This window comes from Vidua macroura, chromosome 1 (assembly GCF_024509145.1).
Source record: "Vidua macroura isolate BioBank_ID:100142 chromosome 1, ASM2450914v1, whole genome shotgun sequence".
Lineage (NCBI taxonomy): Eukaryota > Metazoa > Chordata > Aves > Passeriformes > Viduidae > Vidua > Vidua macroura.
In genome coordinates, this window is record NC_071571.1 from 15,896,672 (window position 1) to 16,165,762 (window position 269,091).

Consider the following 269,091-nt stretch of genomic DNA (forward strand, 5'->3'; position numbering starts at 1 on the left):
GGATAAAGGATTAGTGAGCACTGGGAATTTTTTCAAGAATGTTCTCCTAGAAGCACAAAATGTTCATCCCCTTTGGAGGCAAGGAAACCAGGTGGAGCAAGAGACCCCCTCGGCTTAACTGAGAGCTTCTGTGTTGGCTCAAAACTAAAAGAGACATATACCAGAGATGTAAGTGAATGAATACTCTTTGAGAACTACAAAGAGAATGAATACTCTTTGAGAGATGCAGTCAGAAAAGCAAAAGCTTGAGTTGAAATGGGCCAGAGATATCAAAAACCACAAGGAAGGTGATTCTTCAGGTATGTAATCAACAAGCAGAAACAGAAGTGAAATACTGGCCCATTGTTAAACAGGAGAGGTGAATTAGTCACCAACAACACTTAAAAGGCTCAAGGCTTTTTCTTCACCTCTCTTTACCAGCACTACTGAGCCCCAGACCTTGGTAACAAAAGTCCATATTGATGTGAACACAAACCCACCATCAGTGAATGAAGACTTGGTGGCTGAACTCTACAGGAACTTGACCCCTACAAATCAATGGAGCTTGACAATATCCACCCAAGGGTGTTAGGAGCTGGTTCATGTTGTTATGAGGCCATTCTCCTCAAGCTTTGAGAAGTCGTGGAGACTGGGGGACAATCCAGAAGACTAATGTCACACCCATCTATACAAATGGCTTAAAGGAGGTTCCAGGAAATTATAGGCCCATCAGTCTTACTTCAGTCTCTGGGAAAATTATGGAATGAATCCTTCTGGGGCTATCAGATGAAGGATGTGGTTAGGAAAAGCCAGCATGAGTTCACCAAGGGTAAATCATGTTTGACAACCTGATCACCTTCTACAACAATGTAACCTGTTCAGTTGATGTGGGATGAGCGGTGGATTATCTAGGTGCCTTTCTCCAAGGCTCTCCATACAGTTTCCATCAGGCTGCTCCAAGAGAATTGAGGTGCTATGGTCCTAGACAAGGGTCCACACGGTGGTGAGCTGGCTGAGAGGCTGCACCCAGAGCAGGGTGACAAACAGCTCCTTTTCAAACGGGCAACCTGCCACAAGTGGGGCCTCCCAGGGATCAATACTGGGCCCAGCACTGTTTAATAGCTTGAAAAGCAATCTGGATGATGGGGTCAAGCACATCCTGATGAAGTTTGCTTCCCCTAAACTGAGTGGGAGACTGGACACTTTGGGATGAAGAGCCACCCTGCAGGAAGACCTGGATAGGCTGGAAGAGTGAGCTACCAAGAACATTATGAAGTTAACAAGGACAAGAGTAAGGTCTTGCACCTGGGAAAGTATAATCCATGAGTGCAGCACAGGTTGGGGTCTACTGGCTGCAGGGAGAAGCTCTGTCGGAAGGATCCTGGCCCAGGTAGACAAGCAGTTGAATATGAGTGCACAGTCTGCTGCTGGGGCAAAGAATCCAGCAGAATCCTGGGCTGAATCAACAAGGACATCAACAGCAGAGATAAAGATGTCATTATCCTGCTCTACTCAGCACTTGCCAGACTACACCTGGAATAATGAATTCAGTTTTTGTCCCTGCTTCACAAAAAATAGGTGGGCAGCTGGAGAGGCTCCAGAGAAGGGCCACAAAGATGATCCAAGGGCTCAAAGCCTGCCACGTGAGGAAAGGCTTGAGAGAACGGGGGTTGCTCAGCCTCAAGATAAGAAGGCTTGGGGAGACCTGATGGAGGTAATGGTTCTAGTATTTAAGGGGTGGCTACAAAGGAGATGGGGAGTCAATTTTTAAAATGAGACACATGGAAAAGTCAAAGGGTAATGAGTACATGTTACATCCGCAGAAATTCCAGTTGGACACAAGAGAAATATTTTTCACAAGAACAACCAACCACTAGAATAATCGCCCCAAAAAAGTGGTGGATTTCCCAACTTTGGAGACTTTTAAGATTAGTCTGGGCAGGATGCTGGACCATCTGGTCTGGATGATGCTTTTGCCAAGAAAGATTAGACCAGAAAATTCTTCAGGTCCCTTCCAACCTAGTATTCCGTGACTAACATTATATACAGAAAAGTTTTACAAGGTGAAGGGAAAAAAATGATGTATTTTGAGACTTTTATAAATATAATGAAAGAAGAAAGTTAAAATTACCTTATGAGCAGCTAGAAAAAATTCTCAACTTAAACCAACAAAAATAATGTTCAACATATTTCAATATTTATTTATACTACTGTATTCAAGCTCCACTTGCCCTACACAAGCATGACAGATTTCTAGTGCATCAGTCAGAAATCTGGAATCTCTAGACCAGTTTTTTGCTTTAACAAACTAGGATGTTACTACAAGTTGCATCTGTAATAGGAAGACCAGGTAAATAATGTGTACACATAAATGTGCATGTTCTTTCAATAAAATAATTTGCACAATTCATTTACTATACCTAGATAGCAATACTTCAGAGTATTGCAAGTATTGCTGAACAAAAAAAAAAAAAAAAAAAATTCAGAAGGTTTTGCAATTATAATAGGAAAAAGTGAGAAAACAAATGAAATATGCTTTTAATAAATGAAACCATTTTAACATATTTTCCAGTATCCTTGATTTGCAATGACTGAAACATTATATTTTCCAGTATCCTCAGTTTGCAATGACTGAAACAGATATTTTGCTGGTTCCAGTTCCATTCAGCCAGTCTTTTGTGCTATCCACAAGCCTGTCTGCTGGGAAACTATGAAGGTGAAACAGTAACACAAAAAAATAAGCAAGTATTTAAAATGCAACAGAAAAAAAATATCTATGACTATTTAGTTCACTTGCACCAACAATGTTGGAATTTGAGATGAAAAATAGAATAATATTGTCTATACTCATATCAGAGAAAAATCAAGGAAATAAACTTGGCTGGAGACAGCTGTCATAAGTGTTTTTGGAGCAAATCAAATAGATGTGATTGAAAAAAAACCCCAGCCAACCTGTTTTCTAGAAAATTTTCCAAATAAGCTAGTCAGGTAAACTCTTCAGTAAATGTAATGTACCACAAACTGTGTGCCACAACCCGGAGAACACAGCTTGAATGCTGGGAACAGAGTGGGAGACACCTGAGATGGCTCTGTTAAATTATGCAAGAATCTCAGCTATGCACAGCAAAAGTGTCAGAGTCAGGAGGTGAATAACACCAAAGCAGTTTCTAAACACGGCACAACTAAACATATTTGAAGCGGGAGTTCTCAAATTGTCCCACAGGGTTGGCCACACTTTGAAGAGAAACTGGCTCAGTTTTACTTCCCATTAATGATCATATAATATCTTTGTGCCAAATACAGCAATTGCCTGCATGGAAAAATAATTTTAGAAAAGTATTTAATATGTTTTTAACTGCCTTGTAAAAACAACTTAGCAACTGAAAAGAGAGATGCCAACACCTTGTGATGGGCTAAATCTTTAGAGGAAACCAGGAAGATTCTGTGGGTGGAACGTGTACAGTGATATGCAGACATGGTACCACTTGAGATATCTTTCTACTGTTGCATCCCCCTGAGAGAGATGTAGGATGCTGCCTTTGCAGATTTCCAATCATGTCAGCAAGACAGAAGAAAATACCCCAGACATATCAGTCATATCTAAAGTGCTTTGGGGACCAGTGTGTCTCAACAGCTTCTGAGGTGTCTTATTTCTTCCTGCCATTTTCCACCAGAAAAACCTCTGGGAAGAAATGAAAAGGAGTAAGTCATCTAACCTGCCTAAATTTACCTCCTTAACCATCTTTTTCTAGTCTGACTTGTAGACTTTCAGACTTGGACTGATTTAATGATTTTGAGATGCTTAGTTCTTAACCAAAGTCAAGTTGAAAAATGTTCTTTGAAGATGGCTTGGAAAAGCCCCTGGATTTGGAAGAAGCACTGCCCTATGGAAAGTTCTTCCTTGTCTCCTTAGTTTCATCACGTTTGCTATTACTGAATGTTCATCTTACAGGAGTTGTTTTGCTTTGGATTTGTGCAGAAAATGCCCTTTTTCAAAACCAATAGAGGGTTCAACTCACTCTTGCTAAACCCTACAATAGGAAAGGAAGGATAATATATAGATGGGCACAATGGCAATTCATCATTCTGGCTGGAAGTTGTGTTTTGGAGTTTTGTTGCTTAGTGTCTGTCAGCACTTTCATCCTGGGGAATTTAAATTTCTCCAACAACAACCTAACCACAACTAAAAGTTTGCATATAAAGTATCAGAACTCAGAACTATTTATCTTTTAAATTAATTTTCCAAATGGAGTAAGTCTTAAGATATGAAAAAGTACCTGGGTGCTACTGAGCATAACAAGAAGGAAATTATTAGCTTGGCATTTGTTTAATCTTGTGAAACATTTCTTTAAAAGGACAGTGAGATGAATATCTAAAATGTGATCTCAAAACCCACAAAAAATATGTATTCATTCAGGAACTGAGCTACATTTGATGTGTCTAGCTTTTCTAGGCACTGTAATTACTCTACTGGCTTGGAGAATAACTTATTCAAAAACCAGCCATGTATGTTCAACAAGTTTCCTTTCAGGAATGCTTCAGCTGCTGATGGATCACAAAAGGAAGGACCATATCCTGTCTTTGGAGATATGGATAAAAGGGAAGTAATTGTTAATGATTTGCTCATCTAAACAAAAAATGACTGACAACATAATGAAATCCTGTAATCGTGTAGTGTGTCAAATACTGCAATTTTAAACTGAATAGGAACAAATGTCAAAGGAAGCTGAATGAGAGTAGTTGCATTATACACTACAGAACCATATGTCTAGTAATAAAAGATGAGAGGAAACTGTAAGGAACTAGTCTTCTGGAACTGCTTATGTATTGCAATGAATTTTTGGCACAATTAAGCACTTCATTCAAAACGCTGATTGAAGACAATGCTGAAAGGCCTCTTCCAGTGCAGGAGAATTACAGATGTCCCAAACCACCTGTAATGATGTATTTTGAAGAGATCAGCCAGGAAGTAGTATCAGTACAGCATGCTGTAGACTAGGGAGCACTTCTACAGGCTGGCAGTCCAGTGCACTAAAAGCTGAGTTGTGTGGATGTTGGACAACACTGCTGTAGCAAACATACATATTTATAATACCAGTGTATTCCTTTGCTTGGAAAAGACTGAAAGAATCCTTGGCATATTTTGTATGAAAAGCAAACCCATTAAGAGCAGACTCACTGAACGAGTTACGTCTCGTTCTTTCACGCACAGGTAGGACTGTAGCCTCTTCTCCTGGGGAAGCCACCCAGCTTGATAGTTTGTTCATCTCTCAATCACATACCAATAGCCTTTAATTGTCCTGCTCTTCGCCCTGGCTCCCTGCTGGAGCAGCGCAGCACCGGGACCACAGCAGAGGTACCCAGACCCAGCCTGAGGAACCGTGTCTGGTTTAACATCGAGGCTTCAGAATGAAACAAAGCAGAAGTAAAACCCAGCAGGAGAAGTAAACCGAAGAATTATTTTCCCACCGTACCTTTTAAGGATATTTCCAACAAGCATTACAGGAACATCATCGCATTATCACAAAATGGTTGGATTGCAGTGAAATTATGTGGTTCACTGCTGGCATGTGCATTAAACAGAAGGCATGGAGCTGGCAAATGAATTAATTTGCTTTATCACTACTCCTTTCCGGGCTTGGACAAACAGCTGCTGAAGATCATTTTTGTTCCCCTGTGCACAGCCCTGACCAATGGTTTCCAACCTTCGCCTGCAAGGTCTGAGGGCTCTATGGCTAAAAAGGTCCAAACAAGATGCAAGTTCATATATCCAGCAAATAATTTTAACAAATTTTTAGAGAAGAAAATATGTGCTTGCAAAGGTGCTCTAACTCAAAGACTTGAAATACATTGGCATAATAAATAAAGAAAAATAAGAAGAAGCTTAACAGCACAAATGGTAACTCTGTGAAGAGCTTTGCATACGCTTTCGGACAGAACCGTAATGAATTTTTGGCAGCCCCGGCGGCGGACCCTAAGGGGTTCCCGCGGCCCGCGCTCGGCGCGCCCGTGACGGGGCTCGTCCCGGACGGGGCTCGTCCCTCCCGGACGGGGCTCCCGGCGCGGGACCCGCGGCCCAGCCCCGCCACAGGGCGTCCCGCGCCCCCCGCGGGCGGGCTCCCGCCTCCGCCGCGGGCCAATGGCGGCCCGGCCCCGCGCGGCCCCTCTCGCCGCCAGCCAATGGCGCGCGGGCCCTGAGAGCGGGCGGGCCGCGGGCGCGCGGCCGTTGGGCTCCTCGGGCCCCGCCCCGGTGGGCGGCGCTCGGCGCGCCCGGCTCGGCCCAGCGCGGCGGCGGCGGCGGCGATGCGGAGCCGGGGTGAGCGGAGCCGCGGGTAGACGGAGCTGAGCCGATCTCGCGCATCCGGCCCCGCAGGTACGAGCCGCAGCCCCACGGGGGGCCGCGAGCTGGCGAGGGTCGCGGCGGGGGGCTCCGAGGCGCTCGCGGCGCGCCGGAGGGATTTTCCGCGGGAGGGGTCGGCGGGCGAGAGAGGGGATGCGGCAGGTGCCGAGCTGCGGTCGCTCGGTCCCGGGGGCGCGGGGAGGCGCCGGTTCCGAGATGGCCGCCGCCGCCTCCCCGGGGAGCCCCCCCGGGAACCGCTCCCCTGCCCGCGGGGCTCCCTGGGGCGGGCGGCTCCGTGCGGCAGCGCTGGGTCCCCAAGACCCCCCCGTGGGCAGCGCCGGCCGTGCCGGAGCGGGCGGGGGAGCTCACGGTGGATCTAATCACGGCGAGTGCTCCGGCTTTTAAAACCTGCCGGGCTGCCGGGATTCGTTGCGCAGAGCTCCTTCTGGCAAGTAATGGATGCGACTGAGCCATTAAGGGACACCGGGCTGCGCAGCCGGGCTCTGGAGACCTATCAACTTCAATTTATGGGGTATCGGGAACAGGAGGCGTTTTTATGAATTGGCTGGTAATAACTTAATTCACCTGTGAGGCCAGCGCCTGTTAATGCCTACATTTAATCTGCGTGAAGCAATAAATAGCTATTAATTTGGCGTGTTGCGTGTGGAGAAGGTAGATGGTATTTGGAAAAAGAGCTGTGAAGAGCAGTAGGTGCCTTTGCATGCTACTTGTGTGCTTTCACTATTGAATTCCAAGCTTCTTTTTATTTTACCTGTGTTCGTAACAACGTGTCTTTCTGTGCTTCCAGACCTTCTTAATTGATTTGATTTCTTAAACAATCTGCCATATCTTTGCTTTTTCTTCCCTCTAAATAAACTGTAGAATAACTTCAGGGGCAATAGCTTTCAGTGATCATAGAATCGGCAAGGTTGGGAGAGACCTTTGAGATCAAGTCCAACCGTGAAACCCATCAACACTATCACTGTAACCCCTAAAGCACTGAACCATATCACCCAGCACCGGAATTCTTCCCTTTGAAGGAGACTAAACAGTCTGGACAGTGGTGATCAACATCATTAGACCTCATGGCTATCTTTGGTAGCTGAATTCAGAATTTGTTTTTATGGCTAGGTTTTTTGGATGAGATCTAGAGTTCTTATTTTAAGTTTACTTAGATCAAGACCCCCATTTGAATGAGACATGTTGTTTTGTGGTTGTTCATTTTAAAATACAGTAATTAGAATTTTGGTATGAAGTATTATCATCCATCAGGTCTCTTTTATGCATGGATGTTATATCTTGGTCATTTTTATAGAAATATCCTACTTAATTTACTGGTAGATTATTCACTTACTGAGAGTATTCTTTGTCCTTAATTGATGTGGATGATCAAATCTATAATCTCACTTAGAATTAATTAGGATTTTGCTAGGTCTCCCTATTTGGATTAAGATTTTTTGCATTCAGGGTGTGTGACTGCATGTAGCTTCTAAAAGCTGTCTAAAAGCCACAGTTAATTTAGGGTTTGTGATTTAATCATGCAGAGCTAGGAAATGAGTGAATGAGAGTCGTCAGTTTCAACTGTGCCTGTTTATTCATGTGTATGAGAAGGAGTAAAGCAGTAACCTAAATGCTGAGGACTTGACTTAAATTATTTCAGACATCGACTAGGTTTGGACTTTATTGTGAATGTGTTTATATTTACATGTGTACATTTAAAAGGAGATGGGAAATCCCAGAGCTGCAGATTGCTGTCAGTGGCAAAGAACATCAAGGAATGGTTGCTGTATGTTTACTCTGTTCTTGTTCTCTATGCACCCACTAGCAGTACTTATTAGAAACAGGATACTGTGTCAGATGGACCTTGAACCTGAGTTAGTATTGCGTTTTTGTGTTTGTAATAAAATGTTTTCTGTGTAGGAGCATGTGGTTAGGAAGCTAAATTTTAAATTAGGCACGTATCAGAGCTGTAAGTTTTTAAGAGTACAATGTAAAAGTCAGTACCAGGTACAGAAAAAGCAGGCTAAGGAATGTGCTATTACTTTGGAAGTTTATTTGCATTTTTGTTAACATCCCAACACCTGATAGGAAATGGTCACAAGTATGTTTTCTAAGTGGCAACTTCCAGTCCTTTCCTGAGTGCCTTGCAGAAGTACTGTGCTTCTCACGAAGATGATGTTAAATCTGCTGCAACTCCCATCTTATGATGTTGCAATGTTGCCTTTCACTGAAACTCCAGCCTTAGTTCTGCTTTCATGCACTGAAACTTGCATGCACTTTCATGCATGCCACACTTTCTGTGTGGCAGGCACCTGGGCCACCCATGAGACTTTAATTTAATTCTAGCATGTGGAAGGGAGCAGAATGGATCTATAAAAACTCATTCATTGATATCTTCCCTCCAAACTAGTTCTTCTTTTTAAGTTTTACTGTGGAACTTGCTATGATAATGAGTAGAAGCAGGAAAAAAATCCAGTCTTGCTGCTAGCAAAGTGTCTGTTAGTTGCCTTGTAGAGTATGTTTTGGAAAGTTGTTGCAGTGAGTTAAGCAAATTTGACCATCTAGAACTACATGAATTATGTGTAGGAGTGATGAAAGCTTCCCGCATAGCTGTGCTAATGCAGTTTAATCCCAGACTCTGGTGTATGTATTCTTCCTGACCTCATCTCCTGCTTGCTGCTGGTTTTTGTTTGTTAAAGAAAAGATGGAGTCTATTAAATTGTGTCCTCCTAATTTTATTCTTAGAAGTACAATAATAAAGCTGAATTTATTTATACCTGCTTTCAGTGGATTGTGGACATTTCTATCACAAGTGATATCATATACTTATCTAATACAGTACCTTGCCCTGTATTACAGAAATAGAGTGCAAACATTACTTAATACACTTCAAATAACTTATACTGCAGTATCCTTAAAAGCCCTTGACAGCCCAGACCACTAGCTCTGTCCCATGTCATGTTGGCCATGTGGCTGTTCTGAGAACAGCTATATGGTTTTGTATTTTACTGAATCGTTTTTGAGCATTACCATAAGGTGTTCAGTAAGCTTCTTTGACAAATGAGTTTTCAAAGACAGCAATAGATGATAGATATATTGACCTGCTCTTTATTTTAGCTGGCACTCCTGCATTTAGAGGAGACCCATCAGAAATAAAAAATAAGGCATGTTTGAATATGCACAAAACTTTGATGCTTTTGAATATCTGCTTTCATTATGCTTAACTACCAAAGAACACAACTTGAATTTTCCCCCCACCTTGGTAGGCTAACAGATTCCATTTGATAAGCAGTATCATTAAGCAGACTAGTCTTTGGGGACTCCAGATTTTGTCCTGAAAATGTTTCATCAAGCTACATTATGAATCATGGCTAGAATCAATCTTATCTCACAGTTGTAAGCGCTGAAGAAAATATGAGCTGCTAAAATAAAAGGGTTTTCAGTCTATTTAATCTCTTGGAATCACATCTTGCTACAGTGGCCAACATTTTTTTTTTTTTTTTTTTTTTTTTGGTCAGTGATGTAATAAGCCTACAGCAAAAAGCTCACGAAATGAACTCATTGTTTATATCCTCAATGACATCAGTATTTAAAGATAATAGTTGAATCAGTCCATAAACTGTATCTGCAAACTATATTAAAGAGGAGTTATATTATCTGTAATATAAATTGGAGATATGAACTGTATTGCAGTTTGCAGTGTGCAGAGGAGATGGTGACGTATGAACATGGAACGAATAGGCCTGCCTTGATCCTGTTTTGACTCTCAGGTGCTTGCCATACGTGCCCCAGGGCTGCCCCTATGTGTGTTCCGTGGTCTGCTGCTCTGATTCTGCAGTTTCTTGCCAAGGGGAGGTGAGGGGTGTTCTCAGTCTGTAGGAGCAGTAGGCAGTGCATAATGGACATTTGCTTGATGTTGGTGTGCGCAGCCAGTTAGCTTATTGCTAACTTTCAAAGCAGAGTAATTGGCTATCATGAAGCAAAGAAATGAGCATCTTTACTACAGGCAAGAAGTCACAAGTACTTAAGGGCTTTTTAATATGGACACATTCAGTGAAGTGGTAGAAGGCTTATACCAAAAATTTTGTATCAGAATTTGCATGTTGTTCATGTATAAAATGGGATTATATGTCTGAAGTCTTACAGATCTTTATATGTTAGATAAAGCTTACATGTACCCATTTAAAAATAATTATTTTGCTTAATTATAATGTTAAGACCAATTTATCTTGGACAAGTGTGGAGGCGGAATAAATATGCAATTTGAAATCCTCTCTCCCCCCAGCTAAAATAAGTCTTTGGACTTGTCTTGTTTCTGTAGGGTTTCACAGAGAATCAGATATTTGAAAGTTAACTACTTTAAATTTATTCTCCTAACAATTAGAAGGAAAAAAAAATGCAAATATGTAGTATTTCCAATACTGACTAGAATGTCATATTGCTATTACGCTTTCCCTTTTCTTTCAGATTCCATAGCCTCTCAGCTTGGCAATCTGAAAAATGATCTTATGCTGCTGTTGAAGTGAAAACAGTTATCCAGGTAGGACTCCCTTGTCATGACTCTTGGTTATTGTTTTCTGATACTGAATTAGGTAGGTGCTTGTTTTCTGCAGTCCTGAGTAATAAATAGATGCGTGTAGATCAGTATTAAAGACAAAGAATAATTTCATATCATGTTTAGTATTAATAAATAGAGTTGTGAAAGTGGTGTACCATTATGTGATATAAGTATTTTGTGTTGTCTAATTGTATACTGCTTTATTGTCTTGTAAAGACAGACTCTTTTTTGAGTCAAGAATGACTAAATTTTCTAATGTTACTTCATCATGTATGATAGGAGAAGTTTTGAAAAAATAGGGAAGTATTTCAAATACAGCCAACAGTTAGCGAAGACTGACTTCAAAACATGTTGCATTATAAATTGTGTAGCAAGTTTAGGCATAGAGCTACTAATTGTGTCTCAGAATTTGAGAACACACACATCCATGTATAAAAAGAGCATAGAAAACCTTTATTGCTTTCATAATGTATTGTTTGGTGGATTGAGCTTGGTTTAGCTAGTGAAGCTGTTCTGAGAGGAACAATGTAGTTTCAGATATGAAATGCAGAGCTGCTGTTTCATAGACAATATGCCATGAATGCTATCTAAAGAAACAGACTTGACATTGCTAATTATACATGAGAGTGAAGTATATTTATTTCACACATCGATGTGACCGAATCAAAAGCTTCAACTGACATATGGAGAGGGCTTTTTGTGGTTTTAGAAAACACCTTACAAGTTCAGCTGGTAAAAAGTTCTTATTTTTCACGGTCCAGGAAAGTTGGAAAACAAGAACTAAATCTGGTTTAATTCTGAATCTAAAGAAACAGTCCTGAATTTCTTCTGAGATTTGACGGATACAGTAATGAAGATTTTCAATGGCTTAACAGATACTGTGATAGACGATTTTAGTGAATAGCCGTTCATGAGCAGTTAATTATCTCATTGTAATCTGGGTCATTTGGGAAGCTGTGAACACAGTTAACTTCTGTGTTAGGATTGCATTGTAATTGAAATGTGCATGTGGAAGGGGGAACGCCAGAGCTGCATCATCTTGAAACTAGCAGGGCTGGAGAATGACCAAAACCAACCTCTCATTGAGCAGCTTGCTGCTTAGTTAAGGTGAATGAAGGCTAAAACTTAACGAAGGTGTGAAATCGCTACTCTAAATCATATCTGAAAATCCTTGCTCCTCCCTTAATGCTTTTCCTCCTAGCAGCCCAAGGCGGTTAGTGTTGCTCCCACTAGGACAAGCAGCAGCCCTTTGTTAGCTGTCTTGCTTGGGGCACGCCCTGTCCTCATACTGCTGCTGCTCTCTTGCCATCTGGGAATCCCAGAGACCCTGAAAGGATCCTTTTGCTGCCTAGTCTCCAGGGTTAACTGATTCAGTAAATCTGTGTTACCTCCAGTATACATCGAGCTAACCAGTAACCTCTAATTTCCTGTGAGGATGGGAACATCCAGTACCACAGCTTGTAGGCTTCTTATTCAAAGATTGGTTACTTCTCCAAGGATCCAAATCTGTGACTTTAAAACATCAAAATTATATGTACTAGAAACTTCGTCTTGTATTGAAATGACACTACAAGTACTACAGCCCAACAAGTCTGAAAGGGCTTGAGCTGCAGTGCGTGACTCTCTGCTTCGAAAGCTTGTTGAGTGTTTGAAATGTGATACAGACAGTGACTTGGACCACCTTCTAGCTGCCTCCACCAGTCTGAGCAAGGGTATCAAAATGGCAAGCAAACCTCAGAGGATAAAACTGTGAATGGCATGCTTTGAGCCAAGTGCTGAAGGGTGCCTTCGGTCCCTCATCTGACTGCTGTGAGAGTCATGTGTCTGCGTCGTGGGACCTGGCGAGACACCGTGGGTGCTTCCCAGGGAAGACTGGCTGCCTTCAAGAAATCTTGATGGTTAAAATGGAGAGCAAAAATCATATGCAGCAGCTGAGTACTGAGGCAAGACAGAGATCAATTGTCCAGCAAGCACATTTTTGTATTGAGTGTAGAAAAGACAGATGTTTTCCTTTGTTTAGATCCATGGCTGCAACTTGCAAATGTAGATGGTTGAATGCTGTTGTAGTCTCCATCTGTTTAGATATGCTGGAAGATGCTGATTCTAGTGGATGGTGGGCATGCTGTCAGCCAGGCTGAGGGAGAAACTGTCACTGGAAATAGCAGCTTTCTGGACTGCAGCAGGAGGGGAAAATACCTTCCTGAGCAGTTAGATGTGCAGAGTTCTGCTGTGAGTGCCACAAAGGGAAGGATTCACAAGGCAGTTACTGGAGGAGGGAAGTTAAAAGGGACAAGTTACAAGTGATTTACTGGGAGTCAAATGACCAGATTGACAGCTGTAAAAAAGCTGAAAATTCAATTGTGCCAGCTGTGAAGACTTTTGCTTCCCAGAAGCTATGGAAACTTTTCTAACACTATGTGCTGTATTAAACGTTATCGTAACTCCCAATTTCATGACATAGGCATTTATTACTTAATGAAGATTCCTTCTTATTAGGGCTTTTTATTAAACTTGGTCACATTGATACATTAAGACTATTAAATACCTTCCTTTACAAAGGAAAAAAAGCTTGGGATGGGAACAGAAGGGTGTTAGAAACCAATACAGAAATTTGTGTTAAAAGAAGACTCTTCAGCTGACATGGCTGTGGAAGAAGATGTTAAATATTTTAGGTACAGAAAGATACTCTAGCAGAGCTGTAAAACATACTTTTTTTTGTAGATTCCTGATTTAAAGAGTCATGTGCAGGCATTAATATGACAAATATTTGGATTTTGAGGAAAAAACAAGCCCACACATTTCACACAGCACAGGAGTCTTAGGTAATACCTGTTAGGAAAGGTTTGCAAACTGAGTAACCTTTTCTCACAATAGAAGCTGCTGATCTGCTAATTATATTTAATAAGTCATAGAATACCAAGGGAACATAAGAAATTTTGCCAAATGCTCTTTTTCTTTTAATATTTAGAGAAGAGTTGTCTGGGGTGTGTGTGTGACCCAAATCAGTTCTGGTTGGTTATTATCACCTTAACTGAGTGTAAAAAAGTACAGAGAAACATAACCAACATGCCATATGAAGATGGGTCACCTCAACCCAGTAACTATCTCCAGTGGTTCACTTCTGCATCAGCAAACCAATGGTGGTGTTAGCTTTTTGTTATGGTCTGAAACTAAAGCATCCTGTAGGAAGATAGATTTAGGTAAACACTCTGTTTAACTCCTCTGTGAATAGAATCAGACAGCAATTATAACACAATGTTTAATTCTGTAGCTTTGTTGTGTAGGTGGATGTTTAATCAGTGATGGCTGTTGAGTAAATGTCATTTTGTTAGTGTTGAATTTGTATTTTACTCCTCAGACTTTCAGCTTTACCCCACTACTTAATGAATTACAGATAGCTGTTTTGACTTCCTATGGGTGATAGCAATTACACTTGGAAGAAGACAAAGAGGTATTCTGGTTTCTTTTTCCAAGGATTGAGCTTACCATTTTAAGTGCTACTAACTTACATCAGGGAATTGAATGTCCTACCTTATTAAATCAGTTACTCTGTCTTCTCTAAAGCTTTCATTTAGCTTTGATACAGCATTAATATTTAAAATGCATGTGTCAGTTCAATAGATACATGCATTACTTATCAAAACACTGCAGCTTATTAAAACAAACCTGCTGTCATCACAGGTGAAGGTTTACAGTGACATGTAGTGCCAAGAGGTGTGTTGTACATTTTCACAAGCTGTTCAATTGGGATGGTGGGTACTTCAGGAAGGAAAAACAAAAGTTGTGGATGCCTCATCCCTGGCAGTGTTCAAGGCTGGGTCAGATGAGGTCTTAAATACCTCATCTACTGGGGGGTATCCCTGCTCACAGCAGTGGAATAGGAACTAGGTGATCTCTTAGGTCCCTTCCAACCCAAACCATTCTATGATTCTATGAAAAAATCACATTGGTAATATGAATGGAGCATCTCCAGATTGCTCACAAGAAAACATGCATGCACATTAATATGGTCTAACATTAACAGACCATAGTAACAGGGAAGTATTAAGTAATTGGACCTTCTGTGTCTGTTCAGTGTGTTTCTGTGAACTGTTTCTATTGTGTCAGATCAGCTGTATTTTAATTGAGATTTCTTACTTTTGCCCACATTGTAAAGATATAAGTAATAAGTTGCCCTCAGTTGTCTAAAATCAAATCTCATCTTATGTGTGATACTTATGGCTAGACATTTGTTTAGCTGCTAATTTGCAGCTCATAAGGTCACTCAGCAGTGGGATAAAAATAAGTGTGTCTTTCTTCCAGTGCCTGCACAGGCATGGTTGGAGTTGCTGCTGTCTGCCTGCAGGATTCCAGCATGCTTCTGTTGCTCCTGGCTCCCAGGTTACAAGGACAGTGTCCTCACTACAGAGGCCAGACATCTTCATCCCTGTCCTAGCACTGGGGTGCTTCTCATTCACTGGCAGGTCAAATTCAAATGATTTCCCTTACTTTTAGGTGTGCATGTGAGAGGACAGTGAGCAAAGGGCTAAACCTTCCCTCTGTGCCCTCCAGTTACTGTGGGCCTTACAAGCCATGTGCTGGCCATCACACACAAATGAAAAGCATATTGTCATCTTCTTCCTCTATCAACAGGGCTAGGTTTTGATTCTGCTTTAACAACTGTTACTGTCTCTCTACTGTTGTTCCTTATATCATCTCCTGAATAGTAGAAATTAAGAGAATATTTATCTTCTTCTGTATATATTTTGCTGCCTTTAGAAAGAAATATATCTCTCTGTAGCTCTTGGAACATTTTTTAGAGACATTAAATAATATATTGTTCTGAATTAGTAAGTAATAATATGACCTTTTCTTCTTGAAAACTCATTCTTGAGTAGTATGCCAAGATGTTATCTCCCCACTTGAATGCTTGACTAGAGATAGGAGATTTGATATGGGTGTGTGTGACAGCCTGCCTTCCCAGTGGAGACGAACATGCCACAGCCTGACCGAAAGCCTAATGTCTAATTGCCTTGTGCTAAATCTTGTGATGTTTTTTACTATGCTATTATAGGAAAGATAATTCAAAATACAGGGTTTACATGTTGCAGATCGACTCACAAATCTAGAAACTAGAAGTTACAAACAAATAGGAAACTACATATTTTCTCTTCTTTGTAGTTAGGTAATCTTTTTTTCAGGGGGGGTTGGATGTTTCTGTGCATAAACTCTTCCTCATATGCATGTCTACTGTACAAAAAAATCTTTCATGATGTATGTGTTAAAGTACAAGACAGTCCTCACTCCAAGAATACTGAATGTGGTGTGCATCTGCAGCTGTTACCAAGGGAGACATCTGACCTTGAGTTTCAGATGATTGTTGCATCAAACCTCTCTCACTAATGAGTCTTCCCCACCTTCCTCGTCAGTGAAACCTTTCTCAGGCCACACAAGAAAGCAGAAAGAGTGATGAGGTGCAGATAGGAAAATGTCAGATACTTGCCATCCTTTTAATAGAATCAGCGCATTTCAGGATAATTTTTTTCTGAACTTAGTCTAGAAGGGAACAGAGAAATAGTCCTGGAAATAGTAAAGCTAAAGGAAAAGCTCAGCTAATCCACTAGATCATACAGCAATCTTGTAACAAAAGATGGATGGTAAAAACTTTAAATAGAAGCCTATTTCTAAAGGGTCAAGGGATGAGCTATTCAGATCACCAGGTATGGAACTGGCTTCAGCCCTGACATGAATTAATGTAATGGTACCACAGCCTAGGTCAGTAGTTCCCAATCAGTAAGTTGCATTGTCATGGGACACAGTGTTTGTTCCCTGTTTCCTTTTCTTTGTTAGACAATGCTGAAGAGAGAACAAACAGTATTGTCAGGCTGGCTTGGACTTCTCCTTGTAGTAGTTCTTTAAGTGATGCTGAGATGTTTCCTCCATGTAGCTAAACTGGGCTGTGCTCTGGTAGTCAACGGGAGGCAGATTTCTTTCTTTGTTGCTGATGCCTTATCAGAGAGTTCCTGATCTGACCTATTTTCATGAGAGTCTTTGGCTTATGACTTGGCATGGGATTTAACCAGCTCCCAGAATTACCTATGTAGTTTTACAAACTCAAAATTAAATAGAAATGAAGAAAGAAGAACCTTGCCAATAAAAACTGCAAGTTTTTGTGGCTATCTGAAGCCTAGCATAAACAACTATTCCTGAGATCCCTTAGTCATATTTCCACGACAGTATTTCAGAAAGTGTTGTTTCAAAATAATATACTAAAAAATGGTTGTGCTACTTGGGACACAGCATCGCTTTACTGTCATTGCAGTGGCATAGCAAAATAATTCAGGCTGCCTGTAAACTGACCAAGGGTGAGTATAGGAGAGTAATCAGAATATCTGAGAGGGAATTCTGTAAATTGTTTGTGGGTGCACTTTGGAAGAAGCAGAAGACACAAAGCAAGTGTATTTTGAGATGAGTGCAGTTCTTAGCATCTGCATATTTTCTGAGTGTTCTAAGTTAGTTTTGTATAGACAGCTTTTCCTTTTGTGTGCTTACAGTTTCCTTTTTTAATGCTTATCATAAGGGAAAGACCTTTTGTGATGCAAAATATACTTGGTAACTTTATTCCACTTCAAGGGAAGCTGCGGCAAAAATGAATTATACTTCAAGCAATTTGTGTACTTGCAATTTTGTAATATTTAGAGGAATGAAAACCAGCTCAAGTCGATTTCATTCTCCAGTTTATATACTTATGTATCAGACTGCTGAATGTCAAAATTTGTCAGAGGCCATCTATATGATATTGTTACAGTTTTGTATTTTGCTATCTAACACTATGGCAAAATAATCAAAACTATCTACAAACAGTTAACTGAAATTTATTGTAGCATCCCTTTCTATATGTGATGGAGAGAAATGCAGCTAAAGTTGAGATGAGTATTCCCACTTTGTGGTACAAGGGAGATCAGGTGGTGGATTATGAGGAGGCTGTATAGAGGCCCAAGAAGCAGAAATCTCTTTGGTACTTCCAGATGAAAAATTATCAAAGACTTGATGTGGAGTTGCAGTGAAGATGTGAAAGTGGTCATTTGAGCTTGGCATCTGCTGCTAAAGACCAGCTTGCTGAGGTAGGTAGGGTAGGTCACGTAAAATGTGTCTGTCTGTTTATTCTCAACAGGGCTAACAGGAGGTCTGTCTTTTGTGGTATCTTGCAGCACACCTTTTTTCAGACCTGTCTGAATTATGCAGTCATATGTCTAGAATAAACTATGAATCAGATCCGTAGGCTCTCATGGTGTAAAAGAGTGTATGCTGTTTGGATTACAGGGTTAAAAAGCACTGGTATTCTGTTACAAGCAGATGAACTAAAATGGTAGGAAAATGTTGTGATGTGATACAAACAAACTGAAAATGGACTGTAACGCTGTCTTGCAGCTACCATGCTCTGTGCTTCACTAAGAGAATAAAGTTAAGTAAAATACAGATTGAGATTAATTTACAGAAACTGTATGGCTCAGACACAAGTTTTATTATTTTTCTGAAAAACTTTCCATGGGTTTAACCACAACAGTTTTGCAAGGAATAGGGATATATCTCTGGATGTAAAGCAAGCTGAAAGGCTGGTATGCTTGAAACACTATCTGCTCTTTTAATTTATAAAGGTTAGTCTAATAGAATGTGTTATTTCTGCGGCTGTTCATGTCTAACCAATTGTCTTACACTTCCATGATTGCTGTAGTTTTTTGTTTAATGACATGAGAGCAAAAGTGGTGATTTGAACCTTGCAACTGCAAAGCCGTTTCTGGCTCCTCCTGCCTGAGATGAAGATAGTAAGGGGTTGTAGCAAATAAAGGGACCACTGAGCATACTAGATGTCATATTGTTTGGGGTAAGATGATCTGCTGTGTGTGTGCAGAATGCTCGGGTGCAGATCATAGGAGTGCCTGGTTGCATAGAGACAAACAACCTTAGCTCTTTCAGATTTGTGAGTACTGCATGAGAGGTGTGCTTTCTGCAGAGGCAGCAGGAAATTATGAGAAGTGAGGTTATGGGTCTAAGACATTTATTAAAAGATACTCTGTGAAGTTTATTCTTGGCAAAGTTTGTCCTGCTGTGGTGTTAATATCTGGTTTTGCTTTCTGTGGTGTAATTATTCTGGGGTATTGCCTGACACATGGTTATATCTTAGGCTTGTATCAGAATGATGTTATTTGCTTGACAGGTATTGTTCTCTTAGGAACGTGGGACAGGAAGGGACCTGCCTATTCATCAAGTTTATTTTCATGCTCTTGTAGGCTTTATAGACATAGCCATATGGAGGGCTGTCTTAAAAGCAGCTGAGCTTTTTCCCCTCACTATTTTAATTAGAAGCCTCTTCCAGCGCTAAATTCCTCAACATGATGAAAGCTGCTTAGAGTGTTCAACTTAAATTTATTCATCATCAGTTGGTAACAATCTTGTGCCAAGATTGTCCTTTTTATTTTAAACAGATTTTTCTTACTGTTTTATAATGATATAATTATGGTTTTATACACAACCATGGCTTTTCTGCTCAGCTTTATTTTTGTTAGGCTAAGGCCAAGTCCTTGCAGCCTCCCTCAGTTCTGTTGAAACTAGAGCAAAATGAAGAAATGGGTAGTTGGAGACTTTTCAGCTTTCACGTAGCAGGTTTTTCCAGTTCTCTCTCTGAGAAGGGTGTGTCTTATTCTTTGTACTATTGTTGATAAAATAAGTGAATAGTAGCTTCCTTGTTATTGCAGTGCACCAACAGAAACACAGATAGAAAATTTTGTATTTTAAACTCTCTGAAAATTGTCTTCGAGTAGCAAGATTGTTCAAACAGTAGGGACTTGTGGTATATCCTCCGATTTAGGAATACAGACAATCTTATCAAAGTGGTGTTGAAAGGCAGGCAGATGTTTGATTGCTTCAAGTGCGTGAGTTCCATTTTCTGTTTTTTGTGTTTTTCCTTAGGCTGTTAAATGTTCAGATCACTATTCTGTGTGCAAATTCTTTGTGCATTTTTAATGACTTACTGCTAAAATATGTGATCAAAGATAAAGCAGACCTACGACAAAGGAATCAAAAACTGGAATTATGTTTAAATATTTTTCTGACCTATATTTATAGACATTTGCTACTTGTAAGGCTCTCAGTCAATCAGTGTTCTCTCCAGACAATTATATTCGAAAGATATTAATGGAAGGTGTAAAAGGCAGATACACTTTTCAAAATTTAGTGACAAAATTTTAAGAAAAAAAATTTTAAAAAGCTTCAGTAGGAAGACCTGACCTAATTTCTTCCCATTTAAAATCCTAAAGGGTGTTGTGTTGGAAAAAATAAAGCAAATACTGTTTAAAATGCAGTGGAAGATTTTATGTCCCAGGTTTTGACAAAGAACATAAGCTTTGTAATGTTCAATACTGCAGCTCATAACATTCAGGCTCCTGGCTAAGAAAGTATGGAGGCAGGTATCTAAGGACCATATGATGATGAGATTCTGATTTCCTGATTAGAGTTTGAAATCTGTAATGTGGAGCACTGGTACAATGTAACTAGTTGGTAGGAAACCAGGGTATACCTTAGACATTCATATGACCCTTATGTTTATCAGAAAATCAATCCCATATTCCTGTCTGCAGTTTTCTCTTAGGAAGATGCTTTTGGTACCTATCTTATATGTAGTAGACTAGCAGTTAATTAGCTGATGAGTCCAAGAAATAGGAGGCCTTGTTCATGGATCCTTCTCAACCTGGGGGATTTCAAGTCCACTTTTTTCTCTTCCCAGAGTGCTGTAAGCCAGTGGTTCATGCCTAGGTAGGGGATCTCATCACCAGGCTGCAGATTCACACTTCTTGCCCACTGTCTGGAATCCATCAACGTGTAAATCTGACTGCATTGTAGAATCATGGGATGGTTAAACTTGGAAAAGACCTCTGTGATCATCGAGTGCAGCCATTAACCAGCACCACCGTGCTCACCCTAGGACAGTGTCCCCACGTGCCATGGTCACCTTCCTTTCAGGGAGGACATGGCAGTCCTGTGCAAAGTATCCTGCAGGCTGATGTGTCAAGTGTTCTCTTGAAACATGGATTCAATTCTTCTTGCTTTTCCAGGAAAGAAAATTCTGCAACTGGAGAGCAGGAGAATTAACATCTAATCAATCTGGTTTTATTCTAATTTAATATTTTTAGCAGTTGTTTGAGTACTGTTTTCTACTTAATGCTTGACCGGAAAACTTTTTAGCAACTTGAGATACCATAATAAGGAAAAATTGAATAGTAATGGCCATCATTGATCATATCCCTTCTGGGCATGAAAGTTGAGTTGTTTCAATTCAGGTTTGTTTTTTTTTTTTTTTTTTTTGTTTTTTTTTTTTGTTTTTTTTTTTTTGTTTTGTTTTGTTTTTTTGTTTGTTTGTTTTGGGTTTTTTGTTTTGTTTTGTTTTCTTCTGTTACCCTTAAAAAAAAAAACAGCCCCCTCATATATGTTATCTTTTTTTTCAAAGACAGATATTTTGGTTTTGAACCCTGATACAGGAAAACAAACAGGAATTTATAGCTGTTATGGTTTAAAATAAATAAAATATACTTTCTATATTTGCAGGCTATACTGGAAAACCCAGCTGTGAATTTACTTGCAAAGTTAAATAATTTCTTTTTTTGTTTCTAAGTGGTGACATAACACATCTGCAAAAAAAATTTCCTACTCTGCTCAGGTAAAGAAGGCAAGATTACAATGAATGGGAGACCTTAGAAGAGGGTAACCTAGCTGTGAAACTTCAAAATAATTCAAAATTTTTTCTCTGCATTTTTCTATGTTGTTTTGGTTCCCTATATGATAACCCTCAAAGGTTAGGCTTCTACCTGGGCAAAGCTGCAATAGAATGAAATTTAGACAACTTTGGCTCTTAAGGATTTGCTTAGCTTGGAAGTGAAAAAAGAATGGGAAGAACTTTCTTCAATGAAAAAAATGAAAATAATCGTGCTAACTGCTGGTTTTTAGCTCCAACCTGCTAAATCTTTTGTGTTTCTCAGTGTGAGACAATGGTTTCCTTCATGCATGAGCAACTTACTTAAAAATACAATTCCTGGGTGCTATGAAGCAGAATTCATTAAAAAACATGCTGAACACTGGTATGATTGCACACTTCTGGGGTTGGCTGTAAGGCAGAAGGAAACGATGTGTGCCCAGACAGCCATTGTGGGATTGGTTTTTGTCCTGTATTCTGCGGAATATGAAGAAAGAGCAGTCCGTGCATCTGATCTGCAAGACATCTTGCCTTAAAGTGGTTTAGTTTTCATAGCTGGCACAGTCCACAGCAAGGAGCACATGTGCAGTGTCTGAGATACTTCAACACGGCAGCTTCTGCCAAATTTCACTCATGTTTCCAAATGTAATATTATGCTTCTGTCCTATCCTTCTCTGGCACTGAATTAAAACAGCACCTGTTAATATTAAGAATAAATGAAGTTACTGTAATGTTGAGGATAAAGAGGTTTTGGTGAAAGAAAATTGGATATGCGATTTAGATTTCCTGTCCTATTAAATTTTTCAAGTGGTGGTATTCTACTTCAGTTTTATTTAGAAGTCAGAAAGCAGTATTACAATGTTAGCACACACCTTTGTATTTAAATCTTCTTTCATGAGCTGGTATTTGCTGATATTCAGTGCAAATGCTTTTAAGGAATAATGTGAAACACTCTGGAACATCATTTTTGTTTTTGAGATAAGTGGCTTTTTTTCAGAAGCTTGTTATTCCTCTGCATGTTGTCTGATTCTCATTTGCATTTAAATCAGCTTTAGCAGAGTTGTGTAGCTTATTGGCGTTCCTCTTCAGTCTGACAGCTGAAGAATAGCAGATGTAAGTATGAACATTAGGCTAAGGCTTGCATTGTGCAGCCAACAATCATTTGTTCTGGCACTCTGGAGTAGAAACTTAAAACACATTTCTTTCTGCTTCAACCAGTGAACATTGCTGAGTTTTCTGGGTTCAGTTCTGCTCTTTGGTAGCACTGAAATTGCTAAAAGCAGTGAGCACCTGCACTGTGGATGTTACTGCTATGGATAAAGAAGGATAAGGCTATTGATGCACAGTTGTTTTTCTAATGCCACAGCTGTCTTTCAGGATACTGTCTCAAAATAATGTGTTTTCTTTTAAGACTGGAGAATATATTGCAAAAAAAGATCTGTTCTGGACTCTATAACTGAATTTCTCTTAAGAGTGGTAGATAAAGGATCATGATAATCTAAGCACTGTTCTGTTTCTAGTGGGAAGAAAGAAGTGGGGGCAAGAAGATGATACTACCTTTATTAAGATATCAGCAAGGAGATGACTGGGAAGAGAATCCTCTCTATTGCTGCTCAGAATGAATGTTGTGTGGCTCCTTGGATGGGAAAGCAGGAGTAGCTGACTGTCAAGGACCAAGAGTTCCAACGGGATCTTAAAGAAGTTGCGCAATGTCTACCTTGCACTGAGAAATGTGATTAACATGATAGATTCTCCAAAAGACTAATTGTGGAGGAAGTTGTCTGGGGAGAGCTGGTGGTGTTCCTTGATATGACAGTTCAATACTTTCATCTCCTAATATCCATAATGAAAAGCACTGAAAAAAGAAACTATCAGAAAAGAAGCAGGAGAACTAGTGATTTTAGTTGAAGAAAATTGTTTTAGAAGTTCTCGTGAATGTGCATTGCTTTCAATGGAATTAATGGAGTAGGAAAAAACCTGCCTTCCAGATTTTATGTGATGATAGAAGTACCTTTTTTGTCTTCTTGGGAAACCAGGCTTACTTCAGTTCGATATACTTGTGCCTGGGTGTGTCTTGTTCAAATGTCAGTCCTAACTTAGAAGCTACAGAGGCATCCGCCTCAATAAATCATTACTTGAAGGCAACATGCGCTTTTTTTTTTAAATTGAAGTAGATATTTTTGAGCAGTTCTATTTTAATATTATCTTAATGGAAAGGCTTCCTCTTCCTATTTTTTCAGTTGCTCACTCACTGGTGACAATAGGAGATGAAAGCATTGCATTAATTGATCTGTTGGGGTACAGAAAAAATAAGGTAATGAATTGTAGTTTGTTTAGAGGGAAGTAAGACCCCTTGTTTTTTATTTACTATGTTGTTAAGCTCAATAAAAAGCTAAAAAGCAGTAATAATAATTATTACATTTTTATGCACAAACCTAGGTTTAGTTTAGAAAGGCTAAATTATTTGTCTGTTGTTTTTCTGGATCATCACTAGCAGTTTCACCTTTTTGTGCATTTGGGATGCAGATTGCACAATCATTTGTTCAAGACTGGATTTGATACATTGCCACTTTAATTATTCTGACAGTGTCACTAGTTAAAATGGCAATTGCATCAATTACAAAAATGTAAAGTAAATTTTTCATTGTTTTCAATATCTGAATATATACTGTGAAATTTTTTTAAATAGTGTTAAAATTGCACTGGAAAGTATTTTTAGTATTTCTGGTTTTCAAGTAAATTATTGGAAACACTTAACTTGTAATTTTAAAAAGCTTGCTTTCTTGAATAATCCTATTCATAACATAATGCCATTACCATTTCTAAAATTCCTTTTATGTCTTTTCATGATTTTCTGTGAATGATACCATTGTTCTGTCACTCACTTGAGCTCATAAACAGGAAAATATTTTACAAATTCAGCATTATGTCAAGGCTATATTTAAGTCTTAGTCATTTCAAATCCTGTAGTACTATCTTTAGGATATATTCTTTCTTATGGAGTAATACGGCATAATCTCTTTTGTCAATTGCTGCAATGTATTCTCTGTTCTTGTAATACACGGGATCTGGTCGTGCTTCTCTCTGAAACAGAATTCTGCTGCAAAGAATTTCCAAGAGTGTTGATTGTATCATGTAGTTCTTTTTTTATTCTGCAGAATCCCTCTTTCTAGGTGAGTTCTGTACAGGGTACCAGACCTCCCTTCAAGTCCTTCCCTTGTCTGCTCCTGTCCTGCCTGTCATTAAGTCACCAGTAATCTTTTGATATGTAGGGGTCTACCTCCAGTCAGCCCTTAGTGACTGCCTCCAAATCTTCCTGAGAACTTCTTGAAGCTTTTTCTCACAGAGTAGCCTAAACCAGAAGGCAGCTTGACTCCAGCTTAGTGGTGAATTGTCTTCTGCAGTGGGGTGCTGAGGGGAGATCTCTGCATCTGGTGTGTGCAGCAGTCCCTCAGTCGGGGCACGGAGCTGGCTGGTTGTGTTCTGACTGCGCAGAGCATGCAGGTGCTTTGGATTCCAAGTAACCCTGCACTGTAACTTGCAGACATACCTCAGTTTCATAGCTGCCCTTAAAACTTTTAGCTTTTTACAGGGTGGTGTGTAATTTGTTAGCTTTGAATTAGATCTTAATCACAAGTAAAATTCTGAAGGAGCCATCTTGAAACTGTTGACTAAATAAACAATGCTTCCAACCTAAATCTGTTGTATTGGGATCTAAAGTCACAAGCTGCAGTTTTAGTTACAGATGCTAAGGACTTAAGTGCCTGAATGTTTTCTTACATAGAACATACTTTAGCAATACAAACAACTGCTAAATTGAAATTAACTTGCTTTTTTCAAGTAGGCAGGTTGATCAGGTGTAGAGAAAATAAGTGAAGACATGATTGTACTAGACACTATGATTATATAAGGCCCAAGAAACAAAACAAAAACCAAACACAGGAATATTCCAATTTGCTTTTGAACAGTCATATAAAAATACCAGATTCTTAATTTTTTAGTGGGTATAGACTTCTACCAATTTATACAGGATTTGGTCACAAATGTAAACATAGGTAAGTGTGTAGGACAGATGAAAGAAGATGCATCTAGAGAAAGGCAGAAATAGTCACGTTTCTGTCTCTGTTAATAAATTGACAAAGACAAGACATTCCAGTCCAAAACAGAATGAAAATGGATCCAAGTGCATATGCAGACTTATTTTGTATCACGATGTCTGTTTATTAATAGAATTCAGAGAAAAGCAGGCAAACTCAGTTTGCAAATTTCAGTGAATAGACTTATTCAGCTTCCTATTGAGTAATTACAGAAGGCATTTTTAATTTTAATGAGTATTCTGAATTCTTTATCTCTTGGTTTTCTCTGTTTCCCATGAGAAATTTGCTGTCTTAAATGTGTTTCTTAGCCCTTCTGTCACTATTGCATTTATTTCTAGATCAGTTAAGAAGTGATTGTAATGTGCAACTTATAATGACTAGCTTAAGGAGGTACTGAATTTAAGGACTTTGTTATGTGATGGAGAGTTGTGGTTTAATATGTGAACTTAGTAAAATCTGCTTTCCTAATTGGGAAAAACATTATAGAAACATTATGGAAAGTGTCAAATGGTAGCTCTAGGGTTTTAAGTTAGATAGATCTTATGTGTGTCAGAACTTGGTTTGTTTCAAAAGAACAACTTCCTTGTTATGACATAAATAAAAAGTACTCTGGAGAGACAGCTTTCTGTAATAAATGATTTTGGCTGTTGCATTCTAGAGTGTTTGCAAGCTGCAGGTAAAGATCATTCATTTCTTTGCCACATTCAACAGATGTGTCAGGGGAAACAGACTTAGACATCTATGCTTAAACATAATACTAAAGTACTGGGGGTTTATACATTTATTTCATAGCTAATGACTGGTTGTTACCACCTGTATGTTGTTATTCACATCATAGGTTTTCTGCTTGTGGTCACTTTCATATGTAGTTTGGAGTTCCTGCACTTGGCACCATGATGCCATCTCTCATCCTGCTGTAAATGGTTTTGTTTCACTTTTGTCTGGGATAAGCCCAGAAAAATGTGTATATGCACATCTTAGGCTCTAAAAACTGTTTTATTTTAACATGGGTTACTATGAAAGCTTGTTTTGGAATTGCACTATGTAGAAAATGTCCACTTCGAGGTTTTGGTGACAGGAAAATGCTTAGCTTAAAAAATTGAGAGACCAGGATAACTCTGCAGCAGGGTGGTGAGGCTGTGGATTCATTGTTTTTCCCTAATCAAGAAAGACAAAAGAGATGCGGCATTTTGTAATCAGAAGTAGAATATGTGTCCCTGTTCCATCACTCTCTGCAAGTCTCATGACAAGATGGGTGTTGAATTCTGTGACCCAATTATTGTGTATGGGCAGGTTGGGCCCTGCCTCCTGCATACTTGCTGAAATGTTGTGATGTTTCTGAGTTTCTGTACAGACAGAATAGAAATAAAAAAATCTACAGCCTGTTTCCAAAACCCTGGGCAAAATTACTTCCCACCAAGATTTTGTAAATGCGTAAACATTTGTTTCGTTTCTAGGACTGATATAATTCTAAACCTTCTGGGATATTTAGCCATTATAATAAAAAGAAAGGTAATGGGGAACGTAATGAAATGGCTTCTCTATTTTAAAAAAAGGTAAAGAAACTAATTTTGGTGTGAAATAGAGGTGCTTGAAGGAAGGCATGAAAGATACTGGGAGGAAATTAATAGGAAATTATTCATGATTTTGAGAATCTGGGGTACTGAACACAATGCAAAAAAATGCTTTACACTTGACGTAAGTTACAGAACTTAGTGTCACAACGTATTGTGAAAAGTCAAAAAAATGGGTTCAACAAGGAGCTTTACAAATCTGTCAGTATTAGTAGTGATAGTTCAGACCCAGATGGATGCTGTGCTGCTGATTGGTGGGGGAGGAAATAATTTTTAGTTGTGTCATCTTCAGTGTGTAGTAGATACTCTGTGCTTGCTCTCCTGAAGACAGGATTCTGTACTTTGTGGACTGTCACTGTGGCTAAGTATTGAGTGGTTTGGGGTGTTTCCTTAGTTACTTTTTTTATCTCCTTTTCAAAGTTGGCTCTTGAGCAGGAAGGTGGTGTGTGTCTTGCCTTTGCCAGCAGTGGGGGAATGTGAGTTGTGTGGGCTCACATGTGATAATCTGGGTCATCAGATTATCAAATACTTGCTTTCATATTGAGGACACAAAGCTGACTTTCCATCTGTGTGTACGTTATTAACAAGTGGATCAAAAAGCAATGAAACGGAGCCAGAGTAGTGGTGGCAGTGATTGCAGGTACATTCTGGATTAGTAGAAACTTAAGTGACTGAAAATAAGTGCTAGGTATTGATAATTTTATACTAAAATACAAGTCAGTCACTTTCCCAAGTGTTTTATTTTTCTAAACTTTCTTTTCCATAAAGTATCACATCAAAGTGGTCACAGAACAGTTGAGATCAAGCATTTCCATGTGGGATGGAATGGAATGGAATGGAATGAAATGGAAAAGTCTGTTATCCCTTGGTTCCAATTTGTTCTGGTAGGACTGAAAAGACAGCTGTAGAGAGTGCAAGAGGGTGATAAGGTTTTGTTCAGCCTTTCTTCTGTAAGCACCATGTGATGGGAATCTGGACAGGTGATTCCCAGGCAAGACCAGTAATTGTTGTTTTATTAGCTGTGGTTCAGACTTGATGATGGGTAACGAGTGACTAAAGAGACAGTGTGGGAGTCTTACACTCACTAAAATACTATTTTAAGTATTGTTTTAAGAAATTTTCATTCCTACAGGCCAATTACAGCACCACTGATTTGTGACAAATGAACTTGACCTCTGAATGACAACTGAGTCTCTCTACACAACTAAAACCTACATAGATGAAAACATTTAGACAGTAGAGAGAAGTCTGGTGGGGTCCTTAGGTGAGGTGTACCTTTTTAAGATCTCAGCAGAACATTCTGTGGTGCTTCTATCAACTGCTAAAGCAAAGTTTGTTACATCATTACCTGAATTACCTGAAATACAGAAGACTGGGACAGGTGCTTCTAAGGTGCTAAGAAAAGTTACAGCCCTCAAAATACTGAAATATGCCTATTTTAAAGACAAATTGAGCAAAGGAGTGTTTTAATGGCTGGCATAGCCTTGAGAAGGGAAAAGAGAGACTTCTTTTCAATAATTAACGTCTGTATCTGTTTTATAAGGGTGACTGTTCAATATGTAAAATGTTTATTTGTTATTGAGTGTACTTGAGATTGTCCTGTGATATAAACATTGTGTTGAGAGAAAAATCTAGTTCTTTTTGAGTAGCCTGTCCTCAATGCAATGTAGGAATCTTGTATTGCAGCTGAATTCTGAACTACTTGATTCAGCAGAAGGGTTGTTGGCTTAGTGGGGAGATACTTGATTCATAATAAAACAACCATCAGTTCTGTTTTCATTCTACTCTATCTTCAAAATGAAATAAAAAAGCAGTGGAACGTATGAATGCAGTTGAATGTAGGAGCAAAAGACACGCAGTGATTCGTTCATACCAGATATTCCTGGTAACTGGGAATTGTTATCATTTTGGGGGGGGTACAAAGTGGCAAGGTATTTGTTCCTTTTTGCAATGTTTTTAGAGAATTATTTAAAACAGAAAAATGTAATACAGAATTACTTTAAACAGGAACATGATACAATTATTTTAGGAATCATTTGTCAGTAGATATATAGATGTTTCTGTGCCATGTTTATATAAGTAGTCTGATCCCATCTTTAGGATGTAAACTGATCTGCCTACTTGTGAAACAAGAAGTGATGCCTTTTATTTCTCCCGCAGTTAACTTCGAAAGCATTTTAAGAATGTGGGTAATTTTACTCTACTCAGAGAGGCTGATAATATTTTTTTACTTAATATCAGCAATTGACTGGAAAACAAAGTGCTTTCATGTCATTCTTTGAACCCAGGAGTGAACAAGTATGTTTCCTTCCTGTTTAGACAATTCAGGCTTCCACTGTTGGTACTAAAATACGGAAACTATAGCCTGAATGGAAACTCACAACAGGTCACGGTTTTGTCTCTCTATTACGCTCTGATAATTTAAAAAAATAAGTATTTCTTCTTGAGATCATGTAAACTTGCTGAACACAGTAAGACATTTTGGTCCCTAGAAGGTGCATGATAGAGTGTTCCAAAAGCCTTTATAACCAGGGGACTTCTTAATTTTACTTCTTTAAAGTTTCTGTTGCAAATCCCAATCCTGTGATGGGAATGGGGACTGCAGTAGGATTCCTTGGGGAGCCTCTGCTTCTCTGTTTGGTACATGGTTCCATCTGGTGAATTAAAGAGTTTTTGAAATAATAGCATATAGAGTACATTCAGTTTCTTAATATTTTCCTGCACTGTGTTTTTTTCGATGTGTAAATCCAGTGTTGCTCCCTCAGGTCATCATTAACTTGTTTGTGTATTTGAATTAACTAACTTGGCAGCTTGCCCAGCACCTCCTGCAGATTAATAAGAGCAAGTTTCACCTTGGTTTTTTGGTGCTTTCATGACTTTACATGTGACATTCTTTCTGCTGATTGTCCGTGACTAGTTTTTTTCTGAGCTGGTATTTTAAAGAAGACGTGTTTTCTTGAAAGTGAGGAGAACAAATAAGGTAGCACAGTTTATTGTGCTTAAAAAAAAATTGATATAGATCTCCCTCTTCCTCTGCTGTTAGGTTGATGTGTGTCTTTTCTCCTGGAAATACAAGAAAAAAAATTGCATTTTCTCATTCAGTTTGGAAAGATTGTCCTTTCTAGTGCAAGGGGAGCTGTGGAGACTGAAAGACTGATTCTAAAGTTTTGGAATATCTGTGTGTTGTTTAGGAGTAGGCCAGGGAAATATTGTCCTTTTATGTTTCAGATGATGCTGTGTTTCATGTATTCTGCTGAGCTGGTTTTGCATCCATGGCCTGCCAAAAATGTATGAGCTGAGAAAGCCCTTAAGGATATGCAGCAGAGCCGGTAGTGCCAGTTTTTGTGTGGTCCAAGTGTTGTGCCCTCTTGCTGCTGTCTCTGTATGTGGTGGTAAATGATTGCTGCTGCTTACTGAGCACCAGCCACAAGGATTTGTGCAGGGTTTCAGAAAGCCCCAGTTTGTTCAGCTCCTGAGCCGTGGAGCTGTTGATCTCTTGCCATGATAAGATATGTGGATTTTGTGTTAAGACTGATTTCTTAATCAGGGGAAGCTTTTTCTTCACAACCAAATTTGAAAGAATATCAGAAGACTAAATGTCAGGTGCTTTAAAATGGAGCAGTTCTGAGATTTACACTTACAGCTTCATTGGGTTCATTCTGTATAAATGTTTTGTTGGTCCTATGTGGTACAAGATGCTCTTTGAACAGATGCTTCAACCTCAGTTATTGTCAAAGTTGTAAGACTACAGTAAGACTAGTTATTACAGCTATGGCAAAAGGTTGTGGGAAAGCGAAGGTCAGCAATTGTTATGGCATTGAAAACTGGAATGGAGAACTACATCATGCTCCTGCCTCTGCAGCTAGGGTGTTCTAATGAGTTTAATCACATTTCAATTAGTGTTTCTAGGTAATTAAAATTTTTCAAGAGATGTTGCTAAATAGATATTCATGAGTTTGAGTTTCCAGTGTGTGTCTGCAAGCTGGCTTCCAGGTATCTTCTTTGTTCTACAGAGGCTTAAGTTCATCCTAACTGTGGTGTTCCACATATAGGTGTTCATTAAACTGCCCTTAGATGTTACATCATCTCAAAAAGGGCACTACAGATTAATCAGGGCTCCTGATCTAAGGCCATTTGTGCCTTCTCTTCGAATCTGGGGATTAAGTACAATGATGCTCTCTTGCATATTTTGGAAATTTATGAAAACTGTAAAACTACACTATAGTACAGAGAACTTGTATAAGTCAAATTGTTTTGTAACAACCAGATTTTACAACAATTTGTTAGCATTTACTTGAAAATAAATTTCTAGATTCATATTTGCCTTGAAACATTTTCACCTTTTCTTAAGACATTCATTCCTTTTAGTTAATGACACTTTTTCCTTACAAAGATATAGGGTACTTCCATACATTTTAATATAAGCAGCTGGATAGCTTAACATGAATTTTCTTGGTTTTTTTTTTAACTTTTACTGATAAGAACAAAAGGAAACTTCTAATTTTTTATTATAATAATATTTTTGCTCTTAATTTCAGTGGAAGTAGCCAGTAAGTAATTTTTGAATTGCAAGCATAAAGAATGTAATAAATAAATTTATATTTCAATTAAAATTCTGATGTGCGTTCCTATTATAACACATATTAGTAAATATGAATATAGTTTCATGAAAAAAATTAAATACTAGCCTCCATAGTTTAGTGGAATACATAAAATTTGCCATATTTTGAGAAAGTAGAACAAGCAGATCTTTCTGTCATGCTTACTTTTTCATTTGTATACAGGAAAATGAAAACAACCATTCCTGTGTTGAAGTTCTACTCAGTCACTTGGATTTTAGGCTAGGTATTGAATTGAACTATTTGAGTAATTCGAAATCAAGGAAATATTCTCTGCATATGTAAACAGGCTGTGATACTATCCAGGGTAGTACTTCAGAAAATTCTGTCCATTGGAACCTATTTTAATATTATTCTGTTGTTATACTTTGAAATTTAGACGATTCTATTGGATGAATATTTTTATAGGTTTTTACATTTTTTCACTTTGGGCCATGATTATATACTTAAAATAACAGGTGTCTTTTTGAAATGCACTTATCTTTAGATTTTTTTAAAAGTGAGAATTAACTTCTAATGTTTCAATATCTTGTAGTATATTGAGCAAGTAGTGTGTAAATGCAGAAGCAGCAAAAGGTCATCCTGTCTTCACAGCTGCATGTGGCTGGTTTGCAGCAAATAAGGCTAATCCACAAGACAGTAAAGACAAATCTAGTACTCAGTGAGCACGGATTGTCCATGCAATGAGTGAGATGGGCTGTATTTTGGGCAGTGTGAAGACAGAGAATTACTACTTAGAACTGTAAAATATGGATTTAGATGCAAGATACCTCAATGTTAACACATTAATATTAACAACACAGGTTGTTTCAAGGTATACTTGCTAGATTTTCACAGGAGGAGCCACCTTCCACTTCCAACCTAGCTTATATGGTAAGGTTAGATATTGCAAGTGTCTTCATCAAGGTTTGGAAGTAATGCTGATAGCAAATTGGTCATACTTGCTTGCACTTTGTTTTCAGGGATTCTTTTAGCTCTCAATTACTGCCAGGGCAATTTTTTCCCCCATTAGCCTCACACCCTTCTCCTCCCCCTTGCACACATAAAGACTATTTTGCAGATTGCCTTAAACCCCCAGGCAAGGGTGGGTTTATTTGGGGTTGAACGATAAGAACAGTGAAACATGCAGAACTGGCTGGTTGTGTACAGCAGGGCGGCTACTTTCTGGTGTGTCTACTACTGGCGTCTGGCTTTAGGAATCAAGCTGACCAGCTGATTTCTGGTGGGTTGTAAAACTAATTACATCCCAAAAAGCAAAGGGAGAAGAGTGGTAGCTAAGCTGGCTAGCTCAAACTCAACCAGTCTGCATCTGTGTCCAGTGCAGAACAGCCTGTTTTCATGCTTTTCATGGTTATGAAGAACTTACTGAGTGCCTAGTTGGTGTATTGTTTTAGTCAGAGTTATCTACAGCTAGAGGCTTTGTTATTTTTATAGGCATTCCCTCTCCTTGTTTTTTAAAGTTCCTCTTCACACAGCAGTAATTTATTTTTCAAATACTTAGTCATTTGCACGTCACTGTTCCACAAACTCCTGTGACATTATTAGTAATTGATCTCTGACATACTATAGATGTGATGGCTTTGGTATTAAAACTGATACTGTTAGCACAGGGTGTTTGGTGAGGCAGATATTCTGCAAACCCAGTTATTCCTTCCTCTTGCCTGTGACTGTGGGGAGGTTAGAGGCTGGGCATGCCCACTGTAGTTATTCTGTATTGTTCAAGATAGCAGAACAAAAGAGATTTTTTAAAAATCACCTATAAATGATCTGATTTTGGCATTGCTTTCTAACCTAGAGGTTCTAGTTCTGATTATTTTTTCAGTAAGTTTGTAATTCATGAGGGCCTGAAGGGGGTTTTGTGAGTGGCCAGAAAAGGAAGGAGATTAGCAACTCTTACTCATCTTCTTTTGTGACAATATGTAAGATATGTATTCATTACAGAAGCACACTCTACTGATCTTCAAAAATGTTCTATTTCATTATTTACATGTACTTGTATATTTTATGTGATTAACTCCTGGGGTGGGGCTTGTTTGTTTAAAATTTGGTTATTATCATTTATCTGTTTGTTTCTGTTTACACTCTCTGCTTGAAATAGTGTGATGTGGTACTTAGGAAAAAAGTTACTTAGTAAGCTGCATTTGTAGCTACAAGCTGTGAAGTTATGAGTCTCTTATTACTACTTGTTTTCACACGAGACAGCAGTGTGAAAAGAGTTCTGCCACCTTACTGTCTCAGATAGGTAGGGGCAGGGCAGAGGCAAGAATTGCAGAGGAGACTTTGGTGACCAGTGGAGCTGACCTTGGCGAAGCACAGCCTGGGCTTCACGAATGTGTTGCATAACAACATATTTCAAACAGAGTTATTTCAAAAGAAAATACTTTTTCTTTCTTCCCTTAACGTGTGCTTGACATTTAAACGAAGAGAAATTTTATTTTGAAAAATTAACTTGAATCTCTAAAGTTTTGGTCCATTTGTCGAACAATAAAGACAGCTGGATGGGTGTTGCTGTTCTCTGTGTTCGGTTCTTTCTTCCATTGGGCTGTTGGATTCAAGAATTTAGGCCACACTGAAAAACTCTTGCAGAGAGCTTCTGCACTTCCATTTCCTTGCCACTCCCTGTGGCTGTTGCTGGCTATATTCCTTTCAGCTGAAAGGTGGTATTTTGTTTTGTTTCAGACTGGTGGGCTACATTATGATGAAATGTCTTCTGGTATCCACTTAGTAATTTCTGGGGAATTAACTTCCAGGACCTAATGTCTGTTTAAGCCAGTTTATAATGTTATGAGTAACAATTACACTGTTTGTGAAAATTAAGTTACATGTCAAAGCCCCCTTAGTATTCTTTAATCATACTGCCATACCTGAAATGAGCTGTGACAGTGATACTTTGGCAAATAATATACCATGAAAAATAGTCATGCTCTAATATTTTCCACAAATCTGAAGCCTACCGATGAGTGAGAGAAGAGTAGTTATGAAACTGCATGAAATTTATACTACATAATTATATTGCTATACTGTAAAAGCTGACAGTGATGTGAAATTTGGCAGCAAATATTACTGCTGCTTTTGCCCTTCTTTTGATCTTTATGACTTTCCTTTCTTTCCTCCTTCGCCACCCTAGTTGAAGGTCACAGAAGATGCAAAGGGAAAATTTTGAACATAATTTTTCTCTATCATGAGGCCAGATTTCATTGATGAGTAGGTTTTGCTGTCAGTCAATTTTGTTTTCAAGCACAGAACATTGTCAAATGAGAAGTTACATAGACCAGATGGCTAATTGGTTGCTGGAATATGATGATGTTAGGTTTTATATTTCTGATTAAACTGAGAGCTGTGTGGGAAATGCTAATACAGTCATCAGTAAGGAGCGGAAGAAATTATGAAGAGGAAACCTCATTTCCTTTGAAAAGAAATACAGAATGTTGTCACTTGTACCATATAGAAAATAAAACCATATATCAAAGTTGATATATATCAAAGCATTGGTTAGGGAACCTGGAAGGCTGAGAATTTTGATGAAAATGGAAGAAAGCTATGTAAATTGGGAAACAAGTGCTTACCTGGAACTTAAACCATTGGGAGAGGCAAATATGTGATTTCCTATATACGCCAAATTATGTCTTATGTTTTTGACATTTTTTCCTTTTCAAACTAGCATGTGCTTTCTAGTCAGGATTGACTTCTTTAAATGGGTAAAAATTTCTTGGACGTTCTTTACAAGGCTTAGAAATAAAAATAATGATTGCCTGAGTCTTGGACATTTTAACTGAACAAGAAACACAAGCTTTCTCCAGGATTAAGGTGTGTTAGTTCAGTTGTAAACGTGGCATTTCACTCTGTCTGTGTAGTTTGAAGAAAAGTAATTTAGAAATTTGCCGTAGTGATAATTTTTAAATACCTAATCAGTTTTATTCCATGAATATTCCCTCAACCTAGAAAATGTTACTGGTATCACAGTCATGATCGTGGTATAATGAATGTGTTCTGATAGAGCACGCTATGAAAACTTGTGTTTTGTCCCCTCTGACTTTTTGGTTGTCTGCTCTTACTTTGAGTAAATACTGCCTTTATAGTATGGAAACACACCACAAAATCTGAAATATTTTTTCATTTATCCTGATTAGTAAAGGAGAAAAACAAGCACTTTATTAATAGCTATTCTAGATTGAAATGTTGTAAAAAACACCACCTTCATAAAAAGATGGATTGACAAAATGCAACTGTGGAAATATTCTGCAGTAATAAATTGCAAATATTTGTTTTAGTTGGCATTTCTCCAGTTTCCGAACTTCCTTAAAATTACCAAAATCCGGTCCCTCGTTTCTTGTAATTCTAGCTTATTCAGCTTAGAAATAGGAAGAACACCCTTTGCTCTTAGGAAATTCGGTTTTGTACCTATTGTGTTATTGTTTATAGATAATGTAATGTCACTACTTAAACAGTTTGCAGGCAGTTATTTCAGTAGTGTTGTGTATATAATGTGAAAATGATCACTTTTCTAAGGAGGGGAAATAAAATGAATGTTAATGATGTTTTTTTAACAATTTCAGTCACATATAGTTAGAGCATTACATATCCTAAATTTTAATTTTAGATTCTCCTTCTTAAGCAATCAAATGCAGACCTGTGCATGGCACGAGGAGAACTGCTTTGTTATTTCCAATGACAAGATGAAATCCACACTGACTTATTTGAAAAGTGCGGGAGCTCCCTCTCCTGGCTTAGAGTGTTGTAAGTTGGAAGTTTCTGGGAACGTTTTCAATTCATCACATTTAAAAAATACCTTATTTTGAATACTTACCTGTAGAAATGTTTTTCTGGTATCTTGAAAGTCATGGTAAAAATTGGTTTTGATGCCCATTTGGATTCTGCTCCAAGTGCAGTGTCTGTGTTTCTGCCACCTGGCTTTGTACCCCCATAGGCAGCAGATGATGTCCTTTCTTCTCAGTGTGGTCATGCTGGAATGGTCATGACAGCAACATTTAATGTACTCTTAAGTTACAAAACCAATATGTGCCCCACCCATGCTTTTCACAGCCATTGAGAGTAATGTGAGTCGTTGATGGTCACTTTGTACAAAGGCCTGTAAATCATCCTAAGTTTAGAAAGAAGTTTGAAAAACAATTTAAAACGTTTTACAGTTGATGTATATAGTTTGACTTCTTTCTTCCCCTCCCATCCATCGAGAGAGCAGCAGGAGAGAGGAGTTCTCCTCGCCGTTTGTTTATTCAGTCACTCTCATAACCTCTTCAATGTTGCAAATCCTCAGAGAAATTAGATGGTTTTGTAGATATTTAAATTTGGTAGTGTCTTTTATGCATCATTGTTCTCTAGGGTAGGAGCCTGACTTGAAAAGGTAGCACTGGAGGCACATCTCTTACCTTAGATATTAAAAAAAAAGCCCAATCCAAGCAAAAAACCAATTTCTGAATTCTGAGAACGCAGGTTGATTAAAACATGTGTTTAACTCATCTCTATCAGTGTTGTGCCCTTAAATCATCTATCAAAAAGGAGCCAAGAGTGCCAGATGAACCCTAGCCCCTGTTCTGTTCCATATCTTACCATCTCAAGGATACTAATGCAAGGAACACACATCTGTACGTACTGAAAGAGACCAGTTACTTTGAAGTGACTACAATTTTTGTACGTGAAGTAGCTTCACTTAGCTGAACTCAGTTACCTGCCCTTTCTCAGGTGTGGTGGTTGGTTTTTTTAAATTGACTTCTGGTTACACCCTGCTCCAGGAGTATAAGGGAGTATATGACATGAGTGGAAACAGTGCACAGTCCTCTATTAACTTCTTCAGTACTATTAGGGAATTTTCAATGACAGCTCAAGGAAACATTTTACTGTAGAATAGTTCTGCATTGCATCATCAAAACTTCTGTATTCAAAATAATTTATTTTTCAAAGCACTACATTTTTTAAAGATGTTTATGCACTTTAATTTAGCTACACTTGCTGGCACAGGTATGCTTACTGCTTCATTTAGCACCTTTGTCATTTCCCAGTAAACTTCAAGATATGTAAGTTGGAGAGGACCAATGAATAATAAAAACTGCCAAAGGTTCACTATCAAATTGCTTAACTCTGATTTATACAGTTTCAGACAAGGAAAAAAAAAAAAGAAAAAAACAACTTCGGTATTTCTAGCAAATGCCAAAATAGAATCAATGCAGCATTGTTCACCTAGTTAAAATTCCAAAATCCAGGAAATGCAAACATTAAGTTTCCAACAGCAACATTAACTTGGACTCTTTGCGTATCCTGTATTTTCCTGGTATGCATTAAGACTTAAAGCAATGTATTAAGCTGTGAGTTAAACAAGAAAAACAGAAAAGAAAGTCTTCATGTAGGTAGCACTGCCAAGTTTAGTTCTTCTAGCATTTGTGTTTATTGACCTTCTATAATTTTAAATTATTTTCTTCATAAAGATTGAATATGGGTTTTTTTTTTGGCCAAATGAAGTGAAATCTGAGCGCTTGTCTTCACTGCAGTGTGAACTTGACATACAGTTTACCCCCTGCCTTAAACCTGACTCTTCATCCAGCAGTATCTCAGATTTGAATTAAGTAGTTTAAAGTCTTGGAAATATGACTTGAACCTCAGAGGCACTCTGATTACTGTGGGGCTATTATTTGGGCTCTATAGGTTGGCAGGACAGAACTTAGAATTAATTCCAGGTGATATCTTTTTTGCTAATTAAATTTCCACATAACTTAAGTGTGCAGAGTGACTTGACTCAGAGTAAATCAAACATAAAGATGGACTCTTAACTATATCTCATTTGAATTCTAATGTATAATTTTGTAAGCTATATATACTATTTGTTCCAAAATTTTTAGAGTATTGCTGTTGCCTGTAAGTAACTGAAGAGACAGGAAAGTCCTGCTTTGAGGGTGGTTTCATCCTGGAGATGGTGCAGAGCTGCAGACAGACCGTCCCTATGTAGGTGTTCCTGTCTGCAGCTGCTAACATTTGCCACACACTTCAGGCTTCTTACCTGTTTCAACTCTGCTAGTCCATGTTCTAGAAAAAAGGGAAGAGCCTTAAAGGAGGTATTTGGAGAGTAGTAAAGCAAGGATTTGATGGTTAAAAATAGAGTTGAAAACTGACTCTAGGTTTAGAAAGCAATGGTGTGACAGCCATTCACATTTTCCCATGTGAACAGTGATGTAAAAGATCAGTGGGGTGGGAGTGGAAATGGAGATAGCAGAAAGTGAAAACAGTAAGGGAAGTAAAAGTAAAATGTCAGGAGATGGGAATATTTATAAATAGAGGGGGTAAAGGCCAAGTTCATTGCTGGAGGTTCTTGGATTCATGACAAGTATAGTGAGTACATAGCAGTGTCATAAGGGAAAAGGTAAAATGAATAGAGATGTGAAGCAAGAAACTGCAATGTAGAATTTGGACAGCAGGGCCTGAGAGAGGGAAGCTTCTCTCTTGGAAGGAGGGAAATGGAGAAAAGGAAGAAAATGAAAATAAAACTGGAAGGAAGTACATGCCAGGTGACAAGTCATACAGTGGCTTTGATGCAATGGTGCTGCCAGTTTGCCAAGAAGGGAGAGTGGGGGATATGCAGCAAGAAGAGAGCTTTTCAGTGGCATCTGGAAGTTAGAAGGAATTGGAGAATTCAAGAATGAAGGATGGTCACAGGGAACTTCCAGAGAAGATAGAAGACTGCAAGAAGCGTCTGGTAATGCTTGATGTACCAGCAGTGCAAAGGCACTGGAATGTGTCATTGATTGGATATTGACTTTCACCTTTCTTTTCTTCTACAAACTTGAATCACAGAAAAGTGATTGAGAAGAAGCTTGTAAACTGATGAAAGTCAAACACAGACTTCCTCTGATTAGCTGTCTGTCCATGTGCAATACTGTTTTTACTATGCACATGTACACTTAAGGAATACTTTTTGTTACTTACACTCAAGATGCAACTAATAAATTACCATTTAATAAATCAAAGTGTTTTTCAAAATTGAGCTAAAGGTATTGTCCAGATTGCTCACTGAATTTTAAAACTTCACATTGAAAAAGGCAATCTGATTAAAATGAAAATTATTGTAGTGGGATTTTTTCTTGGATAAAAACACATACTAAGAAAGTGGGGTTTATTCTGATTTTGCTCTCAGAAAATAAACCCTGTGCTTAATTATTAATTAATCTCTTTTCTTTACCCATCCTCTAAAACAATAATCACATTTTGACAGAGGAGGATTATGGAAAATTATGCTGAACAAAGGAGAAGATTAGTTGATCTGAAAGAGGAGTGATCAAAAGTTCTGTAATAAAATTTGGAAGCATTGTAAAATATCTTTGCCTTATTTGGCTCTAGAGGTATCCAAAATTTTGAGTGTGAAAAATTACATTCTGACATTGGAGGAGGTATTTCTGAGTTTGAAATAATAATTTGAATATTTTTGTATTTGTGGGGATGATTTTTGGATATAGCTGTTTAACAGACCTGAGAATTGATGCATACATGTTTTGTTGGACTATGATGTAAATAATGCTGGTGACACTAATATGTGGCTAAACTATTTAAGTCAATTAGACATTTACTAGTTTCTTTAGGATGTCCTTAATCCTGGTTTTACTTCTATCACAGATTTTCCATCCACTTTTGTAAATGTGGGCTCAAACTGCATTATAATACTATTAAAATATGAAGTATATTTCTGAAATTGGAGTTGCAGAGCCCCTTGGTGCAAAACATTTTAAATTGTTTGTTAGAGAGTGTTGAGGTTATTGGATGACTCATTGCAGTAGGTTTTGCTGAACTCTCGTTTATAGAAAAATTGCCATTTTTTTTCAGGATTTTGGGGGTCAGTAAGGTTTGTAATTTACTGTAGGTAGTTACATTTTTAAAACAGACTGTCAGGAAACACTGCCAGAACAAAACTATTTGTGCAGGTAATTAATGGAGAGGCTGTGGTACCTGCTGACAGCTATTTTCCAAGGAAAGGAATGGCTTGCAGCTAGGGGAAAAGTGTTAAAAGTGTGCCCAAACCAGTAACTCAAACTGAAAGAGCAACCTTTGATCTGAGACATAGTTTAGGTCACATTTTAATGAATAGCTTTATTAAACTAGTATATTAAACTAATATTATTCTGTCAGTTGCTACATTTGATTTGCAGAAAATTGGATCTGTCTAAGGGTATTGGACATCTACAACAGTGATGCTGGTTAAAATTAAACTGGTAGCTTTAGTGTGTTTATTTAAAGGAATGTTTTCATGCATTTAAAGGAATGTGTTCAATTCAAACACTGACATTAAAAATCGAAGTCTGGACAGAGCTCACGTAGGGGTTTTTGTGTTAAAAACAGAGAAGGTGCAGGTTGCAGAAAGCTTTGCCTCTGTTTTAATATTGGTACTTATTGAACATATTTCACATTTATCATGGCAGTGTTTTCAGGCTGCAAGAAACTTTCTAAAACTTAAACTGTAATACATAATATATTAATAATATTACCAACCTTTTAATATCTTAATATATTCTATATTTTATTTCTGGATTTTTCTATGCTGTATTGACTAATTGAAAGAATTATTCCACACTTGTATTTAGAGAGGGTTTAGATAACAGTGGTATCTAGATAAATGGTCCTGCTCCAGACCATGAAAGAATATTATGGGGGAAAACAGTCTGAAAAAGGAAAATTGTGATGCCAGTTTCAGTGTTGCTTTTGGAGTTGTTAAGGTAAGTGAGATTTTTCCATTGACACAGGATTACTTTCATCAGGAGGAGAAACCTGTCTTTTGCTGAAGTTGTGAAGGAATAAAATTGTACACTGTGCTCCTTTCCTTCTGCCTGTCTTCTGAGCCCTTTGAACAAAGTCAGTCAAACATGAGAGAGGATCCCCCCGTATATGAGCTTTTGGCATATTTTTGGAAATGTATGGTCAGGTAGTGATTGAAGTTTGTGTTTTCTGTTAATAATCTAGCAAGGGAAGTGTCTAGTGGGAGCTCATCCTTGAAGAGAAAGAGAATAAAATCATAAAGGTCCAAACATGGAGCTTAGACACAGTCAGGAGGGTCACTCACTGGAAATAAGCGTGACTTTTTTCTGGTGTTGATAAAACTGCTGGAAATAGCCGCCACAGACTGTTTCCCACAAGTAAAGACCAGAGAGAGCTCTTTCCTGATGCACTGACTTCACAGTCAGATTTGAGCCATGGAAGTGGAAGTCACACTGAAAGATAAAATGATTCTTTTCCAAACTGCTGTTTGTTAAAGATGTAACCACAAATGTATAAATTAAATACCAAGCAGTTACTTATTTTCGGGGATGCTTAAGATGCCAAAATTATCTACTGTTCTCAAAGTCTTTAAAAAAAGTGAGGTTCTTTCTAACATATCTATGGTGTAACCTAAATCAAATGGAGAACACTGATAGAACATTATACAGAAAAATATGCAGAAGCCTTTAATTTTTCTTATGGCTGAAGACTGATGTGATGACAAGACCATGAGAAAGTTAGTGAAGGCAGCTGTTGGCCTTTTCAATTCGGGGCAGTCCATGTTTTCTGTGTTGGTGTATTAGTTAATTACATTTGGTACAGATATTTGCCACAGATATTTCTGGGGTTTGTAAGTAGACTCCATACAGAGAGATCCTTGCGATAGTTATAATTTTCATTACACACACAGTTGACTGAGTCAGAGGTAGCTTCTTGCTTCTGCAGCATCTTTGAAGACCCATCATGTTTATGCACATGTCCTCTGTGCAATAATTCAAGTTGAAGATTTTTTGAAGGTTCCTGTTGCCAGCAAGTATGTACTGCCTGTAGGGGTGGCTGAGCAGCTTTGGAAGCCTGTCAGGAGCCACAAGCGAGTTCCAGTAGCCTGTCGGAGACCGTGTGATTAAGGAGGTGAAACCTTCTTCAGAAGAGTTTTAAGAATTCACTAGATCCCCTTACATTACAGCTTCCAAAGGAGTCCACCACAGTTTTCAATTCAGATTTTGTCTACTGAAACAGATTTACTTCTCCCAGTCTAGAAAACCCCCCTTGGCAATTTCCTGTGCTCACTGGGTTTTGGAGTCTTGTATACATGTCTGTAGTCACTCAATTACTTGAGGCCCCATAATGAATACAAGACTGACTGGCTGTCAAATTTCCTGTCTCTGCATGAAATCTCTATCTGGTAGTTTGAATACTATTTGCAGACATTCTGGTTTAGTCCTGGAAATCAAGGTTCTAGTCATCACAATTGTAGCATCCTTTAGAAAAATAGGTTGACGGTTTCTTGTATCAAACAACCTAGGTTTATGTGTCCCACCCTCAGCCTGCCCAGCTCTTGATTTGTAACATTGCTATGTTAATACTTTTTATGTTTTTGTCTGTCATAAATTAATCAGAAGTCTTCAGTCTGCTTTTCAAATGTGAAGAAAATCAATTTATATTCATTAAAGTGCCAAAATATTGAGTAACTTGTAAAATACCCTTTCAGAAATAAATATTATGGAGTTTATTGAGGTTTGTGTGGGAAGTCTGAGGTGGAACCAAGACTTCATGTGTTTTGTCTCCAACTGCCTGGTGCTTGCCATAAGCACAAATTTGAATTGGCTTTTCTACCTCATCTTTTCTCGAAAAATGAACTTGACTGAAATAAAGTGTATGCATGACTGATGGAGTCACTTCAATTCAAAAGAAATAGAGGATGCTAGAAAGAAGCTACTCAAGCTGGAATTACATGGAAGGCCATTCATCTTGGCAGTCTGCAGCTGCCTCCCACCTGCTTGCTTCATCTGCCTGACCTCTGCCTATTCTTACCAGTCCTGTATTCACAACATGAGTGGTCACGAACAAGATTTATCCCCTCATCCTTTGCTAAGGGGCCTCTCTTACATGTGCGATATGCAGAAAAAATGGTTCCCTTGGAGAGCTGTTAATTCTAGAATTTTGCAGTTTTGGAAGGTGCTCCTGGGAGGCTTCTGCCCCACTGCTGGCCTTGTGTAACCGGGGCATGTCACCCTGGTGAGTAATGTCACTGTAATGACCTTGGTGGTGGCAGTGACCAGAGCTGTGTCTGGCTTGATGACCGTGCAGTGTGTGGGAGCTGTTGGAAGACAAGGGAGCGTTTCTGTGCTTTTTACAGCCGAGGCCAATACCTGCCGTTCAACCAGAACGCCTTAAAATAGAGATGTCTTTCATTATGCAGATAAACACAGGCAGAAACAATTAAAATTATGCGTTTTGTTATTTCATCTTTATATCGTTTTTATAAAAATAATGAGAAGCAGAAGCAAGGAAGGCACGTGTTGCCTCGCGAGGGGCTCCTGCCCGCAGCGTGTGGGGAGCGAGGCGGGCGCGGCGCCTCCCGCGGCCGCCAGGGGTCAGGCGGGAGCCGTGAGGGGCCGGGCGGGCGTCGCTGTTTCCACACGGCGGGTGCCAGCAGAACCCGATACGGTGCGATCTATAGAAGCAAGGTACAACTGGAATAATGAAATTTCAAAAATAAGCCCTTTTTAAAGGCTGGTTGTAACAGTTCTGCTGGGTATTGTAAATGCCTCAGGTGCACTTGATACTGCTGTTACGTTCCTGGCCCTGGCTCCTAATTTTTATGGAAAGATGGATTGAACTTCAATTTAGGAATATTCGGTAATCCCTCTCAGGACATACTGTAACAGCTGGTATTTCTGTGTTGCAGCAAATCGATTCCATACAGCAGTCAGCAATGCCTATGGCTGGGCTCCGGCAAAAACTTCCAAAGCATTTTAAATGAAGTGAGCCAAAGAAAATAGCATCATCACTGCAAAAATGTAGCTTAATTTGCACGTTAGGAAAAAAAAAATCCCCATCCCATTCCAGCAAAATATTAAGCATTTTACTGGTAAGGATTTCATCAGGTCATTTATTTTTCATTAATATATATTTAGGATCAGGGGGCAATAACTTTATGCTGTATATAGATTTCTTAAATAATGAGGAGCTTGATTTTTTTGTATTGAGTGATTTACTGTGAAATAAAGAAAAATAAACTGATGGAGTTGAAATACATCGCGTATATGTAGATCAATAAGATTTTCTGCATTTTGCAGTGAACTCTTTTTAAGGAATGCAAATTTCTTGTTAATAGTAATATGCTTATAATGGTTGGTTTTGTTTTTTTTCTGTTTTGGTTTTTTTTTTTTTTTTTCTTTTTAATAGATGAAAGTACTTTAAGATGCACATAAATGTAAGATGTTTCATTAGTAATCAATGATTTTGTTTTAACCATTTTCTTATACATGTTAAAGTAAAAATGCCTCTATCCTTCATACGGCTGCTCTGGTGTGCTCGCGCTGGGGACTGTCACTGAGTTTGGGACAGGACTCCTTCTTTATGTGTTAAACAGAAAACAAGCGGAATTAATGTAAAGTGAATATGTTCCTTCTTAATTGGTACAATGTGTCCTTGGCTATGATGTCTTTTTTTTTTTCCCCTCTTTTAAACTGCACCCTGGCTAGCTTTGTATATAGATGTTTTACAGCTCTTGTCATCATAAGATGAGCTTTCACTCTGAAATACTTAATTTCCTTATCCATGATTTAAATTTTAAGTTAATGGACTTTGTGCTGATTTGATGAATGTAAAAATATTTTTTGAGGCTGATTTTTTTTACTGAAAACTTACTTTCTTCATAAACTTCTATAATTAAAAAAATCCAAAATCCTAAACAGTCTTAATAGATAAGCTTTTAGGTTTTTATTTGGTTCTTTTCATTACAGAAGAATTTGTTGAGGGAGGTAACTTCTGCTGTATTTGCCTTCTTAACCAAACCACCCAGGTTCACTGAGTAAATACCTAGGGGACGTAAAAAAACCCCCGTACTTAAAAAAAACCTGCCAGACTATTTAAACTGTAGGCTTATGCCTGGGGACAAGTGAACAACTAACTTATATCTAATGATTGCTTTAAAACTTATTAAACAAAATCTTGTGGATGGCCTTTAGTACACTGCAATATTTTTAGCCATGTGGAGACTTTTTTCAGTGAAAAACAAAATTTTGAACAGCATACACTGTTTACAGCACCTGTATATCACTCTTCCACAAGCCTGTTGCCAAGTTAAAATGGGTCCAAAATATGCACTTTAAGAGCCAACATGACTTCAAAAGTCATTCTGATTAATATGAATGTGTTTTAAAAAAAACAACAAAAACCAAACCAGCAATAGCAGCGGCAAAATGCTTTTCTATTTGTTTATTTTCTTTTGCTAAAGCAGAACTATGCTGCTTTCTTTCTTCAAGGATCCTTTTTGTTTACTGAAATCTGTGAAAAAAGTCCTTATTTTCTGGTAGGTTCTACTTCCCCCCTCCCTTCCTTCTCTCTGCCCCACTCTAAGTAGACATTTGCTGTCATAACTTGGAATTTCTTTTTGTACATTTGCGTTCCAGTTTCATATTTTAACATACTTGAATACAAATGCCTTCACTTATATTTGAAGTTAATTTTAATTTTTGTTACATGTACTCGGAATTTTTCTCAGGGAGTGGTTAAAAGAAAGACCCAAAATTCACTATCAGTAGACCTGTACAATTATTTCAAAGTATGTGTTAAAAAAACCACTGACTTTGTCGTAGTGAATCACACAAAAATTCCTTACATGGTAATGGCTCCATCAACTCCAGGAATCAAACTGCTATTTACCTTAGAAAAGTATTTGCTCTAGTCCTACTTTTTACAGCTTCAGTTAAAATTTAGATTATATTTCCAGATTGCAAAGAAAAATCTTTAAATGGCCTGAAAACAATTGAAAGGAGGTTGAATAGAAACACTAAATAAATTACTGTGCTAGTAAGCAATTTTATTTCCCTGAGATAAGTAGTAGCAAAATTTGAATTACCTCAATTATTCACAGTTTTAATAAAATACCTCTAGTCTTTATTTTCAAAATGCTTGACATGTTGGAGTTAAAGAGTATAATTTACACAAGAGAAATGAGTTAAATTATCTTTAATGCAGAATGGGATTATAGGCTAGACTGAAGAAAACAAAACTTGTTTCATCTGGAAGAAACAAAAAGTCTTAAGAGTCATAAATAAATGCCTAGTGCTTGGTTTTGAGAATCTTAAATAAAAGCTTATTTCATGATAATCATTGGATTTGATTACCTGCAGAAATATACAGTTTAACAATATTCTTAATTGTAAAATTCTATTTCTGTTCTTTCTAGGAGAAGCTGGAAGATAATATAAATCTTTGTAGACAACTTGGCTGCAAGCAGTTAAACTGAAATAAACTTCTGCCTTCTGGCTGCAGTGCTCGTTTGAGGTTTCTGCGTGACGCTCTGCAGACTAAATCATGCCAGCGTTATCAACTGGATCTGGAAGTGACACAGGTACTCAGGCCAAGGAGGGGCCATGTTTCCTCCACATCTTATTTGTTAAGTCTGTATTTCAAGTAAGATAATTAATTATAGTCTCACCAGATTTTAAATTTAAGACTTAAAACATCACCTTTTCTCCCTGAAGTTAATTTAGATACATGAAACACCACAGATAAAATATATTAATTTTGAAAAGTTCCACCACCACCTTCTTCCCCTCCATCCCCAACCTCCTAAAAAGAACAGATCCAAACATATATTATAGATGGATCTGAAGAATTTGGATTCATCTCTGAACTTGGTTCCTACAATGTTAACTTGAAAAAGGAGGAGGAGGGAAAAAAAAAAAGATGATGATATCATGCATGCCTTAATATTTGCAGCAGTCTAGACTATCCCCTCTGTGAGTTACAGTTATCAGTGGAGTTATTTCTGAACACAGACTATTCAGTTTTGACAACTCTATAACAAATTAGGAGAAGAAAAATACTGTCTCAAGTTCCTTCACTTGCCTTCCATATCAGAGCCCAGTTCCTGTCACTGACTGCCGGCAGTGGGATTGCAGATACGTAGCTTTCCATAGTTTTCACCTTATTTGTGGCAATATTAGGTTATATTCATAGGTTAAATTTCATCTTCTTGTTATCCTGAAATCTCGCTCTCTGACAGTATTTTTGTCCCTCTGTTTGGGATAACTAAAGTTAGTATTTTTGCTTGAGAGTGTTTGTTAAAAAAGGGTGATCCAGCTGAGGTTGCAATACAATACAAAAATCCCTGCTTTCCACCTCTGTGCCACATAATTTTATGCACAAGAAGTAACAGAAGGATTTGGAAAATTAGGACGGACATTTCAAGTCAGGAATCAAAAAATATGTGTTTAAGTATGTATATAAGGAACTGCATTTGATTCTTATTTTTAGTAGAATGTACAGGGCAGTGATTTTGTTTTCCCTACACATAAAATTTATCCTAGATGACAATATTAATCTTTACAATTAGGGTGTGCGTCTGTTTATTTGTTGCCATGGGGAAGGAGAGTTGTTTGGTTTTATATGCTTTTTTGTCTCCCTATTCCTGTGTTTAAGGGATTTGACTATGACTTTGCCAAACCCTATCTCTGCATACCTTTCTTTTCTCTCCCTCTCCTCATGGAAATAAGTGAGTTGAAGCTGTTCAGTATGCTAAATCTGAGTTTTGGAAGATGTGTCAGGGTCTACTCTAGGCTAATTTTCTACTCTGGACCTTTACTTTCTTTATCATGCACCCTTTTGTGTCCTTTCAAAACTTTCCTTATTTTTTTTTTAATTATTACTTGTTTATTTTTAAGGATTGCAATATGTCCAAAAGTAATTGTCATGGGCTTTCTGAATAAAGAAGGAGAGGGGCTTCAAAAAGTAGAAGATAATCCTAATTTTGAAATATTGTGTGTTAAAATGGCTCTAAGCATGTTTTACTGTCCTATTTAATCCATCTGACAATGGAAACATACCTTTAATAATTAAGATCTGTGTTAAAACTCAGGTGTCTCCATTGTCCCATGAAATTTATAGTAAAACAGAATACATGCTGTTAATATCTTGCTGTTAAGTAATACGGCTTGTTAAGTCCTTTTTTTTTCTGCCTCAAGTTATAAGTTGTTTCTCGAAATAAAAAATTGCATTTGGAGTGAAAAGAGAATTTTTTTTTCTTCCATTTCTTTACAATACTTCCTGATTGGGCTGATATGCACTTAAGTATTTTTGGGATGGTTACATCAAACTGTGCTTTCTACCCTGGCTATGATACAGGTGGTTTCTAACTGGAGTCCTGTTTTTCTGCTGTTACTCTCACTCTTAGATTAAAAGGTAGTGATGTGCATAAAATGTTTCCTACCTCTATTCTTCCTGTGTGGGTAAGCAGTCTTCCTCTCACCCTACCTGCACAGACTGGTATTGTGGTATGCGATGAGTTGAAACTGACCTCTTTGGGGCACAGAGGACTTGACAAGTCACTTAGTGGGACCTTTAGGATAGGGACATAACCCTGTTCAGTCTGTTTGCTAAGACTCTCTTTTGTAAATAAAATCAAAGTGCAGCCTAACCTATTTTTGTATTTGTTAGATGCTGGGTGCAATAAAAGTAAACCTGGATTTAAAAACAAATGAAAGAATTCCGTGAGGGTTTGTAAATAGAAATGCATCATCTGTGAATATCAAAAGTTGCCATGTCATGGATCACTGGACATTCAGTCACCAGTATGGAAACATTATTGATTGATTTTTTTTTTATATAGTCTGAAGTATCAGTTCACTGTCAAAAATAGGATAGTGTTCATGATGGGCTGTATTTGATGAGACTAAGTGTTTATCTGACTGTATTCATTTTGCCTTGCTTTTAGTTTGTCTACAGCTTTTATTAGAAGTGGCACCATGTCCTTGCAACTGCTTTCTTCATATACATTCTTCATATACTTGATTTTGTCCTACCATGTTTTAACCTTTATCTTCTTCTGAACAAAAGCCATACCTTTTAAATCTGTTTTGAGGGGCATTTACCAGGCTTTAAGCTATGATAAATCAAAATCGTGGCTACACTATTTTCAGTCTTTTTTGAAAAAAGTTTGTTTTAATTTATTCAGACTGGTATAGTGACTTTTAATTTAATCTTACACCTTACCAGATTGATCTGGCTTCACTAACCTAAAGACAGAGGACAAAGGCTTATGTGCAAATGCTTCTTTCTCTTCCACTCCCAATTAGCCATATAGAAAACCTATTTTTATATAATAATAATAATAATAGTAATAATTGAAAAGCTGCTCATTGTGTATAACATCTGTGTGACCCTTAAGTTTATGGTCTTGTCTGTGTCAAGTCAAGATTATCTTAAAGCAACCAGCGTGAATGGAAGGCTGAGCTTATGCCTCAGGCTGAGTCAGAAGCTTTCAACAGTTTCTGTGTTGCAAAAGTCTGCTTGCCCTCTGTGTGCAAGCCCACCAAAATTTTTGAAGACTGAGCAAGAAGACTTGTGTTTTTGCAGGTAAAGCAAATCTGTGTGATCTTGCATTTACTTATCTGCTATATTTAGGAAGGTGTAAAATTGCAATGCTGGCTTCACAGTGGTAGATGGCAGCTTTGTTGCTGACTTTGGTGGAGCCAAGATGACATCATTATGCTTTAAGTGTTGTTCTAATGTGAAAAACATTGTAAACTTGTTGCAGATTTCTTTCCTACCAATGCTTGCTTAACTGACAAGCTTAAAAATGATTTTCTGTTTGTTCTCAAAAACCAGTGCATGAATGTGCAAAGCAGACTTTATGTTTTTGTTTCATATGTTGTCAGCAGGAAAATCACATTTATGGGCCAAGTTTAGGCACCAAGTAAAGCTGTGTGAGATTGCTTATATGCAGTGAAAGTCAGAAGCAGTTCTTGGATTTGAATATTGTAAATTATAGAAAGAGAAAATGTGCGAGGGTTTATGTTAGTTTCTCCTTGAGCACATAAAGAAGCGAGCACTGTGCCAGATAGTGGAGTTTTCTAAGTATTACAAGACTGCAAAACTGAATACATGTTAGGGTATTAATTAAAAAAATCCCTCACATTTGTTACTAACCAAATTTTAAGTTCATATGGCCTTCAAAATATTCCTGGGTTTCGTGCTTTCATCTGTTTTCTAATACTACATAGATATGTGAAATCTGTTCTAAATGTTAGGTATTTTTCCAAAATGCATTTTTAGTAGTGTATTCTGTGATTCTTTAGCATTAGTCTCGACCTCTGAAGCTGCATGCTGTTGATGTGGATATGCTGAATGCTGGTAGAAATATTTTGCTAGGATAGTTCATATGGATTGACTTCCCAGTGGTCAGAGACCACTGCAAGCAATGTGAAGTTCAAAGACGATTTTGCAGTCAACTGAACAAAAAGAAAGCTGTCATTTTTTTTATTGTTTTCATATAGATGTCTTCTCTTTATTTACTACTGTATCAATGCATTTTGATTAGCTTGTCAGTTTCAACCTGATGTTTTATAAGAGGATTTGATAATAAAAAGGTTAAAAGGTGGAGAAAAAAGGTAGCAATATGAAGAAAAAACTGAATAGTTGGCTAAGCTGAAAGGGGAGCATCAGAAACACCTCTAGTAGAAGAAGGACAAATTAATCTGAAGTGCTAAAATTTTAATTTTACCCTTTTAACCCCATTTTTAGGATTCAGAGGAAGATAGAAATCAGAGAGTTCTATTTTTACAGCCTATTTAAAGAGCGCAGCAACATAAAATGGTGGCCAAAGATCTGTCCATCTCATTGTTATGAGATGAAGAGAAAGGGAATTTAGAGCAATGAAGGAAAAGTTTTCTGGGAGTTTTCTTCTGTTGGAGGCTGCCAGGGCAAAGCCTTGCAGGGCCATCAGTTCCTGCTCCAAACTGCCTTTATTTCCCCACTGGCGTCCTGTGGTGGAAGCAGAGCAGAGGGAAAGCCTTCACTTGCCTGTTTTACACTCTTGTTTATAACTTTAGGTGTAGGTGTGCTGCAGCAAGTGTGGTATGTAAATGCTTTGGCTGCATCACAATTTCAAAGCTACTTTAATTCCTCAGCATGTTGAGATGCATAGGTATGGCCAGATATTCATGAAAATGGACATGACAGCCGAGGTAAAATTTATACTGAATTAATAAACAGAGCCAATATTTTATCCTTGCATTCTTGATTTCTCCCCATCTCCATCTGCCAGAGGCATTACATGGCTTTTAGGATAACATTAGTTTGGAAGATTTGGGAAAGTATGAGATGTCTGGCTAGCTTTAATTGCAATCTGATTTAATTTTTAAAAATACAACCTACTGGTGTTGGAAAGGGTATTTATTTTGGTATCAATGTATTTATGATGACTTGGAAAATTCATTCGAAGTGAAATGAAATTTCTCTAAACTGTTCTGTTTTGTGTTAATATTGCTAGACTGATTCAGAAGTGTGGAATCAGAAAATGTGTGTAAGTATATTTACTGATGGTAAACTCTTTTAACTGTTACAGTTTTTGGACACATTTAAATTCAAATGGTCTGGCAGCTGAAACAATTTTACCCCTTTTTTTTTTTTTTTTTTGAGCAGTGTGTAGTTTTGTCGTAAATTTGAAGGTACAGTAACCTATACTGTTTCTAGGCAGAGGCTCTGTTAGATATGGTTCTGTTTGTTGGACTGAAAGCTGTAGCACACAAGTGGTTGACTGTTCTAGTGATGCCAGGTGTCCTTTGCTGAGAGCACGCTGCCGTGCGGTGCCCCTCAAGTGTAGCTGTGCCAGCATCCAGGTTAGCCAGCAGAGCCTACATACTGTGTGCATTTAATGGAAGGTTCTGTGGCTTCTCAGCCCAATATCACATCAAATCCTGGCTGATTAAGAGGAATTAAACCTGTTAATCAGAAGGCAGTTTATTACTGCTAGGAGCTAATGAGAAGCTTCCCTGCTAGCTGTTAGTTGCATGTTGTGAAATGCAGGGGTTCAAAATTGATTTTTTTTTTCTTAATAACATGTTGGTTTAGGAAAAAAAACATCATACACAAAGAACAGCTCAAAGCAATGTATTAGTTTTACAAATAAACGATGAAATAATTTAATTACTTCAAATAGTTTACTTTCCTAAACTTACTTTCAAAAGAAGACGATGTAGAATAATGGAATGGTTTGGGCTGAAAGGGACCTTAAAGGTCATCTAACTTCACATCCCCTGCTGTGAGCAGGAATGCCTTTCACTAGACCAGGTTGCTCAGAGCCCCATCCAATGTCACCTTGAACGCTGCCAGGGATGGGACAGCCCCAGCTTCTGGGAACAGCCTGTTCCAGTGCCTCACCAATCTCACCACAAAGAATTTCTTCCACATACTAACCTAAATTTCTCCTCTTTTCAGTTTGAACCATTACTGCTTGTCCTATCAGTACAGTTCCTGACAAGGAGTTCCTCTCTAGCCTTTCTTGTAGGCTCCCCTCAGATATTGGAAGTTTGCTGGAGGTCTCTATGCCCACTCCTCTTCTCCACACTGAACAGCCCCACCTTTCTCAGTCTGTCAATATACTTGACTCTTTAAATTTGTGTATATTCCTATATTCTTCTATAAACTTTTAAATCAAGTGTAGGTGGCTGCATATATATGACTGATTGTGTAATGGCATAACTTGTTTTGAGTGTTAATTCTTAAGCTAGGTCCTGCAGTGAATCATAACACTGAAATAATACACTAATTTGATTTCAGGCATCAGTACTGCCTAGGATTGTAGGACTTTTTCTCCCACTCTCATGACAGATATATCCTGTATGAGATACATGATTAGCATGTATCTTGACCATGAGAGGTTGAGATACTTGGTAATCCAACACTATTTCCATTATTCTTAGACCCAACTGATTTGAAAATAATGTTGATTTCTATTGTTAGAAGTCTTTATTCAAGCTCTTAATGAGATATTCTGTCTTCCTTTTGCAGATGTAAAATGCTATGTTTAGGAGTCCTTGCTGCCCCTCCCCAGTGCTAAGTATCTTACAACCTTGTAAACTGTGACTAAAGGGTTAAAACATGGCCAGTGTGCCCAGTGCCTTCCTAGTGCTGGAATGAGTACTTTCCTGACTGCCTGCCAGGTACTTGCTATTGCCTTCTCTAGGGCTGATGAAGATCGAGATAGAAATACCAAAGACGTGCCAAGCTGATGTCTGTGGAAAGGACTGGTCAATTAGTCAAGGTTATTCAAGGTGCCATAGTATGCAGGCTTCATTGGAAGAGACAGGATTAAAAAAAAAATATATATATATAAAATTTTTGTATGAGTTTTCCACAAGCTGCTTGTTAATTTGTCTTTGATGGTTCACTTTAAATCAGTTTTATGTATATGTTATTCTTGCAGATAAAAGATGGGCTTTTGAATACTCATAAAAGTACATTTTATGAACTTTGAAAATATCCATGTTGACACAGTGTCTAGTAACTACGTTTTTCAGGGGGTTTGATTTTGAAACAGCTTTGATGAGCCATACAAGCAGGAACTTTGCAGCAAGTCTTGCCCTGTATAGATGCAGACAGATAGAGATCAACTCTTTAACTCACATCAGAACGTTAACGGTATGTGGTGTGTTAAATCTGAAATACACATTTTGAGACAAATCCTAAAAGACCAATAACTGTTTCAAACAACTGTGTATTCTTTAGCTCTGGGAGCCAAGTTCAAAACTAAAAGACTTTTCCATTTTGAAGGAAATAATATTTTTTAAAGTGATAGGTTTAAATAATTACTCATTCAACATTTTCTGTCATAACATTGTTTTAAGGTGGGCTAACAAATTTACTGTAGCTTGGAGGAATAAAAATTAGGTACAACTTTTAAGTTAAAATACTATTGCCCTTATGAATATGCAGTCTTGTTCTTTGAGGACACTTACAGCAAAATTCTTTTTTTCAATAGAAAAAATATACAGCATTGGTATTTCTATTGCTCTGCCATCTGTAAGGATTTCAGCATTTTACTTTTTTTTTGTGAATTAGCAAATAAATCAAAACAGATATTTTTCCCAAGATGCTGATCACTTGCATGTCATAGTTATGCAAGTGCATTATGTAGTTACTTGGTGTTCTGTACTTTGAATTTTTTTTTTTTTTTTTTTGTAGAAACACTAAACCGCAAAATTTAAAAAAGGTGCTTACTGGAATGAGTTAATCCATCTGGCTCCACAGAGAAAAATTGTTACTCTTTAACTTTTTGTAATGTCAGCAAGCCCATATATTCAGTGGAATTACTTAAGAGAACATAAAAATAGAATTATTTGTAGCACATAAATTTGAGCACTTAGTGGTCTTTTTACAGCTGGAGTCTGATAGGACAGTGCAGTATGTCCATCCTAATATGCAGACATACTACATATGTTTTTATTTGAACCTGTGCATAAATACTAATCTCAAATTTCAGAATGAAACAATTTTCAATATGTGGTGTTAGTGAATGATTTTGTTATTCAACAGTAAGGATGTCAGAATAAGTGCTTCTACTGCAATGATGCTTGGTTGTGTGTAAGGCAAATGTCTGAGCCTTCATAGAACTGTAAAGTACAGTTCAAATGTGAAAAAATGTTAGCTTGTTATAAATGGCAGCAAATGGTGCTGATTATTTTACCTTTGACAAAGTGGAAAATTTAAAGGTTGGTTTGTCCTGTTTTATTAATACAATAAATTTTTACAATGTTGTTCTGGGCCTTTAGATGTATGTTCTTTAGTGTTTATTATCCCTAAGTTGCTTTAAAAATTCTAGATTTGAAACCTGGCATCATTGTTCAGCATGCTAATTCAGGAAATTAATTAGCATATGAAAGCAAAGGCACATCCATGTTTCCATTTCTTTCCTTAGGCTAACCAAAACAAAGTTGGTGTTTTCTTGTAATATGCAAGAGTGATGGAACGCAGAGACCATATTTTTTATCATTTAGCACTAGTTTATAGCTTCCACAGACTTGTCCTAATAATGAAGCTATGAAGGATATGACAAGAATGGTGATATTAAATTTCTCTAGACTAACAGTAAATTTTTCCATTCTGATGTCAAGAATGTAGAGCATCTGGAATCTGCAACGTGAGTGGTTCAGTACGGGAACAGTTTAATCAATTGCTTAGCCATTTATTCTCCTCCTAGGAACAAGCGGTCTTCTGTAGAATATAACACTACAAAGGAAGCAATTTTCTAAAACTGGAAAAATCTTTTATGTCCTGTTGTTTCTGATTTAAAAGGTTTCCATTGCTTCTTATTCTTAAATCTGATTGCATGTGCAAATCTACGCGTTTTTAAATTGGAGTTAGCATTATTCTACATTTTGATCTTCAGATAAATAAAACTAAATTGTATTAAGTTTAGAAAAAGGTGAAGATGCTCTGAAGACAGTAACTGTTTAAGTGTGTTGAAAGAAGACAGTTGAAATTTAACTTTTACCCTTTTAGGTGTGATTACATGGTGATGGGTCTTGGGGTTCCTCTCCCCTGAGCTGTAGGAATGACCAGACTTACTTCCCCTCTTAAAATTGCATAATTGTCTTACACCTCTATGTTTAATCACATTGTTAGTTTTTTAATGTATGCTCAGATCTTCTGGGAATAAATTATCTACTTTTAAAAATCAAATCAAAATAAATTAGTTTTTGTTGTGTAAGTCTTGTTTACTTTACTGATTTTTGACACGTGATGTATTTTGATACTAGTAAATTCCAATGTGTGCATGATTCCTTTTGAATATAAATGCTGGTTAAACTTAGGCAAACTGGACTGATAAAAACCAAGAACCTAAGTAGAATAGCAACAGTGTATAATAAAAGCAATTTTTTTTTTTTTTGCAAGACACTCCACACAGTGGTGCCAACATCAGGCATTAAAAATAACAGGATTTTTTTTATTGGCTTTTAATATTTTTTTTTAACAGCTTCTAGATATATTTTTTGAAAAGCTCTTGATTGTGTTCATTTACATTGTGGGACCTTTCAAAAAAATGTGAGGTCCAAGCATGCCATATGACTCAAGAAGGTGGGAAACATCAAAATTGAGACCAAAGCACAATCAAGGCCTGGCAGACAGTGGTAGCATTCAGCTTGGAGGTGCTGATACATCTCACTCTGGGCTTATGTGATGAATATGCTTTTTTAATTTGCCAAATAACCTGCATTTTAGGGAGTATCACTATGACCTTTTGGAAAGTTAATTTTTGGTTTTAGAAGTAATCAAAAGTGTTTGGTGCGGCATCCCTTCAGACTACATAATTGCTTTTGGAACAATTAAAAAAAAACCTGGTTTTAACAGCCTCTCAGTGCTTAAACCATTGTTAAACTTGCACTTTTTTCCATGGCCTTTGGCTCTGACTTCTAGAACCACCTGAGATACTACTTAGAAGTTTTGCAGGAGTTTGAAGTTGATCTGAAGCACTCTACTATGAAATTCAGATTACTTCTATTGCTGCATGGCAGCATCTCAGTACAGTGAGATCTTACAGGCCTGCAGGAATTTGAGCTGCTGCCCTTCATGTGTAGGAAAGATGCATGTGACAATTGTTCAGATTTGGTAAGGAAAACTAGGCCAGTGTGTAGCTGCCGATATAGTGGTGTCAACTTCATTACCAGTTTACACTAGACAAACTATTGTATCCCTGTCCATATCACAAAAGCCTTTTCTTTAATATGCCATGTGCTGGTAAAGTCACATGCCAGCCACAATTTTCACTGTTTCTTCACAGTGGAATGAATAACATCAACACATTTAATGTAATTTAGACACAAATAAAAATCATGTTTTACTTGGAGGTGTGTGTAGAAGATCCACATACTTTATTTCTTAATAGATAAAAATCAGAATGCCCATCTGAAAATTTTTGATTCTGTGGTACTGCGCACCACAGACAGAAGAAGAAGAAACAAGAGTAAAGTTAAGCCTTTAAAGGTGCTACCACCTTCTTCTGCCATTACCTTCTGGAGCTGAGTCAGGTGATCTGTAATCACACAAATTTAACTTTAGACATGTCTTCTGATCTTTGTCTTCTGTAGATCTTTGTCTTCTGTAGATCTTTGTCTTCTGTTCTCCTCAGGTTAATACACTAAGTCCTCCTTCTGCCTGATTTTTACTTGGTTCCTTGATGGAGTTGTTTTTTTAATTCCTGGCTACACAGTGTTCAGTTTCAGGAGGAGTCTGAAGAGCAAGAGTGTGGTGTTCTCCAGCATTCTGCATGGCACAGTCCTCAGTTTCCACTGCTGCAGAGAAGGGATGGATTCTCATTTCCTTCTGGCTGAAAGCTATAAACACTGGACTCTAGAGCCAAAGCAGGGAAGAACTAGAAGCATGGCCATGATATTGGATAAGATCAGTCAACACCTGTTTAATTGTCTCCACTTCCCCAGAGGAGTTGCACAGATGGGTGTGATGCTGTGGAAGCTGGAGTAGTGCACTAGGAACACGGACACCCGTTTCCCTGGAAGGGGCAGTTCAGGGCTATACAAATACGTAAAGCTCACAGAAACTTTTGAGCTGGATGTGAAACCTTCATGTGTATAAGGACCTGCACCTGTATAAGGGTTTGGCACTCCTGGAGTGCTGGCAGGTGGGGTTTTGTGTGTAAAACCAAAGTCTCATTATGGGCTGATTCAGTCTCCCCCTGTGTCACTAATAGTTAATCCATCAGGAAATACAAACTTTCATTTTATTTTTCCCTAGGGATTTGATTATCAAAGTGTTGAGGAGCAAGTTACAAGGAGAGAATAGTTTTTATAGTTGATTACATGTGGAATTTAAGTAGATCTGATGGATCAAGGAAAAGAAAGCTTACTCTGTTACACGCCTTTTATTTGATGGCAGTGTTTGAAGTTACTGTTTTCCTTCTTCTGAATGACACACAGGAGTTGTCCCCAAGCAGTTATGCCACAGTGCAAGCTTACATATTAAATTTATATTCCATTTTCTGACAGCCTTCAGGTTATTTTGAGGTAGATATATTTACAGTAACAAAAGTGGCCAAGTGTAAAGAATTTTTAAAATTTTCTAAATGAAAAAAAAGAAATATTTTCATTTTCTAAATGAAACTGTTTTCATAAATTGTGTGATAAAACAACCATTTTTGCTAAGTTCTGAAGTTCTAATAATCTGGGAAGCTGGAGCCACAAGTCCCACTGAGACCTCTTTTCTCTGGCTGTCACCTCAATCAATTATTGTATCTTGCTAGGCAAAGCTTGATGGTCTTTTTTTTGTCTGCAAAATTGTAGTGGTTTGAGTTGTATCTTCTTTTTGCAGTATTTCTGAAGCAGAAACAAGAACAGATTTAAATAAAAGCAGGATTCTAAGAGAAATTAATGTTAACCACCAAAAGATGCTTGGAGCACAAAAAGAATGTATCAGGAAATAAGTTTTTTTTCCCAGAATATTTTACTGAGGGGCAGTAAAAAGATAAAAATATAAATAATCAGCACCCAAAGGTGCTGTATGCAATGTTGAAAGGGATATGTACTGCCTGAAAAGGTTGTGGAATTATGTTTACTAACAAATATTCTAAATATTCTGAATCGTAAACTTCAGGGAGATAATAAGCATAATAACAATATGTAACCTGTAATTTACAACAATGTTCTTTTACCAGTAGAATACGTTGTAAATCTGTTCTTGTGATGAACAGCAGCACTTACTCAGACTAAAAATAATAACAGGACCATGTATCTTGGATCCCAGGAGACTATTGGTGTTTTTGTAGACAGCAGACAGGAGAAAAAGGCATTTTGTCCTTTTTACCCCAAGTAATCCCACTGGAAAATTAAACATGTGCTATGAATTGATATCAGCTCATGCCAGGTTACCTCCCTAAAGAGGACTGCTGCAAACACTGTTGCTACATTTCTTGGACAGCACTTTGATGGTCTGTGTGCACGATGGATGTTTTATGCTGTACGCTACTGTGGAACAGAGTGCTACTGTCTGCCCCTCGGAGACCGCTGCTGAGGTGTGCCACAAATAACTGAGAACAGCAATTGCTTTAGCCCTAGAGAGAATCTCAAATACCTGCAAATTAAAAATGTTACTGAAATATTTCTGTGTGCATGTGTGTCTGGGAAAACTGTGTTCGTTTTGTTTTTAAAATTTAATCCTGCAAAACAGAGAAGGTGCTTTTGTATTGCTGTGGATCCTTGCTGAACACGGGATTGAAAAAAAATATCAAGCAATATATTAGCAAGAAATATTTAGGAAAACCATGAACCTTTTTTTAATGGACCACCCTATCCAGTTTCTGTTCTTTTAAGGAAGTTTTTCCTATGCATGACTCATTTCACTCTTTGGCTAACATCAAGGGAAATGGAATAACGATTAAGCAAAGGAATGTATGTTTTTTTCTGGGTTTGTCCTTTTTTCAAAACCTTTATGGATTTTCTGCATAACCTTGTGTAAATATATATGGATGTAGAAGCTTGACAACTGTGACAAGGTAAAAAGTACCCTGCTAATACTTGTAATTTTTTCTGAATGTTCCTTTTGGTTCTACAAGTTAATGTTGTGCTGGATAATCCAGACTCCCTCTTCAGTTAAAATGACATGCTCCAGGCAGCCAATTACACAGAACTGTTAAGTGAAATTAATGAGATCACCCTAGATCACACTTTGTGTTTTATTTTCATTTTATAGGTCTGTACGAGTTGCTGGCTGCATTGCCAGCCCAGCTGCAGCCACATGTGGACAGCCAGGAAGACCTGACCTTCCTCTGGGATATGTTTGGTGAAAAAAGCCTTCATTCACTGGTGAAGGTAAATCACATTTAAGTCAGATTTTCTTTGAGAAGAGCATATGGAAAAATGTTTTGAGCGCCATCTAGTAAACCAGTGACCAAACTGTTGCTCAGTGAAAACAAAACAGCCTTGTTTTAACTCTGTTTCTGGCAGGGTGGAAGTTGTTAAATAAGATTTTACCAAAAATACATAGATGATTTCATTTAAGAGTGATGTTTTGGCAGTGTAATGCTAATGCAACAAACATGTGTTGTTTGCCCTTGTTTAGAAAAAAAGAGTACGAAATAGTAGCAGGAAATCTGACACTTCTTTATGGTCAACATTCAAGACCTGGAGTTTAGCTTAAATAAATAAACGTTCACAGCAAAAATTAGAAGGAATATATTTTCTGAGGTCAAGTATGGCAAGAGTTCAGTAGCCACATTAATTTAAAATAATTTCCTTTAACAAAGTCAACTGAAATTCTAGTAAGCTGTTTCTTTTATTGGCTTGTCTCCATTTAATATTGTGTTTTGCTCATAAATATGCTGGACTAAAGTACAGCCTAAAATAAGTTGGACAAATACTTGAGTAAAATATTATGCTACAAAAATGATCAGCACCAAGAAATCAAAGCTTGCCATAGGAGTACACAGAGCTATCCCAATAATCTTAAAATTGTGTGGAGCTGAAAAATGGGATCAATCAGCTGGTTAAAAATATTCCACTACTACAAAATGGTAAGTATGTCTTCAGTCCCCAGTACAGAGCTAATTCAAGCTGGAAGGAAATTCTGAGGTCTGAATTGAGTCAGTAGATGGTAGTAACCCATGCCATGAATATATCCAGACTTGTGCAGAATTTGTTGCCCTAGTCAATTACTGATCTAGAGGAAGCTTAAAACTGGGATTATTTCTAAGTAGGTTTGAAAGAATCACATTTTCCCACTTTTTTTCAGCTATTTTATTCTGGAAGAAGATGTAATAATGTTGATACTTGATCAAGTGCTTGGTGATACTCTTCAAAATGTCTGAGAATTTACATATAAAAGTAAACTGAAATGCTCTCTGGCATTTGATACGCAAAAGCAACAAACAGTGGAACAGTGCTTGGCAATATTTAGTTGCCTAAAGAATTTTGTCAACATTTCTGAAGTGCCATGACTCCCAGACTCCTTGTGGCTTTGCTGTAGCTGTCTGTGCAGGTGGCTCAGAAGATCACTGTAAGAGGAATACCAGTCATCTTTCTGATGTAGGCTGACAGTGGTGTGCATCTATGCAAAATGTTATGTAAGCTGCTAAATTAGTTTTCTTTCTGGGTTGGGAATTAAAGAAGGCTGGCTAGAAAATGAGTGTGGATCTGTGAAACATTGACACTTCAACATTTGCTCTGATTTTTTTATCGAGGCAAAACCTAAACCTTTTCAAACTCCTTTCACTTACCGCTTTTTGCCCCCATTCCAAAAGAAGACAGCAGTTAACTGGTTTACTCATTTGGAGTATGCTCTCAGTTTGGAGCAGTTGGCTTTCCTAGCAGCTCTCCTCGTTGCTTGCCCTGGTTATCATGTTGTTTGTTATTGCAGGGTGGATTGGACTTTCTGACTGTAACAGAAAAGAAAGATGAGAAAGGGGATCAGTGAATTGTCATTCTATTGCAATTACAACAAGAAGGCTCTGAAATATTCTAACCATCTTCATTATTTATCTTGTGCTCTCTAGGTCCAAATAGACCAGTTAGACATACATGTAACTTAGACCTTGTTGATGCTTCTTTTGAAGTCCTTTTAAGCCTCACACTATCTTAATGTAGAGGTAATTCTTGAAATCTCAAAACTACATCTTTAGTGTTCACTAGTTGCTCTTCTTTAATACAGTATACTAATTCCATTTGAGACACAGAGTTTCTTCATTGCAGGAATTGAGACTATTAAGAGCATTTGGTCTGACCCAGTGCATGTCACAGGCTATCAAACCTCACCTTTGATTTTTGTGAAGTACATAAAGTAGGGTATGAAGACCTTACAAAATGTTATCTAGTTCATATACCTGCCTCAAGATGGGCTTAACTGTATGTGAAACACATGGTATTGGTTTACCTTTAATGCATTTTTAGAAGGATTGTTCAGTATCCTCTCAAGTTTGAGAAGACAGTCCCTCGCCTTTTTGGAAGAGAGCTGTAAGAGCAGAAGAACAAGATCCATCTGTCACAGCTTTTCCCTGTTACAAGGCTTCAGGAGTGCAGAATCTCTCTGAGTTCTGGTGTCTTATTTGAAAGACTATTTTTCCTAGTAGTAACTTCTTAAAGTCAACTGTACTTGCAAAGACAAATGTTTTTAATTCTGCAGACAGAGAATGATGACACATATTTTGTAATAAAAAAAAGAAAAAGAAAGGAAAAAATGTGCACTAGTCTTGGGCCAAGGATGTTGCGATCCTGGTATGTGGCAGTGTAGGAGGAAAATGAGCATGGGTATATTACCAATTAGAACTGATATTTCTCTTTTTTTAATGCATTGCTTAATACAAATTCCTACAAAAATCCTCTTACCTTGCTGCTTAATAATTTCAGATATTATAAAAGAGCGTTTTTCCTAAGTTACGAAATGGATAAAATGCTCCAAAATTATTGGACGACGTAAGTATAGAACTTTCTACTTTTTCTACAGATATTCTAAGTTTTATGGGTATTTAATTACTATAGCGTTTTTTTCATGGTTGTATACTATAGCATATGGTTTGCTATTTAGACTCTCTAATACTGAGAAGAAAAAAAGAAGAAGAAAAAAATAAGCCCCAGACCTTGTCTTGGAGTTCTCTTCATTCAGTATTGTTGGATAGAAATCTCTTTGAAAACTTGGATGAGTCTACGCTGTTCTAAGAAGTCAGAAATGGAAAAGTTGTATTAGATCATCCAATCCATTCCCCTGCAAATACTGGATTGTTCCCTACAGTACATTCCTGTTGTAGTTAGTAAAACCAGCAAACACTGATGCAACTGTTCTTGCTGTTCCTTTTCTTCACAAAGGAATCTGTTGATTAGATTTTAGTTTACAAAGTAAAATAAAGAAAGAGGGAACCCACAACTGTTGTTGACAGTTTGGAAGGGAAAATTGGTTCTGGATAGTGTTTAAAATTTTTTCTGCTTCCCTCAGTTTGTTACTTCCTTGTCTTCTCACATGACTCTCAAATTTTACCAAAATCTTCAGCCATCTCATTCCTTTTTATATAGCAGAGATGCCATTAATTCTGTAGAGATTTGTAGGATAGAAACATGAGAGGATGATCCTTCAGGGTAATTACAAGCATTGATGTAGCTGATACCTGAAATAGTACGCGTGCTCAGCTTGGATATTTTTTTAGAAAGGATAAATAAAGATGTGCTCTAGCTACTCCCTTGGATTATTTTTAGAGGAGTGGCAAGAATTTCCATGTGTGCTTGCTTGCTGTTAGTGCACCAGACACGTTTTACTGTTTGTCTGTTTAGCTCCAGGATGAGGCTTCCGCTCGCACTGTTGCCTTAAACATTTCTGGTTGTGGATGTAATGCTCTAGAATTGAGTAAACTTTTCTGTTGCACAGCTACCAAAGTATTTAATAACCAATTGCAGTTTAGTTTTGGCCAACTCAGTACTGTACTTTCCATTTTGAAAAAGAAGCCACAGCAAGTGGTGTTGCACTTTCTCTTGATAGAGAAGAGTTTGCACATTCAAAAAGCTATATGTTGCACTAGGAAAACAATCTCAACCTACTGCAAAAGTAAGGAATAATCGGTGAATCAAGTCTGATTTTATTGTAGCTGCATGGTATTTTGGTAGCTGGCCCAGCAAAACCTTAATCTGTGCTAATTTTCCTAGTTTCACCTGAATTTGATTTGACTTGAAGTTCTAAGTATATTTTCTATGTGCTAGAGTTTGACCATGTAAATTGCTAAAAACATATCAAAAATAAATTAGTCAAGTATGTCCTGGTGAAATTTCTTTGGCACGTAGATTGAATTGCATTATTACATAGCCCAAATTTTACAGTCATTGTGGTATAGAAGCATTGGAAATTTTCCGTGTGAATACTCAGATTTTTCAATATGTAAATGTAGATGGTTTCGGTATACTGTGGTTCCATTTTTGGCAATAAGAAAAATAAAGATAGTATTTACAAAAACTAAGTTGAGTAGGGCAAAGCAAAAGGGATTGATTTGACATATCCTTAGTGATAAAATCAACTCTCTGCAGATGATGTACCAAATCTTCAGTCTGAACTGTTTGTGGGAAGAGATGGGCAGGTTATTTTGGCATTTGTGAAAGCTCACATGGCGCAGCTTTCCCCTACCCTGTGATATGTCAGCTGTTCTGTGTCACAGCGGGCGGTGTTCAGAGTGCCACGACCTTTCTGAAGAAGTGTCTTGAAAAAGACACCTTGGGGGCACAGGCGCGTCTGTGCTCACACTGGCTGATTCCAGCTCTTCTGTGATCCAGGCAACACAGAAAGAGAGAGGGGGTTTCTGTGTTTGGTTCCAAGGAGAGCCTTTATTGAGCTTCTTCCTGAATGGCATCCAGAGATGAAAGAACAGCTCAGGCAGGGAAAGCAGGGGTTTATGTAGGGATCGGGAAGGGCAGGACAGAACACCAGGGCCAACGGGATACATGTATCTGCATGTTGCAGCAAGGTGTAGCGGGAGAAGCCTTTCTTTTCACCCTAACCAAGGAAGCTGTGGCTTGAGGGGTTTTCCCTCCAGGGAATTCTTTCCCTGCTGGCCCACCAGCCTCCACAGTTCTGCAGCCAGCAACCAGGTGTGTTCTGCCAAGATCATGTGCATTCACCTCCCATGTCGTGCATCCAAATAGTGCATGCTGCTGCCCAGGCACAAGCTCAGGCATCCAAATATTTGGATCTTCTTCCCATAAGAATGTAGAGAAAATGGATTGTATCAGTTGTGAGTTACAACTGATTGCTCTGAACATATTGTTCTGTATTTTTGGTGGGGATGATCCAAAGAGGGAGTGAATGACATCTCTGAGTGTGGCTGAAAAGTAGATGGTGGCTGAGGAGAATGTATTAGGTAGTGTAAGACCAGAGCATGACATGACGAAAAATTAAGGTTGGTGATCATACTGAGATAGAGTTGGCTTTCTGCATGGAAGGCTGATGATGGATTATGTTGACTACTTCTGCACTTCAGGTTTGAAACTGACATTGAAATACTTTTTGCTGTACATACAAAACCTATTTACTGTTCCATTACTTTGTTCTTCACATATACTTCCCCTAGAACAAATATTTATACAATCTTTGTAATTTATTGTTCAATTTGTCTATTTTCTGCATGTCTCAAGACTTTTTTCTGTTAATCATATAGAAGAGGAAGAGAGCAGGGTTTGTTTGCGAGGGGATTTGGTGGCTAATATATTTGCACATGTTAAGGCCATGGTGAGAGTGGTTTCTGATTTCAGGGCATACAAAACCAGCTACTTCAGAAGGAGCTCAGAGGAGCTCCAGTACTCAAGAACTGCACACCTGTAAAATGCACAAGAAGAGAAAGTGGGACTGGGGTTTTGTACCTAGCCTCAGTTTATCTAACCGAGTGAGAGGGTTGTGATTTGGGGGGAAAGCACCGGAGAGTTGGAGAGATGTTTGGACCACCTTGGAGTGGGCGGAATAATTGAAACCGATAGCTCAATCAGAAAAATGTTTCTTTGATATTTGAAGTCCTTAAGGTTCTTTACTGACGAGTTCTCAAACATATTTATTTTTAAAAAGCTATGCCTCCCCAGTAAAAGGAATAGGCTGCAGCTCTTTAAATTCATGTGGAGATCTGAAGTGCTGTTTGCCTTGGAGTTAGGAAAAATGAAGGAAAAGGCAGCGTGAGTAAGGATTTACCACCTGGACGTCAGGAGGAGGAAGTGTGAGTGTGGAGGAGGTGGTTGATAGCCAGTAACAATTCATGGCCAATGAAATTTAACTGTTCTTTGTACTTTAAAGGAGAATCAAGCAAGTTTGGGTCATATGTTATGGTTTACATCTTTCAGTCAGAGAAAGCAAGCAAAGGCTCCTCATGGCAGAAGTAAAGTGGACACTCTTGTAATGCAGACTGTCCAAACAGTGCACAGATGTGGTCCGTTGTGCTGGTGTGGAAACTTTAGCTATTTCTGGCAAGAGGAGAAGGAATTTACTATAGTTGAAGTCATTAAGAATGATGAATTAGATTATAGGTGGCAGTTATTTGTCATTCTTTAAATGCAAATCATCAGAGACATGATGCAGTTTTCAGCTCTAAAGACCTACCTAGGAGTAGGTATAGTGGGGTGTTCGTGACAGTATTAGGCCTCTGAATGTGCAAAGATGTTTTAAAGCTGCATGGAAGAAATTAAAGACTTCTTTTTCTCATTCTTTTTTTCTGGAGAGTAAGGTTGATCTCTAATTAATTTTGAAGCTTCCTGCCTGGGAAGCTGTTATACAGAATATATATAGAGGAATGCTAGAATTTCAGCACTCATCTGATCCAAAGTATTTGTAGGTAATGGTCTAATTAATATACCAAAATACAAACTTGCCACAAACTTTCTACTTAGCTAAAGTTGAGAATTATTGGGAAAAGAATGCTCTATAAGAAATCATCTTGATGACTGACAACAGTTTGCATTCATATTTGGAGTAATTACCACTGAAGCAATGAGTCATTTTGCTTCCATCACAATTATTACATTTTAAAAAACTGTAATTCAAGGTGTTACTCCTCATGAAATGCCACATAAACTTGAAGTGTTACTTTTGAAGCTGAAGTGATTTTTTGAGACTTGCTCAATTGCCAGCAACTGAAATCTGTAAGCTAAGAGATCACTCTTAGCTGGAGGCAGTCAGCTGCCTTTAAACTTAATTTCCATGGGAACAGTGATCAGATTAATCAAAATAAAGTAATTGAGATTTTATACAAAATAGTACTGGATCTTTACTTTATTCAGGCTGATATTGTTTCCATGAAAACATTTGGAAAAAAGGTAGGTAGAAGCCAGACACTGAGCAAATGATTGCTTCTCTTGTTAAGATTAATGTATTTTCTGGTCACTCTGTGTGTATTGAACCCTTTGACTTGTTTCTGCTTTTGTAGTATAAAAATGCAGTACATCAGGTAATAACTGGGTAAAAATAAACAAAATAAAAATAGATTCCTTTTGAAATAATAGCTAAATTCCCCAACCTTCCATGTTTAATCTCTAAGTAAAGACAAAGTTGTTTTTCCATGTGTGTTCACTCATACATACCTGTGATCATTTTTACCTTCAATTATGTGAAAAAATGCACCTCCTATTTATTTAGATATAGCTTTGATGGTGTAGCCTTATTTATAGAAGAATGCAAGTTAGGGCCAAGTGGATGGAATAATGCAGTTGTGAAATATGGATCCTATGTGATGGTTCAACTAAAAATATTTGTTACTGTGTAACTAGTATGTAGTTTACTAGGAAGTAGACAGTTGGTAGACATAAATAATAATTTCGTCCTTCCATTCAAAGTCTGTTGAATGGGTTCTCCTGTGTTCTCTTTTGTGTTTTTTTTCATGTATTTTTATTTTGTATATTTTGGTAGAAATTTAACTGAATATCTAGTGTTAACTTCTTTGTCAGGAATTTAGACATTTGGTGTGTCTAAGATCTTTCAGCTTCTACATCAGAGCTGCTAATGTGTTTAGTAATAGGCACTTGCAACTTTTCATCTAGATTTTTATGAGGAAGTCCTGTTCCTGTCATCAACTCCTCTATCAACCCACTTTGTTAAAAATAATAACAAAAAGCTGAAGATCAGATCCCAGAAGGTTCAAATAGTCTTGTTGACAGTTTAGTCTCATAAAAGCTGTAGAAATTAAGTTGATATCAGAAGTCTCTACAGGTGGGTGTACCAAAAAACTTTTAAAATTAAAAATAAAGCAGATAAGCTTATGAAATCAGAGGTGTGAAGTGTTTGTCTTTGAGTATTACTTGAAACTTGCGAATAAATCAGTGCTTTGGAATGTGAAAAAACTTTGGTTTAGGTTAAAGTCCAGACAGAGGCTTTTTTTTGGATCAGTGGTAATTGATTTAAAGTTTCTGCTGGGAAACCTCCAAAGAGTAGCAGAAATCCAGCCAAAATGTACTGGACATAAAATAAGAAAATCAATCCTTCTAAGATAAATAGTTTGTAATTTCATTGTTACCAAGGGGGCAGTGTACCAGCCTGGTGACCAAACTGGTACAGCAGTTCAAAGAGAACTTTTAGAACTGAAATCTGTGCTCATACCCAGATTTTTCTTGTCTTACAAAGCTTGTGCAGTATTTACTTAACCAAAGTGATACATTTTTTGTCTATGATACTGAGACTAATGAAAGGTCTCATAAGCTGCTCAGTAATAGTCTGATAAATCCAAGACATCCAAGGATAATGTAATTTTAAACTGTTTTTCTACAGTTTTCTTCTTCCTTGGACCAGAAGTTCTGTGGCAGAACATGTGAGGGAGTGTTTAAAACAATTATTTTGTTACTGTCTTGGACTGTTTTCCTTTTAAGAACAGAAAGTCGTAACTACCCAAACCAACCTCTGCAGTGTGAAAACATTGTAAGAGTTAAGAAGGATGGGATGTGATAGTTATAAAATCTTTCTGAAGCATGAAAACTGATACAACAAGATTTAATAAAAATCATATTTTAAGATCGAGCAAAAATGCTTGCCAGTGTTTCCTACCAGCAGGTTTTGTTACTGCTTATATTAGCTTTCCTTTTTTTTTTGGAAGTGTTGGTTGTATCCTTTCTCCAGCTAATTCTCCTGAAGTTCATTTGTAGTGTTCACACATATTTGCTACGTTACACACATATTCACTGTCCATAGTATGGTAGGTGTGCACTACTCCTTTGGACTTCCACATGGCACTGTTGGCATAGCAGTGTTCTCTTAACCATAGGTGGTTTTCTCTAATAGCTGTTTCTGTGTATCTTTGTAGGGCCCAGTGCTCACCTTGTCTGGTGGTGTCAGTGAAGTTCACTTCAAACATAAGTTACTTTGAGAGCTGCGCCATGTACATACCAGTACTTTCCACCCGGTCCACAGTCGCTGCAGAATAACCAGTTAGGAGCTAAATAAATAAGATTTCAGAGCATGCAAAGAATAAGGCTTACTTTCTGTGCAAGTGTCATGGGTTGACCTGGGCCAGATGCCAGGCACCGACGAAAGCCATTCCTCATCTCTATGGTTGGACAGAGGAGAGAAAATTTAACAAATGTTTCACAGGTTGAGATAAGGACCAGGAGAGATCACTCAACAAATACCATCAAGGACAAAACAGGCTCAACTTAGAGATAAAAAGTGAATTTATTGCCAACAAAATTAGAGCAGTATAATGAGAAGTAAAATAAGTCCTTAAAAACACTTTCTTCCAACTCCTTCCCAGCTCTACCTCCTACCCCAGTGGTGCAAGGAGAAGGGGTATAGAGGTTAGGTCACTTCATCACCTGAGGCTTCTCTGCTGCAAAGAGAGAGGAGTTGTTCCCTTGCTGCACTGTGGGATCCCTCCCATGGCAGACAGTTTTCTGTGAACTTCTCCGGCATGAGTCCATTTCATGAACAACAGTTCTTTGTGAATTGCTGCAATGTGAATTCATCCCACAGGCAACTGTCCCCTGTCCCCTGTCAAACTGCTGCAGTGTGGGTCACTCTTCCACGGGGTGCAGTCCTCCAAGGACAGCCTGCTCCAGCCTGGGAGCGGGGGCCCCTCTTTCTGTAGGTCTCCCACTGGACCACAGCCTCCTCCAGGCATCCACCTGCTCCAGCATGGGCTCCTCCACAGGCTGCAGGTGGATCTCTGCATCCCCCGTGGATCCCCATGGGCTGCAGGGGCACAGCTGGTCCTCGCCATGGCCTGCAGAGGAATCTTGGCTCCAGCACCTGGAGCACCTCCTCCCCTCCTTGTCCACTGACCTAGGTGTCTGCACAGTTGTTCTCACATATTCTCACATCTCTCATGTTCTTGCTCCTGCCCTTCTCTGGCTGGAATTAAAACTGCACCAAAATCTTTGTTTTGATTTCTTCTTAAATATGTTAACACAGAGGCGTTACCACCATTTCTAATTGGCCCAGCCTTGGCCAGCAGCATGCCCATCTTTGGAGCCATCAGGGATTGGCTCTGATGGACATAGTGAAAGCTTCTAGCAGCTTTTCACAGAAGCTACCTCTGTGGCCCCCTCCACTAACAAAAACCAGGCCATGCAAAACCTGGACAACAAGCCAAGGATGAGTAATTTATTATGGGCAATTGCTGAAATTTAACTGTGCCCTCAATACAATAGCGAGACCTAAATGTACAGATTCACTCTGTCATAAAATCTTGATTAGAATTGCTACAGAGGAAAGGATTTCATGCTTTCTTGATGCACCTGAACCACTCTGAGGTATCAGTGGTGTAAAAAAATCTTTTTTATTCCTGTGGTGACATGGAGTGGTATAAAGTTAGAGCTGTCTTGGATTTGTTTTCAAAAAACACTGGTCCCTCAGTGGGCCATTTAGAATTGCACATGCATACCTTGTGGTCAGGTATTTTCTGTCTTCCCCCACTCCCTAAGACCAGTTTTTCCCTCTGTGTGTTCTCCCATGTATGTTTGCAGGCTTGTTCTATTTCCTGTCTACTAAATAAGGCTTGGATTAATTCCTTGTCTCTTAGGAAAACTAAGACCGTAAGTGTATGAAGATGAAATATTTGTATGCCATGTTAACATAAATCCACAGGGAAAGCACTGCTTTCATCTAGTTTGCTACATTGCTTTTGTGTATTTGCGAAGTTACACTATTTCATTAGATGCAAACTAAGCGATACTCCATCAGTGCTGGAATTGACGGTATTTTGTGATTTGCCAAGTGTAGCAAATACCAGGACAGGAAGACTCCTCTGTGTTGGCTGCAGAGGTTCAGTCTGGTGCACTAAGAGATGGTTGCAGCCGCTGCTGAATAACTGCACCTGTAGCAAATTGACCAGGAATGCTACCACAGTCAGAGCAGTGCTTCAGCCAGCACAGGCACCAATGGCGCTCATGTGAAAAAAAAGCAGGCAGCCTGGTCCCATTTCTCATGTCCAGCTGATCAAGGCACTGCTGACAGCACACCCCCTTCTGCTCTCTAGATTTCTAAACAGATCCATGTTTGTAGATTCCTCAAATACCAGCACAGGAGTTTAGTCCAGCTGAATAGCCATGCTTGGGCCTTAAGCTCTTTACCCAGCCACAGGTGAAGACTGTAAGTCCTTTCAGATAAGGGTCTCCTCTTATTTGCTGGTTAGGGCATTAGGGAAATACAAACATACTCTTTTCATCATTTTCTGGACTTGGATCTCACACAGAAAGACATATATTATTATCAATAAAATATTAATAACAATATTATTAATAATAAAATAATAAACCATTTTGACTTTTGAATTCCGCTGCTTATTTTAGTTTCATTATCTATAATTCACACACTGTACTAGATACATTAGCATAACTCTCTTGATCCCTTTGCTAGCCAGCACTTCAGAACTGTTTGTTTCAGAGAATTTTAATGCTAAGTTGGCACTTTGTGCTCTCTCCTTCAATTTTAGGTTGTTTTCTCTCTGATTTCTGTTGTGCTGCCTTTCTCCTTCACTCTCTTTCATAGAGCACTAACATGAAATCATTGTTCCCCAGAGGAGGAGATTTTGAACGTTGGAGCCAATGACTTTTTTCAGCCCCAGTGGCTCAGGTACAGTGTGACTCTTTATGAAGAACATCATGTTTACTGAGTGGAGAGCATGGTGAGGGGGCGAAATCAATCTTTGTCTGTTGGAATTTAAATCTGTATTGTCTTTCTATCTCTTTCTAACTTTTCTTGTTGGCTTTTGCTAGCAATCACAACCTGCACAAGGTAATTCCAGTGATTTCTGTTATTCACAAACATGACTGCCTCAATTATTTTGATAGTAGGAGTTAAAAAACACTCCAGTCCTGCCAGCTATAAATGCTAGGGATTATGTATGGGATAGCCTTGAATACTGCTTTACATTTAGTATGGATATCATCTTCATAAAGTATTTTCAATTTTAATGTGCTTTACAGATTGGGTTTCATGGAAAGGAGCAGTTTTTGTTGAGATTTAGTGATTAAATAATCCAGTAATGACACTGCAGATATACACAGCTTTAATCAGGATCAAACCATAAATCAGGGTGTAATTTTGAATTTCCAAGTTTCAAACATTCTAGGAAAAAAGTAACCCATAATCATCATCATGTTCATTGGCATCTGAAATACTAAGCTGATCATACTGAAGTTTAGTGTGTCATTAAAGGCTAACTACAAATCATACCTTAGTATGTGCCAAGCAACAAAGCATTTGTAATTGTGTGCCTGTGTGCTTTCATTTGGAAACATACACTTTCCAGCAATTTCTAACTAATAATCTGACCAAGTTTTATTTTTGTCTTCCCCCAAAGAGGAAGCAATATTTTCCTTTTGTGGTATATCAGGAAACCACTGCAAAACACCTATGTGTAGCTTGATCCCGTGTTCTGTCCTGCTTCTGCTCTTTCTCTCTGTGTTTTCTGAATATGCATGTTGATCTTTTAACGTACTAGAACTGGATTATTATCTATTTATTTTTTTCTATTACTAAATGAATTTTAATGTATGAAAGCCTTTAATTCCCATTGTGTTATGTGCATTTATTATCCCTTCATAACCATTCTGTCATGGTTTCTCTGTGACAATGGCGTCATAGTTTTTCCTTACTTTAGCTCTTCCATCAGTTTAATAATATAGGCAAGAGTGACCTGTCATACACCTGATGCTGATCATTTAAAGATGGGCATGGTTAAAGTACTTCACTGTATTTTAATTGACTTGGGGGAACTCAAGCTGGATCATTATTTTTGTTCTCTTGTTCTATCAAGGGTAAATTGACATTTTTGCACAATAGAAAAGGAAATGTGTTGCCTTTTTGCTCTGTTAATGTTATGATTCATGGCATAAAAATGTAAACACAACATCAGTGGATAATGATACTCCTGATATTATTTAAATTTTTGCTGGTTTCGTATTCAAATGCAATGTAAACCAGGCTAGGTCATGCTAGTTAATGTTTTGGTTGAATCCTACTTGGAAAAAAAGGGACTGGAGCTGGGGAACAGTTCCAAGTTGGAAACTGTCAGGAAATCTTTTGGCATCCCAGGAGCTGATAATTTTGTGTTGCTGGTCTACATATTTATAGATTCTTATTACAAGAATGAAATTGCTAAATTAATCCCTATATTCTTTTTGTAATGGTAGGAGTATCAATGCAGCTCCCTTATCTTCATTACTCTTGTCTCTTCATTGGGCAATTTCTGCTGTTTTCTACCAGTTTTCCAAAATTTAAAGATATGGCATGGCTGTAATTTTGTACACCTGTGCAAACACATTTGCACTACCTCTTCCAATATAAAAATAAATTAATATGTTTGCTTTGATTTGAAGCTTCCTGTGAAACAGGTTTGTATGTTTAGATGATTTAGTGCAAAACTTGAAGTGCACTGGGCTGAAAAGGTATGGGGAAATAGCAGTAAATCTCTCCTAAATTGCTGTAATTTTCTTCCAATATTTTGTCATTATTTTTCATATTTCTCTTTATCCTACAGCACACATTGCACTTAAGTGTTGGTGTTTCTCTGTCCTCTACAGGGAAGGCTGAGAATTAGTTATGTCTTTTAAAACTATTATAATTTTCTGGTTGAAGTTACTTGGGACATCTTACTCCTAATGCATCTCTATATTCTTTTAAGTAAAATTAAGATGCTGTCTTCATGTCTTTTTAAATTAAAATGGTTGCTATAAATCTTGCTTGTTGGTATTAATTGATTTATTAGAATCTCTTTGTTTTGATTTCCATGCAGTTTAAAATGTAGTCTGGCCCCTGGCTACAGTGTGTAGACCTCAGCAGCTTCTCTTCTTAAATTCTGTGCCTTCTGAAATATTCGCTGCAAGTGTTCTGTTGCTGGTTTTAATTGATCTTAACTTTGCCCCCCTCTTTACATATTTTCTCTACATTTTTCAATTTTTCTTCACCTGCTTTTACCATTATTCCCTGGTAGGAAACACTGGCAAGCATTTTTGCTGGATCTTAAAATATGATTATTCCCAGGAAAAAAAAAAAAAAAAGTGACTTTGTGTCTGGCCCTACTGTCCGAGGTCTGTTTGGTATGTTGTGATCTGCTTACAAGGCTTTGCAGCCAGTCACCTCTTTTAGAAACAAGGGAAGCTGGAATGCAAAGCATGTCTTCACAGGTGTCCTTTGCTTTCATGGCCGTGATTTCATTAAAGAACATTTAAGTAAATGTTTAATTTTGCATTGATGACTTGTTCGAATAGTCTTAAGTATGAACATAATGTTAGTGATCGTTTCCTGTTTTGTTTTGCTTGGTTTTTTTAACATGGACAGTATGCAGGCAGAGGGAGAAGGGAATGGTGATGTTTTTAGCTGCCTTGCCTGTTGGCAGAGGCTGGTAGAGATTTTGCTTGGTGCATTTAAGCGCCTTCACATTCAGCTGCTATTTATTTATCTGTCTTGCCTAAAATTGATGTATGTGGGAGTCTGCCTCTGATGGCTTTTACATTTGAAGTTCTTCAGCACTTTTTATTTGCATGACTTAAGTCTCCTGCAGTTTTAAGTCCAGAATTGACTAAAAATCCATTTCTAGATTTAATTTTTGAGGAACTGCGTTAATGGTTAAGGTTAGTCCTTAGTATCTGTTTATAGCTGACCACTTTTAAATTCATTATTGTGAATATTTAAAAAGTATTTACTCTATTATTTTATTAGGGTTTTGGGTTGGGATCCAGTATTTGTGGGACTTCAATGCAGTTTTAGCAAAAGTTGTATTTACAGCAGAATTTTGCTCTGATGATGGAGGCCTTTAATAAAAGGATTTTTTGTATTATCTGATGCTTCAGAGTAGCTTCTTTTAAAGAGTGGCAGATTTTTAATGAGGCATCTGTTAGGGAAGCAAAAGAGTAAGAATAGAAAATAGTAATTAAATTGTGTTTTGCCTGTGTATGAATGTCTAAAAGATTGGGTTTTTTATTCCTATCAGTAAATTTTCATATGTACGGACATGCAGGTTTCAATGTCAGTGTATTTCTTAAAATGTAATTTATAAGGGAAAAACATAATGTTGTGAATTACTTGGCTTTTTGTATTTTTCGTCTTTGTTGTTTTTTGTCTTTGCATCTGAGTTTTATTAATTACGTGACCTGTGCTGTATCATGACATACTGCATAGGATGTAGAAAAAGCAGAAAGTGAGCTGCATATTTCTCACATTGCATAAATTGTACTGACCCCACTAGATGGTGCTAATTGATAAATGTATGTCTATGTATATTTATATAGATGTCTTTAATTTTAACTTAAAGCATAGATGTCCATGTCTGTGAATGAAGTTTGGGTATTGAATGGGTTAATTCTGTAGCTCTGAGATGCACAGAAGTGATCTCTTCAGGGAACCTGAATTGAATTCAGTCTTGGACTAGCCTGCATTGAGTTCAGACTGTAAGGATTATGTTTACTGTACTAAGCAGGAATAAACGCAACTCTTCATGATTTACAGTTAGCAGTCTGTTTGAATAGTAAAACTGAAAAAGCCCAATTCTATGCCAAAGTGTCTTAGCCTGTATGCAACAAATCCTGTTTTCTTCAATTAATATTTAATTGGCATTTCTCTAGGATCTTAATTCTGCGGGGAATGGAGCTTGCTGAAAAAAACAACCGTCTCACAATCAAACGAGTAGTTTAGCTGTCGTTCCTGTTGGAATTGTGTTTACTCAGTGAGCAGGGTTAGGAAAGTTCTTTCCTTTGGATTTATATTGTTAACAGAACAGTGGAAGTCACTTGCTTTTTGGAAAAAAGTCTGGAAATTTTGTTCTGTATAATCAAATAAAAATATTAGTTTGAATTGGTCATGTTTAAAAACAGTAGTATCAGAAGAAATGACATTTACAAAGCAGAACATTTATGGGTAAAAACAGACTTGTGGGTGAATTAGGTCGTTTTAATGTTCATGTAAGTGTAGGTGTTTTTTGAAAGAAAACATTGAGACATTTGAGGCATTATTGAGGTAAGTATTAAATCTAGGCACATACTTGTTTTGTTTCTAGCCTCAAAATTAAATCCTAAACTTAGACTTCAAGGAAGTTTATTAGCAGTGAACTGGGGACCTGCTTTTATTGCACAGTGTTTCTATACTTTCTTAGCAGATTTCCAAAGACAGTTCTAATCTTTCAGTTCTGCCTCATGTGAAAGTTTCTTCTTCCACTGTATTTATTTGGCAAACAGGACCATACAGTTGTTCATTTAAAACCTGTCCTGTTACCTTTTTATTTGGAAAAGTGCTCATTTAATTTAATTTAATTTAATTTTTTTTAACATGCTATCTCCATACTCTTAGCAAATTACCTCTTCAGTCCTCTAACTTGAACTTTAGGAGTAATGTAACATGAATGGGTATTAGTATTGGCACAGAAGATATTATAAATTTTTGTTTGAATTCACTTTATGGCTCTTTGCTAACCAACATAACAGTATAAAGTACTAGGAAATAATGGAATATTGCTTTGTGTTTTTTAAAGTTGCAGATAATCAAACTTGATCACCTGTCATGAAACTTTCAGGATTGCTGTTTTCCCAGGTGAACCTCAGCTGTAAGATGTGTGCTGTTGCTAGTATGTTTTCTGCTTAGAAGGATTTCAAATAATGATTGTTTCTAAAGTGCAGTCAGCTGTTGATGTGATCTTTGTTCTTTATATTTCAGCAGCATTTCCAGTCTTGATTCTTTCCTTTTCCCATCCATATTTATCAGTATAATTATGCATATATATTTTAGATTTTTTTTCTTTGAAGTATTCAAATCTGATATTCAGGATCAAAGAATGATTATATTTTTCTGATTTTTCTAAGGAAAAACTCCTCTACTCAAATTCATAAAGATCTTTAAATTTAAAATACCAGACCTTAAAAGGAGAAACAATTTTCTACATAAAACAGTAACATTATATTTGTGCTTTTTAAAAAAGGTTTGCTATAAAGCTGAAGAAACTTTTATATTTCGTAAAACCTGACCAATACCAAGACTTGAAGTTTTAAATTTCTGATGTTTTAGATCAATTCTTTGGATTATTAGTTCTACATAATAATTCAAATTAGCTAGGCATACATTTTGCAAGTCTTTTTTGCGTTACTTAGACACAGTCAGGTGATACCTAAAAAGAAAGTTTTTAAGTGAAAAAAATGAAAAAACAAGAAAAAACAAAACCCAAAGTTTATTTTTGGAATGTAGGATTGAAATAGTAGAGACATGTATTCGTCTTTTTCTGATAATTTTTATTTGAAAATTTTTATTTTTTATTTATTAATTTTTATTTGAACTAACTAACTTTTAGTTCATTATTGTCTTGAATTAAATGTTTTTCATCAAGTTTTTTATTTAGAATCATTATATAAACAGCTATTTGATTATTGCAGTAAATGTTGTTTCCATCTCTGTTTCATTACAACTGTGCAACTTTTCTGTGTGCTCTTCCTCAACACTGAAGGGCTTCAGTGGGAGCTACAATTCCTTTCTTGCTTGCATTAAGTATTCTTTAAGTAAAAGTATATTTAAAAAGTCACTTAGAAATAAAGATTTCCTAATACATTTGACATGTAAACAAATATTGCAGTTGGTGATATGTATGTCACTATCAGTAATTGAAATTCCAAAATATGTAAGATTACAGTACTTTTTCTAAAGAGATGTCACTGTAGTAGTATTGGTTTGGAAATCAAATACACTTTTTGTCTGTGATTAGTCATTGTCTTCCTTTTGGTGATGTGGTAACTGATGGTTCCTTTGGTAATGTGCTTTTAAATCTTTGGATAAAAAATGGTTATAATTCTGAGTACTGAGTACTGTTGCCATTGAACCTTGCAGTCTTTGTATATGACTTTGTGAGTTTTGCTGTATACATGTTCAGTTTGCTATGTCTGCAGTACTGCACAAAATTTCCTGATAGTTGAGTCAGGACCTTTAATGAAAGATTTGGTATATGGTGTTGTGAATGATGAGTCCTTACCATTTTCTTAATGAAAGGAAGGGAGAAAAATAGATACTTATGTGAGCCCAATTCTGTCTTCTATTTAAATCTGAATGCTTCAATTTGAGAAGTGTTTTTATTAAACTAATAATACTGAGGAGAGGAAGAGGGAACATCAGAGTAGGAATGTACAGACAGAAGGGCCATAAATTGAGAAGAGCAATTTGAGACCTGGAATCCTGAGTTCAGTATTGCTCTAATGAAATATTTCCCTCAAACTTTTACCAATTTTAAAGTGTGTTTACACAGGTCAGTGTCTGCTTTTGGAGAAGAGAATTGCTATACTTTTATGAAATTCTGACTGGTACTATTGAGACTGGGACATGATGGTTTTATTCCCCAGATTTTATTTGAAAATGTATTTATGAAGGGTAGTGCATTAAAACTGTAGGGATCTTTCAGCATCCACAGACTGCAGTTTGAAGGCTGCTTGTTTCAAAGGAAGAAAAGTCTGGTGTTCTGTTCTTTCTGTTCAAGGACATCATGTCCTTAGCTCACATAAGAAAGCTTCATTTAAATTTGGAATTGTTCTGATGCTCCTTCCTTTGGAATTGGGGTTAAAAGTACAGAAAAACAATTTTGAAAATACTGTATACAGTAGCCATGTAGACCGTTTGGCTCTAAAGGGGCAGGGAAATTTATTTTGGAGCAAGTGCAACTTGTTTAGCTTTGGTCTGAACTTCCTGTCTATCTAGGGACCCTTTTCCTATAAGCAAAGTCATCAAAACCTTTGCTTATTACTGACAAAAAAAGGCCCATTTGAATGAAGTCTGTGAAATCTCATATAATAGGACCTTTATTTTATTGTATAAGGAACAATGAATTCAAAGTGAATTTTTTAAAAAGTAAAATAAACATTTTTAGAAACTCTGCATGAATAACTGGGTTTGTAGCCAGTATTTAATCTGTTTTGCTTACCATTGCAAAAATAAAATAGCAAATGCTATTACCATATTACCTCCTTTTAGCAACAAATGGAGAAGGAGAATTGCCATCCTTCAGTGGGTGTGGGGAAAAACATAGTAACAAAGAACAAGGAAAAGGCTGAGGTACTTAATGCCTTCTTTGCCTCAGTCTTTAACAGTAAGATCAGTTGTGTGGGTACCCAACCCCTGTGCTGAAAGACAGGCATGGGGATCAGAATGAAGGTCTGTAATCCAGGAGGAAGTGGTGAGTGACCTGCTACACCACTTAGACACACACCAGTCTATGGGGCCGGAGGGATGCGCCCAAGAGTACCAAGGGAGCTAGCAGAAGTGCTCACAAAGGTCCTTTCCATCATTTGCCAGCAGCCCTGGCTAACTGGAGAGTTCCCAGTTGACTGAAAGTCAGCAAATGTGACACCCATCTATAAGAGGGGTTGGAAGGAGGATCCAGGGAGCTGGGGACCTATCAGCCTGACCTCAGTTCGTAGGAAGGTCATGAAGCTGATTGTCTTGAGTGCCATCACATGGCAATTACAGGATAACCCAGGGGATCAGGCCCAACCAGCATGTGTTTAGGAAAGGCAGATTCTGCTTGACCAGTCTGATCTCCCTCTGTGACAAGGGGACCTGCGTATTGGATTAGGGAAAGACTGTGGATATGTCTACCTGGACATGACTAAAACCTTTGACACGATTTCCCACAGCATCTCCTGGAGAAACTGGCTGTCCATGACTTGGATGGGTGTGCTCTTTGCTGGGAAAAAAATCTCTTGGCGTGTCTGGGGCCCAGAGAGTGTTGGTGAATGGAGCTGCATCCAGCTGGTCACCGGTCACCAGTGGTGTTCCCCAGGGCTTGGTATTGGGGCCAGTTCCATTTAATATCTTTAACAGTGATCTGGACAAGGGCATCAAGGGTCACAACAACCCCTGCAGTGCTACAGGCTGGGGAAAGAGTGGCTGGAAAACTGCCTGGCAGAAAAGGACCCAGTGGTGCTGGCTGACATCAGCTGAATGTGAGCCAGTGAGGTTCCAGGTGGCCCAGAAGGCCAATGGCATCCTGGCCTGTATCATCAATAGTGTGGTCAGCAGGACAGGGCAGCGGTGGTCCCCTGGTATTCGGTGCTGCTGAGGCTGCACATCAAATTCTGTATTCAGTGCTAGGCTCCTCAAATCAGGAGGGACACTGAAGTGCTGGAGCATGTCCAGAGAAGGTCAGCAAAGCTGGGGAAAGGTCTGGAGCACAAGTCTGATGAGGAGCGGCTGAGGGAGCTGGGGCAGTTTAGCCTGGAGAAAAGGAGGCTCAGGGAAGACATTAGCACGCTCTACAACTACCTGAAAGTAGGCTGTAGGCAGCTGGGGTCAGTCTGTTCTCCCAAGTATCAAGCTATAGGACCAGAGGAAACAGCCTCAGGTTACACCAGGGGAGGTTTAGATGGGATTTAAAAAAAAATTTCTTCACTGGAGGGGTGGTCTCCAGCACTGGAGCAGGCTGCCCAGTAAGGTGGTTGGGTCATCATCCCTGAGGTGTTTAAAAGATGTGTAGGTGTGGCAATTAGGGATATGGTTTAGTGGTGGACTTGGCAGTGCTGGGTTAATGTGCCTCAGTTTTAAAGGCTCTCTTTGGTCTTCAGCTAAAGGGAACTCATGGTATATGAGCATAGTGGAGATATTTATTAATTTTCTCTCATATTCTTTGGTGATACTAGCATGAAGACAGGAAATTCTAAATTAGAAATATTACAAGACATAGCTCTGAGACACAGATCTGCAGGCACATCCCATTGTGCATGCTTCTGCCTTTTGGAAAAAAGGCTTAAAGGAGAGCCTCATCTATTGAGCTAAAACTTTTCGCTGTGACAAATTGGGCTAGAATTGAGATTTCTGAGTATCTGTTTTTAAGCCTTCTGAGGTGTGCTTTGATTCTTGTGACATTGTCTCTGAGGTCTTTCTACAATCACTTATTTTAGATTTGAGGCAATTTAATGTTACTATGGAGATTGGAGCTCATTGCAAACGTTGAATACTTAGCTATGATTTATTAATTTCTGTTTTGTTTCTGTTTTCTAAAATACACAATGCTAATTTCTTAGCAGTATTCTATCTCTACCTGCAATTCAGTTGGTATGACTAGGATGTGATTTAAAAGCTGTATGTGTTATAGGTGTTCACAATGCCATAGCACTGCAGAGTTGTTCATGTATTTAAGTTCCTTAATGTACCAAAGCTGCAACAATAAGGACTACAGGAAGGTTTGGGAACAAATAAATTGTTTTGCATTCTGTATTTTTGTCCTGTGTAAACAGGATTACAGACCACCACTGAGTGATAAAGATAAAGAGTTGGCTACTTTTTCTGTTACTTTCATGTGATACAGTATGGTTCTGGAAGGAGAAAGGAAGGGAATTAAACAATCTTTTAATTGAAATTCTACATCAAACAAAATATGCATTCTCTTTCAGCAGAGGTGATGGTATGTAATTATAATTTCTGAATGGTTTTAATAGTTTTTAAAATTTGTTCAATTGTAGCCCGTAGTTTCTTTTTTCATACTTGCTTATTTATTTTACCTTGACTCAAAGTTGTTGGTATATTTAGACAGTGAACTCAAGAATCTAAATCCCAGAGTTAAGGTCATACCATTATTGAAAACCCTAATTCCTGTCTTGGAATCTCACTGTGTGAATGTTGGAACTATTCACAAATGTGTCTTCTACGGTCATGAGTGCCTTGGAACTATTTCTCTTGCTTCAGATATTTCAGATGCAGAACACAAATTGCAGATTAAGCCAAAACTAGCACTTACTCCTCCCTCAACAGTTTTTCTTTTGCTTTTTCCATTCTCTTAATCTGCTGTGGCTTCTTCATGTATAGATGCTTCTCTTTGTAGTAGCACCACTTTGTAGTGGTGCCACTAGTGTAATTCAATAATTTTTTGCAAATATACATGAACCTGAAACTTTGGTGGACAGTTAACAGCTTCTCTGCATACAGGAGTCTTCATTATGCATCCACGTAAGGGTCTAAGCCAATAAATACAGCAGCTGCATGGCTTTTGTCAGTGCTTTGATTTCAGACACTCTTGCGGTTGATATGTGATGAAAAATACAATGAAGAGAGCAGTTAGAGAAGATATTCTGCCAACTCTTATGGACTTTCTACAACAATATACTCAATGCCTGTCTTCTAGACACATCTTAATGCTTTGTGTGTGTGTTTATATTGACATTCTAGTTCAGATCACTAGTGCATTTTTTAAAGCAATTTCCCATCTTCCCAGCTTCTGCTGCTTTGATTTTACATCAGCAGTCCAGTATATGAAATGGGTTCCTTTCTGCTGAAACTCAACAAGCACATTAGCTGCAAATGGGTATTCAGCAGGCAAGACTACAATAGTCCAGAGGAAAACCCCAGAAATGTATATGATGTAGTGCTAAAATGAATTTTGCAGGTACAGTATCTTTATGCTGAGTGATAGCTCATCTCATAAAATAAAACCCAAGTAAGGGAATGTTTATACAACTCATAAGAGGGTATGAGCTTCTGACATTTCTCAAAAGAAGCGCTCTGGTCCAGAATTTCTGTCTGCCCCAGAATGATGGTCAGTGCAAATACTCACATACTCACAAGATCCTCTTCAGCACCTCTGGTCAGGAAGGTGTCATTACTATAAAAAAAGCTTTTATCCAGAGGTGTTGACATGTCTGAGTAGCTGGTGACACCCTTGGTGGTCGGCCGAATATTTTCACACTCTGTGTGTGACAGTTCTTGTCTTTTTTGTGCTGGTATCGCTCATTGATGGCCAGTGCTTTTTGGGTTACAAGTGTTTCTATATTGTACTCTTACATACACTTACTCTTTTCCTATGCCAACTGTTCTGTCTAAAAGACTAAGTTAGTCTTCTGTTAATTCTTTGGCATCTTTGGTACATGCTTATCCCACTCCCCTGTTTTATTTTCAATCATATGATATTAGAACTGTACATGGAAATTAAGAAATCTAAAAGGAGAAACTAAGCTTATTTTGTAGGACTCTTTGCTTAAGATTTTTATTTTTCTGACTTAGAAAGCTCCTCTTGGGTTTTGAAATGGTCCTGGCTGAGGACACTACTCTGCTTTATTATAGAAAGCTTAATTCAGTCTCTCTGGGAAAATCCAGAAACTATTTTTCTTGCTTACAAGTGTGCCAAAAACTGTATTAATTTGCAAATGATTATTTTTCCCTCTTGGGGTATAACTTCAGAGTAGATTGTCAGTTTCTACAGAACCTCATAGATCTTCCTACTCTACAATGAAAAGAATGGGTAGTCATAAAAAAAAAAAATCACAACCAAAAAAAAAACCCACGCACAACCTAGTCATCTGTTCAGCAGAACAGCTTTTTATGTTTTATTTACAATATATAATTCTTGTTTTAACAGACTTGGTCTCGTTTGTGAAGAGATTTTCAGCATTGAGGCTTTACATGTAAATGTCAGAAGAACTTAAAACAGATGTACTATATTTCCTATTTTTAAGCACGATACAGCCCTATATTTTCCATACGTTGTTTAAGTTTCTAGTAGAAATAAGGCAGTGGTATTAAAGTTACTGGACATCCGGTATTGCACTGTAAGCTAAAGTTGCCTTTTGTATGAAATAGAATTCTTTAGATTGAAGCTCAAACACATGGCTACAAGTATGATACATCTTATCTTGAGTAGGTGAATGCTCTTGCTTCTACTTCTGAATCCTCTCATACTTCTCTCAAAGTGTTCCAGAGTGGTTTTAACTTCTGTTAGAGTTGAATTTCATTGAGTGATGTTTGTAAAGGGATGAACTATTTGCACCACCTTGTCCTGTTTTGCTTTTCATTTCTGTATTTCACTACTTGATATTACTAATTTTCATCAATGTAGTCAAATTTCAAATTCTACTTGTATAAGAATTGAAATTTGGAAATGCAGTGCTTGGCGTGCATGTATTAGCATGATGTGAATATTTCATATTTGGGAAAATAATTAACTGAAAGGCAGCATGTGGAGAGGATGCCAAAGCATATGGCTGCATGCACAGTAGTTTCTCTAAAGGTGTTTATCATAAATGCAGTCATTCATCAACCTGAAGTCTGGCAAATTCAAAGACTACCAGTTGAGCTTGCAAATGTGCTCTCTCATTCTTGAAAGACAACAGAGATGACCTACTGCCCAGTGAGTAGAAAAAGGCAAGTGCTGTACTTGTCTTTAAAAAAGGCCTAAAAATACAACATGAAGAACTAGAGGCCAGTCAGCAGTGCTGTGGTCTGTGGGGGAAATTATCGAACACATTGTCTTGGAATACATTTTTAGACACAAGGAGGGAAGGAGTTGCCTGAAAATGCATTTTTGCCTCACTGAAATTTTTGCTTTAACAGTGGAGTTATGCTAAATCTCCTGTCTTACTGCATTCAGGAATATACTACATAAAAGTGCTGCATGCATTATGGATACATTACTGATCCAGAAGTTAGAGGTGTAAGGTAACTGTTTTTATGATGCACGTAGTAATTTTATACTAATATGAAAGGTAATCCTTGTATTGCGCATTGATTGCATCTTGGTGCAATCCACGGACCAGTGGATTTTAATTTCTGTAGGTATGTCCTTTAAATTGCAAAGATGTGAAAGACAGATGTTGTCATCTAATGATCTGATTTTAAAAATAGATTAAACTAAGAAGGGAAGCTACTGTCAAATAAAGTCAGATATTTGGGGGAAAAACCCATTCTGTATTGCATCTCGAATGGAAGTGTGCTGAAGTTGCAGTGTCTGTTACCATAAACCATAAAATGTTTATCCCTAGAGTCACTCATTGTGCTAGTACAGTAAATGAATAAAATTTTCAACCTGATGTAGCAAAAGCCAATATCTAGAACTCTCTAGTAGCAGTTAAATTTTCCTGCTTACTTGTTTAGCTTCTTGTTTTTTTGGTTAGGCAGTTACTCTCTACAACTCCTCCCTAATCAAATAAAACCTTAATGATTATCCATAAATGCTTAACTGGAACCCAATATCCACTCTTAGGAAAATAAAAATTTGTTTTCAGTAATTTCTGCAATTTCTGGCTATAGATAGAGCCAATAAGAAGTTCAGGTTACACTGTGCCACCTCTTGAAAACCTATTTTTTGTTGCATGAATTTACAGTTGTGTAACATTTTTCTCAAAGATGGGTTAAGCAAGGCTGGCTGTCTCCACTTTTTTCTTTTGGTTTTTGTTTTTGATTTTTTTTTTTTTTGGGGGGGGGTTTTTTTTGGGGGGGGGTTTTTTTTTGTTTTTTTTGTTTTTTTTTGTTTGTTTTTTTTTGGGGGGGGGTGGCTTGGTTTTTGGGTTTTGTTTTGTTTTGTTTTGTTTTGTTTTGTTTTGTTTTGTTTTGTTTTTTTGTCGGTTTTTTTATTAATTTCAGTGGTAAAAATATGTACAGGTTGACCAGGATAAAAGCAGCTCAATCAGCAGTGGCACTACTATTTTCTTTGAGAAACTAGGGGGTAATATAGGCAACTGCTTCTGACCTCAGAGCTGACAGAAGCTCAATCTGGATAAAATCAAGATGTTGTCGAAGCAATCAAAAAATGATGGTTTTGAGACTTTTTGATTTACTATGCCTTTTAGTTATTCAAGTTAACAGTCCAAGTAAATCACAAATTTCTGCCAAACTCGGGGAGCTGCAACTCCTTGTTTTGTTTAGTTTCTCTGCTTTGTGAGCTAGAAATACGAAGTTGTCTGGTCACTTAGAGTTTTGTGAAATCCAGTATGAATTACTCTAAGTAATTGCTGAGTGAACAATGTCTACATAAGTGATGTAAAATTCAGATTCATGTTCTGGAGACAGTAGTGCTTTCCATGTAGTTTCCAGATGAGAACAAATTATTTTACAATTTATAAATTAAGTGACTGTAGTGCCTTCATGCTTAACCATGATATGTTAGAACTTCAGCATCCTTTAACCAATGACATACTGAAATACTTTTGTTAAGGTTGCAGAAATGATGAAGGAATCAATCAAGACTTAGACCTTGTTATACCATATTGTATTAACATGCTCTTTACTTCGAAGAACATACAGTCTAAATGAGGAAAAATAGCTGTGGACTTAGGGTTATGAAGCACAACAGAAGACAGGAACAACGGCAAGCACAAGTGTCACTGACATGGTGTTATCTTGTTATGGACGTATTTGTGAAAGTTCAGTGTAAATTAAAAATAATGGGCTTAAAAAATGAGCTTGAAATTAAAGAGTGAGGGAGTCCTAGGCAGTGAGAGGAGTGCGTGCTTCTGGAGGAGAAGTAAGTAGAGAAAAGCAAATGTGGAAGAAGTGAGGAAGGCTGGAGGGAACACTTGGTACAAAATGGGCATGATCTGGTCAGCTCTAAACAATTTCAATGTGCAAAGAGTGGTTTGCTTGCTCTTTAAATCTGTCCGTGCTGTCTGGCATCTGTCCCACTCCTCCCCCAGCAGTGTGCTGGGGAGTGCTAGGGTATCATTGGGGATCCTATTTCCCAAGGACATGAAGGAGTCCCCAGCCAAATTCTGCACCCCATGGCCTCTGCCAGACCTCGTTTTCCCCTCCTTGCCAAGCACAGAAGTCCCTGATTTAGCTCCTTCTGCAACTCCTCCAACCATCTGGAGTTCATGCTTCCTTCAGAGCAGCAGAACTAAAGCACAAAATCTAAGAATGGGGTATATTTGCATTAGTTCAGACTACCGTTGTCTTCTTTTTTTAGATTTTAATTAATATTTGTATATCCATGTATCTTCAGGAAAATAATGTTAATGTTTAATACAGTCTTCTATGCTATTCTGAAATAGCTACAAAGAAACTTGTTAGAAGTCTTAAAATACTTTGGGTTTTAAAAGCATTCATACTGGAAAAAAATCTAAATTTTGAAATGCATAACTTATGGAGGAGGGAACAGGGTGGTGTTTAAATAATGGCGTATCCTTTCCCTTTTAGGAAGAACCAAAGCACAGTGCATCTTTAATGTTAATAATTATTCATTAAAAACCTTAACTTGCTGAAGGACTGCCTCCTTCTTTCAGATGTGTTAGAATTAATATTAGCACTCCTTTGCCCTTGTTTCTGAATTATTTTAATGATGGCAGCCGCTCCGTCAAGTTGTCTGTCAAGATGTGGGTGGCAAGCTATTATTTCACTTAATAAATCATAATTTACAGGGGTTTTTATATCCATCTTGGGGATAAACACTTTATGCTTTGTGTTTTCAGCAGCAATATAAAATGTAATTGATACTTGAAGCAATATGTTAGAAATATGGACAGAGAAAGCCAGGAGAGAAAAATCACAAATGTTTAGTTTTTCTGTGGGTTGGTCTGCATACTGAGCATTTTTTCCATCTGATTTCATATTCTTAGCACTTCAACAGAGGATGATGATGAATTGCATTTACATGATTGCTGTCTGTAGGTTACTATAAGGATGTTTAGTTACAGACAGTCAACAGACTCAACAGGGTTATTTTGTACCATTTCTCATGCTGCTAAATAAACTTATCACTTTGTTCTGTTGTCTTCCAGATTCATGAAAAACTGCATTATTATGAAAAACAGAACCCAATGCCCATACTCCATGGTGCAGCAGCCTTGGCAGATGATGTAAGTGTCCCCTGCTGAGATCACTGGTACCAAGTCTACCAAAAAAATGTCTGCAAGCAGAACTCTTCATAGTGCAAACATATGAATGTAATCCTCTGAGTTGAAATCATAAGAAGCTGCAAAGGTTTCCAAAGCTTCTGTCATCACTGGGCTTGTTGCTGATATTACTTTGATTTTTATTCACTTGCATGTTATAAAAACATTGCATCTAGGTAGCCTCTTGTTCTGCTTTAGTAACTAAGCAATAAAAATTGCAGGCTGGAACTCTACTGGGAGGGGAAAAGCTGTCAACTATTAGTGTTTTGAGAAAGTCACAGACAAGGGGAATGCTTTGGAAAAATAAAGACAAATGAGATAGCAGCACTGCTGACAGAACACGAGAAATGACAAATAATATTACAGAAATGAAGCATATGAAATGCCTAGAATGGAGGCTTGTTGAAAAAAAAATCAAAACTATTTAAGAAAAAGTACAGTAGTGATTTATTGATATTGGAGCTTTCCAAATTACCTTCATAACCAAAAAATAAATTGTAAAAGTGGTCAGCATTGATGGAGTAGTTAATTTCCTGTTACTATAATTTTTATTTTCAAGAAAAAAAATCCAACCTGCCATTTCTTGCTATTTGGTTAATTCTGGGATTCAGATGAATTGTGAACACACCTGTATAAACTATGACTGAACCTGAGGTAGGCCAGAATAGAGAAATGTTTAATAAACTGTGGTTTAGGTGAAATCCTGAAATCTTTGTTGCAATTGATGATGTCAGGTTGCTTTTTGGAAAAGGTAATATGTATTAGGATCCATTTCCAATACAGCATGTTTGAAACTTCACATACTTCATAGCTGTTTTAAAATCTTAACCATCTATTTATATAATTAATAGATTTTGGTTTTTAAATTTTACAAATTATTAAAAGTTGTGAATTGAGATTGGTAGCATTTTAACAAGAAACTAAATTAGACTTATTTGAGACTATTGAAAAAAGGATACACTGTAATTTAATCATGTTTCAGTAGGAGGAGAGCTATATCCTCTAACATACCAACTATAATAATACATTAGCCTTGACATCAGGCATATATTAGTAATATTTTTTAACCTTCACATAGCTTTGAATAGTGTTGATAGTAATTTTGAAAATTAGAAAGCTGGTTGAAATTCTCTTCATTAAGTTCTTGCTGACATACTAATAATCCTTGCTAATAATTGTGTTATGAATCTCTGGGATAAAATTCTTAATAAAAATAATTTCTTATTTTTGGATGCAAAACTTAGGTTTTGATACTTTTAGAAATGCTGAGCAATCTCATTCTTTGCTCAGACCCATTTAAAATTTATAGTTTTGGACATCTCCAAATTGAAGTACTATGTCACTCCTCAGTTGAGACACGCTGGGGCTTTTAACCCTGTGAATGTACTATTATGTACATATGGTAATATTTTTAAGTGTACTTGTTTGGACACGATGGTGTCTAGGCATCTACCTACTTCAAATGTACAGCTTCTTTTTAATAGATGCCCTTGCTTCTTCATTAATTGTGTGTAGGTGAGCTGTGGCTTTTATGGGCACTGTCTTCTAGGGTAAGGATGTCCTTTGGTGGCTGCAGTCAGGCTAGCACATTGCAGGGTTTTCTATGTTTTGGTAGCTATCAGCAAATTTTGAGGAAGCAAAATGACATGCAATGGGCTTTGTAACTCAAGAAGTTTCAGGTTTAAAGTGCTATTCATTTTTTGGCATGTTTGTCTAAGTCAACTTCAGGGATTTAAGAGCTTGTTGGTGTTATTAAACACACTTTCATTTCAATGGGTTTTAAATTACTATTTTCTCTTCCTACTGATAGTAACTGTTCTATAGTTAAAGAAGGCGATATTCTTACTAGCAAGTAGATATTTCCTGCTTGATTTTAAACCCAACTCTGAGGTGCTGCTATCATAAATAAAACTGTTGAAGGAGTGTATTCTTGTGTTATTTTTAAAGCAGATTTAGAAATAACTATTGTGGCAAGGCTTTTCTAAACATTTTCATACTCCCAGCTGCCATACCTTCTCTTTCCTCCCCACCAGGGACTTTTAGGCTGAATTTCCCATCACACATTCTGTTTGCCTCTTACTTTGGAGCAGCAGTGTCTGGCGTCAGTGATTTCATACAAATAATCTAAATATGTCTCTTGGTTCCAGGCAGGACAGTGTTAATTTTTTGCACTAGTTGGGAGAGGGCATGGTTAGGACATGGATGTTATTCCACACCACCTCATGTCAGTTCAGAGTTTGTGAAAGGGACTCTCTTCCAGGAAGAAAGGGTTTGTTCCAGTCAAGAAAAGGGGGTGGAGAGAACCATCTGGTATTGTCTATTATCAGGGAGTTTTTCCATATGAATAATTTATTTTCTTACACCTTTTGTTATTAATATTGTTGCTATTACTTATTTAGTAATAGTATATATATACAATATAGTACATTGTCTTATCACTGTTTCCATTAAATTGTTCTTACCTCATCCTGTGATCTTGCATTTGTGTTGGAGAGGAAAGGAAAAGTGGTGCATGGTTTTAGTGGGAGTACTAAATTGGAGAATACTATTCCTAAACCACGACAATATTACTGGCAGGATAGCCATATACAGCAAATAAGGCCTCAAGGATGGTAGAAAGTCTGTTCTGGAAAAAGAAGTTTCAGAACTTCCTCCATAAGCTTTCAAGACCAATCCTTGGAGCTCCCCACCTTGCCAGCCTTACTCTATATCTGGCCCTCTCCCTTCCTTTTCTTCCCCTCTCTTTAGTTGCAGCTTTTCATAAAGAGCTTGTTGACATGTTATGGTTCCCTCAAGAGATCATAGAGAAGGTTTTCAGCCAGCTTTTCCTGCAGTTTTTAGCGTAGGAGATCGCTCAGTGTCAGTGTGTCCTGAGTATTCCATGAATGGCTGCGAGTAGCTCTTTCAAATCTCAGCACTTTAACAACAACAACAATAACAAATAAAAGTACAGTCTCAACCAGCTGAGGTGGTATCTTTTTGCGAATCTGAAAACACAATTTAGTCTTTCAATCTTTGTCTTCCTCCTCTTCTATCACAAGGTATTAAATGTGCCTAAAACCTTAATGAAAATATTTGGAAAATAATATAAATCACATGAAGGAAAACAAGTTTTGAATTATTTTATCTCTGAAAATAATTTTCTAAATTGTAAGATTAAAATGTCTGTTTAAGCAGTAATGAAGTATTTTTTCTCACTGTTCTAAACCATACGTATGTGCATTTGCATTTGTACCCCCAAAGCCAATACCAGTTCTGCTGGAGTTAATACTTGTGCACAATTCATCTGAGGGAGAAATGCTGAAATGGTCATTCTGCTGAGTGGTTGCTTGTCTCCATCAGTGAAACACAAATTAATAGATTTTATTTTCCAGTGATGAGCAGTGTAATCTAAAGAATGAAAAGAGAACCAAGGGTAAGCCATGTCATAGACCTGCTGTCATTCCTATCACAGAATATTTTCAGCTTTGCAGGGCTTTTCCAACATGCAGACTCAATTGCAGTCAGATTACCTCAATATTTGGCTTTGTGTCTAAAAAGACCTTTCCTATAGACCCTATATTGACCTTTCCTACAGAGATTCTTTTCTAATCTTTTGGTATTAAGACACAAACATTCATATTAGCACCGAGGTTCTTGCTGGACATTCTTAGCTATGAATTATAGTTAAAAGTCTGTAGGATGATCGGTGATGAATTTTTGACACTCTGTTTAATTCGAAGGTTAAAAGAAAAAAAGGTATTCAAGGTATGTCTGATGTCTATAATGGCTTCTTCAATTAGATTTGTCTATTATATATAATTATGCAAAATATACATCCACCCATTTTTCTTGAAAATGTATACAAAAGGAAAGTACAAATTTAAAATTAGGTTAGACAAATAAAATTACTTGCTGCAAATAGCCAATCTTCCTTTGAGACATTTTTATGATACTGATTTAATGCAAAGAAAACAAGTGATTATCTGAAATCACATTTTGCATTATGAGCCATGTAGCTTCAGAATTTTAAACCAAAGTTCAGTGTTGTCAAATGTATTTTAGCTTTTCCTTCTCCTGGAAAAATAGTTTGAGTCTAAAATCCTGCAGTAAAATATGCCTCTTGGGTCCAAATTAGTTGAGAAGGGCATGATAAGAAAAACCCAAGATGTGAGCCAAAAAGCCATGGGATTAAAAGTTAAACTGCTGCTCTATTGTTCACCAAGCCACAATTTTGTAGTATAACCAAACATAAATTACTGATCTTGTTGTTAGGGCATAGTTTGTGCATTTTACAGGTTTGAATTGCTGATGACCTGTTATAAATTATGTTATGATTAACTTGCTTCACATTTAACAAGCTCCTTCCAGTGTATGTGTAAACATAATAAAAGGTTCAGATTGCTTGCACTGTAGGGGCACTTTGCTTTCTTATCCCAGTCCTAAACAGCACAGCTACTGTGGGTTTTTGGAAGCAGTGTGGATTTCACCACCTCATTCGAAACTGTTTTTTATAGACAGTGTCGAAGTTTGATCCAGTCATTTTTACAAGCAGTTCTTTGTCTGCACGCAAAGGACCATTCACTTAAATGAAGTGCTGGGATTTGCCCCCTTTGCTATAAATCAGAATGTGATCTGGCTGCACCATTGCCAAAAATGATTACTTGTGTTAAACTGAGCCAAAAGGCCTGGCTTAAATCTGGTCCACTGAGGGCCAGAAACAGAAGCGCAGTGATTAATGGTGTTTTCCTTCATGCTGGCTTCTGTTTGAACATGCTGGAAAGCAATAACCTTGAACAAGATAGATTCTGGGTTGTCACTGATGCACTAGGTAAAACAACGCTTTGCTAATGGTCTTTGTGTTGATTCAATCTCCCACCCAGCTGGCTGAGGAGCTGCAGAGCAAACCACTGAGCAGTGAGATCAGAGAGCTGTTGAAACTCCTTGCAAAACCCAATCTCAAGGTGAGAATGAGTTGCACCTGCAAAGTGCATTCTGCATGAGTGTGTGCATCTGCTTCCTTGGGCTGTGTGTGGGTTTGTCTGCTTTAACAAGTACATTTAAGAATGTATGCAGTGTTAATCAGAAATACCTGTGATGAAGAAACACATTAAATGTTGTCTGTAAATTATTATGCTATTACTTATTTGCAAAGGATATTTTAAAAAGCAGATTACTTTTTTTTTTTTTTGCTATCTTTTAATGCATGTGCTTCATAAGTTTGTTACAACTGTGATTTTTGTAAAAGGTTGTCTGTCATATCATTGATTGAACTGCATCATGCATAAAGAGTGCAGCCTGGTACTCAGGACAAAATTCATGATGGATGATGTTTTTAAAAATATCTAATTTTAAAAACTTTCTTTAAAACTCCTGGGGTTCTCTGTGGTGTTTTCGAGGAACTTGATACCTTTTATCTGACTATAGAACCACTGAATCACTGAAGTTGGGTGGAGGTTTTCTGGTTCAACGTGCTGCTCTAAGTAGGGTGAACACTGAGTTTACAGCAGGTTGCTGAGGGCTTTTCCCATCAGGTCTTGGAAATACAGGCCTGGGAACAAACATTCTACAAATCTTCTGTGTGGCCTCTTCCAATTCCTGACTACCCTCCTAGTGAAAACTGTTTCCTTATATCCATTCAGAACCTCCGCTATGTATCATTGTTGACACCCAGGATAATATTTTTTTCCATTGTTAAGAGAAAGAAGACCGTAGTGCTTTAGATACATATTGAAATGGTAGTTAAATGTAGCAGTTGATAAGTTGAAATGAAAACTGCAGAGTGGAAAGGAACTCCTTTAAAGACAGTTGCTCTTTTATCTTAAGTATAAATACTGATCTCAAAACCTGAGAAACTATGGTATCTTCAAAGTGCTACAAAATTTTAAAGATCAGTTACACCTGCTTTTAGATGATTTTTGCACTGATGCCCTTTCCATAGTTTGTAAAATGACAAACTGTTTTTTCTTTGAAGGGGTAAGTAATGCCAGTGGTAGAGGAGGAATTGTTGGTGCATGAAATTGCAGAGATCCTAAGCTTCTCTGTAGGTATTTTCTTAGTGATTGTCCACGTGTGCTTCATACTTCTGAAGCTTTGGTGGGCTGAGTCTGAAGACAGCTCCTTTGCCACAACTGCGACTCTCCTTCTGCTTTTCTTGTTTTCTCTCACTTGTTCCCTCACGCACTCACTCTTGCTGTCTTTTCCTTGGTAGCAGTGAAAGGCAATGTGATAATCTTAGTGGGATTTCAGGGAAACAAGTGCCTCCCCTCAGAGTGGTTAATGTTATTGAACAACTGCAGTAACTTAGCAAATGTCTTCCTTGGCTGCAGGGGGAGATGGCCAGCTGCAGGGTACTAAACCCTTTGGATGGCCAGATTGCCTAATCCTGCACAAGGTGCACAATTCCTTGCCCTGCACGGGCCTTGCAGGTGTTTGTGTTGCACCTTGCAGGTGTTCATGTGATGTAGGGGTAAGAACTGATGGTATGCAAGGTATTTTGCTTGTCCATTATCTTCTTCCCCTGCCATGCCCTGGCAAACATGCCTCAGAGTGATGGTAAATTACCACTGCTCCCTCCTCCATCAGGCAGACCAGGTGACTGCTGCATTCAGTCAGAGGCTGTAGTTGAGATTCTTCTCTTGATCCCTCTGCTCTCTCTTGGACAGAACAGGAAAGGAAGGATGTTTCTGAGACTCAGTACTTCCAGTTCCTCTCCAGAGATGTCCTAGTCCCTTCAGTTGTATCTGAGCTTATACCGTATCTTGCATAAACTTTTCTAGCCCTCTGCTATTAGTTTTATGGCTAGAGAGGGTTTCTTGGTTTTGTTCTAGATTCCTGGGACAAAGTGATGGCTAGAACAGCTCTTTTTTACATACCCAAACTTACTTGGGATAACTGATCTATCTTTTCCAATGATGTTCCATAGACTTTATCTAAAAACATATATGGCTTAATTTGGGATTGACTTAATGTGGCTGTACATTATTTTGCAGGGGAAACTTTCCTATCCTGACCAGACTTATAACTGCCATGTTAGCTGGAGCTAGGAGAGCTTCCACTTTCCTACAGCTCTGCTCTAATGTTTATGGCATGATGAAGGATGCTTAGGATTAGTTTACTGCACCACATCACTGCCTCCACAAGTCTGATCATGCAAAGGGACAAGTCTAGCAAGGTGTTTATAACTTTGCAGGTTTGGTTAATGGGCCAAAAAAGGCTGGGAGAGGTTTGTAATCATGTCTGATTAGATAAATATTTCTGTATTTTAACTCTGTATTACAAAATTCTTTTGTTGAATATATTTCTGAGTGTTTGCATCTGATGAGTAAAACTTTGGCAAGTTTGTGGTGCTTGTCATTTTCATTCACAGAGTTTTCTAAAGAAGAAAGTAGTTTCTCTGAGGCAGTTATATTTATCACACCTGAGATTTTCAAAATGTCCTAGAAGTAATTCCAAGGTTTTGTCAGGTGCATTTTCTTCTAGAAAGAAAAATAAATTGGGCATTTCTAGTCTGCTAAAAACTGCATGAAGTATCCAGTTACAGAGTGGGGTTTTTTCCCTGCTCTCAAATGTGGCATCACTTACCGTAATTAAATGAACTAATAATGATTGTGGTTTATCTTTTCTGATTAAAACAGAACTCTGGAAGTAGAACAGAGCACGTAGCTCTGGGAAATCAAGTGGATTTGTTTAACTGTGTGTTAGACATTTCATTTGCGTTCTGGATTTAAAATATAATTGTGTAGCTCTGTGGGCACAGGCCAGCCACACTTATTATTTTTAATTTTCCGCACTGAATAAGGACTTAGGGTTTGCATTCTTTAATCTTGCTTTACCTTGTTAAAGATATCAAGAAACAGAATATTATTTCCATACCCTAGAACCTAAATCCAGTTGAATACGCTATTTTATTTTTAAGCAGACCAGAAATTAGCTCTTTGAAATAGAAGTATAGAATAACCTGAGTTGAAATGGACCCACAAGGATCATCAGAGTTCAGCTCCTGGCCCTGCACAAAGAATCACACCATGAGCCTGAGAGCATTGACCAAATATAGTCTTGGTGCTGTGACCACTTCCATGGGAAGCCTGTTCCAGTGCCCAACCACCCTCTGGTATCCAACCTAAATATCCCCTGACACACCTTCAGGCCATTCTCTCAGATCCTGTAACTGGGCACCACAGAGATGAGGTCAGTGTCTGTCCCTCCTGTTCCCCTCGTGGGGAAGCTGTTGACTTCACTGAGGTCTCCCCTCAGTCTCCTCCGGGCTGAACTGACCAAGTGACTTCATCCACTCCTCATACGGCTTCACCTCCAGACCTTTCACCAGACAGAAACTGCACTTTCAGAAATCTAAAATACATTTGCAGAGAGCTGGGCAGGCGGACTCAAGCCTGATCTGCTGGTGTTTCAAATCACCCAAATACATCCTCACAGGTCCAAACACCATTCTGACCAGAGCTACACAGCACTGCCTGCAGCCTGGCCTGGCCTGGCCATGAATATATATACCTATAAGTTTTCCATCTTCAAGGTATACATTTTATTGCAATTTAATAAAAACAACCAAACAAAATGCCCATGCACCTCACACACAAACACAGCAATGTAAATTTCAATACATTTAGTTCTGATTATTTACTGTCATTTTAACTTTGACATGATAAAATCTTAAGCTGTTTTTAAATATGAAGACTAGAATATATAGTTGGGATATACATGAACAAATGGTATTTCTGATTTAAGATTTGTTCAGTCCTGTGAGTGCTTCTGCACGAAATATGAATAGCATAAAGAAACAAGTATTCTCAGCTTTAGTGGTTTATAATTTGGCAAAATTTACGGAACTTAAGTGGCAGCAAAAAAGAATGTCTGTAAAGAGGAGAGTTGTATAGAATTCTGAAAATAATGACAAAAATTTTTTGAATTATGATGTATCAGGTAGACACCAGTGAAATTGAGAGTGGTGTCTTTATAAAAATTCGGAGTTTTTATGAATCTGGAAGTATTGCTGTTGAGAGCACTAAGCTTTTTTTTTTTTAATTCTCTATAGACAAAATATTTTTCATTGTCATGCAATTGTGTAAATTGGAACATTTAATTGGAAGACTAAGATTCAAGATTCTAACAAAAATACACCTAAAAGGGAATTTCATTTTGTCTATTTAATGAACAGGTCACAAGCAAGTTAGTAAAATGGTCTTATCTGTTAGTAGGAATGGAAATAGGAAGAAGCAAAGTGGTCACTACAGTAATTCTGTCAGTAACAGGGCAGAAGTCCACCAAGGAACACTGTTAAAAAGGAGATGTACAAATGACAGATGATCAATCTAAGAATGAAAGACTTTAAAACTTCCAAATTCTTTTCCACATTTAATTAAAAACTATCTTGAACAACTAGGTATCAGTTCCTTTTCTAACAAGCTGGAAAAAGCTGTGGTTTTTTTGGGATGGTGCCATAACAGAAGAGCATAATTGTTATTTATTTTTAAAATTATTTGAAAAACTGAGACAAATAACTATAGGAATTAACATTTTGGGCACTTACTTTATTGCTGTGGCTGTACAAAAAAGACTGTTAAAGAATGAACCATCTCTTAGTCCATTGTACAATATTATCCCAATTACACTAACTTTGAGATATTCAGATCTAAATAACATTTAACTTTGTCTTTATAACAAAGTTAAGCATTGCTCTTTATAGCAATTTGCTCTTTATAGCAATTACATTTGTGATCATTACATAGCAAAATAAGCAATTTACCATTTAAGTTAATCTCTATTAGGGCAAATTAAGTGTGTTTTTAATTATATAAAATATGTCCTTTGTGGTCATTGGTGTAATGGGCAGAACAATAATAATTTCAAAAGTTAATGCCACTGTGCTAAAACTACTCTGAAGAATGTTTATGCCTTTATGACCTGGAGGAAACAAAGCTGTTCCAGTGGTGGTTCTGCCTCTTTCAGTGGAGTTTAAATTCTGTTTATGTGTGCTGGAAGGTTTGCCAGCTGCTAGTCTGAAACATAAACCAGGTACCTAAACAAGGGCACCCAGCAGGACTGTGAATGAGTTCAGTGCCTCATGCTTCACAAGAATGTAAAGTATTTGGGTCACTTTGGGGCACTGTACCTATAGCCGAGAGGAGCAAGAGGTGGACATGCAGTATTTTTGTTGTCTTCTCTTTTATTACTATAGAATGAACAGAATTTTGGAAGTTAACTTTAAGATTACTTGCAGAGTGAAGGGAAAACTGTGCTTGTATGACTGGGAATGTTACTGTTCATACAAAATACATATTCTTTATTTTAAGTTGGGGGGTGGGGGGTTTAATTGCTTTCAAATGGCAAAGATGCATACACCAGCGAATTGCAAGTAGGACTTAAGCTTGCTGTTTTATTTGCAATTCATTTGTGGTACACTTGACTTTCAGTTCCACAAAATAATTTACATTTGTAAATATTTTCATCTAATTTTACCTCTTTGGCTTTCCTTCAGAACAGAACTATGCATTAAACAAAACTAAAACTGCAGATAATGGGGCCAGGACACTTTGTTCTTCATATTCAAATGAAGATTGCATTTTCAAATCAAATTCTTGTATTTGATGAGGTTTCTTTAAAAAAAGAAATAGTGCTTCTTTGAACATGAAGCATACCTTTAATATTGTCCTGTCCTGTTCTGGTTTTCTTGTATTTGCTGGGAAGTATGTAAATTCTACCCTTTCTTTCATAAACAACTGCTGATACCATCATCCCTGCCATCTGAGGCTTACTAGACTTGCATAGTGGTCCTACTGGACTGTTAGATCAAAGTGTGGCTTGTTCTGTTAAAAAAGGAAACATTTTAAGCCTTTATCAGCAGAGCCTTCTAAAGCTGCACAGTAACTGGTGAGAATCAGCAATGTAAATTAATGTCCAGGAGACTGTGGGCTTTTTTCTACAAGAACTTTCACATACAAAGCACTGAGAGAAAATATTGAGCTATAATAATATAAAACAAAATCCATTTTTGCTTTGAAAAGTTCATGAAGCATTTCATGTAGCATGTAATTAAAAAAAAATAAAGTTAATCTAAACTTTGTCTTCTTTCCAACATTTCCTTTGTAATTAGACCTGCTGAAGATTTTCCGTCAGGGCTTTTTCACTGAGCTATGTGTTTTCTGCAAAGTCAACATTTTCCACTGGAAATGGTTGGGATTTGCCTACAACTGTTCAGGTTTTGTTTCTGAAGAACTCAAATACAAATTTCAGGTCCGTTAAGATCTGAGCTACATTTGGGCTGCTACTGTATCCTAGGCACTTGGGGGACGTTTTGGCCCTTAGAGACCTGTCTTTCCAGCTGTACCGATGTTTTCTACTTTGGCACAGGTCCTGGGAGACTGTTCTCCTCTTCATGAAATATTTATGGTTACAAATGGTAACACAAACTACAGTATCTATTCTAAACTACAGTTTAGGAAGCATAATTTCCCATGATCTTTAACTATTTACTCATCAGTGGTCTGCAGGATGTACTGGTAGGACTGGTTGTAGGAATTGTGCTCGTATATGAAGCGATTTTACTATACAAACATTTTAGATGTATTAGTATGGTGAGCTGGAGTACAATGAACTTCATATGTCAACTGAAAAGTTGCCTACATAATCCTTACTTGCAAAATCAGATGCCATTAATTTGTAAACCTACAAGAATGTGCTTGATTTTTGATGGTATGCTGTGAAGCATCAGCAGGGAGATAAAAATATTTTTTTTTCCCCCTGAGTAATAGATGCAAATGACTGCAACAATTGGCAAAGACCACAACATTGAGGGCTTGATGTCATTGGTTGATGGATAGATATCCCATAGATGTTCTGAGCATACCAGCCATGAAGCTGGGGCAGAGGGGACAGTGCTGGGAGACTTCTCTTGGCAAATGACTGAAATCCTTCTGCTCAGTGTTTCACGTCTTTGAAGAATTTGCCACTTTGGGAAGCTATCCATCACATATTTTGGCAACCAGTTGGAGGAAAAATGTATTTTAGTTGTAACTCTTTTCAGCTTCAGACCTTGACTTCCGATTTCCATTTCTACTTGCACCCATAATTACAAAAATAAAAAATTATAAAGAAAACTCCTCTGGGTAAGGAGAGCTGGGAAGATATGTTGCTGTCTTTATTTTTGGAATGTTCATGTTACTTGCATGGAGTAAGTAAAAAATATAATGGTGAAATATTCCATTTAAAAACAGCAAGAAAAGCCTTGATTTTTCACATCTGTCAGGCAGAGAAAATCAGAAACCAGTTGTCACACACTCTTATTGTTGTAGGAACTGACATGTTAACAATATACAACATATTAGAAGCACAGAAACAAAATGATAGAAAGGAGGTGGATGACTGTACTGCATGAGTATATTTAAGTAACAACCATCATGTTACTCTGGAAATGCTCTCAGGTCCATCTGGTGATAACTCGGCTCATGTCCAGTGCAGAGCTTGCCTGTCGATCTTAGATGTATGGATATGAGAATGCTCACTAGCAGCCAACGTATAATAAACAGAGTGATAGATAACATAAACAAAAGTGAAGCCAGGCAGGTTGGCAGCAGAAAACATAAAATCTGAAAAGTAAATCAAAGAAATTCTTTGGTTATATATGCAAACTTTCCAACATGAGGGAACCAACTCTCACCCACCTAAGAATGTTGAATTGCATGCGTGTAACTACAGCATTCAGATACAACATAAAAGTTGGCAACATTGCTAAAGCCAGTAATTTAGGAGGAGGAAAAAGTCACAACAGATAAAATCACATCCCTTTCAAGTAGTAATTCCATTCATCTACTGAAAATGAACTAGTGAAATGGAGAAACTACACAATATAGAGCAAGTAGTTCCTTTTTTAGATGTCATCTTTTTATGCTGCTTTTTTCTTCAGTGGTGTTTTTCTTTTGCATTTGTTGGATCATATTGTGTTTGGACTCTCCATTCGACAGTCTCCTCTTTTCTATTTCATTTTTATTTAGGTTCCCATGTAGTATGAGTACTCTAGAGCTAAATTTAAGACCTCCTTATCATAGATCAATACATGTTGTTATTTGACGGAGGAATTAGGTTTATTCAGATACTTTTAACTTTTTGGATCAATAGATTTTTTTCTTTTGAGGACTTTAGACATGACGGTGATGTCAAATAAAGGCTAAGTCATTCCTTGAGACATTTTTTTAGAAAAGGCAACTGCATCCTCAGCTTTTACTTTCTTTATATTTTCATATGATTTCTTTGGGGTGCCTTTGGATGGTTTTAAACCAAGAAAAGGTACATGCTACCACTTTAGACACTTAATATTCTTGGGAAGCTGCCACTTTTTCTAAAAAGACATCAATTAAGGATTGCCAAGATATTGAAATAGTGCTGCTGTCTCGGCATTTTCCACTCTGACAAACATCTATTTGTACTCTTGGAAGTTACTTAAACAGGGCTTAGAGCTTCAAGGACACTTTAGCTACATGAATCATGTTGCGAATGTAAAACAGACTGTTCAAATTCTTTACTATTGATTTAAAATCAGAGCTTTTTTTGCTGTTATCCACAACTGAGGGAAAACATAGGGCTGTCATCTGGAAGGATATTAACACCTTTACCAGATGACACGGATGGATGGAGTGTGTGTTTCTGTGAACACTGAGAATAGTTTGATTTGGGAAGCATCTCCAGGGGCTGTGAACACTGAGCCAGAGGAAGCGGGGGTCTGAAGATGCAGAAAGTTCATTTTTCTGTTGGCTGTTGCCGTGTGGCTACCAGCTGCAGGTAAACCCATCAGTTCAGACTGGTGAATCTGAAATCAAGAAATAGCATTTTCAGGCAAGGAAATTACCCTTTTGTGAAAGGAAGTTCACATAGTCATGAATAAAGTCCACCATAGTAAAGAGGAAAAAGTAATATATACTGAGTATAAATCCAACAGAGATGTTGCTATGCTAAGATCATTAGTCCATGGTAGATACTAAGAACTCAAAACCACACATATACACTGTATGTGTTATTATTTTGAACCATTGGTGTCACCCAGCTGCATCAAAGATTGGAAGAAAAAGGGATTTAATTGCCAGCTGGACAAGCTTAAAGTAGAGGGCAACTTTAGTTTAAGTACAGATGCAAGCATGCAAGTACACTTGCAAGCATGGAATGTTATTTTCTGTTTTGTACATATCTGCTGTCTTCTCATACAGTGTATAATTTCTGCATATTTTTAAAGGATATATGGGAAAATATATCATTTAGAGGATGGAAGGAAGTAAATTAGCCCAGATTTTTTATCTCTTACTTAGTACACCCATTTGTTTCCTGATTATGAATATAAAATTATGCTTAAGTTAAAGGACCTTATTTAATTTTTCTTACTGTCCTTGTCAAAGGTTTTTGCTTATGTTGATTGAATAGTCTGAGTGATCCTCAGTGGCAAAAGCAAATTGATTTAACTGGAAGTTAACCAATTTCTTTAACATTGTGTACTCTATATATTTAACTTGGGAATTTTGTACGGAACAGAAAACCACAGATTTCTCTTGGAAAGTGATTAGATTAGTGCAGCATTGGGGAGAATAATACTACTTCTCTACTTGATATGTGATTAGTGTAGCTTGTAAAAAATATTTTTTGCTCTTACTCTAGCCATCCTCTGGCTACTTCAGCAGCACAATTGAGTTTCTCCTGCCTGTATTTTTACTGCTTGCTTCTGTTTCTTGATTATACTTCATGCTTTAGCCGAGATGGAGAGTTCAGCTAATGTGATTGTTCTTATCTGCTGATTGACATGCCTGTTCTCACCTGCCTTTTTGTTCCCTTGTTAACCCTTATCTTGCATCAGGGTTAGAGTTGCACATAGTCCCTTAGCAGGCAGAGTTGGTGGTGAAGAGATTGTCATGTGCTGTTGATTTCTGATGGCTGCTTTACCTCACAGTGGCTGGAGTCTGTATACCATCACCAGAGTGCTTCAGCTTTCTGCTGGTGTCTTCTCCTGTTCTGTAAATTCTTGCACATGTTTGGCTTTTATGACTTCTGTGCTTCTCCTTCCATTCTGATGCTCTCGATGGTCTTTCCTTCAGTGGTTCAGTCTTCTCCCAGCTCTTTTCAGCTTTTCTTCTTTGGTATCTGTTGCTGGATGACATTACTCACAGTATCCTAATTTTATGCAAGTTACTCATAAATTAATCTTGCCAATCTTGAATTATTTTATCCACCAACATTTTCATTCCTTTTTTGTTTCTTCTGTAACCTTATCTCAAAGGAAAGCGTAATATGGCTAGAGCTGGCTGGAGGATGAGCTCTGCCAGGTGAGTTTAGGGCCACATTTCTGTGGTTGCTGATAAAGTTACTTTTCTCCTCAAGTGAAACTTTCCTGTGCCAGCCTCAGTAGCAGTTACTGGCACCATGGCAAAGCAAAGAGGTGTCTCACCTGATGGAGTTCAAGCTGAACTGCCAGAGAAGGTGGCTGGTGCTAATGATCCAAGCTGTGCACTGGGACAGCACAGTCATGGGCCATTTTGTTCCATTTTGCTGACTGTGCTGCCAGGGCAGTAATGTGCTCCGCAGGCGGGGTCAGCAGCCGCTGGATTGGCAGTGCTGCACTCTGGTTGCAGCTGTTGGTTCTCCTAAGGTTGGTTTGAGTTGCTACAAAGTTTCTGTTGATGACTATTCACTATTTAAATTTCTAATAATTATTATTTCCAAGTACTGTTAAGAAAGAGGCTGCTTTTGTTTCTTCACCCATTCTGTTTCACTTCTTTAACTTACCATTTTCTAAAATGCTTTTCTGGACTACTGAACAAAAAGCATCTATGAAAAATAAAGCTCAAATGGAGATTTTATTTTTTTTTAATAATGAGAATTAAAAAACATAAGGAGCTATGTTCATGAATCAGGGGCTACTGGTGTATTTTTACTCTTACGGATCCCAAAATATAAAGAGAAGCAAAAAATAATATAAAATTTGTCATTGTTTTATAAGAGCAAAAATGTAATTAGTCTAGTTAAGTGATACACATTTTTCAAAGTGTAGAACTGTTTTCATTAATAACATTCTCAATTTAAATAAACATTTGAAGTTTCAGAACTGTTTAAGAAAAAGAACTTACAACATTTCCAGTGTCAGGTTTTCTTCATGTAAGTCGATAGTGTAAAATTTCAATTTATAAACTGTGAAATGATCAGTGATACTTTTAATATGAAAAATACAGCACTAGTTATTAGACATTTCAGAGGTCCAATGAAAGTATTCATTTCCAGCTAGATCATGTCTAAGAATTTAGCTGAACATCAATATTTATATTTAGGTAGTGCAGGAGTTTGAATCATACCTTCTTTCAAGTTCTAAATACGGACCATGTTTACATTAGTGAATCATAAGCATAGAACTTAGAGCTGAAATAAAATCTTTTTCTCCAGAGGTGCTTAAATATACATGACCCAAATCTCGGATCCTATGTACATAGTTCTGAAGAGTTGTGTATTTGAAAACAAAACCAAAAGCATTAAAAAAACCCAAATTGTATGCACTTCTTGCAGTTTCCTGTGAGAGTTAAAAAATGAGTATGATGGAAATGAATCAGTTCTTAATTTCTTATATACAAAAAGAGAACATTGCTATCTTTACATTGCATTTGCTGCACAATTATTCTGGGTAAATCTTGTTCATCTTAGGATTCAAGTTTTATTTCTTGGCACTTGCAATTTGTTTATTTTTAAGTAAAGTACCAACCTTCTCTGTACCACATCTAGTCTGCATAATTTTTTAGACTATATTAATTGAATGGTGCAAAGATTTTGCTGAAAATCTGTGTATGCAGCAGTTTATTCTTGTGTTCAAAACATACAAAGTGCTCTCAAGGACAGACTGATCAATTATAGTTGGACATAGTAAGTGAAATTAAAATGGCTTTTTAAGTTTTCTTTGTAAATTAGTTATTGCCCAAAGTCTCTGCTGATGGCTGTTTCAGAACAACTACAGTGGACAGAGAGTAGTGTGTATAAAAGAAGCAGCAATAGAAGACAAGAAGGAAAGAAATCTTAGCATGTTCATTGTACATCATGAACAAGTTTGTGGTGACAGAAGCTCTTCTGAAAGCTTGACTGAGAAAAGATACATTGTTCTGGCATTCCCGCTCTTATCTGAAATATGTATCTTTGCACTGAGATATAGTGTTGCAGTTTGAGGAAAAGATTTTACATAACTGTAATACATTGTGGTTTAATATGTTTTTTGGGAGAAGAAAACAATGGGTTGATAAGTTCTAGTTGTGAAGTTGAAGTGAAGAAACGCATCATAAATACCAGGCATTGATTGGCATTGGTTTGTAGTACATGGGATGCATTGTTGTTCTGTATGCAGTGTCCAGGATCCTGATCTGGCAGTCAGAGCAGGGAAGTGTCTTATTAACACTGGTGGCATAATTCAGTGTAGAAGTGGACAGAATTGTTTTTGCAAGTTTCATTGTCAAGGGTAGGTTCTTTTGAACATGTTTTAAGTGTCTGCCTTTTACTCTGGAAATGGTACTTTATATTATTTTCATCTGTTTTCTCTATCTGCCTGATTGTTTTTAAACTGCAGTATAGAACCTCATTAAATTGAACCAGTCCATGAATGTGCCCTAGCTTTATGTGGAAAATGTAATTGCAGAAGACTAGTTTTAGAAGTCTTAACTTTAAGTAGCCTGAAGTAAAAGTAAACACTGCTTTTGTTTTAGTGTATCTTTGATATTTCACATACATCTTAGAGGACTGCATGTGATTGCATGGCTTTTACATATGTAATGCATCACAATAAACATTTCCAGGAGGATCCATAATTGCTAGCCTGAGGTTTTTAGCTCAGATCTAAAGTATAACTGATCATTCGTTGGAGGGAGATGGTAATTTCTGATGGTAAGTAGTATAAATTCATAACTGTGTATTGGGAAGAAAACCAGAAATAATTAGTGTGTTGAAGTGTTTTTATGAAATTGTACAATGTGCACAAAGATTAGTAAAACAATAGTAATTTATCACGAAGCAGGCATGATCTTCCTGCATGTTTGTTTTGTTGAAGCCCTAAGTTTAAATTTACACTTCAGAATTTGAAGATTACCATATGCTCTTTGCTTTCAGCTTTTGACATGGTACCTTGTAGCATTGCCTGGAAATTGTTTTTTTGTTCTTAAAAGTTTCCTTCATTCAGAAAAAGAAAAATCCTGGAACAGCATAATGGAAGTGTCATGCTTTTTAAAAAGAGTTGTATTATCCTTGAGAACATAGAGTTTCTGGTCATTCGTGTACTCAGTCAAATACTGGCCATGAATTACTAAGTAGCAAGGAAACTGGCATCAGAGAAATGTCACCATTTGCTGTCCTTTAATAAGAAAGGTTGTTAAGTTGTCATGTATTGAGAGGAAACTACTTGAAAACAGAAGCAACAAAGCAGTAGATAGCATTATACATATGGCTGTTGCTGTTATTTGTGGTGCAAATTTTTTTGTAGTGAAAAAGACTACAAAAGCTAAAGCATTACTTAACAATTTTTCACCAGTGTACAGGGTATTACAAATAATGAAGACTTTTTGAAATAGAAAAGAACTTCAGGAGTTCTGTGTCTAGAAAAAACTGTGAATTTTGTGTTATCACTGAGATTTTTTTTGAGCCGTAGGAGAATGAGCTTTTTCATTTTCTTTGCCTTTCAAGATTCTTATTTCCTGAAAGGAAAATTCATAAATTATTTTCTTTTTAAGGTGGAACCTTTTGTCAATCTTTGTTAGGCTTTTCTTTGAAAAATATATTTTTCAAGCTATGCATGAACTGGAGAAGCAATAGAGAAGGAAAAGAAGCAAGAAAAACATGCAGCAGGTGGTTGATAAGCACCTACCTAAACCAAATTGCTTCAGTAGTACGTTTCTCAATCTCAGTTATGAATTCCATAATAAATTAAAAATTCCTAAGATAATTTGAGGCTCACATGAAAGGAATCCAGTAACCAAGTAAGCTTTCAGAGCTCCTGTAAAGGGAATGGTTGGGCAATAGTTTCATGTTATACATCTTGTGCTTGAGCAGAAGTCTTGGAAAGTGCTTATTTTGTTTATTTGTTTCATAGGACTGCCTACTCTATCAAAGAAACTTTTTACTTATTGCAAGTATAATTATTTAGTTACTTTTAGAGCCTAAGGTTTTCTCCTGTTCATAGTTCTTTAATTTCAAGCTAGCATGCAAAGCACATGATGTTTTTGTATGTATGAAGACACAGTTCTCCACCCACAATTTACTAGTTGCATACATTACATATACAGAAACATATTCTTTATGGAGTTGTTTCATCAGTTTGAAATGAAGTAAAATTGTGTACAAGAATTACATTCAATCTACTTGCATCACAGTAGTAGATTCAGGGTTTGAATAATATCCTCTGCTTTCCCTTCCCTAAATTTTTCAGATGCCAAATAATAATATACTGACCATTAATGTTTCCAGGCTTTGCTGTCTGTGCATGATACTGTTGCTCAGAAGAACTATGATCCTGTCTTGCCCCCCATGCCTGATGATATTGATGAAGAAGAAGATTCAGTTAAAATAATTAGGCTCGTCAAAAACCGGGAACCATTGGTAGGTAACCCTGTCTTTTGGTTTGGGGTTTTGTGTTTGCATGCAGGGTGGGAAGTGCTCAGATTATGAACGTGAATGGGTGATATTGACTTGAAATGTGGATAGACAGACATTACAGGTGATTATTCATAACATTAAGTAATACACTTGTGACTTCCATTCAGAGTCATTATTAGTAAAGCATATGAAATGAATAATCATCATCAATGAATGATCATCATGGTGTTTAAGCATTATATATGTGGGCCAGTCTGAGCATTTAGATCAAATATATGTTTGTCTTTTATCTTGAATTCAAATCATGCACTTACTTTAAAATGTGAGACAGAGAATGAATCCCCAAAGAAATCTTGACCTGTGTTGTGAACTGTGCCTGTTAGCATTCCTGTAAAAAAACATGACCTTCCAATACACTGAAATGAAAGCATGAAAACATATTTTAAAATACTTGAATTGAAATCTGGGCAAATTTAAAATGTCTGTTGTTGTACTTTGCATTATGAATACTAGAAAGTTAATATCTTCATGGGGATATCTGGAAAAATGAAAGGAGTAAACCTAGGTTGTATTACAAGAATATTAAAGTACTTTACTGATTTGGTTCTTTTTATTTGCTGTAGAGTGGGAGTCATCTTGTATAAAATTTAACTATGTTCTTTTTATCCTGCAAACCATAAGAGGTTTGTTTTATGTTATACTGAATATTTGTTTTAATGGACAGCAATCCTGGAGAAATACCTGCAAACTTACTTTGAGAAGGTCATCATTCTGTACTTGGGACGACAGTGGGAGAATGCTGCTTCTGTTAGACAAACAGGGGTAGTTTGTCCCACAGTAGATATCTTACTGTCACTCTAATTCTTAATGGATTTCTGGCATACATAAACAAGAAATCAGTTTTCTTATTGACTGACTGTAGGTGCCTATGAGCATAATTACAAGTTTGACTATGGAAAGTTCTTACTTTGTTTTAACATACTAAATATTTTTCCTCAAATATTTGAGTAACAGCTTTAAGTTTTTTGTAGTTTTTTTATTAAAGACATTATTTGAGAAAGAAAACAAGCTTGCTTTAGGATTTAGTATCAGAAAGATTATTCTTTCTGAAAAGTATGTGGAAATCTGAATATACAGTATGAAGTGAAGTCTAATTGAGGAGCCTATTTTTAGTGTTAATTATAACACTAAAAACACTAATTTTTTGATTTGTCAGAAAAAGCTTAATAAAATCTTAACGTACATAGTTTCATATTACAAACATGATTTGTTACTAAGACTTAGGAGTTCAATAGTATCTCAAAATGGATTGGATAATCATAACTTACAAAACATAACTCAGATATTTTCTGAAAACTTCTATGAAATTTATACATTGTATATTGGCCTTTTAGATTTTAAGCTCTCCTAAAGAAACCACTTGCTTAAGCCAAAGGTTATCCTTGGACTGTTCCTCAAATTCCACTCTTGCCTCCTCGTTCCGGTGGGACACTGAGCTCTTCCAGATACCTGTGTGTCTGTTTAAGCCCAGCCTGCAGCTCAGCCCCACACAGCCACTCACTCATTTTCCCCAGTGGGATGGGGGAGAGAATTGGAAGGATGAACATGAGAAAACTCGTGGGGTGAGACAGACAGTTCAAGAGGTAAAGCAAAAGCTGCATGTACAAGCAAAGTGAAATAAGGAATTCATTCACCACTTCCTCTGGGCAGGCAGGTGTTCAGCCATCCCCAGGACAGCAGGGCTCCATCACTTGTAATTGTTTCTTGGAGAGACTAAAACCATCACTCCACACATCCCTCACTCCTTTTTTCTTCCCCTGGTTTTCTTGCTAAGCATGACAGCACATGGTGTAGGATATCCTCTGTTCAAGTGGGGTTGGCTGTCCCAGTTGTGTCCTCTCCCAGATCCTTGTGCATCCCCAGCCACCTCACTCGTGGGGTGACAAACAGAAAAGCCTTGACAGTGTGAAAGCACTGCTGAGCAATAGTTAAAATTATCCATGTGTTATTGTGTTATCAACACTGTTTTCATCACATAAAACAAAGCACCATAGGAGCTACCATGAAGGAAATTACCCCTATCCCAGCCAAAACCTATACACTCTCTTAAATCCACACTTGCAGATTTCAGTTAACAACACTGTTGGTGTTAACAGTTCTTGTGTTACAGAGGTAACAGAGAAAGGGTTTTAGATTTTTACTAGGCATGACAACAGTCATGGAAAATATAAAACATGTGAGCAAACTAATTTCTTTAGTTTAAGACAGTTTTGTTTATTTGCCAGTGTGAAAACAGCCTTACAATAGAATCTGTTGTGGACCTTTTATTAGGAAGAGGCAAAGGGTGAGAGCTAATTGAAGTGTACTTGAAGGTGGGGAGCTCACAAGGACAATAAAGTCAAATTCCTCAGCAGTGAAAGATGCTAAAACACACAGTAGTGGTCACCCTGGGAGGTTTAGACTAAGAATTAACAGTAGTCCATTAGCTGGGAAGTCCAGCACTGGAGCAGACTAACTGGATATGTGAAATCTCCAATATTTCTAAGGTCTTACTTTATCTGTGTAGGAAAACTGTATTTGTGATCTTGCCAGATCCTGAGCCTATCTTGATGTTTTATTTTTGTTAGAGAAGAATTTTTGTTTATGGTGAGTCCTGTTACTTGTTCTCCAAGAAGAATTGAAAGAAGAGAGTACAGTGTCCTCCTCCTCTTCAATAATGCACTGTCAATCCATTTTAACATCATTCATGTTCACATCAAACATTAATTTCTTTGTCTCAGATTTATAGTGACTTGTTATGACACCATCACTACAATACATAACAAACTTATTATTTTTGTCTTTGTCATCTCTAGATTTTTTCCCCTTAGGTGGGGGTGAGAAGAAACATGGATAGTAATTCAGATAAGGTCTTACTGAAATACAGCTTGGCAGAATAACTGAAGACAGGCTTATACTACGTATATTAGATCTTGTGTGTTTATGCTTCCCAAAGTTATTTTACTAAAGGAAGATACACCATGATCTATGATTACTAAACTAATTATAATTTCATTTACTATTTATTTCCATGTGTTTTTAATGGCTTTTCCTTCAGAACTTGCTCTGAAGTCTTGGATATTCTTAGTAGAGATAAAAGAGTCTGCTTGTTCTGTTAATCGATTCATTCTCCAGTCAAAAAGTCTGACTTCCAAGTGCAACATTATATCAGGATTCTACTTTTAGAAGCAACTGAGCTTGAGATTGGAGGTACTATACAGTATTTTTACTGGGATAGAGATTGTCTCATTTCTTGACTTGAAGGTACTGAGCTCTTTGAACTTTTCTTCCACTCTAGACACAGGCTCATATTCTATATGTACCCAAGCAGTAGAGATTGTTTTCCTGCAAAGCCACAAGCTTTATGTCAGTTGCAAACCCTGGACATTCTGAATTGCATTTCCTGTGGATGACTTTCAGCAGTACTCAATGTGAAGCAATTAGGCACTCTCTTAACTTCTTTGGAATATACCTAGTGACCATTTTTATGTAAAAGTGCACCACATTTCCTCTTGTTCTCCTGTTCGTGCTTTTCTCTGAGTTAAGCACCTCACCAAAGTTCTTAGCCGGGGTTAATCATATATTGATGAAGCCTGAGTTCCCAGGAGTAATCACTTCAAGAGAGAGAAACACATGGTTTGTAGGAGGGCCTTCTGTTTGCCAGATTTCATCAATTCAGAAGTCAGTGCTGAACTTTCCCCCAATTTTTTGAGAGAGGTGTTTTAAACTTTTTGTTAATCCTTCCACAGTATTGGGTTTGGGGTTTTTTTTTAATGCTCTGTTAGCAGTGTCCAGCAGTGTCTCGCTCAAGCGAGGTGAAATTGTGTTAGGATGTTTTGTTTTAACAAAGAAATTTGGAACACCTCTGTACCTTACATAAAGAGAAGTAGAAGCATCTCTTTTCAGAGGCAATCCGAAATTCACCTATCTGTGACAGGGCTTTTTATCAGAGAGCTTGGAGAGTTTTTACTTATGCCTACCTCTCCAAAGCGTTTCCAGCCACAGCCCTGTTCCTAGTTAGCATTCCTGATATCCAAGATGAATAACCACACTACCAGGGTTCAGCACCCAGCCTCCTACTACTTCCAGCTTCCAAAAGTAATATTCCAGGTTTGTTACAGCTGGTACTCTGAATTGGATGCTTCTTCACATTAAGATGATTGCTTCTTTGTCTCAAAAATTCATTTCACATGGATCTGATCATTTGAAGACTAATCTTTATGCCATGCCGTGTCTATAGTAAAGAGAAAAATAGGCAGCTCCAGAGAATGACCCATGCCATCTGTTTAAGATTCTTGACTTAATGAAAGGAAAATTCAGTCTCCAGAGCTACAGAAGTAGCCCGGACACCTAAATTGAACTATGTACCTGATTTCCATAGCTGAACTTGGTTGAAATGAATTTTGGTGATTAAAGGAGTCATTTATGCATTCAGTCCCTGCAGATGCAACAGCTTGCATTTACCTCACACTCCTAGTCCCTGTAGCTCAGTTCACAGTAGTGGATGAACCAAGCTGGTTTTTTTCGTGGGATTTAGGTGGGATTTGGATGTAGGGTTAGCTTTAGTCTACATAGTCTGCATATAAGTGGACATCAACTTTTAAATAACTCCTCACTGTAAGGTAGGTAACTGATACTTGTGTTTGCACTTTCAATAGAGAATGAATTAAAATAAGGCTTATTGGAATATTTATTTGCATTTATCATCTGCATGTGCTTTTGTTTAATAGAGAGGTATGCAACAATATTACTGATGTTTCAAATTCTCTTATTAGTAATTTATTTTACAGGCTAGTTTTTCTTTCTTTAAAAAACAAAGACTTAAAATGTTTATATTCTGGAACCAGCAGATAAATGGATGAACTAATAAAGTTCACATCTGTGAAACCCTGAGCAGTGCTTACCCATGAGCGATACTACATTAAAAATGCGGGGGGGGGGGGGGGGGGCGGGGGGGAGGAAGCAACTAAAAAACAGTGGAAGAGCCTTGCTGAAGGAGCTTGTATTATTTTTAGTGCTTTTGTATGGTATACCTTTAAGCATTTTCTCAGTCTGATCACCATATGGCTCCCAAACTCCTTATTTTTCCCTTTAGAAATATTTTAAACTGAGCTATGCTATTACATCTGTATATGTCTCATTTAGGGTAACTTACACTTTTGGCTCTCAACACTGAAAATATTTTCCAGCTCTCAAGGTCCAGTCTAACCTTCTTCCATTTTTAAAGCTCTAAATGAGGAGCTGCACTGCACATGTAACTGAAAGTACTGGAGCTGAACATCTTATAAGGAGAATTTCTTGCCAGATTATATATACCTCATAGTTTAAGCAGGGCTGGCAGCGGTACAAGAGAAGCTGCTTTTGCAGAAAATCAGCTCTTCAGGTTTTCGAAAAGAAATCCACTTGTGTTTGATGATTTAAGAGTTCTAAATTGGGAGGAAAGTGGAATTTATAGAACCCCCTTGTAAAATTATGTACTGAAGGTACAAATATGTAAACTCAAGTAGTGTTTTTCATGGACCTGCCCATGCACTTTGGGTTTGCCACAGAGGAGATAGTGACAGTGAGCAAACTTGGGTTAAATAATTTTCCTGGCATTTTGAACTTGGTTTTGTCCTTTGTATGAAAATTCCAATTTACCTGTTATCTTTGTGGAGCCATCTTTCAGATCAGTTAATCTGTGCTAGGAAAATTCATTTTGTACCAGTAGTGATAATCACATAGAGCATGAAGTGACTGTTCCACTTGGACAAGAGCCTTATTGTTACTTCCAGATGTTGTCTGGGTCAGTAGTGTGGTCTTTGAGTGCACACAGGCTTTTTTCTCTAAAGAGCCCAGTGAAGTGAAGTACCACTTTCCACACATCAGCATGTGGCTGGGGTAGTGGGTGATCACAGGGAAGGTCTGCTAGTCCTTGGTTGCCTTTTGAATTTGGTGGCATTTCATGGTGTTTACTTCCAGGTAAAAGACATACAGCCTTTCCGATGAAGGCTTTTTTCTTGATTAATTAGGAGAGCCTGTTTTGTATGGACGGTGTAGTGGAAATGTCCCGTATTTATATTTGCCTCTATAGCATCCTAGTGCTGCTCTTTTTTTTTTTTTTTGATGGATATATTCAGAAAAAAACCCCAACAAAATCATTTTTACTTTAAAATAGGTAAAACATTCCAGGTATTATTATAAACTTCAAATTAATAGTTGTTGTTCTGTCTCCCAGAACAGGGCCAGCATTTCCTCCCTGGCTCCCCCAGTTCTGCCTGAAAGGACTGGTGCTGCAGCTGAGGCAGCGGCTCTGCACCTCCGTGTCCCTTCTCACTTGGCACTACTGCTGCCTGCTGCTTCCCCATCACCTTGTGCCTCTTTGCAGTGCACCCTTGCAGTTGTTAAAAAGGCATTTTTCTCATCTAGACAGCCGTTCATTGGAAATTTAATTACACTATGTCATTTCACCTCAGTGCCCTGTGCTGTCTATGTGTAATGTATGAAAACAGCCATGATTAACTCAGGAAATGTTCCCTTCCTCTGCATTTCTGTCCTGTGAGTGTTCGAGGTGAGCTCCAACATTCAGGGGCACTTCTCAAATGTGTGTTTGTTTATTGATAACACTGTAAAGGAAAAGGGTGCACAGTGAGTTCTGAGCATAGAGCGCAACAATTGTGAACAATGATATATATACCTTCTGTACCTGTAGTATGTAGTATGGCCTATTTTAATGTAGGAACAACAATTTATCCATTTGCAGCAGTAGTTTAGTTCAATTTTAGTAGCAGTCTCAAGTAGGGTATGTTGCAGTTGCCATTAAATTGAAAAGCAAACTTTTTCCATCATTGTCCTTTTTTCTTTAAACCTGTCTACTCACAGAATGCATGAGTTACTTCTGATTGAAAAAGAAGACGCATTTTAAGAGGACAGAAATAGAGTAACACATTTTGTATATTCTTTTCATAAGCAAGTATCATTTCTGGCTTAATCACATATTAATACGTCAGCTTTTTGCAGTTTTATGTAGCAAATGTTTTTTTACTGTAGTATATTAAAATTATGCTGAGATAAACCAAATAACTTTCCTTTTTCTTTTTTTTTTCTTTTTTTTTTTTTTTTACCCAAGGGAGCTACTATTAAAAGAGATGAACATACTGGTGCAATTGTGGTGGCCAGGATAATGCGTGGAGGAGCTGCAGATAGAAGTGGTAAGGTGTTGCTGTTTGGCATTAGCCATTCAAGAACTCAGAACAAGATGAGATAAAATGGCATATTTTATAGAAATTAAATACTTTGCTATCACAAACAGAAGTATTTGGGCTCTGAACAGTCTTCCAAAGTGATACTTCAATACTGCTGAAAGTATGCTGATTTTTTTCCCCAATTCAGTTGCAGCAAGGTATCTTTGAGTAAGTGCATACAGAGGGATTTTTATATATATCATGGCTTGTTTCCAATTGATGACATCTGTTTATAAATCATAGAATATGTGGAGTTGGAAGGAACCCATCAAGATCATCAGGTCCTACTCCTGTCCCTGTGTTAGACACCCCAAGAATCATTCCATGATGGCATATGCCAACCGGCTGATGGAGGAACTTGGGGTGCTGACATTATTTTATATTAGGACATCCATTTGGAGTTTCCACTGGTAGTTCTCAAAATTACAGCACATCCTTGCTTAGTTTGGGATACTCAGTGTCTGCAAAAACTTAAGCAAGGAGTCCTGAATCATACATTAAGGTGTCTCTTTTCAGTGAAGAAAATCTAGGACAGCTGTGTTTCACCCTTAGATACAGTAATGGAGTGAATCTAGTTATAGATAGATAGATAGATAGATAGATAGATAGATATAGATAGGTTAGCAAACATTTGTGCCACAAATCAGCATTCCCAGCCTTAGTGCTCTTTGCACTACTTGTACCTGTGTACCAGTAAGAAAGTAGTAGAATAGAAAAAAAGCAGAAAAATAATTGACATAGATATTTTTCAAACATCTGCATGGAAGTCTGGAAAAGTTGTAGAGAAGGTGGTACTCATTTTTAGGAGGAAGACAGGGTTAACCAACCACCTTTATTGAATTTGTCTGAGAGGACAGTAGCTGTTAGTTTACCATATATTCCTGTTTTTATATTCGAGCTTAAAGTGTATGAAAATTGGAGCTTAACATATATGAACAAGGGAGAAACAAGCTGAATGTTAATGGCAGTTTTTGTGTCATACATAGCTACAGTTTCACAGCTTCTCTTTCTTCTGTAGGGCTTATTCATGTTGGTGATGAACTGAGGGAAGTCAATGGGATTCCCGTAGATGATAAAAAGCCTGAAGAAATAATACATATTTTGGTAAATACCAATCATTTTAAAATTAATTTAGGAGAGTTAAGAAAAAGTAATGAGACCTATGATTTCTACTGTATTTCTTAGAAAAAAATATATTCTACTATAATGGCTTTTCTTCCAGTGCCATCATTTAAAAACCTGTCATTTCTCATTGAGAGATTTTCCATGCATTACATATACATGCAATTAGAGCTTACTTGTAAAGCATTAAAGACAGTAATATTGCCATAAATATGTTGCAGAGTGTTGCAGTTCGTAATCTACAGTTTTTAAGGCCCACCCTGATCTGTTGAATTCAAACTATTTTAAATGTATTAGTTAATAACTCATTAATAACTCATTGTCATTCCATGTGACAATTAATTAAAATAGGTACTAGATAGACTGTATAACTGGTATATGAAGATTTTATATGACATTGATTTACAGTACATAGCCATATATATTTATTTCTACGCTCTTCTAAACTGCACAGTCCGTAAAGCCAGCCTGATTTTTCATTATAGAAACACTATTGCAAATTAAGTAATTTAGACTTTTTCAGAAATATTTAATATTTTTACATCAAAGAAATTGATGAGGATCATGATAGCTCTGTTATTTATGCTTTAGGGTTTTCTATATACATGAATACCTTGCTGTCCTCCTGAATTGAGCAGCTGTCTCACAGTTTTGGTTCAGGAACCAAGATCATTCAAGTGCTAGCCTGCTGGCATTCATTCTTGCTTTATGGTTTCATGTTCCCTACAGAACCATAGTTTCCTTCAAAAATTAATATTTTAAAATGTCTAGAAACAAAATACCACTAGAAAAGGTGTGAACAATTTCCCCATTTACCTTTTTGAGGTACCATATAAACATCAAAAGCTAGTTAGAGCTTGTTTCAAAAGTAACAAAATTATTGATTCCAGTCCTACAGTGGGTGAAATAAGACCTTGGCTGCTGCCTGTCAAGCAGCGAGCCTTGGATCGCAGACATGTGGCGGAAGAATGTCTCGCTTGGTAGTGGACAGGCCTGTTTCCATTTTGCTTAAATCGTTGGCTGGCTGTTGCAATCTGCTCGTTTTATGAAACTTGTCGGCTGCATGCAATAGTAGCAGAGCCTCCAACTGATTAGCACTTCCTTCAATAGCAAAATGTCACTGAGGCAGTGGGAATATACTGTGGTTAATAAGTAAAATGCAGCCAGACACAGTTTAAGTGGGATATAGGGAAAGATGAATGGATGAGGTGGTTGCTGATGGCTAACTTGCTTTAAGATTTATAGCGAAGGGCTTTTTTTCCATTTAGTACACGTCGTCTATTCAAATATGTTTTGCTTTTCTAGTTTCTTAAAGTTGCCAAGTGAATAAATCCCACCCCTAATACCTCTATATGATAAATATGGCACAAGTCTGTTTGAATTTTTCTATAATTTTTTTTTTGAAAAATGAAATGTTAGTTTGATTTTTCCAGGGATGTCCAAACTGTGCCAGGAGTCCAGCAGTTGCTTCTAATATGCATACATTTAAGCTGTAGCATTTTCTCCTGCCTTCAGTACAGAGATGGAACCTCTGAACCATGCAGGTCACAGTTTTTAGCAGTCCATCTGCCGCACCAGAGAAGCAAATAAATCCAAACATTTTAAGTGGGTATTTTAATTTTTGTAATACAAAGTTTGGTTAAGTGAAGCTGTTAAACTCCAGAGATCATGCTTGGGAGAGGATAGACTCATTATATCCTTTTAAATTCATTTGAATTTCTTAATCTTCTAAGATTTCTTTGAAATGTATAGCTTAATTCTGAGTGTATTTTCCTTTCAAATGTTCACCAGGCTCAGTCTCAAGGAGCCATTACATTTAAAATTATACCCAGTGTGAAGGAAGAAATGCCAATGAAGGAAGGCAAGGTAAGCAAGACTATTTCAGAAGCCATGGCAGTAACTGTTGTGATGAGGATATGTATTTTTTGCTTGGATGACAGAACCAAGAATGTGATTTATACCTGTAGACTCAACTTTTGTAACGTGACAGTATTGTACATGTATTGAAGTGTACACTGTACATGACAGCACACTGTACTCTTCAGTACACAGGTGCTGAATTTATGAGTGGGTGTAACATGGTTCTTGAGCCTGAACTCTCGGCTGTGTAGTTGACAGGTAATCTTCCACCTTTTGCAAGGACCTGGCTTGGTTCCAATACTCCTTCCATCGTTCACAAACTAGAAGACACTTGATAGCATCTTGGTTTAACAGTATCTTCTCCTCTGTTCCTCATATGGGCACACTGTGCACCTGCCAAGTCCTGCTTGCCTTGAGTCACAGAGCCTTTGCTCCACTGAGACTGCAGTTGCAGAAGCAATGAGTTGAACATTCCCATATGAACTTCCAATGCTAGACATCCATAAGGATGTTTTGCAGAAGTAAATATTTACGTTATTTAGTTCAGTGGTTTTGAACAGTAGAAACAGAAGAGGAAGGTACCTTTGGATTGTATTTAATATTTGATTCTAAAGATCAAACTGTTTGTTCCAGATGTTTATCAGAGCCTTATTTGACTATGATCCTAATGAAGATAAAGCAATTCCTTGTAAAGAAGCTGGACTTGCTTTCAGAAAAGGAGATGTCCTTCAGATCATGAGCCAGGATGATGCAACCTGGTGGCAAGCCAAACATGAAGGTGATGCCAATCCCAGAGCAGGCTTGATCCCTTCAAAGCATTTCCAGGAGAGGTGAGCTACTGAGAAGCATAATTCCTTTATTTTTTGCAGTAAGAGAAGAGACTAATTGGTGAGTTGTTAAGTTAGCATAATTGGCATGTGTAATACTCATAGATTACATGGGTACAATAAACGTGCATTTGCAGCAGGACAACTAACTTGGAAACATGTTGCTGACATACTCTGGATTTCCTTACTTCTCTGGCTAGAATTAATAATGACAAAACCTGATAGGATTACACTGATCCAGACTGAAAGAAAAAACATATGGAAAATAGCAAATCAGTATCTGCATTCACACTGATGTACTATGCAGGAATAAGAACTGCAGCAGGTTTTGGAGACCTTACAAAAATTTTAGGCAAGATTTAATTTTTTTAGATTGTGAATAGATTGCATTGTTTTAAGTTAATTTCTTATAAAATCTTCTGTATATTTTGCAATAGTCTCATGATATTAAGTGTTTATTAATCCCAAATTTGCAGTGAAAACTGAGGAGCTTGTGTCTTTTCCCCACCACCTCCCATTTTATAGGAGATTTGCATTAAGAAGACCAGAAGTGCAGGTTCAGCCACTGAAAATTTCCAACAGAAAATCATGTAAGTCTGTTAACCTGGAATAGAAATAATACTCCACCTCTCTAACTTTTTAAAATAGCAGTTTGTTTCACCTACAGGATGCATTTCTCCCAGGCACAACGGCCTCTTGATCCCGTTGTCTGAGTAGAAAAATAAATATAAATAATGTCGTTAAAAGCTTTAAAAGAAGCTAGAAATATTCCCAGACCTCTGACTTTGTTTTTGAAGTACTGAGCGCAATTAATATTTTGATATGTAGTATTTCAAAGGTTGAAGAGTATTCTTTTCCTGTTGAAACAGTACAGAATTGGCTCATCAGTTTATGTAATTTGGACTGCATCAACACAGTGAAATTTATAGAATAAGATGAAAGGTCTGATGGTCTCCCCCTCTCTACCCCATATAGTTGATAATTTTTTGTGTTCGATGAAGCAATAGAATTTTTAAAAAGTCAGGACATTGAGTTCATTGATACACATTCACAGAATCGCTTCTTACTGCTTTTTAAACAAACTCATCCTTAATAGTCTGTTTTTAAATATGGTAATTGCACAATATAAGAAAAATAACCTCAAAGAAAGCACATACATTGAAACAAATATTTTTCTTCACTGGAATTTACATCAACATCTGTTTTAAATATTATTGCATATTTTACTTGACCTGTTATTTCTTTCAGTTGTACAGGCTCATAACAAAGTGGGCAATGTAAGAAACTGTCATGCTACAGCAGGATCTAAATCTTAAATACAAACATGATTGTGAGTTCAACTAGAAGTATTCAGAAAGTGGTCTAATATTTTCAACCACCTTTCATTATCTAACAATGAAAGAAAAAGTATGGATACTATGGCAGACAGTGGATGCTGGCACACTAAGTGCCAAACTAAATGCTTTTGACTTTAAAAACTCCTCACCAAGGTTTCTGTTGCAATTTTCCTAACTTCTTGCTATGGTTGTTGTGTTCTGAAGCTTGACAATAACAGTTATTTTTCTGATAATCTTCAATTTCTATCTTCCACTCCATTTCACTGATTGTGTGCCCTAATACTATTGTTAACTCCAAAGCCCTTGACTAGTGTTGTGATTACAGTAACAGACATTACAATTGCACTATAGCTTTTCTCTTTTACATAGATCTTAGAAACAAGAGGAGCTTCTCCAGGTTGTAGTAAATCTGTTGTTTTTCTAGGTCCTAGGTCAAGTTGCTCTGCCCCAGTTTTGGAAAAGTGTCTGATCCCAGGGTATAGCTATTTCTCTCTGCCCACTGTTCTTGAATCTGGATAATACACTCAACAAGAGCCTTCAATTAAGGTGGCACTGGTGCTTTTGAAGAGGTAAATCAGCTGCTGCAGCAACACCTCATGAATCCTTTTATAGTGGACTGCATCTTTCTAGTGACCTTCAAGTGAAAGTTTTTACAAGATGCATCTCACCCTCCCAAATGGGCAGCCTGAACTGGATTGGGAATTTCCAAAATTACAACCCAAAGAAGACCCAGAGTACAATGCCTACTGTTGTCTCTGCTTTTTCCACTGACTGCCTTAACTAGCTTGAACAGGGAGAAGAGTTCCTCTCTTTCTCCCCTTGCCTTTAAAATATGACAGAGCATGAGGGTCAAGCAGTATGCCTATTACTGTTCTCTCTTGGAATTTCTTTGAACAAAGCAAGTCTCAGCTAAATACCATCTAGAAGGCAATGGTGCCTCTTGAAGGAGGAAAGACTGCAGATGTAATGTAGGTTTGTCATTCTCTCTCTTCCTTTTTTCTTAAGACAATCTTAAGACAATCTGCTGCTATATCTGCCAGGTTTTCTTGGGAATAGGGGAAATGCTGTTCTGAGTAGAGATTCATCCCTTTGTTCAAAGACTAAACATGTTTTTAGTGCTGGGAGGGAATTCAGATCCTTCATAGAGAAGACATTTTAAAGATCAGAATTTAGCAGTAGGAAAAAACATTGTGTCTAGGATGTTGCTCAAATTGCTCTCAGGACAACCTTCCACTTGCTTGGATTTTCAAGAAGATTCTGCTGGGAAACTCTGCACCTTTGTGATCCTTCTAAAGTTAATCAGCTTTTTTTGTGTTACCAAGCATAGCAGTGAAGCTGTGAGATACGGAGGCTGTGTCTGTATTAGTGCACAGCAATCATCTTGCCAAAACTGAGAGATGCTGGAAAATCATGCATTGCTCAGCTGAACAAATAGCACAAACAGCATTCTAACAGCACCAGAAATGTGTAAGGAAGGTGGCATAGAGAACAGAAAAGTGGAAAGAACTGCTGGGTTCAATTTTTTTTTTTAACCCATATATGAAGGTGGGAAATTGATAATGCTTGATTTCTTCAGGTTTCTTTTAATCCTTCATCTTAATACAGGATTTTCCAGTGCTTGGAAAGGTAGTTATGTGGAGAGACATGTTCTGTAGATCATCCTGAACTTGCGGTATATTGAGAGGCTACTTGCAGTTGCAGTGGTTCCCATCCAGCTATGTGACCTGAATTTTCTTAGCAGTTTGGAGAAAAAAGAGCAATTTGCCAGTTGATATTATTATGGCTTCCAAAAAAGATTAAAACCTCTTAACTTCAGGAGAGCTGCTGAGAGAAGTCCCTTTCCTGACAGAGCTGGGAGTTGCACTAGGAAGCTTTCTTGACACACGGTATATAGCCGTGGTTGTTGGTCTGCTCTGTTCAGTCAACTCATTCCACAAATCCCATGTTTTGTAATGAGGAAAAAAACCTTGATACATACCTTTGTTTTTAGTAGGGAGAATTGAGGAAAAATACTCTGTTTTCTTGAATGCCCAAAAAAATGTCAGTCAACTTAGGTAGGATTCCAGGGTGGTAGTGTCCTTGTACTTGAAAATTAATCTAAATATCAGTTAAATCATATAATATGCAAGAAGTATCCTATAACTCCCTTTTTTCCTTTCTTCTCAAGCCAGTCCTGGAACTGGAAAGGACTGTTATATTTATCTATACAAAGAGCTCTCTGAAACAATGAAGAACTATTTTTGCTTTGATAATTAAGTTGTTTCAAAACCTGAAAGGAGATAGATTCGATTACTTCTGGGAAGCCTTCTTTCTGTTTCCTATTTTGAATTTTTCACTCTTTTCAGCATAGCAATGCATGTAGTTGCTAATCTTTACACATATTTGTGTATCATACATTTGGAAGCAAAATAAAAGTGGGCTCTTTTGGTGATGATCATATGCATACCCATATTGAGGAAAGAGTAAAAAATACTTTCTACAAAACTTTTTCTGCAAGAATTATTTGCACTGAAATAAACAAACCCAGTCTAGTTCTAAGTTACTAAAAAGATCGTTTTTTAATGGAAATGACAATTCTTATTTTCACTTCAATAGCCAAGTGAACTGTTCCATTGTGTCTATGTTTAAATACACATGCCTCTCCCAGCATTTAGCCCTTTTCTTGAAAGATGAAACAGAATCATTCTCACATCGTATCCATTAAAGTGAAAAACATTTCACATGTCATGTGTACACTGGAGGAGGGGGCAGAACAGTGTACACTCCATATTGAAATCACACCTTCTCATGTGCAAATGGAGAAGATGCACATTTTGATGGTATCTGGGACTGAAGTTGAAGGAAACTGGCAATGTAGGTGGAACCTGTGCTGACAAGAGGAAGATATAGAAAAAGTAGGAATAAAAAAATAAAGGGAAAAGAGAGGAAGTGAAATTTTGTATTGAGGGTGAAGAAAAGGAGAAAGTATTGCAATAAGGGCAATGGAAGAACACATGGACAAAAGCTGCCCATAAGCCTCATTAAGCAAAACCTCACAGAGGATGGGCTTTGAAGTTCTTAGATTAATGCAATTAACAGTATTATGCAGGAGCATTGCTATAGTCACTATTTCTGCAATGGTTCAGTTGCTTGTTGATTCTGTTTAAATAAAATACTAAAATATTTACTATGTAAAAGTCTTTGAAACAGTGAATGCAAAAATTACTGACAAGAGCTCTGATCTGATTTGTTTCATTGTTGTAGAAAACCTTAGCAAGTTCAACAGTAATATTTGATGCATGAGATAAGTGGCTGTTAGTTGTTCTGACCTGCTGATAAGATTGATATATTAATTCCCAGGCTTAGGTTAGTGCAGAAGTGATGGAGGAATAACAAACCAGTGAAGTATTTTCATCATTTTTTCCATACTTAACAGCAATGACTTTTCAGCAAAAAGCAGTCTTGTACATTAATACTGTGGGGAAATGATATTGGGGAAAAAATTGCAAGAACAAGCAGCATAGGAAAAACAGTAGGAAAATGGAATGAAAGTAAAGGAACAGAGTTGCATGAGACTGTGTGAGGAGGACTAACCCTGCACATGCTGGGATGGTGAATGAGCCATATACCTGAGTGAGTGTGAGGGAGCTCTCTGGGATACAGAGGGAGGTTCTGCAGATGTGTCTGCCTACGTGCAATTGGCTTTTGTGTGTCTGAGCTTGTGAGCCACTGCTGAATGCCACCTCCGTGGAAACTTGCTCACCTGATATTCCTCAGTAATACTTAACAGCATTCCTGGCTTTAGGTGATCATCTTAGCTTGGACAGCTTGTCAGCCGGAGCTGCCTCTGTGAGTTTCTCCTGTTGCTGCATGCTGGCTAAATTGGAGTGACATGAGACTTTGTACAGGGAACAATTATTTGTTTAATAGCTCCCACAGTCTGCTAACTTCCATACAAAGACTAGTCATGCTCTGACTGCAATAGATATTGCCAACAGGTTTGGGCATTCTTGCATGTGTAGCTTACTTTAGTTTGTAGGCAAAAGTGATAACCTAGTGTTTTTTTAAGGGAAAAGATTCTTTGAATAACAACCAAATAACTTACTATTCTGCAGTTGTTATAAACTGCAATAATCAGGCAAGAAATTATATTCCTTCAGTATAATTTTGGTTTCACAGTGGTTACTGTGTTTATTCTTATATTACGTATGTGTTGTCTCTGATGAAAATGACTGGTAACTTTATATTTTATACTAGTGTGGCCTGTAAGCTCTGTCAACTTGTGCACTGTGTTCATATGTATATGTGTATACCCATACCCTGTGTGTACAGTTTAATATATATGTAGCATATATGACAGAGTTGTTCAGAGATGTCTTTTCCATGAAAATACATTCGTTCTATGTACTTAATGCTAAATGTAAACGCTTACTGTGATAAAGCCATCATCATATAGTTTTTCTAAGACTTAAAACCCATTTTACTTTCAATTTTGATTTATGAGATATGATTGGCATTGTATGAGCAAGAGGAAGGACTTAACTGCAGCCAAATGGTGTTCATTCAAACGAGATGTAACCCAGTTTAGCCATAGTTGGGTGTCTTTTGAATTGAAGATTATGTTCTGCCAACAAAAAAATTTAAACAGGCTAAAAGAATAAATGCTTTGTACTGCTTGTATTTGAAGACCAAACATTTAGGATAAATGTATAGTAGGATTCTTTGTGCTTTTTATAATTGCTGCACAATCTTAACTCTGCCTTTCTTCTCAGTATTTTTCTGTGTTCATATTTGAAACTTGATTGCCCACCTGCAGGTAGTTACAAGTACAAACAAAAAATAAACCAGACCTATAGAGTTAAATTAGCACATTAGCATTTTTGTTCAGAAGTTTCCTGTCCTTACAAATCTTAACTTCCTGCTACCACAGAGAAATTAAGGAAACCTGAAGCTGGATGACATTTGAGTCAAGTTCACATGAGACAGAACTGGAAATGGATCTGTCCTTCACTGCAAGACTATCCTTCTTCATTTTCCAAATTATCTTTGTAGAGATATTATTATCTGATTGTATTAAATTTGATCATCTTAAATTTCCTATTGCATGAACATAAGTTATCATTCAATCTACAAAACTCCAGAGCATAAAAACCTGCAAAATAGTATAAATGTTGATTGCTATGTGGGGCTGTTCATCACTAAAAAATGAAGAGTGTTTAATATATTCACTGTAATGCTAACTATGGTACATCACAATTTCTTGCTTACTAAAGTATAGTTTAAGTAATAATGCAACTTGCTTGTGATAAGAAACTAGAACAGAGCTGCTGGATCAAATTTTAGATTGAGAAACATTTAAGTAAAATTGCTTGCTGGAAATATTTTTGAAAGAAAGTCAAGAAAAGCAAAATATCTTAATCTGATGCTGGGCTGTTCCAAAGAGTTGAGAATGTTCTTGGAAGTGGCTCTGGTTTTAAGCTTCCTAAGTAGTATAATTTAGGTGAGGCCCCCAAAAACCTAATCTTGATTACATTTCAGTTAAAATACATACAAAAACACAGTGTATATGATACTGGTTTTCATTGTTATAGTTTAGCATTATTTGCTACACTGAAATCTTTCTAAAATGAATAAAACCACCTAAGCTTCCATTGCGCTTGTGTTTCCTATTTCTTTTTTCCCATTTGTCTTGTTACAACTTTGTTGTCATTTCATAAACCTGTTTCATGACTATTTTCTTTGGAACTTCCTCTCCCTTCTTACCACAATACATTTAATTGGTTGTATTTCTTCTTTACTCAGTGTTTTATTTGTTCCATGTTGCCTTATGGTTTGGGTTTGTTTTTTTTTTTTTCATTTTGTTACTGCTCTTGTTTTCCTACTTCCCATCAGATTTCCTCCTCTTTAGACTTTGACCTCTTTCAGTCTTTGATTTGTCCCTTCCAGCTGAAGACCTTTCCTTTCTCTGCCCACTTCCATTTAGTGAAACTGTATTTGCCCCAGTTTTTCATGTCTCAAAACTTTGGAACTTTAGGCACATACTTGCTGCATGCATACAGCTGCTTCAGATGCACAGAGCTGTATTTAGTAGTGCATCACAATACAAAGTTTCCTGGCAAGTAACCTCTGACTTTACTAGGGATAGGCAAGAGCTCTGGTAAAGGTCCTTGTAAAGTTCAAACTGGAAGCTACATGCTGATAACTGTTTATAGCTGCATTAAGCTATGAAAACCCAGTGATTTCCAAGATCTTTCCATTATATATTTTCAACCTTAAGAGTAGCCCAAGAAAGTTAAGAGCAGTATTAAGAAGGAAAATTTTTAACAAAACACAAGAAGTTCAGAATGCCTTTATCTCAACATTAAACCTCAACTTGTAGATGTTTTGGCTTGTGCTTTCTGGGTTCAGCTGACTCACTTGGGAAGCCTAATGTCTTTCATTTATGGATGACCATGTTCCCTTTCCTGGCAGGGGTAGCCCAGAAGCCTGGATTCCTTTGCGTGTTCTCAGCCCTGATGCTGTAACTCCACCATGTACCACACCTGCAGGACTCCTGTGAGGTCTGCAGTGGTCAGGGTTGAGCGAGTACAGACCTCTGTCCATGTGTACATAGCGACCTCCTTTGCTCCTGGTCTGGGTTTTCATGTTCATAAATGAGGGTTTACATGTTACCAGTGTGAGAATACCAGACAGTATTTTAAAATGCACAGTCATTAGTTAAGTCAAATAACTTTGTTGAATTCAAGAAACTTTTAAAATCTATTTATATGAATTGGCCTTGAGCATTAGTGACTTGTTTTCAGGAGATACATTGCAGTCTACTGAAAGTCATGGAAATGGAAATGCAGAAAAATTTGTCGTACATCACAGAGAAGGAGAAAAGAGTTAGTACCTGGAAGCCAGCCTGCCATTCTAGATCCAGCTTTAGGCCATTTGTCAAGAACTGGGAGCTTATAAGCTCAAGAGAGAAAAATGGATCCAATGCTTTCACCTTCAACTCACAAAACTGGCTACACTCTTTTAAGGCACCAGATGTGGTCAACCAAGGAGTGTTCACCTTAGAGGACTTCCCAGCCAACTTAAACCATATGGTTGCCTTGACCGTAGAAATAAACTTTAAATAAGGTTCAGAAAAGTTTTCCAAATTAATATTTTAAAATGTATGTCCTCAAGAAAAATGGTACCAAAAAGTACAAAATAGTATTTTTCCTGTGGCAGAAGAGACTGTTATGTCCATTTCATGACATGAAATGAGAAGAGCTCTTCCATGTGGACGTACATGCTGGAGAATTTTGACCTAGCTTTTGTTTTGTACATTAGTTATGCATAAAAGATTGTAAAACAGCTCTTGAATAATTTTTCACATTTTGAGAAAATACATGCTTCACGGAAAGTCTTTAAAATTATTATATTTTAGGCCTATTTATTCACATTATAAATTTGAATGAGAAGTAGATTGTTAAATCTCTCTATAAATCTTAACCTTAGTATATAATATCTTTGTGAACAAAAAATTCATTATATTTATCTTGCTTTTCTGTATAACCCTAAAGGTGATAACAAAAATATATGTTTTCTACTATCAAGGCAGCAGAAATTTATTGATTCACTATAGGTACGGAGAAAGTCTTATGTAGATCTATTAAATTAGGATAATGTCAGAGAAGAGATTATAAGAGTATATGAATTCTTTCAGCAGGTTTTCAGCTGCAATTGTAGACTCTCCAAAAAAAAAGAAAAAAAAAAAAACCATAGCCAAAAATCCTTTTCAAAATCCATCTTGAAGGGCAGTCCCAGCTCTTACTGTAAGTGCAGAAAAATACTAAGATCATGTTCATGGTAGTGATTCTTAGAAATTCTAGGTTAAGACTGGTTAATTGGAACTAACAAACTTTGCATTTAATACCGAAGAGATCTTCCATGACAATGGGGTAAGGTTATTTCTATCAAATGAATAGTGGAAGAATCACATATGGGAATTTAAAGTGCACATAGTATTTCAATGCCTTTTTACATCCTTTTCTGAGTGTAGTTAAACTCACTACTGGTATGTTGGTATATGCCTCAATATAATAGGTACTGTCAAGAGAATTTGAGAGTAGCTTACATACCTGAATTTTTTCCTATTTATGAAGTATTAAACAATAATACTTTGTCTTTTTGGCTGTTCTAAGATGAGGAAGCGGTTGAGTGTGGTAGGTGCATTTTTCTTCTTCGATTTAACTTTTCTTTCTTAAGTTATGTTTTCACTCCATTTAATGATTTCCTTTCCTATTTCTCCTTTGTGCTTCTCAGAGGAAATTGAAGGTACATGTATAAAAGTTTCCCTGAATAGCCCAATAATTTTATTTAGAGAACATGTGTTTAGAATTAAATTGAATATAGTCCAGTATTTCTAGGAGATGTTATACATATGATGCTTTTATATTGCCGCCAAATACATTGAATCATGTTTTAAAGTAGATAAAAATACCAGAATATTCCTAGTTGCTTCATTTAATGATCAGCAATTTGAACTGCTTTTTTAAACTGCTTTCTCTCTCCTGAACTTCTGCAAGATATGTATAGAAAAGCAGTATGAAAGAATAATACTGGCAGCACTTGGGTGGGCTGGGATGGAGAGAGATGGTTCCGAGTTAATTACATGGCCATGAGAGGTCTTGAGCTTGTAACTAATACTGACAGACTATTTCTCTGAAGTGGTAGAAGGTTCATCTATGTGGTGTCATTGTTACTGTTTTCCCTCTGAGTTTCCCTCTGAGTGTAGCCAGTTATTGTTATGTTTGCAGCATATGTTAAAGTAATAGCAGCTGATCTCTTGTGTTTTTTTGTTTGGTTTCTTTGGTTTGGGTTTGTTTTGTTTTTGTTGTTTTTTTTTTTTTACTTAAGAGGCTTTTGTTTATAAAAGCATTAGAAACTGTAGCTCATATTTTTGATCAAAGGGCCTCTGGCATGTAAAAATATACATTATAGCTATATTATATTAAATGAGAGGATGTGTTTTTGATCAAAAACCTTTCTGTCTAATCCAGTGAGCCAAAACATAAAGCTAAAGTTTGATAATGTATAGTTTACAAAAAAGTTTGATTTACATCAAATTGTTTTGCTTTAAGTGGCATATTTTCTATTAACTGATAAAACGTGAATAATACAGTGTTAGAATTTTTTTTAGAATGTTTGTTGTCATCACAACTTTTGCTTGAAAAGGTAAAAAGATCAGTGTGCATGCTGCAAAATCCAAGAATATCTCCAGCTAAAATATAAAACAATAGATATTGTTTTATGTTTTTGAACAAATGGCTTATTGAAGGCTTTTTAATGCTATTCTTTGTACAGTTGTCATTTTAAAAATAATTTCTTCTGTATTTTTTGCTGGGCTTCTAACTATTCTGCTTTATTTCTTGGCTCTTATTCTGTATGCTTTTACCCTTCGTCCAGAAGATGCTGAATGTGCTGGTCACAACAGTGGATCCTATCTAGGTGAGCAAGTAGTTACAAAAGACAATTTTGTTCCTTTCTTTCAGCTTCTTTTCCCTGGAGCTACTGTGTCCACTTTGCTTTTGGGGGTATTCTGCATACAAATGTCCTTACTCTGCATGACAGATGCATGAATGTTAAGGTTTTAAATATGGCTCATTGGATTTGACATAAAGGGTTTATGTAGTGTATGCATTTACCTGGTTAAACATAGGCTAATAAAATACTGATTGACCTTAAAGTCAAAATTTTTAAAGTACGTGAAGCAAGCTATGTGTTTAATGAAACAAAAAGGTTGCTGTATCATAAAAAATTATTTAAAGACACTCTAAAGGTTTTATTCAAGTTTTGTGTACGCATTTTTTCTTTGTACATGTCTATCTAACCATTTTGGAAGGATTCAGTAAGAATACAGAGCAAATTTGCAGTCACCATTTTTTTTTTTTCCACATTACAAAATATCAGTCATAATAACTCAGTAGCTTAAATTTAGCTTTAAAGCTGGTCTGAGCTCAATGTATCATTATGGGGAATGGGGAAGAGGAGGGGCAAAAGTCCTTCGGCTTCATTTTCAAGATTCCAAATTTCAAACAAAAGTAACATTTAAAAAAGGTGACTGTTCCATGATATGTTTCAACTTTTTAATTTGTGCCATTTTGAAACCTATCTAAAAATATTTTAGTTGAAGCTGTCCAGAATTTCTGCCAGCTGAAGGATGGCTGGAACAGATTTTGTGGCAACCAGCCCTTTTCCCAAGACTTTCGTCCTCCTACTGCAAGAGGAGTGGGGAGAAACTTGTCAAAGTACTTTAGTATTTCCAAGCCAGTGGGCTCACTGAAACATCCTAGACCAATTGGAAATTGGAGTTGTTTTCACATTGTGCTTTAATGGTTTTAAATGTGGTATATAATCTACATCAGGTACACACAGAGTATATCATTGAAAGAACTCTGACCTGTTTACAAAACCTTAGTGTGGTATAATTCCGTCCTGTGCTTGTGGAACTTGTGAGTATCTGATCATGCTGAAAATACAGTTCTTACCTTTGTTAAGTAATCAACTAAGTTCACGTTGAATTGCAATTGTATTGAAATATTGTGTATGTTTGGCAAATGATAATTTGGTTGTGATTCCAGATGAAATTAATTTTCCTTATCAAATAATTTCTTTGAAACATGAGAAACATGAACCGTTCCCCCACCCCCCCACCAAATCCTTTCTTTCTATATGTAAATACATACTTCATTAATTCTTAGGGTGAGACTATCATGGTTTTGCAATCAGATCTTAGTGGGCTGCTGCTTTATTTGAGAATGAAGGTAGCAAAACAAAATCTACATTTTCTAGGTACTGTAGCCTTTTTCACTGGAACATTTTAGTCCATAGTTACCAAAAAGACATGACCATTTTAGGAAGGAGGCATCTTGAGGAAGAAGCTACTGTTGTCCCAGAAGCAAAGAACAAAATATCAAGATGCGTTGTAGTTTACTTAGGCAAAACTTGACAAAAATTATTCAGAATTGCTAAGTACAGTTCAGGCAATGGTTTCTTTCTTGAGAGTTTCCATGTAGTGGAATGTCAGCAGTCCAGAGATGGTACCTTCAGCCATCTCATGCTGGGTGTGTGGTTTTGGAATGAGATGTCAGAGAGGAGAGTCAGAAGGCAGAAAAACTAATGTTAGGACCAGTTTTGGGCTAAGGACACATATTCACTGAGTGTGAATAAGTAGCTTTTTGGCTTAGAAATTAGAGGTTCCTTGGAACTCTTCACTAAGAATAATTTGTTTAAAATTTTCCTATCTTAAGAACAAGCAGGTAGGCTTTTGACAGTTGATGTTATCATTCTTTTGCATGCAACAACAGGACACAGTGATTTATAATTCGATCACTCTGTGAACACCCGACCCTCTCTGAAAGGATATGTACTTCACACACATACAAGGTCGTCATGAGGAGCACAAGAGGAAACTGTTCAGAAGGCAGAATGTCTGAACCATTTTGGGTCAAATCTTTTATATGCAAGGCTATACTGCTATTAATTTGAACCTTCTCCTCTAAAGTGACTCAGATAAATTTAATGATTTTTCACCAAATTCTAATATTTAAGCCACAGTATGGTATTGTATGTTTCTGCTGTAATTTCCTGAGGAATTGCTGAGGAAAACGTTAGGAGTTTGCCTTTGCCAAGCTTAAATTCTGGTTACATTGCTTGAACCTTTATGAACATACAATAAATATAGATGAATATCATCTGTTTACTATTCTCAATTTTGTCTTTAAAATCCAGACATAATCTAAATTTTTATTAACCCTGTCTAAATGTGCAAGCTGGGAATCAGTCCAGAAGCAAGCATAGTAAGAAGTCTGCTCTGTGTTTGTGCAGTTCCTGTGTAACAATAGAAATCCTCAGTATACAAGCCAATGTAAAAAGAATACCAATATTTTGGGAGGAAAATAATATCCAGAAATATCTAGTAAAAATACTATGTTTATACAAACCTAGATAATGATCATGGTACCAAACTTACTTTTGTCAGTAATATGAATACAAAAGGTGCTCTTAAATGCATTTACAATTAAATAGAAGTTGTTTACTCAATATGAAATTAAATTCAGTGAAGAACATATGTAATTTAAACATGTACTTAAGCACTGATTTTAATGAATGAAAAATAACAAAAGTCCATGTAAGTGCTTTATAGCATTCTGGAGTCTTACTTGTGAATTTATGAAGGATGCACGAATTTATATTTTATTATTTCCTGTTAGTGTAGTCTGTCTGAATTTGAGAAATTAATTTTCTGGTTTTATTAGTATATTTGGACTGAAATTTACACAACATGGTTGAAATCTCATTCTTCAGAATTCTGTCATTAAATGTAAATAAGCACAGCTATTTGCATCATCATCCTTTTAAAATATTGCAAGGCAGGCAGGTTCACACATGGTGTGTTTTCAGTTTGGATTCTGTGTGAGACCCCAGTGGATGTCTCTGTGTAAGTGTAAAGATGTTGTTCCGAGATGACAAAATGTATACTGCTAATGGTTAAATCAAACTTTTCTGCTAAGGTGTTTTTTTCATTCTTAGAGATCTAAGTGATTTCTCTTTGATTGTTGGACCTTAATTAAGTTTATTAGTAATGATTTTTTATTTCATATTGAGAAGTATAAGTTTTGAAGACATCAGTAGTTTGAGAACATTTGTTCTTAATATTTTCTACCCAGAGCCTGCTCTTATTTCACGAAATCTGTTACATTCCAACAGCAGTTTATGGGTTTGCATGTTCAGTAAGCTCCTAGACGTGTAGCTGTAACCAGTGAGCTGGTGCAAGCTTCTCAGTGTTCAGGAGATTATGTCACTTTAGTGATAGAATTTTCCCCTTTTATTTTATAGTCTGCATACTTGGCAGCTAAGGTTAATCTCTGCTGATACCCATATTCCACAGACAGCGTAGCCTGCAGCTCCTTTCATATTCATCAAGGTTTATATTATCAAATATTCTAGGCAAGCTATACATTTTCCTTTTGTTCTTTATAGAAATTTACTTTTAACCTGAATCATTTCATAGAAACCTTTTCTGCTGCATATTAGTATTGGGTTTGATTCTCTGTAGTAATCAGCACTGTATTTTTAATGATGTTCTATTGTTAATTTAAATATATGAAGTTTGGTTTTCATGTTTTCAAAACTATAAAATATGCAAACATTAGTAGAATATTTTTTGCCTTTTAATAGATGTTTTTATTCCTTAAAAGTACAACATTGTTTCAGTTCAGTTTAATATTTTTGTGCAGTCATAGTTCCCAACATAAAATGCAATTACAAATGCAGACATTCAATAGAACATATTTTTTAGCATTTCTATAAAACAGCTTCTAGGTCACAGTAAAGTTAAGCCATATATGAGAGGACATATAATGGCAGATGGTGAGCAATGAAGATGCTTTCAGGAATGCAGCAGCAGTATCACAGAAGTGTTGGATATATTTGAAACATCCTTCCTCTTGGAACCGTATGTTTTCCTTGGGTTTAAATGCTATTTAAAGCAAACTTTCTTGAGAGTCTGTATGGGCTATTCAGATGGACTTTGAAGAACAGTTTGAAAAACTTTCAAATGAACAATAGTCATAAAGTGGTGAAGCAAACAGCTATCACAAACTTTTAATAGTCAGTAGTTTCACAGAGCATCTTCACCAGCACACTGCAGAGAAGCCAGCCTTACTCTGGTTTCTGTTTTTCTCATGTTTGTTCTTTTTAATTAGTATATTTTATTTTCTGTAATGTCTAGGTTCTGGTTGAACTTCTTGTTGAGCTTTCTTAATATCCATTAAGACAATATTACTATTTTACCAATTAGTTTCACTGGCAGAAATCTCAAATATTTTATTCAAGGAAACACATGTTAGCAGCGGAATCATATCACCTGACTCTTTGTTATGTTTTCTGTGGAGCCTTTGTGAAAGGGACAAATCAGCCTGAAGACAGAGCCTGAAAGATTTTCTCCTTTTTTCAAGGAGTGGAAGAAATAAAATTCTTAAATAATTTACCACCTGATAGTTTGCTAATGAGATCTGAATAAATTGGTTGGAGAAAAGAGGAACAAGTTACAAATGTTCTTACCAAAACCTAAAAGTGGAGATTGAATTGATAGGAAGATTTTGCAGAAAAAATACTTTTCCTAAAGATTGCACAGTTCGCCATTTAAGTGGAGGTTGAGAAGCTGTTCTAATGGCATTTTGAGACAGCTGATCAGGGGCATGGAGCTGTTGTTAATTGTAAGGTTAACACCAAACTGGAATGGAGACCATTGATGTAGCTTCATTTGATCATTATTCTTACTTCTTTACCTTTTCCAGATACATGGATTCTTAGTCATGTAACAAAGCTCTTAATTTTATAAACCATTTAGTAGTCAATGGTGAAGAATTAGTCTTTATTTTTTCTCTATTTTTTGTTTTTCCATAAAATAATTATAAAGGAAAAAAATGCAACAAACAGAATAATTTTCAGGGTTTTGGGCAAATTTTTTTGTTGGTGTTTGGGTTTTTTAAATCAGGAGCATTTTAGATGAGGCCTCAGGAAACTTGTAACTTACTTCATGTGTCTGTAGTCTGTATTGCTAAAGCTACTTTTAACCTTTCTTTATATAGCTGTCTATACACTTAGGCATAGTTGTGATCAAGAGAACATCCTTGTGTCGTGATGGACTTCACCTTAGGGCAGGCAAGATCTCCCAGGCCCTCTTGTGGGTGTGTAAGCTCTCCAATAGAGCATTTCTGTTTTTGACTGCAGTCACTTCAATGTCAGTGTTATTTAAATAATAAAATAACATAACCTAGTCTATTTCATTATGTTTTCATATCTCATATTTTGATATTTTTTCTATGTCAGTCCACCTCCTACTTAGTCTAGACTAGACTGTACTTCTTAAAAATATCATCTGCCCTTTCTGTGGGTGCTAGCTCTTCTCCTTTGTCATAGATTTTCAGTTTACTTATTCATATTTTGAATATAAATGGGTTGGCATCATGGTATTCTCAAACAATTTTTTCTTCACCTTTTGTGTTTATGCTTGTGTTGTAGATTCCCACAGGTATAGGGGCTGACATCAATTAAATAACTTTGTTAACATCCTCTATGGTCTAGGTTCTGTGATGATTTATGTTCAATGAAACTGTATGTGTGCAAAAAGCTAAGCCTATAACTTAGCCTTGTAGCATTTTTCTTTAAATCTGGTGCTAAATATTTGCAGAACTGAATCTTGAACTTGTACAATATTAGCTTTGAAGAAGAAATTATAATATGACTACTTCTCAAACACCTAAACATAAGTGCTATTATAAGAATATGAAAACATTTTGCTGAAAATCTGGGGTCACCAAAAGTTTACACATTTACTGTCCCATGAAGTGTTCTGGGGAAAAAACACCAACAACTTTTCCAGTATTTAAAGTATAGCTTGTGTTTTACTCTACTACCACCAGACAGTGAAATCAGCTTTGCAGTCTTCGCAGTCTTTCCTATACTTCCTTATAGAATAAAATCAGTGTTGTAGAGATACCAGTAAAATTTAATGTAATGCAATATAAAGGATTTATTTTAAAAACTCTAAGGTAATCATTAACAGAGGACTAAATTAGTTTTTAACATGTAGTGTAAAATGGGTTTTTTGTGCTGTTCTGCTTGAAAATGCCAATGATTTTCTCCTTTGAGAGTGCTTAAAAGCTATGGGAAATTCCATGTCTTCTTGTCGTGGCACAATAGATACCACACAGTTGATGCAATTATAGATTTAATAGCAATATTAACTTTTAATTTCATAATATGGATACTGTATTGTCTAAGATGTTTCTAGTAGTTTGTAATTTAACTATGAGTGCTTGGATTGACTATTAAACATACTCAGGAAAGGTTTAATGCACTTTTTTAATACGCCATCAGCATGGAGCTAAGCACAAGAGAATTGTTCAAGGAGTTAATTCTCATAAATCCATTCAACCACCAGATGTGTTTCTGTCCTATGCTGTATTTGATGTCTGTGTGCCATGGTGATTTAATAGACATGCATTAGATGTGGTATGAGACTCCAGCTTGCATGAATTGCTTTGTGTATATATATCAATTTATAAGATACTCAAATTGTCTAAATAATCTAAATATATTAACAATTTATTAACAATTTTTGATAGCAATTATATTTTGCAGTTTGTTGTTGCAAAGGGTATGTTTTTATTGGTAATCTTAATTTTGCAGTTTAAATAGGTACCTGATATAGTTTAAAAACTTGGGAAATGTCATTCTAATGACCTGGCTTATTAAACATATAATACACTTTTTATTCCATGCTCCAATCCTTGAATGCTTGGAAGAGACTGTTTTCAAATGTTTTAAGAAGACTTATTTTCTTACTTTGAAAAAACCCTGTTCTTACTGCAGCTGGTTTTAGAAGAAGCTTTCGTCTTAGCAGAAAAGATAAAAAAACAAACAAGTCCATGTATGAGTGCAAGAAGAGTGATCAGTATGATACAGCAGATATCCCAACCTATGAAGAAGTTGCAAAATATAGACGACAACCTAATGACAAATACAGGCTTGTTGTTTTGGTTGGTAAGTTGTTTTCTTTATTTTTGACCTGCTAAAACAGAAACCTGCTGATTAGCACAATGCTTACCAGAAAGACATTTAGATTTGAAGGGATCTCAGGAGTTCACCTGGTCCAGCCTCCCACTGCATGAGATCAACACCAGGTTCTGAATGGGTTGCTGATGGCAGCAGCTTTGGGAACCTGTCTTCCCATCATGTCTTCCCTGTCTTACCTCACGCCTCAGTTAAGAGGTGGCTTCCATCTTTTCAGTGAGTGTCAGAAGGTTCCTGGTGGGTCCCCCCCAAGACATCTCTTCCCCAAGCCAGGCAAGCCCAAATCCGTCAGTCTCTCTTACAGGTTCAGTTCCCGACCATCTTCGAGGTCTCTGATGCCTTTGATTCAGTTTATCAACAGTATTTTAGTGCAGGGCTTGTTGTGGACAGAGTATTCCTCACAAGGGACTGACAAGTGCTGAGTGAAGGGGAAGAATCATTCCCCTCTATCTATGGGCCAGGCTCTTGCTGGTACAGCCCAGTCCCCTGTTACCCTTCATTGCTGCAGCGAGCGCTGGGGACTCATGCTCAGCTCTGCCCACCTGAACCCCAAGGCCCTTGTCATCCAGCCTGTCAGTCCCCAGCCTGTAATGCAGAACTTTATCCTCATCAAATTTCACTAAGTTCTGCCAGCCTATGCCTGGAGCTCTCTGGATGGAAGTCCTGCCCTTGAGCAAGTCACTTGTATCACCCATCTTACCATGGGCAAGCTTTGTAAGGGCCCACCCTGTGTTGTTGGTATGGATGTGAAACCGAGTATGTCCCAGGGAACTCCCCTTATAATGAGTCATAGAGCACAGACCTATAACCCCTTCCCTTTGAACATGCTCCATTTTTTCACCTGTCCACTTTTCTAGACAGGATGTCTTAACTTGCATAGAAGGATGCTTTAGGAGATTGTGTTTAAAGCTTTCCTAAACCAAGGGGAGATGACATTAAAATACAGCTACCATGGTTACAAGTCTGAATGTGGCAGTCAAGCTGTACTAAAACTCAAAAGAATTATGTTGATATTCCACTCTTAATGATCAATCAATATATCTATGTGGAAAAAAAACCCAAAAGAACAGGATAAGTACCTGAGGTCAACGAAGACAGACAATAAAAGTGGAGAGAAACAAAATCACCTACTGAGTTAGAAAAAGTAAATGGACAAGTAGTAAGAAAGGTGGATGCAATGTGGACCTCTGTAGGCCAAGTATGAATATAAGCACAGCTGCAGAAGACTCAACATATTATCCTTAGTCAGCTTTCTGTTCTTCTATAATCTGTCATGGCTTCCTCACAGCATTTATTGTATAATCAAAATGCTTTGCTTCAGTCTCCCAGAAAGAGGAAGTGCATTACCTTAAGCTTTTCAAAGGTAACAATTGGAGTACCAATGAGTAATGAGTAACCATTGCTATGAGTGAGTAATGTCTTGTAGATTATCATTTCCTTGGCAGTAACACATAGGCTGATTCTTCATTAGTAAAATTTCCTCCATTCTGAAGGAATGGAGGCAGAATGAAGGCAGAGCAGGGAAATATGACCCTCTATCAGGGACTGTTAGGAACTGTTGAGTAGCTGTGTTTTTATATCGCTCATATCCAAGGGAACATGAAATTGAGTTTTTAATAAACAGTTTTGTCACTCTCCCGCACTAAAAATCAGCCACCTACTAGTGTGATCACTGTGAGATTTTGGGTTATATACAACAAGTAATAACATGGTTGAGTTGATTTTACAGTTACATCAACAGAGTGTAGTGCAAAAGTGTGATAAGTAGACTTTTTATAACAAATTGCATATGTCTGATCTAAGGAATGCCTAGAGATTCCATTTGATTTTTGTTGTAATAAATCAAATGAAGAAAGAGTGCTTTTTCAGTAACAAAAGCAATTCAAAAATTTATTGCGGACTTCAGTAATTCTAATGTTTTTTCTCTGGATATTAAGAGCAGCTTAAGTCTAGCCAATACCATAAAAATGTCTTGGGCAAAATGTGGAAAAAACTAGCAGAGCTAAGCAATACAGGTATAGTAGAAGCAAACACATTTTAAAAGCTTTTTGTATGCCAGTAGCAGCATTCCATATAATACATTGAATATAGTAGTACTAGGAAAGAAAGGAACATATAATTAATTTATAGCTATAATTGGTGGAGGCTCTAGATGTCTGTTGTGTTATGCTGGGTCTAAATATATTATTTACTGTTTAGAAGGGGACATTTAGGTTTGGTTTTCCCCCCTTTTTTTAGGGGAAGGGAGTTTGACAGCTTTAAAACAAATTTCACTTCATTTTGAATTGGTCTAGTCTAATTTAAAGAACACAAATTGCACACACAGTAATTTCAGTGCCCTGTTGTGTGATACACACTACTCTCAGGTTCAGCTCAATGTACCAGTTTGTCAAGATTTTACCTTGCCTGCAAATGTAAGTTCACTAATAAAGCCCTGCAAATCCTTGGGGCTAAAATAACATCATCTGAAGCAGTAATTATACAAATATTTCTGTGTGCTTTTAATTGTTAGAATTGTGATGAGTCTGCTAAAAACAAAATTATCCAATATTATGTCATCAGTCTGCTTCTAGTAACTTACTGTTCCCAAGCTGCCAAGAAATCCTTAGTCTTCCACCACAAATGCTGCCTGCATCCTAAGCGTTACATACCTCACAGCCCCATCAGACCAAGGTAGAATATTTTAATATGACTTGTATTATTTAGACACTAGAATTTTCATTTATATTAGTGAGGGAAAAGCCCTGCTCACAAAGTCTTCTGCTCTGGTTAATTTAAAGAGCCAGAGTAGCATAAATTTTATTTCCTTAGAGTTAGAATGAATGTGCTACATGCAATAACTTTATCTGGCATTGTTTCAGCTAAGTCAGAGCTTTCTGAACGGGCAGGATGAAGTGAAGTTGTCAGTAACAAACCATGAGCACTTGTCCCCCAGAACACACACTGTTCTGTGCATTCAATGTGATCACTGGAGGTGTGCAGAGCCTTTCAGGTGCTGTGGTCACCCATGGTGATGCCTCTGTCCAAAGTGGGCAGTGGTGGAAACAAGGACCAGAGGTGTACAACCATAAAGGAGAAGTTGTTACTGGTGTCTGACATGATCAGAAAAACCTCTGTCTCTGAATGAGACTGTCAGTACTTCCCACAAAGATGTGCTTCTGGTCACTACTGCAAAGAAAATCTGGAAGTGGAAAAGCTCTCCATTTGTTGTATTTTTTAAAATCCATCACCTCTGGTTTTACCATGAAGGAGTTATGATGAGGCCAGATTTATTTCAGAGCAAAGGAGGATGAAATGAAAGGGCCTTTTAACTCTCCACCTCTCCTGACTCTAGCTTTAACATGTTCAGTGGCTTGCAGAGTCTTACTTGATCTACAGCAGTAGTGCAGGAAATGGCCTACCATGGCCATGCTACTTCCAGTCAACTAACAGGACAATGAAGAAAGAGACCTATAATTGCTATGTGCATTAAAACTTCCTGACTGAAGGCATGGGAAGGTTAGCAAGGTTCAGGAACAAATACACAGGATGTGACATAGTGCCTGGCATTGCCCATAAGAACACCAGTATGAACTCACTGATCCTACTTCAGTGAACTGCAGATCTCAAAGTACACTCCCACTACTCGTTAAAATGTACAGAAACACAAGAAAATGAGGTTCTCCTTTCCTACCACACTGAGCTGCAGTCAGACATGCATGTGCAGCCATTGCATTATACTGTACTAGGAACTGAGCCACAGAGGCTCTCTCAAGGCATGTCTCCTACTGGGTTTTTGTGATCCCAGCAGGGACATTGTCATCTAACTCACAAAATCTTTTCTGAAAGACTACTTTCCTTTTCTTTTCTTTCCAAAAGACTACTAGGAGCTCATTATCTGTCTGTGAGTGAAGAATGGCTGGTTGACTTAAACCTCCCAAGACCTAAACTTACAGTTTTGTCAGTTTTCTTCAGACGTGTCTGAGTGGTACAAAATTTAGTGCAAGTTTTAATGATTGGTAGTTTAATTCTGCAGATGTCTCTCAATAAATTGAGGTAGGCACTGAAGTCCACTTGTGCAGGATTTGACCATTAACATGACTTAACATGCAACAGCAAACAGCACAAATGTTCCTTTAAAAAAGTAAGCAAAGTATCTCTAAACCTGTCAGCATAACGGTAAATATTGCTGCCTGGGGTGATTTATAGTAAACCAAAACTACACTACAGACATGGATCCTGCATGCCTTATATTTGACTATAAGAATCAGGATTATCCTTTTAAATCCTGACACTTTATTCTCTTTTTGAGTTCAAATTGTGTTCAGATTCATAACTATTAGAAACTGGCATCTTTCTCTGCTGCATGAAAACGAAAAGAATATTTAGAAAGGAACTGTATATTAACTTGGGAGAGGTAGTATAAAAATTCACATAATGGATGGTTTTGCTGAGCTGGAATCAGCCTTCAGTGTCCATATGCTGCAGTTATGAGAACTCTGTGACGACAGCACTGAAAAAGAAGACTCTACACCTTTCAGTAGTTCAATTTAAAGATGATTTAAAAATGGTAATCTGGAAGGGGAGACAGTAGTAGTGAAGTTGTGGTCTGGAAACAGAGTTAAGCTAAGTTTCCAAAGCGTGTGTCGCAGGAAGTGAAGCCTGGACTCTACGTATATAAATAGAGCTAAAAGCATACTGTTGATTTGACAGCATGTAGACTAAGGAAATAATATTTGTGTGAATTTGATGGGAAAGATTTTTTGCTTAAAAGTAATAGATTGATTTTAAAGAAATTAGTTCCATTTCATTTGGTTTACTTTGCTAGGATATATTAAGAGTTTTAATTACTTTTCCTATAAAAGTCCATATCTACCTTAAAGAGCTAAACTATTATAAAAAGGAAAAAAAAATAAATTATAACAAAAGTGATGCCATTATCTACATAACACATTGCTGTCCTCTGCAGACATGCACCAGTAGAGGCTGCTGTACACCATATTAAATAAACATTTATACATACTGATAGATTAATTTACAGGAAGGTCAGAGATGGAACATGAAATGTAGTTGTGTGTTTAACTGATGTGAACACATAGAAACTTTAAATGTAGAAACTTGAGATTTTACAGCAGAGCCATAGTCTGGGGGTAGCAGCAAAGTAGCAAGCACTTTCTTTTCATCATTATGTTTCAACTCCAGACAGGGTGTATGGTCATTTTTACATAGGCACCTGAAGGTACTGAAGCATCAGTCTGTTTTTGGACTCTGACTAGTAAGTAGTGGTTACAACATTATTTCATTGAAATGTTTATAAGGTTTTGTATTTACAATGTTTAAAATGTCTTTGTTAAGAAGCACTCCATATATGCATGTGTCCCTTTTACTAAATGTGCAAGAATTTTCCTTAAAGCCACTGGTATTATCCTTGCATTATTTAGGATATGGTTCAGATGACTCATTCTCCTTTGCCTTCTGCTGTTGACCTGGCTCTGTAGAAATGAAGGCTCTCCACTGTCAGAAATATAAGAACATGCAGAGCTGAGCTCCCTTACACACAGCACCATGGCCCTGTCACAAAAGGGCAGGCAGGCTGGAGCCCTGCATGAAGGGCTCCTGGGGACAGGCATCGAGTGCCTGTGGAGCCTTTGAGACCTCACAGGAGAGAGTGCCCTCACAGAAACCTAAGGCACCACTGGCAAAAAGCTAAGAATTAGGGACAACTCGAAAGCCAAGAGGAACATCTTGCTCCGTTGCTTCTAGTACAGCAGTACTCAAGTGGAGGTGGAGGAGACGGGTCAAAAAAATTCCATGCAGTCTTTGTTTCTTCCTGCCATCCTCCTTCCAAGAGTGGTCGTGGTCTCTCTTTGGCAGTTGCATGAAGAAGGAAACATTTGCTTTGGACCCGTTCAGACAGCAGGCAGGAGACAAGCACAGTTTAAAAGAAAATCAACAACAAAGAAAGAAACCCACACATCCCAAATGGGTTGTGACCTGGCAAGTACTGCCCTTCCTTCCTCTCTCCATGCAATGCCACCCTCACGCAGTCGAAAGGTGGATGGTGACAGCTACAGGCAGCCAGGAGCTGGGCAGTGTTCCTGCCTGCAACAAGGGTTGGAAGGAGCAGTGCTCCCAGGGCATGGGAAAGGTGGAAGCAATTGTCCCCAGGGGCATCTGGTGCAGGCAAGGGATGCAGCAGCAGGAGGGAGTGAGGCCGTGCTGACACACAGTGCAGAGGATTTGGGGGCACTTTGCACGTGCCAGCGGGGGTCCTCTAATCTGCAAGTTGGAGGTATTCTGGCAAAATAAACAGCCAAACCAGTTTTTGTTCTGGAAAGCTGCAGGTTGGCAGGGGTTGGTAGTAGGGCTGACATGGAGGTGGGTGCAGGCTGAGCGTAGTTGCTGCAGAAAAGAAAGTCAGCTTTGCTGGCAACTTTTTTTCACTGATAGTTCCTCAGTAATAAAGTCAGAACAGAGTAACTGCCTACTGCATACCCTGAAATTTGTCAGCTCTGTATATACTAGGAGAGGCTGGAGCCATGGGTGTTTCCAAATCACTGACTAAAAGGCAGTAATGTCACAGCTATAGGTTATGTAGTCTTGGAGCATACTTGCACCTGAATACCAGAGACAACTGGCTGTTGGGAAACAGGACAGTTTTTTTCTTTCAGGTCCTGTAGGGGTTGGACTGAATGAACTTAAACGGAAATTGCTAATCAGTGATACCCAGCACTACGGGGTAACAGTGCCACGTAAGTAAAAATGCACTCCTATTCTCTAATTATATACTTGCATTACTGGCCTTTATTATTTTATTACCTTTAAGGTACTTAGAAATTTGGGTCTCTAAATGCATGCTTGACATCCAGATTGCTTTTCTTATTTTTAAAAGTGCTGCTGCAGTTCTGTATGAAATAGCATTGATTAAACTGATAGAGCTTTTTGGCTCAGAGGCATTGCAGTACTCTTTCAGTACAAGTTTAGCATGATTGATGTTAGTGAGGTTTAGTAAATGAAACTCAGCTGAAGAACACCCTGGATTTGGCTATAAAGCAGCAAAATGTACTCCGTTACCAATGCTTGCATTCAGCAAACTGGCCTTTATCTGTTAGGCTAAAAATGAAGATTGATTATAAGCAGTTTAATCCTGTGACTAAATTAATTAAATCCCTTTTATTAGCTTTAGAAGAGTTGATCTGGGGATGTTTTTTCCTCTTTCCTGTCTCTGACCAAGTAGTGTGATTTTTATAAAATTGAGTAACATTGTGTTTTATTAACTTCTACAATACTTTACTGTGTTTTCTTTAATATGGAGAACTCAACAGTTTTAGACTTTGATTTCTTGGTTTGCTTTCTACTTGTACCTTCTATAGGGATCCTTCAAAAATATGGCTCCAGCATTCTGAATTTGGGAGATTCTGTCACAGGTTTTTTGCAAGTGCAGATATTCTGTGAAGTGTATATGTATGAATGAATTTGCTAAGTAGAAAAATTAATGCGTTTAGTTTGGCAAGTCATTTCTTTTGCATATATTTGCTTCAATTGGGTATTGAAAGCAACAATAACAAAAAAGCTAGGTGTTCCCAAAATATTTAATGCATTAAAGTATATGCAGTAATTTGCCCAAAAATATTTCTCTAAAAGTTGACAGTATCCATCAAGCTGCCTTCTCTCTTTTCTCTTCCAAATTTGTGGTTATAAGCTAAAACAAACATGTAAAGGAATCCCTCTCCCTGAAATTCAGTAAGTCAGGACTTCGAGAGAGAATGGGGTTCCTGTCTTGGAAATGTTCCTCATTGTGTCAGCCTAAGAAGAGGAGTGATATATCAAATGGCATTTAAGACTGTGTTGCTGCAAGCAGGTTTTGTATGACTATATGTGATGAAGAGTGCACAGTGCTGTAGTATTCAACTTGTTTGAAATAGGATGTTTTAATGGGTTCATTAATCATAAATGACAACCCCACAAATATTATAGGCAAAACCCTTATACCTACTTGGGGGAAGGTAAGAAGTGCGAATAATACAAGGCTACTGAAAGAAAATGGAATTCTATTTTGATCACAGGATAAAGAAAAGCACTAAAACATAAAGTTCACACCCTATTTTTTTATTACCATGCTTCACATACCATAGCTACAAGAGTTGTTAATGAACATAACATTTTATAAATCAGGATGGTGTGCTTTGTTTCCCTTTATGGTCTCATATGCTAATAAGTTTAACAAGAGGCAAGGCTGGGGTAATTGTTATGGACTGCTGTTCCTTTTATTATTCAGCTGTCCTCATTTTATTGGATTTTTCCACTACTTAATAAAAAATGATAATCTGATACTTGTCCAATAGGTTTTTTCCTGATTTTCCTGCATGCATTTAAAACTCAATCCTGTCATATGCTTGTGTGCTGCCTACCAGATTCAGAGCAGCCTTATGTGCTTCAGAAGTGAGGGAAGTGCTATGCTTAGTATTGCACAAAGAGTTCGTGCTTTTCAGCTTTTCCTGAACTGGTTTGCATTATATTGTTTTGTGCATATTTTCCTTTTTTTTTTTTTTTTTTTTTTTTTAAATATGATGAAACTGCAGACACTACCCGTCCAAGGAGAAGCCAAGAAAGTGATGGTGTCGAATACATTTTCATTTCCAAGCACTTGTTTGAGACAGACGTACAGAATAACAAGTATGTTGAAGAGATTTTTAACTAGAACTGCAGTTAAAACAATGGTTTATTATAAAATGGGGCTGGTTGTTATTTTAGATAATAAGTCAAAGTGGATGTAAGTTGCAATGATTTGAAGATGTGTTAAAATTACATGTTGTTATATAAGCAGCTGGGGAAAAATACAGAGGAAAAAAAAGCAGTATGTGCAAACACAACAGTTTCTAAGCTTATGAGTAGTTTCAGTACCACAGCTCCTCAAGGAGACACTGAAATTTTAGGTGCTTGGGATGGGGGGCATTTTTTTAATAGAGCATCTTCTGTCATAGCAGTAAAGCACTGCAGCTCTAGGGAAGGGGGGCGTGGAAGTGCTGCAGACGTGCCTGAGTCAATGTTTGCATAGTTCTGCTCTCTTTCAGGCCAGGCACTTCCTCTGCTTTTGAATTTAGAGATCTACAGTGAAGCCCCTGCCTGTACACCCTCCAGAAAGTAAACTAAAATGAAGAGACAATGGTAGCATCGTGCTCTCCAGCAGCCTGTAAAATTCTGTAGCTTGAAATTCTGCCCCAGTTTCAGAGGGCAAAAGTGTATTAGACACAAAGCTGTGGGTTTTATTGAAACTTCAAACTGTGCTTTGCTTTTCTGGCAAATAGTGCTTGTACTTTTATAGCAAATAACCAGCTGCCTTGGTTCCACCAGCACCGTCATCACTCCTCCTCTTCTGAGACAGAGAATTTGGATATTCTGTAGTGTGCAATGAAATTTCAGTAGTTTCTATTGTTTAGCTTATCCACTGTTTTATTGCATTGCATTAGTTCAGAAAAAGAGGTGATGGAAAACATTAGTGGGCTGTTGGACTACAGTGCTTTTTTCTCTTTAACTGTAATACAAGCAGGTGTTACTGATTTGAAAGCAGTAAAGTAGAAGATTTCTTAAAATTGACATGCTGAAGTACTTGACAGCATTTCCTTTATAAAACATGGTAGAACTCTCATGTAAAGTAAAATATTTTTGCTTCTGAATTAAATCTTATAAAGCAAACTGGTAAGCTTTTTTTCTGGAGAAAATGGAAATTATTCCAGTTGTTTTCACCTTCTGCCACAGGTTTATCGAGTATGGCGAGTATAAGAACAACTACTATGGTACAAGTTTAGACTCTGTTCGATCAGTTCTAGCTAAAAACAAAGTTTGTTTGTTGGATGTGCAACCTCATGTAAGTAAGCATGTCTTCTGAACTCTTTTACTTCCCCATATTGCGTATTGGGATCCCAGTAAAAAATACTTCTCAAAAGGTGTACTTTATCTTACACTGAATGACTGTTGAGTGGGTTTTTTTGCTACCTTTATCTCAGCAAGGCTTTCTGAAAAGAGACAAATATACAGCCAGTAAATAAAGGAATTGGAAGCCTGCAGCATAATACTAAAGATGTAATTATAGAATGCTCCTATATTTTCATTTATCTTTCTGTTAGTTTGGGCAAGAGATTGTCTCTGAAACTTTAATTTCAGAATAGTTTTGAGTTATCACCAAGTCCAGCAGCTCTCTCTCACATGTTTCACTAGACCGTTCATGCCAAGGGTTTCCATGCAGGATGGACATGAGTCAAGGAATGCACTAAATGTGATGTTGGCTGGATAATTGTTAAGGATATTCCTCTCTAAACTATTTTTTCTTGTCTTTCAACCCCGCTGAACAGCTCCACTGGGAATTTTTTTGCTCCTAATAACCACAGTGCTTCTAGGAGCTGGACTAGTTTGTTTAAACCCAGCCAGAGCATCGCTTCTCCAAGGGTGGCCAGTGTATGGCTTCTGCACCCTGGCAGCTTGTGCGCAGCTCCCAGGGCAGTTTCAGGTGCGGGGCTGTTCCCTGGGAGCAGGGCAGGGGCTGCCCTGGCAGAGCAGTAGCCAGGGAAGCCATAGCCCATGCCAGGGGAGGAGAGGAGCTGATGAATCCATTGCCTGTCCCACACAAGCCTGTGTTTCTGCAAAGCACTAAATTCTCTTGGGGACACAAGCTTGTGAACCATTCTGGGATCCCACTCTCCAACATGGGATTTTCCTGTGGGCTGTGGCAGGGTGGAGAGGATAGAAAGCTTCTGACCATCCACCCTGTGCTGCAGCTGAATCATAGAGCTGCCTCTAACACCATACATAGGACACTCAGGAAAAATGAACAGCAGGGAGTTGTGTGGTGGGCACACAGTACTAAAGAGAAAAATCATTGACCTTTTGTGAACAAGTGTCACAGATACCTCTTTCTGCTAATGTTCATGGGTACAGAAAGGGTTATTCTTGCTAAAATGGGTTGAACTTTTCCTCCTCCCCTGAATACCTGCTGTTCCCCTCCTTCCTCTCACTGCCAGTGGCACTGGTGTGCACAACTCAAACTTTGCCACACTTCATGGGGCTTACCAGCAGTCGTGTGGAAATCAAGACCAATGATCACCCTTGAAGAAAGAGTTTTATTACCATTCTGAAAATTCTCCCTAGATGAATCAATGCTGATCAGCAGAGCAGGATGGCAGTAAATGAAAAATACCTGCCTAGAAATGCTTTATGGGTTTATTATGGTCAGTGGGGAGTTTCTTTTATTACAGTAAAATGCAAATAAGCTAATTAATTAATTAAAATATTAGAATTATTTAAATTAATTAAAATAATAAAATTAATAAAATTAATTGATTAATTAAAATATTTCTTCTTCCCAGACAGTGAAACACTTGCGGACATATGAGTTTAAACCATTTGTTATATTTATAAAACCTCCATCACTTGACCGTTTGAGAGAAACCAGAAAAAATGCCAAGATTATTTCAAGTAAAGATGATAAGGGAACTGCAAAACCTTTTACGGTAAGTATAATTAGACATGGTAAATCAGGAGAACCTGTCAGGAGTTTTTGTGTAGCAGTTTACCCTGAAAATAAAGGTGATCTCTGGTTCTTACTGGCAGCACTTGTCAGGGCTTTCACGAGAATCTTGCTGTTTCACAACTTCTCTCACATTACACATTTGCTGTGGTGTTTTCATTGTTTGATATGCTCATGGGTATTCACAGTTTCCATGCTCCTCTGACTTTTTGTCATTAAAGAACCCCCACAGTGCAAGCATATCTTTATAAGAGATAATGCTGTGTATTTCCTTTAAAAAAATTGCACCTGGGCTTAGATGTTTCTGTTAAAATATAAGAATGTATTTGTTTTATCAACTGCATTAAGAGGTCTAAATTTAGAAGAAAATGCAAATATAAAGAACCAATTGAAAAAGTAAACGCTACTTTAACAAGTAGCCCCTATTTGTGGATAAGAGAAATAGAGGTTTTTTTAAATGTTATAGGCAAATGGAACATTGTAAGATAGAAGAAGAGATATCTAAGAAAGGAACAAATGCTGGGTTTTGTCAATAGTCAGAAAAAAAATTTAATTACCCAATATTAACATATTTGCTTCCTTGTAATATAATGAAATAATATTTTAATTGAATCTACAGCAAAGTTGATCATCATTAGACTGTTTATCTGTATTTACAGTGTTTATCATTTTTCCTCATTCTGGTGTTACTTAAGATTATTTAGGTTTTATTTCAAAGTGAATCACAGATACAGTCAGGGACTGTATCTGTGTAGAATGTGCATTTGGAATAGTTTGGAAATTACGTTCTGTAAAAAAATGTTGGTTTGTGGTGTATAAAATTAAGAGGAATTTGTTCTTAAGAGCAACCTTCAGGCCACTGCTTAGTTAGGACAGGTTTCATCTCTCAAAGTCATTTAAACAAATTAGTAAGATTTGTTCCCTCCCCAAACATGAAATCCACTAAACCAGATTGAACAAGGCATAAAATGATTACTTCTCCCAAGCTCTTAAAAGGGCTGTGCTGTAAGTGCTAATAGCAAGCTGAGATTAACATAATTAAACTTTAAATGTATCATCAAAGTAAACAGCAAGAAACATTTTCCACTGGTGCTGCTAAAAGAAAATGTCTCCGTAATTACCGTGCAGTGACTAATTGTGTCACTACAAAGGGAGAGATTAAAGAATTGCCTGTTGAGCTGAGTCTACTCATCAGAATACTCTCTGAGATCACTTGTAATTGTAATCTCTATTTTTTTTAAATTAGAGGTACAGTTTCCATCTCCTGATGAGATAAGAAATTAGACATTGTTAAATAGACAATTAGACCATGTTTAATACAGAAAGAGTTTATGCAGGGTTGCTATGGACTGGCTGTGCACTGATTTTTATTGCACTGCTCTTACTAGGAAGAAGATTTTCACGAAATGATTAAATCTGCCCATTTAATGGAGAGCCAGTATGGCCACCTTTTTGACAAGGTGATAGTCAACGATGACCTCGCTACAGCTTACAGTGAGCTTAAAACAACTTTTGACAGGTTGGAGACCGAGACCTTCTGGGTTCCTGTCAGCTGGCTACACTCATAGTAACATTTTAGGGTAGACAAAACCTCTGCTGTTGTATCAGCATCTAAACCTTGGGCATGGTTAGGCTTTTACTCAATGGCCGCTTTCTTGGGAAGGAGGGATTTTAACTCTACTGAGCAGCAGGTATACTCTTCATGCACTTGGAACTGGTCTTGTTTTCCTGTGTCTTCAATTCTGCTGCCCACAGTTTGGGGCAGAACAGTCAGATTAAAGCACAGATTTTCTGTGCTCCATAAAGTGAGCTAATACTAGTGTAGCAAAACTGCCAGACACCTCTTTATCATCATCTGTGTGTTTCCAAGGTGAGTGTTTTTAGCACAGAGTTTGCAGAAGATACAAATTGATGCTGGAGATCAGCACTTCAGTGGTTTTAAGCATAACTGTTCCCATAAAAGAGCACATCAGCACTTGGAAGTTATTGCCCTTTCAGTGCTTGCAAGAACTGAAACAGGCAAAAGTGACCAACATTTTTATGAGGAATACACCATAGTTCTAATTATGTAACAATGTGTTTTTACTTTTCTAGATGTGAACCTTGTCTTAAATGTATAGACTTAAATATACAGATTTAAATATTCTTTTCCAATTACATAATCATGGAAAGAAAGATGTATTCAGTGGCTTAATAGTGAAACACTCAGCTGTGAGCATGCATGGATTGAAAGTACTTTCAGGCATGCTCTGTGGCACAACAAAGAAAAGTCATGGGAATAATTATTTAAATAGGAAAAAATGTGAGTTTGTGTGTATATAACTTCAAAGGCTTTGGGATTAAACTTCTGTAAAATCAGTGACAAAGTGATATGAATAGCAACAAAGTAAGAATATTTTTTCCCCTTCAAATTGATTTTAAATTTTTTTGGCACACTTTAGAATAATTTTCCCATCAGAAATTTTCAAACAGTGAGGAAACCTTGGACATCTGAGAAGCAGTTGAAAGAGATTAATTCTTTTTATTGTTGAGTATGTAGTGATACTTTTTAGTAGTGTAACATGTATTTTGTCTTCATTCAAAAATAAATTAAAGCTGTAGAGTTCACTATAAAAAACATCCTTGTCACTGGAAACAATACAGTTGGAAACCCCATTTTAAGATTTGATGTGTCAGTGTTAAGCAAATGTATATTAGAGGATGTATTTTTAAAATAGATAATTTGGTATTTTTCTTTTCTTACTACTGATATGCAGGAAATGAGTACAGATGTAAAGACCAAGTAACACCTGTGTGTTGTGTTGTGAATATGTCTTGTAAGTACAGAATGTGTATAGGAACTTGCTGACTTCAGATCATCCCATCTGTGGCATTCAAACAGGAAACCATTATTTCATGTTAATCTGTAAAAGAATATAGCTCTCTTGTTTAAGAAAAAATAATTTAGTGTAACTTTATATATTTATGAAAGGGTTGAAAAGGGATGTTAAGTTTTTAAATTTCTTGTCAATGTGATCATTTATTAAAGAGATTACTAAATCTGTAATTTGAAACAGTCTCTGTAAATGGAGCTCAACATTCCATGTAAATAGTTTATTTCAGTTCATATGCAGATAAAGCCATGAGGTTTTGCAGTTTTATTCTAAATGTGTATTTAATATGTGGGCCATTGCATTTGGCTTAGAGTCTTATAAAACAAATGAAATGCAAGAAACAACAGCAAAATCCCTGGGAGTCTGGAAAAGTTTATGCAAGAGTTACAGATGTACTGAGTCGCAGTATGGATACATGCTCTACTGTAACTTCTGTCAAATCTCACCATTTTCCTGGTGGACTTAATTTTTTTTTTTTTTTTTGTAACATAAATAGGAATTTGTTGATTAAATTAATTGCATAGAGATTATCTGAGTTGAGAGAACATTTTCTATTTTTTTAAAATCACTGCAAATCAAACTGTTTTTCAGGGGCTATGGAATTCAGCGGGTCAGTTTGCCTTTGTCTGCGAGATGCCAAGTGCCTTCACCATCTCTTGAAATGGAGAGGACCCTTAGCATCTCTCGGGATGTGGCTATTTCCAGCAGGAAGGGCTTTAGTCCTCACTAAAACACTATTAGCATTGCTCCTAACTTGGGCTGTCTTGGAACACTGGGGTACAGTCACGCTTGCATAAGGGACCTGCTTTTCTCTTTGTGAAGTACATGCTAGAATAATCTGCAAACTCCCTGGTAGGGACAGTTCTGGCTGTCCTGCAGGCTGTTTTTCCTGTCTTTTTGAAATTAATTTAATTCCCATTCCTGGGTCGGTGTGGTCTGGGAGGATCTTGTGCACAGCTCTGCTGTCCTGGGCAGCAGTGAGCAGCGTGGAGCTGTGCTGCGTTCCCAGAGACACCGACCCTGTGATCCGCAGCACATCCTGGCAGCAGTCTCCCAGAGCCATGGCTGCCTGCCCCGTCTCTGAGCCAGGAGCTAATTCCTGAATGGTAACACCTGCATAAGAAAGGGAATCTCAAAAACATAGATCCAACCAACAGGGTAAAACGTGCACAGTCTTTGACAAGTCAGAAATGTTTTTAATTACATTACTAAATTGCTCTTTAAAATCAACATTATTGCATTATTTAGCTTTAAAAGCTAAAAATCAAAGCCCTCCACGAGGCAGACAGAGATGACAGTAGGTCTAGCAGAAAAAATGTCTTAGTCAAATAGTTTCAACAGGACAGGAGCCTGCTTATCATGATAGATCCTGAGCTGTGCTGAACTGTTCTGGGATATCAAGGAGAACAGGGGGTGGATTGTTCCTTTGACTCCTAAGAATTTGGGAATGAAGACAACTAAACGTGTTTCCAATATTCCACATATTCAAGTTGTGCTGTGTGGGTTTTTAGAGAAATGTATGTTTTGACAGTCAAGTCCAGATGTTTTTATTGTGTTCTTGCTGTTTGCTGTACTCAAACAAAGGGTAGTATTTTTTAATATTGTACCAAACTCTATACTTGAATTCACCATCAGGTCCTTGGTTGATGTCTTACCTGAAATCTGATCTTACTTTCTTATGCAAAATAATAAATTATTGATATACCACTCAAGGTGTTTTTTTCTTTATTGAAAATTGCACCACAACATATCATAGACTCACAGAATGGTTTGTGTGGGAAGGGACCTCAAAGATCATCTTGTTCCAACACCTCTGGCATTGTCAGGAACACTTTCACTAGACCAGATTACTCTAAGCCCCATCGAACCTGGCCTTGAACACTGCCAGGGATGGGGCATCCACAACGTCTCTGAACAACCTGTTTCAGTGTCTTGCCTCCCTCACAGTAATGAATTTCTTCCCAATACCTAATCTAAACCCACCATCCTTCAGCTTAAAACCATTCCCCCTTGTTTTATTGCTATATTGACTTGTAAAAAGTCCCTCTGCAGCTCTCTTGTAGCCCCTTTAGGTACTGGAAGGTTCTATAAGGTCTCCTCAGAGCCTTCTCTTCTCCAGGATGAACAAAATGACTTTAAAAGGTAAAATGCCTAAATAGCAAGTTATTTCATGGGGCTCTATTAACTTTAATGCTCCAGTTATCTTAAATGGAAAAACAAAGCACCCCAGAACAAGGATAACAACTCTTAATATTTCATTTTCATTGCCAAACTCTTCTTCAGAATTGATGCTTACCCTTTCCTGAAGCCCACCCCATAATAAACCATTTTCTTTCTGAGGGGAAAAGCTTATATCAGTGGATCAAACTGAAATATCAGCTCGTCTGGGCTTGCAAAGTCTCGGAGTGTTATCCACATTGTTGACTCAGAGTGTTTCACCAGACACATAAACTTCTAGGCCATGCACAAGTCCCATGGGAAGTTGTGCTCATTTGTAGAACTCAAAGAAAGTAATGCTTGAATTCAGTTACTTTTTGCATTGTGTTATACTTTTTCCAGGAAAAAAAAAAGTAGCCTAACACATACTAGGATTAGACAGAAGACTTGTAAGCACCTTCTGTTTTGTTTCAGTGCACTGTTCTGCATTTCCCACATGTACTTCAGTTCAGGTTTCTACTGTGTGTGGAGAATTTTTTCTTTGGTAAAGCTCTTATTTAGCTTTTGTGAGATTGTTTCAAAGGATGAAGAGTTTCTTCAGAGATTTGAAGTTAAACTTGATCTAGTCTATTTTTGCTACCGCTCTCTCTACAGTCATGGCCCCACAGGATTAAGAGCTTTCTGTGTATCAGTGCTTAAAGTCATTTGTACTTGAAATTTGCCCAAGATCCTTCTGCTCTCAGAGTCATTACGTATTTATCATATATTACCATGATTAATGTATGATACCAAGCATTCAACAGAAAAATGTCTGAACACAAAATTGAAGGGAGACTGTAGGTGTATTTGTTGTTTAAGAATTCTAGTGCTAGATAACAGTTAAAGGTTTCAGCAGAAAAACACACAAAACCATTTGGAAACAGTTAAAGTCTGGTCTTAAATTTTGTCTTATGTTAAATGACAGTACAAATGAGAGAATTTGGAGTTCTAGACAGCTGGAGACTTTTCCCCTCTTGATATCTGTGTCTGAAATACAAGTTGGATATTTGGAAGACTCTATGGAATGATTTTACATCTCTATAGTAAAACAGTATGGCATTTTCTGTAGCTGAAATCCAGCATTTGAACAAAGAGGGTAAATCTGTGTGATTATTGAGACTTTGTTTTGCTTCTGTTTCAGTTGTACACTTATGTCTGTTTAAACCAATTTTTGAGGACTCAGTGGCAGAAGTTGTCAGCTACACATTTTAATATGTGGAGAAAAATATACTCAGAATTTCCAAGAGGGTTCAAATAGCTCAAATAGTATCTGAAAACTTGTTGATAAGAAATAGAGAAAATTAGGTCACAATTTCTTTTGTAATTAGATCTCTTTTCAGTAGCTGTATTAGTATTCAGAACTTGAATATGCTAAAAAAAAACCCAGAAGGCATCCAATAATTTTAAAGTGAAATTTAGATTTGTGTTTTAATGAAGATATGACAAGCTTTCTATAGGATTATACACAGGCTCATAAAAACTTTGGGTATGTGTTTTAAAGGGAGAATCTGTGGATATGGCAGAGATGAACTAAGAATGTTACAAATGCAAGTACTACTCTGAAAATGCATCTTCGGTTTTGTAAACCACTGAACAGGAGGTCAGAGACCTGGCTGCAAATGTGCTGCGGTTTCTGTTCCTTCCTTGGTAAATACAAATAAGCACCAGTAAATCTTCATTGGTAAACAAAGCTAAAATTGTCTAAATTATGGAGCTGAAATGTAATATTCAGAAGGAGGAGTACTCCAAATCCTGGTGATGGCCAAAATGCTACTTTACTTTCTTCTAACTTCATTAACTTCTGCAACAAGAGTATAGCAATCACAGCTCTAACTCAAAATTACCAAACTGTGTTTAGTCATTGGCAATTTCATTCTTTGTTTTCCTCTTCACCCTTGTACAGTTTCAATTTAGTAATACAGTTATATAAGGAGAAGAAAAGGGACAATTAACTGATCTTGAAAAACAGAGATCAAAAATTTGATACAAGGACATTTATTACCTTCTTCCCAATGGACACATGGGTGGTGTGTTCCTGAAACAGAAGTGAAGGGCTAGTGTTTTTTCCAGATGGAGAGCACCTGAACAGTGTTTTGTCCCATGAAAACAGAATTGCTATGAGAGGTCCCTTTGGCCTGTTTGATGCATGAGAGCAGTGTGTGGTAAAAAAGACCAGGAGCAGTTGTAAATTTTATGCAGCCAGCGTTGGCTTCAGGGGTTCTTGTTTAAGGCAATGGCCATTGGCGTCAGTTCTGCATGTTTTCTGTGTGACCTCTGGACATTTCCTGCTGTGTCCTCTCCCTTTTCTAGACTTCCGTTATTGGCTTGTTTTTAAGCAACTACAGTTCTCTAAAATTGGTCTAGACCTCAGGCAGTGGGAGTAATCATGTTTCATGATCAAGGCTGACATTCATGGTGGGGCAGTTGCCCAGATGTGAGCATGGGTTGAGACCACTCCATAGAGCTTTTCATACCCTGTATGGTTTATACTCCCCCACTTAAATGTACTTTGATGCAGCTTCTGGAGCCCTACTCCAAAAACCAGGCTGGCCTGTGTTAGGCACCAAATGAACATGGAACAAAGTAGCCCCAGGTTCAAAGGAGCTCACTAAAAGAAGTGAGAGAGATGGCAGAGCAGCGGGAAGGTGCAAGGAGATGCACTGGGCACAGCTCTTCCTTCCAGCTGGCACTGAGGCAGTGCTGGCCTAAGGGGGCTGTCAGATCTAGGATTCAGCATCTCACAGGAGGATCAGGTGGTTGGAGCTCCCTGGCAGGGCTTCACCCATGCTGGGCAGTGCCCAGGCACAGCTGAGGGCTCACAAAATCCTGACTCTGGCAGCTGTGCAGCCAGCTTGACTGCAGGAGGGAATCAGCTGTGTGTATGAGCTGTGCTCTGCCTCCTTCCTGCAGAGCCAGAACGGCAGGGCTGGTCTGGGCTCATTTCCCTGCCTGGTGCCAGTGGAGGCAGGAATGCTCCAAGTCCCGTGTGCAGTCCTGGTCACTACTGACTGTAAGACACAAAAGGAGTTTTCTTGTTTGGTTGTGGTTTTTCATTGTTGTTGTTGAAAACTGGCTTGAAAGCTTTGTTGTTATTGGTGCTATCTGGACAGTATGAAAGAGCGGCCTCTCTTATAGGCCCTGCTGGGTTATTATTCCAGATGTTTTTCTTTACACAGCTGTCAAGCAGGAAGTAGAACCAAAACCAAAGATTGATTTGAACCATTGTTTTGTCAAAAACCAGAACTGAACCTGAATTATTGTCTTCTCTTGACTTCAGTGAATTCAGATCATCATTGGCCACAGCTGGGTTCAACCCCAGCTCAAACCACACTGAAAAAAGCACAGAGCCTGACCACACTTTTAGGTGAGACTTTGAAGGCCAAGAGCCTGCATCTTTTCATGAGTGCAGCTGATATTACCTTCAAGCCAACAGCAACTTTTACTGAGCATGTGTGCACATGTACATATTGTTTTGTATTTATCAAGTGCTTTAGCGTACACCAGTTTATTTTAATGAAAAACACAGGTTTATATTGCATCATTGGAAGATTGAGGGCAGGCTAAAGAAAGAAGTCTACTTATAAAATACCAAAGTTTTAGCAAATAGATGTATACTTTTACTCCAGCAGCACTCACACATCTCAGGAAACTTAGAATTTTACATTTACATTTCGTAATTTTACATTTATATTGGTTTGCCCCTATTTTCTGAAAGTCGAAAGAACTTGATTGAATGCAGACTACAAACTTGTTCACTACAACCTAGTTAAACATGAAATCTTGTGGGATTAGCTTAATTGTTCCTTAAATAAAAAAGCTACTTTGTACACAGACTACGATTTTATGCTTGCCAGATAAAGAAATGTGAACCTGTCCAGAGGCACAGGAATTTGTCTGTGAAGGAGTATCACTGGGCCAACTGTCTTGCCTTTTGTGCGATATTGTGGTGTAAAACATCACTCCACTGGTTTCATTTTACAGAAAATAGTCTCCATGGTGGTACCCTGTGGGAACTGAAGTATCAAATTCTATTTTCCCTTCAAAAATCCAACTCCATTCATACCCTGCTCCTGACACCGCACTCTCCGTGAGCTCCAGCCAGTGCGTGGGCTTGGGGGATGCTGTGGCACAGCAGGGGAGCTGCAGGGAAGCTGTTCCAAGCAAAGCGGGAGGTGCCATTCTGCCACGGGAGAGACTGTCACAGGTAACACCACAGTGTTTGAAATGACGGATGGTATCCCTGATAAGATTACACAGTAACTAAGTAAATGAGGAAAGTATTTTTTTATTCCATTTTTAATTTTCAGAGGATTATGTGACACTTCTGATTAACAGACATTATTACTCTGACTGCAAAGTCTTCTGTTTTTCTTTGGCTTCCCTACTGCCTCCTTGAAAGCAAGGGCTGCTGTAATTAAAGACTTTATTTGTTATATAAATGTAACCATAAAACGTGGAGTTCCTATCTTCCAGAGCTACCAGACCAAGCAAATAAAGACAACATTTCTGCAAATGTTCTCAAGTGACCTATTCTGTTTAATCTCGTTTCCTTTCTTCCTAACCAGTCTTCTCAAAAAGCCTCTCCATGTCAGGGGCCAAGAGTTTAACAAAGGCAATGTGAAGCAGAAGGGAGAGGCTGGCCAGGAACCGCTGGAAGGGAGAAGCTGGGACACTGCTGGACTCTGAACATCAGCAAGTCTCCAAGTCTGCACAAAAATGAGCAACCTGTGGGTGAAAACAGCATGGGAAGGTGATTTGAGCAACAAGGTGTCATTCACTCCCTCTTCACTACGAGAAGGAGCCATCACCAGCCCTGGGCCTTGCACTAACCCGCATTTAGCAGGGAGCTGTTGTGTTATCCCTCTGTCAGGCAACACATTCCAGCGTGTAGTTCTGGACTACCTCATGGCATACTCTGCATGTGCTTCCCCTTCACAGTGTCACTGAATGTAGCTCTTGAATTTGTGATCTCCAGAAATCATCTTCTGAAAGTGGTATTAAAACCTGCGTACACTTGAGAGTCTGTTCGAGTCCAACAAGTGCCAAGACAGGTGTGGTTGCAGTGTCTCTGTATTGCTGACAAGGTGGTTGCGCTTTCAATCCTGAACCTCCTTCGCATCTTCTACTTTGTACCAGAGGGGTGGTGGTGGCTGGCGTTAACCCTTCTGCCACTGGCAGAATGTGGTGCATTTATACATTTGGTGTTCATTATTGTCCCTGCAATCACATTTAAGTACCCCCAGTGAGACACTCATGCTCAGATTTTCTGCAGGAACTCCTGGGTCACTCCTAGTACACTAATTTGTCTGTCACAAAGTGTAAGTGGAAGACACAAGAGGCCAGATTCCAAATCTGAGCAAGCTCTACAGGGAGCCAGTGCTACTGCTCTGCTCCCCTCTCAGCTCCACTTACAACAGTGGTTACTTGGCTTGGGCTCTTGAGCGTCATGTAAAATCCTTATGGGTCCTCACGGTTCCAGTACTCAGGATTGATGATTCTTTCTTCTCTTTTAGCATCTTGTGAATAACTTAGAATTTTTCATGCTAATGCAACTCCCTCTCTTCCTGGTAAATTGTCTCATTTTGGGCTATTGGAAAGTGCTTAGTCTGGATTGCTTCACTGTGAGTACCTAATGGCTGCTGCTGCTTTCTCTATCATGTGCTTGGGACAAGGGTGAAATATCAGCAGAGAGCTGACACCACTTCAACCCCTAAAGGAGTGATAGTAGGAACTCCTCCTGTAGTTAGCCTCAAATGACTTTGATCTGTACCACTTGAGCACACAGGATTGTTTCTGCAGTTTAACAGCGTGGCACAGATAAGATGGCAGTGGATGAATACAGTAAACATGCCGTGCTAGTGAAGTTTGAAAAGTTTCATTTTTATTTTAACAGTATCAGGGTTTTACCTCTTGTCTTTCCATGCCTGGGAAATCAGGAATGCCTTTGCTCTTAAGACCTTGTAATCTAATGCCAGGTCTTGCTGACTTTTATAGTTGAACCTTAGTACCTCATTTCATGTGTGGTCCCTTTGACTTCTGTAACACTCCTCACAAGGGGGTTGGCAGCTCTTACCCTGGAACCAAGCTGATTACTTCCCTGGGCTCAGGCTCTGGCTTTGAGATAAGATGCAATCAGGAAAGATGATAAATATTTCAGCAAGTAATCAAATGTGTGAGAGCTGTCTGGTTATTATCTTTGGATTAGTATCTGAGATTAGTATCTGGGAGCAAACTTCAATGCAAATGCATCAGAGTCCCATCAAACGTGGTAGTAAATACGTGTGGCTGATAATATATTGACTTTTTTTTTCCTTTGTCTAAATTATTTAATGGAAATTGTGGGACTGCGTTAGATGGTCCTGCCCTTTGCTGCTCAGCTGTCCTTTCAGCATTTCACTTCTTTTACAACTACAGTGTGGTCATGATAAATCTTCTACACGTTTTTAAGTAATGCTTAAAAGTGCTCTCAAAAAGGGAGCAGCAATTCATTGCTGTTACTTTAGGCAATTATTACTGAAATCTACAAAACAGTGTTTTGGAATAATTAACCTTCGTTAACCTTAAGCCTTGAAAGATTTTCTAGTGTTGCTCAGCAGCCTGCAAGCTCACAGTTGTGCGTTTGTACATTCGGAGCTGTGGCAAGTTCACAAACCCTGTTGAGTGAGCTCTGTCTGCTTTACTGATTTCAGCTCACTCAAAGGCACAGCACTGTACAGCTCAACTTGTAAATGGCGTATCTGGGGGGTTTTTGTTATTATATTTCTGTGTAATACTTTCCAAACTCTACTTTATTGTATCTTGCAGTTAAAAAACCACCTGGATATTCCTATTCAATTCTTTGGGGTTTTTTTAGACTATCTCTAAGCCCTTAGCCTTGCATGTTTTTATAATGTGTAAGACAGACTCAGAGGCTTCAGAAGACTTGTGCAGCTGGTAGCTTTTTGATTATTTCATGTCACAATTCTTTGGAAATAAATGTGGGTACTAATGAGAACAATGAGTAAAATGTCAGTTGTACAAAATATAAGTGATCTGTTCTAGAAAGTACAAACACTTCTGTCAGTTCAATTATACCTGTGCATCGTTCTACTTTAGCAAAGTATAAAAAGTAGTCTGATGGATGTATGGTAAGGACACAAATGTTTTGATCCAAGGAAGCATCATAAATCCTTTATACTAGACCTTTTAGTGAGTATTTTAAAGACTGGGAGGTGGGGATATGTCCAGGTGTCCTTTGAACCTTTTGAGATGATTAAAGTGAATGGTATAAAGCTGAAATGACAGTACTGACATCCATGGAGATAAATGCATGGGATGGGGATTTACAGAAGAGGAACAACAAGTTCACAGGAATGGCAAGATTGCCATGCATGGGAAATAGGGGAAATGAACATTTACAACTTTCTCCAAGTGGGAAAACTGGTTGTGTGGAATCTCTTTAAGTATCTTCTTTCACAGGAAGTAAAATCTTATTTATTTATCTCAAGTAAAATATTCATTGCTCTGCTGGAAGAAAAATGAGAGCTATGATGAGTTGAAAGAGTATAGCCAGTTACAATCAGCATCTAAGGTCTTCATGAAGCAGTGAAATACTGAGTGCTAGAAGGGGATAATCAGCTTTATACATTTTCAAATTAATATGAAATGCTACTCTCCCACTTTCGCTGTACAGCCTAGGTTTTAGAATGTCAAGAAAGTATTTGACATTTACAAGAGACTGCAGGCACTAATACAAATCATTTTTATCCATTTATGCATTTTAACCACCACGCTGAGTGAATTGTTGGCTCTGCGCAATTAGTCTCTATGCTTCTTGACAATATAACCACAGATTTTCACAAATTCTATTAATAATGCAAGGTGGAAGCTCTGTTCTCCAAGTCTGCTATTTTGCTTCGATAAAAACATTTAATTTCTTACAAACCTGATATAAATAGGCCAGCTGACAAGTATCCCAAAAGAACAGAATATGCTTGGAATAGCGAGATTCAAACTGACATATTTTTGGCAAAAAAAAAAAAAAAAGTTATACAAGCTGTATTTGTCTGAAAAATTAAAAATAGGAGCCTTTGTCATAATGGCAAGAGAGGCCAGGTTGAGTCATGATTGATGTCACTTGCAAGAATACTTTAAGCTTAGAAAATGACATCAGAATCATCAGAATTTGGTAAGATTTAAAGCGCTTCCTGAAGCCAGGGTGCTGGGGATTCAGGAAGATACTTTGTGGATGATACACAGCACACTGCCAGACATCATCTGAACAGAAGCCAGGAGTTACGGTGCTTTCAGATTACATTTCTGAATGATGGGTATAATTTGTTTTAATAACATTCATTTTAAGTTAAATGCATGTTTTTGGTTTTTTAGATTTGATGCAATCCCCCATTTCAGGCTGGCAGAGCAGTCCATCACTGCCTGACCTCTCCCCTTATTCACTTACATGACAAGTTTCCAAGAGCAGTCAGGAGTGCTTTCCTTATTACCACAAGTCTGCAAATACAGCAGGATCTCTTTCCATTTACTCTTCTCCAGTTTTAGTGCTCAATTCCTGCTGACTTTACTACTGAGCATTTATAAGTCAGACTATAACAGCACATATGTATGTTAGAAGTATTTCTTTTAGCTCCCAGGCTAAAACTAAACTTTGTCTGTCTGTCTGCTACTGCTGGTGTTAAAATGGAAGTAACAAAACAGAAAAGGCGCTTGGATTTCACTTTATTAAAGATAACCAATAAATCGTGCGGAGCCCAGGTCACGGAGAGGCTGAGCAGAGCTTCTGCTGTGCAGAGTAGCGAACCTCTCAGGAAAAGTTTCTTACATTTCTCCTTTGATTTGTCACATACAGCAAGCCTTTGCTTCCTAAAGTAATTTTAGTGTGAAAATCAGTATATTTAAGCTAAGTACACAATGCTACTTCTGATCCAGTTAGGTTTGTTTTGCTTTGGAATAGCTTTTAAATATGAAGAGAAAGTAAACTGCAAATCACGTTTCTAAGCAGACTTGTGTTTGCATTTAGCAGCAGCATGGCTTGTTCCTAAATATTATAGATATTAGTGAAAAACAGAATTTTACACTTGCTTGGCTGCATGCCTTTCACAATATGCATAATCAGTTTTCATAACTAAAATGAGTTTGTTCCAGGAAAATAAAAAGTTCATCCTGCAAGCGGCTCCGTGGGTGAAGTGTGTGTGTGTGTCAGCTAAGAGCCGCCGTTATCTGCCGTTTCGATTTGCACGTTGTGCTCGTTCCTGTTCTGTTTGAAGAGCCAAGTGGTGGATGAATTATTCCTGGTATTCCTGACTTTTACTTCAAGCCAATAAACACCTGTGTGCGACTGGTCTGCCAGAGCCATTCCATGAAACATCTGGGCATGCTCCAGCCCTGGGGCTACTGGCGTTCAAAACAGTTTTCCCTGATCCTGCTGCTCACTGCAGCTGCAGTCGGGCCTGATTACATGCAGGAATTGGATCGGGAATCCCATTACTCCATGCACCCAGCTCTCCTGGTGGCATAAGAGGAAGAAAAAAGGACAAGAGTTCTGGTGGATTATGCCAGTGGTGAGGCAGAGGAAACTGTGAGATTCCTTTGGGCAGAGGGAGTTTTCTGTGGCCTCCTGTGTTGTGTAGCACACAGAAGGGACCTGTGCTAGAGGACGAATCTCGGCATAGTAAAAGTGAATGTGCTCTGTACAACCTGTACTTTGTTGCAGCTGTTGGAAGGACACAGTGAATGAAGCAGACAACTGCAGAGAAGAGAACACGTTTTCATGATTAAGGCATGAGTGCAGCTCTGGGGAACCAAATAATATCCCTGCTTTTGCCACAGATTTCCTGTGTGATACGAGTCACTTTGCACGCATGGCTGTTAATTCTGTTTTTCATGGTGCTTGGTATGGAGGAGTAATTTGTAGAAGTGCCACTGCAAACTGTAGGCAGTGGGAGCTGTGCTGAACACTGAGAAAGCAGGCAGCCTACATGCAAATGAGGCAGGCAAGCATAGTGGAGGCAGGGATTACAAAGATAAATCTTCGTGACTTTGATTTCTGTGTTGAAGAACAGCTTGAAGGGGTTTGTCCTTCTTAAACTTGTCCTTTCCTGTACCTAAAATAAGAGCATATTTCTAGTTAAATACAAGTGCAGTATTTGTGAGCAATTGCTGAGTTTTAGATACATCTGCTAAGCTGAGAAGTAGTAAAGTTACTGTTTAGCACTTGTCTAGCCTCATATTTCTTCTTTATCTTTTTAAATGGAAATGCTATTATGTCACTGAGCAGTTACTGAAGAAGTCCTTATTAAAGCAATATTGTGAATACTTGTATGCTTTTACTGGCCATATGCAAAGTTAAAGATTCAGTAACCTGTGTTTTCCCATAAAGTGCAAAACAAAAGGTTAACAGTACAGCTAAAAGGAATCACTGTTCTGTTGATAAAAGTTGAAAAGGCCAATAGGACACTTTATGGGAAGATACTTCTTGAAATGAAGTTATTCTTCTGCTTAAACACAAAATAAAGTGTAATGGTTGTATTGTGGATCTTATGCATCATTACATTTTCATTACATGAAAAAATGAATTTTGTATGGAAACCATCCTTCTATCAAGATGGGCAAAGGCATATGTGAAATGGAAAAATGAGAACAAGAAAGCAGATAACTCCACAGATTTCTGTAGTATACTTTTGTCAGCTTAAATATTCTCATTCCTTCATGTAATCCAGTGCCAAGGACAATTACAATTTGCTCTTTAGGAGTGCTATTTATTTTGCATATTCACCATATTTTATTGGAAAATTCTTCAATTCCCCCACTAGTTAATCACATATTTTTAAAACAATACATTTGGGAGTGCCTGTTTTATGTAACTGGAAGAGGTATGCTCCATTCCACCAGAGGTGTTAGTTACATAGGTGACTAGAAAATTACAGGATTTTTTTTTTTCTTTAGTAATCAGAAACACTACATACTACAATGGAAATCCAGCTATTTTCTAAATTTTGTTTATTTGAGATGTAACCTATATTTTTGTTGGAACACAGATTATACACTCAGGATGTACACAAGGCACCAAAAGTGGTCAGGCAATCCAAATCCACAAAAGTGATTCGGAAAAGCTCTGCTCTACTGACTGTAAAATCTGAATTCACTTGGCTCCATTGTTTTACTCCAGTCTGCTAAGTCCAAAGCTCAGATTTCTGTAAGTACATCGAACTCTCAATTTCTACTTTCAGCTTCTTGTAATTCCACTAAAAGATGAGTCTGGACTTGTTTCCTTGAAGCAGTCCAGGTACCCTGAGCACACCTACCACTTACTGACACCACTGGCTGCTTCCAGGATGGATCTCACTCATGTCCGGGGCTCGCGGGTTCTTGGCAATTGCCTGTTACCTTGTGGAGTTGTCCAGTAATCTGCTGAGTTACAGAGGAGCTGAGTTCCTGCACGCTTCAGAGTCCCTGCCTGACTGTGCAAAGCTTCAGCTTGTTTCATAGAAGGAAGTCCCACTGGACAGGGACTGGAGCTCCATGAGGAGCCTTGGGAGACTGCCTTAGAGCCCTGCAGCGACACAGGCACCCCCAGGCTCCAAAAGAAGTGGAAGAGTTCAGAAACCCCTCCACACTCACCATTCCTATTTGGCAGACACAAGAGCTGAGTACAGAATGTCTGTGTGTGCAGTGCAGCATGTTCACAGAATCTGAAAGCTGTAAAACGTTTTTGTATGTATTTGAATATGGTCTGCTCTCAGTCTCAAACACAGCATATATAATTATCACCAAAAGCAGACATCACCGGATCATCCTTTATACTTACCAGTGTAGTAGACAACATGAAGTATTTCTAATTACTGTATTCTATTTCTACAGAGAATAAAATAAAGCTGGGTTTAATTGTAAAGTCTCAATAGAGTGAGATTGCAAATAATTTGCCCCCCTGAAGATTCTATTCAATCCTTCCCCATGTGGAGTATTTAATTCCAGTTTAGCTTACTTTAAACTGAACGGAATTTTTGTACCAAATTAGGACAACTAAGTCCTTCCACGCAGAAAACTACTGAGCTCACTGAATATTTTTCTGTCTTGGTGCCAAACCATACAGTAATCATACTGAGGATATGGATGGAAGAAACGTTGCTCTGCACAGCAATTCCATATAGGAATCACTATTGATTACAGTGAGGCTACTTTATGGGTAGTGGTAAATTATGAAGTTTCTCTTGTAAGTGAGAACATTGATTTACATCAGTAATGCAAAGGCTCACACGTAAACTGAACTCAAACTTTAACTGTCAGCCGTAACACATCTATTTATACCACAGATCTGTGCTTAGCTACTTATATTTAATTACAATCAGTTGTGGTGCCTCCATTTTCTGTGTTTACCCAGAGAATCACATTTCTGAGGTCAAATGGAATGACAGTTATACTGTAGTTATTTGAAAACATGCTTAGTTGTACATTCTGCCTGTATTTGAGGACTGAATTTCTGCAGAAGAGAGGATGAGTATGATTCATCAATCCTTCCTTACATGAATAAAATTTCACACACATCAGTTTTAGTCAGGGCATAGCTGTGCTGCACAACACGGTGCTGCCCAAAGCAGCTCAAAAGGAGCCAGCTCGGGTAACTGGAAGCAGTTTAACCACATTGCTTAATGCTGCAAACTGTCTAATTTACCCTGGTTTTTAGCAAAGTAAATTAGCTTTGACAAAGCACTGCACAAATAGGCTACCCTGCTCCCAGTCCATGAGCCAGTTTTGGCACCAATTTCTTCGCTGGACTTACTGTGCAGTACAGCACAGCACAGCGCAGCACAGTTTGTAGTAGATGCAAAAGACTGCTTGCATAAAAATATGCATATTCAGATCCTCAAATTTAATTCTGCACTTACTTATTTTAATGGCATAAAACATCTTTAATTCTTAAATGTCATTGCTTAAAATTTGGTGGTATTACTGAACAAGAACATCAAAAGACTATAATAAACAAATCACTAAAGAGCATCAGTTTAGGCTTGCCATAGTCAAATATGCTTTTATTGTTTATTTTATTTATTTACTGACAGCAGTAGCAAACTGCTAATGGGTATAGATTTATTCAGACTCTTAAGCCAAATTTCTACTGACCTTTGGCATCCTTATTTCCAGCATGAAAGGCTTTACCAAAATCCTAACAGATCACAAGTCTTTCACACTGAAGTCTCAGAAGAAAAATGTCATTAATAACTAAAGTATGTTTTAGAATGTCACAGGACCTACATTTTTTTTTAAGACTGGAAAAATGAAGTTTTATTGCCTGCTTTCTGACAGTACTGTTAATAGACCAAATCTTTCATCCCATGAAATCAATGACAGAAATCCATCGATGACCATAGGTGCAGATACTAAAGTCTCGCCATATACAATATTCCAGGAGGGACAGAATCTCTTTTCATCTCTCAGAAATTATTTCAAACTTCCTAGCAAGATAGTCTTTTGGCATCATAATCAGCAAGCTTTTCAATACCACAGCAGTACATGCTAACTTGATATTCCAGGAAAAAATTACATTCAAAATATACAATGTTGTTCTTCCCAAATCTAAACACAGCACATATACATGCATTTTGAAGAAGTGGCCTGCTTCAGCCCCCGAATTTTACATTCAGAGTTGAAGGCTTGCTGAAAATCAACAGCTGTTTTAATAAGCTAAAAGATTAATTTATGCATAAATTGGATAGAAAAGTAAGAGTTTTAAAAACTAGATAGTTTTAATCTCTGTGTCTGCTTGAGTTAAAATACAAAAATATAAGAGCTACATGCCACTCCTTCTACAATAAAATACCTAACTGTGGCAGAGCTCCAGATCCTCCAGAAGAACCTTAATGATCCTAAATTTAAATTAAAATACTTGAATGTATACAGTTATTACCAGAAAAAGAAATGGAAAAAATCAGAGGAAAAATGTACCCATATGGAGGACTCTAATATCCATGGCACAGATCTTGAGAACAATACCAGAAAATTGGCTGAATTAACTGTATCAGAATGTACACTATGCAAGACATGTATATGCAACACACATTTCTCCTTCTCTCAATAAAAATAATTTTGATAAAACGGCAACTTTCCTCCACAAATTGAACTTCTACTGTAAAAGGATTTGGAATGGAGCTATAATCACTGTTCTCATCCATGCAGGACTTCATTTTCATCCAAGTTGAGTGAAGATGTCATATTCATCAAACATATTCTGTGGACTTAGAATTGGTTTTTTATTTTGCTTTGTTTAATAGCTCACACAGTGCAATCACTATGAAGCAGAAATTTAGATAAATACATTCTTTTTCTACCAGGCACTGGATTAATGCTCAACCTTGCAACATCCAACTGTTGCTCCATATTAATTTTACAGCCAATTGCAGCTCAAACCCTGTAGCGATTTGGCTTTATTCTGATCTGCACTCCTCTCACAATTTCACATTTTCCCATATAATATTACCGTACCACCATAAATGATAGAAGCAGTCTCTTCAAAACCAGTGATTGCTCCAAGGTGCTTGAATTTCTGCCTTGAAATGACCTACAAAGAAGAGAAAGCGCCCTGATGTCAGTCTTGGCTTTCTTTCTGATTATATAACAGGGGAAAAATGATACATTTTTTTACTTTTATTTTTATGTTAGTTTTGTAAAAACTATGCAGGGAATTATCCAGAATTACTGGTGGTCATTACCTAAGGAGTGAAATGGGGCTACAACAGTACTGGGAGCTGAATAACTAGGAAGTATTTTAACCTTCTGTCTAACCATGTCGTGAAATTTTGTGTTCATATTCGCACCTCGTGTGAGAATCTGCTCTTCAAGAAACAGTCAAACTTTCTCTCCCAATTAATATCTCCACATTACAGTCCAAAATGCTTTTCACCAATAACTCCCATTTTTTCTCTAGGAAAAGAAATTCATAACTGGAGACTACTTATGACATTCTATTTCTAATTTTAAAACAATCTCCTTTTCACACTCCCACCACAAAACAAACAGCCCAATCATTTTTTCCTTTTCCCCTTGAAAAAGGAGGCAATTTATAGAAACTACGAAGAAAGCAAAAGGCATTTGAGCACGTCAGTAGCATTCACTTGCAAAGGTTTTATGTTTAAAAGCTAAAAGTGCTGTTTTATGTTTGAAAGCTAAAAACACTGTCCGTTGTGTACAAGACACGCTGTCTGCAGTATTGCTTTTAATATCAAATTATTGCAAATGTCTAGCACCACAAGCTAAGCCTATAACTAAAAAGTGTAGCTAGCAGGTTTTCTGCATACATTCAAAAACAATTCTCTATTTTTACTTGCCAGAAAGTTGAATTCCTTTCAAAATTGCAAAGGTGCAAAGTCTTTCTGGATACATCCACCTTAGAGTAATTTGCAGGGTTATCACTTAGTCCATTACACTTGGCACACACTGTTTTGGATACGTATTCTTGCTTTGATTTTGTTTTGCTTTGTTTTGTTTTAATTTAATCTCTACTACTTTGGAGAAAAGTATCACTGCTAAAGTTCCATTAATTTTTATAGTGTGAATTAAAATGTCTGATTTACACTGCAGCCTTAAAAGGCTGCTATATCCTTCTGATTGCTGCACAGAAACTGTGCTAACTTTATAATCTACTCACAAAACCAGTTCAGCTCACTAATAAGCAAGATTTAAAAGACACAAGTAGTTTCCATTGACACTGAATTGCTAAACTATTAAGGTCAGAACAATTAACTAGTTCTAGCAAATGCATTTTATCTGTACATGAAAATGCATAGATATTATTTCTCCCTGGATTAATGCAGGCAAAATATGGGGTTTTTTTTCAAGGAAGGATCAATCATAAAAATAAAGAGAATTAGCCATTAATGCTTTCTGTGTGTAAGGGTTGTACGAGTACATGAACAAGTTAAGGTGTCTCATTGAGTCAATACTTTAGTGACTTCACCTGTTAAAATTAGCATTTTAAAACAATTCCAAATTTATTCATATACTTAGAAAAACCTGCTTCAGAATAGCTTTCTCCAAAGTTTCCTCCCTCAGTATTATTAGACACACATATATTTTTGCAAAAATTTCAAGGCAAAATATTATATGAAAAGGGAATTTAAGTTGATGATATAAAAATATAATGTAGGGATTAAAAAGTAAAATCTTTGAATGTAATTATTCCCTACTAAAGTATTAGAAACCCAGGAAAAAACAACCTAAGTTTCACTGAAGTGACATACCACCATCTTAGGGCCTCTAATAACCTGACCTGGTTTGTTTTTTTTTTTTTTCCTCAATGCTACAAAGAAAACAAATGAATGAATTTGCTGCATCTTTCAAAACTGCAGTCTTCTAACCTAGTATTCCAAATATTACTATGACACAGTTACAGTCACCTAGTTATTAGACCAGACTGATAATTTCTTTCAAATTATACTCAAAAATCTTCAAAAATTCTGGGTAGTAGTAAACAGAATTCAACAAAAGGGAATAAATGGCCACCTACAAATGGAAGTCTAGTAACACAGTTCACATTCTGAAATATAATTTTTACTGATAGAAGCTGATGAAATCACATTCAATCTTGGACTGTAAAACATGAATCCCATCTGGAAGCCATTTCTAAAAAAGAGCAGCAGAATCTCTGTTATTGTCATTGTTTAGAAAATAACTGTGCAGATATTGTCAATCTATCACTCATTAACCAAAATATTGTCCCTTCCTTATTTTCTTTGAAGATTTTAGTAATTCTTTCTTTGCCAGACACCCATGCACACCCTTGCATACCTCTGCCCCTTGCATGAAGTCCCATTTGAAAAGTATCCTTTTCTGTTTCTTAATTTCTAGGCCCAAGAGAGTGTACTGCACAATGTCCAAGTCTGAAAAATCCTCACTGCAAATAATCTGTCCTTTTTTTGAAGCAGTAATTACTCAGTAAACAAGATATAAGTAGGGGAACACAACACAGAAATCAGAGACTGGGTGGAAAAATCAGTAGTCCTTTTTTTTTTCTAAAGATTAGGTTTTAAACATTGTTTTCCATAGAATCTTGCTTAAAAAAAAAGACAACAATTCATCATGTCCTCTACTTCATTTTGCATTCTCATGTACATCACCTCTTGAGCTGAAACCCTGCCTTTCCACAAAGCACTACTCCCCAGTTAAAAAAAAAACCCAAACACACACAAAAACCAAAACACAACAACAAACAAAAACAGGTTACCAGCAATTAAGATGCATAAAAATGCTTGTTAAGAACCCCAGGCACCTCGGTGCCTTTGTACTGATACAAAATGAAATAAAAGCATTGTTAAACCCTTTACATCAAAACAGTAGGACTTCAGGATTTTTTGTGAATGCCAAAAGTATAAGAAAGGCAAGCTAATGAACAATAAAAGTAAATTGATTAATATTATATTGTTTTCTGCTGATTTTCAGCCTCTGACAAACTTCCCATGAAGCTGATCAGCTAAACTGCTATTTAACAAGAAGACTAGCTGGTATGATTGACCTTTTTTATTTTATGTAAGCCTCTACAATTTTTTTTTTCAATGGGTTTTACTGTTCTGCTTCAACAGTAATAATTTACACCCTCCTCTATAATAATGTGAGGAAAAATATACATGAAAAATTGCTTGCGCATTCTGGCTGCAACTTTTAGATTGTAAAAAAAATTTCCACTTGCCTTACTCTCCATGTTAACAAATTCTTCATATTCCCCATTTCTTTGCGCCAGTAAGAAATGATCTCATCTTTTGTTACTGGCAAACATCTCACCTACTGTTTTATAAAATGTCTTTTACATTCAAAATGTAAAAATAACAGAGAAAAAAAATCATTCCTACATAAATGTACCACTACTAGTTTACAGAATTAGCCAAACATGGTGCAAATGCAATCTCTGGGTGGATGCAGTTCCTGAGTGAGCTGGTTTTGACATTGCAGCTTTATTGCCTGCAATTTTTTTGCACACTGATTTTGGGGCACCAAGAGAGTACTTTCATATTTCTTTAAGTAATTACTTAACGTTTTAGCTTTCAGGCAAAATTTTCTTCCAAGGCATCCATTTATACTCTTGTACTAGGTAAATGAGGGAGTACCTAAGTACTTATTTTTCAGTGATAACTGACATAAGAAGGCAAGATTCCTTGTCATCCAGCAAGATATGCCTGAATGTAGCCAAGGGAATAACCCAGAGCTCAAATACCAATGCAGTAACTGCAGCAATGACTTGCTACAGCTGATACATGTCTGAAAATATGAAAAAAAAATACAGAGCACAGAGACTACCAGCAGGAACAGAAATTATTCATGTCAATTCATTATTTTCAAGACCACAACCCTCTATGAAATATGTTTCAAATTTAATATTAGATTCAAAAACTACTTTGTAGAAGAGGAAGAGGATGGGGACCAAAACATAGAGACCACATGCTATAAATATTTCTTTTGTTTAGAAGTGTAATTTGATTTTATGAGGGCAAACTGCAATATTATATGCTCAAATCCTGCAGAAAGCTGCAAACTCATCAGCTGAAAATAAAAGTAATGGATTAAAAATTGGTTGATTTATTCCATTACAAGGTGACAACAATCCCCAAATGTGAAAACCAACTGTAATCCTAGAATGTAGTGACTGAGGAGTTTCCAAAAGAGATGAAGACTATTAATGCCATTGTAATCGAATTTGGTGAAAGGATCTTTAGAAACAGTGTTGAATCTATTTCATAAAAAAAGCTCAGACTGGAACACAGGGCAATTAGGGATACTAAGATGGTAAAAGAAATTAAGAACTTGCAGTCTGAGTCTAGAGGAACTGAACTGGTTTAGCCAAACAAAGTTAAATCTAGGAGAAAATATTCTAACTCAGAAAATGGGTGTAAACTCTGTGGAGGAAAAGTAGCTATTGAAAATAAGGTAAAGAACCAACGTTTGTACAAGAAAAAAATACACAAAAACTAGTCATACAAAATGAGTTTATAAATTAAACCAGATGGTTTCTAGGCTTCAGAAGAGTTAGAGCAGTCTTCCCAGAACTCCTACACTACAAACTCTGCATTTGCCAGCCACAAAGAAACAAGTGGGAAACCTCTGACTCTTGAGCATCCATAGGCATTGCTTCTAATACCCGATCCCAGCAGCATTCCTCACTTGCAGCTTGCAGAATCTGCTCTGCTTTTTCATTTTCTGACTTACCTGTTCCCACTGAAAGTTCCACTGGTAACTAAACTTGAGATAGTTACCAAAGCTCCTTTTATGGCCAGTGGAGATGCACAGCCTTTGAGGGCACACCATCCCATTTATCTCTGCCATTGAAATATCTTTTCTTCTTGCAGTTCAGTGGAAGAGAGTGATCTCATTTAGGAATTCTATTTCTTACTCCACCGACTTCTTGCTTAAAATACTCAGCTCTGTGTGAAAACTCACTGTCTTCACTCCCCACCTCCCATGGCAGGGATACTTTTACTCCCTTTCACATTTTGTTTCTTGCACCTTCTGCCCTCAAAATCAATTTTTAAAGAGTCATTACTTCAGTAAAATGAAGATATTTAATCACTTCTGGAAATACATTCATATATAGTATTCCATACAGAAAAGAAACTGCATTAAGTCTTTAACCAGGCTTTTAACTAAAAAAAATTCTCTTTCAGTTTAACCTAATAAAATTAGTAATTTTCTATCTTCTCTAAGTTAACAAGTAAAGCAAGAAAAGCCAGTGCTATTCTTAAACCACTGCTGTGCAGATTGCATGTACTTATACATAGTTACTGCTTGAAAGTTTTGGTAAATCAAATGTATATGGACAATCATCTCCATGCAAAAATTTGTACTAATCCCATACTGTTATTCCGTGAGATACACCCCACATACATCCCATGACCTTCCTCATTATTAGAAGTTTCTTACCCGGCTGATTTCTCTGTTGGTAAAATAACTCTTGACTAAGTTGACTCTGTGGTGTTGGAAGCTGGGTACTTCTGCTCGACTATCCTCAAAAGGATTATTTTCCTGTGCCTTCATAAGGACACATATACTGTAGTGCTGACCAGAGCTTCCCAGCTTCAGTCAGTGTACAGCAGGTAGCCATTCCTTCCTAAGGCAAATCTAAGTCCAATTTTTATCATCTGATAGGGATTTTGATGGAGACAAATAGCAGAACTGGATAAGTAATTTGCAAGAGGGAAGTCAGAGAATATAATTCTTTTTGGCTCAGTGGTATAAAAGAAGAGACAATGATGAGTTCAGTAGGAACTTTGTAACAAAAATTTATGCAGAGTGATGGCTCATTCAACAACGCATAGATTGATAACAGAATTTGGGGAATAGTGTAGATTTCCATTCTGTGTTTGGGGCTGTCTATTTGTGAGTGTACAGTGCTGTGTTGTCCTCAGTATGTGAAAGGACTTTATTCACTAGCACTGCCCATACCTATTTCCTTCGCTTCCTTAAACAAACACAAATTATGCATTACATTTCCTTTAACAATGAGCATTTCAAGCATGATCTGTCACAGTGTCTCAAGAACTAAAAGTGGTCAATCTTAACCTTTATTTATTAAAGCTGTTTTCCTGTAGCCGCTGATAGCCAGGGAAAGGTTTAAGCTGTACTAAAGCTGTACTAAGCTGGCTAAAATTCAAGCTAAAAACGCTTCCGTGGTCTCCCTTTAACCTCTGGTGCAAGACAACTCTAGTTACTGCATTATTTAACTCTACACCGAGAGCACACAGCCCGCTTCACGAGTTCAAATGTCGCTCCCCTTCCCTTCCGACGAGGAATGCCGGCCGGGGCCGCGGCTGTTCCCGCTGTCCCGGTAACGCCGGCCCGTCCCCACGGCAACGCCGCCGGCCATGGCGGGGCGCGGCGCGGCTGGCCCGGGACGAGGTGAGGGCCGAACATCGGGCGGGCTGCGTGCGACCCCCGGGCTCCGCTGTGTCCCTGCTCCGGGCCCTCGGCTCCCGGCTGCCTCCCGTTCCCACCCTAGACCCTGCTCCGCGCTCCCCACACGGCCGAGGCCGCCCAGGGCCCGGCGCACTCGGGCGGCCCTCGGCGGCTTCCCCTCGGCGGCTTCCCCTCGGCCTGCCCCGAACTGGGCAGGCGGGGCTGACCCCCTTTGTCCGCCATTCGGGGAAGGCACCGGGGCGCCGTGTCTGCCCGCCTGCCTGCACAGGGGGCTTTTAACAGGAGGATAATTTTGCTACAGCCTCAACGGAGGCCTCCTGCTGTCGGCTGCCAGAATTTCTAATAGCAGCGGGAATTAAGATGAAATAATCAGTGTTTGCACCTGATTTCTTCATTTCTTTAAAATTTGCAAGTTATTTTCATCAAGTCCCCCTTCCCCTCTTCAGGGATTTAAATGAGTTAAAAGAATCTATTCTTTCCTAGATAGGTTTATTTCAAATCATAGCAGCCACAGCATATTTGAGCTTTTGAGAGCTCGGTTTGGTCATTCTGTGACAGGGTCTCGTGGCCAAGGTGGGCTCCGGTGACACTGACCAAGACCATGGGAGTGGCATTGGCGAGAGCGGCTCAGTGGACTGCTGCTGGCTCTGGAACTGGCACTCTGGAAATCACCCCTTTGAACAAAGCCCTTTTAAATCAAATTGTTCAGTTTGTAGAGGACTTCAGCACTAAGCATCCTCAGGAAGCAGCATTTGTCTTCAGAGAGCCTCTTGAGTGGAAAACGCAGTTGGACTCTTCAGTATTTGGGGAGGGTTATGAGATCAAGTAAGTCTGAATTGCAGTGTGTTTTCAAATGCAGATGGTGAACTATGAAGAAATATTATCCTCATTGAGCATAAACAAAACTTTAATGTATTTGGGAGGCTGAAACAGGTGGGGGTTTTGTTGATATATATTGAAAAATTTGAGCTAAAATTTGTAGAGTGCAAAAACACACTTTTTGAGAGCTTGAGACAATTCTGTCTTGTTTGTGATGCAGACCTGTTTAGCCAGTGATCTATACAACATGCCCTGTCTATTCCCAAGATTTTTACAACATGTGTCTAGCAGTGATAAGCTGTGTCATTTCTCTTAGTGTTGCTCCTGTTTGGTGGGTTGACCTTAGCTGGTTGCCAGGTGTCCAGTAAGCTGCTCCCCCTCCTGGGGGATGGGGGAGAAAAGTACAATGAAAGGCCCATGGGTTGAAATAAGGACAGGGGGAGATCACTCACCAGTTACTGTCATCAGCAAACTGGACTTCAGTCACAGAAATTAATTTAATCTACTGCCAATCAAAGGTTAGAGTAGGATAATGAGAAATAAAAAAATCTTAGAACCTTCTACCTTCCTCCCACATCTACCTCTTCCCAAGCTCTCCTTCAGTCCTGATTTTCTCTACTTCCTTACCCCCAAGTGGCACAAGGGGACAGGGAATGAAGATTGAGATAAGTTCATTACTTGTTTTTCTCTGTCGTTTCGTCCTCCTCACACTCTTCTGCTCTATCATGGGGTCCCTCCCACAAGACAGTCCTTTACGAACTTCTCCAGTGTGAGTGCTTCCAAAAAGCTGCAGGTCTTCACAACCTGCTCCACTGTGGTCCCTTCCATGGTGTGCAGTCCATCAGGAGCAGGCTGCTGCAGTGAGTGTCCCTCGGTGTCCCAAGTCCTGCAAACCTGCTCCAGCATGGTCTCCTTTCTCTGTAGGTCCATGGGTCCTTCCAGGAGCCTACCCTAGTGTGGGCTTCCCATGGAGTCACAGTCTCCTTTGGGCCTATCTACCTGCTGATATGCTGTGAATAAATTGGTTTACCTTGGAAGTTTTCTAAAACACAGTTTAAAGAAATTGTAAATCATGCATTATCATGTGATGCTTGAATAACATTCAATATTCTTCTCAATTAAAGTTCTTATTTTAAAAAGATAAAATTTATTTTTTCTAGTGAAGCAGCTGTTCAGTCTCAAGCCAAAGGTAAAGATGGCCAACCAATGCTTATCCTCTCAGCATCAACTCTCCGAGTTCGCAGTTTTGACCAGCTGTCCTGTTTGCTACGAATTGCTATGGGAAAAAAGTTAAAGGAAGCACAGGCATGCCTTGAAGGTTTTCTTTCTTTGTTTTTTTCCTTCTCTTTCTTAAGAAGTATGTGTCTTCTTCAGTTCATGTTTATGAAATGTTCAGAAAGGAAGGTATGCCTTCATTTTAAGTATATGAGGTGTTAATTCATGAAGGTGGCTAAAAGTGCTGATCCCAGAATGTAATGGAGTTTCTATTTTTTCTGTTATTTACACTGAAATTAATAACCCAGAAATTTGGAATAAAGTTAAAATAAAACTGTTGAATCTCATATACAAATTCATGTATACTCAATAATATCCCAGGTATTGCAACATACAATAGGTTTAAGTTTTGGAAGAAAAATGAATGTTTTATTTGAGGTTAATAACAGGTTTTCCTATATATGTAGTTTAATACTTCTTTAAAGTGTTACATCCTTTAAAGATAGCCAAAGAAAAAATAATATGCTTAAGGTTTTCTTACCTGTAAAAGGTTCACTGTGAGCACTTCCAAATTCCTTCTCACAATGGCTTAAAAATACAGGTATGAGTACTTCTACTGTGTCATCTTCAAGTCCAAAATTTTCAAACTGACAAGACTCTTGGTATGCTAAACTGGGTATCCTTCTCCTGCCTGGAGGTAGAAGAAATCAGTGATATTCTTTGATAATATTAGAAATTGCATCTGCCTTAATAAAATATAAATGCTCATATTGGATCAAGTTTCAGAGCCATCTAATCATGGGTCCTGTCACTGATCAGCCATGAATGTTAGGGACAGTGTATCATGCAGAGCCATTCACAGATGCATGGGACTTCATTTGCAGGAACAGAGCAAAATGGTTTTGTAAAACACATTGATATGCAGTTATATCACTGTTTACTAAGAAGAACAGCTGGCATAGCTGAGGAAGTAATGGGGCCATTGGGAATGCTGCTAGAAAAGCTTAAAGATGTTCTTAACACTAAACTGTATTTTCAAAATGATCAATTTTCCGTGAGTTAAGCCCACTGATTTCCTGCATTGGAATTCAGCCAGGCATATTTTTGGATAAGGGGACTGTTGATAAAGGGAACTATTTAATTTTCACCCCTTGGTTGAATGAATCTTAATCTTTGCTTTGAAAAGCAATATGTTTGTTAAGAAAAAAATCTTTTTGTTCTTAATGTTTTCATAGTCTTAACTGTACATTTAAATTACAGTAGAGTGATACAAAAGAATACATCATGCAGTAATATTTGATGAATAGCTATGCAAATTATAACTTTAAATTGTAAATTAATAGCCTCAGAATCATTGAGCAATTGAAATAAAAAAGAGTTTGTCTTACCTGATCATTTTAAACAAAGCAGCACATAACATGATTCTGTTTCATGTTAACAGCTAACAGAGATCCTGTAGTGAAAATTCTTGGCCCTGAATATGGGACTGTTGAAGGAGAAGACATGTCCATCTTGCATTTATTTGACAGAGTGAAAAAAGATCTTGAAACAGAATTGAAAATGAAAATCATTCTTCTTCTTCATCAGCTGGATTTGCAACTGCTTAATAGTTGTTTGAAACAGATTTCACAGTAAGTGCATTTCAAATAGAAGCTAAGCATCTCAGCCAGTGCATTTTTTTGTTTTATTGTAAAATCAGATTGGTTTTAACCCACAACATGTGTTTTTGGTGTGACAAAGAAATTTATGGAAATAACTTTCACTGTTAGCTAAGTTAATGAAAAACCTTTTTTTCTGAAGTTTTTTTCTATAGGTTTGGGTATGCAAGTGTGTACCCACAAGTGTGGGGGTTTTGTTGCAGATGTTTTGCATTTTGTTAGCAAATTGAAGTCATTTGTACAAACAACAAAGTCACAGTTAAATATTTTCAAGGAACTGTTTACTTCATCAGGGAATTGTATTAAGTATTACATTGAATCTGTTTCATAGTTACAAGAACTTTGCATTAGGTATGGAACTAAAATTTCCCTAACCCATAGATAAAATTAAGAAGATGAAAGATAACCCCTTTTCATATTTTTGTTGCTTCTATTAAGACAATATATAAGAAAAATATTTTGTAATAGTCTCTTCAGTTCTCTGAGTATGTCCTTTTGCATGAATATATATTGGACCATTTTCTATTAATTGCAGAGATGTAAGACTAAATCCAGCTGCTGTAAATACTGAAGTGAATCTTCTCAAGAATTTCTCTGGGCAAGGAGAAGATACTGTACTGGAATCACTGGAATATACATCAGGTACAAATCTGATCGTATCTCACATTTACATAGACCTTTATTAAAGTACTTGAATTCTGTCTAAAATTTTCTGAATTCATTTCAATAATACATTTGAAGTGTTTATTTCTACCTTAAAGTTATAATGTAAAATAAAAACTATTTTCCAATATAAAATGCCGCTCCTCAGCCTTTATGTGCAGAAATAATCTCCCACTTAGATGAATATTTTCAATGGAAGCAGGGGAAGAGAAATGAAAAGTGCTAAGCACAGTTATAGTTCTTGGTTGGATTGGGCCATGGGTCACAGTGTTTTGGATGATTAGTATTTAACAGTATGAATTCTTAAGAGCAAGGTATTGTTTTTGGAATTTGATTTGCATTCGTGTAATATTAATTATCAAGCATAACTATTAAAGTATTTTTAAACTGGATACAAACACTGATGCTAATTGATTGCAGATTACATGTTCTCTAATGGATGCCGAGCTCCTCCCTGGAGACAAGTGCATGGAGAAATTTGTTACTTAGTCGTCAAACCACATGACACTGATCCTTTGTATATCACTTGCAGCACAGCAGGAGTGTTTTTAAATGGAGTAAGTAATAATAAAGGATACCATTGAGCAATGAATATTTTTATGTGTCAGAATCAAAACTCAGTCATGTTTAGGGTAGTTGTATTTGGGCTGAAAGACCTGCAGAACTAGTGTTTTGGTACAGAGGGAAAGGCCACAGTGATAAATGTATGCTATTTTTCCCATATGTTTTAAGTGCTTTTTCTATAAGTCTTATACTAGGAGTGTATCCTGTACTCTTTGCTAGCAGTGTTTGATTAGTCTTTAAATAACAGTTCTTCACACTATTCCTATTTAAAGGTCCTGTGGGTACCTTTGTGAATGCTTCTCTAGTGCCTCATTGCTCTTGATCTGCAGTGCAGTATTATTATGTGGGGCTAGTAGAGCTTGCTTTGGTCTTTTTGCAAATGATAAGCAGTTCCTTCTTCTTTCAGAAGAAGCTTTTTAGAAATTACTGCTCTCTTTTCTCCTTTTCATTTTGGCTCCCTTCTTCCCCTTGGATTGGTTTTGTTTAGACCCTTATGTTGCAGTGTGTACAGCTGGGTTCATCATGTCCAGAGAGGGGTGCAGCTGCCGGTGCTGGGCATGAGAATACAGGAGACGGGTTCTTGTTTCAGAAAGCTCAAGAATCCATTTATTACCCCCCAGGGAGGAGGGGTGGATGGAGAGAAAAAGGCCGGGCAAAGGCAGCATCGTGGGGTTTTTATAGGGTATCGCAGGGGTGGGGTTAGGGTTCAGGTAAAGGGAGGAGTTATTAGCCACACAAGAGAGGTAAGATCAAATTCCTGTCTCTTAGGAACAGGGGCATTCTACAATTCTCCCGTCTTTAAACTGATTGATGCATGCTGAATAACTTATAATAAGGGGATTCTTGGGAATATGACTTAATAGTTTACAAAACCAAAATGAATATTTTTAAGCTAAATCAACAAGGAATAGAAAAGCATTTCAGACTTAAATCACAAAGGATAAAGTAACAGAAATGATGATACTTGATTAAATTAATACATTTTTACTTAATGAGTTAATAGTTCAATCTCCTTTGGCGTTTGATCTTCTCACCAGAAGGGGTGCAGTTCTTTGATCTCCTCTTCACAAGGGGCACAGTCCATAGTGTTGGGTCTTGGCTTTGGTACTGGTGTTATGGGTGTTGTTATCTTGGATGATGATGACTGTGAAGCGAGGGAAGAGGCGAGGGCCCCGGGCATAGGGCTTGGACTGGGGCCAGTGCCAGGTGGCGGTGGCGAGGCCAGCTGATTTCTTCACGGGGCTGAGCAACCCCAGCACGCGGGCCTGGGGCAGGCCCAGCTGAGTGGCATGGCAGGAAGGGGGGAACGGGGAGGTTTGGGACCGGAAAAGAAGGACTCTGGCAGGAAAAAGGGGAATCCTGAACAGCGTGGTAAGTGCCATTTCAGGAAGGAGGGCCCGGGATGGCGTGGCCATCACTATCCCGGGTAGGGAACAGGTCATATGGAAAGACGGGGTGAAGGTGGATACAGGATGGTGAGAGGACGGTAGTGCTCCCGCATCACTTCTGGACAGATTCCGTCCCTTGTTCTGCCTTCAGGGAAAGGGGGATAGGGTGGTGGAGAGGGACACGGAATGACGGAGAGACGGTAGCAACTCTGTGCCGTCTTGGCAGTTTTCACTCCTTGCCACACTCTTAGGAACAAAAGGGTAAGGAAAGATACGGGCAGCTTCACAGAAACTGAAAAACGTGGGGTTCACAGGAGAGGGGACCACAGATTTAGGGCATTGACACACTGCATGCTATTGTCCATAAGTACCCTCCAGGGCTTTACTGTCCATAAGCTGCAGCAGACATGTCGGGAAAGTTGACAAAAGTTCATCTAATGGTCATTTTGCAGGCAAAAACTCCCTCCCATGAAGAAGCTGTTAATAAGCGTCTCGCTGAATGATGGTAGAGGTCAGTCTCATCGCCAGTAAGCTGGTGCCCTTACTGGGAATTCCCCTCCCCGTAAGCTTTTTACCCCCATGTTCCTTTGAAGATGGGGGTTTTGCAAGACTTAGGGGGTGCCAGTGGTGCTGTCCTCACTGGGTGCCCGCATTCTACAGCATTTGTTGCAGTGTGTTACAACTGGGATTGTATGTCCAGAGAGGGGTGCAGTTGCCGGTGCTGGGCATGAGAATACATGAGACGGGTCTTTGTTTCAGAAAGCTCAATAATCCATTACCCCCCAGGGAGGACAGGCGGGATGGAGAGAAAAAGACCGGGCAAAGGCAGCATCGTGGGGTTTTTATAGGGTATCACAGGGGTGGGGTTAGGGTTCGGGTTAAGGGAGGAGTTATTAGCCACACAAGAGAGGTAAGATCAAATTCCTGTCTCTTAGGAACGTGGGCATTCTACACCCTTACATGTGTTATGTGGTGACCAGAGCTCTTATATTCATTTTGAAGAGAGACTGATGTCTGTCAGGCATAACTCCACAAATTGATTTCCTAAGAGTTGAAAAATCCAGGGAAGTTTTGCCTTGGCACATTTTTAATAGATGAAGCTCATAAAGCTCAGGCAGCCGGGCCCCGTTACTTTCTGTGCCTTTTAGACATCTGCAGTTGACGCCGCGCCTGGGTCGCAGGAGCGGGGGGTGAGGCAGGTGCCGGCCAGCTCGCACCCGCTCTCCCCCGGGCGAGCGGCCGCTCCCCGCCCCAGCCACCGGCAGGCACAGGGAGGCGGTTCGGCCGCAGCCTGCGGTCCCTTACCGACAGAAGCGGCCGATAAGAGTGGACCCACGTCGAAGGACTGAGGTAAAGGAAAGAGGGAAGGACCCTTGCTTGCCTCTCCGAGCAGTCTTTATTTCTCCCAGCGCAGGGAGCAGCACAGGTAACACAGTGTAGCAGCTCGAAGGGCGGGCAGAGGCAAAAGGCACGAAGTAGAGAAAAACTGCAACTTTTAAAGGGGGGCTGTCCCCAGAGGGGAAGACAGCCTAACAACAAATCAAGGGCTAGATAGGAGGAGTATGGGGTGGATATACGTAAACACAAAACCAATAGGGAAGGAGAAGGGGAGAGTGCGTATTTAATATACCAGTGAGTGAAAGGAAATACCGTAACTGACAACGAAGCTTCTAGATAAATTGGTGTAGCAAATAATGACAGACGAGCTGCAGGGGCAGGATTTGGAGGATGGACAGGGAAAGATCTGGAAATAAGGGAGGTATACACCAGGACTGACATAGGGAAAGGCAGGAAACAGGTGGAAAACAACTTTGGGGAGAGACTATTAGGAAAACTAACACGGGTGAATAAGAACAAACCATTACAATATTTTAAACAATTTCTTAAACATAAACTTCAAAATCCCATTACCACATGCTGTCACAGTTTCAGAGACAGACCAGTGACAATCCACACTGAGGTCACGCAGCAACAGTTCCCTGTTTTCAGCGCTTGCTTCCTTTTATACCAAAGGAGCCCATGGGGTTAGTCCTCATTGGCTGAGCCAGTTACTTCCGGGCCAACAGCCAATAGGAGCCTGAGTCCCCAACGGCCTGGGCCTGCTCTTACCCGTGGAATTATCGAAGTAAGGTTATTATGTAACTGAGCACAAATTTCCATTGTAAATTTGTAATTACTTAAACTTTGAGGCCTACAGCTGGCCTCTAGGCCACTACAGGCTGCCATACTGCACGGCAAGCTCATATTTACTTGATTGTTTGTCATAAACCATAAATTCTTTTCAGTGGAACTACACAGGGTGCAATTAACTGATGGTTATTGCCCGCAAAATCCTGTGTAAGATCTTGATCATTTGTTGGGGTCCATGGAGATGAATCATGCATCTTTACAAAGCATTTCTGAAGTTTGGTCAACTCTGCTGAGCACGAGACTTCTTTATCTAATTCATTACAATATGACCTTGGTGCTCTTTTGCACTATATTATGATGCAGACCTGTGTAAGGCATAACTATTAACAATTTTAAATGTATTCTTTTTTTAAGGGTCAGCTAAATGGTAAAGATATTGACTATGAAAGAAAAAGTGATCTGTATAAAGATATAGTCACATTTTTAAGGGAGAGATCACCTAGATTTGTAGAAAATATGGCTAAACAGGTATGTATTTATTGATACTTGGTGTACTTCTTTGTGCAAATGTCCAATGGTAGTAATTGCATTGTAAACCTGGCTGAACGTTTATGTTCTTTATCGGAGATAAGTCTATGATTAAATTAAGAATTTTAAAGACTCAGAGCTTTTTTTAAAGTTTCTATTTATTTCACTTTCTAAAAAATATGTTTCTTTTGTAAATAGCAAGTAGTACACCATTTCATGTGTTGCTATCATACTTTTTGGTGGGGTTTGATCCAGCATGTGAGGTCAGCTTCTAGTTTTGCATGAAATGTTTTGTCTGTCTTCTGGTCTTGTTCTTTATGGAGCAGTGGAAATGTTAAAGCAGGAAAATGTGATATCTGTATGGAAAAGGTCAGCTTTTCATTACAGTATTTTTCTGTGATGAAAACCACTTAAAATTTTATTTTCATTCTTGGTAACCCAAACATAAATAATTACCCAACTTTCTTGTGAGAGCTGTCTGATTTAAATATCAGAGCTGAGAGTTAAGTATCCCGCTTACACACTTTATCTTGCTTCAGACACTGTAAAATGCAAGTGTTTTGGCTTTTATTTAGAGCTCTATACTAGCTAGAATCGCACAGTACCAGTACAGTTTTAGTTGTTTCATTGTTCCTGATAAAACTATGGGTGTTTTAGATTTCTAGTGTGGTTTTAACAGATGACTTGGTGGTAAAATTCCTTACAGGCCAAAACCTGTCAAGAGTTTCATTGTGGTTATTTTAATTATTTTAACAATTTTAATTATTGCAGGAAGGAAGTAATTAACAACAAAATTTCCATATCCTCTAGTTCTGATTTTCTGGGATGTAGGGCTGAAACTTACTTTTTTGAAATACAAATATTTGACAGTTTTGAAAGAACAGAGCATTCCAAGTCATACACATATATACAGTAGCTTATATTAACAGTATTGGAATTAGAATTGTGAGTTGTTCTGTTTGAAAGTGTATAAAGTTCCAATTTATTTATTTATCTCATAGACAAGTATTTTTTTTAATGTTACGCCTGCATATTGGTTTACACTTCATAAATAGGACAACATATTAATGTTTTTAGACATTGGTTTAATTTATTTGCAGTGATTTGGCTTCATTTGATGATCATGAAAGGTAAACTATGGCAACATTTTACTATTTTTTCAGATCTAATCTTAAATGTTAATATAGAATAATGTTACTATTGATAATAACAAGCCTTTATTAACTAGTTTTCTGCCCTTTTGAATGTATTGTAACTTTTTAAGTTGCACTTAATAAGTCACACTTATTAAATAAGAGCAAATAAACAGAATTTACCCTGTTTTCCTTCAATTTGCATGTAAATCATACACTCATTATTCCCTGGCTGTGTAAATAAGTTTATGCAGAAGAGTATGCATTATACCTTTTTCATGGTTTAGGAATTTCATATCATCTTGCCTTGCTGAAGAGCTGGTGTAGTACATTCTGCTTTCTACGACTAGAATTTAAACAAGTTAATATCATAGAGCTGCAGAGCATTTGTACCTCAGGGAAAATCTTCTCTGCTCTAGAACTATGAAATGCAGAGAAAAGAGAAAAGCTGAATTTCCATGTTTGCTTAAATGAAGTAAAATATGAGTGGAAATAGTTTTGATTTGTTTTCTGAGGAGAGGAGAGCTTCAAAAAGCTCAATACATACACATATATTGCAAAACCAGTTAACTTTTATAATATCTGCCTGGCCTTGTTTAAGCTAATGTTCAGAATTGCTGTGTTGGTATATAGTCCTGTAGCAAACCTACTTTCTAAAGTATGCTTAATGGATCAAGCTACAGCACCAATTCCTCTGTGATTTATCTAGTTTATCATGTCCTAAATTGTCTTGTCTAGAGTACATTTTCAGAATGAGAGCATTAGCATGAGTTAGTTTGGAATTAGACACTTGGGTTGGCAAGGCTTCAACAGCCGATTCTCATCAGGGACCAGTGGAAAACAGACCCTGCTGTGACAGTCTCCTTAAAACTGCCTTGAATCAGGCACACAAAGGAATGTCTTCACCTATTTGGTACTGACAGCTGCAATAACAATAATAATAATAAGTAACGCTCGTATGTTGACTTTCCTGTAAAAATTGAGTGTGTTCCAGTAGAGAATAAGAGTTGACAAGAGTCCTTTCTGTTCTGTATATTATTGATCAGCCATGGTACTAGACACTAACAGCTGAAGGATTGGTAGGTGCCACTCAGTTCCATTCTTGTATGTGACTTGTTCAACAGTGTTTTGTCCTGAGAGACAGAAGATGAAAAAACTTAAATGGAATGTGTTTATATTAATTCTAAACTATATCAAATTAAATTACTTGGAACTGAAGTCTAGCAGTTTATGATAGTCTATTTTCAGTTTTATGTTCATTACTTTTTTGGTGGGAATTTTTTGTAAATCCTTTATGCAGGGAAATAGTTTTAATGTAAATGAGCCATTGAAAGCAGAACGCTGACTTCACATGTCTAAATCTTAAAATTCATTTGGACCTAGGTTCTATAAAAGTGCTTATGTCACAGATTTTTGACATACTAAAAATCAAACAACACCAAATATTCAAGAATGTTCCTGAAATTCCAAATTTATCAACTTGATTTATTTAAAAAACTTCAATTTGCACATGATAACTGCTACTTTTCATATTAATGCTTTGTTCTTTTAAAGACAATATAATTTTGTGCTTAGAATCTTATTCTACATTTAAAAATGCATGCAATTTTTAAGCAGAGTCTTAGAATTTTGCTTATAACTTACTGTTTTAATATTCATTATTCATATAGCAATATGAGTGACAAACCATGTCTCCTTTTATTAGGAATATAGTTTTTTTAAAGAACCAGCACACAAGAAGAATTATCAGCATATGGAAGGTGCTGAGAATTCTGGCCAATCGCAGAGCCTTCATGATCTTACAGAAAAAACTGAATGTGAGAAAGGGAAAAGTTCTTCAGTGGGACCCACTGGCCAGAGGTTAAAACCATATATGAAGTGGAAGAGCAGTGGGCTTTCTGCTTCCCAAAGATAAGTAGTTATCTTTAAAATTGAATTTGTCTATAGATCTCTCTATACTGTGCTAATGATAGGGCTGCATGTTACATGTTTACATTATTGTCTTGAGTTAGGAGGAATAAAACAAAGCTTACCTCATGTTAATTTCTAAGGAGGGAGTTTGGACTACCAAAGAGAGTTCTCGGGTTTTTTCTGTCATGTGACAACTTTGATGTTGTTATGTCATTTCCACAAGGCAGGGAAGGAACTTGCAATCTGCAGTACTGGTTCTGCAGGACTGTGATATCATCATATTTTTGGTGTAAAATGCCTTTTAAAGCAAGACTGATTAGAAAACCTGATCTAAACCACACTATCTGAGTGAGGTGAAAGAGGTTCTGGATGGAAAATCAGAATTACGCTTTATTGCTGCCACTTGATTTGGTATCATGTGAGCTACTTCTCTAGCTCTGCTTAGCAATGATATTCACTGATGAGATTATCTCAAAGTTTGAACACCCAAAATAGAGTATAAATATATTGGATATTGTTGGATTTGTCTCCTGAAATCGGAACTCTGTTTTGATTTAATGTTTCCTGATGTGTGTTAGTGGAGGAAGAACAATATCTGCAGAAAAGCCTTTCAATGTCATCCTACAAAAAATAGTACCTTTCTCAAGTCTACCAATTTAACAAGTTGCCAGAAACATTTTAAGAGATTTTGGATGTGACCTATGGTTATCAGTTAAAAAGAAATTGGCTTTCCAGAGCAAGAGCTAAACTTTTTCCACAGTCATTAATGAAGTCGTGATGTGGTGAAATTGACTGCAATCATAAGTAATATTCTCTTTTTTTTTCTTGTGACTCTGATAGAATGACCAGCTCAGGCTCAAAAAGACATTTTGTTTTCACAACATTGTCATTTCGGGACAAAAAAAGCACCAGAGATTGTGGCCAGTTAGAACTAGGAGGTTTTTTTGGAATACAAGTAATACATATTGTATTCAGCATGATCAAAGCTATGGAACATCTAAGTGTGTGGAAGAACTAGGCACACCAAAACTGCCTGGAAATAAGATGACTAGAGGAGAAGAAGAAAGATACAGAAACTCATGTTTGGGGATGGTAAATAGGGAACAGTCAGTCACTGTCTGTTCTAGGACAAAAATAAGGGCATCAAATGAAAATGAGCCAGAGAGATCAGTTCAGAGCAAAGGGAGGGATGTCTTCATATGCCACATAGCTAAGCACTCACATTCTTTGCCAGAAGATAGTAATTTCAATTTTATGTGAGTTCAAAAAGCAACAGGAGGCATCTAGTGAACTCTTCATCCATCCAAAACTCTTAATGCATGGGCAGGCAGGAGTCCTCTGAATCACAATATGCTGAAGAATATTCTGCAAAAAATAATTTCTGTGTTCTTTTTTTTTTTAAATAAACCCAAATCCAGTAGTGACAAGGCTCCAAAAAAAGACTCTGAAGAAGGGAAAAGTAGTACTGTATCTCTGACTACAAAAAAGAAAGCCAGTGGCAAATCTAAAACAGTTAAAATTCAAGAAACTTCAAAATGGTATGGGTGACTTCTTTTTCCTCCCTCAATTTTTAAATTTTTATTTTCCCTATCTACAGTAATTATCACAATACTTAGCATTTGGTAACGTTAGTTGTATTTTTCTAGTTATTAGGCAGTGTTGTCATAACTGAAATATGCTTGTCCATATTATAGTGTGTAACTGTTTTAAATTGGTGATTCTGTTTATTTCTTTTCAGTAAAGCATCAAGCAGCCCTGAAGATGTTGGTGCAAGTTCCTCAGAGACTGATGAAGATGAACAGCCTGTACGTCATCATGAGGGAAACACTGATTTGTCACCAGAATACTGGGGAATTCAAAAACTTGCAAAATATGTAAAAGTAAGTAAGCATTGATAAATTGTATAAAAAGTAAAAAAGTTACATTTGAGGAGACCAGACCAGTTCCTTATCCTTTCTACTTTCATTATGCTTTAGTATAGCCCTGTGGTGTAGTATTTTCAAATCCTGGAACTGTGGACTTTCCTATCACGCACTTTCTTTTTAATCTGCTATTTTTGGCTTATATAGCCCTTTAGATTAAACCATCTGTTCAGTGTTATTTAAAACGTAAGATGGCATAATCTCTTTATTAATTATTGGGTTTCTGTTTTGCTTTTTGTATGAAACTTTCCAAGAGATTTCTTTATGTGGATAATAACTTTCAAGTGTTTTTATTAAAACTGAATAGTTGCCTAAAGTCTTTCATCAGCTCTGATTAATGCATGTCTGAAATAATTCTAACATGGTCTTGTGTCTGGATAGATGCTTTAGTGGACAGGAAAATGTATGATAAACAGGCATCTTCTAAAACAAACCAAGAAAATGTTTTTACACAGACTTGTTGAAAATCTTTTGGAACCTATAAATATAGATAGTTAGAATTCTGAATATGTCTGAAACAGATCAAAAACCCAACAATCCTGTACTATTATGGAAAACTCTAATTATGTTTTTCCCTCAGGAGAAGTTCCTTTACAAGTTTGTACTGGAATTTATGTTCTGTTAAGTTGCTAATAAAAGTGCTGGCTTTTTTTTTTTTTTTTTTTTTTTTTTTTTTTTTTTTTTTTTTTTTTTTTGAGTTCAACTACAGAGAATACACATCCGACAGATAAAATGATGGTGCTGGCTTTTGGTGCAACAGAAAGAGCAAGTCATATGAGGAGCAGCTGGGGGAGCTGGGCTTCTTTAGCCTGGAGAAAAGGAGGCTCAGGGGTGACCTTATCACTCCTTCCAACTGGTTGAAAGGAGGTTGTAGCCAGGTGGGGGTCAGCCTCTTCTCCCAGGCAACCAGAGATGGGACAAAAGGACATGGCCATAAGATGTGCCAGGGGAGGTTCAGGCTGGACATCAGAGAGAATTTTTCACTGAAAGGGTGGTTAAGCATTGGAACGGGCTGCCCAGAGAAGTGGTGGAGTCACCATCCCTGAAAGTGTTCAAGGAATGACTGGATGTGGCCCTTGGTGCTCTGGTTTAGTTGACGTGGTGGTGGTGCTCAGTCAAAGGTTGGACTTGATGATCCTGAAGATCTTTTCCAGTGTTTATGATTGTATGATTCTACAATTAAATATTTGTGAGGAATAAGCAAAGTTTTGGCTCCTCAGTCCTTTTAAGTATTGTAGAAGAGTAACTCAGTCTTTTAAAATGTATTCAGAGCACTCGCACTGCTTGTTTTCAGTTCATGTCTGTGGGGCCTTGCTAGTGGACCTGGCAAAGAGACACAGACAAACATGGATAATACAAGCCTGTATATAAATGCAAGCCTGCATTTATTTTTTCTAGGTTGGACCTCTGTACTTTTGTCATTTAGGCTATGGTAAAATAACTCTTTGCAAATGTAACTTTGAGCATGTAACTTGCTCAGCTATTCCTAATGCTGAACGCAGCATGTACACATTTTGCATTATAGAATTCTTCCTACTCATATGTAATTACAGTTCAACAGGATGTTTTCAAACCTTTCAGTTTGCTAATAGATTGCTTCTCTCTGTGTTATGAAGCAACTCTTTGTGATTTTCTGAGAGCTCAGAGAAGCAGCCATGTTACTTTTTAGTAAAGACCCAAGGTCCTCCTGGAGAAGATGCTTGAAATTCATTACTGTTGATGAATTCCCACTAATCTTTTAATTGGCTCATTTATGTACCACCCTCTTTACTGGCAAGGCTCTTCTCTCCTGATTACTTAATTCTCAAACTCCTGTTCCTCTCTAGATCCTTCATATAGTTGGGTTTAGATTTTAGTATTGAACTTAAATCAGTATTGAAATTCATATCTACATTTGCTTAAATCATTCTGAAAGAAGAGAGAGAATGACAAATAAGAAAGCATATTTTTCATGCACCTCTGTTTTAGAAATTGACTTTATTTTGTTCCAGCTGTCAACAAACAAATTACATAATGGTTTAGAACTAGGAAATGACAGGGCAGCATTTTTGATCAGACAGTGAGTATCCATTAAGAAGTTTATAATATAAAATTCAAGAATACGAAAAAGTTTTGTTGTGAAAATTCCATTATATACTTCTTCATGTATTCATGTACACCTGAGTCTTCCAATAGTTCTCTAAGTTAGATGTAAATTAAACAAAGTATTTGAAGATAAAATAGTTCTGTGAAAATAGTTCTGTGTTCATTCTTAGCTGCATAAAGCAAGAACTCCCTAGTGTCAGATAAAGCTGAAAAGAGATGCCTCAGTGCCATACCACAGACAGTGGTTGAAATGTTTTATTGATGGAGTGCTACTTTAGCTTGCACATGGAATTCATTTTAATTCAAGTATAAATACTGCACTTCTGGCCAGACTTGGGAGATTTTTTGGCATTCTTGTTGTTCATGTAGGCAAGTGTTCATGACACATGCAACGTAAGAGAAAATAAATTTATGACTGTGTTATTTAAGTATCTACAAGCATATTTATATAGAAGAACAAATTTCAAAAGGCTTGTGTTGTTTGCCCATCTGAAAAAATTAATAAAATGACTTAAAGAATAGTTGATCAAGATACCAAGAAAATGCAGTAATTTGTTGATGCAATGATTTTTCGAATGTCTGCTTAAGTTAATAGGAATCACAATTCTATAAATTTGCAAACAAGAAACTCCCATAAAACCTGAAAGATATCTAGTTTTTATGTAATGTTAGATTGTCATTAAATGTTAAAAAGGCAGTTGCCATTTGTATAAAACAAACTTGCAAGATCCTGTGAGTTGTGCCTGTAGGCTCTGTACTTGTATTCCTCTTCATGGAGAGAAAATTCCAGTGCTGGGGAAATTCCCTTTTGACTTTTTGCCCTTCTCCACTCCCTTTCCTTTCTGGGAAAGAGTATCCATTTTGGAATTGTTCCGCTGGGAAGCAGCTGCTTCTGTGGTCTGGCTCCTTGTCCTACCTTCAAGCTTCCCAGAGCTGTGAAGCAGGAGGTGGAGCATGTGTGTTCCTGCCATGCCTCCCCATTGACTTAACAATGAGCACAAAATAGATCAGTGAGCTTGGTGATGCCTTGTGTTAGGCATCCTTTGGGGCCAGAGTAGATAAAATGGGAATGAGGTGCTCTGTTGATGTTTGTTACAGCGAGACTCACCCAGCCTGCTTCAGATTTGACATTATTTATTAAATTGGTACTTCTGAAAAATTCGATTTCTAGAGGAAGGACTACATTTTACATCTGAAAAAATTTAGGAGTAGGACAAAGGGGACATCTTTTTCAATTATCCTTTTACTAGAAACAGGGAACATCAGGTAAAATGCAGAATCTTCTTTATGGCAGATATGTTCACTGAAAAAAAAAAAAAGAAAAAAATGGCGAGAGCTGGGCTTTGTGCTGCCCACAGTTGAGCTCTGACTATTGCCAGTTTTATGATAAAACTGAGATGTTAATAGGTGAATTGGGCTGGTGACTGTGCCAGGAATAATGCCAATATCCAGAATAAATATTTAATGTCTAAAGCCCTTATGCTGTTTGACTTTGGTTCCATGTAAGGGTAAGATTCAGATGTACACCTATGACAGGATGAGGATGAATAGAGTTCTACAGGACCATGTCAGTTACAGAATTCATCCTTTAGTTTCTCATGTGGAAAGTCATTCTACTTTTGGCTATATTCCAGGATTATGCTAGTGAAACCAGTCAAATCTCACACTTCATGTAATATATTCTTTAGTTTCATATCTGTTTGGAAGTACTCCAGGGCAAAAGACCCTGTTCCCAGAACAGCATTGTGTTTCTTTCTAATTTGGAGTCATAGATGGACAAATCTGCTGTCTCTCCCCAGCTGCTTGTGCCCTGTGCCAGGCCCAGGAGCTGGACAAAGGCTATGGCACTGCACAGGAGCCAAGGAGGATGTTCCCTGAGAGTGGCATTGAGCAGCAGCTCCCAGGTGCCCGTGTGCAAATGAGAATGGTGTGGTTTAGCAGCTGATGTATACAGCAACTGTTTTATAAGACCCAGTTATAAATTTATGGCACTTGTGAAGCCATTGATGTGGCTTGTAGCTTTTTCTCAAAATTTACAACAACAGAGGACAGACAGTATTTTTGAACTGCATCATGCAAAAGTGTAGCTCTCTTAAGTTATAATGGTATTGGAAACATTCCATATTATTAAGATTATACTAGTGCTCATTATAAAAATTTGAATCAGTTTCATGAGCCATATATTAAGAAATTAATTGCATTTAGCAGAAAAGTAATTCTATTTTATTCTAATGTGCAGGACCTCAGAAAAAGACATGAACCTCCCACCCTAAGGAATACAATGGGTCTTCAAATACTAATCGTTTAATGTGAAAAATCTAAAATCTCTGTTTATGGATGTTCCCATAGTCTTGAAATCAGGCCCTATGTGTATGATGGATACAAATGTTAGGATCTAGTAACAGGAGTAAAAGTCTCTAATCTGTGTAAGACATATATTGCACATAAAAGCTTTTTCTACAATCTGTGGACAAGAGTGAAATGGTTTTTTTTATAATATCTTACTGGCAAGCCTTGAACTAGATTATGTTTTAGCTAGTAAATGCATAATAAGCATATGTAAATGCATGTAAAATATTTTTGTTACATGTAGTAACTTTGTTTAAGGCCCTTTTTCAGGACTGACCACTTTGACCAACTCACCTATTAGTAAAATGTCTAACAACAAATCTTTTCCCTTCCTTATAAAAGAATATGGTGGGGTAATCTGAAGGAGGTTTTCAACCAGATCAAAAGGTAAAGATGAAAAATACACTTTGCTTTAGTTTGGCTAAGACTGCACTTTTCAGAAGATACCAAATGTATGTGACATAATCACGTGCCACCTGCTAGTGTTTCATGGCACATGTTTGGCTCACCCATCAACCTTGGCAAACCTGTCAGCCTTCATATCACTCTCTTCTCTACTGTTCATGAACATCTCTTGCTCCTGTCTTCCAGTATTAACCAAGATTTTATCTTAAAATTCAGTAAAGAATGTGATTACTGGGAAAAAAAAAGGAAATAAAGATATGTGAAAAATTCAATTTATAGTTAAGGTATGTATTTTCTAACAAACTAGATAGTGCTGATCATGAAAAAGAAATATTTTTATGATAACTTTACTGGGTAAGAAATATTTGGCAAATGGTGAACTCTCAAATTATTATTATAATTGGCAACTTTGAAGCACTGGAATAGCTCCCTGTTCAAAATACCATACAATCATTCTTCATCCCAAGAGACATATAAAATTCATAACAACCAGTTGAATTTTGACCATTAACACCAATACCAACGCTGATGAATTTCTGTGTAGTGAAGGTTTAATTAATGTTCACAGGGTCACACATGCCTTAGAGTTTCGTAGCTGATGAGATGAAAGACAATCTAGAAAAAAAGGGGAAAAAAAAGTAAACAAAATTCAGTAAAAATGAGGAAAGAAGAAATGGTAGATGACAAATAAAGGACCGAGGAAAAGAATGTAAAATAACTTAAGTGTGATTCTCCTCTTTCTGCAGAGTTGTATTCTATGATGAAAGCAGGTAATGAAATTAATGAGCTATGGCTTTGACACCATAACTGTAGTACCTCTAAAATAGTAGTAAATTGCCACAATTGTCTCAATCTCAAAATATCAATATAAAAATTCAGGTTTTATATTCATGAAGTAGATAATCAAATTGTTATGTTTCCTAAATAATTAGAATGTAATTGTGTCTGAAAGGTAGCAAGTCGTGAAAACAACATTCTGTGTTGTTTTTAAGTGTCCCACATTGCTCTAGGCTCAATTGAATCACAGCTCACTCTACACACTGTTATTCCAGAAGCATGTCTGTGCTTCAGCCATGTCTTCACCCATATTTGTTTTTCCTATGCTCTCACTAGGCCCGTTTCTAAGTTTGTTTTATTTCTCCAGAGAACACCTGTCTCTTAGTTTTTCATAAACTATTGCTATAATTTTGTTTTCCTTGCAAAATTTTTTTTGGCTAGTTTCAAATGACACTGCCTCTTCTGTCTGTTCAGTGCTTATGAAGCTTCAACAGTGTGCAGGCTCTCCAGCAGTCTGCAGAGGCAACAGTCCTTCCTAGTTCAACCTCATTAACTTTTCTCCTCAGATTCACATCCACTGGTTTCCTAAATTAGTTGGATACCTAAAATTAAAATGGCTGTAATAGCATTAAGGCTTTTATCCTCTTTCTGAGTCAAGTACTAGGCAAAGTCAGAATTGCTTAGGCAGGTCTGACACTGTCACACAAGATCAGTAGCACATCTGTGTTATGGACAGTAAATGTCTCATCTCCAAGTCTCCAGTCAGGGGTTACAATGTTATTATATTACTGTTAACAGTAGTGCTGTTTGTGTAGGGTTTTTTATTTTTTAAATTTAATCCTAGACCCTTTTCCCTTTCTCATTCAATCCTATTTGCTTCTAATTTCTACATGTTCTTTTAAAACACATATATGCTTTATTTTCCTCAGAAATTTTCCTTACAAAATTGTCCAGATGCATCTGGGGAAGAAATACACTCTTAAAGTGAAAATTTCACAATGGAGTAGAAGATAAACTTGCACTGTTAAGATATTATATATTATCTTGGCCACGTTTTCTGTGGTTTTGGGGTCACCATTTCACTTCTTTCCAAGTTTGAGGTTTAAGAAGTTACTAGGAAAATATTCTGTTATTCCCAGTCCAAGGAAGTAAAAGTTCATATGTTTGCACATGAACTGTTAGACTCTTGCCTCTCCATAGTAGAATCCAATTTCTGTGAATCAGAAAAGGAAAGCTAACAGAATGGATACATGTCTTGGAGGAGTTTCCAAGAGGGAATCAATGCTTGCCCAACAAAACCTCCTGGTTCACGTAGAAAATAATAGACATTCTTTTGTTTGGAAACTAATTTATTTTCAATTTCATAAAATATGACAATTTAAACTCACTGTATCTGGGTCATGACATATATGTCACTTCTGCCACTGTGTAGGGTCAGGGTCAAGGTATTAATCTGCAGCTAAAACAGTGCAGCTTCTGTGCCTGTTGTAGTCCAGTGTGAATGTTTTGAAATGTTTTGATGCCTGTGATTTTCCACTGGCTTTACTTATATTAATCTGTAAGGTTTACATACTGCCAGGCTGGAGCTAAAGAATGCCAGAAGATTCAGGAAGTGGGTCAGGGAATTATTCCATAACTCAGTTATACTTGTCCATAACTCATGTCTTAACAAGTTGCAGCTTGTATGTTTTATAAACTAAGATGAAAAATTGGAACTAGTATTTAAACCATTACAAAACTCAGCGTGTTTAGAGATTCACTAGCACAGAAAAATTGCCTTGCTCAAGCATATTATGTATTTTATACTGCAGTACTCAGTCTTTCATTATGCTTTATCAAAATTTATTTAGATGCTAAAGTATTTTCTAGCAGAAAATTACAAAAATTTCTCTGTGATTTAAGAGAGAAAAGTTCAACAGAAAATAAAAAAGTCACAAACTTTTAAACTAAGAATTCTGTTTCATACTTAACTGTTTGTTTTAGATTTCTTGTTTTATAAAAATGACAATATTACTTTGGGTTGGAATTCCAATTAAACAATGTTTTTTTTCCTACAAGTTTTTTTATTCCATAAATGAATTTTAATTTTAAAAGTCTGGTATAACAGTAATTTGACTGACTGTTTTTGGGCTAACACATTATGCTATTTTGTTTGTTCAGTATTTTTTAAAAATATATTGACTTGGTATGTTCGGTCTTAATTTTGTCAAGTATATTGTAATTGCCATTCAGATTATATATACTCATAATCAAAACTGGGGTATTCTACAGAAGAATGACAAAACTGCCCACAAACAGCATTTTTTTCCCCTGTTACTCAGCCATAGGCTTGTTATCACAAACACGCACAGTTAACTACCTATCCAGGATTTACTTAATACAATAGAGAAAATACACTTTTACCCTGGCAAGATAAATTTCATCCATTGGTCTAAACAGTAGAAAAGCCCTGTCTTTGACATTGCCATGCAGAGTAAAACAATATTTCATTTTCTAGTAGCATTTAGTCAGGTTCCCTCTAAATCCTAAACCAAATTAAATAAATTAATAAAAAACCCTTCAAATACGTAATGTATTTATGGAGATATTTGTGAGCCAAAAACTGTACAATTTTAATTTTACTTAATTTTGCTTTCTCTTGGGGAAACTGCACTGTAACTTGATTGTAATGTTTATGTATTTCCATTCACATATTTCTGTTTTGCTACAAATTGAGCAACACATTTGGAGTAATATTCTTTGTAATCCTGTTCATACTTTTATTACTTGTACTCCTATAATGCCTTTTTGGTTTCAGTTGAAAGGGTTGAGTCTAGAGTAAATTTTGTATCTTTCTTTCCTAGCCTGCTGGAGTGACATAATCAGTTAAAAAATGAAAGCTTTGGAATGGTTTAATTGGGATTGGACATGTGGTATTGAAACTTAAGCCTGTATATTTTATTATCTATATCTAAGATCATATTATCTGTTACGGGTTAAATATTTTTTGAAGAAAATAAGTAAATATCAAAAAACATTTATTATTTATGAAATTGCTTGATAGCAAATAACAGAAAGTAGGACTAGAGCAGAATGTAGGAAGTCATTGGCTCCATCTGCTTGCCTCCAAAACAGCACCAATCTTTGTGTGTCTTCTGGACAAATCCTTCTCTACCTTTTCTTTCCTGTCATGGAGATTTCATGACTGCTGTAAGAAATGTATTCAAGAAATCAAATATTCTTACTATTAAAATTGGTTTCGTTGAGTCTTTGGGGTTTTTTGGGGGTTTTTTTTGGTGGTTTTTTTGGGGGGGATTTTTTTTTTGGTTTTTTTTTTTTTTTTTGTTTTTTTTTTTTTTTTTTGTTTTGTTTTGTTTTGTTTTGGGTTTTTTTGAGTGGTTTTTTTTGTTTTGGTTTTTTTTTGTTTTTTTTTGTTTTTTTTGTTTTTTTTTTACCAAGCATAGATCAACCCTGATGCTGTTAAACCCCATTATTTCTTGTCTGGACCTGGAGAGCAGATGATTGGCGTTGAAGGTTTTCTTTAAACTACCTTCCTATTGTCTTCTTCAGAGTAAACAGTTCCAGTTCCTTCAATTTTTTCTGTGGAGATCATAATTTTGAGATTTTGACATCCTCTGGTCTTTATCAACTTTCCCAGTATCTTTTTTGAACTAGAATACCTAGAATGAATGTAGCACTTAAATTTGAGCAGTGCCAAACCAAAGAAGGAGAATTTCTTGTATCTTACAGGTTACAAATCTGGTTACAAGTCTCTCTGTAAAGTTTGCTTTTTTGTTTGGCAACGCTGTGATGTTGATAGATAATATCAGTGTTGTGTTCTATTGCTAACAACAGATTTCTTCCTACAGTGCTGCAAACTAATCATGGCATCAGCCAGTTCTCTCAGTACCACAGGGCAGAGTCCATTGAGCTCATCTAGTGTGAGAACATCTGTTATCTCAGTACTTACTGACTAGTTATGTCCTTAGCATTGCCAGAGTTCACTATGCTGTCAGAGATATTAAATAACCATTAGCAGAATATAGTAAAGGTTAATGCATAAAAAAGACCCATTAATGCTTTTGCTTTCTTGGTTCCGTTTGTTGAAAGTTTGCTGTTGACTAACAGGGTTTTTCCTCTTGATTATACAGAAGTCAAACAAAATGATGGCTTGAACTTGTGTGTTCCTTGGTAACTGTACTTTGGGTTGTGTCTGTATTTGCCTGTGTTTTTCTTTTATTTTCATTCTTTATTGATCTTTTCAGTGGTTCTGTAATTCTCAGTTGTTCTCACTTGTGAGCTTGAGTATTGTAACAGAGACATTACACATTCAGTGGAAGAAGATGTTTTACTGATAGTGTAACAGTGGTACTGATTTATTTGCATGGATATACATGTTATACCAATATATAGGAAGAAAAGCACATTTTTAAATAAGTCTGTGTTTAATTTCAAGCCTTAAAATTGACTGTTGATTTGCCAGTAGAATCTATTTTGCTTCCAACATATCAGATTTCAAATGGTATAACAACATGATGCAGATTTTATGTCAACTTAATGGAGAGGTAACTATTTCCATGCATGTTAAAATCTATGCTGTAACTACTACAAGACTTACTGTAATGATAACTTCAAGAAACAAAAAATAATTGTTGAAACCATCAGCAATATTTCTTATTTTGTAGAACTGATGCTTCAGCACATATGAAAAATATTTTATTGTGGTTTTACACTAAAACACTTAGAGTGGTGTGTTCATTTTTAAAGCTGAAAAAATAAAATGCATATATTTATATATTATATACAGTTGTATTTTTTATTCAGTATAATAAAATTAAAGGTTGTTTATTTTTTAAAAACTTGGTCCTGAAGTGTCATATGCCAACCATTATACATGTAAGATAACGGAATCATGGACTACTATGTTATGTATAAATGCAGTTTCACTGTAGGAGAAGCAGTCCTCAGAAGGAGAGGCATCACTTTTCAGGTTAGCAATATACTTCTTATAGTTATGTAAAATAATAAAAAGACAAGTTTTCTTTTAAAACGCCTGTTGCAAATTTTTTTATCAGACAAAGCAAAGTAAATATCAAAGTCTAATCTGTTAAAAAGCCACAGATTTCATAAAAGGACAGCTGTTAGTTTTTCTGAGCTGCAGACTATTCTCTGTAGTTTTGTAATCATATTGTAGGGATCTTTAAGAAAATAATTAAGAATTTTTAAAGTGTGGATAAACTGATTTCTCTAGGAAAACGTTTGAGAAATTGTTACATTATTTTATACTCTAGGGCATTTTTTCAAAGTAGATGAAAATATGTTATTAAAGCAAGACACATTTCATTCTGCTGAAGTCAAGATGATAAATATTATTCAAAAATATAAATTTAAAAAATTGGGGGCATCTTCCTCTAGGACTCTATGTTACACATGTTTTAAAATTACACTTAACCACTTTTGTGGGGAAATTTTATGGTATCTGTTGTTAAAGAAATGTGGGTAAAAATTATGAAGCACTATGAATATATACTTCATTGATCAGCAGAAGTGTTTTGTCTGATGTAAACTACTGGTCTGAAACTTTATGAAGTAGTTCTCTCACATTCTTTTTGGATGTATTTTCTCACTTGTGATTCTTTACTACATTTATAACAACTTGAAGAGCATGTTAAATTTAAATTCCTTTTGTACTGTGTCTGTCATACCGTTTCTGTTTACGTTTAAGAAATATGCTTCAAAAGTTCTGGTTTTGTTATATCTACCTGTTTTACATTAGCAAACATTACTCAGTTTTGTAATATTCTGTGTTTCATTATGACGTCCACAATTCAGCAGAACACTTTCCTCTGGGAAGGGTTGACCAAAAATCCTTTACAGATTTGAAACTCTGATTTAAAAGAGATGGGCTTGGGCAGCACAGCTCAGATCAGGGTGGGAGCCAAAGCTTCCCTGGAATGCAGGAGGTGGATGCTGTAGTTTGATTTACTAAGTACTCTAAGTTGTAACTTCCATGTTAGTACCAGCTGGCAATGTTCACTCCAGCTTCTGTTGCAGCTACAGCTCAGCTCTCCTAATTTCCATGCAGGTTGGTTCATCCCTGATTCTATTGGCAGTAAACCTGTATTATAGGTTTAAGAGAATCCACTGTCATATGGCATAACTTTCTGTGTTGTGTTCTTTGATTTTTTTTCTTTATGTCTAGTTGCAGTGACAGTGAAATAGAGTTTATCTTAGCTTATCTTATTCAATAGAGCTTGAATGTTTAAACAAAACATTCAGTCTGGTCTATTCACAGCAAGCCATGCTAGTCATTTTCCACCTGAGCTATTCACTCATTTGAATCTTTATGCCATTTACAGACTTTATCAATAATTTCATTTCTTACTATGTTTGTGTTATTGAACACTATAGAGGCAAAATAGTCTAACATGTTTCTTCTTTAGTAGTAGTTTTAGTAGCATGACTAGAAGTGATTGAGTTTTATATTAAATGCACTTTACATATTTGTTAATTATTTGCTTTATTTTAGGGAGGTGATCCAACAGCTACTGTAATTGCATTGTGTTCAATGAGGGATTTCAATCTGTCTGAAGAAACATGTCAGCTGGCCATCAAAGACACTGGATGTCTTGAAGTGTTAATTAATTTACTTGATACAGAAGAAATTAAATGTCAGGTAATGAGCTTTGTCAAAGAGAGCAATGAATATGCCTTTTTTATTAGAATTTTTTTTGAGTTTTAAAGTTACAGAGTTTAAAGAAAATTGATTTCTTATTTCTGTATTTACTTGTTTTCTTCAGATTTTTTAGAAAGACATCTATGTCTTTTACTTTCAGATTCCTTCTTTTCTCACGATTAAATATAAAGAAAAAAATTAAATAATCAATAATTTAAAATAATTTTAATGTTTTTATATACTTAAATAATGTTTAACTTCTATTGTTTCCCATTCTTTAGACTGGTTCATTAAAAATCTTGAAGGAAATTAGTCAAAATGTATTGATCAGACATGCAATTGCAGATTTTGGAGGCTTAGAGATCATGGTGAAAATATTGGACTCTCCAGATACCGATCTGAAATGTTTAGCAGCTGAAACAATTGCCAATGTTGCTAGATTTAAACGAGCACGAAAGACAGTAAGGCAACATGGAGGAATCAAGAAATTGGTAAGCAGACATTAAAAATTGTACCTTTGTCATATGTGTATTTTTGTAAAAAAATATATCATATGTTCTAAACATGACCAATTGTAGTGTTTACCATAATTAGAAAGCAGCATGATGTCAGAGTTTCCTGTAGATATTAAGAAATTGGTATTTTTTTTAGGTTGAGCTGTTGGAATCTTTTTCAGTGGGATCATCATACCAAGCCAAAGACAGTGAAACAGCACGCTGTGCAGCTTTGGCACTCTGGAGCTGCAGCAAAAGCACCAAAAACAAGAAAGCAATCCGTAAAGCTGGTGGCATTCCATTACTAGCTAGATGGCTCAAATGCTCACACACAAACATCTTAATCCCAATAGTGGGGACACTACAAGAATGTGCCTCAGAGGTGAGTAAACACATATAGCTAAGTTACTTCTAAGCATTAAAGAAATTTGCCACTAAAAGGAAATATTACATTCTACAGTCACTTAAATCAGGTTTTGAGAAGGTCACAACTTGGATTGAAGTAAAAACCACGTATTTTTTATTTAAAAGGCTAGGAGTAATACATGAAAGAAAAAAATATCAAATTAAAGCCTTAATCACTTTCTTTTTTTTCTTATTTCTTTCATCATGCTTTACAGATTTGGCAACCTAAGGTGCTGTGTTCTGGTTATGCAATGCATTTAAATTCTGCAAAACTAACCTGCAGGTGTGGCCAAGAAGATCCAAGGCAGTGCAGATCCAGGGCAGAATGGTTTACAGTGTCCTTGTGTTGTCGGGTCTGATCCATTGCAAATAGAAGAAAGGAGTATATGTGATTTTTCCACAGATTTCTGTGGTACATTTTGCAACTTTGAGTGCATTCAGTTTTTAAATTTGAATACAAATATTTTTTACCATGGCCATGTAAGGGATTACACTAGTGGGACAGTTCTGTTTAATATCTTTATGAATGACCTGGTTGAGGGGATTGTGGGCACCCTCTACACGCTCAGTGTTTGCAGACACACCAGGGTAGGAGTGTCAATCTGCTGGAGGGCAGGAAGGCTCTGCAGAGGGGTCTGGACAGGCTGGATCCATGCACCAAGGCCAGTGGTACGAGGTTCAGCAAGGCTGAGTGACGGGTCCTGCACTTGGGTCACAGCAACCCCTGCAGTGCTACCGGCTGGGGAAGGGGTGGCTGGAAAACTGCATGGTAGGACAAGACCTGGAGGGCTGAACATGAGCCAACATGTGCCCAGGTGGCCAAGAAGGCCAATGGCATCCTGGCTTGTATCAGCAATAGTGTGGCCGGCAGGACCAGGGCAGTGATCATCCTCCTGTGCTAGGCGCTGCGCAAATCCTGTGTTCAGTTCTGGGTCCCTCAATTCAGGAAGAACATTGAGGTGCTGGAGTGTGTCCAGAGAAGGGCAATGGACCTGGGGAAGGGTCTGGAGCACAAGGCTGCTGAGGAGCAGCTGAGGGAGCTGGGGGAGTTTAGCCTGGAGAGAAGGAGGCTCAGAGGGGTCCTGATCACTCACTCCAGCTACCTGAAAGAAAGTTGGAGCCAGGTGGGGTTGTTCTCTTCTCCCAGGTAACAAGCAATAGGATCTGAGGAAATTGCCTCAGGTTGAATCAGAGGAGGTTTAGATTGAATATTAGGAAAAAATTTCTTCACCAAAACAGTTGTCAAGCACTGGAACAGACTGCCCAGGGAATGGTTGAGTCACCATCCCTGGAGTTACTTAAGAGATGTGCAGATGTGGCATTTAGGGAAGTAGTTTAGTAGTGGACTTGGCAGTGCTGGGATAATGGTTGAACTCAATGATCTCAAAGGTCTTTTCCAATCTAGATGATTCTATTTGTTTATGTTTCTGTATCTTCATTTGAACTTGAGGTGTATTGCATTTCAGAAAAAAAAATACACAATTTGTCTTGGTGAATTTGAGGCACAAAATCCATAATTTTAAAAGAGATTTTACATTATTAAACACTTTGTCTGTTAAAAATTAACTTCTTGAATTACACAAATTAATGCATGTTCCATGAGACACAAACCTGGCAGGTTTTAGGTTCAGTGAGTATGTATTGAGATGGTATCATTTTTGAGGGTTTCTTGTATGGCCTAATTTGGAAGGAACACTAAATGCATTTCTTACACAGATGTTTCCCCCACTTAAAAAATTATCCCCTGTTACAATGCCTGTGGGTTAAAATTTGGATGACGATATCACTAAAAAATGTTAATTCTAAGAACATGCTTTTCTAACCTTGTTTTAGGAATAGATCTGTTGTTTTGGCTGCTGGTTCTCGATGAAGTGAGTGGGTACTTCTTGATCCCATTCTGAAGCATCTTTTGCTTTCTTGGGTCTGAGCAGGCAGTCTGGACACCTTTCAGAATATTCTGCATTCTTAAGCCAAGTGGCTACAGGATAGGCAGTGCAGTACCTCGTTTTACAGGTGATTTGAAGAGCACTGCAGAGAATGTCTGTATTTGTTCACCTCTGAGATCATCAGTAGTATTTTCAAGGCAATGATGACTTGTGCTTACATAAAGTACAAGGCTTCTCGATATCAAACCCTATAATTATAGCATTGTATTATTATTGTGACCTATTAACTCTTAATATGCAGGATTTAAAAGATGCAGTTTATCTTTTTAGCCAAGTTACAGACTTGCAATAAGAACAGAAGGCATGATTGAGAACCTAGTGAAAAATCTGAGTAGTGAACACGAGGAGCTCCAGATGCATTGTGCAAGTGCCATATTTAAGGTAATTTTATTATAATCAGTAGATCAGAACCAGGATTAGCCCTTTGTTTTCATGTCATTGTCAGTTTTAAATTGTATTAATTTCACTATTTATCTAATGTGTAAAAAATTATAGAAATGTTGAGAATATTTTAGCTCCATTTTAATATTATAATTAGGTTCCTACTTGCTCTTCTTGTGTACAAGCATTAAGTTGCACAGGTAACCAGTGGAGAGTGGTGAGGCATACTGTGCATAGAGTTGCTTTGGTTTTTTTTGTTTGTTTGCCCCTAAAGTGGACAATGTGACAGTATAAGCACTGCTGCATATACAGGAGCAGTTTACTGTCACTCTCTCAGTGAGTTGTTTGCATATTCAGATACTTGAATACAACATTTACGTTTTCTTCTCTATTACCTTTTACTAGTTACGGTGTAATACAGCTAGCTTTTGAAGACATAATCTTACATAGTTTTACATAATATTTATGTTTAATATGTATATTTTTTATAGTGTGCAGAAGATGAAGAAACTCGTGACCTGGTTAGAAAACATGAAGGTCTACAACCACTATCTGTTCTGCTTGATAACACTGAAAACAAACAACTTTTGGCAGCTGTGACAGGAGCAGTCTGGAAATGTGCAATCAGTAGAGAAAATGTGTTAAAGTAACAATTTAATTTTACAAGCATTTCTTACATTATCATGTTTTGATTTTATGGGCCTGTATTGTTTTTGAAACTATTGTGTCATAATTCTTCAAAATCAGTCTTTGTAATCAGCTGGGCTTTCAACTTAGGTTTTATAGTACTTAAAAATTGCCACCTGACCTCATCAGGGTAGACTGGAAACAGTTTTAAGTTCCTAGAATCTTAACAGTCAATGGAGACAAGTGGTGCCTCTAGTTAAGCTATAGGACTCTGAGTCAGGAGGTGTACTAGCACATAGTAAACATTTGACACGTGGCCATATCTGATATCCCCCGTCCTGTCTGTAGCTTACAAGCCAGAATCACTGCTGCATGGTAGAGAGAGTACTTAGTACACTTAACTTTAATGTTTTACATCAAGAGAGACAGAGACCAAATTATGTCATTGTAGGGTAGATATCTAATACATATTAGAAATATACTAGAGTCTAGGATAATTAGCCTAGGTGCCTCTCTTCTTGAGTACAGAAGGGGCTCAGAGAAGTAGCTTAGTCTGGAGACTCAGCTTTTAAATGAGTGGAATTAACTGATGAGAGTTCTGCTGTGGGTACCAGTAACCTCTCAGTACCAAGGTTCTGAGTAATTATTTGAGAATGTGACAGTAGGAGTTGTCACTTTCCCCCTTCTATGGAGCAGCTTAATGATTGAGAACACTTTGCCCTCTCATCTAAAAATAATGTAACAAATTCATGCACCTTACCTAAAAAAAGGAAGTTGGCTTCACTACATATGTGCTAGGTTTCCTGCTGAAATTATGCTGCTCTGTATGTAGAGTGTGTAGAAAAGTTAGAAAGAGTATTAGTAAGAGGTAACATCTTCCTGCTGCCCTAATTTAGTGTACCTTGCTGGATAAGCACATATGATAGATAAAGACTGGGTAAAAATTAGGAAGATTTCCAGGTCTTACATTCTAGCTTTTTACTGTCCTAAATGAATTCCCAAACTGTTGGTATACAGACCTATGGTCTTTACATCCTCTACTGCTGTCCTACTGCTTTTTTGCATTCTTAATTGCACAGTAACCTAACTTTTCATATGGATGTATCCTTCTTTTCTGTGGACTTTGGGTTTGTGCAGAGGTATCCTGATTTTGGATCAGTCAGTGATGAGACAGACTGAATGGCTCTCTCTGTACTAATAAACTAAACAGGGCCAAACCTTTCAGGTTTCAGGCTCTATGTTAGGATTATCCATACTGTTTAACTGCCAGCACAGTCCTTTACACAATTTGCCAGCAAATGCTCTCCCAGACAATGCCCAGACACTCCTTGGGAATGGTGCAGGCAACAGATTGTTCCCATTAGGCAGAATGGGTGAGGCCACCCTGCATTGTGAGGATAAGAGATTTTAGCCATATGGATGCTATGTTGTGCTTCTTGTCCTCAGGGCTAGAGAATGAGCCCTAGCCTGTTTTATTTATTAGTATAGCTGTAGCCAATAATTCTGTCCAACTGCAAACAGATTTTTGTTGGGCTACTCACATATCTTTGGCAAGTGCTTGATGTTCCACAAAGGTTACTAGCCCGGCACAGCTCCAGCTGAATTCATGTGTTATGTAGTGCTGAGTCTGAAGCAGTAAACCCTGTCCAAACTCAAGAGAGGAGGGCACTAGAGAAAAGGGAGTGAGGATAATAGGAAAACACCTAAGTAGATCTGGAGGGATGAGCCTGAGTCTGGCATGAAGCTAGAACGAACAAACCCTGCTGGCTCCTGCAGGGGCACTTAATTATCTCTGAAGTGCTCCAGAGTATTTCCTGAACCTGCAGGTCACTGCTGAGATGTTGTGCTGACTTAGCCATGAGGTGGGGCAGGTGCCTGTGCCGGTGCCTGTGCCGGTGCCTGTGCCTGTGCCTGTGCCGGTGCCGGTGCCTGTGTCGGTGCCTGTGCCGGTGCCTGTGCCTGTGCTGGTGCTGGTGTCTGTGCCTGTGCCGGTGCCTGTGCCGGTGCCTGTGCCTGTGCCTGTGCCTGTACCGGTTCTGGTGCCGGTGCCGGTGTCTGTGCCGGTGCCTGTGCCTGTGCCGGTGCCGGTTCTGGTGCCTGTGCCTGTGCTGGTGCCTATGCCTATGCCTGTGCCGGTGCCAGTACCTGTGCAGCTCTGGGTGCGGCTGGCGTGGGAGCGGCCCTGCTGCTCCTGGACACAAGATGGCCCGAGCCAGCAGCTCTGTCTGAGAGCAGCCTGTCCGCTGCAGAGCCAGCTCACATTGTTCCATCTGTGGAGCATGAAATGCCAGCAAAAATCAGTTTTGTTTTGTTGTTTTTAAAATCTATTTGCTTACTTTATTGCTCTTTTTTTCACGCTATTGATGTTTACTCTTGAAAAAAAGAATTTTAGGGATACTTCCAAATTACAGTGAACAAAGAAAGGAAAATTTCTCTTTAAGCAAAGGTTTGGATGATGAAAAACAAAAGTTTCTCATTTCTCAGTTGCTTTAATTATTATGCTGATAATCCATCTTGGAAAGATTAATTTTTATTGAAACATCTAGTTCTGCCATAAAAATCTCAGAAATACTAATATTTTTTGTATAAAAGAAAAGCCACATGAGCAATTGATTTCTGGAAAATAGTTTTTGTAGCTCAAGTAGACATTCCTAGAAGCTAGGGGCTGGGAGGAAAGCACAAATGAGAACTCAGTACCCTCAGAGAAATTTTCACTGATAATTAGATTATATACAGGTTAGATCTAGTTTGATATACCACATGGAACTGTCAGGGTGGATCCGAAAATATATAAAAGGAAGCTGCAGTATTTGTTAAGTGTTAAGAATCCTCTAAGTTTTGAACATTAAAAAAAAAAAAAAAACTAAAAACTAAAAAAATTATTCCAGCACCGAGGAAAAAAATCCTGTTCTGAAAGATGAACTTTTGAGGTTTAGCACACATCTCTTTGTAGGATAGGACCATCAAGATTAAAAAAAACGTATTTTTGATTCTCAGTATCAAAAGTTCCACAAAGAATGGGGAAAGTATTAATATAAGAGTCAAGTAAAATTTCTATTAACTTATTTCTTGATTACAAGTTGGAATCTAGCATTGTACTATGGGAATGTACTAGAACTATGGTTCTGACCTCAGGAAGATGCAGTGTATTAGCCTGAACTAAATATAGAACTGCTCAGGGTAAACTCTCTAAAGGTTCATATTTGGTGAAAAGTAAGGGCCATCCTTTGGTTCAGAGAGGTGGAGAGGTGGAGGAGGGTCTGGTACTACTCTAGCTATTGTTAACATAGCAGGGAAAAGTGCTGGAAGTAAGGAAAGCACATTAATTGCCAGTCTTCTGGTTTGTTTTCAGCTGTTTGTAGGTGTTTTGTCTGCATGTCAAGTTTAAAAAAACCCTCCAGCTACTCAGGAGGTTCTTAGCTAAATTGTAGAAATGTAGTTAGAAAGGTAGAGTAAGAAATAGGCTATGTGTCACACTTAGAATAATTGATTGGAATGGCTTACCTGTATTGGGATTTCTTCAGCAAGATGATTTACATACAGAAATTAAAACTTGTACTTCAATTATAATAATAATTTAATTATAAAATTAGGCTTATATTGGTAACATACTGAAAATACCAACTTTGGATTTATTGCTGTCTTTTAGATTTCAGGAATATAAAACTGTAGAAACTTTGGTAACACTGCTTACTAATCAGCCTGAAGAGGTCCTTATAAATGTGATTGGAGCACTGGGAGAATGTTGCCAAGAGGAAGAAAATCGAGGTACCATCCGCAGATGTGGTGGAATTGCACCTATAGTGAAGTTACTGACTGCAACTAATCAGGCCCTGCTTGTGAATGTCAACAAAGCAGTGGGAGGTTGTGCAATGGACCCTGAAAATATGTTGTAAGTTATTAATATTCACAGCATTTTAAATATTTAAAAACAGTTCAGTTATTCTGGTGCAAATACAATCAATTCTCATCTGATTTAAAATATTTTTTGCTTCTTGCTTTTTACAGAACTCTGTGAGTTACTTACATCCTACTGTAAATTTACTATAGATAAAAAAATTATTAAGGAAACATATAGGATGTAAAGCTTTTGCATTTTGAGAAAAATCAAATAAACCTTTAGTAAATTGATTTTTGTTTAAGTTGAAATTCAAAGTTACAAACCACCACTTTAAACTGCTGCATTATAGGTCCATGTGTTGCCCTCTCTTTTTACTCCTGTTCTTAAGTCATTAAAAATAGCCTAGATTAGAGAAAGTTATTCTAAAAGGAAACGTACACATGTACTGTCATGAAAATAAACTTAAGTTTTTGGTAGTAGAGTATTACTTGTATTGTATATCTCTTTTGTCCCTCTCCATCATTCCTTTTGTGAACTCAGACAGTTTTTTCTCCCCTCTTATTCCTTTGCAAAATCAAAGGAAAAGACAGTCTTTGATTTTGGGATGTAGATTTGTACAAATTACGAAGATCACTGAGTTTTATGATGAAGTGTTTCAGTTAAATGTTGAGCTCGGCATTTGCTGTGCTTCCTGTTCTCTTACAAGAATATTTACTTCAAGATTCTCAGCATATTTCCCTCCTTATACATAAAGGAGGTCAGAAAGAGAGTTTTATTAAGCTCCTCCTGTTCTGATTTGCATAATTCACTTGATATTCATATAGCAGTGCAGGGAATTCTTTTCCTGAATAAGACTTTTGTTTTCATGCTTTGGCTGTCACCCAGTGGCAAAAGGCTGGATGGTACACAACCATAAACATGGGTTGTATGAGCAGTTAGCCATGTAGCATCATAGTATAAATAAATGAAATCATTTTAATGACATTTCTCACTAAAAAACAGCCTTTTGCATAATATATTAACCTAAGAGAATTAGCATTGCAAATACTGAGAAATTTAAATGCCAATAAACATAAACTGATATTTATAAAATCTGACATACTCCAGTACTCAGAACTATCACTTGTAGTATCCAGTATGGACAGCTTCATACTGGAATGTGTTCAGTATAAGCATAAAAAAAAATGCAAGTTGCTGCTGAGAATTGTGATAGAACAAAGTCTGTCTTGTCTTTGAGAAGGAGAAAATACAGGTTTGGGACAAAATTTATATTATAGAGTTTGTAAAGAGTGAACAAAGGAATCAAATATTGAATTTGGTTCATATAAAACATTCTCTGTTGAAGTTCTCAACTTCAGAAGCGTTTCTAAAAGTATTTCAAAACATTAGCAAGTAAGCAAGATCTTAAATAAGTGTGACTATACTTTTTGATACTTCAAAAATGTTACACAAAAAATTATTAGCATGACTGTGCCATGTACCTGATGTATTGTGCTAGCTATGCTTGTAGTACTAGAAGAGATAATGCTACTATATTTTCACCAAAGCATGATTCATCCAGGTGTGAATAAATTCAGCGGAATTTTAAAAAATAATGCTTAGTTAAAACATTGACAGCAGTGTAACTGTTCTTATTTCTAAATTATTTCCTTGATTGAGTGCTCTGCCTCTCACAGGGCACTTACAAGCAGCCTCCGATCCCACCACTGACCCCCACCTCTCTCTCAAAAAAAAAAAACAAGAAAAAGAAAAAAAAGTTATGTCCATTCCTCTCCCTTCTCCTCCTCCTCTCAGACCAGTACAGCAGAATTTGAAATTGTATCTCCTCATCCAAAGTGCTCTCCTTTTGGGGAAGAACAAGTCACCAAAGACATGAAATACACACACACACAGAGTCTGTAGTATGACTCTTTTCTGTTTACAAAATTGGGGCCTAAAACAATAAATAGCCTTGTTAGAAACTACTGTGGAGGTCAGTCTCTTTCTGTAAATATTTTCTGAAGTTCTTAATCAAAAAGACACATCTTAACAAGGGTGTGGAAATGTGCCAAGATTACCTTCTAGACAGAAGCGAAGCAAAGCCGCTTGTAGCCTGTAAGTATATACAGGTCATGAGAATTTTCTATTGCAGCAGGTTGATGCTTAGGTGTTCATGCTCTTTCAGATTCATGTAGCTGGATCTCTATTACGTTTCTTGTTTCATAATCACTTATTTCTCAGAATGGTTTAGCAGGTTCTAGGTAATCAGTTCTTCTCTGCTGTCTTTTTCCTACCAAATTTGGCTGGCAGGTCTTGAGGCTTGGGGGCTTTTTGTCATGTGGTGCAGACAGGCTCTGTTTACAGTGTAACTTTTTTTAGTTTGGCATTATAGGAACTTCTAAAATTATGATGGATTCTGCTGGATTCTGCTATCATTGACTTTCATATGTAGAAAAATTTAAGCCCTCATAAGAATTGAGAATTTTCAGATATATTCTTATATTTCATTAGCTGCAAGTGTGTTTAACAAAGTGTGGCTCAGTGATTAAACATTCAATTTAGAAGTCTTCTACTTTGAATGTGCTTATCCTTGCAGCAGTAGGTATGTGAAGACCATACAGACCAAGAGTGGCACTCACATAATTTCTGTAAATTATTCAGATATATAAGGAAGAGGTTGTGATTAATATAAGAAATAAAACATCATTATGGACTAGAAAAAGCTGAGAATATTCTATGAAGCAGTGCAGTTAAATTCTGAGGGAAATACTGTGCAGTTATCTTATGTTCCATGGAAGAAGCTTACACTGACAAAGAGAGACTAATAGATAGGCATAGGTGAATCTACATCTTCTATATATCTTTTATGTATTTTATTTCTGCCATGTTTCCTATGACACTGTGGCTCTTAAAATCTGCTGAATGGAAGGTACACTAGTGTTACTTTTCTGCACTAAGCCTTTACTTCAGGACAACTTGAAGGAATTATGTGATTCTTACTGACTCTCTTGAGCTATTTAAAATAAAAAACAGCAGCCAGCTTCTCTCACAGCCAAAAACGAGTTGACTTATCTAAAAAACCCAACATTATAATTATGTGACTGAACTTCTTACGCTTATGTAGACAGCATGAAGCTCTTCTCCATACTTGGTCTGCTGTACCACCACTGACAGTGATGTTGCTGTTTATTTTTTTTTATGTATATTTACCTTTTTGAGGAACTTTTTATATGTTACTTTCTTTAACTGAAAACAAAGGACTTAGTGCTTATTCTTTAACTGACACTAGATTTTCATTTGCTCTTTCCATTTGAAAATCCATAGACTGCATCGCTGGCGTTCAAAACTGAGGGCTTAGAATCTTATAAACTAAAATGTACAATTATTTTAGCCAAGCAGATGGAGTTTGAGTCATTGGTATATAATACTATTTATCAAAGCAGTCAGCAGCAACCAGTGAAAGTTTTAAGAAAAATGCTAAATTGTGGTTTCAAAAAAGATGAGATTACATTCTGACAGAATTAAACCCTGTAATCTTACCAGTGAGCACAATACAGAGTCAGTATAACTTTGTTTATTTACATTTGTATTTGTGGTCTAAATTGGCAGGCAATTAAACTGAAATTCTCAAAGTTCTGGTAAGTAACATTTTAGCAGAGAAAGATGGTAGATATGACAAACAGATGTCTAGGCTGTGTGTACGCGTGTGTGTTTAAGCAATTCATGTTGACATTTCTACTGGAAATGCTCAATATTAACTTTTAACTTGAAAGAGAGGTACTATTTCAGATTAAATTTTTTATAATTTCAGATATATTTAAAAAAGCAAAGTAAATTTCTAGAATTGTAAGCCACATCTTGCTCATAATGTTCATTGATATAATGATAACAAGATACTTAAATAATGTGAAACGTCTTCATTAGGCAACTTTTGCCTGTGAACATAGAACAAAAGTAATTTTAAAAAATTATCTTAAATTGACCTATCTACACTGGTCAAACTGTAACCTAAAAATTGCAGTAATCTCTGAATGGGTTTAATTGCATTAAAATTATTTACCCGTAAGACCTAATCTGTGTACACCATACATATGTTCTGTGTTGGAAGCAGGAAGATGTTTTGGTCCTACACCTTGCAGCTGCCTTTTGGTAGGAGTGATGATTCCAGCTGAAAATATCCCTTCACTTCTGCTCTGATCATGTCTGGCCAGCACAGGAGCACATGACAGGAGTATCTCTTCAGCCAGTTCTAACTGCCATTGCAATGTCTTTTGGTTATTGTGAGAAGCAGAATAATATTCTAAATTATATCCTTATAATTACTATATTATATAATCACTGTATTATATAATCACTTTATTATAAATTAAAATTCTAAATTATATCTATTCTAAATTATATTAGTGATCAAACAAGATCAGTCTGTGACACAGAGCTTTGAATTATAAGTGGCACAGTTCTATTATGAGATGTCTTGGCTATACTAAGGAATAGAGGCACAAAGTTCAGAACCTGGGCTCTTGCTTTTGAACTCCACATATTCATGTATTGTTATGTAATTACAGTGAAGGACCAAGTGGCTTATAATAAAGTTTACATTTCTACTGTGAGTGAGTTTCATGCCTTTTATGATTTTGACTATTAATAGTGTCCTGTACATTAAATACATTACATACACACACACACATAGAAAAGCAGACAACTATTCCATAAAGCATGTAAATATTTGACTATTAAAGTATTAAATGTTAAGACTTTTATATCAACTAAATATTGTTTTATTACAGCTATTATGAGATTCCATTCAGCTTTCGAAGAAAATGTTTTGCATTTTTATTAAAAAACCTGTCTTTTTAACAGTCTCATGAGTGGTTGCTTGGTCCAGATTTTAGTGTAGTTTAATTTTATCATCAGAATATCAACAAATTATTATAAAATAAATTATTTAAGTGACTGAAGCCACAGAGTAAATAATGTGCTAATTATGGATGAATAAAGAATTGAGTGCCAACCAAAGTGAATTTAATGTTATTTGCTTGTATTTATTGTGTCAAGAAGCTTTATTACTTCATCCTGCTAATAATATTATAATACATTGTGGGAAGAAAAGTAGATACAAAAACTATATAAAAAAGCAAATCATAATATTCTTTAGCGTTATGCCATCAAAGCTAGCATTTTCAAGATTACAGGTCTATTTTCCTCTCTCTTTCTTTGCTTTTGTAAAGAAAACTGAATGTGTATTTTTTGTCAGCTTCAAAAAGGAGTTTTTACATAGGAAGGAAGTTAATGTCTAAGCACTTTTATAGAGGAAACATTTTTCAGGACCATTTATTTTAGAGTTCCCTTTGCTGTAAAGGCAAATGCACTCATTCAGCACCCATTTTCTTCATCTGTTGGATTGTGTAGTGAAAGCATAGGAAGATTAAAAAATTGAACTTTTTGGCAGTGCTTTCTAGATTGGCAAATATATGTTCTCAGGAGGATGAAAATAAGGTTTGTTCTTGCATGGTGATTACACAATTACAATTCTTCCAGAGTGAGAATTTAAAAGCATCATTCCTGTATGTACAGGAATGTATTTTTATTTGTGTTAATCTACTGTAACTGCAAGTAATCAGTGATGAACAATGTGATTTGGAGGTTTTATTGTTTGTTTCTGTTGTTTCCTAGTTTAATTTTATGCATGTTGAATAGTCACAGAACTATACTTCACATAGTCTGAGTTGGGTTCTGTTGATCTAAGACAACTGGTCTTTCCAGTCCTTAAGCAGAAGGCAAAACTCTTCTTCAGCAAATTAATGATGGAGGGAGGTTAGTTTACCTTGAAATACTGAAGATGAGAAAACTGAAAAGAAAATGAAAGTAAATTTCCACTAGAAAAGGAAGCTTTAAAAGAAATAGAAAGGAAAGATATATCAGCCTAGAGGTTGTTTTTTAAAGTGTGGAGGAAAAATCTGAGCTCAGTGTTTGGCTCCTATCTCTTGGTTTTTATATACTTGTTGGAGCTGGGTCATTTATATTTAGCCTCTCTTGCAAGGAAGTACCTCATGTTGGTAAATGATCAGTACCCTGCTTGACTAGAGGAAAGATTCATGGGTTCTTTTTAATTAATTCCAATATAGGAAGAATTCCTTATACTTTCTAAAATGACAGGAAAGTAATGTTAGAATTGTTTAAAAGTGTTTGAGGTTTGGAGGGACTTATAAGTTTGTTTTGAAGCTTTTACTTAAGTCATCATTACTATGTCAACATATATCTGTAATTGTGTAGTTTGTGCTCCTGTTGTTTTATTTTGTTATGTTAAGACTTCTGAATTTGTCCTTTGATGATTTTCTTGCAATTGATTTAGACCTGAGTGAGTAAAATAAGCTATACTGAAACTGGCAGATCTTAAAAAACTTAGGGTTTTTTAGCCTAACCATAGCTTTGTTCAAAAAGTATTATTTTGAAAAACATAGTTGTTTAAACAGTTTGCATAAAAATGTTATGAATAAAGTCCTTGCTTATTTTAGACAGACTTCAGGTCCTTATTTATTTTTTCTAGTTCACATGATGATAGAATTACATACAAAGTTCATTTTATAGTTACTTTTAAAATTTCCTGGCAAAGCATGTAATGAACACAAACGAGATGCTTTATCTGCTGTTTTTAAGCTCTCTTAAAAATGTGTTTTGAATTCTCTTGCATTTACAATTAACGATAGAAACACATGATATGCAATGGAATTTTTTACTTTTGAGGTTAGACAATGAAGGTGTGCTTGCATTTCTTCAACTTCAGCTCATCTGCTTTGAATTTAACACAGTTTTTTGAAAAAAGGCATGTTGGTAAAGGCTAGTAAGTTTTGTCTGACCTTCCTTTCCATTTAGGGTATTCACTGGAACGTAATGTGAAGTTATGATCCCCCAGCCTGATCGATATGTAAACATAACACACATGGTGTAGGATGATTTTGATGATAATTCATTTCTCAGTTAGTCATGAAGATACTTTGATTATAGTATGTTTAAATAATTATAGTGTTCAGTGTTGGTCTTGTTAGGAAGGAACATATGGGAAACAAGTTACACGTTATTCATGCCTAACAAAGGATGCTCTGTAGTGTGACCATTTTAATTTCTAATGCTTGATTAGAAACATAGTTTTTAAAAATATGTCATAGAGCAAGGTAAATACATTAAGCATAGACTGAATAAAAAGTTAAGTACATAGTTTTGGGCATAAATATTTGTTTTGGAAAGTATTTGTTACTATATGAAAGAAGCCAGTATGCTCAAACTCAGATTTCACTTTGCATGTAGATCATTAAAAAGTCACATGCTTGTTTTCATGTTTATGAGTTCTGGTTATAATGTAGCTTACTTTATCTTCTACAAGCACTCTGAATGACAGTGCTGGAAAAACATAAACAACATTAATGAGATTTAGTTAGAAAACATTCTGTCTTTACATCAGTTATTGGCACCCATCTGTTATAGTGGGCACTGTTTGTTGAGTATGTTGATGGCGATTAGCTGACAATAAAAGACAAGCACTTGCATAAAGCAAACAGTATGCCAGAATCATGCCAGTATTTCTTAAAGCAGTGTTCCAAACAAACTGATATAATTTGATATTCAACATTGTATACTCCATAATTAATGTTCCTTTTTTTTTGGTCTGTTTCTGCAATAGGATAATTGACAGTCTAGATGGAGTCCGCTTGCTATGGTCATTGTTGAAAAATCCTAACCCAGATGTTCAAGCAAGTGCAGCTTGGGCTCTTTGTCCTTGTGTTGAAAATGCTAAGGTAAGAAACAGTTAACAATTTTGTTATATATATACTCATATAATTTTTATATTTGGATAATTTCCAGCAATACTTTGCTGTTTGCTACTTACACTCTCTTTATTTTATTCTGTTAACTGCTTAAAAAACATATGTATTTACTTTTCAAAAGTGGATAGTCCTTCATCTAGCATGCATTATATAATCTGTTTTGCCTTTCCAGTGTATTCTGTATTGACAAATATATTTTAGTAACTTATCAGCACCTAAGCTTACTGTTCCCAAATAAAGCATGATGAAAATCTGACAATGCTGAAAACAGAAAGCTTCTCACACATGCTATGAATATCATGGGTAGTTCTAGTTGTTCTCCACTGTGGTCTACTTCAGCTGTGTTCTCAAGAGACCATAATTTGGTTTTAGAGTATATTTTAGACTCGATGCCAATGTAATCTTCAGGTTTTCTGCTCAGACTGCCAACAAAAAGTGCCAGTTGTGAATAGTGGTCAGTTGTGTACAGAAGACTGAGCTATTCATTTATTTCATGTCAGTTTCTAAACAGAGATAAAATAGTGAGGATAAACTGCAAGTCATCTCTCTGAATTCTTAGCATTGACATATGATAAAATAAATGGGCAAGGTTTTCTTTCTAGAGTACTAACTTTACACCTTAATCTTTGTACAGTACTAGCTTCTATTTCTGATTTACCTCTATATTTAATGCAATATTTGCATCTTTTCTGTACTATACCAGACATATATATATCCTTCTACACAAAATTGGAAATCCTGACTATGTAAAGAATAGTAATTCCTTCAAAGTGCAAGATATCTGTGGCATCCTTTGCAGGCAGTTTCCTGTTTGGGATTGAGCACTGTGTGGCTGCTATTAATTTATGTAGATGATTCAATGATACATATATAGAGATATATGGATATATCGTGAGAAAATTTGGGGTTGTTTTTTATAACTAAAGCATTTTTTATTTCTTCCCATTGATTTCTACAATGGAAGCTTGCTTGTCATTTTTCACACATGCTGATTATTCTGAATTATCTTTTCATCCTTTTTTTTTTCTAAATGTACACTCTAGTGCAGTAAAGTTTTTTGGTGCCTAATGGTGCAGTCTAAACATCTCTCCTCTGTATGATACGAATATAACTGCCTCTCTCTTGAACAATATTGCTACAACTGAATGTTAAAATACTACTTGATCTCAGTACTGAGGTAATACTTCCTGTGTGTAAGACTCTGCAGCTTGAAGTGCTACAGTAGAACTGCACATTGCTAGAACTTCCACTAAAAGCACTTTTTCAGAAACTAAGGGAATAGAGGACAACTACTGAAATTATGCATTACATGGTTTTTTTTCTTCATTTTTTCCCTGGGGTGTTTGATGAGTGCAAGCTATGTACACCCTTAGTGTAGCTATTCTCCTTTCATCTCTCTTGGCTGCCTGCCCTAATGCTAATCTGTGATCCCACAAAGAGTTCTTTGTGTGACACTGAGGCCAAGTGGCTCACTGAAACAAACCTACCAATAATACCCTTTCCGCTGATGCTGAATAGAAAGAAATATGTATAAAGCAGCAACTACAGCCACACTGAGGAAGTGCAGGAACTATTTCTATCTAAAGAGAATTTGGGTTTTTTTTTTGTTCAAAATTAATATTATTCAACAATTTACATGAGCTTACAAGAAGCAGTTTGGTTATATGCAGTGCTTGATTCAAAAGCAGTAATAGGTACATGACTTTAAAGGGTTATGTGTGTTCTGGCCTTTCTAAGTCTGTACTTGGGACTGCAAACTGTGTTTCAAATAGCTGTGAGAATGGAGTCTGTTTTCTTTTTGTGTTCTTTTGTGGAAGCTGTAATGGTTCTCTTCTGTGTTGTGGAGGTTCAGAGATGAAATTGAATTTGTTAGTATAATAAACAAATTTTTATAACAATTTAATGCAGCATCCATTTTCCGGCACAGATACTTTCATTTTACTACCAACTTAAAGGTTATTTTCTGTATTTTAAAAATCATAGAAGCTAATCAAACATTCTGATAGGGCAGTTATTTTGTAGTATGTGATTACATGTTTCTTTTTCATGCTTATTCTCACCATAATCTGTTTAAGAGTACTTCCCATAGAATAGAATCTTATCAGTATGATGTAGCTAAGTGATATTGTTTGTTACAAAGGAATTAAAGGAATTATCTTAATAGAAGCAGATTCTTATTAATTAGCTCCTTACTCCCAAAAGGAAAATTTACTACTGCAGGCACATTGCTGGTAGCAAAGTGTAAGTGCACTGTCCAAGAAATACAAATGATTTTGAAAAATGAGTAAGAGAAGTCTACTCAACTCTGTTGTTGTTGGAACAGCAATATTTGGTTATGATGCTTCTTTGAAAAACAGGACTTGTAATGTTCTCCCAGCATATATCAACCCAAACATAAACATTTGAGGAATTCTACAAAGCTGTAATTTGGGCTATTATAAAAATCACCCAAATGCATTGTGCCAATAAGATGAATGCTGCCAGCTTGAGTCTGTATGAAAATTCCTATTTCCTCACAGAGGAACTTTCTGCTAGAATCTTTAAATAAATTAAAAGGGGGGGGGGGGAAAGAAAAGGGAAAAAAGTCCTAGAGGCTATTTTCTGTCCTCATATTTAGTAGTGTTTTGGGTGCAAACATTAAAATGCAAATGGCAATATCAGGCATTGTGTTTTTCTGTCCCATGTGCCTGCATAGAAACTTTCAACTTTCAGTTTTAGCCTTGTTATAGCTACAACTGTGAGGCTTTCTCAAAGAACTTCATTAAGCCATCTATGTATAGAGTTGTCCTGGTTTCAGCTAGGGTAGAGTTAATTTCTCAGTAGCTGTTACAGTGCTGTGTTTTGTCTGTCAAAATAATTTAAGAGTCAGAGACTGGGGGTTTGAAAGACAAGAGAGAGAAGGTTACTTTGTTTTCTTAAAATTTATTTGTGGGATGACATCTCACCTTTTTCTGATATATTGTGGTTTCAGTTCTACAGGAGGCTATCATGGGTGTGATGAAAGATCTAGAGTTGTCTGTGTATTTATTTCATAAGGGGAAAGAGAATGCCCATGCTGACACAAAAAAAACCCCAAAACTAAACCAGATTTAAGGGGGAAGGGACACGAAATTGGTATGTGTGAAGGTCAATTAGTGTTCAGTCCTGCAACAGTATTATATAATGAGGAAGTGAGTTTTGCAGTCAACCAGCCTAGAGTTAACCTATGGGTAGAAAATATGTTGCTGTTGACCTATTCTTACATAGATTTTCCTTATTATGGAAAGTTTAACATAACCATATGTATAAAACCACAGAGAGCATTTCTTTTCTAAGAATAACAAAGAAATGTAGTTGAAGTTGGAAATTCTTCTAATATTTAAAAAACAGTAAAACCATTTGCTGTTTTAAATACATTAAGATGCTTTGATTGCACATTTTACTAATTTAAAACTATAGTGTATAAAGATAATTGTACTCCATACTGCACATTCTTCTTCCTTTGTTTTACATTTTAAATGTTTTAGTTAAGTACTACCAATGCATTTTTCTTTTTGTACCATTCTTGGGTTAAGCCTTAAATGTCAAAATTCCCTGTTTGTATATGTACAGCATTTTCCAGCTTCTTTGTTTGCCTTGCTGTGCTTCTTGCAATTTTACGCAGAAGCCTTGGTTCAGAATTAATGCTCCTGCTGCTCTCTTTCCATTTTTCTATTTGTTTTCTCTATACATTAGAATTTTTTACATCTGTCATACCTACTTCTCTGTATTTGCTCACATTTTATGCAGTCTTTACTCCCTGGTATCCGGATTTAGATCTTCCAAATTTTTAAGCATTTTTTATTGACCAAGTATCAAAACCATACCATAAGAGAGACAAAAAGGAATTTTTTGCTTGCCTCTGAAGCCTTTCAGAGAGCAAGAGTCCTCAGAGATTTAGGAAACCCAGGAATCCAGACCTGGCTTGGTGAATCCGTAAGTGACTGCTGTGCTTGCAGGGTACATATAGAACCAGGTCATCCAATGCCTCTTGCCACTGGCTGTCTTGTTTAGTGAACTGACTCTCAGAGGTTATTTGGGCGTCCTACAGACATGTTGGAGATCCTAAATGGACTGACATAAATTACCCTGAGGTCTTTAATGTCTACAAATATAGGAGTCCAGTTTCTGTAAAACACACAGCGTGGAAGCCGGGAAGCAAAGGGTGTAGTCTGTATCTCCCTCACACAGGAGACTTGGGCCCTAAGTTCCATGCAAAGCAGCTGCCTGAGAGCTTGGAGAGCACAAGAAGCCAAAAAGCTTAGGAGCTCCTGGAGACCTGGATTTCCAGCTGTTTGGCAGCCCATCAGGCAAGAAGTCAAGGATTCTATGAAAACTAGAAGCCAAGGAGCCTGGCAGGATACTCATCAGCCATCTGGCTGACAAGAGAAAAGATGAAGAGACATGTTGGTTGTTTAGCCTGCCTTTCTGCCTGGTTTCTGTCAAAACTTTTCAAGAAGTCATTGTGTTCTTATGGAAGGTTTTGATTCCATTCCATTAGCATTTTCTGATGGAATACTGTTCCACTGGAAAATATTTGACCAGCTTTTCTTGTAGCTTGGTTTATTAACAGCTACATATGCTAGTCAAAGCTTATTGTGCAGCTTCTTTACTTTTAAATCTGATTCACTAATTGGATTTTGAAAATCTACAAAAGGTTTAAACCCCATCCTCCTCTAATTTTTTTCCTCCCTTCTTTGTTTTTCTTTTTTGTCCATGTCACTCTTTTCCTGTCTTTACCCTCTCACTTGCCACTGGGACCTCCAAAGCTCTTAAAGCAAGAAAGGAGCATGGAGATCATTGTTTCATTTGCTAGGTAAAATATACCAGAAGATTTCAAACAATCATTTTATCAAGCAATGAAACTTTTGATTGAACTAAAACATATTTTATACTTCATGCTGCTCATTCAGATTTTCAGTGGTCTGTAATGATGAGTGGTAGAACATGATATGATTGCCTTCTTGTATCCCACTCTATTGCTGGAACCATGCCAGACATGCAAAGACAAACAATAACAGTTTAGCAACTTCTTAGTTTGTGTTGTCACTGCATTGGTTGTTTAACTAGACCATCCTCAAAACATTCTAATATTGCTGTCTGCACTTCTACAATATTAAATTACATATTAGTGATGACTATCTCATAAACATATTAATTATTATAAGAAGTTTGCTTAGACATGTTTGAATTCAATTCAATCCAAAACCAATTGAAATAATGGATTTTTTCCCAGTTATTCAGTGTTATTTGTTTCTCATACATCCATTATTAAATGCCCCTAAAAATAATCTAAAATAATTGAGACAACTGTGGCATCAAGGGACTTAGATATTAATTGCTTCACTGCTTATGTGGGAAAAAATAAAGGATTTTGGCAATTACCCAGGACTGAACTTCAGGTATAGTCTGCCAGACTGAAAAGTAAGGAAAACAATAGACAAGACTACTAAAAGTTGCATTAGTGACTAGGTAGACATTTTCCCCCTGACATTTTTAGAGAACCTGCATTTCATGCCTTCTTGGGCTGTATGCTTGGATAATTGACTTCACTTCGGTTTTTTGAAACTGTCAGGAACAATACAGTTGCCAAGTGTGCGATGATCAAATCCCTGAAGAGAGAGAGGAAATTCTGAAGAGGAATTCTACTCTTACAGCCTATAGAGTAGCATTGGAACCGTGTCAAAGCAACTCTCCTTTGTTGCTTTGGCTTTAGTTGCTTCTTCAAGGTACAGAGGACAGGAAAATCCATGGTCATTGTCTGCTGTTGTTTTCCCAACACATTGCATTTTCTCACAGAAGAAAAGTTGTGAGATGTAGGGAAGTAGTTTTACCTTGCAAATGCTTCTTCATCTGTTCTGCAACAGTGGAAGCCTCTGTAACTGAATAGACAGTTATGGAGGCTTATAGGACAGTTATAGGAATAAAATCAGCCTTAAAATATAAAGTAATTTGATCAATATTACCATTGAGTTATTTAATAAGAACAATGAATAGAAACTTCCTTATATAAATTTTGTTTTCTGTTTTCACTAAACAGTTGTAATACAGAAACTTCTTTCATTTTCTTTATTTTGAACTTTAAATTGGTTTGTGCACTAGAATGCGAAGTTATTCAGCTGGGAATAGCAAATGAAAAGGAAAAGCTTCCTTCATTAAAGAAAACATAGGTTTAAAGGTGACTCCAGATAACTAAAGTTTGTTTGCCCAGCCATACCATTACTTTTTTGGGCAAAAGTGATTCAATTTGTCAAATTAGCTTTGACTCATTAAGCTTTTTAAGATGTTCTGAGAGTGAAATATTACTTGTCTTTAGTGGAGAAATTTTATCTTTCAAGTGGAGTGTATTTTAAAGATAAACACAATATATTTTTGTAATAACATATTTAGCTTTATATCTTTCAAATAGAGAAAACAGTTTTCACTTTGGAAGAAATAAGAAAGGAATTATGTTATAAAAGAAGCCAGTAGTTCTTCTATGACACCTGTATGTCAACAATTTAAGACTGATGAACTTTATTTACTTACTGAAATTAAATTCAAAAACCATAAAATATGACAGTGAGAAAACAAAAAAATCCCAAACTTTCTCCTTGTATAAGTACCACAAAGATCAAGTCCTGCAAATACCATAATAGTTTCTGCTCTAGATTAGAAAAACTGCAAAGCTGGTCTGTCTCACAGTATTTTTGCTCTTGGCTGAAGCCATTATAGAAGTAAGTGAAAAGGGAAAGTTAACTGAATCTTGTTAATAGTCATGCAGGCCAGCAAGATACAAGTTAGAGTAGGGGGATGAGGCTTTTATTAACACAGCAGGTAACTTTTCTGGCCTCAGCATCTATGCCAGATAGGTGTGTTTTACTGCTTGAGATTGCAAACTCCTCCCCTTGAATCCAATTTTAAAATAGTATTTCTCATACTTTCTGAGGATAAAAGCTTTGCTTTCCCCTACTTAGAAGTTGTGGTCACATGAAGTCATGAAAGATTCTGTTATATCTTCCTTTCTTCTTTAGCCACTTGAAACATAATTGAACAATCCATGTTTTTTTCATGTGTCATTTCAGGTTAAATGTTGCATTAAAAAGTATAATAATGATGAAGATATAAAATGAAGATATCTCCTATTAATACAATAACACCTTATTCACACTTTCAGTTTCTTTTTAACATTTTTATGACTTCTTTAGATGTCTTGTGTTTGGCCTCTTTGTTCAGCTCAGGAAATATTGTTAAAACAGATGCATTCAGCTTATCGTTACCATGTGCAGGCAGATATATACCATAAAATTATCTGGTGTATTGCTTGTCAGTGATTTTATCAATGTTTTTCTCTATAAAGACAGTTTCTTAGGCTTTATTCTTAACATTTTTCCCCCCTATCTAATTCTACCTCAATAGCCTTGTTAGGGCAACCAAGAAATAAAATTTTGTTACTATTGGTAAGGTAGTGGGACCCATGGATAAAACATAGTACAGATAAATATGAAAGCTAAACATACACCTATAACTGGAAATTACAAACCCTTTGGGTTGTCTGACAAAGTAAGTTGTTTGTCAATTAATTTAGAAGGTGAAATTTAAAGATTGCATTTTTTTGTCATTGAAACAGAAAGTAAAGAAGTATTTCCAAAGACACGTTTTATATTATTTTTTCTCTTACGTTAATAAAAGCAGTATAAATGAAAATGCCTGAGAGTATTTGAAAACTAAAATCACAGAAGTTACTTTACACTATGAGCAGTATCTGATCATTAATACAAAGAACATAGATTCAGAAGAATTCAGTTGTGGCCTCTGCAATCACAGACACAACTTCATATAAATTCTTTTTGAATTGGTATGGCAATTGAATATAATAAATACACATATTTCAGTTTAAGAAAAGAAACCTAGAAATACATTGTACAAAGCAAGTGGGTAGTTTTGCTTAAATGATACAAAAAACATTGTGTTTGTTGTTTAAATTTCTCCAAAAAAAAGAAATGTTGTACATAACATAATGGATTTTAAAGCTCTCATTTTGGTCCTTCTTTCCGCTCATTGTTCTTCAAATTTCTTGATGTTTTGCTTTTCTATTTGTCTTGCACAGACCACCAGACTACACCCACAATCACATTTGGGAAACTTCCCTGACATGTGGTTTCTGCAGTTTCCCTCTGCTTTTCATCACTGGTAGAAAGCTCTGTCCTTGTGTTTACTTGGTTTCACAGATGATTATTGAAACTCTTTTCTTTTTCTTACTGCTGAATTGTTTATATGTTATTCCATGACTTTAGTGGGATGTACTCCATTACAAAATGTGGAAAGTATAAGCATGTCAGAGGAGAAATTCAACAAATAGGGTTATAATCACCTGGAAAGAAAATATGTACAGGTAGAAAAATATAAACTGTTGGTATTGGTTCATTAAGATGAGATAAAGGCTATTTTATCTCTTCATGGAATATCTTTCAAAAGCATGAATATGTAGGTATCTGAACCATGCAGAAACACAGAATCATGTTCAGGGCCCTTTCAAATCTTAGACCTTGTACTTCAGCATTTACCTGTTGAGACAATATTTATACACAAGATAATGCTGTAGTGACCTTCAAAGATTGGAAGTAAGTATAAAATATTTCATTTTCCTTTCTCCTCCCATGTCTAGTAATTTATCTTCTAGCCCTTGAATATGTGTAGGTAAGAAATTTGTGTGTACAAAGCTTTCTCAGTTACCCACTACATATTGCCTTGGGTCGAATTTTAAAATTTCAAGACCAACATGAAAACTGATATGGACAAACAGTGTTTTAATTCAGGTGATTGTCTGTAGAGGCATTACATTGTGATATGCATACACTAGCAATTATAGAGGAGCATTTATGCTGGTGTATCCGTGGGAAACCCTCTGTAATCCCACCTGCCTCTACATGCAGCTCACATGGTAATAGAGTGACAGAGCATTGCCCCTCCTTCTCTTTCTCAACTGCTTTTCTGAACCACAAACCTGTATTGTCCTTCTTCTGAATTTAGATTCTATTTTAATTTCTGTAGGGCTAACTCAGTTTCTATAAGGATTATGTGTTCATTTTGGGTTTTTTTTGGACTTCTGCATGAAGTTTACTCTTGGATACTGCCCTTTTTCCACATGCTGTGTCTTCTGTTTTTTACCCTTACACAGTTTGGCTTTAAGTTCTTCCTTCCAGTCTCAAGATTTGTTCTGCCTGTGGCAAAAAATGTTTCATTCCCAATGGGCTTATCCACTGCTTTTGCTTTCTGTGAGAAGGAAACATCACAGCTGAGTTCTGTTTGACATTTAGACCCAGAAGTAAAAAAAGATGAAACTGCAGCATCTTATGAAACCTTCATTTACCAAGTCCATGATTTGATGGATTTGCTCAACAAAGCTGACACAATACCCTACTCTGTTCATAAATCAGGCCCCCAGAAGAAATAAATATAAAACCATTCTTGGTCTTCAGGGTCACTCCCTAGCCCTAGGAAAGTTCATATAATCCATTTTTGCACTTACATGAAATCCAGAGGGTTTCAGGAGAGTGTCTAGTAATTTTTATTCAAAATTCTCCTATTAGCCTGTTGAAATAAACAAATAAAAGCAATTCCACTTGCAGACCTTTCTTTCCATCCCTGCACATTTATCATCACTGAGAAGCACAAGCTGAAATTTATCCTATGAAGTTACTGCCAGCCATTTGACCACTTGATTCTTGTTCCAATGTAATAACAGTTTGACACCAGAGTGTCCAATGCCACCTTCAGATGTGCCACCATAACATCACTTCGAGAAGTCTGTGCTCAGGAAATCTCTAAATCAGAGAGAATACTTTCATACTGAATAACCCTTAATGGATTTTTTTTTTCTTTGAATTTGCCTAACATGTAAATTTTTTGAGAGCTACTGCAATCCTGCTCCAAGGACTTCGAACTTCTCAACTGTACACTGTTTAAAAACAACTTTGATTCTGAACATGCCACCTACTAATTTCATCTGATGATCCCAGTTCTTCTCCTAGAAGAGAGATACTGGTGTGCCCTTGCCACTCTGCTCAAGGTTCTGTACATCTATATCATACTGCTCTTTCTTTTTCTTTTATTACCTTGAGTCTTCTAGTTGGTTAGTAATTCCTTCTACAGAACAATTCCTTACCACTGATTATTCTTGTTTTCTTTCTCTAAACCTTTTTTAATGTTATGATAACTTTTAAAAAAATGGACCAGATCTGCCCACTGTATTCAAGATCCAGGCACACTGGTTCTATTTCATTTTTATGGGCAAACTTAGACATTTTTTCCAGAGTAGTTTTTGTGTTCTTTATTCACATTTTACATTGATTTTTCATACTCTGAGGTCCACCATGGTTCTCCCACAGTTGCTGTCATGACTTGTGTAACTTTCCCTCTTAAATATTCCTGAATACTCATTGGCATTGGTACAAGAAAATAATATTGTCATTCCTTTATCTTAGCTGTCAGACTAAATGTAGGAAACAGGAGACACTTTGAGAGCCTAAAGTGTCTGTTGCTGTGTTAAATGCCCTGAGGTGTGCAAAGCGCCCATCTGGCCACTCTGATACTACTGATAAGTGAGACTTGCACCCTTCTAAAGTGACAGCTGGAGACTTTTATACCCTGCGGTATGAAAAATGATAGATACCTTTATTTAGGCATTGAATTTGTGCCTGTATGGTGGCATGTAAAACAGTCTAACTCTCATATGTCAATCAAAAGAACTCCAAGTTCCAAATAGCCATATTTCTTGGTGAAGGCAACACAGCAATAGCTGCAGTTTTGAATAAATATGTCATGCCAATCTCTTTTTAAACATTTGCATATAAATACTGACTGAATATTTTAAAACTGTTTCTTTTGATTCTCATTTAGAATTCTGGGGAAATGGTTCGATCGTTTGTTGGCGGCTTGGAACTGATAGTCAATTTGCTAAAATCAAAAGATAAAGAAGTTTTAACAAGTGTATGTGCAGCCATTGCAAATATAGCTAAAGATCAAGAAAACTTAGCTGTTATGACAGATCATGGAGTTGTCCCTCTGTTGTCCAAGCTAGCAAACACAGTAAGTAACATTTAACGATACCATAAAAAGCATTGGAATTTCTTACGTCAGACTGCATTATGCCCAACTGAAGGGTTATGACAAAAGCAGTAGATTTTGCAGCAGTTACAAGGAAGAGCTGTAGCACTGTTCCATTATGGGACATATACTGGACATCAAGACAGTCTGTGTCTGCTACTAAAATTGGTTTGGAAGATGAGCTTCATTTTAATAGTTACTGTTGCAGAATATTGCTTTTGAGAGGTGCAGCTGCTATAGGAACAAAGCACAAAGGGTTGAGAAAACAATTAATCCGAACATGCAGAAGAATCTCACTGATGGGGCTATATTTTACATTTTATTGCTATCTTATCTAATTTCCAGTCAGTCTAAAAGTACATTTGAAATAATATAAAAATTCACAGCACTTGCTATAAAAAGAATATTAAGGGACTTTAATAGCTCTATGCCTTACAGCTCTCTCCAGTTTTAATTGTACTGCAATTAAATTGGGATGCCTTAAAGATGTGTGGGAATACAACTTTGCTTTCCAATGAGTTTTTTGTTGTGTGCTGACTTTAATTTGTTATGTTTTTACCTTCTTCAGAACAATAACAAGTTAAAACGTCACTTAGCAGAGGCCATTGCCCACTGTTGCATGTGGGGTAACAATAGAGTTGCCTTTGGAGAGGCCAAGGCTGTGGCTCCTTTAGCACGTTACTTGAAGGCAAAGGATCCATTAGTTCATAGAGCTACAGCTCTGGCTTTATATCAGCTTTCAGAGGATCCCAACAACTGTGTCATCATGCATGAAAATGGAGTGGTGAAGGTGAGGTGGAAGTTTTTTCTTATTTGGGGCTCAAACTATTGAAAAAGTTTGGCATGGTCAAAAAAAGAGATCTTTAATTTGAAATAATTCTTGAATACTGCTCTGTACCTCAGATTTTCTAAACTTTATCCTAAAAATGTTTGGTTAATTAGTGAATTAGGAAACAGGATTTTGATGCCAAAAATATTACAGCTAGGTGGGTTTTGAGAATGGAAATGTGACGTGGACATTCACCTTTAGAGTACTTGACTCTGACCTAGGCTGGTAGTGGCATGATGTCAGCATTTTGTCATTCTCAAGTGACATTTGCTAAAGAAGTTGGGTTATCTTAATGGGTGGTTCCCTAATATGGCAGTAAGCCATCTAGACATTGAATGTAACTGGATTTGGGGACAAATTAAGATAGAATAATACAAAGGCTTAGTTTACCTGGAGCTGTTTTGGTGAATTCTGCATTTACTTACAAAATTCTTATTTTAGGAGTTAAGCATAATCACATTCTGTAAAGATCTTAGAACAAAATTTTCTTTCAAAAAGATTTTTTTAGCAAAGCTTTGTCTCACTAGTTGAAGGCAGAAGAGTTACTCCTTTGGCACAGGAGAGATGAGCATTATGGCTTTAAAGATGGAGACAGTAGGCGTTCTCAAATTTCATAAATTCCCTGAAAGATTCACTGTATGCAGACCTTGCGTTTTACTTGATGTTCAGGTAAATGTATTTACAGTAAGAGTTGACTTATAATGCAGTGTTATTATTAATGTTGATTTATGCCTGCATTTGTGATAGTGTACTTCGTTGTGAGCAGTTTCAGTTCTGGCACAGTTAATGGTCCTGAATTATCATGTGTTTATCTGTGCGCTGTTGGCTTTAAAGGAGCCACTGGTCAAAAATACTTAAATATTCAGTTTAAGGTCCAATACTTGAACTTACTCAAATCTAAGCTACCCTTTCAGTACTGGAGAGTAACACCTTCCTATCACAGTCACCTTATATTGTCTATACAGCACAGAGGAATATATGCTGTACTGCAGCATTAGCATTTGTTGACTTTTTAATGTTGCTTCTCTCTCTCTTCAACTGGCACAATCCATTTTCTGACCTCCTTTCATCTGTTTTCTTTCATTTTATTATGCAGATTTCAGGTTTTATAAGTTGCAGCACACTGATTCTGATGATGCACTTTTAGAGTAATTCCACTTCACTCTAGGTTCACCTTTATTTTTCAGTCCCAGTTAAAGTGTTTGGACTAATAAAAAGCATTAATTTATAATTCCAGATAAATAGGGATGTACAGAAAAATATAACAAGTTTTTAATGTTTTTTATTATTCACAATATTCTGGATTTTCCAGATGTGCTAGTCCAAGTGCTTTTGTTCTGTGTTGCCAGAGCTGAGCAGACCATGAAGCAAATCAACACATGCACCATGACCGCTGAGGGCACAGATGACCAATCCACCAACACTTAAGAGCTTGACTCCCTTGCTGGCACTATTGGAATTGCCATCAGAAAGGCTAGATAGGCACTCCCAGATGGCAAGGAGAGTAGGTGGAGATTTAATTGCAGAAATGCAAGAGTCAGAACAGGGCTGAGTCTTGCCTGGCCTGTTCAGTTCGTCTGCCCAACACGGGCGAGACAGCAGTTGCAGCACTCTGTCTGTGCCATTGGATATCTTTGCTCAGTGCTTCACAGTAATGACAGAATGCCTGGCTGTTTCCATTCTTCTAGCCTCTCCAGTGAATAGCTGACTGAAAGCATATTTCGTACTTATATAGAGGTTGTTATGTACAGGTTATTCCAGGACCAATCATATTTTTTCTAGGAAACTTGTTTGGATTAGTTTGATTTTTTTTTCATCTTTTACCAGTTAGCTGGTGTTTCAGTGATCATGCACAGTTGGATTAATGTCACAGCCTCTGTACCTGTGACTAGGTTGCAATACATGTCTAATCCCAGGTGTTCTTCAGCACATGTTCATGTGCTGTGTTCACATACAAAGAATGTGTGATGCTTCAGGGAAACATTCAGCCTGTGTGAATGACACAGTTGCTGAGTGCTTTAACAGTTGGTCAGAGACTTTCTCAAAGCATTAGACTTTCTGACCATTCCCTATTCAATGTGCATATACATGTTTTTGTCCAGGAAACCAGTAATAAAATTATAAACAGAAAATAATTCCAATCAGATTGTTCTATTTCACATTTTGCTACTGCTTCAAACATTATTTGCCAATCACAAAACAACAGTTGTGAGAGAGCCAGTGTTGGATATTTTCACCTATTTGTAACTGCACCCAAAATACATTCAGTTTTGTCAAGTGGGTCTATATGATAAAAATCTTGGGAAGTATCTGGTGTATGTCAGCTGCCATGTGAAATTCTGAAGAGGCAAATGGGGATTTTGGAGGAAGTTTAGAAAGGCGGTTTATGAAAGTTACTCTTTTATGTTCAGTTCCACAATCAATGTTCTTATGACCAGGAATGGAACAATGGTTATGACCTGTGACAGATGAATAAATGCTTTGTTTCTACCAAACACCAGAACATATTTCCTCTTTCTCAAGTAAAAATTCATGGCTGTGCTGGAAAATAGATTTGCATGTTCAAAGATCCAGTAATGACATGTGGGACATTAGACAGTAAGAGAAATTGATAGACATCAGAGTAAGGAACAGGTATCAATTTGAATTCAAGATTGGAGACAGCCATCCACAAACCAAGGGAGAAGAGAAATCCAGTGAGGGTTTGGCAGTTTACAGCTGAGATAAGCAGGAATATCAGGCAACATTCTTTATACTTGGAGTCTGTGACCATTGAAGAGGGGGGAAGGGAAGGGAAGGGAAGGGAAGGGAAGGGAAGGGAAGGGAAGGGAAGGGAAGGGAAGGGAAGGGAAGGGAAGGGAAGGGAAGGGAAGGGAAGGGAAGGGAAGGGAAGGGAAGGGAAGGGAAGGGAAGGGAAGGGAAGGGAAGGGAAGGGAAGGGAAGGGAAGGGAAGGGAAGGGAGAAATAGGAAAGTTCACAGGCAACTGAAAGCAGCACCAAGCCATCACTACTGTTTCCATTCATGGAAACAGCAGAACATTTCACTTAAAGCTATTGCAGCGAAACAAAGATGTCCACCTATATTTGCCTGCTGCTGAAACCTTAGAACATTCAAGCTTGTTCATGAAAAAGAAGTCTGACTGTGAGCTAAAGAGTGTGGGTTTGTTACAAGGTATGCCCTTGTAAGACAAATTGTAAAAAGACTGGGGAGGAAATGGGAGACTAAGGAAGTGTAGTTACTGTAGTAGTGAAAAGATGAGTGTAAACATGTTTTAAAGGAAGAAGTAAAGTCATCAGAAGATGCCAAAAAGTATTTAAATAATTTTCCTACAGACTATGTCAAGATAATACAATGCTACTCTGTCCTACAGTCACTCTTTTTTCTTGGTTATGTTGGCAAGCTGTAGATTTGGATTGTTTCTGAAGTGAGTTAGTGAGGATGGGTGTGTGATAGGACAGGCACTCATGCAACTGCTCATAATATTCCTTCTAAAAGGCTTCAAGTATTAAAAAATTTCAAAGTATATACATGTGAAAATCATGTAGCTGATTATTCCTGGTCATTCTTCCTTCACAAATGAAGGAAGGTGAAAGATAGTCTCTCATGGAAGTTAATGTCTGCTATTGCAGAAGTTAATTTCTGACTTTGTAAGTGATATAAAGGATTTGGTTTTGTGGATGATGGTGGTGATGATGATGATGATGTTGATTTCTGTGTAAAAAAGGCCTAGGAAGTTTGAATGGCTTCAATGGCTTCATCACCTACAGAGTTGAGGCCAATCTTTTATTATGACGCTAATGAGACTCAGAGAAGTCTCTGAGGAGATTATTAAAGTAATGAAAAAAGTAAGAACAAGAGAAAATAAGCAGCCAGAGTCAGGCTGTGGAAGAACAAAATTAATCAAATTAGTAATTAATCTTAACTTTAAATGTTTACACTGTGCACATGCCAAACTGAAATAGTCATCCCAATTGTTATAATTGTCAAGGAAGAATAGTTTTTTTACCATTTCATCTCTTTTAAATTGGACATTTATGCAAAATAAGGCTCCTTAGTTTCTATTGGCAATATTTTCTGGTCTCCTTTGACTGTAATGACAGTGCAGGTTCAAATGTCAGAGCTGCACATCTATGCTTTAGGTATCTATGTTTAATGGGGTGAATCCCATCCAAGGCAGTGGAGAACTTTTAAAAATGAGCATACAGTCCATTTCAGGATTAGATAGGAATGACAGAATTCCGAATAATAGTGCAATAAGAAAGAGCTATTAAGATATTAATTTTTCTTTTCCTAGAAGAATACAGATGAGTTGAATTTATATGCTATGATGGTGATGAAACTCAATCTGCCCAGCCGTAACTGAAGCACACTTTGAGTATGAACTCATAATGCCAGATGTTTTAAATTAGTGGATCTAACTAACTTGAATCCAAGGATTTTGAAAGAGATCTTTGGAGTATTAAGGATGGATTCCTTTCATCTAACTTTGGCCACTTTTAGGCATGGAGTTTAAAGTAGTCTAAACTAAGACACCTTCTGTAGGCAATGGAAAGAGAGAGACACCTGCAGACTTATCCTAGCTGAAAACAGATCCCCAAGATATCTGCAAGGAATAGACTCATGAAAGTGCCTAATTTTCTCCACTGAATGTAGAAAGAACCCAAGTGACTAGCTCAGACTAAACAGCTAGCTTTCAGACAGCTGAATTTAAATTAATATCCTCCTGGATGTTGATTTTCAACAAGCTTGTGGTACAGGGGAAGTTGCAGGGCTGGAAGAGCGGTAATATGCCAATATTTAAAAAGGCCAAATAAGATTATAATCTGCTAAACTGGACACTATTCTCACTTGACAGTTGTAGGTCCATACGTTATAATACTGGAGGGATCATTTTAATGCCCGAGTCGGACTAGCCTTGCTCATGAAAACCAGAGACATTGCTTCATTTTTTTTTCTGTTTGGAATAGAGTATATCTTTTAGAAAAACACTGACTCTTTACTTAAAAAATTCCAGCAATGGAAAATCCACCAGAGACATCATAACTTGTTCCAGTAGTTAAATACCTTCCCCATAAAAACATTTGCACCTTATTTGTAGCCTAAGGTTTGTCTAGCTTTATCTTATGCAATTACATGTATGATACTTTTGCTTGGTGAACTGACAAGCCCTACATAACTTCTGTTCTCATATACATTCTTACTGAAAAAATTAAATTGTCTCATTGTCATATTTTTAATTAACTAGGCAAGTGTAATCGCTAATGGAATTTCTGTCTTTTTAATTCTTTAATTGTATTTGTGTGTCAGTTCTGAATTTTTTTATTTTTGAACTTCCTTTTTGGACTGAATTGCAACATACTTCAGAACAAAATTCAGAATTCCAGTAATATCTGTATGAATACTTAAATCAGGTAAAATAACTTCCCTGTTTCTGTGTAAGCTCTGTTTGAACATTAGAGATTTTCATTATTCAGTTTGGCCACAGTATTGCCCTCAAAGTTCATATTTGGCCAAATTTGTACTTTGATTTTCATGTCTTTCTGGAAATGGATCTGCAGGTTAAACCTTTACGTGCTATAACGTTGACCTTCACGCACAGGAGTAAAAATCACCAGTGAATTTAGACATTGTGATATAAAAAGATTTTTTTTTTTTTCAGGTGATTAAATCAGATGTTAATTTTTTTGTCAAAATACTTTATAGATGTCAAATGACTTAGCTCTAGTTTTTGAAAGAATAATTCACAATTCAAAAGCAGCCACAAAAAGTGTTCAAGCTTTTTATTGTTTTAGAAAGGAAGATATTCAGAGACCAACACAGTGACTGTTCTTGTAATGCCTTTAAAACAAAATATTGCCTTTCCACAGTAGAGGATGCAGCTTTGGCAGAGATAAGATTCATTAGAAAACTGAAGGAATTTACTGGCTGAGAAAGTGGTAAATACTTTTGAATTATAAAGACACAAGTTTATTAAGGTCTGTGAAAAGATTACCAGTGGCTTTGATTGTAAAGAGTGAAGCTAAAAAATGCCTGTTCTGCCTGCCAATGAAATTCTACCTTTGCAGGTACTCAATCATGGTACATAAATATTTTTAAACATTTAAGGAGATCTTCCCACTGAGGTAATTTCCAGTATCTCATATGAGGATCCCTTGATGTTTTGACTTTAAATTTCTGCTTGAATTCTGAACGAGTTAACTAAGAAATAGTAAAGTTATTAATTTTTCTATTTATGCACTTTTTTCTCTGTACTGTGATGATGCTTAAAGGCACTGATCACAGGTAAGGGGTTCACTTTCGCTAGGGAGTGATGTATACCTGCATGAGAACAGGATGACTCCAGAAAACTTTCAGTTTAGATGTAACACACAATGAGGTGGATGTGAATAAACAGATAGGACTGGAGTGCTAGAAAAATTATGTAAATATTTATATGTTCATATAATGAGAATACATTTTTTACTGCTAATTCATAGCTGCAACTCAGTCATCTTAAGTAAAATATAAATAACAAACTGACTGTAAGCTTTTTGTAAAAATCTAGAACCACTGGAGAGTAGCCAGTCGCCCAGACAAAGGCACTCACACCATATGGGAACCATAACTGGTGCTGTTGTCAGGTTTTTGCATGTGTGTGCCTGTGCTGAAGGCTACATGAAGTCAAAGCAAATTAGTCTCTGTTTAGCTTTGCATTGTTCTGAGCAGCTTTTATTTTCCAAATTAATTTAAAGATATATTTTTGTGCTGCACTATGAAAAAGTCCATTTTCTCCTGTTCTTGTTCCATTGTACATACAGAACTAATTGTTTTTTGGCTAGAGAAATCATTAACCTAATGAATAAGGTACATACCTGAAATGCAGATGATCAGAGGTTTCATTCATGTTCTGATATTTTTTACTATTGAAAATGTCTATCCAACCTACCCATGCATAGAACAGATTTTTAGCCTTACTCTGTGGTCTTGTTTTATGCTGTTATTTGCCCAACATGGAAGTGCTCTGTTTTCTTATATTACAAAATACTAATGGATGCCTTCTGGGATATCAGTTGTGGAAGCTTATAAGAACATCACCAGGAATGCTGAAATGTAAATTTCAACTGCTTGGTACAATAAAGTGGGCAAAGAAGACACTCATGCCCTAAGAATGGGACTTGATTTGTATAATCATACCTTTTTAATTTTTTTTTAAATTTCTCTTTTGATCAGAGTACAGCCTCAAGAAATGCATGGGAGGGGAGGTGGGGAAAGCGTCGATGTGTTAAGCTTGGGCTTGTTGGTTGATTGGTTTTGGTTTATTTGGCAAAGAAGGCATAACAGCCATAATGTATCTTCTGAATTTTGTGTGGAGTTAATAGGAGGTATTTGTGCTTTTTGAGTTCAGTTCTTAGTGGCAGAAAGGTTAGGCTCTTCTATTCCCTTGTAATATTCCAAGGTATAAAACCCATTTGTTTAACCACTATTTCTGAAAGTTATTGTGAAATGTACATTTCATATTTGGAAGGTTTTTGTAATGATTGTGTTAAAAAATACTGTGTCTGTAATTTACTGCGCAGAGCTTCCAGAAAACTGGTCATTGTTTGCTGAAGTCATAAATCCCTACAAGAAGTTTTGGCTGTTTTATGTTCAAAACATAAGACCATCAGACCATCTTTGTGAAATAAATAGATGAAGACAATTACTAGTAATTTCTACTGAAAACATTCTAAAAACCAACCTTTTATCACATACTATATTTATCTGGAGTATAGAAAATGAAATGGAAAGGCACTGGCACCCACTTCTTCAGGAGAATTTGGCAACAGGTTTGATTGTTTTCTTGTGGGGGCCTTTGGTGAGAGCATTAAATACACAATATGGAGTTTTACCTTATAAAGCAAGGTTTAATATATCTTCATAAATCAATCCAAAATATTTCATGTAATATCTATGCAATAGTACTATGGGGTATAATAGTATGTGTTTGCAATTTACATATTTGTGTTGTAATTTTACATTTAGAAAAACCCCCTTTGTAACTGTAATGGTTTGCTCTGCTCAGGCTCCACAGTTCAGGCTGGAGATACGGCATGTCTGGCACATACTCCAAGCTGATGCCTGTTGCTTTTTATAACAGTTGTTACAGTACTTGGACATCAAGAAAGAGGGCACTAGATTCCAAAATTTCTGCATGTCTGTTGTCTACCGAAAATATGCTAAATCCCTTTACCCACAAATGTATTGATCACATCACACTTAAATTTTGGATATAAGAGATTCCATAAACTAAGTCACATACTATCATGTTTTATTCCATTTCAGAAGGATTAATGTAAATCGACAGTTTCCATTGTGTTGGCAACTGCCAAGTTGCTTTAAACATTTTGCTTACAGTTTCAGCTCCAGGAAGCAGGAGCCAGTAGCTGTTCTACCTTCATAATAAGCAAAATGTCACCATTCATAAAGTAAGGGTACATTTATGTAAAACATTTTGCTTTTGCACCATTGACAAAGGTAATGAAGTTTGGCTTTAGTATAGATTAAGCCTCAGACTTTAGATTACTTTTTCAAAATTTCACATTACTGAAGTTTATGACATGTAGCAAGTGTTCTGTTAAAATCTGGCTGATTGTGGATGGGAAAAAACAGCAGCCGAATGGAGATCAGCTTATTTTTGCCCAAACTCTGGGCTTCAGGAGATCTCTAATTTTGTAACATTTGGATAACAAACCTAGAGGCTGGCATAAAGCGCCTCTTGGCACATTTTAAACATCTTTTAGTCTTATAAAAAGAAGCTTGTCCTACTAAGCTGTACATTTGTTGGAGCTGTTTAACAGTAGCTGTGCCCTGCAGCTCTTTTAGTGATAAATGAGCCATTTCAAATAAGGGCAATTGCAGCCAACTGTGCAGAAGGAATCATTAAAAAAAATTAAATAGACATTTTTGAAGCTTAAAAATGCACAAACAAAGTATGTTAAATCAAAATATATGCTGCTTCTTTTAATGGAAAAGATTGCCACTGGCTAAGTCTGCCAGCTTCAATAGGTGTGCCAAAAAGCTAAGGAATCTGGCAGAATCTGCAGATAGCAGTTCCATCTTTCATCTATATTTCTTTTCTGTATTTATCTTGCTTTAGAAAATGCAGAGAATGTCTTTTCCTTCTGACTTGGCGCTGTTTCCAAACCACAGAAATACACAGAGCAGCTTCTTGCAATTGTTTAGCTCCCTGCACCAGTCTTATCCTTGTGACTGTGTGAATCATTTCTTTCTAATTTGGCAATAATAAGAAAGAAGAGCATTAAAATATTTTTATGTTTATGGAACAGTATTTTAGCTGAACTGTCAGATATGAAATTAGTTTTCTTAATTAAGAGATACTGGGTTTAATATGTAAGGACAGAATGCCAGGTAATTATTTTTGACATTCAGCTGATCAGGAATAGTTTCCTTGTATGTAAGAAGCTATTCAAAGAATCTGAACATAAGAAATACCAAGAACAAAGTTCTTCCTGTAGAATCAATCACTCAGTTCAGTTTGGCTTCAAGCCCTGCTCATTGTAATCTCTCTTATATCGCTGTTGCAAAGCACGCCCTGGTATCTTTTAAGCGATAAGGCACAACTGACTGATACCACTTCCAAGGTAAAGATGCTAAGGAAAAGCCCATTTGCAGTGTGTCAATTATGGGATGGATGCTAGTGTTAATGTTCCTGGTCAGTGTTCTGTACTTTGGCATCAAATCTGAAGACCTGACAAGGCTGCCAGGCAGCACAAGCCTGCTGAGAATTCTGTCCTGACTTGAGTGAGGGCAGGGACAGGACATGAATTGCTTATGCAATTATGCTCATTTTACAATCAATTGCATGTGAAAGCTAAAATGTATCTTCTCCTGGACTATAAGTGAAAGTTCATATGATTTCATTTCATTGAAAATTTGATTTTAATTAATTTTTCTTTTATTTCCAAGGGTAGTTATTGGCTGTATTTATCAGCTGCTAGTCAGTGCAGAATTTCTATGGTTTATGATAATTCTTCATCTCTGGAAGCTTTGAAAAAAAATGTAATGTTAAATTGAGAGAATATTATTAGTCAGTAACACTTTTTAATTACTGTAAGAGTCTAATACACTGCAAATTACATGTTACCTTTGGATTTAGGGTAACTGTAAAGCTACCTAGAAGGTGCCTTTAGGCTGATTCTAATCTACTCATTGCATTTGTGTTGAAGATATAGATAAAAATAAAAAAAATTTTCCATGACATAGGATTGAGAAAGCAGCGACTCATAAAGGTGCTTCTGTGCTGCTGTACAGGTATGACAGTTCCAAATACTAGGATAAGATACATAATCAGGGCTTTGTGGAAATAGAGATAAGTTTAAAATATCAAGAAGGTCTTTAGAACACCTAAAATCAAAATTGCCCCTCTAAAGGTCCTGTCCTTCACCAGTTCTTGTCTACTGTCTACCCTGACCACAGGTATGTGGGATGAATCCAGGTTTATTTGCTCTTTGTATCTCTTACATTGTATCTGTGCAATCTGCACAAATACAACATTCATTAGACTGGATTAGCTCCTTCTCAGACTTCCAGAGAGACATAATTGCTGGACTCCAGGGCATTATAGGCTAAGGGAGTGTGTATATATTGAAAAACGTCCATCATACTTTGGCACTGGATTTGCTGAACATTCATAGTACAGAGAATATTTTATTAGTCTTTTGCTTTTAAAAGCACTTTGTCTTTCCATCAGTTGATTACTCTATCGGTGTGCAATAATTCTGTTGCTGTTTGGACAGGTGGAATTGACCATGCTTGGATTTTAAGAAAGCATTGAGCAGCACTCTTCACCAAAAACTGTTAAAGAAGTTAAAATGAGATTTGATGAGAAGGCAGAGTCCTTGAGAGGATAAATAACTGTTTAAAACTCAGGAATCAAAGTTTAGAAATTAGGATGAAGTTTTGGAGCCAAAGGATCTTCATAAATGGTAATGGGAAGGATGGTAAATGGTGATGTCACAAACTGCTGACAATACAGTTCTCCATGAGAAGTGCAGCCAGAGACAATTGCAAACTGCAGTTCACAGTGCAGAACCATAGAGGTCAAATATCCTGTGCAAATATGTCACAGCTCAGTGCAAAATTTTCCCCTTTCATGGATTTACTACACTGAACAATTTTGCACACTGCACGTGCAGCAGATGCAGAGTGCCAGTAACTATTGGTTAGGACTGAAAAGGTGTCCAAATGTTTGGGTGAGGGAATAAAGTCCTTGCAAACAATGTGGATGGAAAAAATTTCAATGTTAGATACAGCTAGGGACACCATGAAGCCCTGACTTTGCTTCTGATTGATCAGGCTGTTTCTGTTAATCTTTCTGCACTTGGTCTCATAATCCAAGAATCCTCATAAAATTTGCAATTATATGTAGGTGTTATTTATCCTTAAATTTTTGTTGACATCCTGGAGTGTGGAGGGAGAAACTGATAGTCTGTTTAATTCTTCCACATCAGAAATGCATATGAGGGAATTGTATTTTGAGAAACCACACTTTTACAATGTTCTGCATAAAGATACTTCTGTTCAGAGAAGGATGTTAAGTTCCTTAATTGTCATCGTGAGTCAAACCCATGATGTGCTGTTTAAATGAGAAAGTAGCCTGTTTGAGTGGGGAGCTGATGAAGTAGAGAGCACATTCCCTGTGTGGGAGCAGTACTTTCTTTTAAATCATCTTCCACATACTGTTTTTATTAGGTGGCAGCATGCCTCAAACATACTCGCCCAAGAATGCCCAACAGTTCTTGTTGAACAATGTTCTTGTGCTTGCACTAGCATTGTGAAATAATGTGTTGGGTAGCTGCTTAGCTCCAGCCATTTCATTCTACCTGAGAGACAAAGTTCACCACCACACCAGGTTTAAATCGTGATTCTTTTAACCTTTTGCAGTAACATTCAGGTAGAAGGTTCACATGATTTTTTTCTCCTGTGTTAAAGCACAGAGTTGTGTGGTTTTAGAAAATTAATTTTCACATCTTCCCCCGCATGCTTTAACCAGCTTTAGCAGAGCTTTTATGCATGTGGTACAACCTCCGCTTGCCCAAGCACAACTATAACTTTCTTTTTATAGAACTAAAAGAACTCAAGCAAATGAATAAGCCAAAAACATTTCCAAAACCTGAAGCTTGGAATTGAAGTTGAGAAGTTAATAAAAAAATTGAGGAACAGGCTTTTGTTCTAATCAAAGAAAAGCTTCAAATTTAACTTCTATTAATTGATTTTTCATTTCCTACTTCATAGTCACATCTTTAGAGAGGGAAGGAAGCAGATCAAGGTCTCTAGTATTTCTGACATATAAAAGACACTATTATTGCTTGCTTGTTTGCATGAAACACAGTATTTTTAAAAGTCTCTGATCTCAAAAAGCTTCCAAAAACCAGCAGCTATTCAAGCACCTTTTGGCCAGAGTCCTTGAGTGGCTTTGGAGAGACATTTTGCTTATCTTTCAAAAACTATCTAACTCCCCTCTAAAGAACTGTATGCAAATCACAAATACTTTGGTTGAATATGGCCTGATGGGAGTGGTAATTCAAGCAACTCCCTTTGTTTCAATCACCAAAAAACCAAAGCATTTATCTGTCACAATAAGTGTATGTGGTAATGTTTTCCTCAGCACTGACTTTTTAAAAGCATGCAAATTTCCAGCACTTGTAAATATATTTTATGACAACTGACCAAACTGTTCATAAAGAAATCTGCATTTATTTTTGGAAGATGACTCCTTAGTATAAAATAATACGTTTTTCTCTAATAACAAAAAAAAATCAGTTTTAGAATCTTGAGAAATAAATGGTATCATACATTTAGTTTTCTGATATTAAGAAAATTTAGTCTTACTAATATGAATGAACATGTGGACTGTACATGTACCCTTGTCCACAGACAGCCCCAGATCTTTTCTTGCTCATCACATTCAGTTTCATATTTGTATGAATAGAGCTGATCTGTGTTCATATCATCTATACATTTATTTACCCTGTGTTCTAATTCAACAATTTCTAGTACATTTACTAGTCTAAAATCAGATTATATGTTGAACAGTACCACTCATCTTCCAGTTTATGTAAATGTATGCACTGTTGCCACCCCCACATCTTAAAACATAAGACTATAGAACAGTCTTCTTGTGTGCCACAAAAAAAAATGGCTTTAAAATATGCTGGCTACTTATTTCAAATAAATGCTGTTGTACAAATTCACAGGGAGAGCCTCCTGCTTTTATCCCCAGACTTTGATATGTAAGGTTTACTAGCACAAGCACCTCACTGGTTTTGATTATAATGATCATATGTAGGAAGAGAGACCGACCCTTAGAGCATTGGACCTAAAGCTATATCAACGTTAGAGATCAAAATCAGTACTTTCAATTGAATACAGAAGAGAGTTTGAAGTTCACGCATACCAGTAGATTTAACATACTTTTAAAATACTGATACAGTCAGATTATGTCCTCAGATCCCTAGTCTCAGGATAAGATGCACTTGAGAGAAACATTGCAAAATTTGTCAAAAGTCTGGAAATTGTAGTGTCCCTTTACTGCAGTTCAGTGTTGTTTTCAAAGGTGGAATAGTTAAGAGTGCATTTCAGGAATATCAGACAAACCAAAGGGGAAAAAAACCACATCATGTTTTCTGCTGAGAAGTCAGGCAGAACCCTTCAGAATGTCAGGGTTAATGCACAGTTTAAACCTATTTTTTTTTCCTCTGACTTGCTGCTGATAGTTTATTTGCAACTGCCCCGGATTAACTTTCATATAATCTTCATATGATTGCTAGAGATAGACAAAATTATAGTATTCATGTCCATAGTAATATTAAAATTTTTGAAACAAAACTGAATTAGCAATTCTTTCTCAATTTCCTATACTACCTCCTCAATAATGTTTAAGAAGGAAAGGAAGGGTAAAAGTCATGCTTCTGCAAAATGAAAAGGAAAGCAAAGAGTGGAAAAGCAAGTAGGTATGGAAAAGGAGCAGGAAATACAAAAAAGAAAGATTGGTCAGGCTTGCAATGATACAAAGGAGCGATAGGTCACAACATGTTACTGAGCCAAAGTAAATTATGAAAGGGACATCCATGACATAAGTTTACAGTTTTGAATGTCCATTCCATATAATAAGTAAGTAGGCTCATAATTTAATCTTAATAAATTTTGAAATGTCACTCTATTGAAATTACAAAAAAAAGTTCTTTATTCTCTCTATGCCATCAAAAGCCTTTTATATGTTAATCTTCTTTTGAAAACTACAATGAAATAAAAATAAAATACAGAAAATGGTTCAAATAAAAATATGCTGTGAGACCCTGGGCTTCATCACTTTTGGATTATCAAATCTTCCTATTGTTTTTTATGGGATGAACTTCATATCCTGTAAGAATTTTTGTACATTGGAATGTTCATGATGATTGAATTCTTTCTTAATATTGCACCAAACATCTTGCAGCTGAATAGAGATTCAAGCTGTCTGCCTTTAAGGTCTCCAATTAGTTCCATATAATCGTACCTTTTAAACAAAGATTAGAAATAATTTTGGTTACTAGTTTTATTTAGCTACTTCACCTTTGCATGATATTTTTATAGGCAGTTAGATTTACACCTGAAATAGTTGTAAATATTCCTCTGAAACCCTGTAAGTATCAAATTGAGATGTGAAAACCTTTTAACTTAGAGTATTTTAAAGTGGTTTTCAAATTTGCAGTTTTTAAACTATTCTACATTTCACCATTTGATATTTTGTTGGTTTTCTCCTTGTCAGTGATATTCACAGTTCTCTGCCCATTTATTGTGTCTTTGCAGAGGAGGGCATCCTTCTCTGAATAACTATATAAGAAAAAGACAGTAAAATAGATGAGGTGAAGAGAGAGCTGTAGAGTGTATTTATATTTTGTAGCTATATAAACATTTGCCAGTATGTGTGGGTGTACCATATTATAATTCCCTTTAGGCATGTAGGTTTTATGTATGTCTCCAAAGTAATGCAATGCAACATTTAACCTTATTGGAGAATATGACAACTATATTTTTATTTTGTATGTTATTATTGTGTGGTCAAGAGATTTCTTTTCAAGAGTGCTGTTCCCATTCAGATATTGAAGAAATATGGCCCTTGTCCTAGATGCCTTTCAGTTTCGTTGTAACAAAGGAGGGAACTGAACAAAATAGACAAAAATGGACAGACAGCAGGTAGGAAAAATGAAGCTGTACCCAGAAGGATTTTAAACTTAAATCTATCATGGTGTAAAATCGGTTGTAGCTCACTGAAATTGTTTATCATAACGAAATAGTAAACATCTCGTGGTAAAGTACAAGTAATCATATGTTCAGAATATTTCACTGAGACTATCAAGCCTTACTCTTCCTCTCATTTCCTGGCATTTTGTGGGATTCATCTTGCCACCAGTCATTTTATCCCAGGCAGTCACATAAGAAAAATGACTTGCCAAGGACAAATCACCTGTCTTAAGTCCTGAGACAGGTGAGATGGTTTAAGTGCATAAAAAACTGCAGGCAAGTTTGTTCTCATCCTAACTTGGAGTCCTGAACCTCTTTGCAGGAAGTGCACAGGTTTTCTATCTCCTGTACTCTTTCTGAGGGAGGATGGAAAGGATGAGAAAGAAGAGACAGTTCCTGGCCAGCCTGCTGGCTGCCATTGTGTTCAGGTGTACCTTAGCCCAAGCTGCATCCTTTGGACTTCCTGGTACCCCCCAGCTATTCTTGAGGGATTCCAAAAAGTTGCCCTTTTCCTGTGGCTGCCAGAATGGAGATGTGTTTCATGGAAGAGAGAAAAGACAGAAATAGGACAAGAAAGGAAAAGAAGCCAGGCGTTATCTTCTCAGAATTTCTCCCACCCCAACTAGAGAGCATCAGTTTCACCTTTTTATGTTCAGAATGAGTGAAGTAGGCTGCACCAGGGGTTGCTCTGACTTTGGTCCCAGGGAGGAGAGAGCCTGTGCAAGGGGGAATCAGCACAGTGAGTGTCAGCCTTGCCCATTTTTTACCTTCACTGGAATTTCTTGGTACTGGATTTTGTACAGCTGCTAGCTCAGAGTGTTCTTTGGTGCGTGGGACTTCAGTTTGAAATCTGTTTTCTTTGTGCCACCTGAGGGAAAAAAACCAACCAAACAAACAAAACATCCCAGAACTTACATGAGCATCTTCTTCTTAAGAGTCTGGGTATGGTACATGTTGTCTTATCCTATCGTTCAGCTGAAAAGGAAAATCAGGAAATTGGCCTGAATTTTAGTTTAGAAACAGTGACTTAAGCTTAACCTTCATTATGCTTTGATTGTGGAGTATGTTTTATTATTTATAATTTAATTTTATGAGAAGTATTTTCATAGGAATATGTGTAACGTAACACTCTAACTAGGTGCTTTAATATTTTCCAGTGCGCACTATGGTGTTGAAAGTTAGAAAATGCTGGCTGGATCTAGACTGATACTTTCTTGGATAAGCCTCTACCATATGCTTTTATTTAAAGTATTTTTTTTTCTTTTAGGTTAGATTTATAAAAAACATGTGAAAAATGTCTTTTTTTGAAAAAGAAGTGTTACGCAATTAGAAAATCGCAGTGCTAGAAATTTTGCATCCTTCAGGAAATATTGCATGTAAAAGAAGCCAGATACTAAATCTAAATTTAAAAAAAAAAAAAAAAAAAGCAACTTCCACCGCTATGCTATGTCAAAGTGCTATGTCAATCTACAAGATGTTGTACTGAAGTGTATGTCTTTAGTTCCAGGAATTTTAAGCTCTATGTGAACTCTGACTGGCTTCCCAGTATAGATATGAATCTTGTTGAAGGAGTTTATCCATATTTCCTTCTGATTAGAAAAATTTAAATAAGATTTGTTTTACAGGGCAGAAAACCTAAAGAAGGGCATTAAGTATTTTTATATAGTTATTCTTTATTCATCATTTTCTTCCATGTTCACAGGACTCTGGGGTATTGAATAGACTGATCTTTTATCTGTTTTGTGTGAGCAGGGTAGCCTCTTTCCAACAGCCTTGTTCTACACTTCCCATTGCTTTAGAAAACTTGTTGTGGATGCATCACATGACTAAATTCTTATTTAAAGATTATTTCCTGCCAACCTCTATACTTCCTGCAAACATGACACCTATGCTTTCTGCTGCCCCTCTCTTAGTCTGGAAGCTGCAGTGACTGTGGCTGAAGGAAAGTGAGTAATTTTAAGTTATTGTAACCAGTACATGGAGACCATCTGAGATTTTTTCAGATTTAGGGTTTGTTGGTACAATACTTAGCTCTATTTTTTTCTGCTTTTAAATCCCCTTGGGCTACTTCTTTTACAGAAGTGAAAAAATCTAGAAAGATATCACTGTTTGCAGTGACACGGTCTAGAGACTGACATGCTGAGGAGCATGGAGATTTACTGAAAGGTATGGAGATTTTGTAGACAACAAGCAGAACGTAAGCCAGCCATGTGTCCTGACAGCAAAGAAGTCACAACTCTGGACTTACAGCAAGAGTAAAGCCAGTAGGTTGAGGGAAGTGATTGTTCCCTTTAGCACTCATTAGATCACATCTAGAATTCTGCACCCAGCTTTGGCCTTTGATGTAGGGAAGATATGGATAAACCATAATAGATTCAGCAGAGGACCACCAGGATGGTCAGAACCTGAAGCACTGCTCTGTGAGGAGAACCTAAGGAAACTGGGCTTTTTCAGCCTGGAGAAGAGAGAGCTTTAAGTGGACTCAATAGCAGCCTTGCAGTTCCTGGAGAAGTTAAGTCATCAAAAAGATGGAGCTAGGCTTTTCACAGCAATGCATGGCAAGAGGATGAGAAATAATGAGCATAAACTAAATCAAGGGTAAATGAGCACAGGGAAAACCTTTTTCTCCACCAGGTCAGTCAAACATTGCAATAGGTTGCCAAAGAAGTTGTGCCATCTCTATTATTGAAGTTTTTCAAGATCAGACTTAAAAATTCTGGACAATCCAGCTGAACCTCATATCTGACTCTGCTTTGAGCATGACTCTAGGCTAGAGACCTACTGAGAGCCCCTCTGTTCTGAAATTCTTTGTGATTGTGTTGTCATAATATAGTATCACAATTCTGAGGTAACAATAGCAAAATCTTAATTGTTCTGAATATTTAAATGATTTGGCTGTGCCTTGCTTTTGGAATCCAGAAATGCTACATATGCCCTGTACATTCTCCAAACAGCTTGTATTTGTGCTTATTTACTGGTATGACGTGCAAACTGTGCAAAAATATTGGACTCTAGCCTTGGAATATAGATACCTGCCAACAGAAAATGAAGGCTACATGGTGCTGCAAATGCTTTCTCTGTCTGTGGAAAGTGCCTTTATGTGCCAGAAAGAAGCATTTATACCACATGCTTTTTTTACTGCTTCTCACATCTGTTAACATTTACATGTGTCAGAAAACAATACCTGAACAGTAAAGGGAAGGGATACATGAAGTTCGAGGGTATTATATCAAGAAAAATGGCATGTCATATTGCATATAGTACATTGGAATAAAAGAAAAGGAAAAAGGAAAAAGATTTCTTGGACTTGTCAAATATACCTAATACATGGGCGTAGTTTGTATATACTATCTATGAATGCGTTTCCATACCTGAATTGAATGACCCAAATTGCCAGTAAATGGAACTGAACCCATGAAAGGGTCAAGGAGTGATAATCAGGAGGTGAAAGAATTATAAATGTCTTGGTTTATTAAAAAAAGAATAAATTTTATTTCATTAAAGGCATGATTTATATCAAAATCTTCAAAGTTGGATTCCTAAATACAGAATTACATACTTCTATTTAAATATTTTGCTTTTTTGATAATCTTCTCTTCAGCTGTCTTTTTGTTAGTACAAAAGGAATAGGTTAACTGACAAATGTTGCTGTATATCCACAGTCCTTAGAGGCAGCTACTGTATTGGGCAGTGTTTCCAAGAATAGTCCTTTGAAGTCTCACAGTGAAAATCCTGAGACACAGTGTAGTACTGGATTTTGTATGACGTGGCAGTTTTTGCAGATGTTACCACTGGCAAATGATTTAGAAGAGCAGCAAATTAGAGAGAAACTGATCTGTGATCCCCTGCACACAGAAGGAAAAAATCAGTATTTGATACCTTTGTAAAAATTGGTGTTTGCATTGGTTGCATATGTACCACTAGTTCTTTAGGCATCTATTTGGGTCTTTTGTACCAGTTTCATGCAGAATTCTGTTCTCTGATGCCTCACCCTGATTTTCCAAAATGCACCTGCAGTAAAGAGCACGGACCCTCCCCTACAGCTGTCATTGCTTAATATTGAGTTCTCTGTGGAAAGTGACAGAAAATACCTAATCTCCCATGTTTTTTGAGTCTAGAAATAAATGATGGCTAAAATAAGAGATAATTAACCTTGAATTGAGTCCTACCTAACATGTAGTCATAATAAAGGCAAAGGTCAATTTTTTATTTTTTCTTATGTTCCTACTAGATAATGTATCTCCAAAACACTATTTTTGATGAACATCTGCTCTTGCACGTGGATACAAATTTTATCTGAAATTATTATGGATGTTAGAATTCCACACTCACTACACTGAAAAAGCCTTGCATTAAATCTGTGAAGATGCAATGAATAATCACATAAGGCATATGGTTTCCTTGCCACCAAATTTAAAACGTAGAACTTTATCAAAACCACCGTATGAATGGCATGTGCATACATATTTTTGGATTTGAGTCAGGGATATGAAGGATCTATAGCAGTTTTCTTCTGTTAGTTGCACAAGAAAATTGCGAGGCACCTGAAGAATCACATGGTAATTCAAGCTGATGAGAAATCGGCTCTTGACAAATGGCAGAGAAGAAAGATCTTCATCCAGCAGCATTTCTGAAGAAAAAAATAGAAGTTAAGCATTTGATAAGCTTGCATTCTGGTCTTTGTGCTTTGTAGAGCTGCTTCATCATTGCAGGTAGACCTGTAGTCTCCTTGGTCTTATGTCCACTTGAAGTCAGTGGTGAACCTTCCACTGACTTCTCTGATTGCTGACCCTGGCCCAGGTTTTGCACACAAATAAAGTACAGAGACATAAACCTTTCTCATATCATTTCTTCTCATGTCATTTTAACTCTGGCCTATCCTTTCAGAAGGGTTCATATTTTAAGAATCCTACCTAGCTACTTAGACCTAGATATCTGATTACAGGAATGGAAATTTTAAGAGGAAGGACTCCTAGAAAAAATTATCATTGATGCTTAATTGACATGATACTGTTTCTGACATAATTCAAGCCTATCACAGGCAGTCTTACATGTTGCATGTAGGGGTCAAAGGGTGAAAGGTGACTGGAAAGATGCTTGTTTTGTACATTTGGCTAACACAAATACTTCCTCAAGTCCAAAATGCTTTGATCTCTCTAAGTAAATGCCATATGTGTGCAGCTGTGGCCCATGCCTCACGACTGCTGGAAGGTTAGGAAAAGGTAGCATATGAATTTGATGTCTGCATTCAATTTATGCTTTTATATTTAGCAGTTCATAATTTTGTGTAATATTTTAGCTGTATGAAAAATATGCACCAGAGTTGAGTGATAACAGATTTCTCTGTGGTTTAACTCAACATTGTTTGGGTGAATACAGATTCCTAAGTATTGCAGACTGAAAATACAGGTTTTAATTAGAGCTGTCTGAGCTTCAGAATACCTGAACGCACATTAAGCCTGGCAAATTTTCAGAAATCTGGGAGTTGCATGGAGCTGATTTAAGTTAAGTGAGAGTCTTCTCCTTTCCAACTATATTGCATTTGTAGTTGCATCACTGACTTGCAACACACTGAAGTGAGATCCAAACCCATTATTAATGGTTTTCTGATATATAAAAATGTTTTATCACCAAGACCTGTCTTGTGTCATACTCATGTTGAACGGTACCTTACTCCCAGGGAATTTCCACTGAAAAATTTGAATTACTTCCAGAGTAAAGGATCTACTATACATGACTGAAAAGCTGAATCAACTCCAAAAGTCTGGTGCCTTTCTTGAGCTTTTGGTTTTCACTTTTAGAGGCGAATGTTCAAGACTGGTATGCCCAGATCTATATCCCTCAAGATGTTTAACATTAGTAGTTTGCTGTGACAATAAAGAAACCTACTGCAGTCAATGGGACACAAGGGTCCATCACATTAATCCAGTTTCATGATCAAGACCCAAAAAAAAAAAAAAAAAAAGAAGCATGCCTTTGTCTATTAAAAATATTGAACATGTACAATTATTTTGGTATACTTTGGAGGGAAAATTGTGACTCACATGACTCACATAAAGCATGTGCAATTTCTCCTTACAATAACAAAAATACAACTCATAACCAATAGACAGACATAGTGCAATGACCTGAAAAAAAGACATGAAAATATCAATTCACAGATACAAATATGAAAAAAATATCATGCATTGCACTTTTATGTGGATGTTAATAGATATATGCATACAAAAGTGTACATGTGGTAGATACATGAATATGTATAACCCAGTGTTGTTAATATGATTGTAAGTCTTTTATTTATCAGATGTGTGGGTTAATTAATGCAATTGTTCTAGGTATGATTTGAATGTTACTAAAACAGAAGCACACTGATTTGGATTTTTTCTCCTCTGTGTTTTTGCTAGCTCCTACTGGCCATGGTAGGCTCTACAGATGACACTCTGCAGGAGGCAGCAGCTGGTTGCATAGCAAACATTCGCAGATTGGCTCTGGCAACAGAAAAAGCAAAATATGGCTGATGCTTCAGCAGCTTTTACCAACACACTTGTTTAGCAAGTCAGCTACATTTAAATACACAGCTACTCCTTCTAGCATCTGTATTTCATAGCAGAGCTCATCTATTTGAGGATAATTTAATAAAAACAAATCTGTGGAAACTTATGTTTGATTTTACATTACTGGTTTGTCACTCCTAGGTTTGATAAAACACTCATACCTAATTTTGTGTGTCTTTTAGTATTACATCCATTCAAAGACCACCAGTTAAAATAAGTCAAAGACATTTTCTACAACGGATATGCTTTTATTTTAATTCATTGTAGCTATACATGGTTTTGCTTATCTGTGACATTACAATAAATTTTACTTCTCTGTGTGTGTGATTATGCAGCAATTTATGAATGTCTTGAACAATTCCTTGCATTATAATCTTGTCCAGTCATCCTCTCATTATGCTTTTGCATGTTTGATCAGTTGTGACTCACAGGAGAGCAGAAAATGGAGATACATGAATCTCACATCTGGCATTATATAAAGACTGCAAACAGCTGTAGCAATAGACATCACTCCAAATTTCCCATTTCTACCAACATCAAACAAAACAGTGCTTAATTTTATAAGTAGCTGGTGAAATGTGTTTTAATTAACACGTTTAACTCAGCTCTAAATAAAGAGTCAGATATTAGATTTACATTTGCACATTATCTTTTTGTGGTTTTTAATTTTTAAACTGAAGACAACATTGTATTGACGTAGTTACTTTATTTGTGTATAAAATTATGTTCAGAATTATACTTGCTTTCAAAAATGCACAAAAATTATTATTGATACTATAAATTATAGACCCACTGTGCATCACATGCTAAACAAATAATGCTAGGGCATTTCTTTGAGAGCAGTAATGTCTTAATTACGAGCACAGACTGCAGACAAAAATGAACAAAAGCAAATATTTAAATGACTTGCATTTGTCAAGGACTCACTTCTGAATTATTTTTTTACTCCCCTTAATAATGAACAATTTTCTTGGTTTAGAAGCATTTTGTAATTTCATTATTGTCCTTCAACTAGCATGACTTCTCAAGGCAACTAACTTTCTGGCTGACAGGAGCTTCTGAGGAAGACATAATGCCAATCCACCTGTTTATTTGTGTTTTCTCTGAAGCAGACATGAAGACTCATTTAAAATTCATTTTGGAAGATTTGCACAATTCTGGAAAAGGAGAATTACACTGGGCCCTTGGGGAACATGTAGAGGCTATTTTAAAGGAAGCCAGCTACGGACATATGCTGAAGCAGTGTGGAAATCAAAATGTCAGTCCAAGTAGTATTTTTTGATCAGTGCAAACACCAACATAGTCACAGGGTTCATCATCACAAGGTCCATCAGCATCCAGTGACCACGTAAATGCTATTTTAGGTTTTTTTGAGCTCTGCCCCAGAGGCCTGGTATGTTATTTTGACTAAACGTGTCTATATTATTATACTGATGTCACAGCTGTAGTAGTATCATATGCTTCATTGCTATACCCAAAAATACTTCTAAAATAAATGCTAATTGCCAAATTCATTTGAAAGAGAAGAGGCTTGATTTTATTTTTGTCTTTTCTGTGAAAGAAGCTGTGGATACAAATAGTTTATCACAGTCTCACTTATGAATAACACGTAAAATGGTAGCTTATTTTTCTAACTGTTGAAGGGCAAAAAACTCCCTGAAAATAACTCTTGTCCTTAGATTGACCTCTCAAGGCACACTTGACTGTTTAGCATGGATTTCAAATGAAGTAAGTTCTAAAGCAAGCTTAATTTTATGATACAGGTGTCAGGGCAATAAATGTCATGTTTCTGACAATGAAATGGCCTCAGTTTGCCATTCTCACTCACACTGGTAGCCCTTATGCCTCCAAGTAGTTAATCTGAAACCTTTATTTAAAACTTCAGACAGTTAATCCCAGACTTAAGATAACTTACTTGTGCTGTTTTCTTTTCCTTTACCATGCCTGCCGTTTTAAAATTCTGTACAAGGAGAAGAATTGTTGAAATCGATACAGATCACCACACAGGCAAAGAACTAGTATTAGAAAAATTAATCTTTTTTGGCCAAAACTGGTAGATTCCATGTAATTAATATAAAGAGATTTAGTTGTTGGAAAATGAATAAATGAATGTGATCCCTGGCCCCTGTGAGTGATGCAGTACAGCGTGTACATTTGAAAAGCTTCCACTTTGTCCACTGATCTGCAATGAGTTTCACAGCGCTGCAGCCCTCTGAAAAGGGATCCTTACAAAGCTGGGTCCCCCATGCTGCTCACACAGCCCTCCAACTCTCCTGGCAGTGCCCACCAGCCTATTCAACCCCTGGCACCAACCCAAGGCACTGCCACTGCCCAGGCCCAGCACTCCCACTGCGTATAACCAGGCACCAGCCAGCTCCTGCTCCCTGGCTCCCATGCCTGGGAGGGAAATGCCTTCAGTCTTTGCTCTTTGCACCAGCTGCTTCTTGTCCATGTAAACCTGTAGCCTCTTAGGAAATATGTTTATACTGCATATGAGGCTCAGTATTATTTTCAACTCAGAGCAATTTGATGTACAAATTATTTTAGTTGCAAAAATGTAGTGATTTAGAAGGGGGAGTCATGTTTTGTCCTGTTCATTTGCCATCATCTGCTCAGTCTGCTCCCTCCACGTTTTCTCTATGTGATTCCTATAGTTTCACAGTTTTGCAATATGTCCTTTTTTCCAGTTTATTTATATTGATGATACATTTACATCAGCGGGGAATATCCAACACTTTTTCACAGTTTCAGGAGCCAGGTCCCAGCTCTGCAGAGCGCCATGCTCCAGCTGGTGTCACAACGCCAGGCCTGCTCTTCATCAGCTGCTCATTGTCAGCTTTGTTCCTCAGTTACACTAAAATGTCAAAAACCATGGAGTCCAAGTAAGAAAAGTTGTCATGAGAAAGTGTTGTTTTGAGTATGGAAATACTAGAGTTGATGAGAAAAAAAGCAAGAGAAGAAATCTTTCACATTTATGCAATTATTTCTGGAACCTTATAGGCCCACTACATCTTTCAGTCTACACATCTGTCGGCAGCAAGATAGCTTTTCTTCTACCATTCCATGACTTCATGATTTATTGCTTGGTGACAGATAACCATTATCAATAATTTAATTTAAAAACTACACATTTGAATCTGGGATTTATGTTCATTTCCTTTTAGTGTTCATGCTAATGACAAGTGCATGTGCTCTGACACACGATATTGTCTCCAAGTTGTAAGAGAAATATAAACTTCACGGCCTGGGTGCAAGGAATCTGTGATATATTAGGGGCTTTGTTATTCTGCTCCATCACCAAAACTTGCCTTTGGAAAGTAAATGAGCTTGAGACTCACAGGGCTGTCTCAAGATTTGACTCAGTAATATGCTTTAGGTTAACTGATCACTTTGTGTGAAAGCGTGGTACCTCTTTCATTCCATGTCTCCTAAAATGAGTTGAGTGAGCTGCTTACTCTGGGGGTCAGATGTGAATTATCCCAGGAGGCTGAACTAGATAATATGTTAGTTTAAGAATTTCATCTCATAATAAATTAAATGGTTGTTCCTTGCACATTTCCACCAAAATAATCTTTGTTTTATACATGACAGCAGGATGACTGTGATGGAAATGTGATGTGTTTCTTCAGCAGTGGAATTCAAGTTTCCATGCAGGCTGTTACTAGAGCTTATTTCCAGAGTCAGAAGCTGACTGTTCCCCAACTGCAAATTGTGATTTGCCTCTTCTTTAGCCACTTAAGTTTTGCCACACACTGTTCAGGATCCAGAACAACACAAGGAGGCTATGCTGCATCTTGGCCACTCTTTAATTCAGACAACCTAATTGTGGACTGTTCAGTGACCTGGCATAGGCCAGGACCAGCATGTTTCAGCCATAGCCATTGCAGTGGTAAGTTACATTGCACCATTTCTAAAGGAATCAATTTTGCTATTTACTGTTCTCTCCCTTGTTTAAACAGTGATATTCCTCAGTGTTTAATATCTTGCTGCTTTGGCTATTGTAAGTGGCCAAAAGTCACCCATTTTCATTAACCCTTTCCTTGAGTGCAATTTTCATTGTAATTTGTGCTTTGCTTAGTTATCAGTTCAGTAATACAACTTTCTGGGAAGTATTTCCATGGACAACATCACCATGGCTTGTATTCATCCTCTTGACTTGTTTTTGTGTTATCTGCCAGACTCCTTTCAGTTGGCAAGTTCCTTTCTCTTTTCCAATTGTTGTCATTGGCAAGTTATGTGTTTTTATCCTGGTCTACATACAGCACAGGACCCTTCAGCTGCTTGATCTTTTACAACAGGAATCAATTCTACTTTAAACACAAATGTTTTCCTTCTGAAAGGCTCATCAGTGCACGTAAGGAAGTGTTGACTTTGGCTTCCGTATAATGTGATGTGATCTAGTCCTGCCACTTCTGTAGTTCTGCAGTGACACAAAGCTATCTTCACTAGTTTCACATGTTTTCTTCCATCATTTGAGAATCCTGACATGGTGACAAGATAGTACTTGGCCAGTCAAAACCTTTGCCTCTTGTTACTTTGACTGTGCATTGGAAAAGGACCATGAGGATGGCATTGTACTAATGCTGAGCCATGAAATAAGAGGTCATAAACCTCTAGTAGTTTTCAGTCAACTCCTCATTGCACTAGGATCCTGAATGCCTTTAAAGCTGCTCCATTCTTCATTAGGTGAGAAATGGGTGAGAAGCTTTTGGGGCTCCAGATTGTTCCTTGCGATTGGTAGTGGTGGTAGGTTTTTGTCCAGCCATGCTGTGTAACACCCCACTTCTGCAAGGGCTTGGTGAAGGCAAGAAAGCAAAGCTCAGCACCTGTGCTGCAGTGGCAGAGTTTTCTTTCAATGGCTGAGCCTTGAACCGTACCTTCTAATATCCAGATTAAATAACTAGAGATTTGTGTCTTGCTTCTGGAAAAAAAAAAAAAAAAGAGGCTTTAATAAAAATGGTAATTAAAAAAATACAGATGCTGATAAAATTAAAAACATATGGATATGGAGTTGAAATGATTTAGTGCTGAAAAATGTTGATTGATTCAGTAGTAGTTAAACTTCCAAATAACTTGTCTTGAACAAGCAAATAGTTATAAGTATTTGGCTATGTGTCTTTCTTTAAAAAAAGTGAACACAGATCATGTTGCTGGTTCCCTCTACCACTAACTGGTAAAGGCTGCACTATAAAATTAGTGCAGTAAACCACTCATCTTTCCAGTTGCCACATTCTCTGCCCCAGTTGACAGCCTTCTGGGGCCTCCTTGGCTCCTCAGCAGAAAGTACCAAGTGCAGTTCTGTTGCTCTAATGAAAACATAACAACAACGTCTGGGAAGCCATAGAATGATGCAATAACCGTACAGCTCTGCTTCCTTTAATGTGATGAAGCTTGCATATTTGCCTGGCTCCAGAGTTTTACTCTTGCCAGTATTGTACTGTAAAGAGACTTGGCAGAACACGTTCAAAGGCTGTTCGTGGTTTTTCACTCAGCATTAAACCTTCCAATGACGGAAGGGTGGGGGAACACATATTGGGACAAACAGACACTCAAAAAGTCAAAAAGAAAGAGGAGAAGGAGGCTGGTGGTAGATGGTCAGCAGTTATGAAAACCTTGGTTATGGGACTGGGGTTGACTCAGGCTTAGCTGAGACCCACCGGAGGACATCATGTATTAAACCAGTGGGTCTGCCCTGCCCACTTCCCAGGAGGTGATCAGCCCGAAAGAAAAACAGCTCCTAATGTTCAGAGAGAAGAGATCAGCATTGCTTCATTCTCATAACCAAAGTCGTGCTGTCCTTGATAACTGCTCAGTCACCATGGGTGCAGTAGTCAGAGGCTCTAGGATTGCCCTTTTTTTGTCCTGTGTTTGCTCAGTATAGGGAAAAATCTCTGCCCCCATGGCTGCTGGTCTTGCTCTGCAGACCTCCATTGAAGTCATTTATGGCTGACTGTTTTTTTTAACAGCACCATTTGGAAAGCAGACTACCTAGTCCTTACCCCTGCATGAGGTTAGGCAGGAAAATATTCAAAGTGAAGCTGGAGCAACTCTTGGAGAGAACTATTCCGTACACACTTGCAGATGAGGGGCAAAATATGCTCAGAAAGAGAAGTTATGGTCAGATTGATGCCTCCTTCCAACCCGTTCCACAACTGTCTGTGGTGGGGTGTCATGTAAAAGGAAAAATATTTGGAAAAGCGGACATCTGTGGGCCAGCCTTGGTATGCTTCCCAGAATGTAATGACTAGGTGAATGTTTTTCAGCGCAGCAGCTAAGGAATATAGGTGACTGCCAAGCGCTGGATCTGATGTGGCGCGAAGAGGTACAAAACAAAGAGGAGTGATTTGTCTGAAGAAAGTGAGATTTAATTATTTCCAAACTCAGCATTAAAAAAAGCACTACAAAACAAAGAGGAATGATTTATCTGAAGAAACTGAGGCCTAATTATTTCCAAACTAGGCATTAAAAAAAAAAAAAAAAACAAAAAACACAACAGCCCAAACCAGAACTCTTTCCAGTCCCCTCAAGTTGCTTTTCAGATTTTTGCATATCTTTAAGACACTTCATGGTGTAGAAATGCTCCTTTCACCAGTCTCAGGGCTCAACAAGTATGGCTGTAGACTCCCTACTGTGGACATTTCTACATCAACAGTTACTGAGATCTATGTTATTATTTTAGTTCCACTGGCAATTACTGATATCTAATTACCGCTTTATCTGTTCTGAACCTCGTTGGAATGTGTAATAGAAACCACTTCAACTTTTTCTGGAACTGCATTTGAATCCTGTGCCTCCTCTCCTACAAGACTGCCACATCCACACCCACCATCCCAAAAGAACTGAAATAGATCTCAGCTTTAAGAGGAAAATACTGTGTACTCTACCATGTACATTCTTGCTCTGGGAGATAAGAAATGCAGGCTCAACTGTCCCACAGCACCCTCAGGAACTGCAAGACTCAGAGTCTCCCTCAAAGAAAGCAGACATGAGAGAGGCCCCTTGTGACCTTGGAACATCTATTCCATATCATGGACAACCAATACAACTAGGACAAAACACAACTGTGATGCTGGCACCTCACAAAGTACTGGCCAAAATGCTGAACTCCACAATCAGTTTTAGTGATGTGAAGCATCTTTTTGCAACCTCAAATTTAAGTCCTGAGAGGCTAAGATCAAGCACAGAGTTTCTCCATGGGGTTTCCCAGTACCAATGGAAGTGTTAGAACCCTGCAGCATTGGGCTGGGGGCTGATAGGTGGCCTGGACTCAGGGCTTCCACTGTGCATCTGGCAAGGCGTGCACTGGATGCAGAGGCATATATTTTCATAGCAAATCTAAGTGGCAGTTTAGAAAAGCTGACCCAGCCAAAGAAAGCCTTGGAAAACCCTGCAGAATGAATCAATAAAACTGTCTAAGAATTTAATACAATGAGAAAGTTAGTAATTGTCAAAAGTCCATGAGCTTTACATTTCTAAATTAAGCAGGCCAATGAAGTAACAAGACTGTGCTTCTGTAATCAACTACTAGCAATTTTACAAAGTTGTAAGAATGTGGAGGGAATTCAGTTACAAAATGTGGCTGCCACCTGCAGGTACCCCTTCAAGGTTTCATTTAAGAAAGTCTGTGGAAAAATAGGTGAAATCCCACTTTGCTGAGAGAGGTAACATTTTGCCTTGGCAAGTGTGATTTGAGTAGGTACGTCTTGAATAACTGAAAAGAAATGATGGCAAAACAGCTGAGTGAGAGCCAAAGGGAGGCTCCAGGCTACCCCTGGAGAGCTCCTGTTTTCTGAGAATGAGCTGCAAACCCAGCCCGTTGTGGCAGGAACACTGCCCTGGGCAGCCCTGGGTGATAAGTAACAGCATAAAAATTCCAGACATGGATTGTGGGATATCACTCCTGCCCAAGGAAGGTCTGAGGGGAGGGATGGAGGAGTCACTTTAAGTGATTCCCTCTTGTTGAGCTGATGTGCAGGCACCCAATGTGCTCCAGCCCTGGGAGCAGTGGGGCTGCACGACTGCACTCATGCTCTCTGCCTCTCACCTGGCTCTTTGCTGCAGGGCCAGGTGAGAGCAGCTGCACCTTCAGCTGCAGGGGAGGTGCTGGTCGGTCACATCGCTGTATGGAAGGAAGTGAGGTAGAGAGAAAGGTTGTATTAAGGAAGGACCTTAGCAAGAAGCAAGGAAAGATTATTTGGTCTCTTAGCCTGATAAACACAGATTTTGGGATCAATGAAATGGCAACCCAGGCTTCCAGGTCCAAAGCCAAGCCTTCTTTTGAGAAATCATTCTGGCCGACAAGGGACACGAATCAACGCTGCCTCTGCTCGGAAAAGGGATATGTGGCCTATACTACTCTCATGCTGCTCCCTTTTCCGTAAACACACAAAAGTACATGTCTCTCTGCTATGAGAAGAGAGCTTCAGAAAGTTTTAAAGGAATTTTTTTCTAATGGGGATCCCATAGTGATCCATGAGCCAAATGCCCTGTCTGTTACAGCATTAACTGAATTTTATGGGGATGCATCTCAGCAGGGCATTCCTCCAGCCTGTCCAGACCCTGCTGCAGTGAGACCCTGAGTCTGACAGCCCTGACAAGCTGCTGAGAAGCAAAAGGACTTGAAGAATTAATATGTGCACAGGCTGTCCTGCCTCCAGCTTGGACTGTTTCCTTCTGTCTCAGTCTGATAACCGTGCAGTCTCCCAAAACCTTCTCAGATGGCTGCTGTCCGGCAGATCCCAACAGAAGCAGGGGGAAGGAAAGCTCACAAAATGCTCGGTATCTCTCTGAGCAGTCTCAGTCTCTGGTAGATTAGCAATGAAAACAAACTAAAGTGTCTTGGAACTAGCCTGGGACTTTTGGCAAACCCATGTGTTTGTGACTGCTACCTTCATTGGAGACAATTGACATGACTGTGTCCTTTCCAGGCATTTCGAGCATTTCTGTACTATCAGCTGCCTGGTACAGGGCTGCAGAGTCCATCCAAGGGAGGACTGAGGTATGAGGACTGCTTGAAGCAGCTCCATGAGTAAAAGCCTCAAAAAGCTGGATCTTTTGTGTAAGAAATCATATTCCTTGGACGGTTTGTAAATGTTCATTGCAAACTATCTAGTGCTGCTGCCAGACAGAATTACCTTAACTGGGAGTTAATGGCTCAATCCTTGGAGTGTCTCCCACATGAACACAGGCACAAGTCAAAGTGCCTTTTTTTTGAGAGACAGTGCTCCAAGTGGGCCCAGGCATCCCTTTTACAGGACAGTGGCTGGGACAACTTTGATAAATATCTCAGAACTGAGTTCTCTGAACTACGAGGCCCAGTGAAGAATCCTTTATTGAAGGCTTCTTCAATAAAAGCAGTAGTGTGTCACTTGTGCACTGTAGAAGGCCATCTGTTCCTTCCCACATATCTGCATCCCAACCCATGGAGGCAGATATTACAGGTCACTGAAGGACAAACAAATGCTGAGAAGGAAATCAATTTTCAATTCAAATACTATGCAGCCAGGCCTTTTTAGTCCTGTTATTTTCCTAGAAAGGTGAACAGCAAAATCTTCTTCTAGGATTCGGCTGCTCCTGAAGTGCCCTCTTGTTTTAAGATTTTAGGATTCATAATCCCAGGTCTGCAAACTCTGTACTATATCCTCTAAATGGCCTGACAGCTCTTGGCTTCCCAGGCAGGTGTTCTCATGCTCTGATTCACCCGTCTGCAATAAGACACTAATATCTCAGCTCTCCCTCGGGAGAGTATCAGCAAAAAAACTAGAGGTCTCCTCTGTATTATAGCAGTGACTTGACCCTCTCCAGCCAGGACCTGACAGGGTGACAGCTCTCCTAAGGACACCAAGTGTTTGAGCCAACCACCTGGTGCCATGTGGTGATGCAAAGTTTGCAGTTCATTAACAGATCAGTTCAGGAGATCTGAGCTTCCACTACTGCCCTGGGTAGTCCAAAATTCTGTTCACTTTCCCTCTGGTTAGAGACTAGCTCATGGGTAAGGTGCTCAGCTCCTCAGCAGTGGCAAGGTGCAAGGTGTCTCTGCAGGTGCTGCATGGACAAGCTGCTCACCACATCCCTACAATTCTTTTCTTACAGAATTGGTGAAGAGAACAAAAAGGCAAATAAGGGATGCATCGGTCTGTTAAGACAGGCTGTGATTTGCCTGCTGGAGAAGGTAAAGTCCAAAGGGCTTAGCTGATCTCCTCTATGCCCTGGGAAGCACCCAGACTCAGACATCTGGAAACCCTTGCTCTGCAGAGAGATTTGTAACCTCACCTGATGCCACCACAGCTCCAGAGTGGGTTGAGAGCCCCTTTCCAGGAGAGCACATCCTGCCGTGTGGCAGAGCACGCATGGAGCCCTTCACTCTGAAGGCAGGAGCACCTCAGGGCAGTGCTGCAGCACTGCCCAGGCACTGCCAGGATGGGGCAGGCACAGCACCAGGATCTGCCCCATCCCTGCCACGGCTGCCAGCCCAGAACACATCCCACACTGGAGGAGCCCACAGGAGGAGGCCACAGCTCTGCTTTGTGCTTACATTACTCCCAGCTTCACCCTGGCTGCTGAAGCAGTTCACTTCATAGCATTTCGCTACTTTGTGGAAAGACTGTGAGGTGACCAGCACCTGAGTCTGCTGACAGCTTTGAAGGAAACAATTTAATTATGCAAACCTGAAACTGAATCTGTCCTTATCCCTGGGGCACAACCCCACTGATGCCAGTTGCAGTCTCCCTGGGCATCCTAGGGCACCTTCTGTCCCAGTCCTGCAAACACTTACTGGAGGCTTAATATTATAACAATGAGGAATTCTTGCAAAGCCGATGGGATAGCCAGTGGGATAGCCAACATTTATGTGTACAATCAAATGTGCAATTTGGGTCTGAGCACTTTGTCATATCCTTGGCCTGTGTTTAAAAAGAAAAAGAAAAAACATGAAAACCCACAAATCACATTTAAGCTAGCAGAATGATTTATTAAGAAAAAACACTGACGGATTTTTGAAGTACTGAAAGGGTTGAAATAGTCTGAATAGAATGAAAATTGACACGAATTTTTACCACAATGCAAAAGGAACTTGAACTATTCCAATAAGAGTTTGCTTTAATGTTCGTGCATGTCTTCACATACTGCTTTTGGCAATGGCCAGAAAAGAACTACTGAAATACTGTGAGAAAAGCTGTTCTTGTGTTATTTCTGGCCCTGTTGTAATGCATGAAATCAGGACATCTCATGAGAGACACTGATATTCAAGATTTTCAGTCTATTTTTCAGATAAAAAAGTCTGGATATATATCTAAATTTCTGGGTTTAGTCATGGCTAGATCTCAAAGCAACAAGTAAAGTATCTGTGAGGTCACAAGTCAAATAGTTACAATTCAGAAGAAAGTATAATAGTTATATTCAAGTAACTTGGAGGAAAAAAACCTGTGAAGCCAATATTCACTTGCCAAGCTAAGGTGGATGTCTCCTCATTCTCAAAATAACCCTCAATGCCATCGGGGAATTTCTGAAGTTTATTCAAAGGGTGGATGGGGGTTATGATTAAACCTAAAGTGCTTGGAGACACAGCGACTGTCATAGGCATGGTTCTGTGCATGTGTGTGGCTCTAATCTGTATAAAAATCATTTTTGATAAACACCTTTGGGATCCAAAGAAATGAGGGCTCTATGAACTATATGTTTTCTGGTGACCCTGCCAACTCTGAATAAATACGCTGTGTGTGTAGCCAAGGTCTTGGAGAATTATTTCCTGAAAACTACTTACTTTAGAACCAGAAGGAATTAATGAAGATGTGCCAGCTATTTCCTTTGCTGGCTTGCATGCCTCAGTCTCACCAATATTAAATAGTAACAGTGTGTACATGAGTTATGCTGCTACACCTCATGTTTTGCACCCTGCAGAATCCATCTATTCTGTACACAAGCAGGAAAGCACAGACAGAGTGCGAGTTTGTTGCTTCTCCTCGGGTATCCACATTCGAGGCTTGCAGTAGTTATCAAAGCCAAATTGCATCTTGAGTCTCTGGCTTTAGCCCCTGCTAAAATAGCATTTGTGTATTTTACAGCTATTTACAGAGGTTGAACCTCACTTCTGCTAAAAAGGAGATAACACAGCTATCAGTACTGGTTAAACAGATAATATGATTGGTCTGACTTTTTGATCTGCTTGAACAAACATATTTATTATTACTGGACAACTTTCAGAAAACTTCTAAATCATTAGAGATTTATAAATTATCAATTATGTAATAGTTATAGCAGCTAGGGAGATGTTTTTGTATGACTGCAAGCAATGAGAAAGGAGATTTTCAAACTCAGGCCAAAAACATTAATTGCAAGCCATCTTTAGAAGAATCTTCCCGCAACCTTATTTTATCTTTAGATTTTCTCAGGCTTCCTTTGCGGGAAACCAACTCCCCACTATCTGACTCCCAAGCAGAGCCAGAGAGAGCAGGATCCTGTGTCCCAGAGGAAGCTCTCCCCAGGCAGCTCCGGGTGCCTGACTCCACACAGTCTTTATAGAAACTGGCACTAACTTTGGGGTTTTCCTTCAAGACACAAAATCCCCTCAATCACATCCGTGTTGCCAAGGCAACGCACTCCAACTCTCCCTGTCCTCTCCAGGACCCTATATCTACCAGAGGAGCTACTAGACAGAAAATCATCGAAACCCTGAGTCAACCGCATGAGGTTTAACGGCGTGCAAGCAGCCAAGAGGCTGAGGATAATTCAGAGGTTTATGCAATAACTGGAGGACCATCAAACTGAAGCATGTTATGACTACTCCCTGTTTAAAATCCTAAAAGTCAGCCTGAATCTTGCATCCTCTCTGTCTTGTGTCCGGAAAACGCCTCAGATTTGGGGTTGAAAGTGAATATGCTCTGGGCTGACGTGTTGGGAGCTGCTACCCCGTGCAGAGCTCTGTCAGTACAAAGGAAAGAGGAAACGTTTCTACTGGTATTATTAACATGTCAGTAGCAGTGATAGATTCCAACTGAGATCAAGCCCTCTTGTATTAGCAGTGTGCCAAAAGCAGAGTAGGAAGCAGAGAAAGGGGAGGAAGCGTTATTATTCCTGTCTTACAGCTGCAGAAGAGAAGCATGGGGATTGTGAAATCCTTGAGGTCACACAAAACTCTGCAGCTCAAGTGGGGGAGTCAGACCCTCACAGCTGCCCCCTCCATCCCCTCAGCCCACACATTTCTCCCTGCCTTGCTGGGCTGGTTGACATTTTTGGATATTTGAGGATGCTCAAGAGTTGGGGCTAGTGGAGGAAGTCCCTGGGGATGGGTCCCAAGCAGACACCACATCAATCACAGTGTCCTTGCACATTATTGCACTGCCTTTGCTTTCACACATGTGCACATCCTCTTCTCTTCCTGCCCAAAAAGGACAAGTTAGAGCAAAAATTCATCATGGTTTGAACCATTCTGCAGAGAATTTCAAGTTATGGATAGACCTCTATATCTCTAATACTGAAGAATATTGGTGGCAAAATTTCCTGACTTTATGCTCTCCAGTGGATCTAGATGAGAGAACAGGGATAAAAAGTAGGGAGTTCAATAACAGAGCGTGGGGTGTTTATTTTTGCACAGGTGGCTGAAGAAAAATTAGATTTATAATTACTATTGTTATCAACTGTTCAGCATTTATACTTAACTTTTCAGAGCAGTGATTTCTGCAATGTGACCTGCACTGTAAATGTTAAATCCAAAGAAATCCACATTCATTTTCCAAATGTAGGAGAGACATCACCCATCTGAGATTCTACATCAAATGGAACTGAGTCACTCCCTGACCAGTACAGACACCAAAGATGTGATTTTGCTCTGAGAATATTAAGTACAGAATTTAAAGCTCAGTTAAATGAATAAAATGTATAAAACGTAGCAAAATTACTAATTTTGATTATATTGATACATTACACATAATTAAGAACGTCATCCTCTTTGGGGACATTTGATCTGCTGCTGTTTTTCTTTACAGAAAAAAAGAGCTCATGTATGTACTTAAGTCTTGAGTCTCTGGCTTTGTATTCCTTGGGGTTAAAGCAAAATGCTCTTGCTGAGGAGCGATGGTACAGACTGGAGCAACCCACACAGCTTGGCTCCCCAGAGGGCACAGAACTGAAGAAACCAGGCAGGCCACAAGTGCCATGAGTGGAGTCTCCAATGGGGCACACACAGACCCTACCTGGATCCTAAGCACAAAATGAAGAACAGTTCACACACATAAATGAAGCTAAATATCCAAGAGGCTTCATCTCGAGACAACAACTCTGTTCCAGGCCAAATTGCAGAGCTTCTCCTGCTGACCACGTTTCCTCCCAATTAACACTGCATTACACACCATTTCCATTCCCAGGGAAACCACCTGGCCTCTCTCTGGAGCCTTTTTGCCCTTGTGGCTGGTCACAGAGCCCCAGCTGAGCCTGAGCTATGGGCTGCTGGGAAAACACTTCTCCTACAAACACCATGGCCCTCCTCCTCCTCCCCGTGCCCACTGCACACAGCAGCTGATGCACAGCAGAGGCCTTATGGAAGGAGTTTTGTTTTACATGGCCCAAGGGGATGGAAACCTAAAAAAATGCAATAAAAAATGGAGGTGGTGCAGAGAAGTGAGAAAAAATAAAGACCTTGAGCACAAGTTGGGAGATTGTTTTTCTGACTCTTTGGGGATGTGTTCAGATGGAAGTAGAAATAACTGAGATCCTTGTTTGGAGACTTTCTTTTGGGTTTGTTTCTTAATTCTTAAGATAAAGCACATATGTAGAATAGAACTGGGTCTTCCACCCTTCTAGATAAAGCAACAGCTATATGTTGGGGGCTTCCAGGCCTGCAGTTTGTCTGGGGCTTCTTGCTGCCACTAGCCCCAGTTTGAGGGTGTTGTCAGGGAGGCCACCCATAGGACCCCATGCTTCCTAAAAGAAACAGGGGCCAGCTGCAGCTTCGGAAGAGGCACATGCCCCCTCCTTACGTTTGCAAGATCAGTTCCCTGACTTCAGAGTGGTCTCAGCCCCGCCACACCTCACAGGCATGACTAAAGCCATGCTCACAGCTTTATGGGTAACCTCTTCCTGCAGCTGAAGCACCCTGGCTACTTCCCCTTGCAATATTATATGTTGTAGCACAAGTCCCCTCTACAAACTGCCAATGCCCTCAACTAACTCTTTTCCAAACACAAATAGCATGCAGAATTTCCTGATTTGTGGAAGGCAAGAACTGGACCTTCACACAAGGTCATCTCCTGCATTTATACAGGGCTTGTTTTTTGGCTTTCTCGTCAGGTGATGTCTGGTCCACCTTTCTGCAGCATTCAGCAGCCTGCAGACAGCAGACCAGCTCTCTTGGTGGACATCCTTCCCAGGTGCACACAGTAAAGAAATACCTGAGTTGTGCTGAATGCTACCCTGGAGCTACCGTCTATCATTTTCTCTCAGTCCAGTCTTACTTTATTTGGAACTGAAACCAGGGTTTGATTAATGGTCACATCAGCCAGGTTTCAGAACACCCTCTTGACAACATCCTCAGTTCACCTTTGTGCTGTTGTTCACAGAAAGTTCTCCCCACAGTCTTTGGCCCTGCAATTTGACAATATTACCTGCTGCAGCACCAGCACTAAAGCTTCTTTAGGGATGGTCAGAGGAAATTGATGTGCTTCCTTCCTGCATACACCATTCCAACAGACCTTCTTACCAGTTCATCCAAATCAAATATGCATAAAGAAAAGAAATAAGCACACATATTGTCTTTCAAGTGCTCCTTCAGTCTTGTTGAGAAATCTTCTAAAGCTCATTTCTCCACAGGTCTTTGCATGCAAAAATCAGGTGGCAACTTCAGAACCTCTCTTTGCTTTCTAGTGGCCCAACATAATTTTCTACCCTGTCAGATGTTGTATGTCCAGTATGATGACCTTGCTGATATCAAGAATGGAGCACTGAGACCCTCCTTGCTCTAAAACAGTGGCTATTGTAGGAACTGGTCCAGCAGAGTCTTCAGAAGAGGCAGTTCTTCCATTCTTGGGACTCTACTTAACAAAATTTGTCATTAAAAGATTTAATTTCATCCCTACATTATCTTATTCCAGTGATCTGGGAGCTACCAGACTGAGCACAAAGAGCCCGTTCTAAAGCTACTCTGCCATCTCTGGCTCCTCACAGAAGCAGACCAAACTCCTTTTAGCCAACATGGTTTAGCACGTTCATCCTTGTCTGTATGTGCCTCAGGACTTTGGTCAGCAGTGATCCAGCTGTTGTGAGGGATGGCAACAGGTCTCTGCAGCTGCTTTACCTTTGGATTTTCCTGCTGCTCATGGCTGGAGAAGGGGGAAGCAGGCAGAGCAGTGCTCACAGCCAGCCCCAGTGGTGCCATCTGTGGCATGGCTGCCCACTCCAGGCAGCAGGGCTGGGGCTGCGGCCTCTCCAAGGGCTGGAGCAACACCGGCACTGAGGAGCTCCATCACTTGCAGCCTCGGGAGCAAATTCTCCTCTCAGCTTGACAGTACAGTTTATTTTTTCCTGGCTTCTCCAGTGGGACACATTAAGACCCAAAGCACCGCTTTTAGGCTCTTTCTGCACGATATCCCTTGGAAATGTGCCTTGCTGCCCCTTCTTGGCATGCCAACCTGGCCTACCAGCTGTCTGGAGCTGGCACACAAGCATGGGCCAAAAGAGGGGTGTTGCAAAGAATGGCAAGGAGATTTTGCAGCTCCAGCTTGGCAAGTGCCTGAAGTCCTGCTGTGCCCCGGGCTCCTGTCCCACTGTGGGATGCAGGGGAGCCACAGCGCTCCCATCAGCCGGTGCTGCATCCTCAAGGGAGCCGGCTGCAGGCTGTGGTATGTGGCTAGCAACTATTGACTTCTTTTTCCGTGCATGGAAGGGTAAGTAACCTTAATTAAAAACATGAAGCCCACAGTTTGTATCACATTCACGATGTTAAACAAGCTCTGGAAATAGAAACACTGTTTTCATTTAAGCTTTCCAACTGTGATCTATGTAATAAAATATGGAGGGGGCGGGCGTGTGTGAGATTTACATGTGATGATTTGGGAGATCTCACTGCTTTGGAGGCTTGTGAGGCACCGCAGCGCCAACTGCTCCTGCCACTGCCACACGACGTTTGGTAATGCCTGCCCCACACACACTTCTGTTTTGTTCCAGAACTACTTTCCAAATGGTGATTTCTGCCCTCAGCTCTTGCTGCTGTGACTTATTCTGGGTGTGGGTATGGGATCTGCCAGGCCCTCAGTGACCTGCTGCCCTGCCCAGCTCTGGACAGGCAGGCAGGTGAGCAGTGCACATTCCCACCACTCCTGGGGACCACGCATGTCCTTCAGGACAGCCACATACCCTGCAAGTGCAATGATTCTCCATGCCCATAACCAAGCAGCACCAACATCATTGCACACAGGGAAGGAATATTCTTGCCTTCCCAGATCCTCCTGAGTCACCACACAGGGAATGAGCATGCATTCCACCACGGTGGACAGGCAGAAGAAAGTCTCTTCCAAGGGCACTTGCTCAGTACCCTGCCAGTGCATGGATTGCCCCTTCTCCAGAGCCTGCCTCAGCCTGCAGGGCCCACAGAAACATCTGCACCTCCCCTCAGGCTCCGGGGACCAGAACCTGTACCTGACCTAGCAGAGAAATCACCCCTACCATGCTAGAGGGGTTTGGAGAGGGGAGTGGGAGATTAGAGAGCAAACAATTGTCTGAGACTGCAAACGACTGAAATCACCTTCCCATGGGAGCTTGATTTTGGTCAAATCTGTCACTTTCTAAGACTCCTTTTGCTGTGACATAATTTTAACAATGCTTCCCATATCATAAACAGTTCATCTGGGCACGGCAATGATCAGAGACGCATGTTTTGCATGAAGCTCCTAATCAGCATGTTAGCTCAGTCTAACAAGAGGCATTTGTCCCACACTGCTCCCCTATGCCTGCTTCTCCTCCAGTGGTTCCTGTATGCTCTGGCCAAGTCATGTCCTGAGGGGCAGCCTTACCAGGGCTTTGCCCAAAAGTCTGTGGAAGTGCAGGATGCACAGCCTACACAGGAGCACTCGCATGGTTATTTACATTTTTAGACCATCTGTTTTCTCAGCAGGGGACTGGCAGCAAGTTGTTCGTGTCTTTTCCTGCCACTCTGGGGACAGTAATTTTTCTCCCTGGACATTGGGGTGTCTCCAATGCATTGCCCTTCCCCAGCCTCTTCCCTGCTTCCCATCAGCAAATGGAGAAATTACAATCGGGTCGGTGAATCCCGAGGCTAAGCTGCCCCTCTTCCAGGAACCCTTTCCCCAGTGCCTGTGACTATGTGACGTAACCGATAGCGTCCGTGACGTCACGCACCCGTAACGGCGGGGTGCGGGGATGGGGGTGAGCCCCAGCAAGGACCCCAGGCGGCTGAGCCCCGGGGGCGGGGGTCTTCGGACCGCAGCATGTTGTCCCCTCCGTCCCCACCGCTCCAGCGCCAAGCCAGCGGAGAACCGCGTACCTTTCTGCGGTGGCCTCTGCAGCCCAGGAAAACAGGAGGGAACGAGGCCCGACTGATGGTAGAGGGCGGGGGGATACAAGTGGTAGCGGTATGCAGACTCAGGTACTTTGGGGCCACGCTTGCGGGGACAAGGACGGGGACAGAGAGGTGCCATGGCGAGCGTGGAGTCGCGGCTGGTGCCCGCACGAGGGATCCGCGCCGCGCACGTCCCGCCGGGCCCGCAGGCGCAGACGGCTGCTCCCGTTCACCCGCGGCGGTCAAATAACGTCTGAATTACATCCTTGTAAATATTGACTGTGGCCATCTTCTTCGTTTCTGCGCACAGAAAACCAAAACGTTGAGCTCGGCGGGACCGGGCAGCTGCTCCGCAGGACTGCGGGGGTGCAGCGGGTGTGGAGCGGCGGGGCCGGGGGAACAGGGGCACATCCGTGGGAGCGGGCCGGGGGCGCCCGTAGACATCGCCGGTAACTGAGCATCGTGTCTCTGCGGGAGCGCGCCAGCCGCGCCGAGGATGCTAAAGGCAGCGGGCTGTTTCCCGGCTTGGACTGCGGGCTAATTTATTATAACCCTTGGGCTTGTAGGGGGGGGACACATGACTCACAAGAGAAAACGGGAAAGCGTGGTGGGAGCTGGTTCCTGGCATGACATCATTAAACACCGGTGTTAATGAGTGGCACGAGGCTGTGGCTACGCCTCGCGCCCCCGACGGGGGTCTCTCCTGCGGTCAGCGTGACACCAGCCGGTGTCCTCAGCCGCCTTCCCCGGGAGGTTCCCCCATACAGACAGTGAACTGCCCAGCCGTGCACTGCCGTACCCTTAGATGCCCCTGGCCGGACTCCTACCGCCCCTCCAGGCAGCGCCCCTCGACGCCGCTCTGCCCGGGCGGAGCCCGTGCCCTGGCTGGGGCTGCCGGGGTCCCCCGGCCGCCGGTGGCTCCCGCCGGGGATGGGGAGCG

The 269,091-nt window shown here is 37.7% G+C and overlaps 2 protein-coding genes across 2 annotated transcripts; both read left to right on the forward strand.

The window, feature by feature from the left end:
• The first annotated feature begins 6,256 nt into the window (after positions 1 to 6,256).
• MPP7 (MAGUK p55 scaffold protein 7) lies at positions 6,257 to 152,821 on the forward strand. The gene is made up of 18 exons (XM_053990825.1): positions 6,257 to 6,352; positions 10,787 to 10,859; positions 47,063 to 47,227; positions 60,358 to 60,476; positions 88,035 to 88,112; positions 93,011 to 93,091; positions 107,604 to 107,735; positions 114,880 to 114,961; positions 116,013 to 116,098; positions 117,908 to 117,982; positions 118,610 to 118,806; positions 119,329 to 119,393; positions 136,533 to 136,703; positions 143,384 to 143,464; positions 145,295 to 145,388; positions 146,472 to 146,580; positions 148,076 to 148,219; positions 149,625 to 152,821. Exons 3-18 carry the CDS (start codon positions 47,191 to 47,193, stop codon positions 149,802 to 149,804), a joined length of 1,731 nt encoding a protein of 576 aa, XP_053846800.1. The 5' UTR covers positions 6,257 to 6,352; positions 10,787 to 10,859; positions 47,063 to 47,190; the 3' UTR covers positions 149,805 to 152,821.
• A 21,272-nt stretch (positions 152,822 to 174,093) lies between these two features.
• ODAD2 (outer dynein arm docking complex subunit 2) lies at positions 174,094 to 249,752 on the forward strand. The gene is made up of 20 exons (XM_053991067.1): positions 174,094 to 174,176; positions 174,753 to 175,019; positions 176,174 to 176,331; positions 177,670 to 177,859; positions 178,422 to 178,528; positions 178,970 to 179,106; positions 183,046 to 183,159; positions 185,998 to 186,203; positions 187,610 to 187,741; positions 187,942 to 188,083; positions 200,250 to 200,396; positions 200,678 to 200,887; positions 201,048 to 201,272; positions 203,512 to 203,622; positions 204,114 to 204,268; positions 207,899 to 208,141; positions 215,748 to 215,862; positions 226,792 to 226,980; positions 227,567 to 227,788; positions 249,497 to 249,752. The coding sequence occupies exons 2-20, from the start codon at positions 174,796 to 174,798 to the stop codon at positions 249,608 to 249,610; spliced, it is 3,141 nt and encodes a 1,046-aa protein (XP_053847042.1). The 5' UTR covers positions 174,094 to 174,176; positions 174,753 to 174,795; the 3' UTR covers positions 249,611 to 249,752.
• Positions 249,753 to 269,091: the final 19,339 nt, after the last annotated feature.

What these genes read in the sequence shown, in the direction of transcription:
- MPP7 (XM_053990825.1), top strand. Translation starts at nt 47,191, where the DNA reads ATGCCAGCGTTATCAACTGGATCTGGAAGTGACACAG. An exon ending in TCAAAAACCGGGAACCATTG is followed by an intron (nt 107,736 to 114,879) that starts GTAGGTAACCCT and finishes TTTTTACCCAAG; the next exon opens with GGAGCTACTATTAAAAGAGA. An exon ending in AAGAAATAATACATATTTTG is followed by an intron (nt 116,099 to 117,907) that starts GTAAATACCAAT and finishes AATGTTCACCAG; the next exon opens with GCTCAGTCTCAAGGAGCCAT.
- ODAD2 (XM_053991067.1), top strand. Translation starts at nt 174,796, where the DNA reads ATGGGAGTGGCATTGGCGAGAGCGGCTCAGTGGACTGCTGCTGGCTCT. An exon ending in GGGGAGGGTTATGAGATCAA is followed by an intron (nt 175,020 to 176,173) that starts GTAAGTCTGAAT and finishes TATTTTTTCTAG; the next exon opens with TGAAGCAGCTGTTCAGTCTC. An exon ending in ATCACTGGAATATACATCAG is followed by an intron (nt 178,529 to 178,969) that starts GTACAAATCTGA and finishes AATTGATTGCAG; the next exon opens with ATTACATGTTCTCTAATGGA.